Below are 244,912 nucleotides of genomic sequence, written 5' to 3' on the forward strand. Positions count from 1 at the left end.
TATACATAAAATATTTCTCCATGGATCCCCCCAAGAATTCTTATGAAGATTTCTCTAGCAATTCTCCCAGGAATTTGTCTTGAAATATCTTAGGGCTGCTGGAGGATAGTCAAAGCAGCCATTAACTACGCTGCCGAAAGCATTGTCGGATATGTGTAACGAAGCTCAAGAAACGATTGGTTCGACGAGGAGTGCCAGGAGGTTTTGGAGAAGAAGAATGCAGCGTGTGCTGCAATGCTGCAGCATGGTAAGCGGCAAAACGTGGAATGATATTGACTGAAACGGAAACAGCAATCCCGCCGGAATGCCAAGAGATAAAGTTGCTGTACCGATCTCAAGAAACGCGGAAGTTCTCTCAAAAGCTCAATGCATCCCGCAAAAGTGCAGGGAGGAGTATCTTGACGGACGAACGCGAGGTGATCGAAAGGTGGAAGCAGCACTACGATGAACACCTGAATGACGCAGAGAACACAGGTACAGAAAGTCAGGACAATGAAGGCGATGGATACGTCAGCACAGCGGACAGTGGAAACCAACCAGCTCCCACCATTACAGCTTTCAACTGCCATTCATTGGCCGCTTGTCTGCATCGGCTGATAGTCAGAATCTGGGAAACGGAACAGCTACCAGAGGAGTGGAAGCAAGGCGTTATATGCCCTTATCTACAAAAAGGGCGATAAACAAAGTGCTATCCTAGATTCTCTTCTATCACCAAGAGCAAACGAGTTCATGGGAAGTTATCAAGCAGGTTTCATTAACGGTTGCACGACATATTGGAGAGACAATTTTCGTGCCACCCCTATTCTGTGTACGACTTGCGTGCACATCTCTACACTCGCAGCAGCGCACAGTGCTTCCAAGGGCCTACATTCGTGATCGAAAATGTTTTGCACCAGAAAAGTTGGTTTTAGAGGTTTGGTGTCTTTAGAGAAGTTGTTCGGGATGTTGAAACCCTTCTTAAGAAAGAATTATTTTTGTGATGAATCCAGCTAGCAGTGAGATAGGTTTTCACTTTTTTGCAAAAGTGGAGATACAGCAATGGTGTCTTCGGCAAAGTTGTAGATAATTTCACTATATGAAAATTTGCTGAAGACACTTTAGCTCTATCTATTGAATTTTAAGAGATATGGGTCATTTTTTGTGAACGACCCCTTAAAACCAGTTTTTTCGTTATATCTCTTTCTGGGTATTTTTGAGATTTTTCACATGTTCTACAAAGTTGTTTTAATTGATAAAATATGCATTTCTTTAGAAGACACAAAAAATATATCTCTTATATTTTCGGAGTTATATGATATTTTATGTTGAAAAATTGACTATTTCACCCTCCTCTAACATTTACAGGGGCAAATTGGGGCAACATATTTAGCTTGCATATAAAAGAGTAACTTAATAGCTATCAAATCCATGGTAACTGACACGTGGCACTGCTTTCCTTGACTACAAAATATGTTCCGTAAAATGTTGAAAAATTAAAAGTATGCAGCTTTTAATACCGTGTATTTTTTAAATACGCCATCTTTCATGGGTCTGGGTCATTTGGCATAAAGCCATTTGGCATAAGTTCATCTGGCATCAAGCCGTTTGTTATAAAAGACATTTGGCATAACGGTCATTTGGCACAATGGTCATTTAACATAAACATATTTATAAAGAACAGGTTTATTTTGAAAGAACGGATTTTATTCTAATTATGCGAAATGACCGTTATAATAAATGGCCATTATTTCAATTGGGGTTATGCCAAATGACCTTATGCCAAATGGCTTTAAGTCAGATGAACCGTTCATGGCTGAGTGGAAAATTATCAGGTCTTCTAGGATATGATATATTCGGTTATGACTGTAAAAACGTGATCTCTCAAATACTAAATATTTTTGGATATTGTTAACGTGAAATAGTTAGTTATATTAAGTAAAAATTGCACTAAAACTTTTAAGACACAAATCTGGTGAAGTAGACATCGAACAACAGTGATTTTTATTTTAGCTTTGTGCATTAGTAGAAAGCATAAAATAAGAATATAATGCTTGTTAATTCAATATTTGTTCAGTTCAGTGCTTTTAGAATGCGCACAGAGATATGACATAAGTCGACCATTGGGATGACCATCTCTAGATTCCGATATGTTTCACTTTAAGCACAGTGGATAATGTAAATAATCAATTCGCCTAAGACTACTTATCATCATATGAACACTTTAGTAATAATAATAGTTAAAAGATAGTCTTTTTTATGGAGAAAGAAATTGTTGAGAGAGAGGATCAAAGAAATAATCTACATAGGCAAAAATATTGAGATGTGGATAGTCGACTGTATTATCGCACAGAAATATATAAAAAGGGTCTTATTTTAAATTTTCTTCTTCACATTCTCAAAAAGTAGTATCTAAAATCTTAAAAATATACATATCAGCGAAATTATAGCTAGGGGACGGGCCTGGTGTAGTGGTTAGAACACACGCCTCTCACGCCGAGGACCTGGGATCGAATCCCATCCCCGAGATAGTCACTAAAAATGTCAGTGACGACTTCCTTCGGAAGGGAAGTAAAGCCGTTGGTCCCGAGATGAACTAGCCCAGGGCTAAAAATCTCGTTAATAAAGATAGAAAAAAAAATATAGCTTGTTTATGGTAACAAATGATAGTCCGTTTGAAAGCCATTCTGTTCGTATGTCACGCCACTTTAGTTTTATTTATATGGAAAGACGGATAGATTTATAAAGATTATGTTCTCTTGTGAATACAAAAAAAAACAACAAAATACCAAAAGTAAAGAAAATATTCTTTCCTTTATTATTGTTATTATTATTATTGTTACTATTATTATTATTTTAAGCTTAAATAGGATGACTTCCGTTTTAAGGCAAATAAATTTATACTACGTTCAGTATAGAGCTGATGTTACGTAATAAAGGCTATCTCTAAGAATTCATACATCTAGTTTTCACTATAAATGAGAAGTAGGGGAATGGGTGGTAAAATGAACACCTTAAGGATATCATCTTGTTTCTGGTGGAAAAACGAGGAATTGTATAGTTTTATCGCACAAGATCAAAAACAAGGATGTTAGCTAAAGCACCAACACGAAGTCAGACCAAAATAGCTAAATTTTCACATATTTTTATCGCTAGCAAAAAACAATTGAAATGTTCATTTTACCTGCACTATGTGGGTAAAATGAACAGCTGTTGGTGGTAAAATGAACATCATGCAAAAAACGTGAGCAAAACTAAAATTTTTAACAATTTTCACTGCATTCCCGAAAGTATGTCTTTAAATGATTGTAACCCATTTAAAAAGAAATGTAAAAGTTTCAGATTTGACATCACATCACAACGATATTCCCATCACTGAAAAACCTCAAGACCTTCGAGCCAAAAGTTACGCCAGCTTCAATTTTCAAACGTGGTTTTCTAAAATCTTAGTTTTCGTTGATATTTTTACTTCAATTGACCTCCGTATCAATCCGAACACTCGGATTTATGCTCTAAATCGTCCGTGCGTGATAAAAATTCATTGAAATTTGTTTTCTCTCGGTAAAAGGCACTGTGTTCATTTTACCACCCCTGTTCATTTTACCACCACTTCCCCTATGACGTTTGATATCAAGATATCCTATCTTAGGCAATATCACCATTAGCCAAACCGAATATATCATTGCGTAAAAGACCTGAAAATTGTCACTCAGTCCTGAAAAATGGCGTATTTAAAAAATAAACGGTATTAAAAGCTGCATAATTTTAATTTTTCAATATTTTACAGAACATATTTTGTAGGCAAGGAACGCTTTGCCACGTGTCAGTTACCATGGATTTGATAGCTATTAAGTTACTCTTTTATATGCAAGCTAAAAATGTTGCCCCAATTTGCCCCTGTAAATGTTAGAGGAAGGTGAAATAGCCGATTTTTCAACATAAAATATCATATAACTCCGAAAATATAAGAGATACATTTTTTATGTCTTCTAAAGAAATGCGTATTTTATCAATTAAAACAACTTTGTAGAACATGTAAAAAAATCTCAAAAATACCCAGAAAGAGATATAACGAAAAAACTAGTTTTAAGGGGTCGTTCGCAAAAAAAGACCCATATCTCTTAAAATTCAATAGATAGAGCTAAAGTGTCTTCAGCAAATTTTCATATAGTGAAATTATCTACAACTTTGCCGAAGACACCATTGTTGTATCTCCACTTTTTCAAAAAAGTGAAAACCTATCTCACTGCTAGGTGGATTCATCACAAAAATAATTCTTCCTTAAGAAGGGCTTCAACATCCCGAACAACTTCTCTGAAGACACCATACCTGTAAAACCAACTTTTCTGGTGCAAAACATTTTCGATCACGAATGTAGGCCCTTGGAAGCACTGTGCAGCGGTGGCAACCCCAAAGCTGCAGCAGCAAAGCGTAACGCAAGAACCGCCATCTTATTTTCCCAAAGTGAAATGTGCTCTCGCTGTGTAAACATCGTTCTTTGAATACATTCGTTTATTTCGTTTAATTAATTAAATACTGCGTTTTAATTCCACTGGAACATACGTCCCAATAGGTCATGGGCCCAGTTGCGTGAAAGTGCGGTAGTTTAATTGAGTGGTTTGTTCGTCGCGATTCGTGAATTCCGATTTAATCGAGGACAGTAAAGTGTACAGTGCCGGGAACAAAATGGCCGACACCAAAGTTTCGATTGAGAAACTGAACGACCAGAATTATGCCATCTGGAAGTTCAAGATGCGGCTTCTGTTGACGCGGAAGAAGGTGCTAAGTGTTGTGACCGATCCGAAGCCTGAAAATGCTGATGCGACCTGGATCTCAAACGATGAGAAGGCGCAGGCAATGGTGGGATTGGCCTTGGAAGACACACAGCTGATCCACGTGTTGCAGAAGACGTTGGCGAAGGAAATGTGGGATGCTCTGCGGAACTACCATGAGCGAGCGTTTCTTTCCAGCAAGATTCACGTCGTGCGGAAGCTGGTGTCCACGCGGATGCCGGAAGGAGGATATATGGCAGAGCACCTCAAAACGATGACTGAGCTGCGGCTTCGACTTACAGCATTGGGAGAGGAGCTAAAAGACCATTGGTTTGTGGCTTTGATGCTGTCCAGTCTTCCATCGTCGTATGATGGCCTGATTACTGCCCTTGAAAGCCGGCCGGATGACGATCTCACGGTCGATTTCGTCAAGTGTAAGCTCTTGGATGAAGGTCGTCGTCGTGTGCAGAAGAGTCCCGAACGTGAGAAAGTGTTTGTGACTGAGCCGGCTAGGAAGAATAAGCCGAATAGTGTGAAGCAGAAGGTTGCAAAAGATAAAGTGTGACACTACTGTAAGAAAGAAGGACACTTCCGTCGTGATTGCCGAAAGCTTGCACAAGATCGGCAAGAAAAAGAGAAAGTTTCTGTGGCTGCCGAGTGTAAGGAATTCGAAATGTGTTTGGCTGCTGGGAGTGTTGGTGAAAAAGGTGTTTGGTATCTTGATTCTGTTGCCACCTCCCACATGACGAACGACGCCGCTTTCCTTGGGAAACTCGAGTCTAGGGAAGCGTCTATTTGCTTGGCCGATGGGAACATCGTGACTGGTGCTGGTTCCGGACAGATTTCTTGCGTGAACGGTGAAGGTGCTCGAGTGAAGGTGAATCTCGGAAACGTTTTCGATGTGCCATCGCTCGCTGACAATTTGCTCTCGGACTCACTGTGTTGTTCGAGAAGTCCGGATGCAAGGTTCTTAAAGGGAGTGAAGTTGTTTTGGTTGGCCAACGGAATGGTGGCCTTTACCATTTGAAGCAATTTCCTGACAAGGCGCTTCATACCGAAGTGAAGCACAGTGATAAGTGCGAACACCTGTGGCATCGTCGTCTGGGGCACCGTGATTCGAAGGCTGTAATGGGAATAGTGCGTGAGAAACTTGGACATGGTTTAGTAATAAATCAGTGTAACGTTTCGTCGGTATGTGGACCCTGTTTCGAAGGGAAGATGAGCCGCGGTTCATTCCCGAAGGCGTCGAAGAGCCGAGCCAGTGAAGTTGGTGAACTTGTCCATTGTGACTTGGGAGGTCCGATGGAAGTTGCAACGCCGCGGGGAAATCGGTATTACATTGTGCTAGTGGACGATTACAGTCAGTATTCGGTAGTGTATTTGCTGCAGCACAAGTCCGACGCGGAATTGAAGATTCGGGAGTACTGCAACATGATGAAGAATCAGTTTGGCCATTTTCCCAAGTGTATCTGTTCCGATGGGGGCGGCGAGTTTTCCGGAAGTGCGTTGAGGAAGTTTTTCGCGGACAATGGTATCGTTCAGCAGATGTCAGCCCCGTATTCGCCGCAACAGAACGGCGTGGCTGAACGGAAAAATCGTTACCTCAAGGAGATGATGCGTTGTATGTTGGTTGAATCTGGCTTGGAGAAGAAATTCTGGGGTGAGGCGATCAATACTGCAAATTATTTGCAGAATCGCTGCCCGTCGTCGTCGATTGAGAGTACGCCGTATGGGTTATGGGCCCAGGAACGCCTGGAGGACGCTGAGGCAGCTTCAATGAGGGACCACGAGGAAGCACCAGGACGAGGAGACATGGCCTAGACGAGGAGGCAGAATCTCGGTGAGGAGGTAGAGCCTGGACGGAAGGTGGAGTCTGGACGGAAGGTGGCTTGGACGAGGTGCCCAAGAGTTGGAGGCCAAGATGCTGAGAACGAGGCTGAAGGTGCGGATGCTGGCTGATCGGCGCGGTTGACCAAGAGGACGATGGTGCAGCTAGCCAGGAGAAGCTCGACTAGGAGGAGGTCGGTGCCAGGAGGAGCTTAGTGGACAAGAGAGCTCGGGTGGCAGATGTGCGGTTTGAAGGTTGTGTGATGAGGAGGAGTGTTGGAATGCAGGTACATCACACAACCTGCAGTGGAGATGTCGATGGGTAAGAATTGTAGAGGTAGTATTTTAAGCGAATGAATTGAACCCAGACATGAAATAAATGAGAGGAGCTGGCTGGTAGCGATATCAGTCAGTAGCCTGCGGTGTGAAGCGGAATAGCCTTGTTGTTTCGTAGTTTTATTTCAACACGACAATGGACCAAATCTTTTCCGTGCGGCAAATCCTCCAGAAATGCCGTGAGTACCAGGTCGCTACGAACCATCTGTTCATCGATTTTAAGGCGGCATACGACTGTATTAATCGTGTAGAGCTATGGAAGATCATGGACGAGAACAGCTTTCCCGGGAAGCTCACAAGATTAGACTCTCCACGTTTCTCGACCCCCGACCATGATTTCGGGCAAACACTCCAGTTCGTTTGGATCCCGCCGGGGACAACGACAAGGTAATGGAATTTTGTGCCTGTTGTTCAATATTGCGCTAGAAGGTGTTATGCGGAGAGCCGGGGTACGTTTTTTACGAGATCCAGTCAATTTGTTTGCTTCGCGGATGATATGGACATTGTCGGCCGAACGTTTGAAAAAGGTGGCAGATCTGTACACCCGCCGGAAACGCGAAACAGCGAAAGTTGGACTGGCGGTGAATGCGTCCAAGACAAAGTATGGCCAGCCCATGACAGTATGGACAAATGTCCTACCCAGGTATGTTTTATATGTCCTACCTGTCCTACCTACTTCTCGCGGCCGCACCCCTGAATCACGTACCTGAATCAATGAATTACCACAGAATCACAGACAAAGAAAGGCTTATGATGATATTCACTAGACGGACGAAAACTACAAACAATTTGGTTTGGTTCGACTGGTTCATATTTTAACGCCATCGAAGGCTTTGAAATACACACACAAACACATTCACCCTGATTGCACTAACAAGCTTTTGATTCAGAAATTGGCACACTCACCCATCGCATATCACAAGACTTCAAAATTTGCAGAAACACTATTTTCCACTCTTAAAATTAATAGAGTAGGATCCGGTCGACGGATCCTGTTGCATTTCGAAGTTTTGCGTCGACAGCCCAAATGGCCGCAGAATCATATTGCCCAGGTCCTTCAGCTTACCCATCATTTCCTCCTTGAGGCGCTCGTTGCGTTCCTGAATTTTTGGTGCCAGCCTCACCTCGGCCGCCTTCGCTTCCACATTGGCCGGGTCCAGTTCCAGTATTTTCTTGAAGTCTTCCAAACTTTCATCCAGCTTGTCCGCTTCCTCGTACAGAGTTGCACGCCTGGAAGTGGATTCAATAACACTTGAAGGAAACGATTTACAACCAATTGTGGATGAGATGCCATGAATATGAAATGTGTGGTTGAGGTATATTGTAGGAAAGATTAAATGATTCTAAAACATTACCCAGAATTTCATTGCCTTAAAAGCCATGCCCATATTCAAGCTATCGAAGAAGAACAAATGTGCCGGGAATTGGATTATACGGGCAAACGCGATGTGGGGTATTTAGAGGTGCGAGCGAACATCAAATTAGAATTTGTGATAACATCAGTTTTGAAGTGGTAGTTGTGCAATGCCAACTTCGGCGAGCCGAAAGTTCACGAAGTAGCCGAAGATGACGTCACGTTGAGAGAGCAGCGAACAAAATTTTTCGCAGCCTTGTCGTCACCATCAGCTGATCGTTTTGTTTACATATTTTTCGTGACTAATACAAGCAAACACATAAGAGCCGGACCTGTTATATATGACATTGGGGCATACGGCTAATTACACTGAGAAAAATCTACACGTCAAGGTCGAGTGTTTTACTTACAGATTTGCGCAATAAAGAAAACCACATGATTCGAGTGTGGTAGCCATATGGATTTCGTCATTGGATTCAAGGTATGATTTCATGTGTATCAACATTAGGTTGCAATGTGAAGCCAACACGAATATCTAAAAGTTAAATTATAAAAACCGACTGGTTTGCTTATTGAACTATTGCTTCCCAAAATATTGATCCGAGGCTCCTCTGCTTGTCGCAAGCTCACTTGTTTTTTTTTTTTCAAACGGGTGAGCCAGCAACAAGCGGGGCGCCGCAAATCCATAATTTGGGAAGCCAGGGATTGGCATATTCAATTTTATTCGAAACTGAAAACCAGGAAAATCTGTTTGTGGAATCCAATTTTTCTACTAATCCATACATTATAATCAATGTTTTCTTATAGAAAGGTAGAATCCTCGTATATCGGTCAACTTCACTAATAAAAGAAAAATCGAATTAACAAATTTTCATCTAACACTTTCAGCTTCAAAATTCCCTTCTGCTCTGTAGAAGCATGATGATGACTTTCGTTCGACACGAGGTACATCCGTTCAGTTCTCTATGGGTTAATCACAAACAAATTTTGAACATGAATATCGAGCTCATCGATTTCATCATAACAAACTCATTGCGCAAATCAATGAATCGACCAACTTGAACATGATGATTATAACACAAAATAACCATAAGCAAAACACACTGAATCTGTGTTGGGGTGATGATCTATTGCGTCCATAGGTTGACGCATACGAATTTGAAGAGAAAGCTTCGGGAACTTATATGGAAAAATTATAGAATCCCTGTTGTCGGTTGATGAATCTATCCATGAAGCAAAACAAAGGAATTTAATGTGTAACATACACGAAGTTTGTAAGAAAATCACAGCAAATCGAAATGGACGTTCATGAATCGATCCATAATTTGAAACACACAGATCGAGCGTGCTAACAAACCCGCTTCTTGTCACCTTTATTCACAGAAGCGAAGATCGACGAAGAGAAATCGATCATGCGACTTACGTACTTATTCTATCAAACGCTTGAAAATTTTAAGTTGAAATAAGAAATTATATTTGAAGAGGAGTTTACCGACGTAACTGGCACATATTATATTTAGAAGTTCAACACGCATGTATAGAAGAGTGCATGGTGACGTCACGAAAAATTCTCCTTCTCTGTCCCTCTCTCATCACGCTCAATTGACTGTCCTGCTCTTTGACACTCACTACTGGAATTATTTAAAAAAATATATGGAGTTGACATTCACTGCTGAAATTGTTGACATTTTTTTTATATGGAGTCTCGAGGTTAGGTCAGGCGATCGACGAGGCGTATGACGGTTCGAATTGCATTGTTTTTTATTCCGATTTACAAGAGCATCAAGAAGACCACGAATTAGATTTGGTCGGAGTATTCCGGAACAGATCCAGTAGGGAATGATGTGGGTATTTTCAGACCATCACACAGTGGCCGCTCTCCATACAAATGCTGTCGAAAAGTACAATTTTCACTCAAAACGTTAAAAAATGCAGATTATTTGACTTAATATGATTTTCGAAGGCAATTCGATTGAAATAGTTACTGAAACAAAAAATATTATTCTCGGTAAATTTGACAAGATTGATAATTGATTTCAAATACCAGCACATTTTTTTAAATTAAATTAGTGAAAACCGTTTCCAGTTCGAAGAAGGTTATAAGAAGTTTGATGATCTAATGGTCTGATTCGCATTATAGCAAAAAAGTAAAATCTCATACCATGGTGCAAAAAAGCGCGAATCCAGCCATAGTACATCCCAAACTATGGTAAATTTGCAACATATTGATTGGTAAATAATCATTTCAGAACACGGGAAAAAAATCTGTGGTAAAAATTGCCATTTTGGCTGACTACGCCCATTCTTAAAACTACCATGGAATTTCAGAGAAAATTTCTATGTTTGTAGTAAATCCCACCCACTTTTCTGATACATTTGACAGAAATCTTTTTCGTCAATATGATTTCGACTACAGACAAGGTAAAATCATGCACATTTGTGGTCTGTTGAAAATTCTCGGTGCGAGCACTCAAGTAAACCCCCTAACATGGCAGTTTCTACCGCACAATTCTTTTGCGTGAATGTTTCCGAGATATATTACAACAGCTTTGAAAAATTGTCAAATTTTTTAAGGAGCTCTTGGTTATGCATTTATTTACATTCTCAAAAGGTAAACATATCGAATACGGTTTGAAACAGGCTTTCTCCCAAGAATCAGGCAGGTACGATGATACTATATGCCCAGGGAAGTCAAGGAGAGAAAGAACCTTCAGGATGACTTTGCTTTGTAGCCTAGAACATTTCCAATCCTAAAAGATTCTCGACCGGTTGGATTCGAACTCATGCCCCATAGCATGGACATACTGAAAAGCTGCGTGTTTGCCGCTATGGCTATATGGGCCTCCCAAATATAAAATTGTCATACTCAAATACTATTTCCGTTACGGCCAAAATAGCCAAAATTATAATATAATATAACGGCATCATTCGACAACTCATGATTTAGATTTTTTTCTATAAATAAATCTCTGGCTTATTATAACTTTTGACAGTTCAAATGGTGCTCCAGGAGTTCCTTCAAGATAATTTGAGAGATTCCTTTAAAATTTCCTCTGGAAATATTTTCAGAGACTCCTCCAGAGATTTCACCAAGAATTTCACCAGAAATTCCTTCAATATAATCTCTACCGTAGTCCCAACATTGATTTCTCCAGGGATTCCCCTGGGAATTTTGCCAGAGATACCTCCAGGAAGATCTTTTGTTGAGACATTTTTAGTCTCCAGGAATACCTTCAACAATTACTCCACGAGTTCCTCCTGTGATACGACAATGCATTCCTCCAACAATTTCTACAAGAAGAAAATAATCTTCATAAGGATTCTTTAATTTCATTTCATTTCATTTTGTAGTGTTTGGTGGGGCAATAAGAGCAAGTCAATACAAAGCGGATCATAGAGGAAGTAATGGCTGAATAGTCTATGCTGACCCCGCAAACGCCATGGGAGAGGAAAAATACAATTGGGTTGGGTGTTAGATAAATAGTTAGGCTTGACATACTAATGCTAATAATGTTGCAAAGTGTAATGAAATTATAGGTCAAAAAATTCTGCTGATTATTATAGAACCTATGAGCACAGTAATTCAATATTGAAATAATATTTTAAACATATGAAAATAAATGTGTAAACGAACCCAATAAAAAAAAGTAAAAGAGCCTTGCTTTCTTTTGCACTCGTTCTAGTTTGCGATAGGAATGACGTCACTTCCAAATGTCATTTTTCGGAGTATAATACCTTGCTTCTTTTTACCGTGGGCACACATGTCCAGTTTTAGAAACCCTCCCGGAGATCCGGATTTGGTCACTGTGGCCACCGGGAACCTGCTACATCTGAAAAAAGTCCCTTTAGAGCAGAGATGCATTTGAACGCGTTCTGTTCATGTTCTGTTCAAAACTTGTGCTCACGAGAGCCGTGTTCAAGTTCAAACAAATTGCTTGATTGATCACAGGACTCTGATCATCGCGTGGCAACCGTTACCGTCATTCGTGATCCTCAATATATCGAGGAGACACGAACAGGATGCAATAGCAGAAGCATTACAATTCATAGTTGTTTTATTCGTGTCAAGTTAAAAGCTGTATTTAATGAGTGAATAGCTATTAATTAATATAATTTCTATTTCTAGGTCGTACTAATAAGCAATGGCGGTTCTCGAAACATCTCTTGTTTCGTGAATTCTAGACCCATGTTCTGATGTTTTCACTGGCAATATTATCCGACTGATCACCTAGGCATTCCTCCAAAGCACAAAATATAACACGTGTATTCAGATAAAATTGAATTGTTCCTAAATAAACATGCATTGCATTTTCAAAAGTTGTCTTTTTACATTGCCCGTTGAATTAGTTGCCAGAATATTGCAACAAATGATGCACATCCACTTTTCGAATAATGATTAACTATGTTAGCGACAGCAGCTCAACAAGCTTTTGAATATTTGCTACTACGCCTGCGATTTATCCACGTCGGATCTAACAAAAATGTCTTCCGATTTTCAGCAGCGTTCTGCCAAAGAACGAAAATACAGGGTATGTTTCTATATTTGCGTGTTCCGGGTGATTCTTGATCATTCATCCTAAATTTCAGTTGGCTCAATAAGCGCATACAATTCCCTTGTTGAGGCGCAGCCATGGCCCAATCAACAGACCCACGTTATCCATAAATCAGGGTAGATTGCATAGTAGAATCGTGGGACTGTAAGGCCAAAGTACATAAATGCGATCTTGTCAAAAAAAAAATGGGGAACATGAATTCGCGATCAGTCTAGTGATCCTTGTGTTTGTTCAAAAACTGAACATGAACACGAGAGCAATCAAAGAAACATTTGGGAACGCTCACAGAACATGAGCGTCCAAAATGCATCTCTGCTTTAGATACCCTTACTTTGACGACCTGTAGTTTCGTAACTAAACAAGACTTAGTAATCTGAACCGTCCTCTTATTGTTGAACAGGTATTCACGTGGACATTGAATAGAGATTCTCAAATCACTTAGTTATTCATACCCGGTTCCGCAAACCCGGAACATCCGAAAAGTAAGTTTCCATCGCAGTATGCTCCTTGAGGAATGCTGACGAAACTCCACCTGGTCTAGGGTTGTTGGACGATTTCTATTGCGAAGCGGCGCTGGAAACAGCATCAATGTCCACATCAAGACCACCCAGAACTTGGCCGTTCATGGGAACCTTGCTGGCTGCACGAATGACCTGATCATCGCTTATACTTTGAAGATTCTTGACTCCAGAAAAATAGAGCCTCCCGGCTAATTTTCTAAAAGGATTAGGTGAGTATTCTGTAGACATTTCCAACGAAAACGTACAAATTTTCTGGGAAAAGTTTTGGAGAAGATTCTGGCAAAACTTTTAAAACGAATTTGGTATGAACTTTTCGACCGAAATATTTTAATGAATTTTGATGAAAACCAGGACCAATATCTGGCAATCCTGCTGAAATTTACTACACACAAAATAATCCAAACGTCATTGTTACGTGAAAATGTAATCTCAAGCAGGGCTGTTAAATGTCATGAATTTCACGTGACTATGACATTTAAATATTGCTAATAACATCGCTCCTAGTGGGAAAAGTAATCGGAAAAAGTTTTTCCTGGTGACCTTTTCCGAATTACTATCGATTGTTAATATTTGCTAATGCGATTTTTCGCATGCAGGAGTGCTATAAGCATTTTAGTTTTTCCAAAATTTTGACATTTAACAGCACTGCTTCTGGGCAACTTCAATAAAACCTTTGGGGGTTTTTCGGCAATGCCTCTGCAATTCTTGCGTAAATCTTCTCGAATTCTTCCGAACATCCAGTTGAAATTCCTCGGAATATATTTCAAGGATTCTTCCAGGCAACCCTCTGGAATTTGTCCGGTAATCTCTTTAAGATTCTCACAGAAATCCTGCTGGAATTCTTCAGGTTATTTTCGATGATTCTTCTTAAATTCTTTCGGAGATCCCTTCGAGATAAGTCCATAAATTTCGTTGGCATTCTCCCAGAAATTCATCGAGAATCGTTCCGGAAACCCTCCTGAAATTCTTCAAGAAATCCTTCGAGGATTGATTTCCCGGTGTGTTCTCCTCATTCCCGTATTTTTCCCGGTCTTTGTTATTCCCGGGTTTTTCCCGCTTTTCCCGGATTTCCCGGATGGATGGACACCCTGGAATTCCTAAACCAGACACTTTGCAAATTTGTGTGTAGGAGACCCTTTTGCTGATATAGTTTCTTTAATTTCATTGCCAGGTTTGCGAATTTTTGGAAAGCCTTTAATTCTTGGTAAAACTGGATTAGAAACTTTGAGGCGGCTAGTGTTATCTCTAAGAAGCGCCTTACATTCTTTTAACGTTTTTTTTCTACATGTCTCACTATTGTGGGAAGTGGATCGACTCTAAAATGCCTATAGGGACCAGTGGTTATTTGTTCGTTCATTTGATTATCATAATCATCTTTATCCAAACTAATCACTGCATTGCCCTTGTCCGCTTTTACATAGTATACTGACTTCTCTTGAAGTTCTCTCAAATCTTTTTCCTCAGCACTATTTTGACCTTTTAATTGGAATTAGTTTTATTTTAACGACTCTTCAGCTTTATTTCTAGCTGATCCTTGTAACTGTATTGATATTGCGTGTGTAATGCCGGTTTCTACATCGATTATTGTCTGTTCAATATCTGGTTTTGTGGTAACCGCACATGCTAATCCCTTATTGAGAAGTGTCAATTGTTCTCCTGAGAACTGCTGCGTCGAACGATTGACCACAAAACCTTCAACTCTTTCGGCAACAACTTTAGGCAATGCTGTTACCCCTTTGTTATGCTGCTTATTCTTTAAAATTGCTTGTTTTTTCATGTGAATATCTTTCTTTCTACGTGCTTCGCATTCCTCTGCTTGTATTACCTTGGTAAGGAAAAGTGGAAATTCGCAAAGGTATAGTTTGGCCAATTTCAAATGCAAATTATAGCACTTCAATGCAAGTGATTCGAACTAGTCCTGTCTATAGGGTGTCATACTTGGGATGAGCAGTGAACGGCGCCCTAAACCTGTATCATTGGCATACATGTCATTCAGTACCATTTTACATTTCGTGCATTTTGACTTTTTTCCTACAAACACAAATAATTTATCCTGCGTCTAGCGCAAAAGTTATAGAAAATATCGAGCAACTGATTTTTAGCAGAATTTAAGACGCTGAAATACTGTTAAATAAGCGGTTAATGGCGTCCGATTAAAAAAAACTGCCTATACTGCCCCGAAAGGCTGTTACAAATTTCATTTTTTTAGTATGATGATGTTTGACTGTTAGAATGTTATTTGGAATTTTATCTGAATGCAGTGTAGTGAGATAAATAACTGAATTTTCAGTTGTATGAAATAATTTCACAATAAAAATAGGGTACTCATGTCATCCCATCAGTTAAAATCGATATGAAAAATAACAAACTTTGAAAACATAGCTGTTGGGGATAAAATATTCTGTGAAACTGGCAACACGGACTGACGATGCAAGAGCGGAATAGTATAAAATATCATTGTTGGTAGGAGGTCAATTTGAAGACAGCGCGAGCTAAAATACCAAAATGTACGTATATAATAAGTTAGGTTTAAAATATATTTAAGTAAAATAAATTGAATTTCAGCATTGAAGCTGCTATTGAGAATGCTGCTCTCAGTATTTGGTTTATCGCGGCAAATGTGACTTCCTCCCCAACAATAGCCATTAATTCGTAAACTCTATAAGGCAACGGGAATCATGCGGGTCTAGTGTATTAATCTAAGAATTGTTGGAATGGAATTCCAAAATCCGAAGATTTCATAATATTTTCAGCAGTTACAATTATTTAAAAAATCATAACTAGGATGTACCTATACAGTTATTTGGTGAATGGTACATTCTAGGGATTTATTATATGGGTTAATTCATAAATTTCATAACGCTAAAAATGCCCATTTTAGGCACTCACCCAACCCCATGTAACGCATTTTGTATGAATATTTTTCAAATTTTGTATGAGCTGTAACATCTTCGGGACACCCAGACAGCGTTATGAAATTTGTGAATGGGCCCTATATGGAATGAAATTCTGGAGAATAGTCTTCCGGGGAATGATATAGAAACAACTAAATATCATACCTCAGCAACGCCTTCAGGTACTTTGGATTGTGCTCGATCGCCTTGGTGCAATCGTCGATGGCAGAAGGCTTAAAGTTAAGTTTGGTTTTGGCCGCCGCCCGGTTGGCAAACAGAATGGACCGCTCTGCGGAATATTCCATCGGGCAGATTCTGAGCGCTTCCGTGTACACATTGGCCGATTTGTCGAAATCTCCCTGCTTGAACAGTTCGTTTCCCTGCGCTTTGAGCTCATCGGCTTTGGCTTTGTTGGCCAGTTTGTCCTCTTCGGAGAGACCTGTTTCCCAGTCCCGTTGCGATTCGTCATCGATCAAATCGTCGTCGTGGTCACTGCCTTTTGACTTCCGCTCGTCTTTTCCCAACGTTTCCTCGTCACTCCCGGAATCGCTGCGGCAGTCCACAAATTTCTCCGTCTGCTCCGACGAAGACGACGTATTTTGGTTCGGCGAATTGCCTATGCGCACTCCAGTTACCTGCTCGATGACCTCGTCGACGGCCTTTTCATTGAATGCCTTACAGGAAGCATCCTCGAATCGCTCCTCGTCACTGACGGAAGTGTCTACTTGTTTAGACGACGACGATTCCATCGCAAGGTGAGCGCAGGAACGAGCGAACAGGAACTTATCCGTAATCTGGGCCACCAGTCGACTAAGTTAATGTGCGTTGAAATCACTGAGATTTAAAACTAATGTCTAAAAATCAATTTATAAAACGATTTTTATCACAAAAGTTGAAAGCGATTCTTCACAGCTGTTTTTATTGTCATTGTACGTGCCCCGTTTTCCCAACGCGTCAAATGACATTTCTCTACTGACAGGTTGCCGTCGAAGCACCCTTCCTTGCCATTCGCGACAAAATCAACACAGAACGTGAATAAGGGCGAAAGTGAAAATTAACGCTGTCTCAAACATATAAATACACTTTAAAATGCATACAATTTGTACAGCCTACACTGACATAAATACACATAGATATTTGCACCGATACATGGTAATTATGTGTGGGATACATAATCAAGGTTAATTTTATTTATATTTGATTTATGAGTCAGTACACATGGTTTTAAAAAAAACTAATCCATTAGTTTTATGGGAATAATTCATGAGTTATACACGCAAACAAATTTTGTTGTATAATCTACCGAATCCATGGTAGAATTAAGAACTGCACCAACAATTTTCAACCGACTACAAAAATCTGTTAAGTTTACTATAATCTGGTGAAAATCACTGAGCAGTGCAGTAAATTTGACCATGTCCATAGTAGCGTCCACTACACAGCAAAAAATTATGTAATTGGCATCGACGTAATTCAGCCGATGTAATAAAAATCCGATGTAACAGCAAAAATCAGATGCAAAATAGCATCTTTTTGATGTTATATTACATCGCCCTGAAATTACACAAAATCTAGATTACCATATCCTATTACATGGTACTTGTGTAATATTCACATCTAAAATATAGAAATATTACACAGAAACTGCTGCAACCAAGTCATTACGACGAAAGTTGTCATATTACACAGATTCAAATGCTATTTTGCATCAATAACTGGTGCGATAATAAGTCTCGCAACACTGCCCATGTTGTTTTTGTCGACCATGTTGTTGTGCAGGCAGTTCGCGTTTCGATTCTTGTTCCTCCGGTGCCATTTTGTCGCGAGAAAGAAAAGTGATCGTTTTGTAAGTTTGGTGACCGCGATATGCCTGCAAGACGGCCGCTGCTGCAACCACAGGCGATTTTTCTTCCCGTCCTCCTCCGAATGCGGCCAAGGAAGTGCAGAAGAAGACGCACGCATTCCATCAGGTTTTAATCCATCAACGGGATTGCCCGTACGTACGCGCCCCCCAACGGAAGCCGTCTCTTTCCAGGAGAATCTGGAATGAAGCCAAAATTTGTGTCATTCCGGGCATGAATTATGTCGCCCATGCGAATATTCTGCCGTATGATTCCGGCGAAAATCATCCGCTGCAACACGAGCTGTTCCGTAAGTTTGTGGCACACCAACCGGACAAGGACCCGCTGTTAGGCGCTCAGGAGGATGACAGGGCATGGAAAAAGTGGAACCAATGGCTGGAGCACGTCGAATCACCGAGGGCATACGGGTGACCGTGTTCCCGTTCTACATGGGATGTCGCGATACGTCAGCTGCTTCGGTGTATTGGGTAAGTGACGATTCTATGACATTCCCCGAATTACAATCCCCTTCTTCTTGACATTACGTCCTCACTGGGACAGAGCATGTTCCACAGATATGAACTGAGAACTTTTTTTGCCAAAGTTGCCATTTTCGCATTCATATATCGTGTGGCAGGTACGATGAAACCCGGGAATTACAATTGACCGGGAAATTGTGAAACACCCGCAAAAAGTACTAGAGAATTTTGGGAATTTTGCCAAGGAATGCACGACTGAGTTGCTAAAGATATAGGTTCTTTAAAATGCTTTATGCATTTCTATTGAGATTCTTGGCATCGTTTTGATGACATCCTTTCAGGAATCCTTAATAAAATTTCTTAGGGTAATCACTTTACTGACGGTATTTAGTATTTATTTCATTTAAACTATACGTAAGCCTGTCGGTTATACCATTTTTCGGTTAGTGAAAACCTGAGTCAATAGATTTCTGGGGAATTTCTTGAGAAATCTAAGTGGTTTAATTGCTTTTTGTCGGATACCTGGAGGAACTGATACGGATTTTTGAAAAAGCCTTGTTTGGGTTACAACAGACTAATCCGTGATCTATGACAAAGTGAGGTCCCTGATTAAATTTTGTATGAATTGCAGATGAATTCATGGAGACCTTTTTGATAGGTATTCTAAGTATTCTTGATCAGATTTTGATCAATTACTGAGAAGATGATTGTTTAGAGTTGTCATTATATTCTTTGCAAGCAAGTCATCAAGTGTATATTTAGCGAGATATCGTTCTCTTTTAATGTATTCGAATCCCATGAACAGAATCTCTATAATTAGGGATTAGTGTAGTTACTATTATCCCTTTTCTATTTTTCATCACGACACGTCAGTCATTTAGTTATCTAGAAGAACAAATACATATTTGGGTACATTCAAACACCTGTCGAAATTTTCCTAGGTAGATTAACTGTATAGGTACTTATCTGGTGTTAGTATTTAAGGTGCGACGATTTCTTCAGTGGATACGAGTAACTGACACTGAAGAAGACAAGTGGTAGCCGAAATACGCAGGTACGAGACATCGTTTCTATCAGAGCTTCCCTTAGATTTAACGAGAGATCAAGAATTTCTACAGGAACCTGTTCTTACGCATAATTTTGAAAGCCATCTTAGCAGAAGATTGGTTGGCAATTGTTGATTTGTGGAACAATGATGTGAATTTATATTTGAAGAGTAGTTTTTTGACATAATTCCAAAATTCCTATATGAATTCTAGTGGTTACACAGTTAAATACATTCTGGTACGTTTGATGGCAAATATTTCTACCATGCCAAATATTTTCTTCGCCGAATTCGAAAGTTATTTTGACAAAAAAAAATACAAATTTACAAAAAAATAAGCAAATTTTAAGTTCTGACAATTTATGAAAGTTTGCTTGAAACAGATTTAAGACATTAAGATTTTTCAATCACTTTTTATATAGATTTGTCCAAAGCTCTGTGTCAGTTGGTAGGTAACGACAGAAAGAAAAACAAAATCTCTAGTCACCATTCGTTCATTGAAACATGTTTATATTGCAATGAGCAAATGCCATTCATTATTTGACAAATAAGAGTTAGGTTGAATTTTGCAAAATCTATTTTGCGTTTGCCACATTTTATCTTTAGTTATCTAGAAGAACAAATACATATTTGGGTACATTCAAACATTGCTAGAATTTATTGATAAATGGTGCATATTGTTTAGCAAATATTTGACCCTGTCCTTTGGTTCAGAAAGGGGTATGGGCGCGTTCTGCCAACTCGGTCGAGGCAGATTTCTTGTGTGAATAAGTTACAACATGGACGTTCCAAAGAGCCAGAATGAAGTGTTGTGCTTGTGGGGAGCACTTGAAGATGGGATGGAAGGTCATTACTTCGCGTTCGTGCTTTACTTCTGCTTATCTTAAAAGTTATATACATTAACCAACCCTTAGCTTAACTATCTTAATTAATAGTTGCAAATACAAAAAACGTTCTGAGCTTACTAACATGTCGTCGCGTTTATTTTATCATAATGATCTTTTGTCTACATCCGTCGAACCATTCTGAATGGCCGTTGTGAGAATATCACCAAGAACTTCTCACATGCAATAAAGCTGAATTGCCCTACATTGAAACTTTGAGGTTTTCTCTCTTTTGGATTCATTTTTTGTTGTTCGTCATCAGTGTTGTTGAGATGTACTGACTGCCGCACATGGCGTACAGTGATCATTGCCATGAAGTTTCTCGGAAGCTGCATGGGGATTGTTATCATGGGAATCCAAAGAGCGAATTTTATATGATTTCATTGTAGGCCAATACAGCGATAAAGCATGTAACAATCACTAACATTTCTTCTCTCTTTATCCTTGTTTTCATATCTAACCCGCCATTACTACGAGGAAAAATTTATCGGAGAGGAAAGACATGGCAGCGTATTGGCGAGAAAAGATAAGTATTATGTTTCTGTAAATATTCTTATTACTGATTGCAAGGTGAATCAGATTAACTAAATTTTTAACTAATAACAAACTTGTTCCACAGAGCTATTTACAAAACACCATACAAAATCCATCCTTTCCAATATCCTTAGGCAAAACACTTCACTACCGCTATATGTATGACTGATTCATGTTCTTTTGGCCTTGCATCATTCATACGTGTATTAGAAGTCAAGAGTAGAAGCAAAACTTAAGGTGATTATAAAACGAAGCCAAACTTTGAATTTTCAAGTGCACAAGACAAGAGTATCTGACAACAGTTCGCGTTGAAAACCAATAAAATTGCTTGCTTGCTGGTGGTGACCAAGGGGATAGATTTTCAACGCGGAGCACTGTTTGGTTCTCAAGTCTTGTGCTCTTGAAAATTTGAGGTGTGGCTTTGTTCTATAATCACCTTTAAGAACCTTCTGGTCAAAGATGTTGCGTTGCCTACTTCCCAAACTCCAAAACTCCCTCGGTGTATTATGGACGGTATGAGCTTTCAAACTTATGCTGGAGACTTGGCCCCCTGACCCCCTTGTACATCAATAAAATAAAAAAAAAATATTGTTTTGCAAATATTTGAGCTTTTTTAATGACATTTTAATGGTAAATATTTGGATTATCTACGAATATTTGAAAGTTGTTAGAAATTATTGATTAAGTGAAGGAATTTCAAAAGAGTTAGATTTTTGAAGAAATTAATATAAGTTAATCTTCTTCTACGTCCCAACTGGGACAAAGCCTGCTTCTCAGATTAGTGTTCTTATGAGCACTTCCACAGTTATTAACTGAGAGCTTTCTTTGCCGATTAACCATTTTTGCATGTGTATATCGTATGGCAGGTACGAAGATACTCTATGCCCTGGGAATCGAGTATATCTCCTTTACGAAAAGATCCTCGACCAGTGGGATTCGAACCCACGACCCTCAGCATGGTCATGCTGAATAGCTGCGCGTTTACCGCTACGGCTATCTGAGTCCCTGGGTTAATACATAGAGTTTAAAGGGGCCTTCCTTAGTCGAGTGCTTAGAGTCCGCGGCTACAAAGCTCAGCCATGCTGAAGTTGTCTGGGTTCGATTCCCGTTCGGTCCCGTTCTTGATGGAAATTTCCTTGACTTCCCTGGGCATAGAGTATAATCGTACCTGCCACACGATATACGAATGCGAAACTGGCAACTTTGGCAAAGAAAGCTCTCAGTTAATAACTGTGGAAGTGCTAATCGAACACTAAGCTGAGAAGCAGGCTCTGTCCCAGTGAGGAAATAATGCCAAGAAGAAAGGAATATAGAGTTTAAATTATTTGAGAACATAGTTACAGAAAAAAAACATTTATATCAAGTGAGCATATTCTATTCAGAATTTGAGAAATATTCATAAAGCATGGGAGAGATCCTCCAGTACCGGTCAACTAAGCCGCTAAATTCGGAATTGAAAAACTATTTATTTTATATGATCATGGTACTTTTTTCTGATAAATATTATCGTTTTTGATTCAAATTGACCAATATTAGTTATAAGGTGGCACGTGGCATTCAATACCGAACATCAACAGACAAACATCGGTTTCAACTCTGAAAAATTACGTGCAATGTCAAACATGTGTTTAGTTCTGTATCAATTCAAGCCAACTATTTGTCATAGTGTACTTATACCTTAAGTTGAGTTTTACTTATTGTGCAAGTGGTTCATCAAAAAACCTCTTTCATATATGATGAAAAATAATACATTTTACGTGTTGTTCTGAATTTTCGTTCTTCTTATTTGTATTGCATCTTTCATACCATGATCTATAAAATCCATGGAAATGAATATATTTGAAAACATATAGTGCAAAGATATCATGTTACAAATGATGCTGTCCGAAACTGGGGAACAGGACACTCCAGTGCAAAAGTTTGTGATAACACGTCTAAGGTGTGCAAGTGGGTAAATGGTGTAGGTGAAAATAACTTGTATATTTTAGTCAATAAATGAACTTACGTTCCAAACGTAAACCTTTGAGGCGATCTGGAACATTACGGGAGATAAGAAATTTATGTGATTGGTCAACCATTATTGCATAATACAGTTAACTCTCCCTTACTCGATATTGAAGGGACCATCGAGTTACAGAACACAAAATCAGTGCAATTGCTATCCAAGGGACCATCGAGTTAGCCATGAAAACCAACTTTTACTATGGTTCTCTAACTCGATATCGAGATACCGAATATCGAGTAAGGGAGAGTTAACTGTAGAGCGAAAGATAAATTATGACTACGTAGAAAGTTGATGGCGTGCAATCTTATTTTTATATGTTTGGTAGTAAAATGTTGTGGAAAGTATTTTTATTTTCAACTTCTATGTTATGAATTACTGGAAAAACTCTGAACAATTCCTGGAGACAATCTAATAAAATTCCTGGAGGAACTATGGCGAAAGTTTGAAGAAATTCTCGGTGGAGCTCCAATGGAATTCCCAGAGGAAATCTGAAGGAGCTCCCGGAGGAACTCCAAAGAAAATCCATGTGGAACTCTGAAGAAATTATTGGAGGACCTCTAAAAAAATTCTGGCGGACTCCGAAGGATTTGTTGGACGAACTGCTGAATTATTTTCAGAGAAACTCCGGAGAAATTTCTGAAGGAACTATGGAGGACATCCCGAAAAAAATCTGCAGAAATTTCTGGAGAATTTCAAAAGGAATTCCTGGAGGAACTGTGAGCAATTTATGGAGGAACTCCGAAGAATTCCTGCATAAAGGAAATCCGAACGAATTATTGTTTGGGCTCCGAAGGAATTTCCGGCAAAAGTTTTGAAATTTCTAGTCTAGAGGAACTCTGAAGGAATTACTAGTAAAACTCCGAAAGAATTCCTGGAGAAAGTCCGAAGGAATTCCTAAAGAAACTTCGAAGCAAATCTTGGAGGGATTTCGAAGTAACTCTTGGAGGAATGCCGGGAGTAATTCTGAAGAAGTTCTCGCAGGAACTCTGGAAGAATTCCCGGCAGAGCTCTGGAGGATTTCCCAGAGTAAGTCTGGAGGAATTTCTAGAGGAACTCTTAGGGAATTCCTGGAGTAGCTCCGGATGAATTTCTGGAGAAATTCCGAAAAAAAAACTCCGAAACAATTGCTGAAGGAATTGCGGAGAAATTCATAGGGGACTTCCGGAAAAAAAACCTGGTAGAACTCTGGAGGGATTCCTGAAAGAACTACGGAAAAAAATCAAAAGCAACTTTGAAGAAAATCCAAAGGGACTTCCGTTGGAGCTCTGGAGGAACTTCGGAGGAAATCTGGATGAAAACAAGAATAATTGCTGAAAGAACTCTGGAGGAATTTCGGGAGTAACTCACGAGAAATTACCGGTGAAGCTCCGAAAGAATTCCTGGAGGAACTCTGAAGGAATTTCCGGAGCAATTTTGAATGAACTCTGTACAAAATCCTAGAGAAACTCCAAAGGAATTCCTGGAGTAACTCTGGAGCAATTGTTGAAGGAACTCCGGAGAAACTATGGAGGATATTCGAAGGAATTCCCGATGGAGCTCCGGAAGAACTTTTCAGGAATTACTGGATGAAATCCAGAGCAACCGCTTGAGGGACTCCAGAGGAATTTCTGGAAGAACTCTGTAAGAATCCCTGGTGGAAATCCAGAAGAAGTTTCTAGGAATTGCCGGAAGAAAATCAGGAAGCATTTCTGGTAGAACTTAAGAAAAATCCTAGAGGAACTCTGGAGAAATTTTCTGAGGAATTCTGGAGGAACTCCCGGGGGAAAATGTGGGTAATTTTTCGAAGTAATCCCTGAAGAATTACTAGTGGAAATCGATAGGATTTGCGAGGTTTTACTAGAACTCTGAAGAATTTCTGGGGAAATTCCGAAAAAAAAGTGAAGAAAGAAAAGAAATTTCTGGTGAAGCTCCAAAAGAATTCCCGGAGGAAACCTGAGGGAATACCCGGAGGAACTCCGAAGAGATTTCATGAGGAACTCTTAAGAAATTCTTGGAGGACTTTCAAAAAAATTCCTGCAGGGACTCCGAAGAATTTGCCTTAGGAATAATTTTTAGAGAAACTCCGGAGAAATTCCTGATGGAACCATGGAGAGAATCCCGGTGGAACTCTGAATAAAATCCGGAAGGATCTCCAAAGAAATTCCTGGATGAGCTCCGAGAAATTCCTGGAGGAAATCCGAGGAATTTCTGGAGGAACTCTGAATTAAGTAAGAATCCATGAAGGAAATCCAAAGGAATTCCGGGTGTAGCTCCGAAGGGATTCCCGTAGTAACTACAGTAAAATTCTCGGAGGAACTCTGAAGAACAGGATTTGGAAAATTTAACATAAAAACAAGACAGACACACACCACCCACTGTTTGGCGCTGATCACTGTGTGTCAACACTTGTAACATTCGCTGACCCACTCTCATTCTGATCAAGAAACAGAGGCGAATATGTTTTATTTTATGTGCTATGTTTGCAACCAATGGGGTGTTCAATGGTTTAATAAATTATAATTAGGTTGTTAAAGGGCCTTCCTTAGCCGAGTGGTTAGAGTCCACGGCTACAAAGCAAAGCCATGCTGAAGGTGTCTGAGTTCGATTCCCGGTCGGTCCAGGACCTTTTCGTAATGGAAATTTCCTTGACTTCCCTGGGCATAAAGGAATTCCTGGGTGAAATCTCCAGAGGAGTTACTAAAGCAAAGCCCAGGAGGAATTCCTGATCGAAATCCCTGGAGGAATTGCAATTGGAAATCCCCTGAGAAATTCCTAGAGATAATCATCAGAGGAGTTCTTGGGGGCTATCCCAGGAGGAGATCCCTGGAAGAAATTCTCGGAGGTATTTCTTGAGGAAATTTTCTCAGAAATTTCTGGTGTGAATCTCCAGATATTTTTTTTTAAATCTCCAGATAAATTCTCTGAAAAAGTCTCCGGAGTAATTTCTAGAGAAAATCCTCGGAGGAATTTCTTAATGAATTTCTAGACGAAATACCCAAAGAAATTCCTAGACTAAATATCCGATATTTTCTTAATAAGTCTCAAATCTCATCCAATCGGTATAAATTCCATAAAGTTGAACATTATGATTATGATGATAAGAAAACGTAGGTTGATAACATTCTTCATGATGACAAGATTTAAAACTTTTGAAGTTAAAAGAGTGTCACTTAGGTGAATGTGTTCATATGTACTATTTTTCATGGTAAAAATACTTTTATAAATGTATTCTGTCAAAAATAAAATAAAATTAAATTAAAACTATGTGTTCTGTATCTTGACACCTCTCTAACTCGATGGTTTCTTCAATATCGAGTTAGGAAAATACACAATACAGTGCAAATCACCTAATATAATCACTTGAATTTGAAGAGGAATATACAATAGAATTTCTGGTGGGATTCCCGGAGCGCTTCTCTAACGAAAATATACTTGAAAACTTTAGAGGATCCTTGGTTTGAATTTCAACAAGACGAAGCGAAATTTTTCATGCGAAATACCTGATGCAAGATTTTCAAGACGAGGAAACCGATTAATTAAATTTCTAAAATTCCATGTGAACCTAACAAATATGCTTCAGGAAACGTCCAGGTGCAGAACGATTTCCTTAAGCTAATTTGTTAAAATCTTTGAATTTGAGATTTCCCTCAAAAGTAGAAAAGAATTTTGGACCTGAAAACGGATATTCGTGTAAATGGTAAATTATTTCACGCTAAATCGCGACTTTTTTTTTGAGTGCTTCGTGAGGCCCAAGCAGGACAGTTCGGTTTTGCGTCGTCCGATAGATTTTGCGCATGATTTCGCGCGTTTTCGTCGCCGGTGAATTTTTTTTTTTTTCTTCCCTGTTTTGGAGCGTTTTGCTGGGTAGTGCTTCGTGAGGCCCAAGCAGGACAGTTCGGTTTTGCGTCGTCCGAAAGATTTTACTCACGATTTCGCACGTGTTTTCGTCGCCGGAGATTTTTTTTTTTTTCCTCGATTTGGAGCGTCTTGCTGGGTAGGTATTTGAGAAGGCCCAAGCAAGACGGTTTGTTTTCGGTACGCCAAGAAGTTTTGCTGTTAGTGTCAGTTTTGTGTTCAGTCGAGAATGGATTACCAACTGGTGAGTTCGTTTCATGCTTCTGATAACACATTTTTTCTTGAAAGCGTAACTTTTATGTAATATTAAATCAAACTTTGTATGGTTCGTCACTATAAGTGTCGGCATTATGCTTTTTTTTTTATACAATTTCAATATACATATATTTTTCTCTTTTTGACATTAATAAAAATTATCTTTTGAATTGTTCGACATTGTGAATGTTGACGTATTTTTTAAAACTTCTACCATATCGAGACAAAATGCACAGTAATACTCATATGTCATTTTCAAACAAACTATGTATGGTTCGTCACTACAAGTGTCGGCGTTATTCCTGTTTCATATAATTTAAAATTTATACATGTAATTTTCAGTTTTCGTCATTTTTAAAAACGTCTTTTGAATTGTTCGACATTACAGATGTTGACGTATTTTTAAAAGCTTCTACCAAAAACTTCTCGAGACAAAAATACAAAACTAGCTTTAAATATAAGTCGTATATTTCCCCCTTGTCCATGGATCGCATCACCGACCAGAGGTGACTCCCAGATCTTTTCCTCCCTCACTAATAAACACCCTTCCCGTGGTGATTGTGGAGATGCAGAGGTATTCTCGGTCTCTAGAAGCAACAATCATTACACCCTAACATTCCTTCCCCATCCCAACTGACTGTAAGGACTTGGCCGGCGCCGTTATTGATCAATAATATTAGATCTGCTAAAATTGCACTTCGAGAGTAAGCGGAAACTCCCATCCCTTATTCATTTGGATCGTAGTGCAATTCTTACCAGTTCCGATCAATCACGGAGTAGCAACCATTGACATGTACAGTCAGTCTATGCTATGCTATGCTATGCTATGCTAATTATTTCACGCTAAATCGCGACTTTTTCGATACCCTCCCTGTCCCCTTGTCACACTATTTGCATGAGAATTTAAAAATTTTGGAGCGTGACATTATTTGTGCATGACCCCTAACATATTATAATAGAAACTTTATTTAACATAATAATACTTTCACTAATAATTACTATATACCTATCGATCATAGATGTGTATGTATGTTTGTGTATATGTATAATAATATATGTGGCTAATAATTCGATATTTTCATTTCTATTTTTAGGTCGGTACGAATAACATTATCGAGCTCTGTGAATCATTTTAATGGTTTCTAAGGCAACCTCAACACATCCTTGAGTGCCTTCAGACTTGTATTTCATCTGGAAGTGTTCACTGCGGATCCTCAGATTCATCACCGGAAGCGTCCAAGCCATTATGTTCCATATTTTAAATAATTGTTTAATACTATAAAACAAATGTAACAAATGATTCATAAATAATACAATAAAAAGTAATTGATGATTAACATGACTCTGTATTCATATTTTTGTTCGAAACATGTTTTATATTTTTATCAACAAATTCTCAATGGTTGATTGAATTGCTTTTATCTATCACAAAATTATAATACTCAGCTCAATCATTCTCGATTTTGAATCATAAATATGATTTAGGATCGATAAAGAATAAAAAAGCAATTTAATCAACCATTGAGCAGAATTTGTGATCGCTTTTTCCTCCTAAATCGCTTAGATTACATAGTTTTCATATTACATCGCATCGATTACATCGTATTGTGTACGTTGAAATTATTACATCGGAAAAATTACATCGGTCGCATTTATTACACTAAAAGCCCGCGAGTACGTCGGGCTGTGTAATATTACACAACCGAGGGAATGACTTGGTTGCAGCAGTTTTGATGTAATATTCAACAACTTTTTTTGCTGTGTACAAAGCATTGTATTTCAATCCGTGACACCCACCATACAACACAGTGTGGTCAAAAGTATGATGCTAAACTTCTCAAATCAAGAATGTTTCTAGTCAAATATACTACAACTCTGGTTAAATCAACAGAAGAAATTTTCTTGTGTAGTGATGTTGACTATGTTATGGTAGAGTTGACAGATTAATGTAGTCGGTTGAAAATCGTTGGTGCAGTTCTTAATTTTACCATGGATTCAGTAGTTTCTACAATAAAATTCATTTCAGTGTATATTTAATTACCAAAATGACGATAATTCATTTATTATCTCCATATTGTAATTTTCACGAATGATTACTATCATGACGAAATTTAGGAGCTGCCAATAAATAATGTACTGATGTTACATTTGTTGGGATTGTAGTGTCACACCCGTAGGTAGAATATACGGATATCGTCGGTGGTAGTGTTCAGAGGTATGCTGTACTATGCTTAGTGGAAATGTATGAATTGCAGATACCTGGATAAAATAAAAGGAGTAGCAGCTGCCGAGCCGAGATGTGCAGGGATAAGGATGGGCGCATTTTGACGGACGAGCGTGCGGTGATCGAAAGGTGGAAGCAGCACTTCGACGAACACCTGAATGGCGCTGAGAGCACAGGCAATGAAGGACGGGACAACGGTCTCGTCAGTACTCGTCAGTACTGCGGAGGATGGAAACCAACCAGCCCCCACTTAAGGTTAAGGAGGTTAATGATGGTATCGGAGCTGAACTCATAAAGATAGGCCCGGAGTAAAGAGTCTAAATTATAAAAAAAAGACGAAATCTGAACATTTTCAAAATAAATCAGCTAGCAACTTGGCATAGTTGCTAGCAACTTGGCATAGTTGCTATTAATCTATTACGCAGCACTGCCAATGTTGAATCCCACGCTAAAAGTGAGTCACAGGTTTTATGTGCTGAGTTTTCACAGGTTTGGGTAACGAATGAAAAATTGACTGAATGTGTGGAAAACCAATGTAATGAGTAGAGCATTCGGCCGCCGAGCGGCGACACTGATGTTTGTATTTCACTCATTGATCTCGCTACGCTGGATTCTCAAATTTCTCAAAGTTCCAACACAAGCGCATGGAAGCATGGTAGGTTAAGAACTGTCAAAACGTATGGAAAATAATAAAAAACTTAAATTACTAGCAATTAGGAAACTGGATCAAAAAAGTAGTGATTAGAAATCAAGCGTAATGTGAATGCATAACTTTTTGTGTTTATTTCAGCTTCCATGAGGCTTTCTTTGCTTCAGGATTTCGTTTTTACTACCATTGAAAAAGAGTCATCTATTGCCATTTCAGTTTTGAATATCGCCCTATTGAGCTGCCAGTGATATACCTGGTTGAAGCGATCATTGTCCGCATTGTCCTCACCAAAGTCCCTGGATATAGGCGATGAGTTGTTCTTGGTCACCTTGATAATAATTAATAGATTGGAAGTGAATCTATTTGAAAAAACTTCCATAAAAAGGGACAATTACCTGAGAAACCCGCGAGGAAATGCCAAGTTCCGCTGCTTTTTTTGTTTTGGTTGACAAGGATGATTTCAACACAGACAAACAGACGTAACACTTAGAACAAATCTCGATCAAAATCATAGTCACGAGGACATGTGCGCCCAATGCTAAAATTATTGTATTTGGCCGACGGGTCAACAGATGGCGGTAGTGTGCAAACTTCAAACGCGAACAAAAACAATGCGAGCGCTGCGGGTGGCGGATTGGCCACCTACTATATTTTTGAATCGACCGTTAAAAAGGTGGTCGATGGACAATGATGAGAGTGTGACGTCTGTTTGTCTGTGATTTCAATTCTAGGATCATTTGCTATCCAAATAAAGATTCAAACTATACCATGCCCACACAGTTACGGATCACCCACAGTGACGGATCACTTTGGCGTGCAACATCGGATAACTCGCTCAAAACATAAACGTTGACGTAAAACATATTTTTCCCATGTTATACTATTTGTCTTCTAGCATTTGTAAAGTTAAGCACAACATTCAACCGCTTAATAACGGTGTATTTGACAAATGTTTAGTTGGTACCACACAGCTATCATTATATGGTCGTTTTCTGTAAGAAGTGCCGTCAGCATTCATAAGCTCCCACAAGTGGTAAAATTCATATGTTATAGTATAAAACATGCTCGTTCGCTTCGATTTAGTGTGAATTCATCTTTAGAAAACAGTTTACTTGATTGTTGATTCTAAATACCGAATATTAGCACTTCTAACTAGTGATCCATAATATGGACCAGGAAATGATTGTTTACCACGGTTATGGGTCACTTCCAAAGAATGTAGATTTCTACCATTTTAAGCATTGGATTCGACATTTTCAGACAATAGCACTAAGGATAAAACTAATAAAACATCAAGGTTGGTAAATTTCATTTTTTTAGCAGACAAAAATGAGTGGAAAACTTGGTGTGGAGCGAAAACAGTTCATGCCTCAGTTACTACAATGCAGTATATCACAAAAAAGGACATTTTACCCTTGTTTCCAGCTCTAACAATGCTATTTTTTGCAGTAATATGTGACACATTGTTAAATTTCACCAAATCATGCAATACAGATGCATTGAGTTTAAAATCTCTTGATTTTGCGCACTGATCCGTAATATGTCACAATTTGATCCATAATATGAAAATTGATCCATAATATGGTTTTCAGAAACCGATGCAATTTTTAATTTTTATGTAATCCTATGTAAATATTACACTCAAAACAGTTTACTAACCGAAGTTCCAATTGAAAGCGATTCAATTCGTGCTTTTCAATTACAATTTTACGTTTTCCATGTCATTTTATTAAATTTTATAGGTTGGACTCTACACTATTTGATCCATAACTGTGGGGTCATGGTATTTGAATTATTTTTGGTTTGGGACATGGAAGAAATGACAATCCACCATAAATTGGATGTTGTTCATTTGTGTTGTTGAAGTTCAACTATTAACACATTGTCATTCGGATATGTACTGAAAGTCATCATAAAATTGGATGACAGTTGGCGGATGCATCATATTGTTTAATAATCATTCAAAATGAGGAATATGAAGATTTGCAATCATGTGAATTACTAATCATTCAATTTAAGGTATGAGCTTTTGTTCAGTGTAGGCACAATGGGGGGGGGGGGGAAACAATGGGAAACAAAACAACTACCGGAGGAGTGGAAGGGAGGGGTTAATATGCCCCATCTACAAGAAAGGCGACAAGTTAGATTGTGAGAACTTCCGAGCAATCATCATTCTAAATGCGGCCTACAAATTATTATCCCAGACCATCTTCCGTCGTCTGTCACTTGTAGTTAACGAGTTCGTGGGAAGTTATCAAGCCGGCTTCGTTGACGGCTCATCGACAACGGACCAGATCTTTACGGTACGGCACATCCTCCAAAAATGTCGTAAATACCAGGTCCCAACGCATCACCTGTTCATCGATTTCAATTCGGCATACGATAGTATCGACCGCGTAGAGCTATGGAAAATCATGCAGCCGGAGTTCAATTTTTATGAGATCCAGTCAATTTGTTTGCTTCGCGGATGATATGGATATTGTCGTCGGAACATTTGAAAAGGTGGCAGATCTGTACACCCGTCTGAAACGCGAGGCAGCAAAAGTTGGACTGATGGTGAATGCGTCCAAGACAAAGTACATGCTAGCTGGTGGGGCCGAGCGTGACAAGGCTCTCCTAGGTAGCCGTGTTACGATAGACGGGGATACGTTCGAGATGGTGGACGAGTTCGTCTACGTTGGATCCTTGCAGACGGCTGACAATAACGTTAGCCGTGAAATACGGAGGCGCATCATCAGTGGAAGTCGGGCCTACTATGGCCTCTACAAGAAGCTTCGGTCAAAAGAGAGTCACTCCCGCACCAAATGCACTATGTGCAAAACGCTCATAAGCGGTAGTCCTCTACGGGCATGAAACGTGGACGATGCTCGAGGAAGACTTGCAAGCACTTGGAACCGTTGTTTGCTTAGGACGATCTTTGGCGGTATGCATGAAAACGGTGTGTGGCGGCAAAGGATGAACCACGAGCTCGCCCAACTCTACGGCGAACCCAGTATCCAGTACAAGAAGGCGTGGAGCGCAGCGAGCTAGGTGGGCGGATCAAGTGCGTATTGATTTGGCGAACGTGGGGCAGAACCGAGGATGGAGAGATGCGGCCACGAACCGAGTTTTTTGACGTGAAATTGTTGGGCCAGTGTTAACTAAATAAATGAATTATTCTGCCAATACTTTCCCATGGATTTCCATTAGACCTTCTTAAGCATGCTTCCAGAAATTCCTGTAACGACTGTTACTGGGATTCATGTTAGATTTTTTCATTTTCTACATACTATAATTTTCTTCAAACATTCAATGTGAAAGCAAATCCTCCAAGCATTTTACAGAAAACGCATACTAATATTATTGCTATCTGTTCAGAGGCGGAAGTGATATTCTGAGCACAACTGACGCAAATTTGTATGATAGAAAATAGATATTATAAATTTAAACAAACCTGGATTTTTAAAGCTTAAAAATGTGAGCAATACACAAAATTTTTCATGAAATACTGCGTCAAAGTGCGATATTGCTTCGAATCATAAGTAGATATTCCACCGAGTTAACAATTTTCAGGCAAGGTCCACATTACTCATCCTTGGGGATATCGTACAGGCCACATTCACGGTTAGCGGGTACAGCTTTGTCTGAAGAAATGAAAAATAAATTCGATTAACAGTAAGCGATTATAGCTTGATTCAAGTCAATTACCAATCATCTTCGGGTAGGGCAAGTTCAAGTTGGCCATTATCTCTACAAAAGCGTCGATATCCTTCGTAAGGCGTGGATTGTACTGCTTCTCTTCGGCCACGCTGGTCTCCATGTTACCCCTGGCGAGAATGAAACAAATTGATTAAACTCAGTCATGCAATGTCTTTTGCCATAGAACCTACTTGTAATCGTGAGCTGGGAAAAGCCTGAAATTCTCCGGAAGGGTGAAAATTTTCTCATGTACCGACTTGTACAGGGTACGAGAATCGCCTTCTTGGAAATCGGTACGTCCGCAGCCACGAATCAGCAGCGTGTCTCCGGTGAAAGCAACGCCCTGGAAAACGGTAACAATTTAAGATAAGGTGCCCAATTTTAAAACCATTTAAAGAAGAGAAACACTCCGTGTTTAAAAAAAAAGTAGCTTATAAAACAATTAGACATAAGCGAAAGTTTGATCATGTTTACTGCCCATACTCGCATAACAGTCCCATTTGATTTTTTACCACTTTTCAGTTAGCTCCATAAATAGTATTCATTTTTAGTGTACTTTCTGAAATAAAACTCCAAATTGTGTCTTTGTATGGACAAAATGTGAAAAAAATACCAAACCATGTGCGTCTCATATTGAAAGTACCCGCAAAACAGTCCCATTCGAAGATTATGAAGAAATTCAACTAAACCTATTCCTGTGATCATTTCTGAAAGCTTGCATTGCGATTCTCATTTCCTTATAAAAACAATCAAACAAATCAGGAAAGTACAAATCAACTATTATCAAGAAAAACTCTTATTTTTGTTTAAAAAATGTTTTACCATAACGACTTCTTCTGTTCTTCGATTTATACTAACACCACATCAGGCTAGTTACCTGTAAATAGTTTTCCTGAGAATATTCTACTGCTCCATTCATTCTACTGCTTCCTGCGGCCAATCATTATCAGAATCTCTGGCAGGCTGAAGTCCAACAACAAGAAGTGAAATGCTTCTTTGGCCGCCGCAAGATTACGCACATCGTCGCCAGTATCTACATGGTCAAACTAAGTGTTTGCAGCACCAAATGCCGTGAAACAGATAAGTTCCTGACTCTCATCAGGATTATCTATATCATGGGAACCGCCATTTGCCTTCATCAAGTGGACCAAAACATGTTCTATTTACCTTTCTTTGATAGTTTTCAAATCCTTCACCCGTCACGTGCTGCGATTTCAGCAAGCCTTCCATATGGCCGATCGCAACGGTTAATTTGAATTCAGGAAATCTTCACCATTTTCTCATTTACTATCACCACTGTACAGCTTAAGAACTTCAAGGGACATTATAACTATTGAAAGATAGTTGATGACTGAAAGCTACAAAAAGAAAAATGCATTGCAATCGATCGAAACTTGAACAACAATGTGTCAAGGTGCACGATATCAAAGTAAGCGAATCCTCAGTAATGGGACTGGTATGCGGGTATTCAAGCGTTTAGTGAGAGAAATACTCGGATAACGAGTCCCATCTGCAATAACCCTAATTTGGATAGAAAAAACAACCAGTTTTACTAAATTTAAATTATTTACGGTTTTTGCACATTGCAATGATATTATATTGAGCAATGCCACCGGCATTTATTACTTACAGCAGCGGAAAAACGAAAATGGAGGGTTTTATGTTTAGAAGCGTTTTTCTCGACATCATGATTTTCCTAATGGGACTGTATTGCGAGTATGGGCAGCAATTCAAAATATGAAAATAGCACAAAAACATAAATTTTCTACCGATAAATTGATGAACATGCACAATAGACTGATGCAAATTTTGAAGTTTTTGCTCCCCTATGCTTAAACGATGTCAATTATGATGAAAATGATCCTCCCAAAATTTGAAGTGATTCGGAAGAAATTTGGTTGTGCACACGCTATTTGAAGCTTATATGGAAATTACTATGTGAAAGACAAACCTTTTGTGTTCAGTCCTCTAACTGCTCGTCATAATAATCTATGGAAAAGTGAACACACTCACCTCATGTGAAATCTTCCCAGCTACAACTTTGCTGAAGACCACATTTTGATGGGACGTAAGGATAATTTGTTATTATTTATTCCAAAGTCTAAACCATGCTGAGATGATCATTTAACTACTTTCAGAGCAACACTGCTTTTTTGCTGTAGAACATAGTAGCCTGGATTACTTTGATCTATTCTTCCCGCCAGAAGCACCACTGTTGCCTGCCGAGCAGTTGGTGAAGCATGCTACATGTAAACCAACTTTATGATGAATAACAATTTACCCTGACGTCCAATCGAAAAGTGGTCTTCGGCAAAGTTGTAGCTGGGAGGATATCACATTAGAAGAGTTTGTTCACTTTTCCATAAAAGATAATGACGAAGAGATAGAGGGCTGAACACAAAAGATTGGAGTTTTCCATAGTAATCTCCGCTGGTGTGTGCACAGTCAAATTTCTTCCGAATCACTTCAAACTTTGGGAGGATGCTTTTTACCATAATTAAAATCGTTTAAGCATAAGGGAGCTAAAATTTCAAAATTTGCATCACTCTATTGCACAATGATAAATTAGAAGTTTATATAAATAAAAATGGAATGGTGATTGTATGTCACGAGTTGGCTTGAGAACGGATCAATGGAATTTCATAATTCTTGATTTGAAACGTCTCTCGAGAAGGCCTATTTTTTACCTGTTCCTCAACGACATAAGTCATGCATCCGTTGGTATGTCCCGGAGTACTCATCGCCTTCAGCTCGAATCGTCCGAACTTGACGATCTCATTGTCCTTCAGATACTTATCTGCTTTGGCTCCGCTGGCCTCGGAAATAACACTAATCATTCCGGGAAGCAACTGCTTGAGGTATCCGGTGCCGGTGATATGATCGGCATGCATGTGAGTGTTCACTGTCGAAATAAGAGGAATTAGTTATAACTCAAAGTCGTATTTGATTCAATCGAGGATATAATTACATGCATAGGTAAGCTTGAAGCCCAATTCCTGAACCAGCTTGGCATCTCGCTTGGCTTGCTCCAATACGGGATCGATGATGATTGCTTCTTTGGAGTTGATATCTCCCAGAAGGTAGCTGTAGGTCCACGATTTTTCATCGAAAAGCTGGTGGAGAGATATGTAAAACGGTAAACAGTGATTTTTTTTCCTAAATGTGATATTTAAATAACAATTTGGTACGAAATTATCTAGGATCATAAAGCCTAAAGAAATGCCCAAGTAAAAGAACTTACATTCTTAACTAGCAATGATCTAAGATATTGAGAGTTCAGAATTGGTGCATATTGACAAAATACTGTTTTGTCAATGAAAGGTAGAAACAGCACTTTGATGAACACTTTAATGGTGAGCTCAACAAGAACAGACAATAACTTTCAAGAAAACTAAAAAACGTCTACGACAGTAAATCCAATCCAACTCCAATCCAAATCCAATCCAAATACAATCCAAATCCAATCCAATCCAATTCCAATCCAATCCATATCCAATACAAATCCATTACAAATCCAATCCAAATCCAATCCAAACCCAATTCAAATCCAACCCAAATCCAAAATAACTTGAAAACTAAGCGTAGTCAACCAGGAATCTTGGCTAGTATTACGGGAGAAATCTCTGGACAAACTTTTGTAAAACTCCTAAAAGCATCCATTCAAAAACCACTTGAAGAAATTTCTAAAGGATCCCATATGAATTACATACATGATGAAATTCAAGTATCACATATTCAAGTGATCTTTGAAGGACTCTTTGATAAACTCTAAGAGAGATCACTGGAATAATGGCAGAGTCTCTGGAATGATTCCTGAAGGAATCCTTGAAGTTGTCCTCAGAGTAATTTCTGGATAAGCTGAACGATACCTAGAGGAACGTGTAGGGTTTATCCTAAATGAATTTTAGAAGTGGATGATTCTTGCAAATTCTTGCAACCTTTAGGAAGAGTCCTGCAGATTTTTTTACTGGAGAAGTTGTAGAAAAACTAATTAGTTTGTTTTCTTAACCAAAAAAAAAATCATTTCGGAATCCCACGGTAATTCAGAACTTTACAAAAGATCCTAAAGAAAACCCGGAACAATTGTGAAAAAATACAAGGAAGAATTCAATGTGAAATCCTTTTGAAAAGCCTTGAGGGAATTCCTGAAGAAGCGTCCAGTGGAATTGTTGGAAATTTCTCTGAAGATATTCATGAAAAGATCATTGGGGATCCTAAAGGGGCGTTTCTTAGGCCAGGTAACGTTCGCGGCTACAAAGCAAAGCAATGCTGAAGGAGTCTGGGTTCGATTTCCGGTCGGTCCAGGATCTTTTCGCAACGAAATTTCCCTGACTTCCATGAGCATACAGTATCATCTTGCCTGCCACACGACAACATTAGGAGACCACTAAGTTGAGAAGCCGGTTCTGTCTCTGTGGGGACGTCATGCCAAAATGAAGAAGAGTCCCTAAAAAAACATATCAAAGAGAACCTAGAAGAGAACTTCTTGGAAATTTTTTCTTGGCGTATTGGTTTGAATATTTGGGAGCAAAACCCATTTTTGAATTTCTTTGAGAAATTTTTATAGAGCCAATAGGTAATGAACGTTTGAATAAGATATTAAGAAACTGAAAGTAATCTTTCTAGGAATAAAGGAATCACTATTCATCTCAAATCATTTACAACTGAATAGATACAATGTAAAACCGAGAGACTAGTTACGCGTATAGAAGTGAAAGCATATTGCAACCGACCTTGTTTATAACAGCGGTCATTAGCATCGACCAACCTTCAATTGATTAGCATGTAATATTAAGGTCAAGGCAAAACATATTGGAGCAGTGGGTAAGAAAATGACAGAATATACTAGCATGCTATCCGTTCAGAGTTCAAAACGTATTCATTGAATACATTTGCGTTGATTTTTTTATAATTTGCAATGTAACGCAATGCATTTATCAAGATATAAAATTTAAATGACGATTATTTCGCCATCAATTCTGCGCTAATCACTCAAACTGCACACGCCTTCGTTTTATTTTTCACCCCAGGTATAAGGAGGCGCAACATCAGCGTGAGTCAGCATATTTTTTGAGAAAACCAACGAAGCAGGTAATGAATAACTCACGGATGAAGGCCGCTCCTCTTGACGAAACTAACTGACTATTAAAATCAGTGTTAAACGCGTTGGATAGATTCAAAGATCGACATTGATGTTACAAAAATTGCAACACAACAAAGTAGGCCTTGAAAATGTATATTGTTCTAAAGATTATCATGTCACATGACGTCATGATATTTATCCCTTCAAGAACCTGTTGCACAATGAATGTTACTACGATGTTGCACTCCATTACCGATGCAACTTCAATCACGCACACAGGAAATATCACTTTCACTTGCACTAGTGCCCTTTCTAATCTTATATGAACATCTGTGGGACAGGGACCAAAGGGGACTTACCTGACGGAAGAAGAAATCCGGCGTGAATGGTTTGCGTTCGGAGAGCATCGTTACGTTCCGGAATCTGCTGGCGGTTTGGGCTACCTGGACGAAGGCACTGGGCTTTATGTACGACGCTGATGTTGTGGCAATGCTTCGCGATGGCAACAGGAGAATCTTACTGGAAGCGCTCAAAATGCGACTGACGACGGTCATGATCTGTGGGGCAGAAGCAGCAGAGAGCAGTCAGTAGTGGTATAAGGCTCACGAATCAGCCAGAGAGAGAATGTGTTTGGGCTTAATTCCGCTTGCGATCGCCTCAAGGTACCCTTTTTATAGAACAGTCTTATCAGATGATGGTTTGTTATCAAAAAAGGAGGTACGGTTCGAAAATACAAACGAAACTATGCAACAAACCTGGGAAAGTATTACTGGCTGCGGTACAGAGAGATACGATACTGACAAAATCCAAACATCTACTAATAGGTCGAGATGTGCCCATCCACAAGCAACTCGCATCAACGAAAATTCACACATCACAAAGATTGATGTGTTAATCAAAGTCATTAGATTCGAGGCTTTGATTGGGATTTAATCAGCCTGCAAGGAAGCAAGTGCATTGGTCATTCTTTTCAGTAATAATCACATAACAATCGAGCACATGTGTTATCGGTAATGCCGAAAAGTACAGAAATATTGAAGCATTGCTGATATCAGCTGGTACTTCTGTTTATAAAGAAGCTTCGATGGTGTTGGCGGAGGCTTGCGTGGTACGAAGCTTGTTCGCGATTAAATCTGATGGACATGAAATCAAAGGCATTTGAACGGAGCATGAACCTGAAGGGACCTATTTTTTTCAGAATGTCAGAATACGTATTTTTAAATTTTTCATTCCTTTATTTGTAATGATTATCTACGATTAAAAATTTCACAACTGAAGAAAAGTAGATCAGACTTATCTTTTTTACCTTTTTATATCTATACATACAACAAAATCTAGTAGTCATCTAAAACACTATGATTTACTACAACATATTAATTAACTAAGAATAATATCTAAATTATACGATAACTCCGATGTCCACAACAATCCTCTATTCATATTTTCCTATGTGCAGGCTTGGAATATGTGTCGATGTGGGTAGCTGTATCGTAGTTGTATTGAAGTTCGAAAAATATGTTTTAACTGGCAGAAATATGTGGGTGCAGTGCCACTGTGGGTAGACGATTGACTATGAGCGGAAATGATGCGCCACCATCGAAGTAGGCTAAGCATGGACTTTGGGAAAAAAATTTCAGTAATCCAGTTTGTAGAATTGTACTGTTTAAAGGCTGGTTTGCTACTGACAAGAAAAGGAATCGTTCCAGTAATAGTGGAATTTGCTAACGTCTGTTCCTATAATAGTGGTTTACATTGATTTCCCATTGAAACCTACTATTATAGGAACGTCCCACTATTACTGGTGCAAAGGAGCAAAAAAGTTAAGGTTTTTAATTGTTTTCTACTATTTCCTTACTAATTTCCAAACAAATTTAATACACATTCATATCAATTTTACAAGGGCCATGTTAGAAAAATACACATTAAAATAAAAATTGACTATAACACGCTTGAAGCCGCACTACCACTATTATTGGTACACACACTACCACTGGATCAGCCACCCTATCTCGATGTGTGGAAAATTTCTTCCAAGAAATGGTCAAGAAAATCACTTTTTTCTGATCGCAGTACGCAGTTGAGAAGAAATGTCACTTCAAAGGGGGCTCTCTGTAGAAAATTTCTTGACTATTTCTTCCGCAGAAATTTTTACTTTTCTTGAGCGGAACAGCATACTTAGCTTTTGCGTTACCACACTTTTTTGAAATACAAACTACAGTCTTGTTTGAGAAGTTTGTCAAAGATTCAGTTTTCCTACGGCCTTCTGAACAGCTTGATGCAGCACCTTAACAATCCAAAATTCTTCAGTTGATTCAACATTTAGGCAAGCTTCACGACTTTGAGAGCATAAATTCTTGTAGAAGCGTTTCTTTGAGTTTCAAAGGTTACGGAGAAACACAATCTTAAAATGCTGGTGGAAGCTTTTCGAAATTTTGCAAGTGTTTATTTTTCTATTTGTTGAGTTTAAATATCATTCTTATTGTTGAAAAACTTAAAAACATATTTGAGACTTCAGTAATCGCATTGTTGTATATTGTACAACATTATTGAAAAAAAAAACATCGTATAACGATGCACAATCACGCCACTCAATTTTTTCATACCTTCTCAAAAAGCATTACTTTTCAATTTGCATTTGAAGCCAATAGAGCGATATTCAAAACTGAAATGGCAATAGATGACTCTTTTTCAATGGTAGTAAAAACGAAATCCTGAAGCAAAGAAAGCCTCATGGAAGCTGAACTAAACACAAAAAGTTATGCATTCACATTACGCTTGATTTCTAATCACTACTTTTTCGATCCAGTTTCCTAACTGCTAGTAAGGTACCGTGGGGCAAGTGGGTAATGGATTTCGCATAGTTGAGATTCTTCAAATCCTAGAGACTTTAAATTAAAACAAATGAGGTCATGTTTATTTTTTAGCTTGACTCCCACCAAATATAAGCAGTATGCTGAAATTTATTTTTATGAAGAATATAAAAAAAAGCCCAGAAAAAGTTTTTGAAAAACGTCTCCTTACTTTTCACTTACCTTAAAAGTGGGGCAAGTGAAAAGTTTATCGTTTTGAACAATAAATTCAAAAACTAACAGTTATTTTCACGATTTCTATTACCTTTAACATTTGTTAAGGCGTCCCAATGAACAATAACATAAGTAACATGTAAGCAAAGAAAATTTTATTCTTGTTACTCGAATTTTCTTCTGTTTAGTTATGTTTGTTGAAATGATTCGATAACATTATAACTGCAACATTTCCAATGTTAGTTCTTACATCATGGGACAGCAATTGCATTTCTGCTCTGTAGAATTTACATCGCTCGTTATTTGTCAAGAAAATCGGATATGACGTCGGATAACTCTTCGGGAGAAATCAAACGGAATACTTCAATAAAGTATTTAGAATTTTTTTTATGTGGATACGCCTATATACCATTTTTTTATATTTTGAACTAGCATTACATAGACATTCCACGAGATTTACGTGCGTTCTCTTATATTGGAAGTTTTCAATCAACGACTTCCTTTTAATCGGCTGTCCAAAGTAAACATATTAATATCGTAATATTTGCAACCCTTTTTAGAGAAGTTCCATGATAATAGCTTTTAACACTTTGAGTATAGTGTTTCTTGAATTATCAGCACATTCTGTCGTGCTATGATAATTGCGAACCTTGTATTCTTATAGCTACCTAAGGAGAAAACACAAATTCAATCTCTAATAAGAAACTTTTCACTTGCCCCACGTGATTGGAAAATTGACGGTGTTTCAATTTAGTTGTTTTTAGTTCTATGTCGAATTAATTCTGAAACTTTTTTTATTGCAGTTTAAAACTGTCAGAGGGGACAACTTAGAAGTGGTACAGAAAATTATTTTCCGCAACTTTTTTCCGCTGAAAATATTAAAATAAGGGGTCGTCCATAAATGACGTAGCATTTTAGGGGGAGGGGGGTGTTCACGAATTTGTGACGATGTGTGACGAGGGGGAGGGAGGGGTCCCAACTAGTGGACGTAGCATTTTGAATCATGTCGGTAAAAATTGAAACTATGAAAAAAATCATTTACAAACAGTAATTTATCACTTTTTTTGTTCGAGTTTTTAAGCGGGTTTTAATATGATGTCTCAGCTTCAAAAAAATCATATACTAACATTAATTTTTTTATAAAATTTTCAATTTCCGTAATATATGCAATCAAATAAATTTTAGACAGCTTTGAGAACAAATGTGAATATGATATTATATTCGTGTCTAAATTTATCAATTGATGAACAAACAATGTAAAGTTAACTATAAAACAATGCTTTATTGACATGAAAAAAAAGGTTTTTAATTTGTTATCAAGACATAGAATGAACCGTTTAAGTGTTATACTTATTTTATGTTGGAGCTTCATTTTTTCAAAAAAATAAAATATGCTTATTTAGGTAAATATTCATATTATCACAGAAAAAAAAGTTATGTATTCAGTGAGATAATGTATTCAATGTCGTAGAACATCTCCGCCCAAGCAACTCATCGATTTGTGTTGTTATCATCGTTCTTGGTGGAATATCCTGGAGAATAATGAGTGTTATTAATGTTATCGAAATTTCCCTGGTAATTATCTAAACCACTCAATTTTCACATTGTTTTTAGCTGTAAACTTGTTTTATGTTTTCATGCTATCATCAGCAAAAGTACTACAAATTAAATTGAACCTATATGAAACTGCAAAGCAAAATTATGTTACTCAAACAGGAAATAAGTCTGTTTAAAACTGTTTTCCAAATGACTTTTGGTTGTGGAGTGCCTGGTGTAGTAGTTAGAACTGATGCCTCTCACGCCGAGATCCTGGGATCGAATCCAATTCCCGAGAAAGTCACTCATGACGAAAAGGTTATCTTAAATCTCGTAATAAAAATAGAAAAAAAATGACTTCGTAGCGCCCCGGTATATCAAACTATTATTCGTCAGATTATCCTGACGTTTCACGAGTTATTATTAAATTTCTGATTTTCATTTCGTTTGTTGAGGAAATCAAATAAAAAATTATAGAGAGGGGGGGGGGGGAGTGCTTGATATGCTACGTATTTTCCAAGGGGGGGTATCAACATTTGTGATGAAATGCTACGAGGAGGGAGGGGGGTGTAAAAAATCAGTGAAAAATGCTACGTCATTTATGGACGGCCCCTAAGATTGCACGCCGCCAACTTGTTACGGAGTTATATTTAACAGGTTAACAATCTTTCGTTCTATTATGCAATAATGGTTGAAAAATCTCAGGAATCTCTTACCTATCGTAATGTTCTGAATGGCCTCGAAGGTTTACACATGTGTTTAAAACGTTAATTCACATATTTAGTAAATTATGCAAATTATTTTCACTTACCCCATTTACCCACTTACCCCGCGGTACCTTAATTTAAGTTTTTTATTATTTTCCATACGTTTTGACAGTTCTTAACTACCATTCTTCCATGCGCTTGTGTTGGAACTTTGAGAAATTTGAGAATCCAGCATAGCGAGATCAATGAGTGAAATACAAACATCAGTGTCGCCGCTCGGCGGCCGTTAAGAGTAACTGAATGTTCGAAAGGTTGTTGTCTGTAATTTTTGCCGCTGGCGCCAACTGTTAGCGGTTAAGAACAAAATAAACAGTCATTACCCTATTCAGACAAGATTTGCATGTGAAACGCAAACAGTTGATGAATTTTAAATTTCTATATTTTCTCTACTGACTGGAATTTAAGATTTAAAGAGGTTTCGTGTGCCTATCTCTGCTGCTTAGCTTTTATGCGCCCATACAAGATTTAATAGATTGTTTTACACACTCTGTCCCTTGATGATGTGTTACATCTATTGCAATTCGGTAAAGTAATCTCTATACGTTAAAAGCATGTTTCGAAAAAGGTGGTAACATCACAGACAAACAGATGTAACACTTAGAGCAAATCACGATCAAAATCATACTCGAGAGAACGCCCAATGCTAAAATTACTATAAAAGCCAATGAATGACTAACAGGTGGCGGTAGTGTGTACACGTCAAACAGAACAAAAAGCGCTTCGACTGGCGGATTGACACCCTACCAAGTATCGAATCAACCGATAAAAAGATGGTCAATGGACAGTGATGCAAGTGTGATGTCTGCTTGTCTGTGGCAATTGCATTTTTAATTTTACATAACAAGCCTACTGTTAATATTTTTAGTTATACAGACTATATTTTCGTTTCTCAACTTGGATTGTTTGTAGTTATGAAGTCACATTTCAATCACTATTTGGTAACTTTTTTGGTATTAATGGTAGTCGTCTAGTACACGACACTGAAGGCGGCCTTACAGTTGAGGTCGAAATATGCGTACACACTCCCGTGCATAAGTTTGGGTTCACCCCCAAAAAAACATACCATATCTCTGTGATTACACGTGTAATTGAAACTCTTTAAGTCGCATTTGAACCCAAACTTTTGCACAATACACCATACTGAGGGGTGAACCCAAACTTTTGCTCGATGACTTGAATGACTGTTTCATTGATTTTGAATAGTTTTCAGATTTTTCCGCAAAAATTTCATGAGTGCTTTTCAAAGAATATAAGATTATCATTTTTATGCCACCTTGTTTTAAAATTTTGGCCAATCTAATGTTGAGGTATGTTTTTTCAGTGTGTTTTTTGCAAAATGTCAAAACTTTAAGTAAAAATTTAGTATACAAAGTTTAAATAATGTTTTTGGAAAAATACATACGAAGTAAGAATAACTCTGCCTTTCGAATGCGGCTTAGAGAGTTTTAATTGGACGTGTAATCACAGAGATATGGACTGAACACTTTTGTATGTTTTTTAGGTGGTGAACCCAAACTTATGCACGGGAGTGTATGTGAAAGGATACAAACTCTAGTGGAATTAAATGGTTCAGTACTAAATTCGGTGTTTCAATTATTTTAGGCCTCGTCGTACGACTCGTGCTGTAATAATCATCATTCCGCAACTAGTGAAATTAAAACTTTTAAAACAACATTGGTTGAGAATACATATTGCCTAGATTTTAGTTGTTTAACAGCCTCCATTTTGCAGCTTGTTGCATAAATAACTCTTAATTGTACATGCCATGTAATTTGTATCAATTTGATTTAATGAGATTTTTATTCGGTTTCTTGATATTTTCCAAACATAGAAATGGGGAAACTACTTTTACGAAAGATTTCAAACTTATCCTATTAGAATGAAAACTTAAATGGAAAAATATGATAAATTAAATTTTCCAACTAAACATGCATTCGAAATTCCCATTAGAAACCCTATACTTAAAATCGCATTTGAATGTTGTATGTTAAAGCACTATCACCAGTTCAAATTCAACGTTGATAGCATACATATGAAGAGTGTCGAACTCAAAAGTCAAATCAAGTTCGAAATCGGAACGCCATCTGGCGGAACTTGAATGAACAACCATCGCTGTCACATAGCGTAAGATGATGACACATATATCATGAGCGAGTCAAAACACTGCAGAAACAAATATCGTAATTCAATGTAATCTGTGAATTTGGTGCAAAATTTTGGTGGTTTCTTAGTTTCTTCCCTTACTGTAGTGCATGATTAGGTAATTTCTGGCGATGTAAGTACATAAGCATAATTTTTGTTCGTTAGTTTTTTGAAAACTAGGGTGAGTACCCAGAAGGGTCGTCGTACAACGAAACAAACAAATTTGATTTACATAACATATATACCAAATATTTCAGTTCGTGAATTCAATATTTATGACGATTTGACGATGAGCTGTTTTTTTTTGCAGATCGACATTAGAATGCTGCGAATGATTCGTAATCCACTGCTAGGCCAACGCTTCATCAGGAAAACCTTCTCATTCTCGGCCGTCGCCAACAAGCAATTCGTCATAAAGGACCACTATGAATTCGACCAGAAGGTACGTGTACTCGACTGAGAACGAAACCGGTCATATATTTTTGATCGTCTGTTTTCGTACTAGGTATGTTTATAAACATGCGTATTCGTACGCAACACTAGAAACGGTTATTTTGCCGAGAGTAGCAAAACTCGTTTTCTTCTTACGTGAGTGAGAATGATTGATAAAGATAAAGAGAGGTCGCCAAAATGCGTCATCGAATTTCGGAACATGTTTCGCGATCACTCACGCAAGATCTGAACTACTGTACGGAAGGGAAGAGATTAAAGAAGACATATCATTTTTATGTGTTTCAATTGTCTATTATCTTCTTCAGATAAGAATATGAATTACACTTGAATTTGATGAAGATATATTAGATAATGAACGTGTTGCTAAAGCGATTGCAACTACTTCAAAAATGAAGTGCAGATTAATTAAGAAGATGAAATTACTTTAGTATTTATAACTATTATTCTGGACAATTCATTTATGTGATACTAAAAATATCTTTGAATATTTCCAATTTTAAGTTTGTTTTCCACATGCATTGTAAATAAGGTAAGCCATGACATTGACTCCACTCCACATTTCGCAGACACGTGTTGTAAACCGTTCTGTACCATACAATGATAACCATATCTAACCAACCATGCAGCTATAGCGGCCATTGCTAATCTTACGGTCACATGAACACCTGATTTAAATATTGCTGTTTGCGTTTGACGTGCAAACCGTGATTAACTGAGCTTCAAATGCGGTAACACAAAGCAATCAAAGGATACTTAGCAACCATGATCCATATCAGCGCCAACCTAGCAAAGAAAATCAAACTTTGACTTCTCCTTTCTTGTGAAAAATCTTACCGCATTTGGTGTTCCCGCATTTGATATTTGCATTTCAAACGCACACAGTAATATAAACGATCAGTTCAACAGAGAGCTAAGTACTTGACTCGCATGATTTCATAGTAGGGTTGTGCACTACTTGGACACCGACAGTCTATGACTTGTTCTATCGTTGATCGGGTCAATGAACTATTCGAGTTTGAAATTTTCTAGGCTTCTCAGGGCATAAAGTAATTTTGATCTTGCCACACAATATCAATAACGGAGCCCAAGGAAAATCCTAAACCGAATAGGCGCCATCCACCAATTACGTAACGCTCTAGGGGGCTCAAGCGTTACGGCTCATACAAAAATTTGAAATTTTTCATACAAAAAGCGTTGCAGACGGGGGGAGGGGGTCGAAAATTTACAATTTTAGCGTTACGTAATAAATGGATGCCGCCATACAGTGAAACGTAGGAACTTAGGCGAGGCCCTCGTTATCAAAACGAAGGAGCAGAGGTTTTGAAGACACGGAGAAGTTATCGCCATTGGGCGCAAATGTGCAGAGCATGAGGCTTACTGAAATGATCCTAGCGAATGAAGCGACTCTCCAGTGTAAAAACCTGGATGAAGTCACCGATGCAGCGGAGGTCTCGACTGCCGTCAAAGAGCAGTTTGACATCGACGTAGCCAGTAAGGCCATCCACTTTAGAAAGGGCCCGCAGTGCACCCAGGTGGCAGCATCAGGCTGCCGGTTGCAGAGGCCAACAAAACGAAGAACTTGGGCATACTCAAAAAAGGCTGGTCGGTTTGCCGGCTGAGCATACAACAGCCTACTTAAGTTTGCCTCAAGTGTTTCGGAAAGGGCCATAAGTCGTGAAATTGCAGCGGTCCCGACAGAAGTAAGATGTGCAGAAAGTGCGGCACCGAAGGCCATAGGGCAAGTGATTGTGAGCAAATCGCTTAGTGCGTAATGTGTTGACAGAGCAGACAACGGACATTTAACGGGCGGACACAAACGGAGTATCAAAGCAGCCAAAACGGAAGTAACACAGTTAAATTTAAACCACTGTGATGCAGCCCAGCAGCTGCTTTGGCAGGCAGTCTCGGAAACTCGTGGTATTACTATCGGACCCATACCGTATACCAGCCAACAACGGGAACTGGGTGGCGAACAGGTCTCAACAGCTAGCAGCTATAGGGACGACAGGACGATATCCTATCCAAGAAGTAGTCTCTAGCTCAAATGACGGTTTTGCGATAGCAAAAATCAACGGCGTGTTCTATTGCAGATGTTACGCGCCCCCAAGGTGGTCGATCGAGGAATTTTCCCACATGATCGACAGGATCATCCGCAGCAATGGTGAAGAATCGATTATCGACGTGATGTTTTATAATCCTAACCTTTTTGATACCACATTGATGACGGTTATACTCATAGCGATCATCAATCGATTCGCTATAGTATAAAACCAGGTGGGCGGAAGGCGGCGCGATGTAACTCGGCCCAAGCCGGTCCCGAGGTTGGAAAACAGCACGCTTCGACGGCGAAGTATTCAATGAAGCCCTGAGGCGCGAACGGAACACTCTGGACCTAAACGGTGAAGAGCTAGTTGCTGTGATATCAGAAGCGTGTGATGCTTCTATGCCGAGAAAAGCCCCTCCTAGAGAGAACAGGCCGCCGGTATATTGGTGGTGCGAATCAATTGCAAATCTATGAGCAATCCGCCTTCGGGCAATCTGCAACGCGCACGCACAGATGCACAAAGAGATGAACGCGGTGCAGCTTCAAAGAGGCAAAGTTGGCTCAAGATTCGAAAACGGGCATGCTTTGATAGTATATGCCAGAGTGCCAATTCGAGTCCGTGGGGTGACGCCTACAGAGTGGTAATGGCTCGCCCGGGTTGCTGCGATCGATAATCGATGTATTCTTCCGGCATCATCCCACAAGCTGATGACCCCCAGCGTTGTATGCGGCAAATGAGGAAAAGAAGTGACGACGGTGACAAACGAAGAGCTGGCAGGAGTCGTGAGATCATTCGCATCAAACAAGGCACCGGGACCCGACGGTATCCCGAATGTTGCCTTAAAAGTGGCAGTGAATGCGGATTTGGACATGTTCAGAACCACGATGCAACGCTGCATAGATCAAGGAATCTTCCCGGATGTATGGTGGCGGGGATACCACTAGGCGTATAGACCTATCTGTCTACTAGATACGACGGGCAAGTAATTGGAGAGGTTGATCCTCAACAGGTTAGTACCGTATACGGATGGTGCGGACGGCCTGTCCAACAACCAGTTTGAATTCAGGAAAGGTAAATCTACTCAGGATGCTATCCAGTCGGTGGTACAGACAGCTGAGGTGGCAATCGAGCATAAAAGAAGCGGCATCCGTTACTGCGCGGTTGTCACTCTGGATGTAAAGAATGCGTTCAACAGCGTAAGGTATCGGTACAGTTATGTACGCTTCTAGAAAGCTATTTTGATGGTAGAATTGTACTGTATGACACAGAGGAGGGGCAGAAAAGCGTTCGAATTACCGCGGGAGTACCTCAAGGTTCAATCCTGGGCCCGCTGTTATGGAATGCGATGTACGATGACGTACTGAGGCTGCCCCTTCCGACGGATGCTAAAATTGTTGGCTTCGCCGACGATATTACCCTAGTGGTCTATGGTGAATCGATGGAGGAAGTAGAGTTGACAGCAGTTGAGGAATGGATGAAGTCTAGGAAACTAGGACTGGCCCGTCACAAGACTGAGGTGGAGGTGATAAACAACCGCAAGTCCGAGCAACGGGCGCTTATCTCGGTAGGCAATTGCACCATAGAGTCCAAGCGATCCCTTAAGCATCTTGAGGTAATGATCGATGACAAGCTCAGCTTCGCTAGCCACGTTGAATATGCCTGTAAAAGGGCATCTACGGCTATAGCGGCGCTTTCGAGGATGATGTCTAACAGCTCTACTGTAATTGCCAGCAAACGCAAGCTACTGGCAAGCGTGGCGCTATCCATACTAAGGTATGGAGGACAAAAGCGCTTAGAACGAGCAGAAACCTAGAGCGGTTGGAAAGCACGTACAGGATAATGTGCTTAAGAGTAGCAAGTGCATACCGAACGGTATCTAAAGAAGCCGTGTGCATCATAGCTGGGATGATGCCCATCGGGCTCATCATCAAGAAAGATGTGCAATCAATCAACCAAAGTGGTGCAGAGGAGTCCGCAACGCGTGTAAAGAGGAAACGCTCAGAAATTGGCATCAGGAATGGGATGACTCCACTAAAGGTAGATGGACCTATAGGCTGACATCAAATGTGTCAGATGGGTATGGAAGAAACCATGGGGAAGTGAACTTCCACCTGACGCAGTTTCAGTAAGGACATGGTTGCTATAGACAGTACCTGCATAGGTTCGGGCACTCAGAATCTAATGCGTACCCCAATTGTGCTGGTGTGGAAGAAACAGCGGAGCATGTCGTGTCTGATTGCGACCGTTTCATTGTAGGGAGAGATCGCATGCTCGCTACACTTCCTCCGACAATATAATAGAGGGAATGTGTGCGGATGCCGAGTGCTGGAATGTAGTAACTACGGCTGTCACTCACATTATGTTAAAATTGCATGAGTTGGCTGCAGAGGATTAGCCCTGTGGAGGCTGGCCCCTTGTAACATTGTTTAAGTCGGCTAGAAGAAGCAGTTTGCCTAGGCTACTTCTGCTAAATGTGTTGTGCTATATGAACTGGCCCCTCCCCGAAAAAATACCGTAAGGTGGTTCCGGGGAGATGAGAGTCTGAGGCCAAGGGTACACGAGATATCTGCCTCGACCGAGTTGGCAGAACGCGCCCATACCCTTTCTGAACCGAAGGACAGGGACTTAACTTAACTTTGATACAATAAGCATTTTATATAGAAATTACCTTATTTTCTTTTCTCTTCTTGTCCCAGGTCATCAACAGTGACAATCCCGTGATCGTGAACTTCCACGCGGAGTGGTGCGATCCGTGCAAGATACTGACGCCTCAAATGACCAAAATGCTGGAACCATCGGAGGAAATCGACCTAGCCATAGTAAACGTGGACGACAATGCCGAACTAGTGCAAACTTTCGAGGTGAAAGCAGTGCCCGCAGTGTTAGCATTCCGGAACGGGGTCGTGGTGGACAAATTCATCGGGCTGGTGGACGCCAACATGATCGAGAGCCTGATAGGGAAACTCGCCCGGAAAAAGCAACAGTAACGACCCAGCAGAGAACGCGGGGTGAAATGGGACCTCTGCTAGCGAGAAAACCGTGACCAAAGGCGGTTGGACAGGGAACAAGCTGTGCTGGGGTGGACGATTCACAGGACAGGAAAGACACCAATTGTGTGATGCTATTTATGTACAATAAATTGATGGCAATGCGAACCATTGTGCTAAACTTTAATTCGTTACCACTAATATGTCAATAAATCTAGGATATTACGATGAATTTCGGTGTTTTGTACCACTTAGCTCATTCCGAAATAAATTTTAATAGATGTTAACAGATGACAGGCCACAATTTACAGATATTTCGTGTTTTTTGACTACTTATAAAATCAAAATATCATAATCAAGTGCAAAGATGTTTTCAATTAGCATTTTTTCCTGAAAAAAAGGAAAAATGTTTATACCAATTTTAAAACCAGACAAAAAGCCGGCAGAAGCTTCTAGCTATCGTCCAATCAGTTTGCTTTCTTTCATCAGTATACTTTTTGAAAAGGTCCACATCAATGAAAATTTATTTTTTGCCAATTAACAGTTCGGATTCCGCCATGGACATTCGACCACTCATCAACTTTTACGTGTAACAAATTTGATTCATTCCAACAAATCTGAAGGCCATTTTACTGGTCTTGCTCTTCTGGACATAGAAAAATCATTCGACAGTGTTAGGCATGAAAGCTTGAATGTAAAATGAAAAACTTTAATTTTCCAATATACATTGTTAGAATAATCCAAAGTTATCTGTCAAACATCGGCGTAGCTAGGATTTTTTCTGGAGGGGGCCCTGGGGCGGGGGGGTGTCTGGCAAATACTTGTTTTACAGAAGTAATGTCGGTCCCAATAATCAAGATTTTCACAAATTTCGTTGTTTTATCGGTTTTAATTGATTTTATTTTTTTGTTTTGTGTTTTTTGTCTCATTTCGCGACACATTAGTGGTATTTGTAAATTTCAATTTTCGCTACGGAAAAGATTCATTCTTTTTGTAATCCAGTCAAAAGTCCTTCAAGAATTCTAGCTATTAAAAAACTCACTGATTCTTCTACGATTTTTTCAAGTATTCAACCATGTGCTTCGAAGAGATTCATCTGAGAATTTCTACCGGAATTTCTTCATGAATTATTTTCTTACTTTCCATTGAACTCATTTACCAGTTTGTAATGAGTTTGTCCTGGGAATCTCACGGTAAATCATTCCCAGACTTTCTGATCTCATCAGAATTTTTTTCGAAAAATGTTTATCGAAATGCTTGAAAATCTCTTGAAAAATTCCACCATAGAATGTTTTAGAAATTCTTTTAATCATTATTCTTGGAAGGTCCTCTACGTATTTATTACATACTAGTGGTCCCGGAAAACTTCGTCTTGCCATCAAGTAGGCTGATAAAAAATGCCACGAAACCTCCCATACAAAATGGCATATAAGTTTTCTCCAGCTTTACCGAATTTTCCGGAAAACTTTCCCATACTTTTATTTCACACGAACACGTCGGAACCCTTAAAGAAGACAGTAGTAAAAGAATTGTGCAAATCGGCTGTTCCGTTCTGAAGCCATTTCGTGACATACAAACACCACTCCATTTTTATTTATATAGATAAATTCCAAATATTTTTTTAGAGTATCCTCCAGTTTTGTTCATTGATAATTTGTTAAGAACTTTCAGGAATTACTGAGGATTGCTTAAAAAAATAGTACAAACAATTCTGGGAGTCTCACCAAAAGCATCTTCAAGATAATCAAGCAAAGATTCATTCCACGAATTCTTCAGAGATTTCGCCAATAGTTTTTCCAAGTTTCTCTACAAGATTGTTTGAAAAAATCGCAGCAAAAATTATCCAGACTTCCTACAAACAAAAATGATTCTTCCAGGTACTACTCTAAGAATTCCTCGTAGTATTCCGCAAGAATTTTATGAGCAATTACAAATAAATCAATTGGGAAAATGTTATTCATGATTTCTCAAAGAAATTCTCCACAGATCTATCAGCATTTTTTTCACAGATAATTATTTTTTTTAAATGTCTCTAAAATCAAGCAGCAACATCCCACAATCTTTCAAACTCTCTCTCAAAAATATTTAATTTTTTTTTGTTTTTCAAAAATGCCTAACTGATAAATGTTTATAGAATTCTACCATTTCTATAAAGTTCCTTGTTCTTTAAAATAATGTTCTACGAAAATACACAAATATTTCTCGAATAATTTCTTCAACGATTTCTTAGATATAATTTATTGTTTCCCTACGATTCTCCAGAAAAGTTCACCAGAGATTCATCTAAGTATTTTCCAGAGATTTTTTTTGGAGTTTTTGAAAAAAATCAGATTTACTAAGAATTTGAAATTTATTTTTAAACCTCTTGAAAAATTTCTCCAAAAACTCCAACAAGTATTCTTTTAGGTTCAAGAAATAACTCCATTTTTTCCGAATGATAATCACAGGATTCTTCTATAAATAACATTTAAAAATTTATTCACTCTTCATTTTTGGTTCAAAAACTACTCCAGGAATTAAATATTTTTATGGATTGCTTTATAAATTCCTCCACGAATCACTCCATATCAGATGTCTAGAGAAGCATATGCAAAAATGGTGTGAAAGAAATGTGTTGGTAATATTTTAAATAATTGCAGCTTACATATAATTCGAAGAATATGCATTCTGACAATGTTTGGAAACATTATGTTTAAGGCAGATCAATACAAATTTTATATATTGATATCATAATGAATCCTTTCCCTCTTCCCAGTTATTTTGCTACATTCTCTATAGAATCCCTTACCGCTAGGCTTTAAGCCTAATTCGCTGCTGACAACCTAGGTAACATTAGTAGCTGAATAACAGCTTATTCATCTGAAACGAGGCTATACAAGCATCATTCTAGCTGAATAAGCTGTTGTTTAGCTATCAATGTTACTTGGGAAGTAATTTCTTGGCCTATCTTGATGCATGGGAAATTCCTGTAAGGAATCGATCAAGGAAGCGCTTTTTTCTGATCGCAGTACGCTGTTGAAAAGAGCTGTCAGTTCAAACGGGAGTCGCTGTAGAAAATTTCTGCAAGGAATCGGCGAGAAAACTCTTTAGCGATTCCTGTTCAGCAGCAAATCAGGCTTTATACGTTAAGTTAGGTTAAGCTACTTGAAAGCGTTTATTTTTTCTCTCATAAACAGGTGAAATCAACTCACTTGTAAACATTCTGAACTGCTACGGCAAATGAATTGTAATATGTTGTTAACAAAATGCTATTTCTGTTTGCATTTGAGATGCAAATCTTGTCTAAACGTCCTCCAAATGCGGTAACACAAAACAATCAAAGGACACCTAGCAACGATTACATAAATCACCGCCACCCTAGCAAGAAAAATCCATCTTTGACATCGCATTTCTTGTGAAAAATCTTACCGCGTTTGGTGTTCCCGCATTTGATATTTGCATTTCAAACGCACACAGCAATAATAAATCATTATTTTTTCTAACTAAATTAGGATAACAGTGTTTTCTAACACAGAACGTCTAGATATAAAAAAATAATGTAATGTTTAGAATGATACTAATGAAGGATATAAAAAACATTTTTTAAAAAGCGCATAGGCCAATGCGTTCATAGTTTGGGGGGTTTTGAAATTTGAAAGCAGACATGCCAAGAGACATGCGCATTAAACCAAGAAGGGAAATAGTTACGCATGATGCGTAGGAATCCGGGATACCAGAGGTAACCAAGGAAATCGCTTCTGTTTTGTTGATACTGGCTGAGTAAACATTTCCAGTTTCAAGTTCACATAGTTTAATGAAATTAATAAAATATATTCTGAATAAAAATACTCATTGTGTCAAACAACGAACTTAAGCCATGCTTCGCTGTTCGGGACTTCCGTTTCTCCCAGGAAATTCTTTCCCAGATGTAAGTAGGAGAATCCTAATCTTCAACGGAATTTTCAATCCTGTAGCTCATTAATCCAGATCAGCCAAACGAAGTTCAACAAATCGCATCACTTCGATCGATGGCGCAACATCTGCATGCTCGCTGACCGGAAACGACCTGGAATCGGTGGAAAGCAATACTCCCCAACCGATGGTCCCGAGTACTGCCTTCCATCGCTGTATCCTCCGCGCCAAGGACCCCTCCTTCCATCCTGGTTGACATACGACCGAAAAGTCCTCTGCTTCCACGGATTCTTCCAGGAAACGCTGACCGAAGTGGACAGAATTCCCTACCAGATTAGGAAGGTGAAGATCCTGTACTACCTGGAGGACGATACCATGCAGGTGAGCGAACCCCGCACCATGAATTCCGGCATTCCGCAGGGTTGCCTGGTAACGCGCCAACGGATTCCCCGGCCGCCGCCTTACGATGGAGAGTTCACTTCCCTGCTGGATTTGAACATCAATCACACGGTGCAGCTGTTTGATCGCGTGTACACTATTACCGGATGTGATGAGTTTACACGAAAGTTTCTCAACCGCCTGGGGATATCGGTGCAGGAATCCGTCGAACCTCCTATGTGAGTATGATGCTATTTTAATGGGGTTTAATATTTCGTACTAACATTCGGAAGAAATTCTGGGAACCTGGTTTTCAAATGGAACAATCGTTATTTTTACTTTTTTACAAATGTTGCGCATTACTTTTTAAAAAGGGGAAAATCTGTAGACAACTCAAGAACGATGCCTCTCCGTCAATTCACTAAAACTAGCACTGCTCTCTTATCTGTATGATGTACGGCTTCTAGTGACTAAGTACCGTAATCCGGGGTATCAGTGATCAGCGGGGTAACATTGATCGGAAGTTTGAAGAGAAGAAAATGGTTTGATCTAGGAAACTTTAGATCTAAATATCAATAAAGCAAACTACGTCAACTACAAAAAAATTGTTCAGAGAGCACTGTTGATGCTTAACATTTCATAAAATTTTGGATTCTGAGAATAAGTATAGGTAGTAAAGTACAGTTTACTCCCTTATGCATAAAAGCGTTTTCTCAATGGTGTACTGATATTTTGAAAGATTGATTAGCCATTTTTCCATTAATCGTTTTTACATTGAATATCAAGATTATTACCTATAGTATTGCTTAGATGGCCTAACTCATAACTTTGCAGACAATAAACTATTTTAATGCTTTAGATTTATTTCCTTGACCTCTAGTGAAATTCCCTTACTTTCTCTGACTTTGCAGGTCAAAAATTGAATTCCCTGGCATTTCCTGACATTCCAGGTTTTTTCAGGTAGTCAACATCCTGTCCATTGCTTAAGCTCTTAGTTAAATTCTTGTAGGATTATCTTGAAGAAGAAATGGCGAAATCAATAGAATAATTTGTGAAGAAAATTCTAAAAGAAATTGCAAGATTTTCTACAACAACACATGTGAAAAATATTGAAGGTATCAGCCTTGGACTGCTAAACGATTTGCTAGAGGAAAATCAGGGAGAATTCCATCAAGCATTTCTTAAGAAAATCCTAGATAAATTTCTGTATGAATCACTAGTAAAATTGATGGAGGAATCCCTAAGTGTGACCCTAAACGTACTTCTTGTAGGAATGGTAGACATATTCTTTGGGAATAGTTCGGATAATCAAATTTATTCTTGTTTACCTTCGAATGCTCTTGAAAACCGTTTTGCATTCTCGTTTACGCCAGCAAAATAAGTGGGTCCTGGATTCGAGCAAATCGATCGAATGTTGGATCTGCAGTAAACGAGGAATGGGGGCGAATATCTGAAGATGTGTTATATTTATATGTGTTTATATAATCGAATAATCGCATACCATACGCAGCTCTGGTTGATTTCGAACCGCTGCGGATCGCTACCAATCTAATGGATCATTAAAATAACCAAAACGGCCGCTATGGAAAGCATAGATAGCGCCACCGTAGCCTTGTGTGTTTGACAGAACAGCAATGCTGTCACAATGTTAAATCCCATATACAGTGGCTCCTTTGTTTTGATGCGGTGAGCACTCGCAAAAACTACCTTCAATGATCCATTATTCTCTATAAGGTATATATTGTAAATTGTAAATTCACGTGACTCGTCTGAAGTCAATGTCGATCAAAGTAAGCATGCATATTTCAGATGTCACCCATCGACTCCCATAGTAATCCAGTCACATAGAGTGACAACCCTCGATAAACTCGAGTGAAAGAGCCAAGTCGAGCGAAATGTTTGGTCGACAGTGACTCCAGTCGAGTCGTTTTTGATCGACTCGACTTATAAAATAGGCCCCATAGGGAATTCGCTCGAATTACAAAATAGACCCCTATATATCAGAAGCTGAGATACAGGGGTCTATTTTGTAAATCGAGCGGATTCATGTGACTCGTCTGTCGTCACTGTCGATCAAAGTAAGCATGCATATTTCAGATGTCACCTGTCGACTCCCATACTGATCCAGTCACATAGAACGACAACTGTCGATAAACTCGAGTGACAGAGCCGAGTCGAGTGAAATTTTTGGTCGACAGTGACTCCAGTCGAGTCATTTTGATCGACTCGACTTATAAAATAGAGCCCACAGACGTCCAAACTAAGGCATTCTGTATGGAAGAACAGTATTTGGATACTTATTTTTGTCACTCAGGGTACATTTATCTATAAATTTATAGACGTATTTTGAGAAGTATTTAGGAATTTATAATTAAACATTAGAAGATTTATAAAATGTAGGGATCTATTTTGTAAATCGAGCGAATCCATGTGACTCGCCTACAGTCACTGTCGATCAAAGTAACCCTGCATATTTCAGATGTCATCCGTCGACTCCCATAGTAATCAAGTCACTTAGAGTGACAACTGTCGATAAACTCGAGTGACCGAGCTGAGTCGAGCGAAGTTTTTGGTCGACAGTGACTCCAGTCGAGTACTTTTTGATCGACTCGACTTATAAAATAGGGCCCGTAATCCCCTAACTTTGCTCTACAGAAAGCTTTTATATCACTGTTTTTATCTAGAAAACTTAAACTGACCGAAAAGATTGGGAACCTATGCTTTATGGAAAATTAACGATTCTTGTAGATTTTTTCCAGAAGTTTTGAGGTGTGACTTGAAACTTAAACGATCTTAGCCCTTTGAACTAAGGTATCTAAAAGGGAGGTAGTCCAATATGTCAGATTTACCATTCAGTCATTTTGAAATGCCAAACGACAGCCAGCAAGTTTGTTTTGTTCCCTACAGCACATAGAAACAACGTCTCATATAAATTACTTATTCGGCATATTTCGCTTATCAGGCACATAGCTTGACTAGTTTTCGGTTTAATTTCACTAAATCGCTTCATAATTCACGGATTATCAGGCGCAAAATACGTATTAATGTTCCTTTAGACTCATAGGGTACACATCACCGGCGATTCTTTACCACCTTTCAGGTTCGGGATAACACTTAACAGTCCATCCTTTACCTTTCTGTATTTTGGAAGATATTGTGCTCCATGAAATCATCTTCTTCTGCGAGTCAAAACACCCGAATGCTACATTAACGCCGAAAATTTGATTCGCGACAAAAAGGCTTATCAATGCCCGAGACAATTTTCACTTCACTGTTATCGTGTTTGTTGGAATAAACATTCCATAACAACCCCATAGAAACGCTGAAACACTAGAGTGAAAAACAGTGTTCACAAACCCGCCAGCTGTCACTTCCACCTTCCCCGTTGCTAATCACACCGCGCACCCACTGACTGCTTAGATCGGTAAACCTGTCATTATAAAAACCTTGCTTTGAACAGTGAAAATGTACCGTTAATTTTAGTATCTGAAAAGTGTATTTTTCCTTGCGAAGTCGATTTTTTTGGTAACTTGGGTGTGTTAGAAAAACGCGACTGAATCACCTTACCATCACATCATTTTTTTCCTTTACAGCGATCCCAGCACTGAACTGCGCAAGAAACAGGACGCCGCAAAGTTAGCCAAAAGACCAGCCTACAAGATAGACACCTTGGGTAAATTTTTGGAATTCGATCGTAAGGTTCTACGCTTCCAAGGGTTCTGGGATGACCGATCCAGTCTGTTCGGCGATGTACACGAGCTAGAAGTGCTGTACCATTTGAGTGATGATACGTTCGAAATCAAAGAAAAGCTGCCACTGAACTCTGGACGCGACTCGAACGGCATGTTTCTACGGAGAGGACGCCTTCCGAAGCAATTCGAGCGTTTACCGGTGATGGGCGAGAGTACACCGGTGACGGTGTTGAATGTGATTGGAGGTGGTCTGAAAGGAGGTCGATACCTGACGGACTGTGTGGGAATTGGTAGGGTCGATGATAATTACTATAAAGATTCTGACCTTGCCATAGGAAAGACAATAAACGTCTATGGCAGACGAGTGATCTTGACGGGGTGCGATTACTCTACAAGTGATTACTATAGAACTAAGGTAAGATCAACTATCTCGGAGTTTCAAAGGGTTATTCAAATGCAAATGCTTAATTCTAGTACGGAATCGAAGACTTCACACCCATACCAGGCTATAGTGTAACGAAGAACGAGTTTGAACGTCGCTATCGCAGAGAACGTCAACTGCCACCTTACAATGGATGGGGATCGCATGAAGATTCGGAAGGAAACTGCGTTACGGTCGAACCAACGCCACCGAAGATCGATTTCCGCAAGTTTGTAGTGTACGATCGGTGTAATCTACGCTTTGGAGCTCGAATGATTTCAAATATTAAGGAAAATAATGACCGGTTCTTCGTGATCACGTACTATTTGAGTGACGATACGGTTTCGGTGTACGAGCTGATGATAAGAAATTCTGGGTTTATGGTAAGTAGACCTCTTGGTTGATCACTAACCTGATCACTAAGTTTATGAGAAACATAATTTCAGGGAGGTGAATTCATGAAGCGCCAGCGGATCCTCTTACCAAATCAAGATATTTTTACACCTGCCAGACCTCAATACTTTACTGCACAGGACTTCTATCTTGGCGCAACGGTCATTCTGCAGGACCACAAATTCCACGTTACAAACGCCGACATCTACGCTTTATCATTCATGGAAACACATTGCGAGGAGTTCCCACTATCAAACGTTTCCAAAATAGTTTTGAAAATTCGGAATGCCTTGCGGCCGATCTACAAAGAATACGTTGCCAAGCATATGGCGAAAGTCGAGCACAAAAAAGTGGACGGTCGAAGTGTGGCCACCGTTACGTACGACGCTCTGCGAGATATGCTGCTGGAGTTGTTGGGAGATCAGATTGTAGAACAAGAAATCGTCACCCTGTGCCGACAGTTTTCAGCGGAATCGAAGAAACACTTTAACTGCGACAAAGAACTGGTGCGATCCGCCATACATGGAGAACTGACGAGACAGCTCTGGAATGATCTGGAACGAACTAAAGAGCACATGTACCATTTGGATCCAACAGCAGATGAATGGATGAGTCCACGGAACATAGTGGTAACCGTAAAAGCATGTAGAATACCGCTGGATAACGCATTGATCGATGCTATGTTGGAAGTGTAAGTGTCTAAGAGAATTTCACAGTGAGCAGGTTATGTCAATACATTCAACTTCATTTTTTTAGTTTAAACCGAAACGATCGCGGAGATATCGAAATTAGGGATTTCCTAAACATGTTGAACCCGATGGAGACGCCATGTAAGCCGCTGCAGCCACTCAACATAAAGCACGACGTCTGCTACTTTACGCCGTATCGTGTCACGGGAAATTTGGTCGATTGGGACAAACTATTGAGCAGTATCGATCTAGAGACAAATCTGACTGCTCAAACATCTTGATCGAGTAATTTGCTTTAAGACCTGGTCTAGGTAGGTAAAACTCTAGGTGAAGATTTTGATTTGAAAAAAACTTAAACTTAAGAGAAATAAATTTGCAGTGATACATCAGCGGAATGCAATATTCGTTCTAATTTTAAGTACATAGTAATTAAGTATCGTTTATTTTCCAAATGATATCTAGCTCAATACTCACGTTTACCAAAACCACAACACATCTGTATGATTGCCAACAAAAACACCTAATCGCAGTAAAACCTTAGGCTACATACCTACAATTCCATAATTTCTGTTACAGAAAAATCCGATTAAATACCTATGAGATGAATTGCTCTCCAGTCCGATGTTTGATCAACAACAGATTCTGTTCTAACTGATCTGAGCTGTGTGAGTGTGAAAAAAATGCACACTCATTTTTGGGTAAAAGTTATTGCTATTGATTAGAGTTTGTCGAAAACCGGGCGTCAAAAATGGTGAGGCTATTGGCTGGCAGTGTCCGTTCATATGTTCGGATCATGGGACGGTTGATTGTCGCTATAACCTTTTTCTAGGTTATCCCGTTAGTGTCTAACGCAACCGTTCGAAACTTACCTTCAATTAGAGAGTTGTTTCTCGGTGATGTCATCATCATCGTCGTCCTCGTCAATATTGGCAGTTGCATCTGCTTTCGATACTACGGCTAATGACTGCTCACCCGAGCCCTGAAGATCACACACCCCGTCCAAGGTCTGTAACGATATGATACTGACATTGTCGTCGTCCAGCTCTGCACTGTTCAGAATGGCGGCCGTGCTACCGCCGTTTTGTTGCAACTGGAATATATCACAGGTACGCTCGTAGGAAGTAATACTGACATCGTTGGTCGAGGTAACGGACGTTCCGGTCAGCGAATGTTTAGTTATGCTGCCGTCGTCGTATTCTGCAATAACGGAAATGTGTAGGTTTGATTCAAAACGTTCTTCTCTCGAGCAAATCAGGACTTCATCACAATTGGTATCTTTTAAACTGTTTTCATTAAGGTGAAACATTTTGATTTATAATAATGTAGTGTTGACAGATTCTACAGGGCTGCAACATTGTGAGTCAACAACTTGGATGGAGCATCCTACATAACGGTGGTCCTTGTGTCATACTAGTCTCTAAAAAGTCTATAGTTAACGGAAAATCTCTATTTCAACCAAAAGGGTCGCTAGGCTCACTATTTTCCTGATTCGTCATGCAAAGAATTCTGCTTCCAAATTGTAGAGGTTTCAGAGAAACCTTCAAAGACTATCACGTAAGTATTTTACAAGTTTTTTAGGCATTTTTTCTCAGATGCCTCGGAAAGGCTTCAAGAATTCTTCTAACGGATATTTCTTCCGCTATGCTTTCAGGGACTTCTACAGAAAATTACTGTCAGAAATGCCTCCACCAAATCTCCCATAATTAGTGAAACTTTATACCCTTTATAAAGGATCACTACCTATAATAGCTTCCAGCGGTGTCTCAAGGGATGCTTAGTCGAATATCTTCAGAATTTTCACCATATGATTTTTTCCAAAGGATTTCCTCCAGAAAATGGGGGTAGTTGCCCCAGTAACGAACACCGAATCCGCTAAATTGATAAACTATTGATTTTTTGGTACTATATTTTCAATTTTGTGACGTACCTACTAAACTAAATTTGAAGATATATATATTGTTTTTGAAATATGATTTTAATTATGTATTTTAGTACCAAATCGACCAATCTTAAAAGGTGTTGAGTGTTTTTACTCCACAAATAGTATTTCATTGCCAATTTAATGCATTTGCAAAATGCACAAGAGTAATTTGAGTTTTACCTACTTAGCCTGCAAGTCGTCCATCAAAAAACCAGTTTTATATATGATGAAGAAACTCATTTTACATGTTGTTCTGAAATACAGTCGACTCTCCACATCTCGATGTTCTACATCTCCATCTCCTATGTCGAAGGTTTGTTGGGTTCCTTCATTCTGCATACATTTGCACCACAGAAAAACAGACGTAACACATAGAACAAATCTCGATCAAAATCATAGTCACGCGGACATGTGCGCCCAATGCTAAAATTATTGTATTTGGCCGACGGGCCAACAGATGGCGGTAGTGTGCAAACGTCAAACGCGAACAAAAACGATGCGAGCGCTGCGGGTGGCGGATTGGCCACCTACCATATTTTTGAATCGACCGTTAAAAAGGTGGTCGATGGACAATGATGAGAGTGTGACGTCTGTTTGTCTGTGTTTGCACTCTCCATATCGGGATATCCTCCTTATCTCGATGATTTTCATTCCCGATTTTCTCTCCGTATGTCGATATGTCCATTATCAAAGGTTACTAGACTAGATTTAGCGGATTCAAATCAATTTTCGAAGACGAAATGACGTCTGTTTGTTTTCAATTTTCCTAGAAACGGAGTGATCGATAAAATACGTGGAAAATGAATGTATTTTGAGGTACTGGTGCAAAAATTACAAAGATATCATAACAAACGGGGTGTTCTAGACCAAAATTGTAGTTTGACCGGTTAAAATATGGTACAAAATACATTCATACTTTCAATCTATGATGGTTTTACATTATGCTAGCGTGATTTGAATAATTTTCCCATATTTTAAATCATTATTAATTAAGTTCTAACTCTTTATCGGTTTTCAAACATCTGTTTTTTTCTTCAAAAAGTTTACATATTTCAAGGATATGTTATTGTACGCAAACATTACTCTTTATAATCACCATTTTCTTGCTTACGTTCGAATGCTATTTCGATCGAAATCCGTTTTGCATTCCCGTTTACGTCAGCGAAATCAGGTGGGCCATGGATTCCAACGAATAAGATTCGATCGAATGGTGGATCTGCAGTAAACAAGAATGAGGGTGAAAAGCTTGTTTTTCTTTCAACACATCATCTTGGTGACTATTATTTCTCGCACAGTTAATTAATGGTCAAGTTATAGGCAATTAAAGCCTAAGGAATTTCTCCTCAACATTTTATCTAAAGATTACTCCTTTGATAATTTTCAAGAAATTCTTGCATTGCAATACATGAATATTTTTGATTATCTTGCAATTTGTCTACGAAATTCTCGAAGACATCCTCAACAGTTCAAGACATCTTTCAGAGAACCTTATGGTAGTTCATCTAGGGTTACCTACTTTAAAACTTAAACAAGTTTCATCAGAAAATATATTAGGAGTTACTTCTGAAATACCTCCCGGGTTTTGAAACATCAGAAGAATATACTGGTTGAATTCTTGAAGATTAATTTTGGAATTACAAAACGACGTAAGTAAGAATTTCAACTTTCATAACCTAACCGCTACTTTCACCGCTCCGTTGTATGGAGAGACAAAGTGACTTAACCACGAATCAAAACAAAACACTACTTGAGCCGATTTCACACTGGTAGAAAAACGTCGAAAGTAACTGAATGAAACGGCTTATCATTTTGTTATAATTATTTGTGTGGGAAATAATAGAAACTACCTAGAATTTGAACGCGAGCTGATTGTATGCAAAATTTAAGCGATGTACACGGCGAAAAAATGTTAAAAAGCTGATTCATTTAAAAACTGTTTCAGAAAACAGGTTGTGATTCTTTCTAATTAATTTTCTCAAAACCGTATGAAAGTTACTTACGTCGATTTGAAAAAGTAATCGAGATTTGATGTTTTAGCGGTGCCGTGTTATATATGCGACCATGGAAACCAGTAAATTCGGCACCGCTTAAACGTCAAATAAATGAACTCGTGCATCGGTCCATGGACTAATGCACGAGTTCACTATTTGACGCTTGAGCGGTGTCATGTTATTAACGTGACCATGGCAACGAGCGAATTCGGCACCGCTCAAACGTCAAATTAGTGAACTTGAGCATTGGTCCTTAACATCGGCATGCATTCATCATTATTTCACAATTTTTGAAAACAGTTGTGTATGATTCATTACACAACTTAAAAAAGTTGCGTAATGAAAAAGCGTTACGGAACAAGTTGCAGAATGATGATTTTTACAGCACGAGTCGTAAATTTACACACTGCATAATTCAATGGAGGAAAGTAGGCTGTTTCATGACAGATTGGCGTGATGCAGAGTGGATTGAAATAAGAGTGGCGTCAATGTCAAAAAAAAACAGCTGTATAATGTCCTTTCCATACAAATCCGCGTTCCAATCATGCAGAAGACCTGTCAAAACTGGAACATGACGACCATGTCGCCACTCTTGTGTATAGGCACTCTAGCGTGATGAAATGGCAAAAAACAACAGGCTAAAACTACTATGGGGCTCTGCACGGCATTCTATACTTTGCTCTAGTGATCCTTTATAAAGGATTACTACTTTGCTCTATTGCCTTATGTGCCGTCAACTTTTTGGCAAGGCACATAGAGGTTTTTATTTCGTCTTCGGTCTTTGCTTAAGTGGTCCCCGGAAGAACTAGCCTAGGATCAAAATAATTCATCCCATAGGCTACAGGGCTGGCATACAAAATTCAAATTGCTATTTGAACACAACTCAATATTATTTAATGAAATTTTGAGGATTGCTTCACTGTTAGTTGTAGTTTCATGAGTGTTGTAGCGTATTGCTGACAAAGTTATTCCAGAACATCTCTGGTGGGGTGGGGTAAAAATCACATAAACTTCCTTTTAGAACTCATTTATCATTTGGAAATGAAATGTTTTCATACAAAAAGTGGACAGACTAGTTATTTGTAATAAGTTACGATAAACCAGGGAATTTAGAAATATATAACCTAGAACAACGTTAAGGCCTCCAGAACATTCTGAAATTGTGGCCATTATCTACACAGGTTCATAAAATATTTTATGCGAGTGATATCTAAGTTTAGTGCTTTAAAGCACATATTAAGCCTTAACAGACGTGCCCACAAATTTTGACAAGATATTGGATATTGGAAGTCATCCAAATCATTCTGGAGTTCATGTCCTTATGATGTACAAAATCAACTATAGTCCATACTCACCTAATCCTTGTGAAACATTCTCATTCCTACCCATAAAGCTTCATATGGCTCGGAATGTGTACTAGGGTAACCAATATATTTTGGACCCCTATATATTTTGGATCCCTATATATTTTGGACCCCCTGGGCCATTTTCCTGCAAATTTCCCAGTTTTAATCGAAAGACCAACTCAATTCGCATGCCATTTGGAAAGATAGGATTATTCCGCACTTGCTTCAACCGTTTGTATATAGACTAAGTGTTTATTTTATCTGAAATTAATTTAATTTAATCGGTTCATTCATGCAACCGTTGCAACACGTTACACACAGAAATTGAAGCCGTCACAAATGTTTCAAATGTAAACAAAAACTTTTTTATATTTCTGAACTAAAAGCGAAGAATTACAGTATTGGACAAAACATTTGCAACTTTTTCGATTTTCCATACAAAATGACCAACTTTGGTAAGCTAGATCGCAGTTATTTATCGTCCGATTTGAATGAAATTTTCACAGAACATCAGATATAACTTAAATTTTAACATATATTTTTGAGTGATTTTTCCAACCACGGGTTTATAAATTATAACGGTTTTTCTGAAGTGTAATTTTCGACGAAAAATTCAAAACTATTTATCTCAAAATCTGATAGCCCTACACAAAAACTGTCTTCAGCAAACTTGTTCACCACGTTAAAATCTACAACTTTGCTGATGCTGCTGATGAAGCTATTCCTTAAATATGTTTAGTTATGTCATTTATAAAAAATCGTCAAAAAATTGACTTTAGTCAAACCGTAACTGCTTTTGAACTTGTGATTGGAAAAATTACTCAAAAATATATGTTAAAATTCAAGTTATGTCTGATGTTCTGTCAAAATTTCATTCAAATCGGTCTATAAATAACTAAGATATAGCTTACCAAAGTTGGTCATTTTGTATGGAAAATCGAAAAAGTTGCAAATGTTTTGTCCAATACTGTACATCGGTTTTCCATTGTCAATCGATTGATTAGACTATGGGCAAGCATATTATACAACCAGTGTCGTGGACTCTGTCGCCAAACGATAAAAAATGCCGGTGGTCCAAAATATATACTTTGAGGGTCCAAAATGTATTGGTGTGTCCAAAATAATGAAAAACAGTGCATCACAATTCAATTATTTTTGACGTTTTTTGGATCCTACATGACCGTATGGGCATTTTTATCTCGTAGAAGAAATTTTTCTCTACATTTTGGCATATTATTTGACTTGGTTACGCTGTGCAATCAATTAATTGGAACAAAAAACTAAAATCACTTCCTTAAGGGGTCCAAAATACGACCGTTACCCTACTATGAAGATTTTTAATCTTCAGGTCTTCAGAACACACTGAAGTAGTGGGCAAAAGTTTCGGTATACAGCTTGACTTATTAATCAAACAAAATGTTTTTAATATATCTATACTTGATCATAAAATTCCGTTGTATGCGAAAACAGTTGTTTATGAGCTTATTGGTTGTCGTATGAATTTTAAATGACTCTGATGACATGATTGACAATATCTACTGGATCCACTGGTGCTGTTTTTCATCTGTTTTTAACATTTATTATTACCAAGCCTCTAGACATCTGCAAAGCTTTAGAAATGTAATACGAATATCATCCAATGGTACCGTGAACTCCCACTTATTGTAACAATATCCATTAAAACCCATCGAGGTTTATTTTAATTTCAAATATATTATTCAGGATTGATCACGGAGAGTACTGAGGTAACCCAACTTAAAAAATCAGTAACCACTTTAATTTCAAGTGCATGGCTTGCGGCACATCTAAGTTCATGATTTAATTTATTTATTTATTTATTTATTTATTAAGAAGGCCATTAATTATGCGATTCTGAAACCTAGCTTGCGACATATCAATCTTCATGAATTTGCAAATGAAGTCTATAGATTGAAAAGATACAAACTTGAAAAAACATATGAGTTTATGTCAAGTCTGCAGCTACAAATGTCGACATAGAAATTTATCAACTTTACTAAATCTTATTAACTCTCTAGCTTACTCATCTTATGAACTCTCTAGCTTACTCATTCTTTCACTTACTCATAAATTTTCTCACTATCTCACATACAGAAAATTTTGTTTCTATCGCAAAATATAAAATCATATTTCCTCACTTCTCCACATGTGGCTCCGCTTGGCTTATGTCACTTGAGCCTTCATTAAATGCTTCAACATAGTCTCGAGGATATACATCCTCTATATTCGGCACCATATATACGTAAGAACCAGTTCGGTCACACTCGGGCTCAGATTGGGTACCACTTCTAGTACTGCATTTGGTCCCTCGGTAGTACAAAAGGTACCCAAGTTTGACATATCGCAGTACACGGTGTCTTTGTGGAGTAAGTTTATTACAAAAAAATAGGTAAGTCTGAAATTTCGAACTAAAAACAATTAGACTTTGCTCTTTCATTTGCGACTAAAATCAAAAAAATCGGTCGGGGGGTCCAGAACATTTTTTTTTATTTTGTGTGAAGTACTTATGCATATGTGTTTTTGTACCGACGTACCAAAGACACATTAAAGACCTCCATGTGTCTTGCAGTTGTCCAAAATTTTATGGCTCATAAGGTAATCTAGAATGCCGTGCAAAGTGTACTGCGATCTGTTAAACATGGGTACCTTTTGCACTACCGAGGGACCAAATGCAGTACTAGAAGTGATACCAAGCTCGAGTGGGACGGACCTGGACGTACGTTTGGAGATACGGGACGAACTGCAAGGTCAAACCATTTGCACACCTTGGCATGGAAGGTAAAGTTGTTCTTGGTCAAATGAGCTGTAATAACCATAAATGACATATGATATACGTATAGTCGCAAAACTATCTCAAGCGTCATTTTAATTATTTTCCACGCGTACTTAAATTGGTTATAATGATGTAAGAAGTTACTAGAGAATATTTCTCGCAAAACTTATGATCTCATCCTAAGGTGAAGATGCATCGAGGTCAAACCTCGAATTTTCAAGATCACAAATCTAGAGAACCAAGTTTGGCAGATCGCAGTACACTTTTCACGGCATTGTAGATTACCATATGAGCCATAAAATATCGGGCAACTGCAAGGGACCTGGCGGTCTTTAATTTGTCTTTGGTATGGCTCATAAAAATGCGAAAATCGTCATATCATGTTTTATGGTAGTTTTTACATGGAAAATGTGAATGGAACATAAATATTATTCATTACTTGTATTGTTTAATCTATTTAGACTAAGTTTTTCGCTTTGGATATGAGTTTTATCTGTTACTTTCACCTTACCAGAGAGGAAGTGGAAACATCCCTTCAAATTTTATCATGCGGACGTCGGGTTCAATATCTGTGTGATGAAAGCTTCTAACACATCAACGATGGCGTGAGATTCTTCACAAGCCTTCTCTCCAGCATACGTGCATATCAAATGATAGAATTGATTCATACCTGGGTCATTGGAGACTTAAACATATTTTCGAAAAAAAAACGGCTCATTTTGGAGAGCTTTGATTGAACCCTCATATAAGTGTGACAAACGGCTCCGTTTTGCTCAAAATCTATGAGCTCGTATTGATATAAGTTGTCTCTAACCGAAGGAACAAATTTCATCCTCAAAAATCTGTTATAGGCCTCCTTATTTATTTTTATTCAACTTAAAAAAAATGAAGGCATATCAAACCTATAAGATGCAAATGCCCTCAAAACTATGACCCTAGCAAAATATTTTATTGTGATCATGAAAAACACGTTTTCTAAAAACTCCACCATCTTCTGATACCAAACAAACTAAAATTTTCAACAATAAAGTGTGTTTTTTGCAGGTGGAAAGTTTATCACCAGAGTATACGAAGATCAGACGCTGTTTCTAGTTTTTGGCGGACAAAACCTTTGAACTTCTTTGCTTTATTACATTATTTAGGACAGTAAAAAATATATGACAACAATTGTCCTGGATAGCAAAGTAATGTCAGAATATACAATGATCAGACATAACATTCACTAGCAAAAAATTTGAGGCTAAAATGGGGTTGGGATTTTTGTACATGTTTGCAGGGCTATAATCCCATATTAAGCTAAATATTAGCAAACAAACTCATGCATATCTCGTCTGCTATCCGTCGGATTGAATTTCTCTCTTCAGCAATTTTCTTTATAATGGTTTGAAGAATGAGTTTTTACAATGGGATAATAAGTTTGTACTTACATTACAGTTCAAGCGTGTTTGGAACATATCTCAAAATTTCTTCATAGTAATTTCCATATATGTAAACCTACATTGTCTCTGGACCACCTTTAAATCAGCACCTAGAAAGCTGAAAATTGCTGAAAACACTATTTTTATAGTAAGGATGATAAGAAACATATGAAAGATTGGAATCTCAAACATTTTTAAAATTTGAACCGACCGTATGTACATAAACACATAGATACGCAAATTGAAACATACGAGCAAGTCTCTCGAAATCAAACAAAAAAAAAATTACTCTAGACCCCTCGACCGATTTTTTTGGTTTTTGCAGCAAATGAACGCGAGAAACCTAGACTTTATTGTGGCGAAGTTTCAGACTTACCTATTTTTTTGTAATAAAGTTGTTCTACGAAACACACCGTGCAGTACACTTTGAACGGCATTCTAGATTACGTTATGAGCCATAAAATTTTGAGCAACTGCAAGGGACATGGGGGTCTTTAATTTGTCTTTGGTACCATGGTACAATTATCTTGAAATGGGTTCCATACTGATAATTGTCTTCATTCATGATAGCCTTGGAATAATTTTCTTGACAACTTGTACCATGGTATATGTGTCAGATGTCTGTCTAAGGTATTATGGACCTGTGCACGAGTTCACGAATTTGACGTTTGAGCGGTGCCGAATTCACTTGTTGCCATGGTCACGGTTGTCTTTGGTATAAATCCACCCAAAACCCCGTATTTCTAACATAACAGTTCGACTTTAAATTTCGTAGCAAATTTTACTTTTTTTACTCTTGATTCTAATGAACACGTTATTCTTTGTACTATTGATACAGATTCATTAAGATTGATCACAAACCTGGACAATACGACACATGAATGTTTTAAAATCTTTAAACGCGTTTTTATCGGTTGCCCACATATTTTGGAACATGGGACAGTTATGCGTAAAACGGCAGTACACCTTCCGAGCCATATAAAGCTTCATGGATAGAAATAAGAATGTTTCACGAGAATTGAATGAGTATAGACTGTAGTAGATTTGGTAGATCAAAAAGAGCTGAACTCCAGGACGATTTAGATGACTTCCATTATTATTATTCAATACCTTGTCAAAATTTGTGGACACGTCTGTTAAGGCTTGATGAGTGATGTAAACCACTAAACGTAGACATCACTCGCTTAAGGCTCAAGAATCCATCATTCAATCATCAGCAATCATCAAAAATTAAAAACCAGTGTTTTTCATTCAAATTTTAAGAATCATGAAAATCTATCATCGCATTACAGATAGCAAGTGCAATGCAATGATAGATTTTCATGGAAATTGCTTCAATTTTTAGCAAAAAAAAACTGGTTTTGAAAATTTGCAAAAAGTTTTCTTAAAATAATTTATAAACCTGTGTAGATTATGGTCAAAACTTCATAATGTTTTAGAGGCCTTAGCCTTAATCTAGGGTAATTATATACTTCTAAATTCACTGGTGCATCGTAACTTATTACAAATAACTAGTATGTACACTTTTTCACCTTCATTCTTGTTTACGGCGGATCCAACTTTCGATCGAATCCTATTCGTTCGAATCCATGGCCCATTTGATTTTGCTGACGTAAACGGGAATGCAAAACGGTTTTCGATCGAATGTCCATTCGAACGTAAACAAGAATAGGGGTGTTTGTATGGTTTGTATGAAAACAATTCGTTTCCAAATAATAAATGAGTTCTAAAAGGAAGTGTATTTATTTACCCCACCAGAGATGTTCTGGAATAACTTTGTCAACAATACTCTACATCACTCTTGAAACTACAACTAATAGTGAAGCAATCCTCGGAATTTCATTATGCTCAAATACGAGCATTTTGAATTTTGTATGTCAGCTCTGTAGCCTACGGGTTAAAATGAATCATTCTATTAAACAAAAACAGTCATCACGATAGCAACTGCACAGTGATGTCCTGGAAAATACAAAAGAATATTCGTCTTACCTGTTTAAAGAATACTTCGTGCAATACGACAAAACTGAACGAAAGCATGATGCATAGTTGCGAACAAGGAAATTTCGGAAATGAAACGAGATAACGAGAAACAAAACTACGAAAGCAATCATGCATTACATCGAATTTGTATTGTCTCAAAAATGCAACATTCCAAATTTGTTCCGTTATTTGTACATTACAAAAGAAAATACCTAAAAACTTAATTAATCGGTCTAACACAAACTTCAGGGGAAAAATACTATCAACTACTATTCGGGGTACTCTGGTAAATGATTGGTGGCATTGATACTGAAAGAGGAATTTTCGCTCTATGGAATGATATTCAAATTTGTGTTTGGTTCCTAAGGACATCAAAATAATATCAAAACAAGATTACCGTTGCGATCGACGTACATTTTTTATTCAGAAGAGGGGAATCTCATGGTCACAGAAACTTTCTGCCTCGGGTAGGAAGCGCTTTCAGCAAATCCGGGGCGTGGTCAGGCAGGTGCACTCGGAACGGGGTTGTGGCGGGAATGGGTTCTTGTAGCACTCTGCAAAGGAAGCCACCGGGGGTCGCAGTTTAATGCAGTCGCGGACCACTTTCTTCGGATCGCACCGGGGTGGGATCTTCGCCTTTCCACATCCGGGAAGGGACGCCCGAGGACAGAGCTCTTTCTTGACTTTTACGCAGTCGGGAGCGGCCAGGCTGGGTGCTGGTTTGGCGCAGGACGGCCGAGAGGCTACCTGCCGCTTCTTACGGCGCGGTACCATCTGTTGAAGCGTATCGTCACAGGAAAACTCCTTCGGCGTTGGTGGTTCCGGACAGGTGCGCCATGTCTTCGGACTGACGGGCTTATCGCAGCTAGATTTGGGTTCCTTCGGGGGCATCTTGGTGGACCGTTCGGCGCAGGCCTTTTGCTGGCAGTCTTTCTTCTGACTGAAATCCGTCAGACCGCGGTCCTTGTTCGAGGAGGAAAATGGACGAGCTTTAGCTAGCTTGCCGACGGCTTCCATGTTTTTGGCCGAGATTCCTACTCTCGCTGCTTCACTGATAATTTTGAACATCTTGATGGGCTTTCGGGATTTTCCGGAAATAAAGACAACCTTTTCCAGTGGTGGGCCGAAAGGGAATGAGAAAATTTTCACCCGTTGCTGCGGGAGTTATGTTGGGTGCAATCAACAAAGTCTACTAGATTCATTTGTAGAATTTTTCTAGAAATCATGATCCACGTGCCTGCATGCCCAAGAGGGTGTCCCAAAATTTCACTTCGTTAGAAAAGTTGGGGGCTCAACCTCCAAACCAAAGAAAAAAAACGGTAGAAAACGATGTAACAATCAAACTTTTGTATGACGGGAGTTATGAGAAATGGCGTTTAAAAGTTGCCCTGTTGAGATTTTTGAAAAAGTCAGATTTTCGTGACCAATGTACAGTGTAGCAAAATTCCAAAGCTTTTCTGTCTTAAGTATTTTTTTTTTACATTGCTGAGCTTCTTTATGTGTCATATACTTTATACTTAATTACAACCTGAAGTGTTGATCCAGATGAAGAGCTCAATTTTGTGCGAAATGCACTAAATTCTGTTCAACTTCATTCAAGCGTGTAAAGGTTTCCAAATACTTAATCCATATTATAGAAGTCATCTATTGTGTGACAATCATAAACTAATGTTATTTACTTTCATCTTTGAAGTAATGGAAAAGATCTAAATTTTACCCAATTTCATATTTGCACACCTATTAAAATTCAAACGTTCTTCATTGCGTTGTTCAGATGTAGTAGAGTACATTTGGACAATTTAGAAACGAACAAATTTGAAACTCAGGTAAATATATAAAATACTACTTTTTCAATGTTTTTGCTATAAATCAATTCATTTGGGCGTTGCATGCTAGTCCGTTGTCTAGTGTGGTGCTTCCTTCAAAGGGCAAATAGCCCACTGGAAGCATTGACGTGTAGTGTCTTTAAAAAAAGTTGAACAATTAAAGTACATTTTTACATTTAATTTCTTAAAGATAACTGCGAGTACTGAATTAATTTCATATTTCCATTTTTAGAGTAGCTACGAGTGGACATTATATAACTTTTGGGTCAAGGAATATTGCATACTCAAGACAGCTAAATTAGCGAAAAAAAGTTGACTTATGTTTGGGACAATATTTTAAATAAAATTTACGTTTACCGCTGTACACAAAAAAAAAACAGTATAACCAGGTCCGTCCCACTCGGGCTCAGATTGGGTACCACTTCTAGTACTGCATTTGGTCCCTCGGTAGTGCAAAAGGTACCCAAGTTTGACAGATCGTAGTACACTTTGAACGGCATTCTAGATTACGTTATGAGCCATAAAATTTTGGGCAACTGCAAGGGACATGGGGGTCTTTAATTTGTCTTTGGTATAACAGTGTACCCCCGCTAATTTGAACGGCTTATTTTTAATTTGAACTTTTAGTTACCCTACGCGTGTTTCTGGTCACTTCATTGGCTGGTTTGCTACGATTCTGCACTTCGTTTCACACCGTTTCATTTCACTTTATTGCGTTCCTTGAGCTAAATGACTTTTGAACAATTTCTAATTTGAACGATGTTAGCGGGGGTCAAATTAAAAAAGTGTTCAGACTAAAAGCGGTCAAAGAAACGGAGATACCCGATATGATAAATTATTTGCATTTCATTCGAAAACGTTCAAATTTTCTGAATTGCAAGGCTATTGAAAATAAGAACTTTGAAGACCTTTTCTCAAAAAAAGAGAAGGAATAATGATCAAACAGGAAAAAAAATACAAACAAACAAAACGAAACCTAACAGGAATCAAAAGAAGAGATGGATTCCTCATGAAATAAGACCAGAGATTTATGTATCATTCCTCATGAAATAAGACCAGAGATTTATCCGAGAATGTGTTTTTTAATTCCTCGAGATATTGCGACAAATTACATTGCTCATATTGCTGGATGAATTTTTCAATGATTTTCTTAAAGAATTTCATCAGAAACTATATTAGAGAGATTTGCAGCCCGAGGCTAGCAATTCACTTAAATTTCTTCAGGAGTTTATTTAGTGATTATTTCCCATAATTCCTTCGAAAATTTTCCTAAGGAATTCATCAAAGAACTTTGTTTTGGTTATCTGAAGAATACAACATGGTTTTTGCCAAATATATCCTTCGAAATTATCTCAAACATTGTCAGGAATTTCTTTAAAGATGTTCCAGTTATTTTTCAAGAAAGGCCTAAGTACTCCAGGAATTTATCCGTTGACTTCCGTTTAGAGCATCTTCAAAACTTCCAGAAGTTTCTTCAGGGATTTCTTAAAAATTATCCTCCACAATTTTTAAAACATTTTAACTAGGAATTCTAACCAGTTGTGATAGACTCACACTCAAATCTCCATTAATACGCTATCCCGTGAGAGCAAACTCATTGAAGATCTGTTTCGCAAATCTTACGCTTGAGATTGTGATGCACAATCACTCAATCAACTCATACCGTAAAAATGATTCAGTCGCAAAACCCGTCAAAAACTCGTGGATGTTGTTGTTTACGTTAGATAGGATTACTATAGTTTTACGGACTAACAAGAAATTATTGCCCTGTGTGAGTAAACTGTGAGAATATGAGACAATGAGTCAAAAAGGTGAGCCAACTCACATGATTTTTTGACTGCTGAGTTGCGTGATTGACAACTCACGCATGAAAAATCTCAAGCGTGAGTTATGAGAAATTGAGTTTTTCACAACACTGATTCTAACTGATATCTCCAGAAATTACTCAGTGATTTTTTAGGAATTCCTACAGTAATTCTTTAAGATTTCTTAAGGAAGTCATTTAAAATTTTTCCAAGTATTCTTCCATGAAATTTTCGAGGCATTTGTTCGTGGAAATATGAACAAAAATTTTCAGAAATTTAAGAAAAGCATGAAAAATAGTAACCATTAATGAAACTTGTGTAACTTTTTAAGTCACCCTTGATGAATACGGATCATTAGAAGAACTCAAAGCCCTTGAGGAAATTTTTGAAGAGTTTCTAGTTAGACTGTTAGGATGATTGAAAAAAAAAAACGAATCAATCAAAACACTGGATGATATCCTACATCATTTTCTGACCGAACTCCTTGAAAAACATCGGACGGAATCCCTTAAAAATGTGTAAGAGGATTTCCTGAAAAAATGCTGCAGTGTTAATTAGCATGGAACCTTAAATAAAATTTTGTAGATTCCATGGGTTTTTATTGAGAAATTCATTGAGTAATTAAATTCTGGAGAAAGTCCTAGATTTTTTTTAGAGTAACTCAATAATGAAACACAGGGTCTAATTTGAGGAATTCTTTCAAAAGTTATCAATAGAATTCCTCGAAGATTTTTTTAAGTTTAATGGATGAAATGACGTGGAAAATTCTTGTCGGGCTTCTTGGAAAAAAACCCTGAACATTTTTTTTTTGTTCAAAAGATCTGAAAGTAACCTGTGTGGATTTTTTTGGGAGAAAAAATCTGTAAAAATCTTTGTTAGTTCTCATAGCGCAAAATATTTGGGACTTACGCGTTTGGAAAAAAAAAATCTAAATAATCCCTGAGAAAATTACTGGAGATAGTAACGTTGAAGTGCTCAAGAATTTCCTGCAGCAAATTACGGAGAAATTTCTCAAGATATTCTTTGAAAAATCACTGGAAGAACATCTGGGATAATTGGTAGAGGAATCTTTAGAAGAATTTCTGGAGAGATTCCTGTAAGAGTCTCTGAAAGTATTCCATATTAAATCTCTGGAGAAAGCACTACGGTGATTCCTAAATCTTTTCCTCAAGAAATCTGAGATGAATTTTTTGAAGAATAAGTTGAAAAGTCTCGTAACAGTCTATCTGAAGATTTCTCTGGAGCCTGCAAAATTTTGCATCAGAATTCAAGTAAAATAAGAAAAAAATTACTCCAGAGACCACTCTGATTAAAAAAACGACTTTAAAGAACTTTCATCATAAAATAGAGACTTTTTAGATACTCGCATTAAAATAAATACTAAGTTACAGCCCTAAAATTGATAAATTGATTGTTTCGACATTTAAAATTAAAAGTTGTTGGAATTCCAGATTACTTTTCCAAGATCAGTTTTCAGCTTTTCAACTTTCTAATAATTTGAAAAATCATGCTTGAAGATGTGTAAATCCGTTACTGATCAAATTTAAAGATGTTCACAAAATTCAATACTTTCATACCCAAAAAGATCCTCAGTAATCAAGATTCCTCACTGAACAGCTCAAGGAGCGTTTTAATAGCGGTGCAGCTAAATTTTTTGGTAGATTTTGTCGCGAAAATCCTTTGCCATGAACATATTTTGCAATGAATTAACGCATCAAAAAAATTTCCCTGGTTGTTATCGAAATTTCCCGAGAATTCCAGGTTTTCTCATAGGTTTAATAAAATTCCCTGATAATTCAGGTAGGTTTTTTCAGGTAGTAGACACTCTGTGGGATCTTATACTATAGAATATTGGTTGGTATAACATTTATAACAAATCCCAAACTTAAAATTTTAGTCAAATCTTAGTTTTCTCTAAGTTTGGCCTTTAAGGCGCTAGTAAAATAGTAGCAATTAATTGCCAAAACTGGAAAAATAGTTTTCTCCATAATAAGCGATATATCGAAAAAATAAAAACACACAGCGAAGAAAACAGCTCGATATAAGGAACTGATTTTTAAGTTTTGACATATGTACCAATTTTACTAGGGCCTTAAAAGTCAAAAAACTCAAAAAAGTCATTTAAAATTTTCTAATTTATTCTACCAGGATTTTTTCTTTTTTTTACTAACAGTTTTTATGTGCCCTGTACGAAATTGAAATTGGGTCACTGAAAATAGTTTCATAAAATTCTGGAACAGTATAACTATCATTACATTACATATTATGGCAAAATATCAACGTCATATGCAGCCCAGATTTCGCTGTCACGAAACGTCAAATGCAGCCCATCGTTTTTATGGCTGTAAAAGGGAAAAGTATTGTATTCACAATAAACTGTTATTGAAAATCTCAGTCGACGGACCAGTTTTTTCCAAAGTTGCTGATAAACCTAAACACAAGATTAGTTATTCCTAATGTCTGCTATGTTTGCTGGCATGGAATTTCACCCAAAAGGCTATTTATGATTTGGTGTGATGCAAAAGCAATCATTTTTTGCTGAGAGGTTCATGCGAGAGTTTGAACGACTTGCGCATAATTGGTATAAACACAAAGTGGAATAAGAAAAAAACTCAGTAATCACAGAAAAAAAAGACTGTCTTCGCGAGTCTCGTCTCAGATTAGTATTGCTGTTTGCATATGAGATGCAAATGTTGACTAAACGTCCTCCAAATGCGGTAACACGAAACAATCAAAGGACACCTAGCAAAGATTATATGAATCACAGCCGTCCTAGCAAGAAAAATCTATCTTTGACATCGCATTTCTTGTGAAAAATCTTACCGCATTTGGTGTTCCCGCATTTGACATTTGCATTTCAAACGCACACAGCAATACCATGCGCGTGTCCGACATCGGCAGTGTACGTAGTGTTGTAGTGTTAACAAAATTATAACTATTATCCTCTACTTCCTCGGAGTGTGCTTCTCAGTTTATCGTTCTTAGAGGCCCCTAAAACAGTTTTTCCACTGTTCCTTGTACAATTTACACAGGGGAGCTTGCGTATTTTCGGCCGTTATGTTCTCTTCGTCATGGGTGGTTTTCGTAGTGCAAATCTTCTTGGATTTGACAATGAGATGCGCCTATTGATGATCTAACGCAAAGCTGAAATGCGTAGATGGCGCTCTTCCAGAATAGGGATTAGTGCATCTTAATTAAAATGTCTAGTTAAAACTTTGGAAGCAAAATCACTACAATCATTGAACTGACAAGATTTTTGCAATTCGAGGCACAGGAAACCGTAAATATTCATTTCAGTTTGAAAAACTTTCGCAACCAAACCTCACTTTTGATCGCCAATATACCGTGATGGTACCATATTTCGCGCACGCTCCTAATTTCGCTCACTGTCATTTTATTCATATTTGTTGAAACATATTGGACTACATAATCGCATGCTATGTAACCATGGCTGAAGTAGAATTATTCAAAGTACTAGCCAACAAATTATTATTTCGAAAAACATGTTTAAAATGTCAGTGAGCGAAATTACGAGCGCGCGCGAAATATGGGTGCTTTACGGTACTAAAAGTATTGATGCGAATCTAGCCCAATAGATTTTAGAAAACCACCCAATACGGAGAGAACAAAGCTGCCGAAAATACTAGAAGACTTTGCCATTTTGCAATGAGTCTCTTTAGAAAAAAATACTGCTATTTAAACCGTTTGAAGTAAACAGTTTGTTACCATTCATCTCTCAAAATCGCGTCCCTCATTCAGATTCAGTTTTTTTTAACTGTGAACAGGTTTCATTGCATCAGACATTTTGGTCCTTTAACTTATTGCAGAAACAAAAAGCCTATTTTAGAAGATACGAGGTCTGCTACTCCGTTGATTCGGAATCGTTTACCTCCCAGATATCGAAATATAAGCACTTGAACTCGGCAAGAACTTGTATCATGATTTGAAACCAGCCTCATATACTGATTGGGTTGTTTTGCCACAACGACTTTCTCATCATCTACGCCAAATAGGTGCGTTTCAGTGGCTTGTTTCTCTCTTATACTCTTCCGATCGCGTTTATAAATATTGACAAAAACAGCTACAATACGAGTCCAATATGGTAGATCTTACGGATGTAAATTGGATCCATCGCTATATTCCAGAGTCAAGTCAAGTCAGCAGTCGTCTGAGTGGACAGTAATAGATAAACCTCATCCAGAGGCTTATTTGGAGTAAAAGAGTAAGAAATAAATAAAATATTTCAGAAAGGCTGGAGTGATAGTATAGCTCTCGAAGGAGATGATGTTGATGAATAAAATGAATGTTTCTGATACCTCGATTGCCTTACGGACCTGTCAATATTTGATAGTTGATCGCTTCCAAATTCCGTTGGAATCTAACTACCGTTTTGTCTCAAATTTCGAACAGACTCATATTCCGAACACTCGGTTTTTGTATGGCAATTTAGTTGAAATGTTTCACTGAAATATGTCACCAAATAACAAGGAAATGGTAGTCATTTGCAATTCAATTTTAACGTCTCCAATATAATTTATTCTGCGGAAGTAGTGATGATTCTCTAGTTTGAGACCAATAGAACAAGCTCAGATAAATTTATTTGCGAAACTATTCATTTGAATGCTGTTCGGAATTTGAATCAAGTTGTTCGGAATATGAGACAGAATGAACACAGTGTTCGGCATTTGAATCAAAATGTTGTTCCATACTTTTAAGTAAAACCAATTTTAAAACTAACTAAATCAACATTATTATCGGTACACCCAACAACTAACTGTTAGACTTTGCGAAGAAATTAAAATTTACACAAATATCAGCCAATTTATGCCAATCAGATGCATTTGAAGTCACTGTTTGCCTTAAGTGTTCGGAATATGAGTCAAAACGGTAAGTACGTTGAGTAAACTAGTTTTTTTTTTCCAAAAATCTCAAAGTGACGACCTTTAAACTTATTTACCCAAACTTTCCCCCATACAAAAGCTTGATTGTAACATTCTTACCTACCATTTGGACATTGAGCCCCCGAGTTTTTTGACGATGTGAAATTTTGAGACACCCTTATGTCCACGTGTTTGCCGCCATTCGAATACCCGAGCAGAAAGTGACCTAGCGCGCTACTTGCGATTATCCTTTCGGAAACTGCTAAAACCTACATTTAACGTTATCAACGCATTCAATACGTGTATCTTAAGTCTACTCCTTGCATGAACCTATCCAAACTACAATCTAGTAATTTCCTCAATCATGTTATCACAATTCTCATCGAACGAATCGATTATTACGAGTGAGTTAAGGCTGGTCGCTAATGACGTGCTGGTGTCGAGCGTGGTAAAGCTCTGGATCGTTCTGAGCGATGACATGCTAACACCTGATTTCGTTTTCGTTTCGTCAGTGGTAGTTTATTGGCCAAAAGACAGCGGACCACAAGCAAGTGTGCCGCGGAGTGCCGCGCGCGCGGTGTGGCGAGTTTTGTGTGTAGGTAATGATGGGGTGTGTTGTCGAGGCACGATGAACGCCGCATCCCACAAATCCAGATGAGAAACAGAAGAAAGTCGAAAGAAAAAGAAAAACAGACAAAAAAAACAAATCATAAACTGGTATCTACTGCTCGCTAAACTACAGCTGTTATAAACTATAATCTGCGCTTGTAGGTATATGGTGTTGTGACGTTCTGTACCTTTATTCAAGGGATGGAATCTCCGAAACCGAGGCGTTAGAGGAACTACTCGAACGAAACCAACCGTAAGCCAACCCGTCCAAACAGGAAAATCATGCGGAAAAGGGAAGAAAATTTGGGTTAGCTTGAAAACACTACCTCGCACCATGAAACAACGGTCAATGGTAACCTTTGCAGCTCATGTCTATATAGTGTGTTAGTTGCATGGCGATTCTTCTACTACTAAAAGCGCTGATTAGCCTAAAAATGAAGCGGATTTTCTGAAAAATGAAATGTTTTAAGAGAGTCAATTCAAGTCAATGCGATATCTTGCGTCTGAGGATAACATAGGTTTCCTGAATGAATATGAAGGAATTACACAAGGATTCATTACATTCTGTAACATTCAAACAACAGATTTCTGCTCAACGCGAGGCGGAATGGTATGTTTTCAATACATAGTGCACAGAGAAACAGACGTTACACTTAGACCAAATCGCGATCAAAATCATAGTCGACAGAACATGTACGCCCAATACTAAAATTAGTGTGTTTGGTCGATGGACCTACAGGTGGCGGTAGTGTGTAAACGTCAAACGCGAACAAAAACGATGCGCACGCTGCAGGTGGTGGATTGACCACCTACAATATATTTGAATCGATCGTTAAAAAGTTGGTCGATGGACAATGATGAGAGTGTGACGTCTGTTTCTCTGTGCATAGTGGATACAGTAAATCCTTCGAATGACTCTTGGATTTTTTACGATATATTCTTACGATCATTCTTATAAATCTTGGTTCTTTTAACTCGTACTTTAAGAAAAATGAGTTCATGATACCTATAGGTAATGAGAAATAAAGCAATATGTTGTATGCTTAGGATGTTCCATGAAATTATGTACGAAATGAGATGAAGTATTGTAAAGTTAGTGAAGTAGTCGTTAGATGAATTTGACCAATAAAACGTTTGATGATAGTAAGGTCCACTGGGTTCAATTTACAGAATGACGAAACAGATGTTTGGAACGAATGTGCACGCCATTACCAACCTTATGTACAAGTGAAATTCGCTATGCTCATGGGACATTAAAACAGTTATCGCTTGCAAAGCTTTAGCACACTTCAGATCAATCTAAATTGATCGTAAAACAATGTATCACTTATCAGAACTTATGATAAAATCTAAAGGAAAATAAATCACGCTAATGAAACTAAACGCATGCTGCATAAAAAAGCTACACACCATAAGAAAGGCTAAAAATGGCTCTCCAAATAGCTACCTCCAGTCGTAGAAAGTGTCCGCACAGATGTGTAAGACGTACCTGTATTGAGATTACTGTAAGCATCGTCCTCCTCGGTGATATCATCACAATCCCGCTCGGTCCGGTCATCTTCGTCGCCGTTCTCGTCCCGATGATGGCCATTCCGCGGGACATGGTCGCCCCGTCCGTTTTCATCGCCCTCGTCGTCAGCGCCATTCTTCGATTCGCTTCGATACAGCACTGTCTCCTTCAGTTCCGTTTCTCGTTCGGTGAATTTCTCGTTCCGGTGTCCGATCTAAAATTTGGATAGAACATTCAATAGGAATTTTCGTTAAACAGTAAACGGCCACGAGCCAACCTTCGCCTCCAGACTGGGCTCGATAAACTGCCCGAAGGGGACCTTGGGAAATTCGTTGACCGGAGCCGGTGGCAGCTTGTCCAGGTTCAGTTTTTTCAGCTCGAACATCGCCAGCTGTAGAGCCTTTATCACAGTATCGTCATCGTAGCCGAAATTTTTGTACAGAATCGTCTGCAGGAACTCGGTTATCTGGTCCATGTCCTTCATTCGGAGTAGTTTCACTTTGTGGACCTTTAGGATGGTGTAGGCCATCGCCGTCAGCACACGCTCACCGTAGAGCATGTAGATGTCCCATACTCGCAGACAAAGGCTGAACGGTATCTGTGAAGGAGGAGATTTGGTTTAGATGTAGAATAAGAATACTATTATTAACACGCCGAGTAACGCGATAGAGAATAAAATTAGAAACTAAATATTTAAGTAGCTGATTCTCAGCGACCTCTAAACTAATTTTTGATGTAATTTTCAACGATCTTCTGTCAATACGGTAACTATTATTTTACCAAAATTCTGTAAAATTCTACCAAACTTTGATAATTACTCGAGGTATTTGCTCTAGAGTTGACTTTAAGTATTGCTCCAAAGATTTAGTCAATAACTTATCATTTTCTCATAGATTCCCTCTCTGGAATACTCCCAGAAATGTTTTAAGAGACTGCTCAAGGAAGCTCTCAGTTCTCAAATAATTTATTCCGAGATCTTCCCATCGGTTTTCCAAGGGTTTACGTTCAGGATTCCATAAAGATCAACCAGGATTTTTTCTAGGGATACCTCCAGATATAACTCCAAAGATTCGTGGGCTTCATGGCCGTGCGGTTGTTAGGCAGTTAAGCGCATCACGGTCCATGAGTCCAATTCCGCTTCAGCCATAAAAACTTTTCGTCAGGATTGTTTTTTGACTGTGGCACTGGAGAATGCTTGTCTTCTAGTCAATTCTGGTGTTAAGTTAATCTTTTTTTATATTCCTTCAGGGGATCTTTCAGATTCTTTCAGAATTTTCCCAAGGTTTTCGTAAAGTAATTGATCCAAGCATTCTTCCAGAGATATAGAGAAAACACATTTCTCAGCTATTGTAAGAGTTATTGCTTGAAAATCCGAAAAACGGAAACCCTAACGTAATCTCAGATGTAACTCCTTGAGAAATATCTGATGAAGTCCTGCATAATGTTTTAAAGGATTGGTGGGTTCGCGTTCGTGCGGTTAGTGTTGTCAGACATTTAGCCGTATCGTGTCATGTAGTGGGTTCGATTCCCGCTTCAGTCTGGTAAACTTTCGTTTTTACCAAATGATACGTTGAACGTTTCATTCTAGTCCATTGTATAGTGTTTCCTTCAAAGGGTGTCAAAGGATTCTTTTTAAAAGATTTTCTGAAAAAAATGTTGGAATAGTGATTGGAAAAATTACCATCCGAAACCTGTATATTTTGTAGGGTTTTAAGAGGAAGTAGTATAGGAGTAATGGGAATAATTACTGGAAAAAATACTTAACTTGTGAAATTACTAGAAAAAAAAACTGAAATAATCAGTTGGCGTAATCCCTGAATGAAAAATTCTGAAGAAATCATCAGAGAGCTTCATTATTAATATACTGAAGCGTTGTATAGCGAAATCTGTGATAAATTTATATATGAATAATTGAAAGCTCCCCTAGCAAATTTAAGAAAGAAGCTGATAGAGTATTTCTATATGAATCCTTGGAGAATGTTTTTAGAGAATCTACTGGAGTAATCCCTGGATGAAATCCGAGGAAATCCCTAAAGAACTTCAAAAGCGAATCCCTAAATCAATTTTTTAAGAAATTCTGGAGGTATTTCTTTGTGAATTCATGGAAGATCTTCTGGAGTAATCAGTGGAAAAATAACCTTAAAAAACTCTGGAGGGAATCCTGAGAGAATCCCTGGAGAAATGAAAAAAAAATAAAGGAATCAAGGTTAGGCTGCTGGAGCACCTGATGGCGGAACATTAATTTAAATCTTTTGTGCGAAACCATAGGAGGAATTATTTGTCGAATCCCAAGGTTAATTACTGAAGAAATATCTTGAGGGATCACTCTTGAGGGATATAAGAAGAACCTGTAGAGAAGTCGCTTACTAATCTATGGAGGCTCACTGAGACTCCCAGCAACGGTTCTTTCGCGAAGTATTGTACAAATTTAATTTTAAAAACTTAGCAGATGTTAAGTTTTTTTTCCATTCTTCAAGATTTGATACAACCATTTTTTTGACATTCAAGAAAATATTGTCAAATTTTTGTAATACCTTTTCTTCCAGGATGCTTCGCGATTTTTTTTTCAATAATAACAGTTTCTTTTTCCACAGTTAAAAACAGAGAGCTTTCTTCGCCAAAGTTGCCATTTTCGCATTCTTATATCGTGTGGCAAAAGTACGATGATACTTTATGCTTAGGGAAGTCAAAGAAATTTTCATTACGAAAAAACCGACCGGGAATCGAACTCAGACACCTTCAGCATTGCTTTGCTTTGTAGCCGCGGACTCTAACCACTCGGCTAAGGAAGACCCATAGTAATAATAGTTTCTAACAGCAGTTTTTCAATCGAGAGATTCAAAATGATAACTGCAATGATGCAAATATTTTATATCAATAAATCGTAGCACTAGCAGAGAACTTCAAATTAGCAAAGAAATTTGTTTCATTAAAAATCTCATTTATAATGTTTTAGGTTTTTAATTTTCAAAAATCTCGCTTCAACCTTTTAAGTAGTCTCGTCACATAAATACATAAATTTTAAAACGTTTTAAAACATTAAAATCTATGTGTCTCAACAAATAAACTTCGAAATTTTTAAGAAACATCTATTTCTTGATTACAGGTTATTTTGTGAAAAATTCATGTATCTTATAGACATGCTAACAAGTACACGCAGAGAAAACAATTTTGATTTCAAATATATTCTGAATCATAACAACAAATTTTCTGTATTATTTGCCGGCTTATAATAGCCTTTCATTGTTTTAATTACTGCTGATGATTTAGTTCAAAAATATTTATTGTTGAATTTGACAGCAGAGTGTAACACTGTTCAACATTTTTTTTTGTTCAATGTATTTTTCTTCTGAAACAGCAATATTTTTGCATTAAAATAAAACTGTACTCACGGTGTCTTTGTGGAGTAACTTTATTACAAAAAAATAGGTAAGTCTGAAATTTCGAACTAAAAACAATTAGACTTTGCTCTTTCATTTGCGACCAAAATCAAAATAATCGGTCGGGGGGTCCAGAACATTTTTTTTTTATTTTGTTTGAAGTATTCATGGATATGTGTTTTTGTACCGACACACATTGCGTTGAACATAGATACGGGACAAACTGCAAGATCAAACTATTTGAACACCTTGGCTTGGAAGGTAAAGTTGTTCTTGCTCAAAAGAGCTGTAATAAGCATATATGACATATGATATACGCATAATTGCAACACTGTCTCAAACGTCATTTTAGTTATTGTCCACGAAAAACTTTGAAAATCGTACTTAAATTGGTCATAATGATGTAAGAAGTTATGAGGAAATATGTTTAATAGGTAAAGATGCATCGATATCAAACCTCGAATTTTCAAGAGCTTGTTTGTAGATTTGTATCTTGAGAACCTGACAACCTTTTGCGTTGAACATTTTATTGATTAGTTGCCACCAGCGAGTGACCAGTGAGTTACCGGTTGTCTGCTTCTCTAGACTTGTGCTTTTGAAAATTCGAGGTTTGGCTTCTATGTATATTCACCCTTAAAACCATTGATAACCGAGTGTGTAGCTCGTTGTTATTAAGCAGATAAACGGACCAAAATAAAAACTGTCACCGCTGGGAGACAGAGGAGGATCTCTTCGTCGTAGCATTGTGAAATAAAGTGTAAATCCATTCGTTTGCTCAGTAATAACAAGCTTTTTTTAGGACGAGATCATAAATTATGCGAAATTTCTCTTCTTACTCGTAGGGGATGGACACAAATTATGTCACGCTAAATTTCAATTTTTTCGACCGCCTCCCCCCCCCCCCCCTTTGTCACACTTTCTGTATGAGTCCTCCGATAATTTTGTAAGGCTTGTCAAGCAGGGCTTAACCCCCTTCCCCCTCTTGTAGCGTGAGGTAATTTGTGCATGACCCCTTGATACAAAAGTGACTTATCCGCCTTTCAAACAAAACAATTTCAGTTATTCGAATTAACTAGTAGAGGGCTTCGCATGTGATAAACCTTGTTATAAGGCATGTAATATACTTGCCCCATGGTGCTGAAAAATACGCTAATTTGGATGGTATTTGACAAGTTTCAAACCTTATATTTTTTATGTTATTTTCTTAATGGCACAGTGCTTATGAAAAGATCAGAAACTAACATCATGAGGCTAAAATGGGTTTGGGATTTTTGTACTTGTTTGCAGTACTATAACCCCATATTAACACCTCTGCCGGCAGTTTCATTTTTCAAAATGTTCAAATCGCGATGACTTTTTTTTTTAATTTTTGAAAAAAATTTCCACAACTTCTCAAAAAACTCTTTTATTTTCCGAATCTGTATCGGTTTTGAGCATTGGTCATCTATATTCGGAGATATTCCAAAATTCCTGGGCGGACCGACGCATAGCCATAACTCTCGTAATTATCTCTGGCTACAGATTTTTTCTCATATTCGGTTATTCGCTTTTCAAAACTAAACTTTGATGAAAGTCTATTGTGAAGAAATTAAACAAATCGGTGTAACTGTTTTTGAGCAATGAGCTTTTATGTTTTTGGTACCACTCTAGCCGTAACGAGATCTTGAAAACTTCTTAAAACATCATATTGAAATTTTATATGGGAAGTGTCGGTCCCCCAAGGAACACCGAAATATTTTTAAAACCAGTTGACCAATGGTCAATACCGACATAGATTCCAAAAGTAGAAGAGTTTATTGAGAAGTTGTGAAAAAATGGTGGAAAAATATAGAGAAACAGGAAAGTTATCGCGATTCAAATATTTTTTTGTGCTGAAAAAATGAAGCTGCCGGTAGAGGGGTCAAGCTAAATAATAGCAAACAAACTCATGAATATCTCTTCTGCTATCTGTCGAATTGAATTTCTCTCTTAAGCAAATTCCTTTATTATGGTTTGAAGAATGAGCTTTAACAATGGGATAATAAGTTTGTACTTACATTACAGTACAAGCGTGTTTGGAGCATACCTTAAAATTTCTTCATAGTAATTTCCATATAAACCTACATTGTCTTTGGGCCACCTTAAATCACCACTTAGAAAGCTGCGAATTTCACTGAACACTATTTTTATAGTAAGGATAGTAAGGAACATATGTGAGATTGAATTCTCAAACATTTTTTAATTTTAAACCGCCCTAATGTATATAAAAACATAGATAGGCAAATTCAAACATATGTGCAAGTCTCTCGAAATCAAACAAAAAAAAATTACTCTGGACCCCCCGACCGATTATTTTGGTTTAAGCAGCAAATGAACGCGAGAAACCTAGACTTAATTGTGGAGAAGTTTCAGACTTACCTATTTTTTTGCAATAAACTTGTTCTACGAAACACACCGTGTACTGTTTCAAAACAAAGTCTCGCTATTACTATTATAGTATTATTGTTTGAAATAATAAAAAAAATTATTAGCCCCAGGCTCCTCTTTCTTCATTTTTTTATTTTTTCGCTTAATTTATTTACATTATTTATTAACATGTTCTAGGTACCTGTGCCACTTTACAAATTACGAGATGAAATTAGCAGCTTGATTGCATTCTACTAAATTAGTATCCATGTTTATGTAGTCTTGTGTGTAACTGCAATCAATAAAAATAGCTAATTAGAATCAACATTTTAGAAAAAAATTGGTCATAACTTACCAAGAATTGTTTTGATAGTTTTTTTCAGATGTTCCAAACCGATTGATTTAACTTTTCTTGATGAACAGAAATTTTCTCCATGTCAAGTGTTTCAATAGATATTTCTGCGTCGGAAATTTCCACTTTTGCATCGTTCAGAGCAAAAAAACAAAAATGGCGGGTCACTAGACACACAAACAATGAAGATAATGGATCATTGAAGGTAGTTTTTGCAAGTGCTTACCGCATCAAAACAAAGGCGCCACTGTATAGCATAGCATAGCATAGCATAGACTGACTGTACATGTCAATGGTTGCTACTCCGTGATTGATCGGAACTGGTAAGAATTGCACTACGATCCAAATGAGTAAGGGATGGGAGTTTCCGCTTACTCTCGAAGTGCAATTTTAGCAGATCTAATATTATTGATCAATAACGGCGCCGGCCAAGTCCTTACAGTCAGTTGGGATCGGGAAGGAATGTTAGGGTGTAATGATCGTTGCTTCTAGAGACCGAGAATACCTCTGCATCTCCACAATCACCACGGGAAGGGTGTTTATTAGTGAGGGAGGAAAAGATCTGGGAGTCACCTCTGGTCGGTGATGCGATCCATGGACAAGGGCAAAACAAAGGCGCCACTGTATATGGGATTTTCCATTGTGAAAGCTTTGCTGTTGCTGACACACAAGACTACGGTGGCGCTATCTATGCTTTCCATAGCGGCCGTTATAGTTATTTTAATGATCCATTGAAACAAACATGCCTTACATTTGAAATGAAATGTGTTTTTGTTGTTTTTAAAATATTTCCGATTGAGAATGCCGTCCGTAAATTCAACAATATTTCCAATTTGTTTTAATAAAACCATTGTTGTTTTAACGCAATTTATTTCATTACAACAAATTGAAAGTGCTTGTTGAAAATAACAAAAATAATCCTTGTTTTGAATTGATGTCAATTCTCTGCGTGTACACAATGGGCAGGATGTATTTAGAGCTTTAGAATGCAACTTTAAACAAAAACTATCTTTCGGGCTGTCCATAAATTACGTAAGACAATTTTGGAGGTTTTTCAATCTACCCTCCCTCCATAATAAGATTTTTTGTATGAAAATTAAAAATAATTTGTATGGCGAGTAGAAATTTCATCTCGACATTTATAGGCAAATTTAATGCGCCACCAGCATAGAGGTCGCTAGGTAAGAAGGAGAGAAATGTCATTGAAAATGTTTGTTTACGTCCAAAATTCAATTTTTCGACCCAAAAATTAGCTCATAATCAATTAATTATTAAACTATTGGCATAATCATTTTGACCCTTTATTCTTGCGATACGCATGATTTCACAACAAATTTAGCCACAAACAAAGAATCCGGATGTTTATAACATATGTAGCCAAACACCAATTTTCCAATTTTATCCCACAAATCGTACATGAGCACTGACCGGATCTGTACATTTTGGAAGGTAAAAAAGTTTATTATGTTTTTCAATGCTCTCTGATCGTCTACAACATAACTATTTCGAGAAAAAGTGTAATATGTGTGCTCCTTCCTATGCTGCACACGGTGCGTTCTCAACCCAACCTCTTTTATGACGGTTCTCCTACTAGCCACCAGATGTCAAAGTGATCGTTCAGCTTTAAAAATATTAGCCTATTAAATAACATTTTTTCAAATGATTGTAATAAATTGATTAACTTTAATTTTGAACTAAATTTTACACGTTGCAAGGAAAATGTAATTCATGGATAAACTATTTTAAATAGAAGTTGCGTCAACATTTTGTTAATGTAACTTGCCTCGAATTTGTTGAATTTTATTTGTATTGTATTTGTATTGAGCAATGTTTGTAGCAGGTGAAAAACATTAACATTAATAACATTAATTTTTTTCTCAATCAACTTTGATATTGACCTGTAAGAAGTAGACTCCTGTCCAAGCTAAGCAAGCTTTTTCGAAAAAACGTTCATATTTACTGGGGGTTTTACTGAACTAATCGGCCTTTCATTATTCAACACGAATATGTTCTTATATTTGAAATGTCCAATTGAATACAAATTGATCGCATTTTAAAATTATGGCTGCTTCTTTTCGAAATAATGTTTTTAAAGTTCATTAATTTTGCATCTTTTGAACAAACTTTAAATACGCTCAAATGTGTAAAACTTTTTAATAGAAAAAATAAGAAATATTCACCTGAATTCTACCTGAAAGTTAGCCAAGAATCCTTATAATTTTTGACACTGTTATTTCAAAATCACACTATATTTGTTCTTATCATAAAAAATATTTTTTTTCGGTGTTTGTATTTAAAAAGTTAACCCAGACTTAAATTTCATTATCATCAGACCACAAAAATAATGACTTTAGTGACTTTTTGTGACCAGAAAAAAGTGACCAAGTCACTAAAAAGTGACTTGCTACCAGCTTTGGAAAGAATACTTCGAGTCATTGTTGAAAGGAGATGACGGAAGTGGATCTGGTAGCAGAATTCAAATCGATGATGATGGACAGGCTGTGGAACATTCAACGCTAGATGAGGTAAAGAAATCTATTAATGGGCTGAAGAACAACAAGGCTGCTGGAAAGGGCGAGCTCCCGGAACTTCTCAAACACGGAAGTGAGCAGCTGCACGAACTTTTTCGCCTTTCAAGGATATGGAAGGAAGAACAAATGCCTACTAGTTGGTTGGAGGGTCTCATTTGCCCTTTGTACAAGAAAGGTCATCGGCTGGAGTGCGCCAATTACCGAGGAATAATACTCCTTTATTCGGCGTATAAAATCAATTCTGTTCAACAGATTGAGACCGCATGAGGAGTCCTTTGTCGGCGAACATCTAGCTGGTTTTCGAGAGGGCCGATCAACGACGGATTAAATGTTTATCCTACGTCGAATCCTAGATAAATTCCGGGAGTGAAACTTGCAGACTCATCATCTGTTTGAAGATTTCAAATCAACGTACGATTCAGTGAAGAGAAACAAGTTGTGGCAAATTATATCCGACCATGGCTTTCCGGCGAAGTTGATTAGACTGGTTCGTGCAACGCTTGATGAATCGAAAACATGTGTGCGGGTGGTGGACGAGATTCCGTCAATCATCAACCTTAGGTGGATTGAAGTAGGGTGACGCTCTTACTAACTTGCTGGTCTAAAATAGCGCTGAACTAGATTTAGCGGACCAACAACTAGATTTAGCCGGATTTGGTCAGAATATTCCGAAACCGGTTCCGGTAGGGTGTGATGTGGACATTTTCATTTTCAGATCATCATATAGTGCCATCATGCGACAGCCCAAAAGTCATAATTTTTTCAAGATCAGCCCTGCACTCAGGCAAATAAATTAACGAATTTCATAAATTTTCCCTTATGAAGCATTGAAAAATGTATAAAAACCTATTTCAAAAGGCTATTATGGATTTCATACCGTTGAAATGATAACCATAATTGATAACATAGTTAATTATAATGAACGTTCACAAATTTCATTGCGCGCCTTATGATTTCCATTGCTGTCATTAGTCATTTCCTTAATGATACCATCTTTCATAAGGCTATTATAGATTTCATATTAGTCCAATGAAAACCATAATTGCGAAGCATGGTATACCTCATTGACGTATTTCAATTTCATTAAGCCACCTTATCAAGCTCATAGCTCTCATCAGTGTGAAAAACTCATAAGGTTGTTATTATGAAAATTTGCAAATGGAAGCATAATTGGACGCTGATTCATTTACTGAAGCATCATATTTTTTTTAGAATATTCTAAAAGGTAATATGTTGGTTATTTTTCAGATGATTTGAAATTAATACGGAATTGAATTTTCAGGTATAATTTCATTGACAGAACAGTCATTCGACTGGAGAGCAGCATGATCGTTGACATCCCACAAACTGCAGTCAACTTTTTTAGAAGTCTAGTTATGAGGAAGGAACTACGGCAATGGATAAAAAAAGACACCGACACGTTAATGCTTTCAGTGGACATTTTGCCCTTTGAAGAAAGCACCACACTAGACAACGGGCTAGCATGCAACGCCCAGTGGCACAGTCGAAACCATTTCTCACGAAAAGTTTTCCGCCCGAGGTGGGAATCGAACCCACACTCCTTAGCACGATGTGGCTAAATGCCTGGTGACACTAACCACACGGCTACGAAGCCCACAAGATGATAGTGAAAATAATAAAAAAAAACAAAGAAACAAATATACAGATTATTAAAAAGAGAGTAATGGTTCAATTCAATTGCATATTACATTAATATCTATTTTGCCTTGGAAAATGTATTATTATTTATCTTTATTTGAGTGGCTTTTCGCCCTTGGCGAGTTCGCCAATATGGAAAATGGCTTAACCAACGTTTAGAAATCGAATTTTCATTTTTCGCCGCATCACTGCTCGATATTCAATAGTACCATATAGTACTTTACTGCACAATACTGCATTATTATTCGAGCAGCAACATGACAAAATAGGTGGAAATTTGATTTCTGCACGTTAGGCAATCAATAACCTAATATTAAGTAAATTACCGCATTGGAAATTCTGTACATATTCAGAATGGAATGTATAGTCCACGAGGTATACAAAATGAATAAAGAAATAATAATTAGTGTTATAAAAAGTAATGTAGTTTATACTACTGAAAGAAGAAATTCTTAAAATATCATATCAATATTCATAAGGCTGTTTTATGCAATAATCAAGACACCACATTGGCATGATTCAGATCAATTCATAAGGTGAATCAATGAAATACACACCGATTTCTTGTGGCAAATAAACATAAGGGGAAACAATGGATATTCGAAGTACTTTTGCCTGAGTGTGGGAATTCGAGAACATTCCCAATCCGAAACAATCCTCGACCAGTAGGATTCAAACCCTTGCCCCTCAGCTTGGTCTTGCTGAATACCTGCGGGTTATTTCGCTATGGCTATATGGGAATTACCAGATTTAGATTTCCGATAATTATCTTCAGCAATTCTTCAATTTTTTTTCTGAAGATATTACTGGAGAAATCTCTGCAGGGATCTCAGAAGAATCCCTGGAGGAGTCACTGGAGAATTTTTTGTAGGAATCTCTGAAGGATTATCTAGGTAAATTGCTAAAGGAATAAATGAATGGTTACCTGGCCGAAGGGATCTCTGAGGGATTATCTGATTTACTTATCAAGGGACTCCCTGGAGGGATCTCTGGAGGAATACCTAGTGGAATATATGAAGAAATTCCTGTAGTAACCCTTGGAAGTATCCCTTGGAAGAATCCTTTTGTTTGGTTTTGCTGAAGAAGTCCGTAGAGGAATGAAGGAAATCTAAGAGTAGATTCAGTATTGTAGCTTTGAGTTCCGCCCTCATTGCATTATCCTTTAACATGTCAAAAAACAATGCAATTAGGGCGGAATTGTAAGGTGCAACACTCAATCTACTATTAGATTATCTTTGTTGAGATTCTGCTGACTATTTTGCATACATGACCTGAAACTGTATTTTTCAATTACATTAAAACAATGAGTTTTATGTTTATGAATGATTTTGCAAGGGTTGCTGAATCCATTGCCGTTTTCAGAAATATCATAGCACGTCTAGTTTTTGAGATATTGACTGTTGAAAATGCAAAAAAATGACTATTTCAGCCAACTTGCATGCAAGTTTGCCAGCTTGTAAGGTAATATATTGGCTTAATTTGCCACAGAATTCAAACTTTATGTGTATAACAATACTTATCATCAAAGTTTGTATTACTTTCGATACGGAAAAGTTATTTTTTGATGATTTGGAGAAGTGTTGTATTGTGCCATATAGAAGAAACGAAGAATTTTAAATGGAGCCTGCACTGCCCATAAAGGCATAACTGTCCCATATGGAAAAAGTAGGCATTGAGAAAATAGCGCTCAAAGTTTGAAGTTCGTCTTTTCATACAAATGTTAATAATTTTCTAGTACATTTTTACATTTCGTATTCGTTTAACACAACCGTTCAGATAACTTAGTTTGCTTCTATTGATCAGCAAAAAATATAAAAATAAACAGAATCCACGTTTTGCAGTTGCTATTTGGGTTCAAAGTTCATATAGAGACTGTTATGCCTTTATTTTTCAATATGGGACTGCATCAACTTCATATTTTTTCACAAGATTTTCAAACAAAGTGTGTTAATTATTATATGCATAATTGAGTATACATTAGAGTGATGCAAATTTTGAAATGTTTGCTCCCCTATGCTTAAACGATTTCAATTATGGTAAATAGCATCCTCCCAAAGTTTGAAGTGATTCGGAAGAAATTTGACTGTGCACACGCCATTTGAAGTTTATATGGAGATTACTATGGAAAACGACAATCTTTTGTGTTCAGCTCTCTATCTCTTCGTCATATTATTTTATGGAAAAGTGAACAAATTCTCCTAATGTAAAATCCTCCCAGCTACAACTTTGCCGAAAATCACTTTTTGATTGGACGCCAGGATAAATTGTTATTCATCATCATAAAGTTGGTTTGCATGTAGCATGCTTCACCAACTATTCGGCAGGCAACAGTGGTGCTCCTGGCGGGAAGAATAGATCAAGGTAATCCAGGCTACTATGTTCAACAACAAAACAGCAGTGTTGCTCTGAATGTAATTGAATGATCATCTCAGCATGATTTAGACTTTGTTATCAATAATAACAAATTATCCTTACGTCCCATCGCAATGTGGTCTTCGGCAAAGTTGTAGCTGGGAAGTTTTCACATGAGAGGACTGTGTTCACTTTTCCATAGATTATTATTACGAGCAGTTAGAGGACTGAACACAAAAGGTTTGCCTTTCCCATAGTAATTCCCATATAAACTTCAAACAGCGTGTGCACAACCAAATTTCTTCCGAATCGCTTCAAATTTTGGGAGGATCATTTTCATCATAATTGACATCGTTTAAGCATAGGGGAGAAAAAACTTCAAAATTTGCATCAGTCTAGTATACATTGATATATGGATGTTGCGATGAAAAAAAGTGTTGGTGCGAAAATCCATATGGGACAGTTATGCTTTTATGGGCAGTGCAAGCATGTTGAAAAAATCGGTTTAATCGAAATTTAATCGCGCAATTTCAATCAAATTATGTCTGAAATGAAAGTTCAAGTTCTATTTTGCATGTTTGGTGGATTAGATTACAAAAAAAGTTTGATAAATTGTACTTTAAATTTCATGTAAACATTAATAAAACCAGTGTTTTATACAACTTTGGCGACCTGTAGCTAAAAATTGTGACGTGCTAGAACTTTTCTGAGAATGGCACCAGATTCAGCAACCCCAAATCTACTAGAGACACATAATTTGATCCTTGAGACACGCAAAAATGTCATTTTTGTTACGCTGTGTAATGATTGAAATCGTCCTTTCTAACAAATTTCTACTCATTAGATGCAAATTTGTTGCTAAAAATGAAGATTTTCTATTCGTGGAACAGGTAGATTTGAGGCTAGGGAATCGCCACTGGTATCTAGATATACAATGAAGCCTAGTCATCACCTCTGATTTCAGATTCTAAGACGGAACTATTTAGGTTATCGAAATACAGAAAAAAAATGTATCTGCTTTTTATATTTCCCTAAAAAAATGCTTAAAATACTATTTCAAAATATTCTAGCAAAGCAAATAATCAAACAGAAAACCAGCAACCTATATATTTAAAAATAAAACATCGGGCTATAGGTACTACAAAAAAGACTAGCTTTCTTCATTTTACAGTGCTCAATGAGAAGACGTTAATTTCCTTTTGTAAGTTTTTTGATGATGAACTGTACAATTGTAGGTATTTAACCAATTAGTTCGCGATTTTTTTTGTCAAAATTTGATAAATCCGCGATTTTTGCGTCAGTTTTTTTTTCTTTATTATTGAGATTTTCAGCCCTCTACGATAATCGCGAAACAGCCCTGAAAGTGTAAAATTATCCCCATATGCAATGATATAGGGGGTGTCCATTCTGCCCGGCTGTTGATACTGCCCCCGGTACCCCTACTTGGAGCTACATAGTGACATAAAGTAGTATTGATCGACACAATTTTATAACAAACATTAGAACACATCTTAAGGAAACTTCAGCAAATACTTGAAATAAATTCTGATGCAATTCCTGGTGGTAATCATAAAAAATACATGCCAAAATACGAACAGTTATACTTGTCGTAATGTCATGAGGAATTCTCAAAAAATCTTAGAAATATCTTTAGAGAAATTTTCATGTGTTACGTTAATCTTTATCAAACCTTTTTCTAGGCATAGCTTTTCAAAGTTCATTTTCTCACTCGTTACCAGTCCTGGAATCAGCGCCACTCGACAGACCCATGTTATACATTTGTTGAGCGATAAACAGACATCGAAGGAATGTTCGATTCGAATAAATATTTATCGGATATTTTTCCCTTAAATTAAAGGAATCTGGTGCACTGATGGTACTTTCAAGCTTGGTCAAGGAATTTCTTTTTTTTGTGTGGTATTCAGTTGGAGCTGCCTGACAGCTTAACTTGTCACTTGGTCTGGCTTTTGCCAAGTTTCCCCTCTACCAGGACCAATACTCAGACGGACTAGGCTATGGTGCCCACATGAGCACTGTTTTTTATTCGTATTGTGACGTGGTAGTTTTTGAAAAATATCCATATTTCCTTGCTTCTGAGAAAAGGAAGTTTGTAAAAATCAGCAGCTCCATCAGAATTTGTTTGAAATAGTAGTGTAGTAGTGTCATTACTAATACTGTCTAGTCGAAATGGTTTTGCATAATTTGTCATTTAAGTGCTGTTCTGATTACTCTTGTTTTTTACGTAAGATTAGAGTCTTAAATGTCAATTGTCGTGAAGTCTTAACAAAATTAGGCTGTTTAGTAGAAGTTCTAGTTAATTTCATTTTTATTTTTAAAAGTATTTATTGGTCATTACGTTCATTTATTACAAAAAAAGTCACTTTCCTTGTCTGTTCAACAATTTCTCGAACTTAGCAAGTGAACCCTAATGATCGATCTCAGCGTCTTACTTTCCATCCATTTCCAGTCATTTTTATAGTGAATATTTAAGGGTAAAGTTACCTTAGGCTTCTATAACAGTCTCCTACAAGATTCACTTTTCGGTGGCAAGTGCAATGCTTCACAACGCCTACTTTCTACTTGTAAATTTTTCGAAAATGAAGCTGAAATTAGATTGTTTATACCATTGTTACAAAAGAGGTATTCCTTGTTATGGTAATGTAAAAACCATATTAAAATAAGATCTACTAAAGAGAATCTACTAGTCATTTTCCTCAGAGTTATATTCCCTACGTCGTATATGATAACGATGTATCTAGCTAGCTAATAGTAAGAGTGGCTACGGATCATTCTGGTTAGCAAAAGGCAAACTGTTCGTCGCTAATAGTATTAATGTCCACTTCGAATAAATTAATTATTTGCAATGGGCATCAATGCTATCAACGACGCAGAACGTCCGTTGAATCACATCCGAGATATTAGTGCGTCTATGCCTTATAAATTATGACGCGGCTTTAAGCAAAAATGCCAAAATGTGATATCACCACTACAGGTTACGCCTTTGGTGTCCATCTAATGGGCTAATGGATTGTGCCCTCCCATCGCGGCAATGTCGCATAACCAAGGGGAGGGAGCTTGGTCAAGGAATTTTTTGATTGCTTATGTCAAGCCCCTTTTAGCTGTTAACTCTAGTTACACTAATGCATAATGGGTCAAAGATCTTTGGAAGAAAATCGAAAATACGTTCACAGGTCACTGAGAACCAACTGCTTGAACATTTAGCCAATCACAGTATTCCACGTAAAGTTTTTGGAAGGTTTAAGATAAATCATTACTCACCCTTTCAATGAAGATAACGAAAAACCACTTCAGCGAATATAGCACGGAATCGACTCCGTGTTTGTCTAAATGCTTCTTAACTTTTGGCATACATTTGGTCAGGATTTTGTCATGGTGTTGCAGGAACCGCATCAGCTTGGGAAAGCCTTCCACATACAGCCCATGCATGGCGTACCGTTCATTGGACAGCAGCGCATTCAACGCCCAGAACGTGTCCTCCTCATCGAAGTACATCAGCAGCACGCCGGCCACCGTCGACATGCCCTGGCAGTAGCCCACCTCCATGTTGTACATACTATAGGCGGCCAGCACCCGGAACAGGCTTTGCTGCTTCACGCTGTACCGCTCGCGGTAGTTGATATGATTGCGAAACTGCCGGTTCACATCGAAATCTATCTGCCGAATGTCCGGACTGTACTGCCGGGCAAATTTAAGCATCTTGTCGTAAACTCCGACGTTCTCTGCCAGCGTCTGGTCCAGATTCAGAAGCAACTTCCAAATGGCCGCCCTTAACCGATCGGGGATACCTTTCATTACCCTCCTTTGGAGACGTTCCTTCGTTTCGGCGCTCGTCCAGTTGTTCCTCATTTTTAGCCATTTTTTCGTACGTTCAATTTCGATCTGCTTCCGACGAGCCGCCTCGATGTCGTCTCGATATAGCTGTTCCTTCTCCGGGTGCAGAAACCCATACCGATCCGCTTGGGTGTAAATCTCAAAAGCCGGATCATCCCATGCGTCAATGTCTATGTTCTTTCGCCCTCGATCGTACCGCTTGAAAATTGCTTCCCGTTCGGCATTTGCACGCTCCAGCAGAATTCTCTTCTCGGTCAATTCTTCCTCGGTCATCATTTTTCGCTGATTTGCGTTGGCGGGGGCCTACCTGTACCGGTTGCCCTCAGGGGAAACCAATTTAACTGAAGTATGTGCGATTCTGAACAGCATCACCGCTCCATTGAACATCTTTCTTCCATTTGTCGTCGTTCGCTATTCCCAGCACCGAACCATGTGCTAATTATCGGAAATCTTTTCCTCGTCGTTTCCTCTCTTGTAGGTACCTCGCGTCGGTGTTTACCGGCAAGCAATCAGCTGTAACAAGAAGAGAGAAAAAATATCCGATAAATATTTATTCGAATCGAACATTCCTTCGATGTCTGTTTATCGCTCAACAAATGTATAACATGGGTCTGTCGAGTGGCGCTGATTCCAGGACTGGTAACGAGTGAGAATAGGAACTTTAGAGAAGTCATGCCTGGAAAAAGGTTTGATAAAGATTAACTTAACACATTAAAATTTCTCTAAAGATATTTCTAAGATTTTTTGAGAATTCCTCATGACATTATGACAAGTATAACTGTTCGTATTTTGGCATGTATTTTTTATGAATGCCACCAGGAATTTCATCAGAATTTATTTCAAGTATTTGCTGAAGTTTCCTTAAGATATTACTCTAAACAATTCGTCAAGACTTCCTATAGCGATTCTTTTATGGACTTCTTGGAAAAGTCCTCCAAGAATTTCGTTCAAGATACTCAACTTAGGACTTTTCTAAGGAATCTACCGGTTAAATTATTATACCTCCTACGATATTTCACCATCATCACTTTCGCGCCAGATATCTATTCTTAAGGCAGTGGCGCCTATATGAGACCCAAGACGTCTTTGGTAGGACAGTCAAAAGATTGTTCTACCCATGATTCAATAAGAAGTGACATCAGTCCAGCAGAAGTTTTGCAGCCAATTCTGTAAATGTTGTTGGATAAATTTTCGTGGGCATTCTTGGAAGTAATTATTGAAAAAAAAATGGATTATCCATGGAGAACTATCAGGAGATTCTTGAAGAATCGTTGGAAGAATTAATGGAATATACTGGCCATTACACGGATAAAAATCTGATTCCCACACCATGATTTACAAGTCATAAAATTCATAAATTGGTTAGGCCGTGATATCAGGACGACAAATCATGACTCCTGGAGTCATAATCATGATTCTTCATAAACGTAACATCCAGAGCGACAACACAAAGGAGTGCACTTTGCTTCAAGTCATTCGCATCGATCACCCATCATTCAACACCAGTGCTTCCCAAAGTGAGCGAATTTGTAAAACTAAATTTGGGGGGCGAAAATGCTAAAAAAGGGGCGAAAGCGAGAGCAATTGAAAAACAAATATAGAATCAAAGTTTGTAAGAGACAACTAACTAACTGTTTTAATGATAGCATATACATCTGACGACGAATTTATTTTACACTTAACTATTTCATAGATTCTTTACTCTAAACACGCTCGTTTTTAAATTATGATAGACAAATTTGACGATTGTCATTGAGATCTGAATGATTTTTGCTAAAAAAAAATATTTGATGCATTTTGAAAGCAGAAACTTTTGACAATGTTTGAAATTTAGTTATAAGGCCAAAGTAAAGTTTGGCGACTTTTTGTTAGGGGATCTTTAGAATGAGGCAGATTTCTCACGCATTTGATAAACTTGTCATTTTGATATTTTGTGGACACGCATACTAATCAGTATTTATAGTACAAACCATTTTATAAAAAAAATGTGACTTTGATAGACGAAAATCGGGTTCTAAAGATGAAATCTCTGAATCCCATATACGTAAATCATCCTACTTGATAATAGGCCTGAGTGACATAAAATTGCATGGATCAAAGCTTTGAAACATCTAAATTAAACGTTACATATAAGTAAAAGATGAATTGAAAAAAGTTTGTTTTTTTTCTTATATTTTGTAAATAGATTGAACTGTTTTCAGAACAGACGAAAACGTATTACCCAATTTTCGATAAAATTATTAACTTAAGAAACATTAAAAAAAGACAAAAAAAACAGAAAGTGAGCTTAACATTTTTTGTTGATCGCACATAAACCAGGATAGATTTGTTGATACAAAAACAATTTATGCATATGATACATATGACTCTTTAACTGATATACAAGTAGAAGATACTCTTCTTGGGGTATTTTTATAGAAGCATTATGCTGATTGACTGCTATACCCTTTTAAATTTGAACAATTTTTGGTATACTTATGATGATATATTGATCAATACTAGCGTACAACGTAAGTATAACGCTTAATACAAATGTTGAAATTTCATATCAGGGGGGCGATTCTGAAAAATATTGGTCTCAAGGGGGCGAAAGTCAAAAAAGTTTGGGAAACACTATTCAACACGATAGATTGGTACTGTGGTAAAGTACGTGGCTCTCAATCAGAAGGTTCTTGGTTTGAATCTTGCTCTACCAAATTTTGTTTTTGTTTTTGTTTTCATTTTATCGGGTTGACCGACAGAAATATAAACAGATCCGAAATGGATGCGCGTATCATGATTTTCGAGCATTCGATGCATGATTTCGAGCACTCAGCTGCAACTTGTGTCGCGTTAGGACAATGTGACTCACGATATCGTGAGTCCAAATCATGGTGTATTTTCATAAGATGAAAACACACTGGAATCATGATAAAAGGGTGCATAATCATGATTTTGGATTCTGATTTCTACCCGTGACCAGTCGCATCATATAGTGAGTATACGCATCTTGAATAAAGCTCGATAGTTAAACAAATGGGTTCTATTCCGTTAGGCCAAATGCCGTTAGGCCGAAAGGGTCGTTAAGCAGAAAGGGTCATTAGGCCGAAAATGGCCGATAGCTCTAATGAACCGTAAGGTCGAATGGGTAACTAACAGGGATAGATCAGGACAAATTGCATTACCTAAAAGCCGCCGAACGAATTTCCAGGTCGAATGAATTATCTGTCACTAGATCAGGATAATTTGTATTATCCAGAAGCCCAATGAGCGGTATGAATAAAATGTAGTAAAGTTGAGTTTACTACAATATCGGTAGTAAACGCTATATAGGGAACACGAGTGGAACATGTTTGTGTCATTTCTCTTTCTACACCTTTCGAACATACTACAAACAGCTACAAGCAACGCGTTGCTATGAATAAAGGTAGCATTTACTATAAAGCTACTGGTAGTTAGCTTCAGAGGTTGCTACTCATGCTTTGAGATTGTTGAATTGAATGGGAAAACGATGTCAGCTTTGATATTTCGAAAGTTGTTTTGAGATTTCCGTAGAAATTTTGATATTTCGGAAAGAATTTTGAGATTCTGGTAAGGAATTTAGAATTTATTTGAGAGATCTGGTATTCTTTTTGGCGTTACGTCCCAACTGGGACAGAGCCTATTTCTCAGCTTAATTTTCTTATGAGTACTTACACAATTTTTAAATGCGGGCTTTCAACGTCAATTGACCATTTTGCATGTGAATATCGTGTGGCAGGTAGGAATATACTCATTACGATAATTATGTTCAATCTAGCATTACGATTATTATGTTGTTTCTAAGGAATTCTCAGATGTCGGATGGATTTCAGCTTATTAAAAAGTAATTTTTAATTTTATGTAAGAATGACTGACTAACTGACATCTAAGATTCCCTAATTTCCTTTGGAATCCAAGATTTGTTATAACAATTCTGGGATTCTGGAAGCCACTCTGGGATTCTTTTGGGAATATTGTAAGTCCGGTATTTGATCTGGCTATTAATCTTTTGAAATTATTCGGGTGTCTTCAAGAAGGTATTTCTGAAAGAATCGCTGAGATTTCAGTGAGATTCCTGCAAACTCTGGTCCGAATCTTTGGAATTCTTGTAAACTTTAGATCCCTTTGATTTCCAGTTCCGTTGGGATTTCAGAGGAAATCTTCAATTATAGTATTAACCTTAAAATATCTGAATGTAAGAATGTAAAAGAAAATCTCTAATTCAACCACTATTGTGAGAATCTATTTTTATTTCTAAGAATTCCAGGGATACTACCAGGAAACCTACTGAAATAACAAGAATACCACAGAAATACTAAGAATACCATATCCATCATCTGAGTTCAACATGCTGTTTTTTTAATTCACAGAGGAAGCTCAAAATTCTACCGCTATTTCATCAAATTCTCAGTATTGGAATCTTGAAAATGATAGGAACTTTATAATTCCACAATTGCTGTAATCTCAAGATTCCGTCATAGGATACAGAAACTCTCAGAAAAATCTTTGTAATCATCATCATAAAATTCACATGAACATAAAGTGAATGCTAGATTTATCGCAAATTTATACTTCAAATCGTGTAAAATTACATATGTAATTTACATGAATTAGTGTCCATGCTCGATTACGCGATGTATAGCGGAAATGTAGTAATATTCATATTTTCACACGATTTGTCGTGTGAATAAGCGACAAATTTGGCATATATGCTCGATTTTATTGATTTTAGATGTCCCTCTAAATGGAATTTTCTTAACGTGCAGCATCCCTCTGCACTCTGAATAGATTTTTTTTAACGTGTAGCATCAGTCACTGCTTATGTTCGAAAGTAGTAGGTACTACATGTTCGAAAGGTTTTTTATTCAAACCAAAAGTGTAGTAAATTTGTGGATATTGTTTTTGAGTAGATGCTACATGTAGTAAAGTTCAACGGTTTTTATTCATACCGCCCAATATCTGCTGTGATACATAACTAGAAAGAACAACCCTTGATTAAAAGAAAGAAAAAAACACTGATGAATGTGTTAGCCATTTGAAAAAAATAGTAAGACCCTTTCGGCCGAACGACTCTTTCGGCCTAACGAACTGCGCCTAATGAAATATACTGGTCATGACCAGTTGCATCATATAGTGAGTATACGCATCTTGAATAAAACTCGCTAGTTAACACTTCAGTTGTCGCGCTGTTGTCGCTTTTCGTTCACAAACAACAGTAGCGTTGTTCTGACGGTGTCAAACCTCGCGACGACTGGAAGGTTAAATAAATGACGGGGTTGATGGTCCAACGGCTACCGGGTCATGGGTTCAATTCCAGGCCCGTCCATTTCATCCTCGTACTTTATAGTTGTATATTTCCATTTCCTTCTGTCTTCCACTCCTTATATATCACAGTTGATCTATCACAGTCCAAAGCATTTGCTAGAACCCGAGACGGACAAAAAACCGTTTCCCTACGCTTCTATTCTCCCGCCTTTCCTTACGCCTGATACATAGGCGGTCTGCTAACCAAACAGCAAGCCTCTCTGCCATAAAAAAATATACCAGCCCTACACCTTCCAGTATGAACTGGCGTAGACGCAGTGGTATACTGTGGGAGCTAGTTTAATGCATCATCAATTCCTCCCCTTTCCCCTAATTGGTCTGCATTCTGACGTGGCAGGCGCAGCTTATCTGGCGATACTGGAGTAGCAACCACGGGCGGCCAATCAAGCTCAAGCTCAAGCGAGTTACACAAAGTACGAGCGTACTGCTGTTTGAGATGACCGATGGCTCGACCGTCCTGGAACATTTTTTTGGCAATTTTTTGAGCAACATAGGGCAGCGAGAGCCAAATCCGGCGCAGAAAGAAAAGGCAGTACGAATAGAGTGTAGGGTCGATATTCCCTTAGTGGGCAGTCCCCTATAGTCGCACTAGTGGCTTTTACGGCCGTTTTGCTATAAATCTTTTCAAAACATTTTTTGACTTGAAGGTCAGGAGCTGTTTATCTAAGTACCATTGATACACAGCTTGATTTTGTTAAAAAAAATGATCGAAACAATTAGTTTTGCTTAAAATTTGAGCTCTCTTGCGCCTATAGTAAACCTATTGTTCCTATAGTAGCACTACTGAGAGAAACTATTTTTTATTATACGAAATAATTGATGAATAAACCTTTTTTTGTTACATCAAACGAAAGCTTTTGATCCACACTTTGTAGGAAAAATATAAAAGTTTTGTAAAAATACGGTTTTGATAAATATTTTGCCACGGCGTTGCTAGTGCTACTATAGGAACAGAAATTAGAAATAGTGCTACTATAGGCACATGGATTCCTATAGTGACACATGCGATAATAAATACAAACATACAAGTTTTCGTAGTTTTCATGTTTTTCCCACAAAACCAAGATAAAAAGCTTTCAGATGATGTGAAAATATTGACGCTAGCGTTATTTTTCTATTTTATACGAATGTTTGTTCTTAGCTATGCGGCTATTGGTACATCGACCCTAATAGATGAAGCTCAAGATACCATGAAACGGAACGATATGCGGAGATTTTATGCAGCAGCCAATGGCGCGCGACACAATACCGTACCAGTGCCCGCCATGTGCAATTATCAGGAAGGGAATTTACTGACCGATAAAACGGCATTTTCAGCAATTGTTGGACATTGAAAATGGAAAGCGGGAATGGTAGCGAGAAACAGAATGAACATAGATGATGACGATCAAGCTGTGGACCCACCAACCATAGGATAGGTTAGAAAGGCTATCAGCGAGCTAAAGAACTGTAAGGCGGCTGGGAAGGACGAGATCCCGGTCGAGCTTCTCAAGCACGGAAGTGGGCAGCTTTACCAGTCGAACCATCGCGTACTTTTGACGGTATGCGAGGACGAAGAAAAGCCCACCGGCTGGTTGGTTGGCCTCATACGCCCAATCTACAAGAAAGCGCACAAATTGGAGTGTGACAAATACAAGAGGAATTACCCTGTTGAATTTGGCGTACAAACAACGGTCGCGCATCCTGTTGAACCGATCCTAGATAAATTCCGGGAGTATAGCTTGCAGACTCACCATCTCTTTATTGATTTCAAGACGGGGTACGATTCAGTGAAAAGAAATAGGCTGTGGCAAATAATGTCTGAACATGGGTTTCCGGCAAAACTAATTAGGCTGATACGTGCTACGCTACGATGGTTCGGAATCAAATGTTCGGATTGCAGACGAGGTGTCAACCTCGTTTGTGACGTTAGACGGATTGAAGCAGGGAGACTCATTTTTGGTTGTTCATCATTGCACTCAAGGGCGCTGTTACAAAGAAATTCGTTCCTTAATTTTGAGTACTCATTCCAATGAACATTCCTAACAAATTAGTCTACGCTGCTGCTTGTCAATACAATAATAAGACTAGTGTGGAGGTAATTATCACTCGTAATGGAAGCAAATTTCTTCCCATTGTTTGTCACCGAAATTGCCAGTAATTGATTTATAAGAGATATTTGTTACAATAAATGTTTATTTTAGCTTTTTAGCTAATTAAAGACAATATATTTGTTGTATATCTGCTGTAAGAATAGGTTTGAAGATAATATTCAACGCCTCCAGCAACAGGCGCTATTGGGAGATTTAGCATGTAGAGAAACGGCACTATCTTCACACGGTCGCACATGCTCCTTGGCTTTGTGAACGATGTCGACCATATTAACCATCGATATACACAGAGTTTTTACAATTCATCGAATTGTTTTTAACTTAAAAATAAATAATAAAATCTGTGCATCATCACTGGTTGTTAAGGCACACGGTGTCTTTGTGGAGTAACTTTATTACAAAAAAATAGGTAAGTCTGAAATTTCGAACTAAAAACAATTAGACTTTGCTCTTTCATTTGCGACCAAAATCAAAATAATCGGTCGGGGGGTCCAGAACATTTTTTTTTTATTTTGTTTGAAGTATTCATGGATATGTGTTTTTGTACCGACACACATTGCGTTGAACATAGATACGGGACAAACTGCAAGATCAAACTATTTGAACACCTTGGCTTGGAAGGTAAAGTTGTTCTTGCTCAAAAGAGCTGTAATAAGCATATATGACATATGATATACGCATAATTGCAACACTGTCTCAAACGTCATTTTAGTTATTGTCCACGAAAAACTTTGAAAATCGTACTTAAATTGGTCATAATGATGTAAGAAGTTATGAGGAAATATGTTTAATAGGTAAAGATGCATCGATATCAAACCTCGAATTTTCAAGAGCTTGTTTGTAGATTTGTATCTTGAGAACCTGACAACCTTTTGCGTTGAACATTTTATTGATTAGTTGCCACCAGCGAGTGACCAGTGAGTTACCGGTTGTCTGCTTCTCTAGACTTGTGCTTTTGAAAATTCGAGGTTTGGCTTCTATGTATATTCACCCTTAAAACCATTGATAACCGAGTGTGTAGCTCGTTGTTATTAAGCAGATAAACGGACCAAAATAAAAACTGTCACCGCTGGGAGACAGAGGAGGATCTCTTCGTCGTAGCATTGTGAAATAAAGTGTAAATCCATTCGTTTGCTCAGTAATAACAAGCTTTTTTTAGGACGAGATCATAAATTATGCGAAATTTCTCTTCTTACTCGTAGGGGATGGACACAAATTATGTCACGCTAAATTTCAATTTTTTCGACCGCCTCCCCCCCCCCCCCCCCTTTGTCACACTTTCTGTATGAGTCCTCCGATAATTTTGTAAGGCTTGTCAAGCAGGGCTTAACCCCCTTCCCCCTCTTGTAGCGTGAGGTAATTTGTGCATGACCCCTTGATACAAAAGTGACTTATCCGCCTTTCAAACAAAACAATTTCAGTTATTCGAATTAACTAGTAGAGGGCTTCGCATGTGATAAACCTTGTTATAAGGCATGTAATATACTTGCCCCATGGTGCTGAAAAATACGCTAATTTGGATGGTATTTGACAAGTTTCAAACCTTATATTTTTTATGTTATTTTCTTAATGGCACAGTGCTTATGAAAAGATCAGAAACTAACATCATGAGGCTAAAATGGGTTTGGGATTTTTGTACTTGTTTGCAGTACTATAACCCCATATTAACACCTCTGCCGGCAGTTTCATTTTTCAAAATGTTCAAATCGCGATGACTTTTTTTTTTAATTTTTGAAAAAAATTTCCACAACTTCTCAAAAAACTCTTTTATTTTCCGAATCTGTATCGGTTTTGAGCATTGGTCATCTATATTCGGAGATATTCCAAAATTCCTGGGCGGACCGACGCATAGCCATAACTCTCGTAATTATCTCTGGCTACAGATTTTTTCTCATATTCGGTTATTCGCTTTTCAAAACTAAACTTTGATGAAAGTCTATTGTGAAGAAATTAAACAAATCGGTGTAACTGTTTTTGAGCAATGAGCTTTTATGTTTTTGGTACCACTCTAGCCGTAACGAGATCTTGAAAACTTCTTAAAACATCATATTGAAATTTTATATGGGAAGTGTCGGTCCCCCAAGGAACACCGAAATATTTTTAAAACCAGTTGACCAATGGTCAATACCGACATAGATTCCAAAAGTAGAAGAGTTTATTGAGAAGTTGTGAAAAAATGGTGGAAAAATATAGAGAAACAGGAAAGTTATCGCGATTCAAATATTTTTTTGTGCTGAAAAAATGAAGCTGCCGGTAGAGGGGTCAAGCTAAATAATAGCAAACAAACTCATGAATATCTCTTCTGCTATCTGTCGAATTGAATTTCTCTCTTAAGCAAATTCCTTTATTATGGTTTGAAGAATGAGCTTTAACAATGGGATAATAAGTTTGTACTTACATTACAGTACAAGCGTGTTTGGAGCATACCTTAAAATTTCTTCATAGTAATTTCCATATAAACCTACATTGTCTTTGGGCCACCTTAAATCACCACTTAGAAAGCTGCGAATTTCACTGAACACTATTTTTATAGTAAGGATAGTAAGGAACATATGTGAGATTGAATTCTCAAACATTTTTTAATTTTAAACCGCCCTAATGTATATAAAAACATAGATAGGCAAATTCAAACATATGTGCAAGTCTCTCGAAATCAAACAAAAACAAAATTACTCTGGACCCCCCGACCGATTATTTTGGTTTAAGCAGCAAATGAACGCGAGAAACCTAGACTTAATTGTGGAGAAGTTTCAGACTTACCTATTTTTTTGCAATAAACTTGTTCTACGAAACACACCGTGGGCAGTTTGATCTATTTATTGTCAAACGAAGGATCTTTAAATTGTAAAGCTATTACCATAATCCACATGAAAAAAAGACGACGGGTCTCTGCTTTCAGGATATGATTTGAGACATTCCCCAAGGAGTGTACATAGAATTTATCCAGGTATGTTTCCATGACAGGTCTGTTGAATCTCATGACTGTCACGGGACTTTGATAATTAAATATTGCTAATATCATCCTTCTAATTTTCAGATAACCTTTTCCAAATAACTATTGGTTAGTAATATTTAGTGGTGCATGGAAATATGCCACAATCATTTTAATTTATCAAAAAATATTACGATTAACAGTACTGCTTCAGGCAATGGTCAAAGAAATTTTGCATGGATTACTAGATGACCTATTTCTAAAGGTAATCGTAAAACAATCTCTGAGAAAACTTATGTATGATTGAAGTTTTACATACGTTCAAATAGGGAACCATTATGGCCATAACTGGTACATTTTCCCTACCTAAAACAAATATCTAGAAATGATATATTACGTTACTGGAAGCCTTAAATTGACTTTTGAAGAACCCATAGAGATTTTACTCGAGATATGTTTGGAGGAACTGCAAAACTAATCACTGGATGAAATGTTGACTCCTGAAGAACTTCAGACCTCGATCAAATTTGGAGTGTTACCAAAAGTTTTTCTGGGAGAAATCATGGATAAATTCTTAAAGGAATCCATACGAGAGTGGTTAAAAGAATAATCGGTAACATCGGCGTTGGAACTCCTGGAAAAATATTATAGGGTTTCCTAAAAAAACCCACTGAACAAATATCGTCAATAACTCTTTGATTGTGGATTTTTTTGAAAGAATTCCAGGAATGTTTGGAAGATTTGCTAGAGGAACAATTGCAGGGCTGGTAGCGGGTGAGTGTCTTACAAATAGGATCTTTAGGACTTTATACTTTAAAAAAGAGGACATACAGGAACCAAGAAAACGAAGAAGGAAAAATAATCCGAACAGGAATCAGCAGATAAGAAATTTTCAAAGAATTCAGCCCGTATTTTTTTTGTAAAATGTTTAGCTGATGCTCTATGACAATTCGATTGTCAGCAAGTCAGTAGTTGAAAATGTTACCTCTACTTGTGCCAATATAGCCAATTTTTCGTTTTTTTTTTTTAATTACGACAAGTAAAAGTTGTGACATTAAATAAGTATAACTGCTCGTATTACTGTATGCATTTTTCAAAAATTCAAGATACCATTCAAGGTACATGTTTTTTAATGGTCGGCCCAAGAAATTACCTCAGACATGCCGCCATGTATTTCCTTAGTGATTGTTTCAAAGATTTTATCACGAATTTCTCAAAAAGTCCTATGTGCTCCAGGAGTTCTTCCAGTGCTTTTTCAATCGATTTCGCTAGGTTTTCTTTTAAGGCTTTCGTTTGAGACATATTAGAGAACTTAACCATTGATTTCTTAGGATTTTCTCTAAAATTGTCGTTGAAGATTTTTTTTAAGATTTTAGGCATGAATTTATTTTAGAACTCTTTCTTTAAGGGAACCCAAAAATCAAGTAGCTCTGAATAAGTTTATCTAGGATTTTTCAGGGATGGCTCCACTGAATTGTGTATCGAACATCCGGAAGGTGTTTGAAAAACAGATTCTATAGAAATCTCTGATAAAAACTCCTGTGAAAGTTCCTTATGAGCTCTTGCAAGGATCTCTGAATAAACTTCGTAACTCCTGAGGAAGTCACGGTGAATTTTCAAGAAATTACTAGAGGATTCTTTGGAAGAACTGCAGGAGAAATTCTTAGAAATCCTTCTGAAGGAACTTGATAAATTATGCCTGGTCAATATTTTTGAGGAATTTCTGGAAAAGTTCTTAAATTTTCGGCCGTCGGGTTAATACATTTCGTATGATAATCTTTGGAAGAATTTTGGAGCAATTCCTGTGACAAACTGTTGATGAATTCATGAACGAATTGCTAGAACAATAAATGGAAAAATTAGCGTAGGATCTGCTTGTGTAATTATTGTAGGGCTTCTGAAAAAACCCCTAACGGTTTTTTTATTAATTTGTTATGAACCTTCAAAGATTTTCTTGGAAAAACTCTTATAAGATCTGGTAGAGTAACTACTGGAGAATCTACGGCAAATAAATTGATGAGAAAATATCTGGAGGAAATCCTGGAACAGTATCTGGAAAAACTTCAGGGTAATCACAGTGAAAATTAGCGAAGGTAGTTACGTTTAATTTCCTGAATTAAATTTTAAAATTTCTCTGAACATTGCTTTAAAAATCTCTAAAGAATTCTCTAGAGAAATGCCTGGAAGAGTCCCTGAAAGTAGTTCAGAAGAAATCACTGAAAGAATTCTTGAAGCTTTTCCTCGAGAAATGAGAAAAAAAATTCGGTGAAAAATCGCGAATCATTCGGCTGTTCTTCATACACCTTCCATTGAAATAGAGACATTTTAGAGATTTGCATTAAAATAGTAATTGAATATCTAAAAAAGACCTGCTACCAGCCCTGTGAATCTGTGATTCCCATTTCTAAATCTGTATATAAATATGTAGAGTCGATCGGAAAACAATGTGTGTAATGTAAGCATTCGCAATCTGATGGCGTATGGTACGACACGGTTCGGCAACGGGATGGGTGATTTCCCTCCGGCGAATAATGAATCAAGTTCCAGCAGTAGCACCGGAATGATATGAAACACTATACGGCGCCCCTCAAAGCCAAACTAAAACGGACGGTTGACGGCGAAGACGACCTTGACGCAACCATATGATGCGTTTACCGTAACCAGCGTGGAAGCCTGCGGTCCAATGTTTTGAAACCCCCGGGTAGCGGTTTGTTGTTACGAATGCGCGCAGAGAAAATCGCAACTAAAAGGCCTACCTTATGGCTTTTAAGGGGCAAGCGGATTTCGATTGGGTAACGGAATGGTGACCGTGAGGGAGTGTGTGAAATATGTGATCAATGTGATTTAAACGTCTCACGATCTGAACACATGGTCCTCGCATTCATGGGTTTGATTGACACTATCAAGGTGTTAAACCATTCATTTTGATGAGGGTGGTGTTATCTATTCCGAGGGTAATGATCTTCTTCTCATTTACCATGACTCTATGTATGAGAACGATGTAAAAAAATGTACGATAAAAGGATCTTGAGTAGGCCGAAGTAAGAGCTTTTATAGCAGCCTGACTATCTGAATGGGAGTAAATTACCTTACCCATTACGTGCTGTTGAGGTTCTGAATGCACTTCACACATAAGAGCAAATATTTTCACCTGAAAAATGGTGCAGTGTCTACCAAGTAAATAGAACTGATTCAGTCTTAGCTCACGAGAATATAGCACCAGCTCTGTCTTCAAGAAGGAAGCCATCAGTATAACATAATACATATATTGTTTGATATACTTCTTTCCAAATAGCCAGACGTCCACTCTTCCCGTAAAAGTTATTGTGTGGTAAACGTCCTGTAAGTCACTTTCCAGCAAACGTGAGATCACTTGGAACAAGAACAATTTTGTCCCAGTTCACCAAACTCCTGAAAACCGGTACCCATAAACGGTAAGCAAAAGAAAGTGATTCTTGTTTAAATGTAGGGTTATGGACATAATGGTTCCCTATTTCACCATACGTGATAATTTGAATATCTTAAAATTTTTAATCATTCTGTGTGTTTAAGTAGTTCAGTATCACATACATCTTGATGTTAAAATATTCAAAACTATTGAAAATGTGAAAGTTTTCGAGAAAACTCGTGTGGCCAAATAAGGAACCACTATAGCCATAACTGCACTATGGGCGGTTTCCATACAAAATGGCGACCAAAATATTTTTTTCATCTCATGTCGTATTTATGAGTTTTGTGATACAAATTTGATGTTTTATTTTCAAAAACAACTTTTCGAGACTAACTTTTGAATAGGGCCTAAAGCGTAATAATAAGTTTTGTTACTAATGATGCATATAAGCCATTTATGCGATTAACGTTGTGCAAACCATTATGAATGTTAGAACTTACATAGAAATGATGATATGAATGATTTAGCGATATTTAGTTATTCTCTGAATTATTTATTAGCTGTTTGTAATAGAAAGTGGTTAATAATATTGAAAAAATCAAAAAGCCCTAAATTAGAAGAGTGCAAATTTGTGCAGCTAAATTCTTCACGATCCTTTAGTTTACTTCTCAAAGTACCCTTGGAAATAAATTTTAGCCTGGGACAACTTGGGACGAAAAAGTATGGGATGTGTAAAATTCGATATAAAATCAATTATATTTTTGTCAGTGAGTTCTCCGCATTTTTCCGACCTAAAGCACGAATTCTTATTTAATTTTATTTTTCTAAGATTGCTTTTTGAATAAGCTATCGGACAATCTATAAAGATCTGTGAAGGTTCATTGAGCACGTAAACATAATGTTGCCACCCATTCGAGCCACCCGCTAAAGCACCCTCTCGAGCCACCCAACAAGGCGGAGCACAATGTTATGTGCGTCGGCCAAAAATGAATCATCATGTTTCATGTATACCGTCAAACGGGGCTTCTTTTGACATTATTTCCACATTCTTTAACTTTGAGGATTTGTAACTCTTAGAATTATGGATAGATGTTGATATTTTTTGCCTATATTTAAGTTGTATATGTACTTAACAAATGTGCAAAATATGAGGCAAATCCATCAAGAAATAACAAAAATGCTTGAATAGCGAAAAAAGTGTGTCCTTCAAGACAAAAAAGGGGCTACTTTGGACATTTTCACAATTTGATAATGAAATGATTTTTCCTTATAACTTTCAAACTGATTCAATAAATTGTCGTCCACCGTGATGTTATGGAACGTTTTTCATTGATAAACTTAATGTAGAAAATTGCAAAGCTACAATCAATTACACATATATAACAAATTTCAAAGAAACATGCCATTCACTATTCTCAGTTTGCAGTATGAAACTTAAATTTTCATCTTCCTCTTAAATTTAACTATCAGTTACGAATGCTCGATTTTCAAGTTGACATAAACGAACGACGTAACTACTAGGTACTGCGATGATAAATGAGTTATGTACAAAAACTCTTTTTTTTTTCTATTTTTACTGTTATATGAACGATATGTTGAAGAGTCACATTAATACCGGTAACCAATTTAATACCAGTAAGAAATTTTCATTAAAAACGCAATCTATGAAGTAAAGTTTAGCAAGATCGTAAAGAAGTAAGTTTGCTTTTGTAATATGCTCTTAGCTTCTTAGCAGTTTAGAGCTGGCTTAAGAGTAGTTTAATTTAGGCATTTGAAGGCTGCAACTGTTCTGTACTACAAATTCACGTAAAATATGACGAAAAATAGTTTTTCAGAGATTATGTTGTTAATTTGGCATTGGTACGTATTGAAATATATGTGTTTTATGTCTATTCACTTTTACAAACATTTATTTTATTTTTTTTTGTAAAATACACAAACCAAAACATTATAATAAAATAAAAGCCGCAAAAATAAGACCTTTGATCTATTATTTTAATAAAACAACAATTTTAAGCCAAACAAATCACAAGATTTTCATGAAACATGACGATTCGATAGTTTTGTGATGCTCCCAATAAGTTTCCAAGACATAGGTAAAATTCAAACAATGTTTGTATAGCCAATGTTTTATGCCTTGTGAATATTTATTCGGGCTTTTTTGAAATGTTTTCTTGGTTATCCTGTTATTGTTGATGTTGTTCCAAGAAAAAATCATGCCTAGTGGTAGAGCATATATTGGTTAATAAAAGTGCTGAAGACACAAAATTGCTCAGATTAATATTTACGCTGCTAATAAATACAAAAGGTGAGTGTCCAAAGTAGCCCCTGGAATCAAAAGTAGCCCCGTCCGACGGTACCTCCACCATCAAAATTATGTAGGTAGTGTTACTTGCACACGTTTCATACAAAGGTATTATTGTCGATATGAATTCATCAACAACTTCATAAAAACTCAAAATCACAATTTATTTAATTTGGTAGTGAAATCAAGTTTTTTTTTACCAAAATTATAAGCATTTTTCACACCATGCGTGTGTTGTTTACTATTTTTGGCAGTTTTCTCCTCTCTTCTCTCGCTTCTCACGGACGGAGAAAGTTGCCATCAGTATGCATTTGAATTCTACAGACAATTGTACTGTATAATAATCTTATATTCATTTTTGCTGTTAAATTGCGTCGTACATTGTTTTTCTCGCGGATAAAAATGTTTTGCAACACTTATGACATTGTACACCTTTTGAGTATTATGAAATTGTAAAATACGTGGTTGTAGCAAGTGTATGAATATCCAAACCATTCTAATTGCAAACATAAAAACTGGCATCACTTCCAATCAGTGAGAGCGGCGCATCCGAATCATAAACAATGTTGGCTCAGTGAATTCGCGTTCCGGTGCTGTTTTCGAGCACAAATTGACTAATATAAGTGATTTATTGCTCCCAGGAGCATCGTGCGTGAATAATCAAAGTGTTTCAAGTATCGCATTAGATTTTTGAATTGCTACGGTGAGTAGAAATACGATTAAAAGTGAGTTTTAGAACGGGCACCGAAAAGCCAGCAAACAATATCTCGGTGCGTGAAGAAGAAGTGATTCGGAAGTGTGTGGTATTTTATAACACAAATCACAGCAATAACAACGTATTTGCTTTCAAAAACTGGTGATTTGTGAAAAACACATTATGGAATGCTTTCAGTTAAGAAACCACCGCTCTACAATAAGGTTAGTAACTTCAAATAATCATTTTTTGTGATCGCTCTCCAAAACACTGTGAGAAGCGTGGGAGGAGGGAGCGGAAAGCGAAGGGGGAAGTAAGGTGCCATATTAGAGGCCATTTTGATACTTATGGGGATATGTCCTTAAGCAAATCTTGTGAACATCAAGATTTAATTTGATTGTTTCTTGCATGCTTTATTCATCTAATGCAATGCTAACTACTTTGAAAATCAGGTTTTTACGCAAAACCTACGATATATTTAGAGAAATTGACTATTTCCATTATATTGTTTATATTGTTCATAATTTAGCATTTTTAATCAATTTAGCAATGTAGAAATCTTATGCGGCAAACTTACAATCGAATATAAATTGATTTAAAACAAAAAGATTTTATGAAAAATATTCAAACTTTTGGTGAAAGTCTATTTTATACACTAGCAATACGGCCGGGCTAGCAAAAAAAAAATGCCCTGTTGCAATCCAACTGAACGATGTGGAAGTAGGCGTTTGCCAAAACGACCAATGGGGAGTGGTCTTTTTTGACAGGCAATTGGTTTCGTTTTTGTACTTTGACCTTACACGTCTAGTCTAAGGTCAAGACCTGGGAGGGTCTACACACGAAAAATGAAACAAAACTTTTCCTAACTGCAAGATAACTCCAGCTCCCTAACGACAGTCAGGGCAGGCTTGGGGAAAATCGCTAGTTTTCATTTGTTGTGCACCTTCGATCTTTCTGGACAAACATGGGAAAAGAGCCATAGTTTTCTGTGTTTTTAATTTTCATTTTTATTTGTAAAGAGTGTAAAGATGCGTGTTTCAATACTTACGCTCTATCAAAATAAAAGATGCTATCGTGACATTGCTTTTGGACTTGCAGGAATTGAATTTCAACCGATTGTTGTCAACTTGGTTAAAATGCAAAAATATGTGTTGATAAATTACGCGCTTTTTCATGTTTGTCCACTCTTTAAGATCCGGGCTCACAGTGACAGTTCGTGATAGCAGAAATCTCGGCTCACCTTGACGTACAGAAATTTTGTATCGGTTTCTCCCTCCCAGGTCAAGACGAGTTAATCTCAAATTGAAGCAAGCTGACTTCTGTCACCTAAGTCAACTTGTCTTACCTCACCTTGAATACAGAATAAGTACAGTTTTCTTGTTTAAATATTTTTGATCAAACTATTCTCAGTACATTCATCGTAATGATTCACAGCTTCCGCAAACTTTGTTATTTACCCGATGTTATCAACATAATCAGCCAAGCCTTATATTTGCTTAAGAAATGTTGTTATCTGGAAGCCTATAAGTGAAGAAACGTACCTGTGCCGAGGGTACAAGGCGTTAGACCGAATGCCGTAAGGCCGAATGTCATTAGGCCGAATGCCGTTAGGCCGATATGGTCTTCTTCTTCTTCTTCTCCGTCCTCACTGGGACAGAGCCTGCATCTCAGCTTAGTGTTCAATGAGCACTTCCACAGTTATTAACTGAGAGCTTTCTTTGCCAAAGTTGCCATTTTCGCATTCGTTTATCGTGTGGCAGGTACGATTATACTCTATGCCCAGGGAAATCCAGGAAATTGCCATTACGAAAAGATCCTGGATCGACCAGGAATCGAACCCAGACACCTTCAGCATGGCTTTGCTTTGTAGCCGCGGACTCTAACCACTCGGCTAAGAAAGGCCCCTAATTGCGGGCTTCTAGGTAATGCAAATTATCCTGATCAAACAATCCATTCGACCGAAAAAATACATTCGGCAGCTTCTAGGTAATGCAAATTGTCTTGACATATCCCTGTTAGTTACCCATTTGACCTTACATTAGAGCTATCGGTTATTTTCGGCGTAATGACCCTTTTGGCCTAACAACCCTTTCGGACGGACGGCATTCGGCCTAACGGCATTCTGGATAGAACCCTTTGCCGACACTTGAGACTTACTTCGACTTAAAGGTTTTTAATAAAATCAAAAGTTTCCTGCCGTATAGTCTGATTTCTGCATCCAAAAAATCTTACCAACTTCTGTAAACTTCAAGACCCGTATTTCATAAAAGACCCATATACTATTAAACTTTTGTATATTACATATGTAAGACCAATTCTGGAATTGCCACCTAGTATGGATCCCGTACCATGTCTTACACATACAGTACAGAAGAATAATCAGTACAGAAACAATTCCTTTTATACGCCCTTCGGAAATTAAATTGGGCTCTAATGCCACTTACATCATATGAAGCACGCTACATGCTCATCAACTTGGAAACACTTAAGCAACACCAGGAATTCCCAATGATTCTCTTCATCAACAACATTATTTCGAACCGTATAGTCTCGGCTGCACTTCTCTCTCAATTAAACTTCTGCACACCCGCTAGGCATCGAGCAACAAGAAAATTATTTTCAAAAAAATCATACAGAACGCATTATGCTCAAAATGGACCAATTAACAGCTTAAAACGCGACTAATGGACTATACAAGTAATCCATAGCATGTAAAAAATAAATGTAATTATTGTATGTATTCTACCTTAGCTTGAAAATATAAATAAAGCAAATAATAAGTGGAAATGCATGATACCCTTTTGCAGCAGAAAATTGTTGCAAGGATTTTCGAAGCAGATCTAGGGTATAAGCAGGAATTAAATCATAATTTTGGAGTATTCAAAACAGAAAGCTGGATCCAATTTTTGACACTTTTCTGAGTCGAGATGTACAACAATAAGAGAAAATTAATATAATGTCTGGCAAATACAATAAATAGCAGCCTACCAAAATATTAAATCAGCATATGTTTGAACCAACCATATAATAGCAGAAATCAATTGCATATCGCAAACCGGAGCAAAATAAAGATCCGCCGAAAATTTCACGCTCCAGAGAAAACACCCCAAACCGTAGAAAGGAAAAACTGGTTTGGAAGCCATACCACCACCACAATGAGTTCATCGCCGAAAGAAGCGAGCCACGAGCCGATAATTTATGGTAATAATCATGAGTTTTGTTTGGTTTGGTTTAACTCACCTGCTCAACTACTGATGATCGCTGTTTCGATTTCTCATGTGAAATTACCAGGGCTGTTGAATACAGATAGGTCCAGGTATATAGACGGAATGCCGAAAACGCCTTCCAAACTGCAGCAGAACCAAAACCGGGGAGAAGCAGGTGCTCTCGTCGTTGTACTCCACTTATTCACAAGAACAGCAGCAGACACTCGAATAAACTTCTCTCGTCACTTCCTGGTTTTCGGGGGCAGTGGTTATTGAACCCGTTTGCTATCTTCTGTGTAAAGCTGCAGCACTTATTTTGATTCACTGCCAAGTTTGGCTCAAGCAGATTTTCGAATAGATTTACGCACAGAACACTGCTTGTGGTTTATCTTATCTTCTTATGTGACTACCGCATACCTAAGTACGATTCATCATGGTAATAAGCTTTCCCACAAACGACGACGCAATGGTTACTCACTCACTCACTGCTGCAAGCAGCTGTTGCTGCTGTAATTTGATGGTAAATATTTCACACATTAATTCCAAGCACAGAAAGAAAACTTCTTCTCGGTATACGGGTACGGCACGTATAGGAGCCGAAAATCTAGCACGCGACGAAATCGAAAGCTACAAAATACCTATCTGAACAATAGTGCACAACCTAGCCCCAAGTCACGACCAGCAACTAACACAGCAGCTGCTCCCCGACCAGCAACAGCTCCGACCCGACCAGATAGAGACAACACACTGCCACTTCTGGTTTCCCGATGTAGTGTGCTTGCGAGTATACTCATAGGAAGGTATATCGTCTTTTGCGACGAACGTCAAAACTTGATCTACGATTGTGGGTATGCAGCAGTATTGCAGTTTTTGCTGAAGCGAATGATATCGAAAGTTATGAAAACTGTTATCATAGAGCATTTTTAGTTCTGAATACAACATTTTGCGAATTTAGTGTTTTAATAACTGCATTAAAATTATATGCAAAAACATTTAATGAAGCTAACATATAACAAATAACGTGGTTAAAATAGCAAGATAGCAAGGACTAAAATCTCGAATGATTTTTTTAAAATGTATTAGATTTTAACAAGCTTCCTGTTTTCAGATAAATCGTTTATAATTTTTCATGAAATATTTCACTTTAGTCAAACTGTTATTACTTTTGAACTCGTGATTGAAAACAAAAAGTAAGAGGTTGTTTCCGAGATACGACCGCCAAGTTGACGTTGGATAACGTTAGCTTCTTCTATTTCCTGATTTAGGACCGTCACGAACTTATGAAAGATTTCTAGGTACTGACAAAAAAAATCAGTGAGGGTTATGTACAAGACACAACCGCATGACGTTAACTACGCCATTTAATTTGCTGCATTTGTATTATAGTCAAATGTCATAATTGCAACCTTCTTTTAGTTATAATCCAGAATGTAATGGTTTGTGAATTTAGAAAAGATATATGTTTAAAATAAAATTTTGCGTTAGGTAATATTTGAATCATTCCTTAACAATAGATAATATATTGCATCCCAACGGCACAGCAGCAGCGTCCTCGGAAACATCCTCAAATTGCCGTATTGTCAATTATTCGTAATAAATCAATTCTCGATTACTTTTTCAAATCGACGTAAGTAACTTCCATACGGTTTTGAGAAAATTAATTCAGAAGAATCACAACATGTCTTCTAAAACTGTTTTAAAATGAATCACCTTTTTCTCATTTTTTCGCCGTGTACATCGCTTGAACTTTGCATACAATCAGCTCGCGTTCAAAAACTAGGTAGTTTCTTTTATTTCCCACAAAAATAGTTATAACAAAATGATAAGCCGATTCATTCAATTACTTTCGTCGTTTTTCTACCAGTGTAAAATCGGCTCAAGTAGTGTTTTGTTTTGATTCGTGGTTAAGTCACTTTGCCTCTCCATACAACGGAGCGGCGAAAGTAGTGGTTGGGTTGCGAAAGTTGGAAATCTTACTTTCGTCGTTTTGTAAATCCAGAAATTAAATGTTCTTAAAGTGAAAAATCGACTTGGTTCAGAGCAAAATGTGTTGAATTTCGCCTGCGAAACACGGAGAATCGATAAAGTAAGTTTGTATACTTTTTTGACTTGAGTCTGTTTGAATAAGTTATCGAGAATTGTTGTATGCTGCTAGGAGATGAATTAAGAAATTATAGCAAGTATGTGGTAAACACATTAGGGAATATTACACAATTAACTCTTTAAAACACATTTGTTGGCTCTGGAAAGGGCCGATTGAATTGTTGAATTTGCGTAACACGGACACATTTTGACGGCGCACTGGTTGCAATCCTCCTCGCCCGATGAGATTTGCGGTGCGGATGATGATGTGCGCTTCAACAAGCGGCTTTGGTCGATTTTCTTCAGCCATCTCGTACAACAGCTTGCCTCTGGTAGCGAGGAGCTCCTACCAGCTCGAAAGCGAAAACAGAATGAAACCGAATTCAACGAAGAAGGGATGCTTTATACCCTTAGAATAGCAGGTGATGCTCCTCCTTTCAAATTCTTCGTTTTCTTATCTGGGAAATAGGCTATTTGAAACTGATGTCTGGGTAAGGGATGTACAAGATTAGCATTATGCTGTTATTGCATCCCGATGGCACTGCAGCAGCGTCCTCGGAAACATCCTCAAATTGCCGTATTGTCAATTATTCGTAATAAATCAATTATTGTATGCTGCTATGAGATGAATTAAGAAATTATAGCAAGTATGTGGTAAACACTTTAGGGAATATTACACATTAATTCTTTAAAACACATTTGTTGGCTCTGGAAAGGGCCGATTGAATTTTTGAATATGCGTAACACGGACACATTTTGGCGGCTTTGGTCGATTTTCTTCAGCCATCTCGAACAAACTAAGGAATATTACACAATCAACTCTTTAAAACACATTTGTTGGCTCTGGAAAGGGCCGATTGAATTGTTGAATTTGCGTAACACGGACACATTTTGACGGCGCACTGGTTTCAATCCTCCTCGCCCGATAAGATTTGCGGTGCGGGTGACGATATGCGCTTCAACAAGCGGCTTTGGTCGATTTTCTTCAGCCATCTCGTACAACAGCTTGCCTCTGGTGGCGAGGAGCTGAGCAGGTTTGGAGGAGCTCTTACCAGCCCGAAAGCGAAAACAGAATGAAACCAGATTCAACGAAGGAGGGATGCTTTATACCCTTAGAATAGCAGATGATGCTCCTCCTTTCATATTCTTCGTTTTCTTATCTGGGAAATAGGCTATATGAAACTGATGTCTGGGTAAGGGATGTACAGATTAGCATTATGCTGTTATTGCAACCCGAAGGCACTGCAGCAGCATCCTCGGAAACAGCTTCAAATTGCCGTATTGTCAATTATTCGTAATAAATCAATTATTGTATGATGCTATGAGATGAATTAAGAGATTATAGCAAGTATGTGGTAAACACATTAGGGAATATTATACAAATAACTCTTTAAAACACATTTGTTGGCTCTCAAAAGGGCCGATTCAGTTGTTGAATTTGCGAAACACGGACACATTTTGACGGCGCACTGGTTTCAATCTGCCTCGCCCGATGAGATTTGCGGTGCCGATGACGATGTGCGCTTCAACAAGCGGCTTTGGTCGATTTTCTTCAGCCATCTCGTACAAATTAGGGAATATTACACGGACGGTGACGGCTGTGCCGCTCGATCTAATGAACCAGAATGACCGCGCTAGCCTCCCGCATGGCAATGACAGCGGAGCACTGGCTGGTAGCGACGATTTCTGGCCGAAAACGATTGCTGGCTGGTGCACTCAAATGAGCGGCTTCAGTTGCTGCGGCTCCGAAATGCGTGGTTCTTCGGTTCTAATGCGTGTTGTGTTCGCGTCCTATTGAAAACTGAACTGAGGACGCGAATGACACTCGAAATTTGCTCGCCGACCGTGTTCACAGTCTGACGGCAAAAAGAAGAATGAGGGAAGAAGCAGGGTGCGGTGCGCTTTTATAGTGGGAAGCGGAACCGAAAAATGTGCTTGAACGTGATTGGTTAGATAAGAAAGGGGTCAACGTTTTACGATATTTCAATAGTTTGTTGCTAATAATCAATAGTGTCCTCCATTTGGATCGACGCGTAGATAAATTTCCAATCGATTCATGGATAAATATTGAAAATCTATCGATAAATGACTGAGTTATTAGCGGTCAAAACCTGACCATTTTTCGTTACATGCTCAATTTTTCGTTTTTCTGAATTGTACCCCCATATGTTGCCGTAAGACGTTATCCAACGTCAAAACATTTAAAAATATATCTCGCATAACTTATAATCCCGCCCTTAGAGCCATTGGTAATCGAGTGGTAGCTCGTTGTTTTTAAAAGATAAAAACTATCACCACTGTGAGATAAAGGAAAATCTTCTCTCCATTGTAGCATTGTTAAATAACGTGGAAACTACACAATTGTAGGGCGCCCACCAAATTTCCATTTTTCAATTCTAGCTTTTTAAGCTGTTAAACAATTAGTTAACTAATGACAGATTATAAGCTCTTATGAATAAAAGATTGTCTCCAAAAAAATCCGGATTCATTGTGGCAATTGAAGAAATTTATGAATCCAGTTTGCTTGAGTGCAAAAACTTTCGGCAAATCATAAATGCTTTATGATAATATAATCGAAACTAACGACCTATTTTTAATGGTTTTTAGATTTAGAGCTAGAAAATGTTCGTTCAAAACGATTTTCACAGGGCTGGTAACAAGTCACTTTTTAGTGACTTCGTCGCTTTTTAGGGGAAGGGGTGGTAAAATGAACACCTTAAGGAAATCATCTTGCTTAGGATAGAAGAACGAGGAATGTGTATAGTTCTTTCGCACAAGATCAATAATAGGGTTGCCTAAGGCAGAAACACGAATTCCGACTAAAAAAGCTCCATTTTCACATATTTTTATCGCTAGCAAAAGATGATGGAAATGTTCATTTTACCTGCACTATGTGGGTAAAATGAACAGCTGCTGGTGGTAAAATGAACATCATGCAAACAACGTGAACAAAACTAATATTTTAAAAAAAATTCATTGCATTACCGAAAATATATTTATAAATGATTGTCACCCATTAAAAAAGAAATTTAAAAGTTTCAAATTTGACGTCATATCACAACGATATTCACATCACTGAAAAACCTCAAGACCTCCGAGCCAAAAGTTACGTTAACTCTGATTTCCAAACGTGTTTTTCTAAAATCTTAATTTTCGTTGATATTTTTACTTCAATTGACCTCCGTATCAACTTGAACACTCTGATTTTTGCTCTAAATCGTCCGTGCGTGATAAAAATTCATTGAAATTTGTTTTTTCTCTGTAAAAGGCATGGTGTTCATTTTACCACCCCTGTTCATTTTACCACCACTTCCCCTACACTAAAAAGTCACTATTTCCATCAAAAAGTTAGCTTTTCAAATACAAACAGCAAGAAATGGATATTTGTTATTATAAAGACAATTATGGTGTGATTTGGAAATCAAAGTGTCGTGATTCTTGACTCAAGAAAAATAGAGACTCCCGACTTATTTTCTAGCAGAATTCATATGAATTATTACCAATGGAAATTGAAAAAAAAAATCTGGGAAAAGTTTTGGATAAGACTCTGGCAAAAATTGGAAATTGCTTCTGCGCTGAATTTTTTGGCTGAAATATTTGAATACATTTTAGTGAAAACCAGGACCAATTTGTGACAAATCTGCTGAATGAATTATTATTGAATTTTCTGCAATAATCTACGACTATAGAAAGAATGTTGATCCTGTCTTCTGAAAAAAACATCATCATAACTCCTCCGAAAGATAAGCACTAGGAAGAACAACTAAAATAATTCAAAGAATTTGTCAAAAACTCGATCAGAGCGTATTAGTTTTGCTAGAAATCATTTCATAAATTACATTGTAAATTCCTCCAAATAAACTATACATTTTTCCATTGATTGACCCTTGACACTGTTTTTTACATGACGTTGGGCAACTATTTCAAACAAAAAAACGTTTTTATAATGAGTGCTTGAACACTCATTGTTTCACGATAGTAATTCATCAATAGTGATATTAGTGGCTATTCCCTAACGACAAATCAACCTGTTCATGAATTTTAGCAACAAATATGCGATTTTGATCGTTTACTGTTTGCTTTATACTCTAAATATGCAAAATTAGTCATTTTCAGGGTCGTATATCAGTGAGTGACAAAGTTAGTAACCAAATGCTGTTTTTCCATACAAAATGTACAAGTTTGGGGATCTGATCTCAGCTCAGTTTTCTATTTCGTTTGTAAATTCTCTGTTCGTCACCGTGCAAAAAGAGGATTATTCATTAATTTCCATGGGTTATTTGAATACCTGATATGCTAAATTAATTCTTTTTTTATTACTGACAATATTTTAACATAAAAATTCCGTTTACCGATGTTTCGAGAGTTCTTAATTGAATAATTGTTACGAAATTTTACATCAATAATTGTTTAATACCAGATTGTTTTTGCGAAATTGGATTTTTTTATATCAAATATTTTCCAATAATTTTAAAAATGGTTACAGTAATCAATAGCAAAGAGTTTGATTCCTCATGAAATCAGATCAGACATTTTTCTGAGAATATTTCTAAAATTATTTCCAATTTTTCGTGACATTACGACAAATAAAACATGTTGTATTACTGTATGCAATTTCAATGATTTTCTCAAACAATTTCATCAGAAATTATTTTAGGTATTCGCCCAAAGATTCAGATATAATTTCAAAGATTTCTTTAGGTTAGATAGATGGACAGAATTCCTGCAAGATTATTTTTTTATATTTAAAAATACAATCTGGGTTTTTCCAAAAAATACCACAATTTTTTTTTTTTTTTAAGACACTGACACGTTAATGCTTCCAGTGGGCATTTATGCCCTTTGAAGGAAGCACCACACTAGACAACGGACTAGCATGCAACGCCCAGTGGCACAGTCGGAAAACATTCCTCACGAAAAGTTTACCAGCCTGAGGCGGGAATCGAACCCACACTCCCTAGCACGATGCGGCTAAATGCCTGGTGACACTAACCGCACGGCTACGAAGCCCACAAATTCAGAGGTTGCTCATAAGATTTCTTTGGGAATTCCTCCAGTAATTCTAACAGATTCCTCAAGGAAGTTTTCAAAAAAAAATTCAAGCATTCATCCAGGAGTTTTTCCGCAATGAATGAATGAATTTCTAGAAGAACTCACTCTTGATGAAATTTTAGAAGATTTTCTAGATTTTTGCTAAGATAATAAAAAAAAACAAATCAATTGAATCTCTTGATAACATATTGCAGAATTTTGTGAAGGAACTTCTTGAAAAACATCAGGCGAAATACCTAAAAAATTGTGTAGGAATGATCGATGGATTTCTTGGCAAAATTGCTGTAGTGTTATCTGGTGTGGTACATTTAATCACCTTTTGGAGATTCCAACAGATTTGTTTACTAATGTTTGAAAGAACTGCAGTTATCCTGTTTTCCAAGAAAAATTGTAGAGAAACTCAATAATTTACTCGAATAACACCTTGTGGATTTTTTGAAGTAATTCTTTACAGTAACCGTGAATGAAATAGCATAGCAATTCTTGTCGGGTTCCTTGAAAAAAAATCCTTAAACTAATTTTATCAAAAACTCTGGAGTTGACCTTGACGGGTTTTCTTGGAAGAAAATATGTGGAAATCTTTGGAAGATCTTTTAGAGCAACAATTAGAGAAAACTAGAGAGAGTGAAATAGGAAGTCCTAAGCTAGTCTTTGAAAAATTGATCAATTAACCCATGAGAAAATAACTGATGTTGAAGTGCTCAAGTGAAAAATACTGGAAGTAGTAGTGCTGAAGCAAATTCTGGAGAAATAATTTAAGCATCCTTTGAAAAATTGCTAGAAGAATTGATAGAGGAATCTCTTGAAAAAATTCTGGAGAGAACCCTGTACTAGTACCTGAAAGTATTCCAGATGAAATCTCTGAAAAAATCACTAGGATAATTGCTGAAGATTTTCTCGAGAAATATGAGATGAAATTTTGCACTTAAAGCAAAATAAGGAAGAAAGGGACTTTAGAGATCCTTTCGAATAAAATAAAGACTGCAGAGACCTTTCATCACAAATAAAGACTTGCATTAATATAGAGACCAAGTTTCCAAAAACAAACCTACTACCAATCCTACAAATGAGAATCCTTTACTGATCAAATATAGAGATATTTAAAAAAATAAATCATGTTCTGGTAAGTCGATAAAATTTCATAATCAAAAAGATCCTCACTGAACAGCTGGAATAGTGGTTTGAAAGCGGCGCAGCCGAATTTTTTTCAATTTCAGATAACTTTTCAGCAAATAGTAGTTAGCTCTGGGTTTTGATGCCAAAATTCTTCGTCGCGAACATATTTTATCATAAATTACAGACTCAAAATAATTTCCCTGATTGTGATCGCAATTCCATGAGAATTCCAGGTTTTTTCCAGGTTGAATAAAATTCCCTGATAAATCCAGGTTTTCCAGGTTTTTCCAGGTAGTAGACACCCTGTCTGATCTCAGCTTCTGTTAGGCCGAATTTGCTGAAATTTGGATGACGAACTACAAATAACCTAGAGTTTTGTGTATAATGAGGTCACTTAATTTCAGTCATTTTCCGAGAAGTTTCAGAGGGTTGGTCAAACAGAAAATCAAGTAACCGAGAGATTTTTCGATTCAATTCAAAAACGGTAAGTTTTGGTTGGTTAGTTTCTTCGGTAAAGTTGTTCTCCTTCGGAAGTTACTCAAATTTGCAGCACACCAACTCACTTACAGCTTCAGTTGAAATATATGTAGATATTTTAAGTATACGCATAGAATCATATTTTAATTCCTTATGCACAACATTCTCATTTGTTTCGAGTTCGTTAACAATCAATTGTATTCTGAAGCTGTTTATTTGAAAAAAAGAGTTTAATTTCACAGAAATTCTGCCACAAATTTAGTCTGAGTTTTCAGAATGTTCTGTAATTCATTTACGATTTTCGCCACAAGTTTGTCTACAAACAATAATTTTCCTTCAATTTATTCCCCCGATTAGGTAAGAAATGCTTCAAGCAAGTTGTTTAGTTTGTATCTCTACTTCAAACTCTTTGATTAATTTTTGCCAGTAAGTTCCCCATGAACAGGAATAATGCTAAAATTTCTATCATGAGTTTGTTTTCCTGCGTTCATGTAAATGATTTTTTTTTTCGACCGAAATCTGAAGCATAAAATAGTAACCTATATCAATTAATTTCCTGAATAAGTTAAGGTGAAACAGTTTGAAATCCAAGTTCTAAGATTACACTAAAACTTCAAATGCACTAATCTCGGTAAGGAAGCATCTAAGAAACTTTTTTTTGGTTTTGTGCACTAGCAGAAAGCCTAAAATAAGAAGAATAGGAATGTTTACCTACTATTTTTCCAGTTTAGTGCCTTTGAAATCGTGAGTAGGCCACAAGTCGACCACTGTGACGACCATCTTAGGTTTTCGAGATTTTTCACCTTAAGAAATATTTCAAGTTACTGATTGGTTAATATAAACATACAATGTGTTTTCATTTCTAGTTATTTTTATGACTAATACTTGTAATTTTGAAATCACTTTCATGTCACTTTTTGGTCACTATTTTGATCAGTTTGGTCACTTGTCATTTTTATATTGCTGTCTGACCGCTACTAGCCCTGATGTTCCCGGTGGCCATCTCAAATTTTCGGTTTTCCCCGTCTTTTTCCCGGTGGATTCAAATTCCCGTCTTTTTCCCGATTCGATGGTCATTCTGCAGTTAGTTATCAATGGCTTTTAAGGCGAGATCATAAGTTAAGCGAGATATGTTAAAACTCAAAGTTATGTCTTAGGTGCTCTGGAAATTTCATTCAAATCACAAATTATTAAGATCTAGCCTACCAAAGTTGATCATTTTGTATGGAAAATCAAAAAAGATGCAAATGTTGTATCCGATACTGTAGCTGTAGGTGGAGAACCCCCAGTACCGATCAGCACCCAATACCGGCCATCGTTGGACAATGGACAAAAACGATACATTCAAGATGCTGTAGCGTTTCATATTTGAACATAGTTATCAACACTTCTGATATTGATAGAAAACACACAACAATGATTGGAAACAATCATATTTTGAAGTTATGATATCATTTTGAAAGAAACTATAGAAAAAAAAGAACAAGGTGGGGCAAAATTTCTATCTTGAAGGAATAATCAATATTTCCAGAAGAACAACAGCATTTGAAAAGAAATATGTGAAGACAGTGAATTTTAAACATAATGGCTACAGTTTTGTTGAACAAAGTTGGGTAACAGCGTTTACTCATTTTCAGTTATGATTGCGAAAAAGTTACATGTCTTCTCGGTGAGAATCGAACTCACGGCTCACTGTTTACTAGATCAGGCACGTTACCCCTGCACCACGAAAGGACTCACGGACGCAGAAGTTAACCTGAATTCCATTTCAGCTTAATAATCACGTTGTCCTTTTTCGAGAAGCGCACCTATTGCGGAAGAATTAGATGTACATCCAAACACAACGCCTTCTATTATGCAATGCCTAGCCGAGAGCGCATTATTTATTAGGTATAAATAATAAACTACTCGCCAAAGACGTGCTGGCTATGATTTGTATAGTGCGGGTTCTCAATGGGTCGCGACGTTTTCAAACGACCGGCTACGAAACATGAGTCCGTTGCTCGATAAATACTTTTTAATTATGTTTCGTGGTTTACGGCCAACCTACCGAAAAACTAAACATTAAAACATTCGAAAAAAATGACTAGTGGAAATACCTTCAAAAAGAAACTTCAAAAAAATGGCCAAGTCATAAAAAGGAACTTGTCACCAGCCATCTACTGAACGGAAAAAATTGGCTTTGGAACTTCTTGATGAATTCTTGTAGAGATTCCTGGAAAAATCTTTGAACTATTTCTGCAATAACTTTGAAATTAAGCCCTTGAAGATTTCTTGGAAGAACTCCTGTAGGAATCTTTGTAAGATCTGCTGGAGCAACTACCCTACATTTTTTGCTGAATAAGAGTTAAAATAATCAGTCGCAAGCAAAGTTGTGGTGAATAAACAGTTTGTCTATTGATGTTACTTGGGTACAGAATTTACTACAAAAATAGTGACCTTAGAGACCATTTTGGTTGAAAAAAAATATTAATGATCTTCCGTTAAAAAAGAGACTTGCATTACAATAGACCTAGCATATAAAAAAGACACCTGCTGCCTGCCTCGTGCTACATTTTCTTATTAAATATTATTTATTTATCTTAATTTAAGTGGCTTTTCAGCCATAGCGAGTTCAGATAAGGAGTTATCAAATTGGCGATCAAATGTGAGGTTTAGTTGGGCAATTTTTGCAAATTCAAATGAAAATAAACTGTATACGTTGTACGAATTGGTACCATGGTTTAAGATAAAGAGAAAATTGTCTCATATCTGTCTTAGAGACAATGATTTCAAGAAAATTGTATCAAGATACGACTAGTGCAGTCTATGTTCAATCGAAACTTTTCAATGTCAATTTTCAAGGAAATTGATGATTATTTTGATGGTGATGTGAGGCTATTGGTAACCAAATGTGTAGCTTGTTATTACTAAACAAATGCAAGGATTTAAAAGTTATTTAACCATGCTACAATGAAGGGAAGATCATCCTCTATCTCCTAGTGGTGATAGCTTTTATCCTTGTCCATTCATTTGCTTAAAAACAACGAACTACCTACTCAGTTACCAAAGGGCGAGATCATAAATTATGCAAGAATTTATTTGAATGACCACTTTTAGGGTGAATCATTCGGCTAAAACATTTGAGTTACTGACCAGTCTAATACGAGACACACACAAATAAATATGAAATCAGTGCGACATATCGCACAACAAAACATTTGCGTAATACATGTTTTGTTCAGCTTCAGCTTAACATTAAACTACCAACACATTTGCGAAAGCTTATTACTTATTTTCATAATGTTCATAATCGTTTACAGTAAAAAATTTGACTAAAATTCAAGCGAATGAGTGAATAAGCATTGAAGCACTGTTCACATTTACCCACGATAATAAAATATAACAAATATGAGAGTACCGTCGAAGGCAATGCAACATGTGGGAGTAACAAAAAGTCGTCACAACATCGACGACTCGTAATCATTCACTGATGTTCTTACGTCCGAAACAGGCACCGAACCGTGACGAGAAACTTCTAACACTTTTCATTACCGCCGGAAATCCACTAATTCGTAAAGTTTGTCATCGTTTGTGCGAAATTAAAGAACACAGCCGTAAAAACATAACCGCGTCGTGCGAGTCAAAGAAACGAACTGGAAGATCAACTTTTTGTTGCTGTCAGACTGTCACTGAATTTTTTGCTGCATGGTAGTGTGCGTGTTGCAACAAAGAAATATCATTTGACGAGTAAGCTCTACATTTGGCACACACTAAAAACATTCCACTCAGGCTGGGTTCTGGACAAACATTGGAAAAGGGCTCCACAAAAACGGTAAACAATAATTGCTCTTCATGATTCTTTACAAATCTTTTTCCAATGTTGGCGATTGCTAACGATTCAAAACGAATCAATATCGATCGCCGACTGGTTGGTCGGGAAGTCGCTTTTGAGCATACAATGCAATTGCAATTTTGGCAAAAAGTCGAAAATATCATGTTGCCAAAATTTCTTACGCATCATACAATTTATATTTTATCATTTTCACACAAAAAATCTTACCATGTGGGAGGGGGTTTGAAAAATCTCGAAATTCAACCAAACCGCATACGCACGCAACGGTTGTTGTACTTTTTGCGATCCATTTTGTAGTTACATTCGGCTGATTCCGCCATCAGCCGAAATTATTCTCCCGCTGCTACAGTGGCCCAATTTCATATTCGTACAGGACACTGGCGCCACATCAAGTAACAACTTATAAGCGAACAAATATGAAACTTAGGTAAAATTACAAGAAATACCCAGGGGGTGGGAAACTCGGCTCAGTGTGCCCGGCACACTTTCCGCACATTTTTGGGCACACCTGTGTACACCCTTCAGAAACTTCAGAAATCAACGATTATCGACTCTGGCATCCCTGCTTGGCATGTCAGATTATCAGCTGCTCATGTTTTCATCTGGTTTTAGGAAAAAAAAAAACGAACAAAACCGATTTTCAGATTTGCATCTGAATGCTGTCGAAATGCATTCAATATGGCTATATTAAGCGTATGTGTGCGCCGTCTAGGCGTTATCGGAAGTATAACTAAAGGATTATAAATACCAAAAGAATTATATAAAAATCAACATGTTATTTCAAAATTTTCAATTTATTCAATAACCAAGACAAGTTCTTCGGTAGTGGCTTCTTCGGTTCACTTCCGCCATTGATATTCCGGAACACAATACGGTGTGCAGGTAAAAAAAAACCGCATCCTGAAATTCCGGTCGATGAGCTTCTCGATTGTGCAGATTGATGGTTCCAGGGACGATGAATGCTGATCTGAAAACCGAGTGAAAACAGCTTCATTTGATTATTGTCTATCCTTAAACCAAACAAACAATTTAACTAACCTCTTCAGCATGACCGTTGTTTTCAGCATATCATAGATGCTAGACACGATGGTCATTTCAATGCGGATTGGAATAATTCCAGTCTTCTCACGAACTTGTTATCTATGGCCCAAAATATTCCTCAATCGCGAAACACTTCGACGAGTCGAAAATATTTTCATATGCAAAACGTTTGCAAGGATCCCGAAAACCCAAAACAAATTATACGGTTGCCAGACCCAGCGAAAAATTTACAACCAGAAAGTCAAAACGTCAGCACACTTCGGCACATTTCGGCACACCGGGAACAAAATGAATGGATCATTGAAGGTAGTTTTTTTCAGTGCTCACCGCATCAAAACAAAGGCGCCACTGTATATGGGATTTAACATTGTGACAACATTGCTGTTCTGTCAAACACACAAGGCTACGGTGGCGCTATCTATGCTTTCCATAGCGGCCGTTTTAGTTATTTTAATGATCCATTGAGCTGAGTTTCCCACCCCCTAGAAATACCAAGTTTTCAATGATTTTTGCTATAAAATTAAAAAATTCTAAAAATAGTGTTCATTTTTGTTGTAGGATTCAATCTACAAAATATATTCGTGAGCATTGAAAGAGTTTTGGTTAAAATATATTCAGTTTACAAAAATCAGAAAAAGTTTTTATCCCCCTTGAGTTTAGAAAATTGTTATGTCATAACATCAAAACTCTTCTGAAATATTATTTTCAAACAATGTAAACCAAATTTTCGTTCTAAGCAACAGTAAAAGGTTAATTTTAAACTTGTCTGTAGAAAGAATTTTAACTAAGAACTTCGTTTTACAACAAGGTACCCTACACTATGCTGTACATACCTTCACATAATTGATGTTATCTCAATATTCAATTATTTTTGTATTCATCTTCAAATTATACTCAAAATAGGACCCTACTCTGCCCCTTATTTTATATTTAAAATACTAAATATTCCGAGTGTGCGGAGAGCATTTATATTCTTTTTATTAGAATATAACCTGTTGTTTTCATCATTTCAAATAACGCATGTTTGCGGTTACGGCAATAACACTGCGGAACACGTTTTTGTCTCAAGCACCAAAATGTCGCTATTCACTCAGTTAAGGATTGCTGGAACCATTGCCGTTTTCAAAAATATCATAGCACGTCAGTTTTTGAGATATTGATTGTTTAAAATTGAGCTCTCGCCGAGCGGTGGTACGAACACATGCGCAAATTTGCTGGTTGAAAATACTGCCGTTTGATTTTGCTGGGAACAGCTGATCTTTGTTTATATTTTCCACCAGCACTCTTTAAGTAGTGTTGGTGACATGTAACGTGTATGTACACGAGCGCAGAAACCACTATGCAAAATTAGACTATTTCAGCCAACTTGCATGCAAGTTTTTCAGCTTGTATGGCAATTTAATTGCTTAATTTGCCATAGAATTCTAACTTCATGTGTAAAACAACACTTATCAACTAGGTTCATGATATTTTCGATGGTAAAAAGTTATTTTTTGGTGTTTTAGAAAAGTATTGTATTGTGCTATATAAGTGAAACAATGAATTTTGTATGGAGACTGCAAGCATGTCGAAAAAATCGATTTAATTTAAATTTTATCTAGCAAGTTCAACTAAATTATATCGAAATCGAAAGTTTAAGTCCTATGCAAAAATGATGAAATCAGTATTTTATACACCTTTGGCGACCTGAAGCTAAAAATTGTGACGTGCTGGAATATTTCTAAAAACGCGACCCAAAATCTACTAGAGACACATAATTTGATTCTTGAGACACGCAAAAATGCCATTTTTGTTGCGCTGTGTAATATTTATTCTCTCAATCTCTATGATAATGTTTAGAAGTAAAATATGAAATAAAAATAATAATTGCGCAATTTATATAGGAACATTAACTATGGATTATGTACATCCCCTTTAAAGCCAAACTTAAGGTGACACAGTGTGGAATTAACTTCTGAGATTGCACTCAAACTTCAAAGGCACAAATCTCGCTAAGGAAGCATCCAACAACAGTGCACTTTTTATTTTGGCTTTGTGCACAAACAGAAAGTTTAAAATTAAAAGATCAGAACCGTTTGCCAACTATTTCTCCAGTTTAGTGCCTTTGAAAACGTGAGTAGGGGCACAAGTCAGCCATTGTGCCGGCCATCTTTGGATTCCGAGATGTTTCACCTTAAATAATTGACTAAATGTTTTGGTGTTATATTGTTTACTAGTGGTCCCGGCAAACTTCGTCTTGCCATCAAGTAGGCTGTTGAAAAACACTATTGATCGTCCCATACAAAATGACAGTTCCGTTCACACTTGTTTTTCCGACTTTCCCGGTGAATATCCTGGGATTTTTATACACACAAACACGTCGGAACACTTGACGAACAAAACGGAAAAATAATCATTCAAATCAGTTGACCCGTTCTGAAGCCATTTCGTGACATACAAACACCACTCCATTTTTATTTATATAGATAGATTGATGTTATATTAACCAAGATCGTGAAGTATGAGATACCGATATCCACTCGTAAGTACTCTAAAACTGATTATAAGTTTTTAAAACTCGTTCAGTATTCGTAGTAATCATTGTTATAGAAGTGAACTTGAAAAAAATACGTTATTGTTCGACTTAATAGATTGTTTTTAGCAAAAAACATTGGAAAAGTGGTATTTTTCTTAAATTTACTTAAGTTTATATTTTTTCCAAATGCACTCTACTACATCTGAACAACGTAATGAATATATTGAGCAATCATCTAGCGAATAAAAAATCAGTTTTGGATGTTGTATGTTTGATTTTTGTTAGGTGTACGAATATGGGATAGGCACAATTTTAGACACAAATTCAATACTTTTCCATTATTCCAAAGATTTTAGCGAATAAATAGAGTTTGTGATTGCCGAACAATAGATGACACCCACGACCTTCGTAATTGATAAAGTATATCGAAGTCTGTAAATCATTGAATAGTACGAAAATGAGGTTGAGTCACTGTACTTGTAAATGTTAATAACAAAAAATAGTAGTTTTCTTTTTCTGGGATTCTCTGAAAATTCCTGCAGGAGTTCATCCAAAGATTTCTCCAGGAGTTCCATCAGGGTTTTCCCCAAGAGTTTTTTCAGAGATCCTGAAAAAGTTCCTTCGACGATTCTCAAGAACTACAGGAAAATCTGTAGAGTTTTCCCCAGAGATTCTAACAGGAGTTTATTTAATGGGAGTCCTCCAGGAGTTCTAGGGATTTCTGCAGGAGTTGCTCCAGGAATTCCTTCAAGAGTTTGTTCCTTCTAGGATTCCACCTAGACTTCACCCAAAGATTAATTTGAGAGTTTCTTCATACTCTGGAAGTTACTTTAAAGATTTCTTCAGGAGTTCTTCCAGGAATTTTCTGAGGAGTTCATCTAAGGATTCCTCCAGGAGTTCATTCAATAATTCCTTCAAAAACCCTTCTAGGTATCCAGCAGGAATTCTATCAGGTATTGTACCCTGAAGTTCTTTTAGAGATCCCTCCAGGACTTCATCCAAGGATTCATTTGAGAATTTCTCCAAGGATTTCTCCGAGGCTCTGGGAGTTACTCTAGGGATTCTTCCAAAACCCAAGCAACGAAAAGTTATGATAAAAGATAATGTTTTCGATTTAACTTTTTAAGTTATTAATCTGAACTTTTGATTGCTCGTGGAGTTTTTCCACGGATAAATTCAAAGATTTCTTCAGGATTTCATCCAGGGATTTCTCGAAAAGTTCTTTCAGGGATGCCTCTAGGAGTTCCTCTAGGAATTACTCAAGGAGTTCCTCAGTTTATTCAGGAGTGTATCTATGGATTTCTTTAGGAGTTCTCCCAGAGAGCTCCTCTAGAAACTACTCAAGGAGTTCCTCCATTACTTCAGGAGTTCATCCTGGTATTCCTCCAGGGGCTCTAAGGGGCTTCAAAGAGTTTCTCAAGAGATTCCTCCACGAGTGCCTTCAAGACTCAGGGAGTATCTCTATGAATTCCTTCAGAGATTCCTGGAGTTCTTCTGGGGTTCCTATGGAATTCCTCAAGATGAACTTTCTGGGAGTTCTCAGGGATTTCTTCAAGTTTCCAGCAGTTTCTTCAGGGATTCCTTTTGGAGTTTTTCATGGGATTCCTCCAAATTTTCTCGGGATTTCTTCAAGTTTCCAGCAGTTTCTTCAGGGATTCCTCCTGGAGTTTTTCATGAGATTACTCCAAAGATTCCTCAAAAAGAATTTTAAGGGATTTCTCATGAGTTTTTCTAGGGATACATGCAAGACCTTCTTCAGGAATTTTTCAAGAGGTCCCTCCAGGGATCCTTGCAGAAGTTTCTTCGGGAATACTACCAGGAGTTCTTTCAGGAATGTTTTTGAAAGATTTTTCAGATACTCCTCCACTACTCCAGGAGACTTTTTCAGATATTCCTCCTGATAGAACGATTTAATGTGGCGTTCCTTCTGAGATTCCTCAAGGATAACTTTCAGAGATTCCTCAGTTGTCTCTAGGGACTCCTCCAGGTGTTCCTTCAGAGATTCCTCCAGAAGTTCCATCAGAGATTCCTCCAGACTTCCAGGGGTTTCTTCGGAAATTGCTCCAGAAGCACCTCAAGGGGTTCCTTCAGAAATCCAGAGATGTATGTAGAAATTCATTTGAGGAGTCTCACGAGTTTTTTTTTTCAGGGATTCCTTCAGGAGTTGCTGTCGAGATTTCTCCAGAAATTCATGAAGGAGTTTCTCCAGCGAATCCTCCAGGGATACTTCCGTAAGTTTATTCATGAACTCCTGCACGATTTCCTTCAGGGATTTTTTTTCAGCGATGAACTACAAGTATCAGCTGATTTCTTGTGGGGTTCTTCCAGAGATTCCTCAAGATGAATTTTTAGATATTTATCAGGAGTACCTTCAAGAATTCCTCCAAGAGTTCATTCCGGGATCCTGTAAGAGTTCTTTCAGGAATTCCTGTAAGCGTTTCTTCAGGGATTCCTCCTGGAGTTTTTCCTGGAATATCTCCTGGTTTCACTCCAGAGATTCCAGAACTTTCAGAGATTTCTCATGAATTCTTTTAGGGATACCTACAGGATTTCCTTTAGGAATTTCTCCAGAAGTCCTTTCAGGGATCGTGCAGGAGTTTCATCGGGGATTTTTCCAGGGTTTTCTTTAAGAGTTTTTTAGGGACTCGTCCAGGACTGCAGGAGTCTTTTACAGAAATTCCTTCTGAAGCTCTTTAGAAGACTAAATCTGGCGTTCCTCCTGAGATTTCCCAAGGAAAATATTAAGGGATTCCTCAAAATTCTCTAGGGACTTCTTCAAAAGTTCCTTCAGGGATTTCTCCAGAACTTTAGATCAGTCATTTTATGTTAACAAAAATGAACATCGCGTTCATTTCTCCTGGAAAGAGAGAAGCGATACGAGCACGGCAACGGTATGGCAGACAAGTGTGACGTTCCATTTCGCTTTATTCCGTTCCATGAGCTAAAATTTAGCTAAAATTTAATTACGTTTGAGCCATGTTTAATATGAACGATGAATAGATTAGCGGGGTGCAAATTGAAAAGTTTAAAGATAAAAGTCAAACCACTGGGGTACCCGTTACACTACTATTGAGGAAATATTTGTTCTAGTATGGATTAACTCATATTTCAAATTTAATCTGGTTAGAAGGATACAGACCATCCTTAACAAGCTTCTTAAGTTCGAAAATGCCTATCTAGTTGAAATTTTGGTAACTAGCATCACGATTTTTCTTTCAAATAACTACAAACGCAACCAAAAATACATTCTTAGACTTTATTTCAAATTTCAACGAACCCACAGCTTCATCGCTTCTTCACTTCATCGCATCAGCACCCACCATAATTGTTTTTCTTTTTTTGTTATCTCTTAAATGTTAACATATTTTGTTGCTTACTTATTAACGTTTGATACGGTTGACCCACCAATTAGTTGGCGCGCACTACACGACGAAAGGGGGTGGTATTGTTACGTTGGTCATCATATTTAGATTCCCCTGCTGGACGAAAGGGGTCCACCATGTAGTGCCGTTCTGGGCTTTGAAAGAGTGTAAAACCTTCTTATGCGTGTAATCAATGAACTAAATTGGAATCACAATGTTTGTTAAAAGATTTATTTACTTTACTAAAATGTTAGAAATCATTAGAAACTTATGGTTTGAATAATCTGTTTTCTTAAAGTAGGTAAAAGCACTTCGCTAAGGAATTCCATCCTGTTAGTGGGTGGCGTAACTGAATCATTCTTGTTCAGGTGTGGGTTTTCAAATTACTATGATTTAAGGTGTAGGTTGTTTTTACGAGTATATAGAGTGTAGAGGCGCGAGCAGTGTATAAAATATGCAAATATTTGATTTCACGCTGCTTTCTGTTGGTTTTTGCTTTCTTATAAAGAAAATTCACACTATTATCGTTTGGGAAAGATCAGCAATTGATTCGCAGATCGGCACGCAAAAAAGAGGTTTTTGCATGGTTTTGTGATGGCTTTATAAAATTTTTGGGCCAGCGTGGAATCGGTATATGTGATTCGCGAATAAAAAAAACGGATACGGTGGATCAGTGGGTTACTTTGCAATTTTCGTAGGGTTTAAAGACCCTTGATGCAAATCATGATAATTTCAAGTGTATGCTCGCTGGTAGTGTGCAGTTAACGATCCCTATGGATTGCTATCTGATATTATATGGAAATGTAAGTTCCTCTCAGATGAAAAAAGGACGTAAGATCTATATTTTAGACTTTTCAGTGTACAATCCTTAAAATGTAGAACTGTTTTTAGTATATATATTAATTCCCTAAAATCCGCGGCGTACTCTCACGCTGTCTTTATTTATGATCGTAATTTAAACAGTTCGAACCATTTACAGTTTTCCATGTTTAACGGTTCGAGGTTGTTGTATAGACGATATATTATCGATAAAAGATATTCTTACACATCTAATTTCTTGAAAAAAAAAAAATCATTTCGAATATTCAATAATATACGACTTGTTTCTTGATTATTAAATATCCATTTCATAAAATTTATGTGCAACACAGGTTGTTCAACTTTTTGAATGAACGTGAATGTTGATGGAGTATGAATAACCTTGCGAATAGAGAACATTTTTCTCAAAAGTATCTTGTGGGATTCTCACAATAGAGTGTCCGTTACAAGTTCTCTACAAATCCGCAGTTCGGTTTTATAAAGTTTTTACATTACTTCAATAGATTTTGAAACATATTATAACAATGTTAAGTGCTGCGAGCAGCACTCGGCGATAAATTAGGAAACAGCATCTGACAAGTGCATAAAGAGTTGGATATTGTCAAGCTATAAAAACGGCAGACTACATTGGTCAGTACACGTTGCCCGTATACCGCAGAAAGGACAAGCAACGGAATAGTATTTCGCCGTTCGCAGTTCAGAAGGATTTGATGGCACTTATCGTTCAAAGCGTCTGAAAGCGATTGACCGACATCAGTGGAGAAGAACCATCCATTCGGTGTAGACTCAACACAGCACTCTTTAGCCCATGGAGTATGTAAATCGTTTCTCAATCGAAGTTATGTTAGTTCAAGTTAAAACCAAATTGCATAGTGTTAAGTTCAAGCAAAGATGCATCTTTTGAAGATTTAGAAAGACTTTAAGTTATTAGTAGAAGTTTTAATTTTTGAAGAATTCATTGGGCGGCTCTAAAAAGATTTCGCCATAAATCTTAAACCAACGTGAACAGTGGAGATCTCGCCAAGGGCGTAAAATCATTTGATAAAGATAATTATAATAATGGTCGTCATGAATGATATTTAGAACAATATTTATGCATGATTCGATGCAAAAAACTTACTGACGGTTGGGACCGCCATTATTAAGCAGTTCAAAAGTTCATCTATCAGCAATTTTAAGCTGAATTCATTCAAAAAACGAATAAAAATGTTCCATTGGTTATTCATACCTGATGTATAAGTTCTTTTACAGCGTAACGTTCTCGCCTAAGTTACATTCACCACAATGATAATTACACATTAGTTCACTTTCTTCTGCTTAGCTTTATGAAGTGTTTATTTTAGATGTCATATTACAATATTTATAAGTAAGAAGTTTGTAAACGATTTCATGTTCAATCTTAACAGTAGTAAAAAGATCACTTATATCAAATATAATGAGTTTGCTATTGTATAGTTTTATAATGTGCTTCACTGAAAAAAAGTTCGCGAAAACTTGCGTTTAACTCCGTTTTGACCCCATTTCAATGTGCACGTAGTGTTGTATATGCAACTTGATGTTCATATATCGCAAAATTTATGGGCTTACCACGCGCGGCTAAAATATATTGCTCAGTCCAGCTCAGACTCGGTCGTCGAGACTGAGATCAAAGAAGACGGCTGCTGCTGCTGCTGGACTTGTTCCTCTTCTTCTTCTATCGCAACAGCTTCTGCCGCTGGGTCCGCCGGTAGTTAGCTCGAGTGCCCATTTCCGGTCGCAAGTTCCGCACAATTTTTCGCAAGAATTTTCTGAAGTTTAATACTGCTATCGTTTGTATTGTTTGTACCATTGGTTTTCCCATCATCTTCACTATCCTCGTCATCGATAGCAAGCTTCTTCAGCCCTAAGCACTCAGATCCTGCTAGAATTTGCGACACTTCCTTGTCGCTTGTGGAGACACTTTTGGACTTTTCCAAATTGTACTCATTCACCTGGGCCGTCTGGATGGGCTTGAACGTGTGCTCGTTTCCGCCATTTTGACTGCTGAGATTGTCCGGCGAAGACGATGTCGACGACGAACTGGCTCTGCAACCAATGCCGTTACGCAGCGAAGTCTGCAACAGGTTGTCAATGTTCGGGTTACTCTGCTGCACAAAGGTAGTCCACTCGTTCGAAGTCGCATCCAGGTACTCGATGGTGTTCAGGAAGGTTTTGCCAGAAAAGCCACCGATCGCATACAAACGGTTTTGCACCACGGCCACTGAAACATTGGATCGCGGTGAGGTTAGATTCGGTCCCGCAACCCAACACTTGTTGACCTCGTCGTAGCATTCGGTACTGTTCAGCGAGTGGGAACCGTCACTGCCTCCGACGGCATACAGTTTGCCGTTGAACTCTGCCAAGCCGCATCCGCGTCTGAAAAAATTAAAATCATGTAATGAATGGAAGTCACAATGAGCCGTAGAATAGATGTTCCTTTCCCAAAAACTCACCTCGGTGTCAATAGCGACGGCGCGTAGGTCCACTGGTCGCTAGCCAGGTCATACCGTTCAACCGATCCCAAGCAGTTCCATGCATCGCTACCGCCAGCAACCCAAAGCGATCCGCGATACGAAGCGACTCCTGCCTGGTAGCGACCTGTGTTGAGCGGTGCAATCGAGTACCATTTGTTCTCCTCCGGCTTCAGCACGTCACACTGCCGAATACCGCTCTGTCCGTTCCAGCCACCAACGCAGTAGATGTTACCATCCAAAGCGCATACACCGGCACTGCTTCGCGCCAGCGGTAGCCGACAAACCTTGATCCACTTCTTGTCGATCTTGGACAGGCATTCAACTGTGTCCAGCTCAGTTGTTCCTAAAAAAGATAAAACATCATTTATTCCACTAACTACCCTAAATATGCGACTTTTACGAACCGTTACAGCCTCCCACAGCATACACCGCACCGTCGATAACTGCAATCTGCACTCGTCCTCGGGCTTCACCCATATTATTCTCCTGGGTCCAGCTGTTCGTATCTGGACAGTAGGATTCCACGGAGCGCAAGCACTCCGCACGATCATATCCTCCGCAGACGAAGAGTTTGCCTTCCAACTCGGCAACGCCCAAACCGCACTTCGGGCCGGACATCGTGGCCACCTCGCAGAACAGTTCCGGTTTGACGGATTCATCCAAATCCTCTTCCTTGCTGACACTGGAACTGATCGTATCCGGTGTGTTGATAGGGGAAGGCGTAGTCGGTGCGTTCAGACGCAACTGAATGGACAGACGCGTAAGGTTTCCGTCCAAGGTAATCAAAGAGATGAACGTATGGTCAGCCAGCTTGGACGTGGCGATTAAGGTCCATTCGCAGTCCTTGCTTGTGTCTTCATCGCACTCTCCAATGTCCATATTGTAGAGAATGACTCGCGGCCTTCCCGCAGTTTTCAATCCCTTGCGATGTTTCTTATTGCTGGGACACTTCAGGACCAAACGCTTGTAGTCTTGAACCAGATCGCTCTCGGACTCCTGACCAGGCGGCAGATCAGAGCAATCCTGAAGCGAGTTGTCCAAGGCCAAGTACAGCATGTGGGAGCGCTCCATCAGGTTCGGAACCTGTCAGGTATTTAGTGGAGATTTCGGTTTTTCTAATCAAATCAAGTAAATCTTACCGTATTGCCCTCTTCGGTCATTTGACGACGGATCCAGTCGACTACCAACCGGCTCAGCGACGTCTCCGTGACCAACGACATTTCCAGCTTCGTCTGGTACAGCACCTCAATGAGGATGCATGGAAGCTGAAGGAAGCTCGGTTGCAGCGCAATCTCCGTAAAGTTCTTCGCAATATAGGCATCGACCTCCTGCACGAAGGACTTGTTACGATTGATGCCCGGTAGGGAGCGAGTGTCGATGCACGTTTCCGGCTCCAAGTCATTGACCATGTAGCGCGCGCATTCCTTGACCACCGTGTCAATCTTCAGCTGCCAGGCTGCCAGATACACATCGCGTATCTAGAAAATTTTTATCGGTAACTGTTCCAGTTCGGAACACATACACACAACAAGATAGGAGATACTGGCGCCGAGTGTCTATTGAAAAGGACGCCCTCAGTTCTCACTCGTCCTATTTACTCAAAACTCACCATGTCGTTGGGCAACTCCAGCGAGCCGGTATAAGCGTACTCAACCAGACACTTGAGCCCCTGGGTGGTGATATGGCCGTTCAGTCGGTAGCACGGAATCTTTCCCGTCTCGTTGGTCGAAACGTTTAGGTTTCCCTGAAATGGACAAGGGCGGCGGAGAAGAGAAAAGAAAAATAGCTCATGAACATTAGACGGACAGGGTCGGCACAACAACGGGCGAACGCGTTGTTTCGCATTGCTTGAGAGACGAACCAATAAGCCAGGATCTGAAATCCTAAGAGAGTAAAGCGCAAAAACATTAATTCGGGGGGCCAGTTAGGGAACGATACTTACGACATCCGAGCTGAACAGTTCCATCAGGTGAGGAGAGACACAGGCCAGCACGTTCCGATGGGCGTGGATTTCCGTACTGCCGACCTGCGGAAGAGAGGGATGAAGATATAGATATTGAGAATATTTTCCGGTAATTGAGGCCACTGTTGCTGTAAAGAAAATTTATATCTGAAATATTCAGCGATAAGCGTATGTATCTTGATGTATCCTCTGAGATGATCAAACTTGAATACTGGAGTTTATAGGCTACAGAGAACGCAAAATTTAAAGGCAATCGTAGAAAAAACTACGTAAGTGTTAGGAATGATACGAATATGAGAAACCATAAATGCTATCTGAGTACCACTTGCGCATGACGGCTCTTGGTAGTGATAACTTCCAATGATATCAAGCGAGACCTTCTATAGACCAACTATATTGCAAATACTTTGGACATCCCATCGCAAACACCTCTTCATTCAAGTACCATATCTACTCCAAAGCAGCGGCGACTGTCTGATCAGCATATAAACGTCTACGAACGATAAACCACCTGACATGAACAATGTCCTCTACGAAAGCCTCGATAAGATCTACGGAGAGCGCCAACAGGTTAATGAAATGGGAGGAGAGGTTGGCTATTTGTCTGCACCGATTATTAGCCAGGATCTGGGATACAGAACAGCTACCGAAGAAGTGGAAGGAGGGAATAATATACCCAATATACAACAAGGGTGACAAGTAAGAATCTACCTATAAAGTGCTTTCCCAGATCATCGCCGTCTAGCAAGCAGATTTATGAGAAGTTATCAAGCCGGTTTCGTGGACGGGCGATTGACAACCGACCAAATCATTATGTTGCGGCACATCCTTCAAAACGTGTCGCGAATATCAAGTTCCAACGCACCACCTATTCATCGATTTCAAAGCGGCCTATAGTGCCATCGACCGCGAAGAGCTATGGAAAATTATGGATGACAACGGTTTTTGCGGGAAACTGACTAGACTTATCAAGGTAACGATGAATAGTGTACAGCGCTATGTGAAGATATAGGGCTTCAACAAGGCAATGGTTCCTGCCTCCAGTTCAACATTGCGCTAGAAGGTGTTCTGAAACGGGTGCGCTTCAACATGCGGGCACGATCTTCAATAACTCCAGCCAGTTCATCTGTTTCGCAGACGACGGGGACATTGTCAAAAGAACGTTCCAGGAGGTTCCAGGTGGTGGCTGAGCAGTATACCAAGCTGAAACGTGAAGCAGAAAGGGTTGGATTGAAGGTTAATACATCGAAGACGAAATATCTGCTGGCTGGAGGAACCGAGCGCGATAGAGCTCGCATTGGCAGACGTGTGATGTTCGACGGAGATGAGTTCGAGGTGGTGGATGAATTTGACTAGCTCGGATCATTGGTAACGTCGGATAACAACTGCAGCAGAGAAATTCGAAGACGTATCATTGCCGGAAGTCGTGCTTACTACGGACTTCACAAGACCATGCGGTCTGGTAAACTTCAAGACGCTGATAAGACCGGTAGTCCTCTACCGGCATGAGACGTGGGCAATGCTCGAAGAGGACCTGCAAGCGCTAGGAGTTTTCGGACGACGTGTGCTTAGGCGGAGTATGTGAAAACGGCGTATGGAGGAGAAGAATGAACCACAAGCTTGCGCAACTCTACGGTGAACACAGTATCCATCAAAAGTAAAGTACGTAATGTTATAGAAGCGAGTGCCAAATTGTTATCGAATACTCTAAACGCGACAATCGTCAAGCTTTTTCCCGCAACATAATGATCACGAATACCATACGTTGAGGGAGTTGTCCACAAAGAAGAACACTCACCAAGATCATATGGTTTCTCGAATTTGGTCCAGCGTTGCAACATTTTTTTCCGATTTTCATCTGTGGCTGAAAAAAATCTTTTTATGACTCAAGACCCTCCAGAAATCTTTGGAAAAATCTGTGTCGCGCAAAATTCAAGAATTTAGTTTTTTAGGTCAAAAAGAACCTTTGCAAACGTATTATGGTTGTTCTTGACATGTCAACATTTTTCAATTTGAGTTTTTGACGTTCACTACGTCTTACGGCAATATACTGGGTGTCAATTGAAAATCTAAAATTTTGCGACCGTCACGAAATTATGACAGATTTTGAACGCTAATAACTCAGTCATTTATCGATAGATTTTCAAAATTTTTCCACCAATCGGTCGGAAATGTATACAACAATTTCCTTGAATGGAGAGAACTATTGAATATCGAAAATAAACTATTGAAAATTTGGAAAATGTCGACCCCTTTCTTACGCAACCAATCACGTGCAAGCAGTTTTCCACGCTTCTTTTGCGTTCCGCTTCGCACTATAAAAGCAGACCGATTCCTGCTTCTTCGCTCATTCTTCTTTTTGCCGTCAGACTGTGAACATGGTCGGCGAGCAAGTATCGAGTGCCTTTCGCATTCTCAGCTCAGTTTTCAATGGAACGAGAATGGAACAACAACACGCCGCCGCGACTGAAGCCGCTTGTTGAAGCGCCCATCGTCATCGTCACCGCAAACCTCATCGGGCGAGGAGGATTTCCACCAGTGCGCCGTCAGCTCCTCGCTTCCAGAGGCACAAAGCGATCAAGCGGCGGAAAATCCAGCGTCTGGATTGTGAAATCGCTCAAGATTACATAATGGACTCGCGCTTCCACAATTGGCGCTGCAGGAATCGGGGCGCAAAGGTAAGTTTGTACGAGGTGGCTGAAGAAAATCGACCAAAGCCGCTTGTTGAAGCGCACATCGTCATCAGTACCGAAAATCTCACCGGGCGAGGAGGATTGCAACCAGTGCGCCGTCAAAATGTGTCCGTGTTATGCAAATTCAACAATTCAATCGGCACTTTTCAGAGCCTACCAATGTGTTTTAAAGAGTTATTTGTGTAATATACCCTAATGTGTTTACCACATACTTGCTATAATCTCTTAATTCATCTTATAGCATCATACAATAATTGATTTATTACGAATAATTGACAATACGACAATTTGAGGATGTTTCCGAGGACGCTGCTGCAGTGCCGTCGGGATGCAATAACAGCATAATGTTAATCTTGTACATCCCTTACCTAGACATCAGTTTCATATAGCCTATTTCCCAGATAAGAAAACGAAGAATTTGAAAGGAGGAGCATCACCTGCTATTGTAAGGGTATAAAGCATCCCTCCTTCGTTGAATTCGGTTTCATTCTGTTTTCGCTTTCGAGCTGGTAAGAGCTCCTCCAAACCTGCTCAGCTCCTCGCTACCAGAGGCAAGCTGTTGATCACCAAGCGGCGGCAAGTTTGTACGAGATGGCTGAAGAAAATCGACCAAAGCCGCTTGTTGAAGCGCACATCGTCATCAGCACCGAAAATCTCACCGGGCGAGGAGGATTACAACCAGTGCGCCGTCAAAATGTGCCCGTGTTACGCAAATTCAACAATTCAATCGGCCCTTTTCAGGGCCTACAAATGTGTTTTAAAGAGTTGATTGTGTAATATTCCTTAATTTGTTCGAGATAGCTGAAGAAAATCGACCAAAGCCACCAAAATGTGTCCGTGTTACGCAAATTCAACAATTCAATCGGCCCTGTTCAGAGCCAACAAATGTGTTTTAAAGAATTATTTGTGTAATATTCCCTAATGTGTTTACCACATACTTGCTATAATCTCTTAATTCATCTCATAGTATCATACAATAATTGATTTATTACGAATAATTGACAATACGGCAATTTGAGGATGTTTCCGATGACGCTGCTGCTGTGCCGTTGAGATGCAATATATTTTCTATTTGCCAGCTTTGGTTCCCCTTCTTTCCCCACGTAATGAAAGATTTTAAATTTTGACGTTAACTACGTCTTACGGCAGTATACTGGATGTCAATTGAAAATCTATAATGTTGCGACCGTTACGATATTTAGTTTGAACTAAAGGAAGGCTGCAACTATGACAATCGACTTAAATTCAAATGCAGAAAATCATTTGGCGTTATGCGAGAATTGTTTCCAAAAAATTAAAACACTTAAGTTTAGAGAAAAACTTAACAGAGTAATGGCATTTTCGCTTTATATCTTCCAAAACCGTGTCCTAAGCTCGTGAAATATCCTAAAATCTTAAAAAATCTGTTTTATCTCTAAAATTTATAAGGGGTCATGCACAAATTACGTCACGCTCCAAAGGGGGGGAGGGGGTCAAGCCAAGCGTGACAAGCCTTATAAAAAAATTGGAAGACTCATACAAAAAACGTGACAAAGGGGGTGGGGGAGGGGGTCAAAAAAGTTGAAATTTAGCGTGACATAATTTGTGTACCATCGCTGATCGGCGATCACTGATATCTGTAGGCAAGAACAGGTTAAAATCTGTGTAACTACAGATAAATCTGTGTAAGAGCCATCACTGATTTGGTCTTGAAAACCGGAGCACAGCAAAACCCGAATAAAGATTGGACGCGGAAAAAATGCGAAACTTTGTTTTGGGTGTAACTTTTTATCGCGTGGGTAAAAATTAATGAAATTTTGGGTAATACTAGTTTAGAGTGTTATGTTTATGTGTGCGATCTGTCAAGTAATTTTCAAGATGCATTCGAAACAAAAATAGCTACGCCAGCAAATCTTGGGCGCGGTGAACGATAATCCTGGTCAGTCGCACAGATGGATCGACAAAAGGCTTGGAATCCACCATTCCACCGTGTCCCGCGTTGTGAAGATGTTCCACCAAACAAATCATCGACCTGGAGTTTTTTGTCGGTACGTCCCGCATGGAGGTTCCGGAAAAGTTCCGGAAGTGAAAGATGAACAAACTCGCGAAGAAGTACCTGTTGTGGCAGGCGAGCTGCGAGTGCTGACGGTACAGCAAGCCGTTCATTGCAACCGGCACCATAAACGGACAGAATTATCGAGCGGAATGCTTGCAGAAGCGCTTGCTGCCTTTCCCCCGCTCTCACTGTGGTCCCACGCTGTTCTGGCCGAATTTGGCTTCGTGCCATTACTCCAAGACTAATGGATTGGTACGAAGCGAAGGTTAATGTGGTCCCGAAGGAAGGGAATCCGCCAAATACACCAGAACTTCGTCCGATCGAAAAGTTTTGGGTGATAATGAAGAAGTAGTTGAAAAAAAGCGGAAAAACATTCAAAACCGATGAAGCTTTGAAGAAAAGCTTGGAGAATTTGTGTAAGAAAGATGGGCAAAGCCTCGCCCAAGATCTCATGAGCAGTGTTAAGAGAAATGTACGAGCATTCAGCTTGGGAGAGGAAATTCAATAAATAAATTATGCCCAAACATAGCTAATATATAGTTATTTAATCCCTAAAAAATTGAGAAGTATCCGATTTAAAATTAATCTTTGGTGATCATTTTTATGTGTCTTTCTTTTTTCGAGTCCAGTTTTTAAGTTTTGCACTACGTTCCAGAAGGTTATCGATGGAGGCGATTTCCCCCGATCGAAGAATGGGAACTTGTGCTACTGTCAAAGTTAGTAAATCTTTAATCCTGGATAGCTTATGAACACAAATAGTCAGCAAATTTATGGAGAAAATCATCCTTAATAAGCTGATGTATAACACAGCTAGGAGTTCTGAAAAGATTTGGTAGTGATATTGATAGGTATATGCAGTTCTAAAAATCAGGTCTACGCTGGTAGGAACGCTGAATGTGAAGAATGCGTCCTAAAGTTATAGATTTCTGGCTGGGATGTCATAGCTAACGCCTCACATTGGATGAGGGTCACTCGATCCTGGGTCCGACGCTGTAGAATGTGATGTATGAGTACGACAGGGGATTGAAGCTAAAACTTCCAAGTGACGTGGTTTGCAGATGACCACAAAACCAATGTTTTGATGCACCGCAGGCTGTACAATAGCCCTGTTAAAGCGTAAAGTAAATAAACAGTCGTTACCCTATTCACCTAAAAAGCTTACGAGAAAGCGGCAAGAGGGATCACAGCGTTGACCGTGCAAGCAGCCAACGGCTTATGGGAGCCTATGTACGAAGTTGCGTCGAAGCGGTAACTAAGTACTACTAGTAGATTTCCGAGGCGCCTGTAATCCTACACTGAAACGTCTTTGCTGAAGCCGTTGAACTGACGTCTACACATAACCAACAAGCAGCATATTACTGGTTCTTTAGGTCCGGGGGTTGATCCGAGTAGTAGCATTGGCAAATAGTGGGACTGACTCCGGTACTCTATCGGCTAATAATGCAGTAGACGAACGCGTAACGTTATGTTGTTGGTTTTTAAAGCTCTTCGTTGGAGTATGCTATCTTCAACGTCGGGGCCAACACCGAGTGGTATCGATCATGACAAATTACATGTAAACCGAAATACGCACTTTAACAGGATTTGCAGGACAGATCTCAGCACCCAACCGGTCTGTATGAATAGTAAGATGGGCAGCGTAGTGGAAATAACATGTCGCAGAGCTTAACAGTCCACAAAACCCGAACTAGCTACGTCTGATGGAAGCAGCGAACTACCGTATCAGTAATCCTGAGTAGCCTTGCTACAAGTTTCTGACCTACCTCACCAGCAGAGGTTGTGCAAGACCTCTGCGCGAAGAAACTCGCAGTCGAAACGTAGATAACTTAAGCCCTCTGCTTTCCGAAGTTCAGAGGACATCAGGCTTGTGCCATAATCCAAAGAAAAGTGACGTGATACAGACTTGTTTTCCTCCTATTTCGTCATTAAAGAGGTGCACAGGAAACAGGCCGTTAAGTAAGAACCACAAAGCCTAAGCCCCATCAGCATTCAGACAGCCTTGTGAAGTGCAAAGACGTTTTGCGGCAGTGAATAACGGATTAACGGATTATGAAGACAGAAATTAGATAAGTATTATGTCTTGTCTCGCGTCGCGTTTTATGAAGAAATCTTACAATCCTCAAATTGCAAACGGAAACAAAAATTTGAAATACTGCACGCTGGTTACTTAGTGCAAATGTTCTCGAGGTAAACATACATATTACTAACATAATATTTGGTAGGTCAGCTTTTGTAAGACCACGAATATACTGGCTATATGATATGGATGTTAACCAAAGAGCAACAAAGCTTCGGAGAAGGTAATGAAATATTGCCCAAGATTGACGAAGATGAAGCTTTTCACTACACGAAGAAAGTAAAGTACTCAATCCACTCAACTTTCAGTATTGTATTAATAACTTAATTTTGTGGAAACGCTCTAAGGTTCGGGTTTTGAGTTGTTTGCTCTCTGAAAACAATAGAAGAAGCGAAAAAAGAGGGAATGAAGTATGATTCAAGATATATAAGTTCTCAAACATGGGTTTTTATTTTCTCCGTGTACGTTCGGCAATGGCGTGAAATACGCTGTACAATAGTTATTGTAAAGTGGCGGATAACTGCAGCATGCTTATCGTGCACTCCGCATCGGCTCTATGATTCTTAGAAGTTACCTATTTAAGCAACAAGTAAATAAATTTGATTGTTATGGAAAACTTGAATAAATACTAAATTTTTCTTATATTTTTTTTCACAATAATCATCCGATAAGGAGACGTTCAAAAATTACGTCACTCAAATTTTGGTTATATCCAACCTTCCCTTTTTCTATGTCACAGTTTGTGTATGGAGACTCCAAAAATTGAGTATGCAACGCCATCCTTTATCCCGAAAAGCGTGACGTGTTGATGGTTTTCCCTAAGTGCGAAATTTGTAACTTCAATGAAGGATTTTTAACCATTTGGAGACAATCGGTTACTGCCACCAACCTTACTAAAAAGCATAATGCATCAATCTACCTAAAAACCTGGTTATAGTACGACAGGCTTCTGTCTATCCTTCGTTTTCATCCCATGGTCCCACCTGTTCAAACAGCCGACTAAAAAACTAGTTTAAAGTCAAGCTACTCTTTTCTGCATCGAACCGGTCGAATCACGCTATAAGACGAAATTCAAGAAGGTGAACGACCAACGCTTCATGCATGCATGATACCCAAAACATCCGAGAAGCATGTGACTCATTTTGTGCATACGCTTAACAGGCTGGTGGCCAACTAACCGGACGCTCGAATGACACAACCCATGTGCGAGCCAAAAACTGATCTCATGGGATTTACAACCCTCTCCCCTCCGATCGCTGATAAAGAAGCACCTAATCCATTTCCCTCGCAATACCATAATACGGGCTACTTACCAAAAGTATTACATCGCAGAACAGCCGATGGCGACGCATGGTGCTCAAGCTTTGCAGGAAGTTGGACTTCATGCTTTCGTCGGTGAACCTGAGATAGCCGCAGCTCTCCATGGCATCATCTGAAAACAGAAAGAAGCAGAAACAAGTTGGGATTAGTTTGCTTGCTGATTGCAGAACTTTTTGGCGGTTGGGCGCTAAAAATAATCACACGCACACGCGAGCTCCGTTTTGGTTCTACTGCAACCAGCACCGCGGTTCTTAATCGTTGACTTAGGGGGTTTCAAACGTGTTGGCTCATGGAGCACTTTTCATAGTTAAATTATTGCGTGGAGCAATGGACAGTTGCTTTGAAATTTTCAACGCGTGTAAATGGATATACTAATGAAAACGAAAATCGGAATGTAAGTTTTGTTTGTAAATTACGTAGTTTTACACTGTTACTTCAATAGGGCCTAACTGACTTGAGCGATTTCTCTTCATCGATCCTCTCTTTCGCTAATAACTTCGCTAAATTAGATGAATCTGTAATCACAGACAAACAGACATAACACTCTAATTATTTTCATCGCGTAGTAGAATAGCGCCCAATTCTAATATTTAGTAGTTGGCCGACGGGCCACTCGTGGCGCTTGAATCGCTTTTGTTCGAGTTTGACGTTTGCTTACTACCGCCATCTAGTTCGCGTTTGGTCAAATGAAGTATTTTTAGGTTTGGGCGTAAATGTTCGCGTGACTATGTTTTAAATTGATAATTATTCTAGCTGTTAGGTATGTTTGTCTGTGCTGTAATATTTCTGGTTTATGTTAGAGCAACGATAAAGAGAAATTGATGAATGCAGATAAAACCTAATGAAAAAAAAATGCTGATTTATAAATTCTGATTTCATTTTAAAACACTTTATTTTTGAACAGGCAAGATATAACATTCTAAATTCTAAATCGATTCGGCATTCAAATGGATTTGGCATTCAAATGGAGTTTAATTTGGATTTTCGACAAACATTATGAAATATGAAAGCAAACAGCATATGGTTTCTGTATTGACATATTCCTAATTTTATTTTGAATTCCTGTGGAATAGGAAGTGCCTTTTAAAGATACGAGTAAACAAATTTTAGAATTGTTTCGGAGCACCAAATGCTCCGTGGAGCACGATCTGAAAACCGCTATTACTGAAACCGGCCGGCAACTGCAAGCGATGCGGAAGTTGTCGGATAAACAGACCGAAAGGCGTGTGGCCCCGGGGAACTTTCTAAAACTGGTTCTCAGCTTGGCAAGGGAAAAATGGGCCACGGGGAAACAGGTTGCCAACACCTAACGTTTATGCTGCGCTATAAAGCGATTTATTTTGGCGGTTCACCTTGAAATGCATGGTTGTTATCCTGGAAGAAGCCACGATTAGAACAATCGAGACGAATTTAAATCGAAGGAAGTCCTTGGGCCTAATCATTTTCGTTTTCATCATTTTTAGAGGGGAAATAACAAATTTGCAACTCCAAACGCCAAAGCAACGCGCAATAACGCGGATGGTAATGGGAAAACTCAACTGTTTAATCGATAGCATGGTGGGACTTTTAAATCGACTGTCACGAGCGTGACAGTGAACGATTTTGCTAGTTCTAGGAAGCAAAAAAGGTACACGTGATATTGACGTAATTTCGTTTCTTAACATAACAAATGTAGGCATAAAGTTTTAAACTGAAATTAGACAAAAGGTATATAAATTAAGACCACACCATGTGGTAACTTTTCGGTCTTCTTCTTTCAGCGTTGCATCCCAATTGAGCTTAGTGTTCTTATGAATGATTATTCAAATATGATTTTCTTCCATCATCCAAGTTATAGGTCAAGCATTGATATCGTGTTACGTAATTTATTGTGGGAGAGCAGAACAGATCATGAAACACAGACCGTTCCGTTTGAATGAATCTATTTCCGGAGAATGAATAAATCGTAAGACAAAAATTCACATTCATTCACAAATATTTTCCACTGTCGCACGGTTTCTAGTAGGTACCGTCTCCTCGTTGGATTTATTTTGTAATTGCTTGGCAGGCAGCTGTTTGATATAGTACTGGTTTCAGTCACAGATAAACAGATGAGTTTAATAATAGGTTAGAAATTTATTCAAATTTGGAGAATATTTTATTTTAAAAAGCGTGTATTTCAACATTTCACAGTATTGGATCATTTTATATGAACAAAAATAAGCTTTATAAGACGAACATAGACCGTGATTAAAATTTATACGCGTCATTGATGATTGTTGCGAATTTATCTCATACTTTCGAATTAACAAAACTCAATTGGTTTTGCACTGACATAGCTGAAAAAATATCAACATACTTTCTGTATTTAAGAGCATATAGTGATACTTTTTCGAATCGATGTAATCTCTGATGCCTATGTTTTATAACTTTGAAATTGAACAGCCAATTTTCGAGTGATTCGTTTGGTTGTCTCCAATTAAATGGTGATCTCTTGTTGGCAGTCGAAGCGACAGCTGAAAGCGTATAAATCATAACAAATCTGTGGAAGCGCGTGCCTGCTTCTGGGATGGAAAAATTCGCTTTTTGGAAACACGCCCGCAAACGACGCCAACACTTGCTGGTAATAATTATTTGAACGATTATCGCCGCTCACTGACGGGAAGTCAGTAAACTGTCTCCCCCTAGATGGTGGTTGTGGCCTAACGAGTTACAATCTATTGAGCAACGAACCTTGATCTGTAATTAATCAATCGTTATCGTTGGTGTCTTGTCCCTTGAAGAGTCGCTGATCAGGTGTATCTGTTAGTCAATATTTCCCGCTGACGATGACGGATAATAAATGGAAAACTCCTCGTTTGGTTATGTGATGGAAATGCCACCTTTTTAGTCTTCGTGTCGATATTATCTATCTCTTATAAATGTACATATCGTCTCATGTATGAGTTATTGAAACTAGTCTATTTTAAGCTAGGTATGCTGTACAGCTCAAGGAAAGAAACAATTTCTGCTCAAGAAATGGTCAAGAAATTGTCTACAGTGAGCTCCATTTGAATTGACATTTCTTCTCAACAGCGTACTGCGATCAAAGAAAAGTGCTTTTCTTGAGCATTTCTTGCAAGAAATTTTCCACGCATTGAGATAGGCGATTACTTTTCTGTTGAAGTGCATACTTCCCATTAGACAGAAAGCTTTATAAACGGTGTTATAGAAACTACAGTGAAAATATTAACCAAATCGAGCAAGCCTGTGGGGTTTGGATTTACAGTTACGCTCAAAAGTTTGACGATAATGTATGAAACAAACAAAGGTTCTTCTATCTTCTATCTTCTATCTTCTATCTTCTATCTTCTATCTTCTATCTACTATCTACTATCTACTATTTTCTATCTTCTATTTTCTATCTTCTTTCTTCTATCTTCTATCTTCTATGTAAAGGGAATGATGTTTGTATGGGCTTCCTTAGCCGAGTGGTTAGAGTCCGCGGCTACAAAGCAAAGCCATGCTCAATGTGTCTGGGTAAACGCGCAGCTATTCAGCAAGACCAAGCTGAGGGTCGTGGGTTCGAATCCCACCGGTCGAGGATCTTTCCGGGTTGAAAATTTTCTCGAGTCCAAGGGCATAGAGTATCATCGTTCCTGCCACACGAAATACAAATGCAAAAATGGTCAATTGGCAAAGGAAGCTCTCAGTTAGTAACTGTGGAAGTGCTCATAAGAACGGACGTAACGCCAGAGAGAAGAGAAGAGAAGAATAAAGAGTAAATTTTGATTTAACAGCTGCAATAAACCGATGCTATTCAATTAAGCCAAAAGCCGTTAGATTGAAATGCCGTTAATCTGAATGTCATCAGGCCGAATGCCTGGACTGGAAGGATTTTGAGGGGCGATTAGATCAACATAGGCCGAATGGCTTGAAATACTAAAAGGGTTATTAGGCCAAACCAACTAAAACCATCGCTAGGCTGAAGCGGTCTACAGTGGCACTATCGTCCATATGCAAAAAATCGGAAAATAAGTTATCTCGGTTTTCATTCTCTTTCCTTTTCATCAAAGACGAAAAAAAGACCTTCGCGTGCCTTGTTGATGCTTTAGATTTTATGGCACATGAAGTAACAGACCAAATTCTAGAATACCATGAAAAGTGCACTGCGATCTGTCAAACTTGGGTACCGTAAAACGGGGTAGCTTTGATAGTGCGAGACCCACAACATATTAAACGAAATAACGAAGTTTCTGTCAATCAGATTAGAAAAACGAATGCAAACGTAAAGAGTATTAGTATGACACTTCATGCCAAAGCTTTTTTCGTTGGAATCAAGTGTATTTGAGGATTTATATGCAAATATTATAAATTTACAAGATTTTAGAATTTTTGCAACGCTTACAAACAACCTGTTCTACGATCACTATTTAATGGAGTCATAATGAGTTTGTCACTTATCCATGACAGCCAGCCTAGTTATAGTAGAACATGAATTCAGTCTCAAATCTCTTAGCGAAAACCATTTTTACAAACTTGGACCATTTTTGTAATCTAAGACAGAAATTTACATATAGCGTTAAACGCCTAGAGGTATACAACGCCCTATAAATGTTCCGTAATTCATTCAATTTTGTTCGATTTATACTCCATTATCAAAGTTACCCCAAAACAAAAAACCGACTTTCGATTATATGAAAAATAATATATCCATTCAGAACCAATCTTTTGGCAATCTATCAAATGCAATCTATCGCTTGGATGTCAGTTCTTGTTTTAAAAAATATAAATTGTAATTCTTTGAAACAGCATGCATAGATATTGAAGTTTTCTTCGAAAAAACTATCAAAGTTACCCCGTTTTACGGTACCTGTTGTAGTATCAAGGAACCGATTTTAGCACTAGAAGTGGTACTCATTCTGAGCCCGACTACTATGCTTTTTTTTAAAAGCCTGGTTTGCTGCTGACAAGTCATTTCTTGGCCTATCTCGATGCATGGGACATTTCTTTAAACAACAGCCCAAGAAGACGCTTTTTTTCTGATCGCAGTACGCAGTTAAAAATAAATGTCAATTCAAACGAGAATCGATGTAGAAATTTTCTGCAAGGAATAAGAATTTTCTTAGCAATTCCTTTTCAGTAGCAATTCTGCATTAAAAGACGTATTTTCACCATTGTAAAACAGTACTGTTTACATATAACTTTAGCTGGACTTTCTTCCAAGTTTTATTCACTACAAAAAAAAAACTGGTCGATAATGATTTTATACCGTAGGTACTGAGACTTGCATGTCGATAAGTGGCAGTAGTAAGCGAACCCGTTTAGTTACCCACCTAATTGCCGTTGTTGTCGTCCAACAGTCGTTGATACACGTGCTCCAAGGTCTGCTGCTGCGTCATGCAATTCCCAACCCAGCTCAGAGTAGCGTGCAGGCAGAGGCTAGTGTCTCTTTTATTGGTATCACTTGGGCACTTGACGATGATAATGATAGATGTGTCGTGCGCGCACTATGATAACCTCTCACTAGAATCATTAGTGGGAGGATTCCCAACTGTTTGTTTCAATATTGGTTCACGTTTTTTGTTTACGACAATACTTAAGGGCTTAGAATGCAAGGTGCTCTTTCAGTTTAGTGATAATTGAGGACTAATTAAGAATTTGTGTTATCTTCAAACACGCAGTTCTAATTGGAACTTCATTTAATGCAATTACTCGATGGATATAAGTATAGGAAAAATTAAGGACATGAACTTCAAAAAATCTCATCAGGGCTCTAAAGTTTTGTCCAAATTTTAGTACCAAACGCTTAAGTTTAGGGCAGAAATAGGTGCTGTTTACTTAATTTTCAAATGATTTTCTTTAGTTTAAGTGCAAAAAACATTTTTTCGGTTTGAGATGTTTTCACATCCCTTTGTTTAAACTCAAGTTTTGGATGTATTTTGTTTTCCGTGTTTTTTTTTCCGAATTGTTGTACAGGAACAACCCCAGTGTTAAAAAGTAAAACCTCTGTGGCATTTTTGTCGACTAAGTGAACGTCAAACATGATCAAAAGGGTGAAGGTTCAAATTTGGACCCATTATAAAAAAAACCGCCGGGTCGATTTATGAAAATGGAAATTTTCATGAAAATTGCCATATTTTGGCATTTTGGGCCGATGTTTTCACATCGGCATTTTTTTCCAAATTTTCTACCGACGAGTATTTTGCTGGAAGACAGCAAACGAATGTAATTTTTCGTCCAGATTTGGTTTGGAAAGTGTCGAGCTCAAATTCTTATTCTTCATGGCATTACGTGCTCACTGGGACGAAGCATGCTTCTCAGATTAGTGTTCAATGGGCACACAACAGTTATTAACTGAGAGCTTTCCTTTGCATTCGTAAATCGTATGGCAGGTTCAATGATACTTTATGCCCAGGGAAGTCAAAGAAATTTCCATCATGAAAAGATCCGGGAATGGAACTCAGCATGGTTTTGCTTTGTAGCCGTGGACTCTAACCACTCGGCCGTATGGTGTACAACCTACGAGTAGTTCAGTGTCAAATTCAGTTCATTCGAATGGATTTGAGTGGGGTTTCTCAACTGTAAATGCTTGATCGAACAAAACTGCCCGTGAGACGGATTAGTGCGGTTCCTGAACTACTTTTCAACACCATACGCGGCGTGATTCACGTGGCCTCATTGCCTTCAATATCATCCGAAAGACTTCGCTTATCTTTGTATGATAAGGATGTCTTTCTTGAAAAAATATGGGCCGGCTAGCCGAAATACCATAACAAGATGGTGAAATATTTGATATGAACTCGCTGTAGCAGCTAATTATTGTTTACAAACACAAAATGCAATTTACTTTTTTATTGCTCTTGGAAAACCGCTGCGTGTTGCTCATTTCAGGTAGACAGTGCAGTAGACGTTTGATAAGGGCAGCATATAAACGTGGCGTATGAACTTCGTAAATTCATCTCAAAAACGTAGAAAAAAAACATCGCAATGTATAAACGTGCATTCGGAACACATTTCATAGTTTTTGACTTTTACTGGGTTTGTTTACAAATTTCATTATTCATGAACCAAAAAAGGATAAAAACTGGTTTTCATTATTACATCGATAATGCTTTGCACCACAGTTACACTGATTTTGTGTTCTATAACTCGATATCTTTCTAACTCGATAGTCTCTTTGGTACAGAGTTATACAGAATTAACTGTAGTAGTCATTCGCCACAAGATTGACGGATGACGATATTACCACCTAATTGGTAGCTCTTCAGAATCAATCTGATGTTTACCGGACAGCCTTTGGGTTTTGATTATCTTGACTGAAGACCCAACTTAGTATGCACCTAATGAAAATCTCGTACTTAAATAAATGTGATAAAGCTATTTAATGAATGGAAAATCATTTTAACCATTTCAGTAACTAACAGTCTCCTGATCCCCTTTGCCGAAAACAATCTTTCTGTTGCATCGAAATCTTCAATCTATCAAAATCTTGTGATATAGAAATTCAATGGCGCTTGAGCTTCGAATCAAGTTTGCTGAGCACATGACTGCTAATCTATCAGAATTGGAATAAATAGGGTCCTAACACTTTGATAAAATCTTGTTTTTTTTTCGCGGTCTTAGAACGGCTCTATCATATTCAAACTTTCATTTTAAAAATGGGTCCAAATTTGAACCTTGACACTTTTGATAGACAAAAACGCCATATCGGTTCAAATTTTTAACACTGGGGTTGTGCCCATCTGACGTATCGGAAGGGACACGGAAAACAAAATACACACAAAACTTGAATTTAAACCAAAGGGGGTATAATGAAATTTCAATAACCAGAAATAAATGTTTTCAAAAGAAATTTATTTTTCTTCTTGGTATTACAACCCCCGTCTAACCACCTGCATCTATCAGACCTGGATCTCTAGACTAGCTTTATTGTCTTGCAGCTCTTCACTGTATCAAAATTCCGTCGGTTTTATTAGGACTATGTGGTCACTTCCCCAAACAAATATCGATGTTTTATATGGTCATTATCTTTCTGATACGAATCATCGTACAGAGATAGTGCTATCTACCTGGTGCATACCTCTACCATGTGGATTGGCATATGATGAGTCTGTACATCAACTGTTTTTTTTTTATTTTTATGATTTATCTTCATTGCAGTGTTGATAATTAGGTTTTCAAACGAATGCTTAGACAAGAAAAAGGTTAATTTGATGTATTGAGCTAAAAATTGATCCTGAAATGGAACTTAGTAACAGATTGCAACATAATGATACATTTTATAGCCAAAAGCTTTTACAAACATTTCTATTGTACTGAACTTAAGCGTTTGGTTCTAAAATTGGGACAGGCTTATTGGGCCTGGATTAAATTTCTATGTTGGATGTATATACCAACTATATCTTAGCTAGTTTGATTCATTATGTTTAAAATTTTAACTTGGGAATTTGAATTTTAAATTAATTTAAATTAAATAAAGTGCACTTCAATATTAAAATTTATTTCACCCATTAGCCACGGATTCAGAATTTTAAATAGGCACTATTAAATGACTTTTTTTTTCAACTGAAAAAAAATGGAATTAGAGAGAGAGAGAAATATAGAGCTCTTTTATAAAAAAAGACTAGATTCTAGACTGTGCATCCGTTTCCGCATAGAACCTCAGATACATTTTAGAAAGATCATCTCCAAGGTCGAGTAGTCCAAAAATATGTAGATTCTCATGGTTTCACATTTTTGCTTCAGACATTGAAAATATAGAGTTTAGACTAACATATGAAAAAGACGGAATTATTATGACCATTGAACCTTTCCTTATAAAATTCAAGCGTATTTTTATTCATCAACATAGTGTTTCTTAACCGCTTTTTCTCAAGCAACCCAGAAAATTTCTCAGGGTCTGCGTAACTATAAACGAAATGTAGAAGTAAGGAAAAGAAAAGTAGTTCTTAATTGATAATCTAATTTGAATACCTTCAAGTCATTGCAATGAAAATCCACTGATTCAGGCCATTAGAAATTCCATTTCACAAAGTTCTTCCAAAGTTCGACTTCGATGTTAAGAATAGAAGTGATAATATTACAATTTCGAGAGAGTTTACTTTAGACATTAGGAAGTGGCAACATCGATACGTCCACCTCAATGGCGACTCAGTCGCCAACAGCAGAAGCACACACATGAATCAAAGCTGCACTGTCCTGTCGTAACTAGATTTTAATCTCGATGACCAGTGAGTCACTTACCGCTATCGTATGATATGTTGTACCCGTGTTTACGCGTCATCTTGACTAGAATATTGCAACTGTTTTAATTATCACAGACCATCGACGTTTGACGTCAAACAAGTTCAATAAAACACTCAATAAATATAATTGCACTAAATTACACTCTACAATTACTATCACTTAAAGCTTCGTCATCGGGTGAGAATATCAACTGTTATTGCAAGCCACGTGCGAGCCACAACACTTTGGAAGATCTATCACAATTCGGTTTCAGCCAGCAAACGGCACTCCGTCCAGCGGAATATTCCGGCGTTTCCGGGTAATATTAGGCGACCCTTTCAGGCGTCCTCCTGATCAGGGATGATATGGACTCAACCACTGCCACTAGGATATGTCGCTGTCGCTTTCGTTCCATAGCGCGTCTCGATATCGACTGGCACTCGACATTGACTCGTAGTCCGGGATAACCGATTCCTCTGAGCGCTTTCACCTTGGAACAGTGCACCAAGAACCTCTATCCCAAAATCGATTCTCACTCAACGATCGCCACTGGACGACTGACTCTTGGCGGTTCCCGTTAAGGCTGCCTGAACCACCCCTTTGTCTGTCTGTCTGTGTCGATGGCGGGCGGCAGCCAACAACAACAGTGATGCCATGTGATAACAGGACTGGTAGCGTAAAGTGGTGCCAAAGATAGTTATTTTGGTGAGCTTAGCTTCAAGTAAAAATATGTAAAAAAATGATCGATTCATAGTTGCTTCTAGTCGAAAAAAGTGAGTTTAATTGAAATGCTTTCAAAAAATCACTTTCTAGTGACTGGCTTCTAAAAAGTGACTCGCTACCAGTCCTGTCATGATACTGCAAATGTGCTCCACGCGCGCGGTTTGGAGTAGGAGGGGAATGGTGACGTGATCTCGCTTTCCACCCCCAATGCGTTCTCCTCGACTAATTTTCCTCTGCAACAAATGTTGCTGCTTGACGCGAGGGAGGTCAAGAGCACGCCCCCCCCCCTCTTCCGCGATAAACAAGCACTCCCAACAGGAGATTTGCAAATTTTTGTTGTAAACAGTGAAAATGTACACTCTTCCAAAAGATCAGGTAAATTTAAGTGTTTTTAGATGCACATAAAAGAAGCGAACCTTTTGACATAATATTACATCTGTTCTTAAAATTACATGACCACTAGAAACCAAAAAAAAATACACGCCGGGACGTAAAAGTCAGTCCAACTGACTTTTACATCACGGCGTGTAATTTTGTTCGAATCTTGGTGTCATAAATTTTAGGCATTCATTAACAGGCTCGCGTACTTTGGCATTTATATTCTCATAACATCAAAACTCTTACCTCTATGCTACTTTTGTCGATGTACGCATATCCGATGGGCAACAAACGCACAACACATAATAGAGCGATGATCCTTCGAGATGCAACAAATAATGATCGATTTCAATCACTAAAACCTGGCTTTCTTTTGGAATCACTTCACGGAACCCTTCTTAACACAGTGGCAATCTCATATTAGATCCTTCAGACCGATTAGACCTATAAACTCTACGATGCCACATGAAAAAGCAATTCCAATTGACAGCGATCAGCCAACGCGAAACAAAGCAAACATTTTTCATGCTCACAAATCACTGCATCCAAAAACACACGGAATACTCGGTCAAAACCGCACTTACTTGAAGCAAACACAACTTCTCACAATACTTTTCAAATTTATTTCATTTGTTTAGCCAAACTTTGATTTTTCTTCAGTTTTCACAGTTATTTCGCAAAATAAAAACTGAGGAAAGAAATCGCGAATTACACAACCGGCCATGTTTGAAAGCAAACTCGATGATTTGCATGATGCCAAAACCAAAGTCGAAGATCATGTAAATTTACGGCTTATGTAATACAAATTTCCGTCTAACGTTTATATTGTACAGTATGCAGCGTGTAAAATTAGGAAATTGACAGAAACGTTATATGTTTTGGAAAAAGAAGGATTATTGGACGTAATTCTCTATTACAGCGAATTGTGAATCAAAAGGAACAGAAAAATGCGTTTGAAATGCGTTTACGTCACAAAATGTTTAAGTTCTGGTTAAATTAGGTCACATGTAAATTCCTATTTTTTTAAGAGTGTAGGGTTTCGTTCGACATCGCCTATGACTGTATTGGAAACGGTTTGGGGGCTTGTGGGGGGTTTCTCCAGTGTTGGGACCTGTGGCGGTACAGGTATACTTAGGCACATGTATAGACGAATAACTTCGTTCGTAACAACCCCATGTGATTACGGAAGGTAAGCACCAATGCAAACAGACAGGTTTGCAATGCAGTGTTTCCCAATTTATTGATTACCAGACATCAGCAAAATTGACTTATTAGTATGATTTAAAACACTACATTCATTTCTTATTTCTAGATGTTCTGTGTTAAGCTACACTATCTTCCTAATGAGGTAAAAGAGTTTTGTTTGATCCTTCGACCTTGACGCTTGCTCCTGCGGGGGCGGGCGATGAGGACAGGATCAAACATGTCGCGCGTCGTTCGCGTAGTGAAATGGAAAAGCGCCGCGGATCATTAAAAGTGTTTGATCTAATGATCGCGTCGCTTGCTCTTGCGTGGGCGAGTGATGAACACTTGTTCGGCGTACAATCGCGAATCCGGTAAGGCGTGATTAAATCATGGATCGCATCACCAATCATTAATGACCTCCAGATCTTTACCTTATCCCACTAACCCAATATCCTTTCCATGACAACTGTGGAAATGCAGAGGTATACTCAGTCGCTAGTAACAACGGTTGTCTAACTAGCATTCCTCCCCTTCTCCAATGACCGTAAGGGCGTGACCGGCGCCGTTATTGACTTTTAAAATTTGAGCTCTCGATTTGTGCACATTGAGGAATGGTAAGCTAATCCCAAGCCCCATTCATTAAATCCCTGGGCAACTTCGATTGCTCTGGTCAATCACGGAGTAGCAACTACGAATTGTACGGTCATCTATGCACATGTCCATTCTCATACTCATGTGCAAGACGCTGATAATACCGGTACTCCTCTACCGGCATGAGACGTGGACAATGCTGGAAGAGGATCTGCAAGCACTACGAGTTTTTGAACGACGTGTGTTTAGGACGATCTTTGGCGGAGTATATGAGAACGGCGTGTGGAGGAGAAGAATGAACCACGAGCTTGCGCAACTCTACGGTGAAGCCAGTATCCAGAAAGTCGCCAAAGCTGGAAGGGTACGATGGGCGGGGCACGTTGTGAGAATGCCGGACAACAATCCCGCAAAATTGGTATTCACCTCGAATGCGGCCGGTACAAGACGAAGAGGAGGTGGTTTGACCATTGACCAACGAGCTAGGTGGTTTGACCAAGTGGAGCAGGAGCTTGGAAGTGTAGAGTAGGGCGGTTCATTATTTAAAAATATTTGAGAAACCAACCTCCCATATGTTCCTTACCATCCCTACCATAAAATTAGTGTTCTATGAAATTTTCAGCTTTCTAGGTGGTAATTTAAAGATGGCCCAAAGACAATATAGGTTTATATGGAAATTACTATGGAGACATTTTGAGATATGTTCCAAACACGCTAGTACTGTAATGTAAGTTCTAAATAAATAAATATGAATAAAAGAGTCTCATAGATAAAATACAACATAGTTCTGAATGAATACATTTATCCTTATATCATGAAATGGGGGTTCGAGATGGGAGAAATTCATTTCATTATAAAAACTGTTCTTCTTCCATATCCCACAAATGTAATGAGCGAGTGCGAATGTGCTAAGACGATCGAGCACTTATTTATTACAGATTCGAGTGCGTTTAATGAAGTTACGTAATCTTGTTTGACAGCATAGCTTTATATTCACTCTAAACGCTTAACATAATGCTGAATTAAAATAATGCTACAAAGCATTTATGATGTTAATCAAATGGATCATTACTGGACAGTTATTGAATAAATGCATGATAACATTATTACATAATGCAAAATATGTTAACTTTCGATCAAATTAATGCAATGATATAATGCTTGTGGTTACTTGGGTATAATGCGCCACCGTTAGAGAGTTCGCTAAGGGAGAACGAGATAAATGTCAATAAAAATAATAATGGTCATACAAAAAGCGTAACGAAGGGAGAGGAGCTCGAAAATTTTCAATTTTAGCGCTGGACGTTGCCTAACAACGGCTATCTAATTAACGCTTCTTTTTTCCGATGGACATGCCCGGCGTCGTTATTTTGCCGTTTGATGTTTGTAAAACTATAGCTGTCTATCTAACAATTATCAGGAATAATTTGATAGCTTTATTTTTATAGTTTAACCGGGCTGGACAGAAACTCGTCGGCGATGCGTTTTCGAGGTTTTTTCTAAGAGTAAAAAATTGAACCAGAAATTCACAACACGGACCCTCGAACGGTTCGAGTGAGAGTACATCGAAATGCGAGGTTAATTTCTGGTACTCTTCAACTCTTGCTTCTATGCTAACCCTCACTCACACTTTAAAAGATCTCTTGAGTAATCCGTCCAAACAAAACAGTCATCACGGAGTTGTGATTTCACTCTTTTATTATGGAATTTTTCTCCGTTGTGTTTTGTTGAACCTATGACAAAAGGTCGAAGGACAAAAGGTCGAAGCGACAAAAGGTCGAAGAGAAAAAAATAAGGGACAAAAGGTCGAAAATCTTGTTTTAAAGAAGGAAAAATTTCCCACCAAGCAAATCACTTTCGACCTTTTGTCCTTTCGACCTTTTGTCTTTCGACCTTTTGTTTTTTCAATGTTTTGTCTTTCGACCTTTTGTCCATAAACCGCAAAGACAGCAAGGTGATATCAAACGTTGGTAATGTTGAAGAGTATTATCAAGCCAATGTAATGTCAAATCCATAATACTTATAGCTATCTTTGAAACAACCTACGAATATAGTTGATTTGATCTGAAATACTATTACGAGCACTATATTTTGTTCTCCGTGTCTACTCTAATTACACAGCAAAAATATATTTAATAGCGGACGTAATATTTGGCTATGCACTCAGGCAAATGGACTATCGAAATACATAAGAAATGAAATTTCGCCACAAGGAATCGGGTTGAAATTCATTAATTTGCCTTATGAAACCAAAATTTGAAAATAAAAATTGTTTACGCGGCAACCTGGAATCGAACCAAGAACCTTGCGATCGATAGGCCCGTACGTATACCACGCGCCTATCGACGCCTTGATGTAAAGTTATGCTACACGGGTAGAAATCAGAATCCAAAAACAAGATTATGACTCATGATATCATGATTCCAGCGTGTTTTCGTCTTATGAAAATACACCATGATTTGGACTCATGATATCATGAGTCAGATTGCCGTAACGCAACACACGCGTTAGGTTTTTGTAGCTGATTGCTCGGAATCATGATTCAAATTCCAAAAATGCTGAGTCGCGCATCCGTTTATGATCGACAAAATAAAAAAAAAATAGCATACATTGCGATTCGAGAGCCAAGAACCTTCCGATTGTGAGCCACGTACTCTACCATTCAACCGCTTCGTCATCTTGAATCAAGAGTGATCGATACGAATGTGATGAAGCAAAGTGCGCCGCTTAGTGTTTTCACACTGGATGTTACGCTTATGAGGAATCATGATTATGACTCCAGAAACCATGATTTGTGATCCTGATACTATGACCTAATCAATTTATGAATTTCATGATTTGTAAATCATGGTGTGCGGATCAGATTTTTATCCGTGTAGAACGATACATAAAGCGCTCGCATTGCAATAATCGTTCCACCTTTCATAAGGCAAAATGTATGAATTTTGATAGTCCAGTTCGCTGCGTGTGTACCAAGAATCTGACGTAAGTGAATTCGACCAAATTAATTTTACAACAACATTCCACTCAAAACGTAATCGGACCCGATCGACGAAAATGCCTATAAACCCTTTTCGAGTAAGTAGCATCGCAAAACTTGTATCATATTGAACTCACATCCCTCAGTGTGGTGAGATGACCGATAGGTATTGTACGTAACTCTTATTCGCTAGACCAGGGTTCAAATTCGGTCAAACATTTACTTTTTTTTGTTAACTTCTCGAAGTGGTCTTATCGAGTATTAGACCCCGATTTTCAGCAGTCGTAGACTGATTTTATACGTTCAAAGTATATAAATGTACATCATATTTGCGACGAGACTTGTGCGCTTCTAAAATGAGGTAACATTACAATTCATTTTTTGCCTCGGTAAATTTAAACGATTGTTGTACTTCAAAATGAAGGGTGTCCGCATATTATCCGTACAAACTTTGAAGGCTTGACTCTATGCAATTAAGCGGAACAAACTCAGCATTCATACACGGCTTAAGCTTTACGTTTGACACATTTACGTTTTCTAATATTTGTAGAACTCAGCCAAATGTGTTGAGCGGTCTTAGCAAACTTCGTTTTTCGAGCTTTTTTGCGGAAGATAAATGTCCTTCGAACGCACTGAGTTTGAACCGTATGATTTTCTATTTCCAGCCTATCTTGAAGCCATTGCTTCACATAATGATATGACATTTGGATTCATTTCTAATAGATTTGAGAAAGAAAAGTACTCAACTATGTCAAACGGCCCTCAAGAATAACGTGTCCGATTTTGCTGAGATAGTCATTTCGAAATTATTAAAAAATCCTACAGTTAAACCTCCATGAGTCGATGTTCCATTACTTGATATCGACTCATGGAACCATATTAAAAATCTAATTTCATTGTTACTATGATGGTCCCCTCAAACGGCTTTCCATAGCATTGCTGTTCCATGACTCGATATTTCCATGAGTCGATGGTCCCTTCAATATCGACTCATGGAGGGTTGACTGTAGTTTGTGTAAATATCCATATAAATAAAAAAAAATGTGTTTGTTTGTCACGAAATGGCTTACGAACGGCTCAACGGATTTGAATGATTCTTTTTTCCGTGTTGTTCGTCAAGGGTTCCGACGTGTTTGTGTGTATAAAATTCTCAGGATATTTTCCGCGAAAGTTGGAAAAACGAGAGTGAACGGAACTGTCATTTTGTATGGAACGATCCATAGCGTTTTTCAACAGCCTACTTGATGGCAAGACGAAGTTTGCCGGGACCATTAGTATAGATATAATAAAAAAAAGTGGTGATGGACATTGATTTTTTATTGTTTCCAATGAGGCATAATTTTTCTCATGTCGTGTTGTTCGAATAATTTACGGACGCCCTGTAATTAAGCCAGCCTGTTCGGGTATCAACTTTCCTTACAATCCGTCCAAACAATGCACATTGGTCCCAAAGCCATATCTAGGAAGACAAAAATGATTGCGCCTAAACCGTCAATACATGGTGTCTTCGGCAAAGTTTCGTCATATTTTTCAGACATTTTTTTCAGAGATGTGAAATTAGCGTGGCCCACATAATTTTTCTTTTTTCAACTCCTCAGATTCCGCTTACTATGATCGATATCAATACATGAAAATTCAATTTTAAATGACTTTTCATACAGTTATTTCGATTGTTCTTGCAAATATCTCTTTTTTCGCTTTCTTCACCATATAAAATTCGGTTTATGGTGAATCAAACTTAAAACGTTGATTTTTTATGAATACTTTGTATGAAGCACTTTCAGAACTTTCAATTTTGCACATTTTTACTGAAGGCACCAAAGAGCTATTTCGAATATTTTTCAAGTTATGGACAACTTTCGGTTAAAAAATATATTATTTTCAAAATTTTGTCAATCTTTTCAAACAAAAAACATCCTCACAGTTTTTTCACCATAAACAGAGAAAAAGATAATCTTTCTAATGCCGACAAAAGATTGAAAATCCGCCTTTCGGAGATATCGGCATTTGAAAACAACCATTTTGTCGAAGAAAAATTCTGATAACTCTGTAACCATAAGAGATAGAACAGTAGTTTCTTCGGCAAAAAGTTGCGCAATCAAAAGTTCTAAAAGTGCTCGGAACAAAGTTTTTGCGAGAATTTATCGTTTAAAAAGTTATCAAGAAAAAACTGATTTTTAAGTACCACCCTAACTTTTTCGATAAAAAAAATCATAACTCGCGAACGCAAAGAGATAGAAATTTGGGTTCTTCGGCAAAGTTGCTCCAAATTGGTTGTTCTAAAACATTGTAGAACATTGTGCGTCAGCAAAAAAGTTTATGTGCTGATCTTGTAAACCATGTGGGCCACCCTAATTTCACATCTCTGAAAAAAAATATCTGAAAAATATGGAGAAACTTTGCCGAAGTCACCATATATCTAAAATTGACGGTTTAGGCGCAATCATTTTTGTCTTCCTAGATATGGCTTTGGGACCAATGTGCAATGGGGACGTGTACAGATCTAAAGACCTATACTCAAGGGAGTTCTCGAATAGCCTTAACAGCTGTTGAACTCAAGGTTTGACTAAACATGTTTAATTGATCAAATATGCATGATAATCATGAACCTTAGACCAGTAATCTGGTTACACTGGTAGAACTCTGCCCATACTCGCATAACAGTCTCATATTCTATGGGATTCCCCATATAAATGGGACTGTTATGCGAGTATGGGCCGAATATAATCCTGTACTTCAAGTAGTTCTTCGATGAACTCAAAAGTCGTTCTCATAAATTAATAGAATCACAAAGGAGAAATTGGATAATAAATAATCGTTCTGCTTAAAACTTGATCACAATGAATCTGTATAGGTATAAACCTTGTTCACGAGGCTTTGGAAGATTTCTCATTGCGCTTGTAGATATGTTGGCATATACTACAAGTAGTTTTTGGAATAAATATTCGTTGTACTTAAGGCTTGATAGAATAAAAGCCTGTATGGGTATCAACCTCTGAATCCTCTGAAAAATGCTGGTTACGCTTTTAGATATAAAAGCCTCCACTCAAATGATTTCTTGTATAACTTTTAACGATCGTTAAACTCAAAATATTGCAGACTATATTTTATGAGCCTATATGAGTATGAATTTTGTTCATAAATCTTCAAAAGATTACACATGTAGAAATGAAAACCTGTTTTCACGGAGTTCGTCGCTACCAATGCAAATCAGCATATAGTCGGCACAAGCACATTTTTTTGTTATTTGATGTCAATACCTATATAAAATTTCATATGAAGACGTTGAAATAGTGGTGTCAGTGTACTACTAAATAGCGCTCAAATTGATACTAGTTGCTTACTTACTTTTGATGGCGCTACGTCGTTGATCGCTCTACACTAGGGCGATTCCAATTTTAAAAATGTTTGAAAATCCAATCTCCCATATGTTCCTTACCATCCCTACCATAAAATTAGTGTTCTGTGAAATTTTCAGCTTTCTAGGTGGTGATTTGAAGTTGGCCCAAAGACACCAACACGCACACAACCTTAAATAATAACTGGAGGGATTTGTGAGCAGATCCACTGCTGGAGAACTGAGAAATCGGTTGAGAACCACTGCTCTTCCAATAAGCTATCGATTTTTTTTCTCGCTATGGTATTGAAAAAGTGTACACAGCAGAGCAAGCATTCTTGAACGGGCAGTCTATCCCTATGCACACAGTTATCTATACTTTGTCAACCAAGGTAAGACGTATACATGTTCACAAATGGCGACGAGTGCTGTACCTACATATAAAAAACCAGCACAAATTAGATTATGAGATAATGGTCATGATGGGTATGGGCTAACAACGACAACACACAGGTAAAGTTTGCGTGTGTCCATCAACTGCTTCCCAGTTTCATCCAGTTCCACCGAGAACGGGGTTGGCCAGCCAGCCATCAGTCACGTTGTTATCCAGCCACCTTCTTTTCGCAGTTTCCTGGGAAGCGAAAAATCAATTTCACAAATTAATTGAAACGGCCATGTCCCTGCCACGGTATGCCAATTATAATTGATTTGGAGACTATCGGAGCCATTATTGGACGCGGTGATCTTGTCGTGCCAATTGAAGTGCGAAAATTTTACGCAGAGTTGCAGTCCGCTGTTAGACCACGTGTCTATAAATGGCTTAGAGGTACGCAACGTCACAGGTGCTAATTGTGGTTTTACGAGCGTGACCAGTTCATACCAAATATAACAAGAAAATGGTAAAATTGGGTTTTGTGGATTTTTGAGACTTGATGATGAGTCAACACCGCAAATGTCAGGATTTTACAAATGTTAGCCATGTGGTTCCCTAATTAGATCAAACCGTGGAGCCACATCATGGAGACGCATGGTCTTCCATTGCACTTGTAGGCAGGTCGAACTTGCAAGAGGGAGAATGACGAGCCATGTAAAATCTAAATAATTCTCACGGTCTATGCTAAACATCGCCTTCCTCGAAAAGCTACCCAAATCCAAGGTTTTCTTGCTTCTCAATCAATTTCGAATCGCCTAACGAGCCTTAGAGCATCCATTAGGCCCCCATTCACCTTGCTTCAGCTTCATGGCGGCACGGAAAGTTCCATTGTTTTTACACAACCACTCTGGTGGCGGCGTGGTGGTGGACCAAAGACGCCGCACCAAGGTGTACTTGGCAAATATATCAGGCCAAAAGACATTTTTGAAGTTCATTCGGAATTCGACATGATGTAAAATCATAACAAAGTTGAAAAATATTTTTTTTTAGTTTAAACTTTTTAAGTAAGAGAAAAAAATGTAACAAAACAAAGATTTTTAACAAATTGAATTACTACAGATCAAGAACATCAAATAATACGGACGATATCACACAAAAACAGTCAATTTTATAAGTTTGATGAAGTTCCGTTTACGGTAGCGGTGATTGGTTGTAAGTCACCCATGATACTTCAAAATTTCGTGTAAAACGTGTTTAGCTACTGACTGTACAAAAATAATGCGAAAGATGTCTCGAAACACTTTTGACCACTTAGATTGTCCAAATACCCCTTAGTGCACCATCATCTATTAATATTCCTTCCGTTACAAAACCGAACTAATCGACCGTGCGTCGATAGTCTGTCTCGTCGTAACGTTACAGCTCGTCGTTCATCTACGTGTCAAATAATTGTGGTCAAACCGGCTTCGCGTTTACTCGTAGGTACCTTCCTTCACACAAATTCTTGTGGCCACCCGGCAACAACGCATTCTCTGTTCAATGGGGCGCGCGTGGGGGTTATCAAATTTTTCGGCTCATCCTAATTAGCCGAATGGACTGCTCTCAATTCCTTTTTGCCACAATCGAAACGATAGACCACCACCATCTGATTCTTCACATCATCTCCGTACAAAGTTGACAAAATGTTTTCATAAATTAACACCACTGTCACACGCTCGGGTTGTAGTGTGAGCGGTGACAAACGCCGGCTGCAGAAAAAAACAGGAGATTGTCAAGCTCTCTAGGAGAAAGTGAAAATCTGACCGCGACATGTGTCGTGGAAGCGTTTTTTTTTCTGACCGCTATATAGGGGGAAGCAGACAAAAATTGTTTCTACAAGGGTTTTGTAGCTTTAATAAAAGTTTTTATCATTATTTACCAAGCTGGCAGTCTCGAAGCTAAACTTTCTATTAGTAGTTCAAATAACATTACCACTAAAGTCAATTTAAAAGTCTCAACTCCAATACATTGAATATTTTTTCTAGGAAGTTTAAGCCCTACAACTTTGTTATAGACTGCAAGATCAATTGATTAAAATATAGAAACATATATGTAGTTAAATATTGGATGATGGTCATGTGATATTCATTTGAAAATGCAATTAAAGTAAAACTTTTGCCCTTAACATTCACAAATAGCTCAAAAACAAATAAAATATGGAACAAACAAATACACTATGAGATTTTCCAACTTTTTAGAATTACACTAGTGTTAAGTTCAATACACACTTCCGATTGTTTGAATTTTGAGAATGCAGCATCACGTATAGCCCCTTGGTTTTCTGACAAACTATAATTTACGAACACTCTACTGTGTAAGTTAGTTGAACTCATCTCATAAAACATGATAAAAAATTAGCCCTTTTTTCCATTTGCCTTTTAGTCCAACATTGGCAACTTTCCCCTACAGGATGGTGAGGGTGGATTATTGTGTTTCGACACAGTTCGAGTGTAGAAGGGGAACCTGGCATTAAATATACCCGCAAGGACTTAAATTTATCACATTCAAAACGGAATGCGAAAAGATGGGGAAAGTTACGTCAGAATCGTGCTTTTAGGATATATTAATCTAGGCACACCCAAAACAGACCTAATACAAAAATTGTATAATATAGTAACATATTCATACAGAATATGTAAGCACAGACTGTGATGTTTTCTTAGAGAAAATGTAAACTTTCCATACGAATACCGTAGAAAAACCTTGCATTTTCTGTATATGCAACGATATTAAACAATATTTGTAAGGTCTCAGAATTGTATCAAAAGCATGAAGTCACTTATGTGGTGTATTTTGCAGCTTGGAAAATCAAAATACAGTCAATTCTCCTTGACTCAATATTCCGTATCTCGATATCGAGTTAGAGAACCATAGTAAAAGTTGGTTTTCATGGCTAACCCGATTGTCCCTTGAACCGCATTTGCACTAGTTTTATGTTCTGTAGCTCGATAGCTGCCTAACTCGATGGCCTCTTCAACATCGAGTTATGGAGAGTTGAGTGTATTTAAAATTCTTAGAGTGCCGTTATATACCAATTAAACGTTCAATCGATCTACCTGAATTTGTTTCACTCTAAAATTTCTCTACCCAAAGAAATTGATCAGAAACGTTTTGCTCCGGCAGTGCATATTACTCCAATCACCCCTACTTGTGGTGTGGTTTCCACATATAATTGGATCACTTTGTGCGCGGACGTCTGAACAATTCGACTAATTGGGGCAATACAGAGGGAATTCCCCAGTAATTCCTCTTTCTTTTCTGTTGAACTAGTGCATGTGCTTAGAATGCTACATCAAGATAGGTATAAGTCTCAACAAGGACGCAACATACCTAGGTGAGAAATTACTATATTAGCTTTGTGCATTTTTAGTAAGTTTAAATAAAATTAAAAGTAGTTCATTTTTTCCATTTCAATGACTTTAAAAACGTGAGTAGTGACAGAAGTCGGCCATTGTGACGGCTATCTTTAGATTGTGTGTATTTCACCAATTTTTTTTGCACCGGACTCCTTTTCGAGCCTCGGCATGTTCAATACCAATATTTCAAATACAATACAAAAATTTGCGCGAGAACTAAATGCACAGTTACAAATTCAACTTCCTTATTTTAAATTGAAAATAAGAATACAGTTTTCAATGTAGATTCGGCGAAAAGGTGCATTAACCACGTGGTCAACTATAGGGAAAAAAGGTTCTAGCCAAAGACCACCGTCCATATAAATTTTAAATATCTTGTATGAACAAAAGACCACGGGTGGAAGGGGGTGCTGAAAATCCAAATAAAACGACCATGTGACCAAGCTGTCCGAAACTGAAGGACAAGAGGTGCTTGACCAAATTGTAGTTTGTTCACCTTTAGTTTAAATATGGTACAAAATGCATTTATACATGCAAATCATGATTATATTCGATCATGCTTGCTATTTTGCCATATTCAAAATTATTATGAGTTAGGCCCAAATTCAAGGCGATACGTCAATTTTTTAACGATTTTCAAACATCGCTTTTCAAAAAGTTACGCATATTTCAAGGATGTGTTATTCCACGCAAACATTACTCTCCATAATAGCTTTCTTTTCTTCTAATACACCGCCTTGATTGGAGCATGATTTCTCAATTTTTCAACTTTGCCCGGTATTGAGTGCTGTCCGGTACTGGGGGATCTCCTCATAATCTGTAGTAAATAAACGTTGTTTGCCGTACGTATTGTCAAATTATATGTTGTGATGTTTTTTGTGTTAAAGCATGTTAATTTCTAAGAAACAAATGTAAAAATCAAGAATCATGTTCGGTTTTGTATTGACAGACGTTCATAAACTTGTAGTTCCAAACAAGAATTTAGATATCGCGTCAGCCTAAAAGTTTGTAAAGATGCTTAAAATATAGGGTAAGTGTTCACTTAGTTGTGGGTGTTCCTATAGTTGCGATAGTGCCGTTTTCACTGATTTTATTATATTAGCCACCGAACCGACACTGCCAATCGACGTATTGGCTTGTTGATACACGGAATCGTTGAAAAGAGCGTTCACATTGCTTCAAAACTGATGAAATATCACTAAAATTTCTAAAACTTTTCTTACTTGTACCAATAGTTGCGGTAAAGTGTTCCTATAGTGGAGGATTCCATAAGAAAACAACGGATACCGCAAATATAGGAACACAAATTAAAAATATACCGCAACCAAAGGAACAGTGTACCAATAGTGGAGGTATTATTTTTCCGTCATTCGTTTTGGCATCAATGATGACTTTTCAGCTTGCATTTCAAAGTGATAAAAGTCAGTCTTGATAGTTTATATTGACTTGAAAAAGTAGGGGAAGACGGGGTAAGACCGCCCGCCTAAGCAATTTAATTCATAGTCAAAATCAAGAATTAATAAAACCTTTTTTAACGCAGCATGTCCTTTTTTGAAGTCTTAAGTATGATCAAAAAATATCAAGTGTTGTATTTCTAAGAAATATTTATTTCTTGAAAGTTTAAAAAAGTGATGTCTTATCACGATTATTTTTAGCGACGGGGTAAAACCGCCCACCCACGGGGTAAGAGCCACCACCACGATTTTCGTACACAATTTTGCGAAAAAAATATATCAGTTCCCTGTGATTCTAAAAAGTATAATGTTTTATGAATTCTACATTGATTAACGTGAATTTTTCCAAAAAAATCCCTTCCGAAATCCTTAAGTGAACATCTGTTAAATTTAGATCAAATTTAATATCGACGAGCAGAAATTTTGTTTTTGACATTGGTTATGAAAAATTTGATGTAAATATCACACTAAATGCTCCGGAATGTCAAAAACCTTGTGTTTATGGAAAGTGCTTGATAAACTTTTAAGAAAATTGCCATTTTCATGCCAAACTGAAGGTGGTCCGTCTTACCCCGGCGGGCGCTCTTACCCCGTCTTCCCCTATCACTGTACGCGCTAACATGCATAGAGTATGCTGATACTTTTTCAGGTGTGTCGGTGCAAAACCAACTGATTTTCTTTGATTCGAAATCGTAAGATGAATTAGCAACAATCATCAACGACGCGTATACATTTCAATGACGGCCTACTTCGTCTTAAGAATTTGGCAAGCATATTCGGATTGCTCCCAAATAAAAATAAAAAACTGAATCGCATTGACAAGTGATCAATTTCACCCCGAAATAGAATCAATCGAATTTTCAATTTTAGTAATGATTTTTAGCATTAAAATAAAATTTGTTAGAAATTTTCGGCACATGAGCCAATGAGGTTCACCGTCGTACTTATCTTCTTGCATTTAATTGTATAGCTTAGCTTAGCTTAGCTTAGACTGACTACACATATCAATGGTTGCTATTCCGTGATTGACCGAAGTCAGTGAAAATGCACAAAGAATCAACTAGAAGTTCGGCTGGGATTGGCCATAATCTTCTTCAGTGTGCATAATTCAATGCCTCTATTTATACAGGGTCAATAACGGCGCCGGCCACGTCCTTGCAGTCAGGTGGGATTGGGGGAAGGAATGTTAGTGTGTAACCTTTGCTTTTTGGAGACCGTGTTTGCCTCTGCATCTCCACAAAGGTTACTGGGAGGGATGTTTGTTAATGGGGAGGATCGTTGGGTCATAGGATTCACTTTGATAAGCGATTAGACCATGATAAACAATGATTTGTGAGATATATACATGCTTATACGTAAATATAATATTTTCATTTGATATGAACAATTTCTATATAGAGGAAAATTATGCCGACACTTGAGGTGACGAACCATTCAAAGTTTGTTGAACAAATACCTAAATGTAACATTCCTACAGCTGTCAGGACGAAAGCATGTGTTATTATATTTTACTCATTTGAAAAGAAACAAAAAACTCGATTGGTTGGGACATCATAGAACACTCTTATTCTTGCGCCGACACTTACAGTGGCGAACCATCCAAAGTTTGTTGAATAAAGTGAACCTTTCGCAAGTCTACACTTGTAGTGTCGAACCATTCAAAGTTTTTTAATTACAAAAATAAAGGTATATAAGAGGTGTTCTGAAAAAAAAAGTTAAACATAAATAAATCATGAATCAGAGTTTGTGTCGACACTCACAGTGACGAACCATCCATAGTTTGTTGAAAAATCATATTTACATCCCACCATTGTAACGATTGAATGTGCAGTCATACATATTTTATAGATTAGAAATAGTAGCATGAAACGAGCTCACCAATTGATCAGTTATCCTTGACTGAGCAGCCACAATCCACTTTCGGCTTCACTCGTTTGCTCGGCTATAAAAAAGCACTCAGGAAAAAAAAATAAGCGCGCGACCCAAAAAGAATAAAAAAAACTGTTCGGGCTTTCTTGACGCACTGCCCAGGAGCAAGCGTCAAGGTCGAAGAATCAAACAGAACTAACCGATCGCGGCACTTTTTCTGTTACTCCAACCGAACTCACCGATCACGCCACTTTTTCACTTACTAGACCAACGCGCGACATGTTTGATCCTGCCCTCGTCGCTCGCCCCGGCAAAAGCAAGCGTCAAGGTCGAAAGATCAAACAGAACTAACCGATCGCGGCACTTTTTCACTTTCTTCAACCGAACTCACCGATCACGCCACTTTTTCACTTACGAGACCGACGCGCGACATGTTTGATCCTGCCCTCGTCGCTTGCCCCGGGAAAAGCAAGTGTCAAGGTTGAAAGATCAAACAGAACTCACTTCTTGCATTTAATTGTATAGCATTGACAAAATTCTAGAATACAGACTTGAAAAAAACACGAAAAATGATCAAATGAAACCTTCTGTGCAATTGGATTAAATGGACAAATTGATGTGAAATTTGCGAAAAAGTTACACGTCTTCTCGGTGAGAATCAAGCTCACGACTCCCTGCTCACTGGATAGGAGGACTCGTGGACGCAGAAGTTAACCTGAATTCGATTTCAACCATTTCAACTCAATAATCGTCCAATCGAATTCAGGTAAACTTCTGCGTACATGAGTCCTCTCGTGGTGAGGGGTAACGCGCCCTATCTAGTGATCAGAGAGTCGTGAGTTCAATTCTCACCAAGAAAAGTGTAACTTTTTCGCAAATTTCACATCACTTTGTTCATTTAATCCAATAGCGAAGTATATGCAATATTTAATTTTACGGTAGTTGCTTAAATTAAGACCAGAAACACATGTTTACTCAATTTTTTTTCGTTGGTTCACGTCCAAAATACTTTTTTTTCGGTTTTTTAAATGTTGTCTCACGGTTTACACTCGAATTTTTGGTTATTTTTTGAACAACCCCAGTGTTTAAAAGTAAAACCTAAGTGGAATTCGTAGTCGAAGTTAGCGTCAAACATGATCAAAAGTGTCATGGTTCAAATGTGGACCCATTTTTTACATTGAAGTTCAAATACAACTGATAAAAGTTTTTTGAACGGTGTTGTGTTATTAATTAAAAACAAGATTTTATCAAAAAAATTAAAACCCTATTGTACATCTATCGTATAACCGAAGAATTTGTATTTGTGTGGTGTTTATAAAATTACAGTGGTCCACATTTTCACAGAAATGAAATAGCATCTTTAAAGTTATTTGTAGAAATTATGGTAAACACGCGTTAGCACAATTGTAAACCATTTAATTTAAACCAACTTTGCCATAATGTTGTATTGTGACTCTTAAGTTGACTCCGCATCGCTTTAGGCTGGAAACACAATCTGGACGACATGGCATGGCGACACGACGGAAAGAGTGCGGTGTACTAAAACTACTGCTGTCATTGTGCCGCTTTCATTTTGCCGCAGTTCTCAATAGTCTTGTCCACTGGTGTACTAAACTGACTCGGTCGAAGGATTTTGACACTAGAGCGGGTCCAGGTCACGTGGGGATCATACGGGAGCTTGCCCGCTCAAGTGTCACAATTCTCAGACCGAGTGAATTTAGTACACCGGTGGATTAGACCATTGTGAACGATTTGTCGACTCAGCAAACAAAAAAATCGTATATGATAGGGAATAAGAGCAGAAAAGAGGAGGCACTATCACCCTTATTTGTGGTTACATTCGAATCCTCTTTCGATCGAAAACCGATTTGCATTCTCGTTTACGTCAATAAAATCAAGTGGGCCATGGATTCGATCCGCCAAACAAGAATAAGGCGCCATTAGGATTCATGCTAAATGTACGTACATCGTACATTCATGCTAAATGTACGTAAGATCGTGTCTTGACAGGGGAGTTTGTCAAGTGTTTATTTCATCAGTAATAGCTATAGAGGAAAAGCATAAATTTTCGACCTAGTACTAATTTTCGACCCATCCATACGATTTTGGCCTACTTTGTATGAAAATCCGAAAATTGGCACAGAATTCTTGTAGGTTGAAAATTATTGCTTTTCCCCTACTGTTTCTTAAAAATGCAATCGGACTTTTCCGGATTCATTCGAGGTGCTTTAAAATTCTTCGCAAATCCTCCTTCGACAACTCTTCTGAAATATTTCTGGAATTCTTTCAAAATTTTCCGGGATCATCCGGAAATCATTCCGGAATCCATCTGTAAATCTTCGAAAATCCTTTCGAAATCCTTCAAGAATCCTTCGACTACAATCCTTACTAGGATCCTTCGGAAATCATTCCAAGAAACTTCGGTAATTCTTCAGAGACCCTTCGGGAATCCCTAAGTTATCCTTCAGTAATTTTTACAGAACCCTTCGTGAATTCTTACGGGATCCTTTGAAAACCTTTCAAGAATCTTTTTTGGATCTTTAGAAAATATTTTCGGAACCCTCCCATGATCCTACAAGAATCCTCCAGAAATCCTGCCAGAATACGTCGAGAATCTCTCCGGGATCCTTCAGTAATAATTCCGGAATCCTCCGGAAATTCATTTAGAAATCCTTCAGCAGCGAACATAAATATTTTTCAATTATACTGAACACATTAGTTGATAATCCTACGGATGTCTTCAGGAAATCCTCAAAAATCATTCAGAGAATCTTCGGAAATTCTTCCGAAACCTTTCCGGAATTTTTAGGGTATTCTTCCGGTATACCTACTAGATCCTTCGGAAATCTTTCGGAAGAGTTTCCGGAATCCTTCATGAATCCTTTGAAAATGTTTCCGGGACACTTCCGGTTTCTTTCACAAATCCTTCGGAAATCCTATCGGGATGCTTTCCGAATCTCTCCGGGATCTTCAGGAAATCCATCCGGATTCCTTCGAGAATCCTTCCGTGATCCTTCAGAACATTCTTCATGACATTATTCAAATAAAATACATGGAAATAATGATTTCTGGAGTGGAATGGAAATGATGGAAATTTTCTTGATTTCCCTGGGCTGGGCATAGAATATCATTGTACTTGCCACACGATATACGAATGAGAAAATGGCAACTTTGACAAAGAAAGCTCTCAGTTATTAACTGTGAAAGTGCTCATATGAACACTAAGCTGAGAAGCTGGTCTTGTTCCAAAGAGGACGCGATGCTAAGAAGAAGAAGAAGAAGAAGAAGAAGAAGAAGAAGAAAAAGAAGAAGAAGCTGTCAAAACCCCATTGCCGAAGTGAATCAAGAGTGCCAAGAATTAGATCCGGCTCTCTAAACAAATAATAATGACGAATTTTAGTGTCATTTCATTGAAGCTTTGATTGAACATCATCCCCGAATTGAGTAGCGTGTATTAGTCATATTTCATGTTTCTTAATAAATCTTTTTTGACCTATCCAATTCGATCAGAACAGTACTTTTTCGTCTTTCTTGAGCGTTACGTCTCAACTAGGATATAGCTCGTTTCGCAGCTTAATATTTATGACTGTTTCATGAAAAATTGCACAGTTCTAAACTGGAAGGTTTTTTAAACATTTAATTGCAATATAGGCCCCATCAGAAAAACTACCATCGTGGTACAATTCTGTAAATTACGCTCATAAATTTTAAGTTTTGTGCGTTTTTAGTTCGTTTATACTATATTTTAACATTGGTTTTCACAAAATTGGATGCTAAATATTTTAAATTAAACTATTTCTGATTAAGTATTTCAACATTACCAATTCTGTATATGTTATGTTTGCACAATAACAACAAAACCAATCTCACGTCAATGCCGAAATAGCCAAACATCCTTTCCCAATCAACAGATCATATAATTTTATCCTAAATTTTAAATATTTTGCACGAGATACTAAACTTTCATCACGCTGCCAAACCCACATGTTTACCAATAACACGTTTCGTACACCATTTATTTACATCTCGGTACGATCTTTGTGTTCACTTTCTCCCCTTGTACTCTTGCTCGATCGGTTTGCAATCCAATCGCCCAAACAACGCCATCGGCAAGCAACACCCACCCACTTGATATCTGCACAGATTCAAATAACACCCACGTCATACGATATCGAGTCAAATAATCATTCGCCGAAAATGTATCCCATTCCCTACGGGATGAATAATGTTTCATTTTGAATCTCGCACGCATCTCAACGGTTTCGTGTCCTAATCTGATGGGCTTGTCCCGCATTTCAAGCAGATTGCCCAGCAAAGAGAAGTGCGCCACTTTCGATCTTTGCTGTCGTCGTATATAATTTTAGCACAGCCACCAAATAGTTTCGAATCGGTCAAAAAAGGAACCCTTGCACTGTGTGTAACCTCTACAGCAGTGTTTCCCAAACATGGATGGATCGTCACACTCTGTTGAAGCTCCCTTCCTCCCCATATAGTGTGACGTACTTAATGGTGGACCCTTAAACGAATTTTTCAATAATTATAAGAGAAAAACAAAGTCGGCAGGTATTTCAAAAGAAAATCCAAAAGTAATCACTGATGAAACATCTGTAGAAATATATAATGTACTCCTGTAAAGATCTCCGAAAGAACTCCTGTACTCAAGACAAAAATTTGAAGAGCATCTACATAAATTGCTGAGTTATATAGTTATTGAAAAAATAATCAATTAAATCCCTAAATAATTTGCTGAAGTATTTTATGTATAAAATCATTGAAAAATATCGGACAGTTTCTGAGGTAACAGTAGGACTATCGGAGGAATCACTACAATAATTTCTGACAATCTACTCTAGAAATGCTTGGAAGGACTATAGGAGTGATCCATGGATGATATGCTGAAGAAATTCATAGAAAAGATTTTGGTGGAACTTCATGGAAATGTTTGAAGCAATTCCTTGGTGAAACAATGAACACATTATCGATGGAGCATTCATGAAATTATCGGTGTAAGAACTCCTGGAGAATTTTAGATATGCTTTCCAGGAAAAAAAAAAACCCTGAACAATTTTATTCAACAACTCCTGAATTGACTTTTGTGGAGTTTATTGATGGAACTACTGTACCTATATGGAAGATCTAATAGAGTATAATAGAAGAAATAGGTAAAAAATATTTGTATGAATAATTTTTGAAATTCTTGAAATATTTTTTTATGAAGGAATTTTTAGAATAACCCAAAAAGTGCTAAAAGATTATTGATGAATTCATCTAAGACTCTCTTGAGAAATCAATGGAGGAATTTCTAAACGAATTCTGGGTAAAGCTGATGAAGCAAAACATCTTTGGAATCAATGGAACAATTCCCGAACCTTATTCTACCTACCTTACTAAGAAGAATCAGTGAAGAATGTCCTTGAGGATTTGCGGAACAATAACGTGGAATCTCTGAACGTATACCTGGTTCTTCTAAAAATTGTATGCATGGAGAGATAAACGTGACTTCAGAAGCTATTGGATAAAAAGGGACTTTAATGTAAAGATGAATCGAATCCAAATCTCAAGTTTCGAGAGCACAAATCTGGAGAACCGACCATCCATTTGAACAGAAAGCCTAATTGATTGGCCACTCAGCTTAAACCGATTGATGCTCTAAAAATTTGAGATTCGGCTTCGATCAATCTATACGACGGCCGCCCGGTATGACCTAGAGCGGCATAAGCAATTAGATTCTACAGCACCTCGAGGCTGCATTACCGGAAAAGGGTGAACTGGATGAAGCCCCTCTTGAGGACTGCTGGAGAACAGTGAAAGCAGCCATTAACAATGCAGCTGAGAGCAACGTCGGGTACGTGGGCCGGAGTCGACGGAACGATTGGTCCGACGAGGAATGTAGGCAGATTTTGGAGGAGAAGAATGCAGCGCAGTCAGGCAGGCGAATGCAAGCAGTCATGCTGCAGCAAGGGACCCAGCAGAACGTGGAACGTTAAAGATGGAAACGACAACAGCAGACCCGCCTCTTTCGGGAGAAAGGTGGAATCAGCACTTCGACGAACACCTGAATGACGCTGAGAGCACAAGTGATGAAGTTCGGGACAACGGAGGAAATGCCTTCATCAGTACTGCGGGCGATGGAAACCAACCAGCCTCCATGGAGGTTAAGGATGTCATTCACCAGCTAAAGAACAATAAATCTGCTGGTAAGAATGGTATCGGAGCTGAACTCATAAAGTTGGGCCCGGAGAGGCTTGTCATTTGTCTGCACCGGCTGATAGGCACAATCTGAGAAACATAACAGCTACCGGAGGAGTCAAAGGAAGGGGTAATATGCTCCATCGACAAGAAAGGCGACAAGTTAGATTGTGAGAACTTTCGAGCGATCACCATTATCCCAGTATTATCCCAGATCATCTCCCGTCGTCTGTCACCTGTAGTAAACGAGTTCGTGGGAAGTTATCAAGTCGGCTTCGTTGACGGCTGATCAACAACGGACCAGCTCTTCACTGTACGGCATCCTTCAAAAATGTCGTGAATACCAGGTCCCAAATCGTTGATCACACAGTTCACGTAGCTACATGAACATTTTTCTTTACATCGATAAACAGATCGTTTCCATGCTGATTCCGTTTAAAATGAAGAGCCGAAAGAAAAAAATATTTGACCAGCTCTAAAGCAATGTTTTTTCAGTCATCATTCTGATTTCACCAGTCGACTTGTCGGCATAAGTACCTACATTTCGGTTTATTTTATCGGAGTCCTTCAAATAATCTGTGCCTGATGAAAATTGTAACTGCAGAAGCTAGTCGCCAATTACCAGCAATCCATGAAAATCCCTGCTAAGGATTGCAAACGGAAGCCTCCTCCCAGCACGCCAACCACCGCTTCCGGATTGCAGTTGTTCCAAGCGTCTTCACCGATCCGTTGGATTCCATGCGGAACTATTAATCAAAAGTGTTATTTTCTGAAAATAAACATTATACCTTATTTTGTATTTTTCACTTTCTTCCCTTTTTTCTTTTTCTCTTGGGTCGTAAACTTCCCTTGGGCGAAATCGCGTTTATTCTTTTACCATCCGTGTCAACTTGATCCGGTGATAATGAAAATTTTGAGATCAAGAACTTTTCAAATCCTTCCCCAAACGGGGTACTTTAGATTCTGTCAATATTGAGTACCACACATTTACAGTCATTAACGCAAGAAACAACGCAAGTCGGTGACGTTAAATCAACGGAAATCGTTAATGTTAATCAACGGCTCGGAAAAAATAACGGAAAATTCGTTAATCGTTACAATTAACGTTAACGAAACGGTGTTAATCTTTAATTAACGTTAACAACCCTGGTCCCAACGCACCACCTTTTCATCGATTTCGAGGCGGCATACCATTGTATCACGCGGTCGATCATGGCTATAGAAAGTCATGGACGAAAACAGCTTTCCCGGGAAGCTCACAAGACTGATAAGTGACGATGTAAGGTGTGCAAAATTGTGTGAAAGTTTCAGGCAAACATTCCAGTTCGTTTGGATCCCACTGGGGACTACGACAAGCTGATGGACTTTTGTGTCTGTTGTTCAATATTGCGCTAGAAGGTGTTATGCGGAAAGTCGGGCTTAACAGCCGGGGACGATTTTTACGAGATCCAGCCAATTTGTTTCCTTCGCGGATCATATGGACATTGTCGGCCGAAAATTTTAAAAAAGTGGCAGACCTGCACACCCGCCTGAAACGCGAAGCAGCAAAAGTTGGACTGGTGGTTAATGCGACCAAGACAAAGAACATGCAAGCTGGTGGGGCCGAGCGCGACATGGCTCGCCTAGTTAGCAGTGTTACGATAAACGGGGATACGTTCGAGGTGGTCGACAAGTTCGTCTACCTTGGATCCTTGCTGACGGCTGACAATAACGTTAGCCGTGAAATACGGAGACGCATCATCAATGGAAGTCGGGCCTACTATGGCCTCCACAAGAAGCTGCGGACAAAAAAGATTCACACCCGCACCAAATGTACCATGTACAAAACGCTCATAAGGCCGGTAGACCTCTACGGGCATGAAACGTGAACGATGCTCGAGGAGGACTTGCAAGCACTTGGAGTCTTCGAACGTCAGGTGTTTAGGACGATCTTTGGCGGTGTGCAGGAAAACGGTATGGAGCGGCGAAGGATAAACGACGAGCTCGCCCAACTCTACGGCGAACCCAGTATCCAGAAGGTGGCCAAAGCTGGAAGGATACGATAAACAGGTCATGTTGTAAGAATGCCGGACAGCAACCCTGATGGTGTTCGCTTCGGATCCGGTTGGTACAAGAAGGCGTGTAGCGCAGCGAGCTAGGTGGGCGGACCAAGTGCGTATCGATTTGGCGAGCGTGGGGTGGAGCCCAGGAAGGAGAGATGCAGCCACGAACCGAGTATTGTGGCATAAAATTGTTGATTAAATGTTATCTGTTTAGATGTTAACTTAATAAATGAATAATATTTACCTTAATAATATTTTCATTTTCATTTTCATTTTGCAGCGTTTGGTGGGGCAATGAGAGCGCAAGTCAGTCCAAAGCCGGGGGCAGGGATAGGTAATGGCCGTAATAGTCTATGCGGACCACTTGAACACCATCGGAAATGATAGGAAGGGTTGGGGTAGGGTATAGGAAATTGGAGAAGACTTGACACAGTAATGCGATTAATGCTGCAAAATGTAAATGTGCTGAGAGCAATTTAATTTAAGTTTTGAAGTTTGGTTTGTTTGATTAAAATTTCAAACAATTGTACTAGTAAGAAAGAATGAACTGATCGCTTTATATAAATTTAATAAACAACAAAGTAATAACAATATGAGAGTGATGCTAAAAACTGCTGATGGCACGATGCGACGCTTTAGGAGCTTTTGATAATGATTGAACATTACTATAAAGAACGCAATTCAATCGATGGTGACAACTTTACAAACTTTATCTGTTTTTATCATGTACAGATATAAAATTATAATTCAGTTCACTGATTGGCGGTGCTGATTTATATAAAAATATTTGATATTATTAAAATGAAATGTGTTACTTACTCATGATGGTCATACTTCCCTGACCAGATTTTTTCTGTTTTGAGCATCCTTTTCGAAGCTATTCTATCCAGTTATCCATTGACTGCTTACAATTCTGAAATTATTCTTATTGTGCATGCTCATGCATTATATTAGTAATGATCATAATCATGCAACAGATAAGAAGGTGAGAAAAAGAGAATTAGGAACAGTGATTAGTTATGAATAATTATGTAGTTTTGTTAGAATAATAAACAATTAAACAGCACTAATGAATAGCTTAAAAAATGACATTACAGCATAGCTGAGCCTTTCGGATCATAAGACCGATGTATAAAAATAATTTGTTTCGAAATTGTCCGCGTGGTCTTCTAGTGCCCCTATTAGATCAGAATCAGTCATAGACATACATACCGAATGCTCGCCATGACCCTATGACCAACATTTGTATATGTATAGCCTTAGCTGATGTGGCTTTTCTAATAGGTAGTTCTTTCACTCATTGATTGTCTTCAAAACCTTTTCAAGTATAGAAAATTGATTTTATTTCATTTATTACTACATTGAAACTACATTGTACTTGTTGACTATTAGGTATTATTTTATGTTTAGCACTATTGATATTATCAAGGCCAGAATTCCCAGTGAGTGAAGAATTTTATAGTACTAGAACACCATAGAAGATCGCTAAACATTACCTAATCATGGAACGGCTTTTTGCTCTATTATTTTAAGTAGATGCTATTGATCTCCCTTTGCTCCTATCCGCAACCCGGTGCACGCGCCCTGTTGGTTTTCGAAAACCTCGTAGAAGATTACAAACCGTCAATGGCATTCCCAATTACTACCCCACATTGCACATTCAAGGGTCTGACTGTGCTCCTAACCCACCCTCAGTTTGTAATCTTCTCGCCAGATTGAAATTATATTTTCCCGAAGTGAAAGTAATTTTGATGAGTGATAGCCGTACTATGCAGTAGTTTAACCAGAATCTTTAGGTCAGAAGACAAAATCTAAATTTTGTAATAAAAAGGTTGCCATTGCTTTGAAATTCACCCAACATCTTATCAAAGCTACTAACAACAGCGATCAATTATCAAAACTCATCGCTCCCTGGAAAATATAATCCCAAGCCCAAGCCCAAGCCCCTTAATAATATTCAAATCAAAATAGAAACTTTTAGAGATGTTCATTAAAATAGTGACCAAGTCTTTTTAAAAAGAGCTACTGACAGCCCTGATTTTTTCTTTTTTGTTGCTATCCATAATCATAATTCAGATAGTTTTCGCAATTTACAAGAAATTTAGTCTGTGCTCAAACGGTCTCTAACATTCGAACATATAATGATATGCAGCGAAGCACAAGTGAAACGCACCAATGGTTTGTTTACTTTCGGTGACATTTGAAAGTAGAATTTTTTCCAAAACGTCAATGAATAAATTTAAAAAAAAAATAATAAAACTGTGTACTTGTAGCACTGTACTTTTCATGATACAGATCCGTCTATGCATTTTTTTATGTCGGTGGAGGATCAGTGCATACACGGGACTGTCATCCCCATAGAAAAACTGACAAAGTGCTTCATAATCAGCTGAACGTTTCATTAACAGGCCTATTTGTGCATTGAAAATTTGTTTACTAGTAAAATACTATGTGTTATGGCTTAGTAGTACTTCCTCTATACGATAATTGTATGAAAAATATAGCCTTTATTTACGATGAGAAATTGCTAAAATGTACTTACCGCCAATTGAGCTTTCGATACGGGGACGCATTTTCCTTGTTGGTAGTATTTTGGCGGTGTCAAATGAAACGGTTCAAAACGTAAAGTGCTGCGGATGAAATCTGGAAACATGAACATGAACAGAAAAGAAAAATCCATTAGTAAGATTCTGCAACTCTTGATATGAATGTTGAATGTATTACATGATGACATGAAGAACATTAACTTTTAATTCATGAAGCTTGATTTTGGGCGCTAATTTACCACACAATGTACAAATAGTGGAAGCGTTGAAGTTTGAATTGAAGCCAACCTACCCGAATATCTCAGTCCACCAAACCAATTTACCTTATTATTATGATCTATTATATTCAACATCGAATAAGAATAGCATCTATTATAATTCACGATTTTGTAACAATCATTTAATTGTAAAAAATTGCACCATTCATAAGAACAAATTAATCAGCTGTAAACAAACCGATTATCGAATCGGAAATGAAATTAATATCATCAGCAAAAAAACCCCCTACCTCTCCAATCGACAATAAAGTGTCCCTCATTCCCTTCAACCAGCCAAAGAACCGTGCTAGTTGGTTATGTAAAGCTGTAACCCAATCGATTATTATCGACGTTGTCCTTGAACGGTTTCATAATAAACAAACTCAGTTACCAAGCACCCGCTATGTGGTAATCGGGAAGCAAGGGAGTGTTCACCTGTTTACGACTTTAAAATGCGCCAAAGCCCGATTCAACTGGAAAGTCGTACCGTTTTGATTCATATTACGGACAGCTTCAAATTCCGGACACTCTACTTTGTATGGGAAACATTTCAAACGAAATGTTTCAATTTTTGCCGTTAAAAAGTTCATACTTTCAAGGCTCATTTTAACAAGCTTTTTCCATAAATATCTATGCAAATTTGTAATGCCCAACTGCCTTAGGCGTCTCTTTAGTGGTTTGACGATTTCAATTGATGATTTGACTTTTCTATCAATCATTTCCACACAGTAAGAAAGAAACGTGTAAATTTCTGAGACATATAATGCACATAATTGGAGCGTGGTATATCATGGATATTTACATGATATGTCATGTAAACTTCAATTATATGTCATGTAATCTAGCAGAATCCTATGTGATTACATGACATATAACACATTTTTACATGACTTGAGACTTAAGTTTACATGACATCATGTTTACATCGCATAAGTGAAGTTTACATTACGAGTAATCTTCATTATTTTTAACAGTGCATGAGCTGTCCGGAATCCGAATCAAAGTGTCCGGAATATGAGACAAAAGTGAGGAAGCGTCCGAAATAAGAAACATAAAAAGGCCACACATTTCGATTTATTTAAAATAGATCAAGTTGCGGAAGCGTATTCTTTACTCATCATACGAAAGTTTAGGGTTTACGACGCTCGATAACGCTAAGGAATCATACAGAATGATTTATTTTGTATGTCCTATTCTGAGTTATACTTCCCTGAGGCCTTAAGTGTCCGTAATAAGAATCAAAACGGTATCTTCTCGGTCAGCAAGTTGTTGATCAACATTCGACTCGGGATTGGGTAATAATCATTCGTCTTTCAAATGGAAAAATAAACCTTAGAAGACCATGTCCCTGTTACATTCCAAATATCCCATGAAGCGATTCTCATTCCTATCAGCTCAACATTTAATTATTTTTGAGCTGAATACATATGAAACAAATATCGACAGTAATCATCTATAATTATCGACAGTAATCAGACATTTATTTGCAAAGAAAACTTGATATTGACAATGCTCTCGAAACTTTTACTGATTCCATTATTGAAGCAAGCAAATTCGAATCCGTGATTATAGACGATGATCTGTCTTAAAAACGTGAGGAGAAGGCAATTTAAACGCAGTCGCAATCCTGCTATGAAAATTATATGGCAGGATCTGCAAAAAGAAATTGAAAAACGTTTTACTCAATTCAAAAAAATGGAAAATAAAATGTCTCACCAAAAATTTTGAAGTCTCTCCAAAAATTTTGAAAAAAAAAACCTCAGTAACAATTCCAGCCTTGAATGAGGAAAACAAATTATTACTAACTAATTGCAAAAAAACTCAAAAATTTGCTATGCAGTATGAAAGCACTCATAATTTTAATTTAGGACACACTAGTCGAATTGAAAAATTCCTGGGAGACTGATTTGGAAAAACTTCTGCTTCTAGCATAGCATAGACTGACTGTACATGTCAATGGTTGAAGAACTTCTGCTTCTGCCGAAGAAGCGAAAACTATTATTTAAAAAAAAAAATGAAAACCCCTGGCGATGATGGAATTTTTTACATCCTCATCAAGAAACTTCCATAAAGTAGCCTATCATTCTTAGTTGATATATTTAACAAATGTTTTCAGTATTTTCCTGACAAACGGAGAAACGACAAGGTCGTATAAGGACAAAAATCCTGCAGAAGCTTCCAGCTATCGTCCAATCATTTTGCTTTCCACCATCAATAAACTTTTTGGAAAAGTCATTTTAAAAAGAATGATGGTTCACATCAACCAAAATTCATTTTTTGCCAATGAACAGTTCGGATTCCGCCATGGACATTCGATCACTCATCAACTTTTACGTGTGACAAATTTGATTAATTCCAACAAATCTGAAGGCTATTATACTTGGTCTTGCTATTCTGAAAATAGAAAAAGTATTCGACAGTGTTTGGCATGAAGGCTTGATTGTTAAATTAAAAAACTTTAATTCTCCAACATTAATTGATAGAATAATCCAAAGTTATCTGTAAAATCGTACACTTCAGGTTAATTATCAGAACTCCGAGTCTGAAAGATTTTCAGTAAGAACTGGTGTTCCTCAAGGCAGCATTTTGGGCAGCGTTGCTGAGTTACCTCAGGGATGTCAAGAATCTTTGTTTACGGATGATACAGGCCTCTCCACCAAAGGACGAAGCCTGCGTGTCATCTGTACTGCCCATAACTGCATAACAGTCACATTCGACATTTTTAACAAATTGAAGTTAATACCGGGGAGAGTCATCAAATGATAAATACTTTCGATAAACTAACTGAAATCGATGAGATTGTTCTAGAAAATTCAAAAAAATACCAAGTTGTTTTGTCACATTGGTAATTATAACCGCATAACAGTCACAATTATAAATGAGCCTCATAATGTAATAGCAATGAAATTCCTTTCAGAATTATTTTCTGACTATTCACCTAGTATGCGATATGAGTTGTACAAAATATCAGCCTCAAATAAGCACTTGTGAGTTCCTGGTAATTTTTAGAAATTTTATTATCCTCTCATACTGCCATAAAATGCACACTTAGTATTCCATTTACTCAATGCCTACTTTTGTCGAATGTTACAAATATGCAGTTATGGGCAGTGTAGTAGATTGCAAAGAAAGTTTTGATATACATTTTTTCATACTTGCAAAAATAGAAGATTTCTCCTAATGCTTCCAAAACACAACTTATAATATTCCCACATAAACCAAAAGCTCTTTGTTTGAAATATTCAAGTAGACATGTTGTCACATGTTTGTCACTTGAAATGTTAACGGTCTTAGGGCGCTAGTTTGTAAAATCTTCGACAACTTAACTTACATGAAATGTATCCTTACACATGTAGTACGTTGCAATATCAAACGTGTCACACTTTCTTAAGTGCTATTTATTTCCAGATTGTAACAGTTTCTTGTTTCACGATTATAAGAGTCTTCTCATGTCGCAACACGTATACTCATTACTCACACAACAACAAGCAAATATTGCAATGCTGTATGCACTGGCCAACCATAAACTGTCTAGACTCGTCGTCGCTCATACAAAGAATTCAATTCTGCATCGCACGTCGAAATTTTGCTGGAAAAGCAATATTGGGCTATGACACAAAACAGGAATTTTCCTTTCTAACAACTCCTCCACTCCACTTATCGAATGGGAACGATCTCGGTCACGTTTTTCTCGGTACTTCCACCAATTTGACCACACGTTGCACAATTTTCATCACCCATTTAGCGGGTCACACAGCGAAACACTTCACTCGACACAAGACACAATTCACGGCGGAAACTCTCCTCTGCACATCAGGTTTTCCTCACAGTAGCAGAGTCATGTGAAAAGCGAGAAACAAAAAAAAAAGAGTTCGAAAACGGGAACGACGTGTTGGAGTGAAATTCACGCGATGCTTTTCGCACGGCAGACGAGTAAGGAATGGGAATTTGGGAGCGTCTGTCTGTCCCCATTCGGATGGTGGTGAAAATGTGGGAAGGCATCGCACCATCTCTTTGAACTGTGACAACGCTTGGTGCTCTTTATTGTCGCTTTCAGATTCAGGGAAATGCAATCGGCCCATCACACTATTGATGATGATCAAGCATCAGGTGCGTAAGATTAATCGGTATAGGGTTGGCGTACCAATAGCCACACAGCTAAGATCGAATAGTCGTAAAAATTCGAAAAATTAAGCCAGGGGCACTATCTTAACGTCATCTGAGTGTTTTTTTTTTCATCTTAGTATTGTGCAAAATATTCGAAAACTACGACAAATCTTTTTTTTTTTTTTTGTTTCGTTTCCAGTTCTGTACTCGCCCTACACCTAACACCATACATATGCGTGATGAAGACGCATCTGTGTCGACAGAACATCCACCGAAAATCTTTTGCGGTACTGGACAAACCGCTAGCAATGTATGCAGCGAACTAGCAGCAAGGTCGGACAACTTCTGGGTGTGTTTGACCAAAATATCTCCGGATGTCTCAGAAAACGATGTGCACGACTTGGCCAAGGAATGTTTGCAAACAAACGACGTCATGGTCAAATCACTAGTTCCTAGAGGCAAACCTGCATCGATGCTCTCATTTGTGTCCTTCAAGATTGGAGTTCCTCATGATCACAAAGCAAAAGCGATGGATCCCGCTACCTGGCCCCAAGGGATACTGTTCCGCGAATTTGTTAATCACGACTCGAACGTTCGACGTTTTTGGAAGCCTCCGCAGCGCATCAGACCGGGAGCATCTTCTTCGAGCCAGGCCCAGACCAGTCAAGCAATGTCAACGCAGTCGTCCATCGCATTGATCTAGAAAGCTGCCCATCGTACCCATCCAGCGCTACTTTGAAATACCTCACACTGTATTATCAAAACGTAAGAGGCATCCGAACTAAACGCGTGAATTAAACTTATCGTCCTCCGATTATGACATCATAGTACTCATTGAAACGTGGCTGCGTCCAGACTCCAGACATCTCGAATGCAAAACTGGCTTCGGACTACAATATATTTCGTTGCGATTGAAGCTTAGCCACCAGCGACCTTAGTAGAGGCGGTGGAGTTCTAATTGCCGTGAAAGCATCACTGAATTGTAGGTCAGTCGATCCAGAACACTGCGATAATCTTGAGCAAGTGATTGCATGTGTAAAGCTGCAGAAGTCGTCAATTCACATCTGCGGAATCTATCTTCGCCCCAACTCGCAACCTGTATTGTACTCTTCGCACTCTGCAGCAATCCAACAGCTCAGTGAACGGATCTCGCGGTCTGATTCGATCGTCGTCGTTGGAGATTATAACCTCCCTCAACTAATCTGGCAGACTGATGAACATATCAATGGACTACTCATCTGAACACGAAGTCACCCTGCTTGAAACAATGGTTGCTTCTGGATTTCAGCAAATCAACAACATTGTTAACTCAAATGGACGCCTTCTGGATCTAGCTTTCGTGAATAACAACAACGACGTAGAGCTGCTTGAGCGGCTTCTCTCCTCAGAATGGACAACCATCACAAGCCGTTTGGTCTCCGCATTGACGTTAACGACAGCTGCACGCAAGTAGGTGATTCAAATCACACCGACATTTTTGACTTTCGATATTGTAATTTCGACGAGGCGCTATCGCTACCGTCGAATGGGCTACACTGTTCATTGGCAAAGACACGGACGAAACGGTATGTACTTTTTACAGGCCCATGACAACCATATATCGATACACAGTGTTCTTCGTAGCCAGGATGTCCCGGGCGATAAGTGAATATCGCCCACTGTCAGTTGTAAGAACTGTGAAAATAAAGACCATAGTTTTGTTTAATTGTTTGTTATGGTTTGATTATCAATTTTTGATATTGTTAAATCAGCTAATAATGTGCCAAAAAGTTGAAGCACATTCAACATGTCGATGACTTTGGAAGGAGAGCAAACATTAAAAGGCATCCTGCAAGCCTCCAAGCAAGCAATCAGTGATTTGATTGCGACTCTTGCTCGATTATGGATCATAAACATTAAACAAAACTTCGCATTCTGATTACACTCTCGATTCAAATTACCCGAAAATGAGTAAACACATGGAGATGTTGACTACGCTAAAAGTCATCCCGTGCCATGGGCCTGACTTTTTATGAAGTTCTGCATCGCATTCTGGACGAGCACGTTCCATGTAAACAACGGAGCCGTACACATCCATGGTGGACATCCGAGCTGCAACACCTTCGTAATATTGTTTGTAAATCTCGAAGGTGTTATTTCCAGTCCAGTCACAAACTGTTGAGAACCGTGACAGACTTTGTACCCTAGAAGCCAGTTATATCGATTGTCATACAGCCTCGTTCCGACTCTACGTTGCTCGCATGGAAACGACTGCAAAGGAAGATCCCTCCGCCTTCTGGACCTTCATACGGAATCGCAAACATGTGAACAAACTCCCAGCTGAAATGGCTTTCCGACAAACCGTCGCTAACTCCCCCGAAGGTATTGCTGATTTGTTTGCAGACTTTCTCGGAAACGTACACTGTACAAACCCGCCGACGTTCTCGCCGGAAAATATCAGGAATTGTCCCACTTTCGATCTAAACCTCAAGCCTTTTGACTTTGCTCAGCAGGATGTATTATCTGCCTTGCAAAAATTCGACACCAGTAAAGGCCCCGTACCAACAATCTTCCTCCGTTACTCTTCAAGGAATGCGCCGATTCTTTCCTAATTCCATTGACAATCATTTTCAACAAGTCGCTCCAAAGGAGAACTTTTCTGATGCTTTGGAAGACAGCCTCAGTCATCCCAATTTTTAAGGCAGGTTCTACTCGTGGTGTTGAAAATTATCGAGGAATTTCAATTCTGTGCTGCCTGGCGAAAATCTTCGTAAAAATGGTTCATAATATCCTGTCCACTGCATCTCAACCGTTGATATCTCAATTTCAACACGGATTTGTTAAAAAGCGGTCAACGACAACGAATCTCATGACGTTTACGAGTTTCCTCTCGACGAAAATTGGAAATACAGTATCGGACATATAAAATGCACCACACTCTTAAAAAATATGGAATTTACATATGACTCAATTCAATCTGCACTGAATGATTTAATGACGCAAATGCATTTACGACACAGTTTTATGTTTCTAATGATTTAAAGTTCAAAACCGTGAAGCAAAATAGAAATTTTAAGGTGAAACATCTCGGAATCCAAAGATGGCCGTCACAATGGCCGACTTGTGACCCTACTCGCGTTTTCAAAGGCACAAAACTGGAGAAATAGTAGACAAACGTTCCTGATCTTCTTATTTTAAGCTTTTTGCTAGTGCAAAAAGCCAAAATAAAAAGTTCACTCTAGTTTGATGCTTCCTTCGCGAGATTAGTGCCCTAGAAATGTTAGTACAATCTTAGAAGTTAATTCCAAACTGTTTCGCCTTAATCAAACCAAATTGTATTTTACGTTCATCAATCCCTTTTTACAAACATATGTAGTGTTTGTGTCAATATGCCAATCTCACGAGTTAAGTACCATAAACATAAACGGAAGACTAGAATTAACATTGTAAAAGACGTAAATTTACATGATGTTTAACATGGGGTCCGATCTTAGCGCCGGCATCATGTAGTTTGTTTTCAACATGGCCGGTCGTACGTCGTGACTCTTTTCTTGCGTGTTTTTGAGTGAAATAAATCGAAAATGAATAAAAAGGTTTACCTGGATATTGAATTTGATGCAGTAAATAATGCTTAAAAATGGTTTTGTGAGTAAATAATGGTTCGCAACAATTGAAAAAGTGCGACTGCTATGGTAATGAACCAATGAATTATTTCGATGCTCCGCGGGTGTGAAACTATGTTCCGTTTGGTTCGCGTCGGCTGATGATTGCCTAACATTTGGAAAACTAAATTGCGGTGGTGTTTTGTGTTATTAGGCTAGTGCTATCAGACTAGAGCAAGTTGTCCGGATAGATAATCGTTGATTACATCTTTGGGATTGTCGTTCGATTATAGAGTGCGTGTGTTTCGAAAAAGAGGAAATTATGAGTGTTTTCAATTAAAATTGCTGTGAGCAATGAAGAGTCTAGGAGAACGTGTATATGTTTTGTGGACAACTATCATAGTTTTTTCCTAGTTGTTTCCCTTCGAATGTATATTCATAACTTTTCGTCAACAGCAGCAAGGTAAGAGTTACTAAAATGTTTTTAAAATATAAATTTTCGATTACGCACATAAATATTATTTAAAGTATTCTTCAATGAACATGACAAAAAGATTGAAACAAAATTACACGTCGTGAAGTAAAAGTCAGTTATAACGACTTTTACGTCTCGACGTGTATTTTTTTTTGGTTTTTTATTGTCATGTAATTTTAAGAACAGATGCAATTTTATGTCAAATGGTTCGCTTCTTTTATGTGCATCAAAGAAGACGTAAATTTACCTGATTTTTTGTAAGAGTGTAGATTTAGAAGAATTTTAAAAAATAAAAAAATAAGAATTTTAAAAAATAAAAAATAAGCATTACAGGAGAATTGATTATTCATGCTATTTTATTTTTCCATTCTTAATAAAATTCATTCAAATCGTTTTTAAGTATTTCCAAATATGTGTTTCGAAACATAAATTTCGGGAGCTTTCTTCGTAAATTTCTAAGAATCCAGGGATTATTTTTCCTTGAAGGAAACTGCAAAGCACCGTTTAAGATTTTTTTTTCTACGAAACACGGGATTTTGTAATAAATTGTGTTAAAAGGGGATAACATATGTGCAAACATGTTTTCATTAAGCAGATATTTGGATATTTGGACAAATTTTCAATTATAGGAGAAAAACTCAATAGAAATTACATAGACAAATGTATAAATTCCAAGGGAAACATAATTTATTACGTTTATTGAATTCTTTGAATAATTTCTGTAGAAATAGCTCAAGATTCCTGTCGTAATGATTGAATATTTTTTACAGAATTTCTTAAATCATTTTTTGTGAGACATCTGGAATTCATGAATCTGCTACCGTAATCCGGGGTATCATTGATCAGCGGGGTGACATTGATCGGAATGACTCATCTCGTAAAAAGTTCGTATCATCCTATATTGATGGAACATTTCCAAATCACGAATGGTGCTTCTCTTTCTTATATTCATAAGCTAATGTAAGTGGGGATTTTTGCGAAAATTCCGTTTACATTATCCGTAAATTTGTCAACTTTTCGAAACAATGATTTCAATGGGTAAGGATGACACTACCGAAGATTCATATCTCACATAAGTTCTGCAAACGATATGAGCAAGGATAATGCGGTTCTTACTAAAAATGGCATCGCTGAAAACGATTCCGTTGTCAAAACTTTCATAAATATGCTCAATTGAGCAACATTAACGAATTACTGTAAAGAATATAGAATTCCCTTAGGAAATTGCCTACCTTTGGGCGTATTCCGTGGTTCGAGTTGTTTTTAATTTTAAAATAACTCAAAAAGTAAATGACTTGTAAGCGTTTGGCTTTCATATTCGGCTGCGGGGGCCATGATTTAAGTAAGTAACGATATTTTCAATATTACCGAACGTTATTTACATAGGTGATCAATGTTACCCCATATCAGCTAAATCAAGAAACCACTTAAAACATTTTTTTAAACATACTTAAATCTTTCAAAAACAAAATGCAGTATATAGTCACGAGCTATGGGTGGCAGTACTTATTTTAAAAATATAAAACTTGCAACATTTGCATTTTCAAACAAAATATTTAAGAAATATTCAAAAAAATGATCAATGTTACCCCGGATTACGGTACCAATATGTTTTTCACAATTTCAGGCACTAATTTTGACCTAAATGGATAAAAAATCTCTTAATTGGTGAAGGAAGTGACTTTGAAGCCAGCTTTCTAACTCCTGATATCAAATATCATAATGAGGTCCTATAATTATGTAGCAACTACTTTTTACTCAAATGTAGGTAAAACATCGATTATAAAGGATTGCTCCCAAAATGCGTATGGCTATCATTTTCGACCTGTGGATTTAATATGAAGATTGCTATCGGTAGCAGAATGAACTGGCCTCTGAATAATTGAGACATTCTTCCGATCAACAACTCAATTAGGGTCACCTGAACATTGCAATCAGAGCAATTTATGATTTATGCCTTAGCATAAGATAATCCCTTTGCTTCTCCAGTGCAGTATAAATTTGAGTTTCTAGAAGTGTTGCTTCCAGATGCAAGCAATGGAAGTCACGAAGCTGTACTATCTTTGCATTATCTTTCAGTTACATTTGATCGTTAAAGGAATTGAATGGAATAATTTCTTCGAGGTATCGAATACTTACTTCAAAGCAAGACATGTTAAGTTACTGACAGTGGTCAATTGCTTCAACACCGTAGATAATTTCCAATTGACAAAAAACTATCTGGAAGCTGGCTTCTTCGTGCGAATAATCGAAAGGTTCGACCATTTCAACGTATCAGGAAATGGAAACAGTGGTGTTGTAGTAGATGGTTCATGTGAAACTAAAATGCGCCAACTGTTGACAATCAGCAGTCTCAATGAGTTCATGCAGACTAACATTTTCTGGTTGTTTTTGGAGGAGGTGCATGAATCCGACAAGTTGGAAGTTCCAGACACAATCAGAACACGATATAATGATGACTTCAGACATGTTGAAGCTCTTCCTGGAAGCAGCGTTGCGGTTGGCGTATTCCAGTCGTCGTGGAGACTATTCGATGTGCACAAGAAGCATTCTAAAGGTAGTTTGATATTCAAAGATATATGCTACCACGGTCGGAATCTGATGGAATCCACCAACATGCAGCGAGCACTACTTCGTTTCAATAAAAATTTGAAGGAACGCAGAAACTTGCGAGGGTACAGAATGCCTACGGCAATTGCGGTGAGTATAACACTTGTACCATGAGATCAAGCCCAAGTTGTTCATTACCTACTTCATTACTCAATCGATACAGATAACGTCTCCCGAGAAACATACAGGGATCAACGATATGTCGGACACTTTTCACGATTTGTACGCCAAATCTACGTTTCCGCTTATCAAGGAACTGATGTATGATGTTAACTTCACCATAAATATGATACAAGTCGATTTAGGTGGTTGGAAAATTAACGGTACATTCAATGGACTTATGGGACTGTTGGCAAACCGTACCGTCGAGCTTGTAGCTATGGGTGTCCTAATGCGGTCCGAAAGAATGGAAGTGTCAGATTATATCACCGTTGCTTTTCTGTTGAAGACTTGCTTTATCTTCAAACAACCTCCACTATCGTTGGTTTCCAACATCTTTGAGCTGCCGTTCAGTGGTCAGGTTTGGCTCAGCTGCTTAGGATTCATAATCGTTTGTTGGATTACCATGATGAGCGTCAGGTTTTTTGCTAGACGAGAGAATCTTACTCCAGGGGATTCTTTGACCTTCATCATTGGAACAATGTGCCAGCAGGATATCAATCTGAGTGCACACTTCAATTCGACAAAATTTCTTTTCTTCGTGGCAAAACTGGCCAGTTTCTTCATATTCGCTGCCTATTCGGCAACGATCGTAGCGCTGCTTCAAAGTCCAAGTCGAGCTATTAGGTCGGTGGACGACTTGACGGCATCTCCCCTGAAGGTCGGAGCCATGGATACAGTCTACACGTGGGTTTACCTCAATGAAGCCAAGGATGCACAGGTCCAGAACCTATTTCAGAAAAAAATCAAGCGTTACGGAAAGAACTCCCTCATCGAAGCTGACGTCGGAATGAGACGAGTTAAGGACGAGCTGTACGCTTTTCAGGTATAGTTGAGCTCGACACGTAAACTGCATTAGATCGTTATTCTACATTAAGTCTTCAACAGGTGGAATCCAACGCGGCATATCTATTCATCAAGCAGACATTCACTCCGCAGGACACCTGTAAGATACACGAGTTGGAAGCGATCAAGGTGGCTCCCTTTGCCATTCCGGTTCGGAAGGGTAGCAAGTATCGGGAACTGTTCCGTCAGCGATTAATATGGCAGATGGAGGTCGGCATCAAGCATCGCGCGAATAGAATTTGGATTGCCCATAAGCCCAAGTGTGAGTCGGGAGTTGTTGCGTTCAACTCGGTTGGCCTTAAGGAATTGAGGTTCCTGTACATTCTTCTACCCGTCGGGGTAGCTCTGGCTTGGTTCATTTTAGGTGCCGAGCTGTACCGGAAGAAGAAATTGCAAAAGGTTGAAGAGGGCTCGAAGACTTCTCCGAGTGATGGGGAAGAAGTGATGAATGAAATTAAACTGAAACTGGTTTACGATGGTTATTTGAACTGAAAAGGCTTCTGGAGGATGGTTAATATCAACGAAACTTTTCATGCAATTGGCAAGATTTGAGCACAATCATCTATCTATTTATGTAAAAAAAATGGAATGGTGTTTGTATGTCACGAAATGACTTATGAACGGATCAACGGATTTGAATGATTTATTCTCCGTTCTGTTCGTCAAGGATTCCGACGTGTTTGTGTGTATGAAAATCCTCGGATATTCACCGGGAAAGTTGGAAAAACGAGAGTGAACGGAACTGTTTTTTGTATGGGACGATCCATAGCGTTTTTCAACAGCCTACTTGATGGCAAGACGAAGTTTGCCGGGACCACTAGTTAATCAATATATATGCAGGAAGAGTTTCTCTTGTTTCTCTTAAAATAATCAACAATGCTTGTGGTAAAGAAAAAAAGAATGTATACTAAAATGCATTGCATAAACTCATATTATGATTTGACAGACACTGAAGATCTTGTAGTTAGTAGAAGTTTAAATACATTATTCCTCGGATACGAACACAATATAAATATATGTAGTTGCAGTTAAGGTGAAACATCTCAGAAATCAAAATTAGCTATCACAATAGTCGACTTGTGTTCCTACTCAATGGTACAAAACTGAAGAAATAGCAGGCAAACGTTCTTGATCTTCTTATTTTAAGATTTGAGGTAGTTATGTGGTAGGACACAAGGTCAAAATAAAAAGTGCCCTCTGGTGGGATGCCTCCCTCGCAAGATTAGTGCCTTTGATGTTTTGATACAATAATGGAAGCTGGATTCCGCACTGTTTCACCTTAAATGGAGTTAAGCTTCCCCACCTGCTCCAAGGGAGATCACTGAGTAGACAATCCGGAACAACCATCATAAGTTTAGCTTCTCAAACATTTATAACAACTATAACTCTTTTTCTTTATAATATCCGCAAGAAAGGCATCTTCTGGATTCACTAAATGTTTGTCTAGAAATCCTTTGTTAGTCTTTTCGAAAGAAAATCAAGAATTTTTCTGGAGGCTACGCCACAAATTGTTCATCGGATTTTGTCCAACCAGTTAGCAATTTTTGCAAGCAAGATGCGTCAAATATATATAGTGTTACAGTGTATCCCCGCTAATCTGAACGATACCTCATGCGAATCATGGGGATTTATTTTTAATTTGAACGATTTTACCGTTTTGATTCATATTACGGACAGATTCTTATTCCGGACACTCTACTTTGTATGGGAAACATTTCACACGAAATGTTTCAATTTTTGCCGTTCTAAAGTTCACACATTCGAGGCTCGTTTTAATCAATATTTTCCACAGATATCTATGAAACTTTATAATACTCAACTGCCTTAGAAACCTCTTTAGTGGTTTGTCAGTTTCAAATAATGATTTGACTTTCCTATTTATGATTTTTATGGGCTGTCCGGAATTCTAATCATAGTGCCCGGAACATGAGGCAAAAGTAAGGAAGCGTCCGGAATAAGAAGCATGAAAAGTCCTCACATTTCTATTTATTTTAAATTATTCATGTAGTGGAATCAAAATCTTTTTCTGCCATTCAAAAGTTAAGTGTTTTGAAGGCTCGATAGCGCCGAGTAATCAAACAGATTGATTTATTTTATATGCTTCCTGATGAGTTATAGTTCGTTGAGACCTTAAGTGTCCGTAATATAAATCAAAACGGTATTTTGGACCCTGTGATTTTGGGTTTTTGTCAAAATTAATGATTTACACAGCGTAACCAAGTTAATGATTATGCTAAAATGTAGAGAAAAACTTCCTCTATGAGAGAAAAATGTTCACTTGATAATTTAAAGCCCAAAACACGTCGAAAATAAATCAATTGTAAAGCACTGTTTTTCATTATTTTGGACCCGTAATTCTTTTTAACCCTCAAAGTATATACTTGGTACTTTAACATTTACATTAAATTGGAGACAAAGCCTAAGATACTGTTTGTTTAATACGCTTGCGCATAGTTCAATCAATCGATTAGTAATGGAAAGCCTATGGTATTATACGCTTTTATCAAAGAACTAAGAAACAGTAGTTTGTAATCTAAGTCAGAAATTTCCATATAGCGTTAAACGCCAAGAGATATGCAACGCCCTATAAATGTTCCGTAATTCATTCAATTTTGTTCGATTTGTACTCCATTATCAAAGTTACCCTAAAACAGAAAACTGATCCATTCAGAATAAATCTTTTGGCAATCTATCAAGTGCAATCGATAGCTAGGGGATCGTTCAAACATTACGTAACGCAACAGGAGGAGGGAGAGGGTTTAGCATAGTGTTACGGTCCATAGAAAAATTTAAAATTTTCCATACAAAAGCTGTTACGTGGGAGAGGGAGGGGGTCTAAAATAGCCAAATTTTGCGTTACGTAATATTTGAATAAACCCTAGAATGCCAGTACTTATTTTAAAAATATAAATTGTAATTCTTTGTAATGCATTATGTCATAAATATTGAAGTTTTCTTCGAAAAAACTAACAAAGTTACCCCGTTTTACGGTACCAATTATTTTTAACCCTAATACCTATATTTTTTTTCGATCTAAACAGAATGTTTGGGTAATGGTTTATTTTTATGAATTATGGTTTTTGATTTTTGAGCATCCCTATCCTTTTCGTTCTACCTTGAAGACTATCCTTGTTGACGATTTTTGACAATAATAAAAATTAGTTTTTACAGTACCTTTGACTTTTGATTTTTTTTTTCTGGAGCACCTTTTATTCTCTGTGTTGTTATTTGCAGTTAAAGCAGTTTGAAACCAATGGAAAATTATACTAAGGTGTGGAAGAAGAAGCGAAGGCTATGTATTAGTAACAAGAAAAAAAACGTAAACAGAAATTTAATACGTCTCTATTTTTCACGGCTTCTTATGGGAGCTCGATTGCTTGTAGTTGTGATACATTTTGCACCGTACACGGATAACACTCAAACTAAATGTCGTCTTCCTCACCTCGGTATATATTCTCATTGGTTTGAAACTATTTTAATATCACCAAACTCTTTTTCTGTGACAGGTTGATTCAAAAAACATATAAAATGTACATTTTTTGTATTACACACTGAATTAAACCCAGACATTTGTAGGTTATAAAATAAATCAATTTATAAACATTTTTCAAAAATACAAAAATGTTTCAAAAGCCATAAAAAAAATTCACTATATGCGTGTTACGGTCCAAGGTTTAAGCCAAAAATAAAATCATTTTGTTTTCCGAGCTACCCAAAAATTCAGAAAATTCCAAAGTGTAACCCGTCTAAGGGCGGGGTTGAGTATTGGAGGGTAAATCCAAATCATAAAGCATATTCCAAAAATCTAAAAAAAAATCACTGTTGTTCGTAGGCACGCTTAGGAGAGTCGAATTGGGCATCTCAGAGAGCCGAAGGAGGTGTAGGGTTGTGAAGGAGAAAATGGGGTCGTGACGGACTTTGGTTTCAGGTTGGCCGATTGCGCTGCAGAATCGTTACCCGTTCTGTGGCGTAGTTGGTTAACGCGCCCAGTCTAGCGTATTGGGAGTCGTGGGATCGAAGCCCACCTGAACGATTCTATTATTTTTCACAATCTTACAACTCAATTTGTCCAAATTGACTTTTGTGTCTACGACCTTCAGGTATTTAAAAAAAAATGCCACGTGATTCGAAACAATAGGCGAGATTTACCGGGTACCCCCGTTGGTTTGACCACATTTAATCTGTACCTCACTAATTTGCACATCGTTCAGATTAAAAATGGTTCAAACGTCATTTAGCTCAAGGAACGGAGTGAAGTGAGATGGGACGCTAAGGAACGGAACGCAGAATCAAAACAAAACAGTGAAAGAGAACACGTTTCTAGGCTGACTAGATGTTTTTAATTCAAATTAAAGATGAACCCCGATGGTTTGCAAGAGATACCGTTCAAATTAGCGGGGGTGCACGGTATTTGAAACAAGCAGAAGGCATTTAGTATTTTGATATTAAAATCTTAAAATTTTCTTGGATGGGATTTAGTAGACTGCAAGACTTTCCATCGACTTGAACCATAAAATTAGAGGCAAAGAATCAAGCACCAATCCAAACCACAGTATGTTTATAAGCCTTATTTTTTAAATAGAATAAGAAATTGATTTAACTTTTATACATATATTAAATTCAGTCTATGTGATATTTCGAAGACGGTGTAAATAAATAAATAAATAAATAATAATCTAAACCCAAGCTACATTGTTTGAAACAGTTTTAAAATCTTACTTCTTGTAGTTAAAACCTTGAACAGAACACACACCAAAAAAGTTATAGGGGATATTACTTTTAAGTCCATTTAACAATACGGCTCGTAAAATATAAGGAAAATATACAAACATGTATTTATATTAAAAAGATATCAATAGATGCCTAACTATAACTTTCAAAGTTTCCTTCCCTTCCATCTCACGAACTTGTTACAATATTTTTAGTCGAATACTTTGATCACTCGCGACAAAAAAAAAAACTGACGATTTTTATGGGGAAGATTTTTGGTAGACTTCTGGCATTATGTCAGTGGCAAAACCCGGGGAAAAAGGAGGGGATCAGGGCTCACCGAAGCTGTTTTTATAATAATCAATGAAAGTAAAATTCATAATTACACATCCTACGACTACTATGCGGTTACTTAGTTTTATTTGTAATAATGCTTTTACAATGTTTTTCACGTTTTTACTCTCTAAGGGCCGATTTCTTCACCTTCGCTTAAGCCGTAAACCACGTTTACCCATACGATTAAACCAGGTTTAGGCCTAAGCGGTGGTGAAGAAACCGCTTATAAGGAACGATTTCTTCACCTTCGCTTAAGTCGTAAACCACGTTTACCTCAAACTAGGTTTAAGACCTAAGCGGAGTAAAGAAATCGGCCCTAAGTTTCGTTTTTTAATTTTTCTTCATTATTGCGAGTTTCTCCTCATCAAAAGGGGTTTTTGTCTTTTAAAATTTAGCAGCGATATGCGTTTATTAGCTAAAAGTATTGATGCAAATGTTGAGTCCAATAACTTTTGAAAAACTCCTCATTACGAAGAGAATCAAGCGGCCGAAAATACAAGTCACCCTATATCAATGTCGAAAAGTAACTAATTTTCTTGCTTCATCTGAACCAAAAAAAAACATGCCTCGTGTTAACAGTTTGTTAATCATTTAGATATACCTTTTTAACAACTAATTGATGCAACATCCGTAAAAACGATTCTTTGGTTTTTGAAGATTACGGAAAAAAAATTAGTATGCTTTCGAAGCATTTGGTTGCCAGTATAGGGTTCCGGCTAGAGGCACATAACGAAAATATAATAAAATTTTATCAGAATATGCATATCTTATTATGACACAATTTTGTTAGGCACCGTTATTCAAAGAAAATATTAAAACAAAAAAATTACAAAATATGTTAGATCTATTGAATATATTTCTATTTGTTTATTTTTAACAATTTAATAGTAAAATTAAATACCTACATATGGGGGAGTATGAAAGGAAAGTCTCTTGGGTTTCTTAAACCATTCAAGCGGTAACAAATTGTTATTATCTTAATTTAATTATTGGCTAAATTGCAAGTGATTTAAAATTGTGCTATAGGCTCAATTTTGAATTGCTTGTTTTATAGAAAAAAAAATTCTGTCTATTGCTCCAAATATAAAGTTTTGTAAGAACTTTATGTTACAATTCATACAACTTTTCGTTATGTTTTAGTTATTTTAACAACATCCTGTAGCAAGTTTGTAACAACCTGATTTTCAAACATTTTATTCTGACACTTATCAAGGGCTGATTTTGAATTTTGAACGATTTTTTACGCTACCTGTTTATTGATCGTGCTACATTTCTGAAAACTCCTCTTATCAGTTTTCCACAAATCGCGTTAGGCGGCATCCACAAATTACGTAACGCTCTAGGGGGAGGGGGGGAGTAGGCTCTAGCGTTACGGCTCATACAAAAATTAAAAAAATTTCATACAAAAAGCGTTACGGAGGGGGGGAGGGGGTCAAACATTTCCAATTTTAGCGTTACGTAATAAATGGACGCTGCCTTATATATGACCGACTTTGTTGTAAGAAATTTGTGCTAGATCATAAAGAACGTACAATAAAAATCTGAAAAAATATTATTATCATTGCCGATACGATAAATGATCGGACTATCACTTATTTTTTTGAAAATTTCAAACTTAATTATATGTAATTTGAATCGAAATTGTTGTCTATCCCAAAATATAGATGTTTGGCGTAAATAAACTTGAAATAAATAACTTTTTTTTATACTGAAAATACATGAAAAGCTATGATTTCGTGAAATTATCTTATGTGGGGAGAAAAACTAGAGATTTTTTAAGAATTTAACCATTTTTTTCAAATGTTTCCTAGCTAAATCAAATAATATTTTGAACAAAAATTCTTGCGGAATATCTTAGATACAATATACTTGACTTCACCACATCGAAGAATTCTGATAAAAACATTCATTACTTTCAACAAAAAAAAATCTAAAATCAAAAATTTCAATGTAAAAAATTATTTTATGAAACAAAATTTTCACAGGCAGCGTTTAAAATGCCCCAAGGAAAAATATAAAAATATATTTATTTGTTTGAAAAAAATATTGTGATTCTCGTTATCAAATTCGTGCCCGTGGGACACCCTATAGAAGCATATTTTTCGAAAACTTATTCAAACAGCCTTAATTTATCGATCCTACGTGTATCGCAGACGAAACTCTACGTGTTCCGTAACTTTCCGTGTGGGCTTCGTAAACGTGCGGTTATTGTTACCAAGGCATTTAGCTGCATCGTGCTAAGAAGTGTGAGTTCGATTCCCGCCTCAGGCCGGAAAACTTTTCGAGAGGAATGTGTTCCGACAGTGCCAATGGGCGTTGCATGCTAGTCCGTTGTCTAATGTGGTGCTTCCTTCAAAGGACAAATAGCCCACTGGAAGCATTAACGTGTCGATGTCTTTTCAAAGAAAAAAAAACAACTCGGTTTTTCAGTTTTAGAACGTGTAACTTCCGGTTTTACAAAACGAAGTAAGTAAGATTTTCAACTATCGCAAACTAACCATTACTTTAACAGCTCCGTTATTTGAAGTGAGAGTAGATTCAAATAAATTGTACCTTGTAATTTTGCCCTAATTTCTTATCTAATCGGTCAAAAGATAGGCAATTAAAGCGGAATAAAAAAGGACAAAATTCTCAAATCTTCTTTTTAAATTTCAGTGAATGTACGCTTCATTTTTTTCTTTTTTATATAAAGTGCAAGCATAGCATCAACATCCATTCATAATGAACATTGAAAAAAAAGTTTGTAAATATAACATATATTATCGTCCCAACCACTACGCAATTTGCTGACTGATAGTCTAGACGTGTAAGTGCAAGTGCAGTTCACGTTGCATGCACGTCATTTCGATGTGCATTGATTCAGTTGGGAAACCAGGAGCGACGCATATCACCACAATATATCCAAAGGCACGTGTGCAATTCAAATTTATAAACATAAATTGAAAACAGCAACAGCGTAAACTGAGAATTGTTTCTAAACTTTAATGCTCAAAGTTGTGAAATGGAATATCTAAACTAACTACAGTCAACTCTTCATAACTCGATATTGAAGGGACCATAGAGTTAGGGAGGTATCGAGTTTCAGAACGTAAAACTTGTGCAACTGCGATCCTGAGAGAGAGGAGACAGCTCACTGACAACTGGCTTGTTTTCTTGGCTTCTTTGATTTCTTCTTCTCATGTTTGAGTTGTGCACAATGGTTGAGCAAAAGCTGGGTCAAAACTATTTTCACATTCCATTTGTTATCAAAAAGATCGCAAAATTAAAAAAAAAATTCAATAGCAATTTGAGTCCAATCGACAATAATTAAATATTCAACGATTTTATATGAGAGAGCACAGGAAAACAACCTGAATTTTCAATCACATCCAGTCTTAGTTTGGCCAAATTTTGACGGTTTTTCACGCTCTGCACTTTGAATGTGCGGTTTTCCAGTTGACTTTTGGGAGCTCGCAATCTAAGCCAGCTGTCTTCTCTCTCTCAGCTGCGATCCAAGGGACCATCGAGTTAGCCATGAAAATCAACTTTTACTATGATTCTCTAACTAGATATCGAGTAAGGGAGAGTTGACGAAATAAAAATCTTTTCACGAGCGAATAAGAACTGCTATAAGTAGTCTTGGAGTCTCTAAGGCAATTCCGTGTTTTCAACTGTATTAGGCAACCTTTTTGAAAGTTAAAACGAATTTCAAAAATCTTTAAAAAAATCTTGCGAAAGAATCTTACTCGAGCTACTGACCCCCTATCATCTGTACTACGAATTATTGACACAGGCCGTCAGTCTAAAATTGGCTCGTCAACTATTTCGACATGCATTGCTTGTTTTTCCATTGTCAAACGTTGAAAATATTTTAAGAAATTGTCTGACACACACGGCCAGGTCATCCGACCAACGGATATAGGAGGCGTGCCTCGCTATTGCGATTGCGTTGCTTCGACTGGATGTCTCGAATAACGTGTGCCTTCCTGACAGACATTCCCGTTGCACTACATTTACCCATTGAGTCACGTTTTATCGAGGCATGGTAGTCATGATGACTGTAACGAAAAGTGATCTGGATTATTCCACCTTTGTTTGATGTTTTTTGATCAGAAAAAAACCTTTGGTATTCTTGCAGATGACGATTATTATTCGATTCAAGAATTGGATAGGTACAATGAACATATTTTTATAGTCCAAATGCTAATGATAATTTCTGCGCACTTAACTCTTTCTTTCTTAACATTTTGATAGACTATTTCTTTGTTGCAGAAGCTTAAAATTTTCGAAATCAGTGTTTAAAAAATTAATCATTTTTCAATAGTAAATTGATCGTATATCAAAGTTTTATTATTATTTAAAGCAATAGTTGACTATTGTTATTTTTCAAAAAGTTTTGCACTACTCAAAATAGTGAATAAATTTAAAAAGTAAACAAAAATAGCAAGCTGATTAAGTTTTATAGAATAGTAGAAGCGCCGTTCTTAAAACTATCATCGTACGAATGCAAAATGACAATTTTGGTAACAACTGTAGAAGTGCTCTTAGAGAATCAGGCTTTGAAGCAGAAGACAAGAAACAACACATTATCAAACCTCGCTGAACCATAAAAAACAGTCAATCCTCGAATATTACTAACACAGTAACGAAAATGCGTATTCGAGCAAGGTCACGACTGAACTTCGACATATCAAGACATTGAACAGTCAATCACTCGTCTCTCGTTTTCAGCATCTAATGCGTTTATGGGTTCAAGAGCGCACGCAGTCTGGAACAAGAATAGTGGGCGATGAAGAAATATACGCACCAACAAGAAGGACCGTGGAAAGATCGCAAAACTGAATAGGCTTGAGGAACAAAGCAAGAAAGAGCTACCTGTGTTCTACTACCAGGAAGCGGGTAGAACAGCGCTTCTCAAACAGTTTTCTGCATTTCAGCTGTAGTAAATGAAAAAATGTTTGGCTATCAGTTCTTCATACTTACAAAAAAGGGAAGATTTCTCCTAATGCTTCCAGAACTCAACTTATAATAATCCCAAACACACACCAGAAGCTTTTAATTTGAAGCCTTAAAGTAGACATGTTGTCACAATGAGAGAGGTTCGAAAAAAATGGACAGATGAAGTTAAATATTTAGGGTTCACAATTAAAATGATGCAAATTAGTTTAACCAAATTAGGATAATAGTGTTACCTAACACAGACTAAATGTAATTTTTGAATTTTTACCAACAAAGGAAATAAAAAAAATCACAGTCGGTATGCCTGAAAGAATCCCCAAAACATTTTTAGAGATGTTTTGTAGATATCGCTGAAATAACGTTTGGAGAAATAATTGAGTGCATTTCGTATAGAATCTCCACAGAAAAGAAGGAATTGACAGTCTGGAAAGCATTGTCATGCTTAAAATCTTTTGAAAACGCTGTTTTTCTACAAAATCTCACTCCCTGAGTGCTTGTCTGGATCAAACAAGAAAGTTCTCATTTTAATTATCAGTTGTACTATTAGCTATTGTGATTGACTGCAAAAATCGAATCCAGCACAACCGATAAGAAAGAGTTTTTGGCCAAACAACAAACTGAAAAACCGTTGATCAAACAAGACTGGTCAATGTATCATCGTTGCAGAGTAAAAAATGCGTTGACTGTACCATATCATATGGCAACAGGGGTTGCAAAAGTACGAGCGTATAATAGTGGTTTCTGCGCTCGTGTACATACACGTTACATGTCACCAACACTACTTAAAGAGTGCTGGTGGAAAATATAAACAAAGATCAGCTGTTCCCAGCAATATCAAACGGCAGTATTTTCAACCAGCAAATTTGCGCACGTGTTCGTGACACCGCTCGACGAGAGCTCAATGATTGCCCCCACCAACACGACCAACACATGGCACACCAGACCATGCCGTGTGCAAACAGATGATGCTAATACGGATGTCTGCTACCAGGGCTGGTAGCGACTGACTGCCTGGAAAATAGGAACTTTAGACAACCCTTGCCTGAATAAAGAGACCAAAAAGGACTGGTTGGTCTTCTTTTTTTTCATGAAAACAAAACCAAGAGTTAAGAGTTTGTCAAATTCTTCATTCTAAGACGTTTTTTAAGGAATTCATCGTGATATTACGATAAGTATCTCTACTCGTATTGCTGTACGTATTTTTTCATGAGCTCCTATGAGAATTTCATTAGTAAATTTATTGAGGTATTTGCTCAGAGATTCAGTTAATACTCCCAATAATTCATTTAGTGATTAATCCACACATAATCTTCGAAGAATTCGAACGGAATCCACCTAAAATGTGTCATGGATACCTCAAGAATTCGACCTGGATTATCCCACCTCTTGATGATTTATGGAAGAATCTTTGGTGTAATATGGAGAATCATCAGGTCTTATCCTCCATATTACTCCAAAGATTCTTCCATAAATCATAAAGAGACTATAAGAAATTCCTTCAAATATTCTTCCAGAAAGTTCTGAAGGATTTTGTTCTGTGATTCTTCCATAGATTTCCCTAGGAAATCCGCCAACACTCTTGTTTAGAACATAAGAATTGTGCGAACTTAATTTGTAAAATTGAAACAATGATAACTTTGTAACTAATGCAGCTATACAGTTAAGGTTTGTTCCATTTGATAGGTATTTGATAAGTAAAAGTCTCAAATTGTGACAATTGAAAATAGATAAAAAAGGTGGTTAAAAAAATATTATGCCAAATTCACCGAACATTTCAAGCGCCATCGCTATTTCAGAGAATATTGTTATATATTTTTGTTAATTTTCGTTTAAACCGATAATAATTCGTTTAAACCGAAATGATTTCAATTAACAGGAAGCATTATAGATTTGATCTTTTTACATTTTGGAGTCCTAGTAGGCGTGGAGAAGAAGGTTCCTTTGGCAATTGGTAAGTATTTAGGGTTTTTTTTATGAAATATGACGCAAAAACCCGAAACACGCAAAACGAAGAAAGACTTAAAGTAACAGAAAACATCATTTAGTCAAAGGTACACCGAAAGTTTGTCATTTATGAACAGATATCGGAACTTGATTTTTTGTTGAAAATACTTTGATTTTTTTTATCTTTATAAATACAGTTCGTGATCATAACATGCAAGTCACTATTATTCCACATTATTGACAGGTTGATATGGATTACGTAGTGGATCATAAAGCGGAAAGTTTGGGAGATTTTCTTCTATTGTTGTTGCAAATCAAAATTCACCAGTCACAAATCCATGTTGAGAATCTTATGGCAGACGTTTTTACGATGTCTAGTCAAAATTAGATGTTGAAGCATTTACTGAAACTTCAATAACATTTGGAGGGTGGAACGAAAGCTAAGAAAACAGACATCAGAACTCCGAATTTTCCAAGTTTCGTCAAAAGTGTGTAGAAATGATCAGAGGAATTACAGGAAAAATGCTGTATTGTTAACTGCTGTGGAACATTAAATACACTTTTGATGATTCCATGCAGATTTTTATAGAAATGTTTTGAAAAAATGTAGGAGTAATCAATCTTTGGATGAAATTCTGGATAAATTCTTTCAAAAAAAAAAAAAATAGAGTAGCTTGATTATCGATTATGAACAGAAAACATTAAAAATTTAAGCAATGAAAACACTGAAAAAGTTCATGTACGATTTTACGCAAAAACAATCATTATACACGCCCTTTTGCATGAAACCAACTACGAAGAACATTCATTTTGTTCTCTGAGTAAAAAGTCTATTAACCGTTTGGAAAATTCTAGATTGTAAAAAGTGAAAGTTTGGTTGATAGAGATCATATTACCCATCAATTTTAACCTAGTAAGTAATTGACATGATATATAACAAGCTCTTACAGTTTTTTCAAGTATTCTTAAGATAAATTATACCAACTTATAGTAAAAAAAAAAACTTCTAAACTTATACAGGCATCCTTCAATAGTTTTTCGAAGTATTCCTCTAAGAAATGCGTCAGATATATTTCTAGAAAATGCTTATCTGCTTACCATTAGAGAATTCACAAGAGTCGTTTTTTTATTTTTACTTCCGGTTATATATTCTATCAAATATAATACTTTAAAAACGCAAAGTTTATGAATTTTATACTAACGTTTTCTGCGATGATTCCGTCATATATTATTCCAAAGATTTCTCAAGTATTTTTTCTACGAGTTCCACTAGTGATACGTTCAATTTCTCAACAGATTCCTTCGAATATTTCCGCTAGAAATCCTTCAGGAATAATACTCGGAATTGCTTAGGGATTGTTTCAAGGATACTGTCAATGTTTATTTCAGGAATCAATTCAAAACTATTTCAAGAACTTCTTTTTAATTTCAAATTGGGATATCAATAAACTATTACAGTGGGATCCCGTTTTTAGGCAACAAAGTCGAAATTTTCAGTTGCCAAAAACGGAACCGTGCCAAAATGGGAACCCATTTTTTTAATTTATAAAATACACTCAGGATGTTCTTAAATCATTATTATGCAACCAAATGATGGCCAGACTACGAAACAGTACAAATCTTAATGATTTGTATTAAATTTAACTTTCAAGAATCCGCAATCGCAATAATCGAAACTGCAAAAGCAGTTTTTCTGTTCAAAACTAAAATGTCTTTACTGAAAATATGTTCACTGTGTTTCGGTTGGCAAATAGAATACAGTCAACATAGTTTCATTTAAACATTTCTAATTATTTTACGAAATAAACTGCTTTCCAAAAATCCAAAACTATAAAAATACCCAGATTTTGCTCCGTATCGTCAAGAATTCGCTCTGAAAATTCTCTGAAGAGCAATATTGCTCCACCCAAGAGCGAAACCCGAAATATGGTTTCCTAAGGTATAACCTTTTTATTTGTACATGGAAAGGCTTCCGACTTGTTGCAGTCTCTCCTATATTGATTGGAGTATGTTCAAATTCATCAACTACAGCGCCATTTATGGTCGGAAATGAAAATGGAACCGTTTCTCCCACGTTTTTTGCCGATTTTCTCCATACAAACTTTAAGCTCGTCTAACCCCCTTTTGGTGTTGACGCTTAAATTTCCATAGTAGCTTCTGGAGGAAAAAAAAAACCACTTTGAACTTTAACTTTACTTAACTTTTGCAAGTGGTTGTGATTAAACATACTCTAATTCCCTCCATAAAAAAAAAACGTGGGGAGTGTCTGGAGGTCCAAATGAAAAAAAAATGTGGAATGTAGCTTAAAACTTTCGTAGTCAGATAAATATGGGCCATAGTAATCAACATACCTACTCAGACACAACAGATAAACAGCTAAAAAACTCTCAATCGTACTTATCGTACGCTTTAATGATCTTAATGAGAAAACATGTAGTTGCTGTATGGTTCGCAATGTATGTAATTCCATGTAATAACAAAAACAGTGAACTGTACTTTTATGTTGCTCTTGAGTGGAAGCTTGTGGTTTGTTCAAATTTAAGGAAACATGTTTTTATTGACCGTATAACCTACCGGCAGACTCATGTGGGCTGGTCACAGAGTTTGAATGCCCGAAAAAAGATTTTGAAACAATAGTTGAGATACTTATAAAGATAAATGGCTTCATAAAACGTTGCAAACATAGGAACATCTCGAATTAAATAAGCACGCACGGTAGCCTTAGCTGTTGGTGCGATTAAGGGGAATATCAACGAAGATGGAGCTCTGACATGCAGTAGACGTAAGGCTACCCTCCTTTTCAAATGACTAAAACAAAAGTCACAATAAAACTAACAGAAATTTACAAATGTTTATGTTATTCAAAAATGTTACCAAAAACAGATCTATGTTGTTGCCAAAATCGGAGGGTGTCAAAAATGGAGCATGCCAACAAATTCTGGAATATGTTTGGCTCTGCCATACATATTCCAAAATGTGTTGCTTTCTTCCATCAATATCTTATGAGGAATTCTTTTCAAGATTCTTAATGATATACATGTAAGGTTTTATTTTATTTTTAATTTCTTTCTTGCATACTTTTTAGGATGCTTTCTGAATTATCACCAAGAACTACTCCAAGAATCAAAATTAGCAGATTAAGTTTCGGTCGTTTTTTGTAGAAAAGTACATAGATAAAATATAAAAATAATACCCGAAGGAAGCATTGGATGAAACCTGAAAAATCTGTGAACTTTTTTCTAATGGTAGTGTTTCTGGTTGAATTCTTGAAACTTTTGAAAATTTCCAAATTCCAGGAATCTATTCAAGTTATGAATTTTCAAGGAACTTTTCAAAAACTTCTTGAAATAATTGCAGGGAACATTTCAAGATGAAATGTTGATAGAATCCCAAAAATGCTCGAAGAAATTCGTATTTGTGATACCTGTAGTAATTCCTAAAATAAGCAAAGAAGATATCTTTGAAACAATGTACAGGGAAGATTCTTAAACTTATTACAATTATCTGAAGACAGAAACTTCTATAAATTAGTCCAATCAGCACATCTGGAGATTTTTTTCTGGTGTTCAGTTGGAGGCTTTACTTGTCAGCCCTTGTTCTGGCTTTTGTCAAGTTTCCCCTCTACCAGGACCAATACTCAGACGGACTGAGCAATGGCGCCCACACGAACACTTTTTTTTCATTAGTATTGTGACATGGTAGTTTTTGAAAAATACCCATATTCCCTTGCTTCTGAGAAAAGGAAGCATCTGGAGAAATTGCTACGATATTATCTTAAAAAATTTCATAGAAATTCTCGGATGAAATCAAGGAATTAAGAACAAATTGAGAGGCAGAAAACGATCTTGAAATATTGCTGAGGACTCGATGGAGAAATTCAAGCTACTCACAGGAGCGATTGTTGAATAAACAATATTGGAATGGTTATCAAAGAAATTCCTTCAATGATCCAGAGATAAACATACAGTGGAAAAAAATGTATCTGCGAAGGCTTCGTTTGCGAATTATCCCTTATTGGATTCCTTGAAGAGTTCTTCGAGGAACTCCTGGATGAATTAATTTCATTGTGGATATAAACAAATGCTTGGCAAAAATCTTCTGAGTTTCATAACAGTTTATTGTCAGATTCCTCGCAAGATCTGTTGCGAATTGTTGATAAAACTTTCGAATGATTTTAGGTGAAGTCTATGGCAGAAGTTTTTGGTTGGACTCCAAAAATTGTTCAAACATTTTTCATGACAAAATTTAACATTAAACACAAATCAAACCAAATAGGAGCCGGATCCTATTCTTGGCACTTTTGATTCACTTCGGCAGACTACAAAGCTGATTTTTTGGCCACAATATGCGTCGTGCTGAAAAGCTTCTTAATGCAAAGTTTCAGACAATTCGGCCGAAAAAACCCCCCATGCCAAAGTGAATCATGGAAGTGCCCAAGTAGCTCTGCACCATAATCACCGTTGTAGCAAATCAATTGATTTTGATTTTTTTTTTTCGTTGGTGAGGGGGAGGGGCAAGATACCCCCACCTCCCTCCACCTTGCCCACCATGTCATCTGGTAATCGTACTTGTGAGAGACTTGCATTGAAACAGACCAACTCTCTAAAAAGAGACCTGCTACCAGCCCTGTGCTACGGCTGTATGGGTTCACCAGCAACCTCGCACATCATCACCATCTGCTCTGTGCATTTTACTTTTTTATATTGAAGGTAATTGCGAGTCCGTGGAGTTTGTATGTTATCATCCCGGGTTATGATGATGCGCGGAGGGGGGATGGGGTCATTTGTATTGAGGGGCCTGTTATCATACGAGAAACGTACAATGTGAAAATAAATTAAGAAGACAGACATATTGAATCTCCAGACAGCTCGAGCTCTCTTTGTGAATGTTTTCGTCAATCCTTTACAGAGCGAATGATTCAATTGCGATCCAGAGATATGTTTGGCGATAGGTACGCAACTTACCCTTGAAAGTCAATTAGCTGGTCTTGATGGATGAACCGAACCGTATAACGGGTCTGAAGGCCGAAATTGGGTATATCCGCTGCACAAACGACGAAACTTGACTTGATTGAAGTTAGAGTTGGACCACGTTGTTCACAAAGTGGTCGCCTTTCTCACAGACTCATACTTTCACTCGATGATAATGATGAGCAATTTCGAAACAACTGCCCACAGGGAACTAACCACCGAAAAAACAAAACCGGAACACACGTCTCAGAAACAACTAATGCTCTGCACACGGAAATTTACTGCAGGAGCCCCAAATGGCGACCACCGAAAACCGTAGAAACGAAAAAAAAAATAACACGAAATAAAAACGTATCACACCTTGTGAAAACGCGACGACATGGAAACCATCATCACACCGACGGTCGATTAATCGATCGGAATTGGCCAGGCGGATCCAGTTTGGTGGTTCGATGCGAAAAACTCGCGGCACACTTTCGACTTTTTAGCTGTGGTCACAAAGGTTGAACCGAACTCCACGTTCCGAGATGCAAATCCGGAAAACTCTGACCAAATGATGCGAAATTTCCACTTACAAAAAGTTAAACATGCACTGAACAAAGTAGCAAAATCGCCAGAAACAAGACTTGGCAATAAGTACTCCCGAGTCGTACAACTACGAATCGATGAATGAAATCTCCTGCTCCTATATAATAGTCCTGTGCTGTGGGAGTATTCTGACCACTCGACAAGCGCAGCAATGTGCGAGATTCTCTCTCGTTGCTTTTACGACAGCTCTGCTACAACCATACATTTGCCGGGCTTACAAATGCGAGAAACCGCGCGTACAGCTTTTACAACCACACGGCGAGCTCTTCTACTACGAAACCCGTTTTTTCCTGATTGCTCTCTTATCACGCATCACGTAGGCAACGGTGCTCATTAATCCACCCAAAGGAATATTTCGGAGACCAATTCCAGGCTCGTTTCTTATGGAAAAGCGTTGACCAAACGAAGTCTCTGCAACTTTCTTGTGTAGGCAATCAACTAATACTTTATCACTCCCCCATCTATCGCTCTCGACTGTTGGAGGATGCGTCAATCTTGTCTGAGATTATTGATTAGAGATTAGCTCCAAATCTAACGGACGGGAAGGAGACAACCATCATACAGTAGTCTATAGCTATCAGTACCTACCTTACTTTGATACCTAGATGGCTACAGCGTAGCGTCACGCCATTTCCGGGCGTATTGTTGAGTTCCACCTTCATCGGTCCTGGGCGATCTTCAGTTGCCCCGAACGTTTAGGGCCGTCAGGTCCACTTCCACTGCGCACAGCCAGCGTATTCGTGGTCTTTAAAAAAGTCACATACCTCGCACTGATTCACTGCTGAATATTATTTTCGCATTTCTTTCTCCCAACATTCGCACGTAATGACCAGCCCACTGAAGTCTGTCGTATATTACACGCTTGATAATTTTCGCATCTTTATACACTGTATGCCCATGATTCATGCGTCTTCTTCTTCTTCTTTCTGGCGTTACGTCCCAACTGGGAAAAAGCCTGCTTCTCAGATTAGTGTTCTTATGAGCACTTCCACAGTTATTAACTAAGAGCTTTCTTTGTCGATTGACCATTTCTGCATGTGTATATCGTGTGGCAGGTACGATGATACTCTATGCCCTGGGAATCGAGGAAATTTCCTTTACGAAAAGATTCGCGACCAGTGGGATTCAAACCCACGACCCTCAGCATGGTCATGCTGAATAGCTGCGCGTTTACCGCTACGGCTATCTGGACCCCTTCATGCGTCTGCGCCACACTATTTTCTAGTTTCCCAACGAGTATTGTCCACAGTACTTTATGCTCAAAAAGACCTGAATCTTTCCGAAACTCACCGGAAGCATCAATGTTTTATACAGGGCGAATTTTGTTTCCGTTTGAAGTTGCAGGACTTAAGCTGGTACTTCGTTTGGTAAAATTAATGGTCACTTCGTTTGGTAAAATTTATACTTCGTTTTGGTAGTATTAATGGTCAGGCTTTTCCTCACTGCCTTCCTCTTCAGGGGCACGACCGTGTGATGAACGTGCCGTTTCACTGTACGCCAGATCTCCTAAAAGCACCCAAGAATGCAATGTTGAATATTGATTTCGAGAGTGCGTCTCCTTGCTTCAATCCGTCTAACGTCACAAACGATGTTGATACCAAATCTGCAATCTGAACACTTGATCTCGAACCATCCAGTGTTGCACGCATCAGCCTAATTAGTTTCGCCGGAAAACCATGTTCAGACAGTATCTGTCACAGCTCATTTCTAATGCACTGAATCGTATGCTGCTCTGAAATGAAAAAAAAAAAACAGATTGTAAGTTTGCAGGTTATTCTCCCGGAATCCATCTAAGAGCATTTGCAAGGCAAACATCTGTTCCGTCGTCGAGCGGCCCACACGAAAACCAGCCTGGATTCACCGACTAAGGACTCCTAGAGCGGACAAAGCTATCAGTACACACTTTGTCAAATGTGGAAATATTTTGATAGGCAACCGACAAGCATCGGATTCAACTTTGATAAAATCATTGCAAATTCCTCATATAAGTGTGCACGCTCCTTTATAGTATCATAACGGCTCGGTGTTACATTGAATCATGATCAGTGGTGCAACCAAGGAGGGGTTTTAAGGGTCTTCTGCGAATTGTGACTATAAAAAACTAATAAACAGCGTAAACATTTTTTCAAGTAGCTGGCAAAATGGGAGGAATATGATTCAAGATTTATAGGACTTTAGTATAAAGGACACATCTTGTTCGTATTCTGATCTTTCTGTATTTATCCTATTAAGCTAAGTATGCACTTCAACAGAAAAGTAATCGCCTATCTCGATGCGTGGGAAATTTCTTGCAAGAAATGCTCAAGAAAATCATTTTTCTTTTATCGCAGTACGCTGTTGAAAAGAAATGTCAATTCAAATGGAGCTCACTGTAGAAAATTTCTTGACCATTTCTTGAGCAGAAACTTTTACTTTTCTTGAGCTGAACTGCATACTGAGCTTTAGGTACAAGTCTGAATACCTCCTTACTTCTTTTTTTCTGTTTTTCTACTTTCTCGCTTTCTCAGAGCGAGAAAAGGATTGCTGCAGTAGGCCTTGACTAGGAAACATGTATTTTTTCTGCGTCTGACATTTTTCTCTTTTCTTCAGGAGAGAAAATTTTCGGACTACGGCTGTTATTGAACGCGTTTTTGAATATGGACGATTGTGTTTGGATGCGTTTTTGTGGAGGGAAACAGATCAAGATTCGAAATACGTTCGTTGTTTGGACAGTGGATTTGAAGATTTTGAAGATTGTTCCTGAATTTTGAAGTGCGTTGAAGTTTTGTGAAGCAAGTTGGCTTTGGCAAGTATACAAGCTTAAAGTGGCTCCTTTCAAGAAAGAAATCACCAAGTTTTTTTCAACGAATTAGATGAGTACAATTTTTTTTCTTGTTTTCTTAGTTTAAGTTTTGAATAGTTCCCGATTGTTAAATCGTTAAACAAATCATGGATGGTTCGTCACTGTAAGTGTCGACATAAGCTCTTATTTCAGTTTTATAAAATTGTTAGCTACACGTACGTATTCTTTTGTATGTTCCTGGCAATTACTAAAAACAACCTTTTAATTGTTCAACACTAAAATCGAAACACTAGATAACTAACTGATAGATAACTTTTTCAAATTGAGGCTATACGATTCTCATCACTTACCAAGGTGAATCCTGATCATGTAACTTTTTAAAACTTCCCAAAACAAAACTCCTTCCCGTGAAAACCATGGAGATGCAGAGGTGATCTCGGTCTCTAGTAGCAATGGACGTCACACTAACATTCCCTCCCCTCCTTGATGACCGTAGGGACGTGGCCGGCGCCGTTATTGACATAAATAAGTTTGGAGTCCTCGAAATTGTACATTAAAGATGGTATGCTACTCCCAAGCTACATCTGTTGGTTCCCTGTACAATTTCGATGATTCTTGTCAATCACGGAGTACCAACTACGAAATTGTACGGTCATCAATGCTTATGATTTCTCGCTTTCTCAGAGCGAGTTTTCAAGCGTTTGTAAGCGTTACCACACTCTTCTGAAAAACAAACTTAAGCCTTGTTTGAGAAGTTTGTCAAATATTAATTTTTCTTGGGAAATTTTAAACAGCCTCATGCAGCTCCCAAGCATCAACAATTTTTCAGTTGATTTATCATTTAGGCAAGCTTCACAACTTTCAGAGCATATAAATTTTTGTAGAAGCGATTCATTTGTTACGAAGAAACAAAATCTCAAAATGCTGGTGGAGGCATATCGAAATTTTGCAAACGTGTATCTATCAAATTGCTGAGATCTTTCTTATTGTTGAAAAACTTAAATACATACTTGAGACTTCAGTTATAGCATTGTTGTATATTGTACAACACTGTTGGAACGACGTTGGAAAACGTCGCATGACGATGCAAAACCGCACGACTCGATTTTTTCATTCAATCATACCTTTTCAAAAAGCGTTACTTTCAAATTTGAACAAACCTAATTATAAAAGAGGCAAAAAGTTCAATTCTAACTGTGGTAGATTTGAAAAAGGTCAGAAAAGAGTCCTTATATTTATTTGAAACACGCTTGAATCAAAACACGCTTGAATCAAAAGATGTATAGCGATATAACTCAGGTGAATCTGATCCCGGGTAGAGGTGAAAACAAAATAATGGTAAAATAAAAACAAATTTTGCAATCATATCTCGCATAACATCTGATCTCGCCCTAAAAGCCATTGGTAACTATGTGTGTAGCTCGTTGTTTCTGAGCATTTGAATGGATTTTCATGTTATTTAACAACGCTATGGGGAAGAAAGGATCATTATCTACCTGCCTGTGATGTTGGTTTGGATGCTTATTCTTTCATTTGCTCAGAAACAACGAGCTACACACGTGGATACCAATGGCTTTTAGGGTGTTATCTCAGAATATGCGAGATATCTAGATTAACCATTATAATGTTATTAATATATGACATTAAATATCTCATCAAAAGCAAAACATACAATCAAAGCAAAATTTGTTTTTGATATGTTATACTTGAAATTCATGTAATAACTAATCAATAACAAAATATACTATCATGGTAAAATTTGTTATTTGTTCAAAAATACTAAAAACATTGAATATCTAAAGAATAACAAACATCGCCACTACAGGGGATTTTTTTTATTATCGTACAAATTGGGCCGAAGGGTCTTAGATTTTCATGAAACTTTTTCCACAGGCAGGGCTCATGGATATATGAATTAAAAAAAATTGAGAAAAATTCAGGGTCGCCTATTTTTTCGGAAAACTCAGGTGGAAATTTTTTGTTTTCCCTTGACACTACTTACTTTGAAAAATCATAACTCAAGAACGAAACATCGTAGAAACAAAGTTTTTAGATGAAAATTTAAGCAAATTTTCTCAAAAATCCAAAAAAAAACGAACTGGAAAAAGTTTTCCACAAAATTTTCCACCGTTGGGAAAATTCGTAAAGAAAAGCCGGAAAAACTATGCCCGAACTCGTGGAAAATTTTCAAAAATATATTTTCGAGAAGGTAATTTTTTAAGCTTTAATCACTGAAATTTTTGGAATGCACTTTTTTTTCGTTTTTGAGTTATGGCCAATTTTGTGAAAAATGTCCAGATGTGCCATATAAGACTTTTCTTTGAAAAATCATAACTCAAGAACGAAACATTGTAGAAACAAAGTTTTTACATGAAAATTTAAGCAAATTTTCTCAGAAATCCAAAAAAAATGAACTGGAAAAAGTTTTCCACAAAATTTTTCACCGTTAGGGAAATTTATAAAGAAAAGCTGGAAAATCTATGCCCGAACACGCGGAAATTTTTTATTAAAATATTTTTGAGAAGGAAACTTTATAAACTTCAATTCTTGTAACTTTTTGTAATTTTTGGAATGCACTTTTTTTTCGTTTTTGAGTTATGGCCAATTTTGTGAAAAATGTCCAGATGTGCCATATAAGACTTTTCTTTGAAAAATCATAACTCAAGAACGAAACATTGTAGAAACAAAGTTTTTACATGAAAATTTAAGCAAATTTTCTCAGAAATCCAAAAAAAATGAACTGGAAAAAGTTTTCCACAAAATTTTTCACCGTTAGGGAAATTTATAAAGAAAAGCTGGAAAATCTATGCCCGAACACGCGGAAATTTTTTATTAAAATATTTTTGAGAAGGAAACTTTATAAACTTCAATTCTTGTAACTTTTAGGACGTACTTTTTTTTTGTTCCTGAGTTATGGTCAATTTTGTGAAAAATGACCATATTAGCCTTTTCTTCTAAAACCCATATTTCAATCGAACCATCAGAAAAACAAGGTTTTTTTTTATCAAAGCAATTGCAAATTTTCTAAAAGATCTGAAAGAAACGATATGGGATTGGTTTTAATGAAGTATAAGTCGGATTGGATTATATTTTTCATGAAACATTACACCGTCAAGCAAAGCTGAAAAAACTGTTTCTTTTCCATTCCAAGGGATTCTTTCTTTTCTATGGAACTAATAAGATTCTTTTTATATTTTTCTTTAATTTTATTTATTCAATTATTCAGTACTTAACTTACATTTTATCTTAAAACTATCTATTTTTTCAACCGGGAAGATTGCCTTTGGTTGCTACCACCAGAAGATTTTCGTTTCTTTGTAGTATTAAGAACAAAGCATGCTGTATTTTCTTGGTTTTCATGTGCATCAGAGAATTCATTCGCAAAAATGCTTCGTTCGTCTTTTGGAATAAATGAATGATATTTTTTTGTTCCAGGAATTGGAACAAGGTTAGAAAATCTCTCCTGGAGTAATTTTTCAGCCTCTGAATAGTCATTTTCAGTTGCATAGATGAATTCCCAATCTTTTTTAAATTGGTCTTTCACCTTTTGCGCCACAGCCCAGTCAAAAAATTGTTTGGCGTTATTAATTTCCGCTGACTTTCTAATACTAGCATCTCTAGCCATTCGCTTAATATTGCCACCGATACCATCACATGGACCTTTTCCATGTGAGGTTGGGAAAAAGTGCCATTATGCTCTAATTTTAAAATCATTTTCATGGTTGCATACATTTTTGAAATTTGATTTATTTTTGTACTGTCCTCCGCAACCATCAGAAAGATAAATGATTTTTTCAAGCTCAGGAAATTTATTTTTCAATCTTGAAATTAGTTTTGTTTGAAAAGCATAAACTGATGTCGTGTTATGCTTTTTTATGTCAGCAATTACAACAAAATTTAAGACTTTGATCGAAGATTTGTCTTTGTAATAAATTACAAATGGATGTATTGTAACTTGATGTCGTACAAAGTAATGGCTTTGAATAGAATCTTGTATCACGCACGAATAATTTTCCGCGAAATCCATCTGGCACATTATTTCTTTGTTTTTAACTAGTGATTCCTTTTTAGCTCTTATAAATTTATTTTGTTTATCTACTTTGAATTGATGCACAAGAAACTTCTCTGTGAGATTTTTCAAGTTTTCTATAAAATCATTTACATTTTCCTCTTTGTTGATAATTTCACAACAAGGAGAAATAATCCAAAAACAATACTTAACTTCTTCAACGTTGTTTTCATCTAAGCGATTGGCAACAAAATCTAATTTCTTTAATTTACAATCCTCACAGGACCTCAAGTAACAATCTAGCACTATCTGGACATAGCATTTGACTAGTACTGTACTATCTGGACATATCATTTGACTAGTCAAAAAGGTGTTAGGGTAAATGTTCCAATAGTGGAGGTACTAAGCACGGTTCAACTTCATTTAACCCCTCAAAATTCAAGTAGCGCAATGAATGTACATATTATTGTTGGTACGGAAAGTAACGACCATTCACTTAATGAGAAAATTGATTCCATCGTAGTAACCATCGGGATGACAGTGAAAAATAATACCTCCACTATTGGTACTCCGTTCCTTTAGTTGAGGTAAATTTTTAATTTGTGTTCCTTTAGTTGCGGTATCCGTTGTTTTCTTATGGGATCCTCCATTATAGGAACACTTTGCCACAACTATTGGTACAAGCGATGAAAAGGGTAAGCACTTTTGCTGGTATTTCATCAATTTCGAAGGAATTTCAACAATTTTTCAACTGTTTCAGGTATCAACAAGCCAACATTACGATTGGCAGTGCCCATTCAGCGCCGGAGCTCTTTCAAATTCAATGAAACCAGCATTCAAGTCATTACCGCAACTATAGGAACACCCACAACCATTGGATCACTTACCCTAAGTTTTTTTTCTGTATTATGAACTTCAAAGCAATTAGTTTTTTTTCAATGCATCAACCATGAATTTCATATTCTCATGTTTCATGTAAACACAAACATTCATGGCCGATGAATCCTTTGTATAAACACATTGTTTTGGTTTAAGTTTCCAGAACGATGTGAATGAGACAGTTTCCTGTTCACTCTTACAGGTTTCCAAATATTGTTTATATAAAGTATCCAAAGGGTCAAGCAAAAGGCGTTTTTGAACATTTTGGCGCACTCCATTGGGTAACTTAATAGATATGGTATCTTTCAAGCCAGGAAATGGCCGACTGATATCATCCCTTAGGTAAAAATTTGAAACTATGTCTTGGACATCTGATCCATGCGAGGGTCGTCCTACTTTTGAAAGTGGTTGAATCCCTAAATTGTATTTTTTTGATTCAGTTATAACGTGTTGAGACACGTCAAAATGAGCTTTAACTTTGGCATATGACCAATTCCTAGGAAGTAATTTTAGAAGTTCAATTTGCTTGTCAGGTTCGGCTTTTGTAACAGCTGAGTTCAAATTTAATAAAACGGAATTAAATTCCTCTGTAACATCGACAATATTAGGCGGAAACCAAGTCTTTATTTTACTCAAAATTTGATTGAACATTTCGCCGATAGAAGCATTGCGATAGTTACTACTAGAAGCATCCAAACGTGAAGATTTTACTTGAAAAGAAATTTCCAAGAATTTAGCAAGCTCTTGTATTTTTTGTACATTATTTATAGAACCAACTGACTCACCCGAGGAAGGAGTTTCCTTTGGCGACGCCAACGAAGATAGTGGTGAAACTTGTTCCTCAAACGCCATTGCTTCTGGAAGATCCGCTACGAGAGCCTTCTGGTCACCGGTAATGGAGCACTTCACGCAAATTTTCATCTTTTCCGTAATCCACCGAACTCCATTCGAATGAAGCTTACTGATGAGGCCTTGGCTGATCGATCGTAGATTTGTCCTTACTGATTTGTGGCCGTCCAGTCCGAAGGGATTACAGCATAAAGAATTGTATTCGTAATATTGAACTTTGTCCATTTCAACAGCTTCGGGAAAACTTTTTTCACTTTCCAAAAATTAATAACGAGGAATATACAGCTGATAGACAACACTTGCACTTTCTCACTGCTTTTTGTTAGTTTTTGGTAAACTTATGATTCTCAAGCCATTTCAACGCTTTAAACTTGAATTGGTAAATACCTATTTGTCATATTGTCTACCCATTTATTTAACTGTCAATTTTGTAGTTACCTAACAGGAAAAAATTGCCTACATTCTGATTGAAGAAAACTTTGTTTCTATGTAGTTTCGTTCTTAAGAAATTTTGTTTATGAACTTATAAATTTGTAAATATATGGTTCAAACAGCTCATCCTAGCAATATTTGATCATGTTTTAGGAACGAAAAATGAGCGTATTGAAAAATATTGTAGGATTGGATCTTATTGATCGCTCTTTTCAAATATACTTTGTTTGAAAGCTGGAATAGCTAATCGGGTTTTCATTATTTGTTTTCATAAACAGTGAAAAATGTCCTGGGAAACTGATTCCATTTCAAAAATTTCATATTTTTGAGATAATTTGAATCCGGTTCGACAAGTCATGATGAGTCTTGAGTCATGATTTTTAAACGAAAAGGCATGTATGGCAAATCTTTGCATTTTTTACAAAATTTACCATAGATCAGGAACTAAAGAAAAGTACATCCTAAAAGTTACCAGAATTGAAGTTTATAAAGTTTCTTTCTTAAAAATATTTTATTAAGAAATTTCCGCGAGTTCGGGCATAGATTTTCCAGCTTTTCTTTATGAATTTCCCCAACGGTGGAAAATTTTGTGGAAAACTTTTTCCAGTTCATATTTTTTTTGGATTTCTGAGAAAATTTGCTTAAATTTTCATGTAAAAACTTTGTTTCTACAATGTTTCGTTCTTGAGTTATGATTTTTCAAAGAAAAGTCTTATATGGCACATCTGGACATTTTTCACAAAATTGGCCATAACTCAAAAACGAAAAAAAAGGTGCATTCCAAAAATTTCAGGTATTAAAGCTTATAAAATTACCTTCTCGAAAATTTATTTTTGAAAATTTTCCACGAGTTCGGGCATATTTTTTCCGGCTTTTCTTTACGAATTTTCCCAACGGTGGAAAATTTTGTGGAAAACTTTTTCCAGTTCATATTATTTTTGGATTTTTGAGAAAATTTGCTTAAATTTTCATCTAAAAACTTTGTTTCTACGATGTTTCGTTCTTGAGTTATGATTTTTCAAAGTAAGTAGTGTCAAGGGAAAACAAAAAATTTCCACCTGAGTTTTCCGGAAAAATAGGCGACCCTGAATTTTTCTCAATTTTTTTTTATTCATATATCTATGAGCCCTGCCTGTGGAAAAAGTTTCATGAAAATCTGAGACCCTTCGGCCCAAACCCGTACGGTAATAAAACAAATCCCCTACAGTAAAATATGTCAATATTTTGATGTTTGAAAATTTTATTTAAATAGTTCATGAGAACAAACCAATATCAAATTTCGTCATAATAACTCATTTTACTATTCGTATCATATTCATTAATGATTAAGAAAGCAAAAGTTTTTTAGCAGGAAATCGAAAAGTTTATTTTTCAATCATGCTGAGTTTAGATATTAAAATCAAAGACCCAAAATTACCGTTATTTTGATCTACTCGTGAATAGCTTATTTAGTTATTATTTTGTTATCAATATCAAAATAATTACATATTTTGCTATTTACGGTTGCCTATATTTTTGCTATTATTTTGTTATTACAATGGCAAAATATGTTATGATTTTGTTTTTATGCCATATAAACTCAGTTATTATTTTTGTTATTTTACCTCTTATTTCAAACAAACAATGAACAACAATAAATGGTTTATGGATTTTAGAGCAAATACACATGTTTTTTTCGCCGATCACCACTCTATGTAGTTGATAGAATCAGAACACCACCTTTATGCTATAAACTGTTAAATGTTCGATAATATTAGCAACACTATTGCAGTTCCATAAATATTGAATTAAACTGTATAGAGGATTGTTTGAATCTCATCACTAACTCTTAAAAAAATATATAAATTCTCCATGATTTTGGATGTCGAATATTAAGTAATACAGAACTAATCAAAACAATTGTAACTTTTTTGGTAAGTCATAAAAACATTCAAATTGTTAAGTCTGTATCTAAGCACTTGAAAAAAAAAACAGACTGTGGATTAAAAACGTTTTGAATCTAGAAAAAGTTTTGGACAAACATATATTATATGTAATTATTGAAAGTCTAAAATACCAACAATAAACATGTTTTACTCACACTTTGATGAATTATCAAAACTTAAAAGCTACACTTATTTTTATATGTGTCTAAAAAAAGCATTTAACTTTCGAGTTCTTTAAAGAAAACAACTGGCATGGTAGAAATAATTAAATAATTGACTAATATTTATTTTCAATCAAAAGATTCAAAACATAGAGAATGACGTGCATCCAATAGAATTCATGGTAAATTCGAAGATAATTCTGTATTACACAAAAAAGTGTGCTTTCACACTATTGCTCCACAAAACCAGTGTTGATAGACTCACACTCAAAATCTCAACCAATACGCTTTCCCGTGAGACTAAACTCATTAGAGAACTGCTTCGCAAATTTCACGCTTGAGATGTTGATGCAAAATCAACTCAATCAACTCAAACCGTAAAAAATGATTCAGTCGCAAAATTCGGCAAAAACTCGTGAAACCCGAAGGTTGTGATTTATGTTAGAAAGGATTAACATAATTTTACCAGACTAACTAGAATTTATTGCCGTGTGTGAGTAAACTGTGGAAATACGAGACAATGAGTTAAAAAAGTGAGCCAACTCATCCGATTGTTTGACTGCTGAGTTGCATAATTGACAACTCACGCATGGAAAATCTCAAGCGTGAGTTGTCAGAAATTGAGTTTTTCACAAAACTGCACAAAACAACAATGCTTTATACTAAAGATGCCTTCAATGCGTAAGCATGGTCCATAGCTGGTTCCAGGAGAAATTCTTAATCTGGTGCAACTCTTGCTGGATTTAGGGCGAGATGTTTATGCCATAAACGATATCTTGCAAAAAAAAAAAACATTTGACTGCTAGCCCGCAAAAAAATAACATAACTACAAACAAGCATCTTCCCAGGAAACAATTAAAGATTTTGCTAAGAATTTCGTCAAAAAGTTAATAAAAATCTACACAAGAATACTTGCCATTTATGTATCCATCAGAATGCTCTCCATGAATTCATTAAGAATATCACAAGCAATAAACTGAAAATTGTAAGAATTCTCTGTAAATCAGCAGAAACCCAGACAAAATCTCGTCAGGGATCTCACAAGGACTCTGTCGAAGTCCATTAGTCAATTTAAAATGCAAGCAAGACTTCTTCAAGAATCCGTATCATTACTTTTAAGTATCTGCCAAAAAGCAATTCTTGATTAATATGTTCGGAATTTCATTGGGAAACCACTTAGATATCCCAAGAAATTTTCCTAAAAAACTTCTAGCTCAGTTTTTCTTCAACCGCTAGGAATTTATACAAAATTTCATGAAAAATCCGCCAAAACTCTTTTATAGAATCTACTACAAATATTATTTGCAATGCACGAACTCTTTTCAGTAATTTTCCAAAGAACTTTCAATTATCGCCTCGATTTCACTTAGGATTCTTGAAAAAAATGTCATCAAAAATGTCCTATAAATCTTAATAGTAATCCATAAGCCATCTCATGCAGACTTTTGCCAAGAATTCCTAAATACTCTTCTGAAAACTTTCCAAAGATCTTAATCTTCGGTAGATATCTGAAGGGACCATCGCCGCAAGGAAATATCGAGTAATAGAACAGAAATGCTTTGGAAACCTGTTTGAGGGGACCATCCTAGTACCATGAAATCTGTTTTTAGCATGAGTCGATATCGAGTCATGGAATATCGACTCGTGGAAATTTCACTGCATTAAAATTATATAAAACAGGATTGAGGGTTTTTGTCGACACTTGTAGTTTGTTTGAAAATTCCATAAAAGTAACGTTGGAACTAGCTCATCAGTTAGTAATCTATCCTGACACTTGCATAACGCGAACTGGACTCGATTGATCCAGGTGTCCCAAAAACAAACCGTCTTGCTTGGGCTTTCCGAAGAACTGCTCTATTGAATGTCTTAATATTTTCAACAAGAAATTTACAAACCATTTCACAAGAAATCGGTAACAATAATAAAAAAATCTGCCAAAGATCTCTTCTTGAAACCAACGATAGTTTTGGCTAAAAATATACTATAAACCGTTAACTATGTCTATAGAAACTCAGTCGTGCATCCCATGGCTATATTTCTAGTGCTTTTTCCCGGTGTGTTCTACAGTTTCCCGGATATTTCCCGTATTTTTCCCGGTTGTTTGAAATTCCCGGGTTGTTCCCGCTTTTCCCGGATTGATGAACACCCTGAAAACTTAAACTCAGTCCTTGAATTACCAGTACTTAACAGCCTTGTTGAGTTAATATTTATGATTGTTATCCTGGCTTCAAATGTAGTCTAGGGACTGACAAACTCTGAGTCTTTAACCATCCGCCAGGTAAGATAAATTCAATTTCAGAAACTAGTGCCAATAGCAAGGACTTTGTATCGCGAATCCTTCAATTACCAGAACATATTACCCTAGCCCACCAAACCAGATGAGACTAGGGTTCAAATTGGTAGATCTTACCCCGTAACGCACCATGAAAAGGTGATCTACCCGCGTTACGGGTACGAATTATAGATGGCACACTATATATAGCATTTTTTATCACATGTATTTTGTTCATGATATATCCAGAACTATAAGGGAACATATTGTTAAGCTCGATGAGAAAATATATTCCTACGTTTTTATAAAAAGCAGGAGTGATATTTTTGCCCCAAACTCCGCTAGATTTTCGTTTTTTTGTAGATGAGAACATCATATATATAAAATCCCAGCGTTGTCTGTCTGTCAGTAACGCTTTGAAATGTTTCATCGAAAAGTTTCGTTGAACACTACAACAGTAATTTAACAGCACTACAACGGTCAATTTTAATATCGAAACATTACAATTACAAATTGTAGAGCACTACAACAGCTTTTTGACAGAATATTCTGGAGTTCTCTGGAGCTTTGTTCATTCCAATTCGTGGAATATTCTCGAACACTTCATCATTGTCGTCTGTATAGGAATTTGGTTGGTGCCTATAACGTGAACAAATCAACTTCAAGCAAATTGTAATTTGGTCGAACTTGAATAGGATTGGAGTTGAAAATGTGAAACGGGTGTCTCCAGTTCCAACTCAGATTCAAAAACGAGTTTGACAAATTCAAAAGCAAGATAAAGATGAATGAAATGAATGTTCGCTAAATATACGATTTTATTAATTTACAGCGAAATCTCCATGATGTTTAATGACTCGATATCGACTCTTAGATGCATACTTAAGGCTAAGTAGCCCGTCATTCATTTTGGCAACAATGATGACTTTTCAGCTTGCATTTCAAAGCGATAAAACTCAGTCTTGATAGTTCATATTGACTTGAAAATGTATCACTGTACGCGCTAACAGGCATAAAATATGCTGATACTTTTTCAGCTGTGTCAGTGCTAAACCAACTGATTTTCTTTGATTCGAAATCGTGATATGAATTAGCAACAATCATTAACGACGCGTACAAATTTCAATGACGACCTACTTCGCCTTAAAACAAATTGTAGATTTCCAAAACATTCCTGTTCCTTGACTCGATATTTTACAACTGTGATTTTGAAAAATATCAATGAATCATACTATTTTGTAGCAGCTATTCGGAAGAATATGCTAGAAGATTCTGTAACTTTTGAAATATTTCACAGCAGAAGAAACACTACAACAGCATATAAGGATATAATTGTTTCAGATGAGAACACTACAACAGTATTGAACCCACGTTCTCGATGGAGTATGGCCAGAACATAAATTTAGGCGATTTTGCGGTCATCAGTATCATGCGATTTGAAAGATTATACGTAGCATTTTGCTCTAAAATTTCGTTGGAACGTGGCTAGCGTCGGGTAAGCTAGTTTTGTAATAAGGGTAGTGATGCGTGGAATAGCCAATGGATTGGCGGGATATCAAAGCTTTCTTGGCAGAGTAAAGTAAAATTTGCATTGTATGCGTATGGAATGCATGCACATGTAACCGAACTCAAGTGGAGAGAAGCACCAGGAGATAGACCAGAGAGAGGCAACATCAGGCAGACTGAGAGAAAGTTGCACGCATGGTTGGTACAGTTGTACAAACTGGTATACGTAATTGTACGCAATTTTCTTATAGATGAAAAACATACCAATAGACTGGCAAACTGTCTCAGTACCGTAATTCAGGGTGTAGTTGATTACTGATTTGGGGAGCTCCAATAGCCATAGCATTTATCCCGTATAGGCCTGAGTGAAAGCAAAAATACTGAAACCCTCACCGCTCAGAGAATTCTTAACGGATTCAAATGATTTTTTGTCAGTTCACTGGCCCACATATCTAGTTTCTATAAGTGGCCAGAGGAACTCGGAAATATTCCTGTGGCTGGAGCTATTCTAGCTATTTTTTGGAACATGCCAAGTTACCTTTATTTCTTTGCAATGACAATCATTTTAATTTGCATAAATCAGTAAGATCTGATATCCAACATTATAAAAGAAGAGTTTTGCACCGTTACAATATACCAGATGTGGTCATTAAGACGTAATGCCCGAAAGAAATGGCTATAGATTTGTTGGATACTAAACCGTTTCAATTCTCGAAAAGTAGAAATCAAACATAATTGTAACCTAAAATGCGTTCCCATTAGCTTGGAACAGATGTTCAGATACAAATTAACCACTTTATCGTAAGTTTGAGGCGTCCCGGGACCCGAAAATGGTCATATATAGAATTTATCAAATGCAAATCTCACAGTTATCCATACGGGTTACGGCGCAGCTTTTCAGCGATGCCAATTATGATGGTCGATTCCCGTCGGTAGAAGATCTTTTCGCAATGGACCGATGCACGAGTTCACTAATTTGACGTTTGAGCGGTGCCGAATTCACTGGTTGCTATGGCCACATAAATAACACGGCACCGCTCAAACGTCAAATAGTGAACTCGTGCACTGGTCCATGGGAGCATCTACGACTTTCCAGGACATAAAGTATCCCATCGTGCTTGCCACACAATATACAGATGCAAATATGGTGAATATGGTCCCAGTTGGGTTGAAATGCCAGGAAGAATAAAATGATAACTAACCTGATATACCGTTTTGTCTCAAATTCCGAACAGACTCATATTCTGAACACTCGATTTTTGTATGGCAATTTAGTTGAAATGTTTCGCTGAAACATGTCATCAAATTTCCAGGGAATGGCAGTCAATTACAACTTATATGTCTTTTAGTTATTTTATATCCTCGGAGTAATCATGATCCACTAGTTCGAGACCAGTAGTACGTGCTCAGATACATTGATCCAGGGGGGGTATACGCAACGAGGTGCGCCTACCGTTCAAGTTTTGTGGGTGTGTTCGTGTGGCTTAGAACGCTACTAGACATCCCGCTGTTTGAGTGTTGAAAAGCATCAGCATTTGCTGCCTGGCATGGCCCGTGTTTTCGACCTGTGCTGTTTGGCCGGCCCGCGTGGGAAATGATGCTGTTTGGGACGGCCCGCGTGAGAGATGATTGTTAGGCGAGCTTTGTTTGTAGTTGACAGCCGTACACCCACCCTGCATTGATCAAAATGATGTTCCGAACTTTCACGTAAACAATCGAAAAAAGTTATCTGAAAAACTTTTCCAAATTGGTATTGAAAAATAAATGCTTTCGACATTTTGTCCTTTCGACATTTTGTATTTTTCAACGTTTTGGGATTCGACATTTCGGCTTTCAACGTTTTGTCATTTTCGCCCTAAACTGAAATACAAAAATCCGTAGAAAATTTGTTTAAATCTTATTATACTTTGTAAAAAAGAACATTATTCAAAGAATTTGGTAGTGATTAACATTGATTGATTGCTAATGCAATAGCTCTAGATCTATTTCTCCCGAATCTAAGTCTTAGCTTTGAAGTTTTTCCTGACTTGACTCAACCCTTGATCAAAATTGCATTTCTTTCAATAAGCTCAAGAATAAGTAATCAGAAAATTAATGGATATGAAATTGAACATACGATTAATTTGAAAAGGAGGACATTTTCAGCTCAAAGGAGGACGGGAGGACCCATGGTTAAAAAGAAGGACATGTCCTCCCAAAGGATACCATCTGGTAAGCCTAAGCTAAGTTCATACATGACAAAAAAAAAGTTCAAATCATATTGATCCAATCTTTTCAAATACCCACATATCATATCTTGCTTATAATCTCTCTTGAACATGCATATCGATTATTTTAAACTTTTCGGTCTCAAAATAAAACAGATTAACATCAAAATTTATCTTATTTTGGTATCTAGACTGGTAATGGCGGTAGGGAGTTGAAAAAATCTACGCAATTGCATAAAGAAGGAGGAAGAGATCATAAATGAGATATCCACGTGAACATCGTTAATTTGACAAACGAAAAATAAAATCAACCCTGTTATCTGGTATCTCACAGTTGTTATTCAAAATAGTTAAAACTTTATTGAATCCAGATCACCGGTTACTCCATATATCATTTTTAAATAAGTTTCTAAAGCTTTGGTACCGTATTACGGGGATGAATGATTACTGGGATGAATTTGATCATCAAATAGTATTTTCTTCCATATCAAATAGTATTTTCTTCCAAGGATGCGTAATGTTTCATTGGCATCACAGACATTTTCTAGTACATCAATTTCTAATGACTTAGAGCTATTTCATTTTATCAAGGTCAGTTTGCATAGAAATATTTACAGTTTTTTAGGTGTAATAAAGGCACGGTAAATGGCTGGGCATGGCGTACCATTGGTACCTCGCGTACCTACAGGAATAAAATAGACCCCATTGTGTGGTCCTTAGCCTCTTGCCCAGCAACTTCTATCCCTACCTCCTCGTGGTACTGGCCGGGGTACGAGTAACCTTGGGGAAGATCGGGTAACCAACCCCCGGTGGGAACTTTGGTCGTATGCTGACAGGGAAGGGGGGGGTTTGCTTCTGCAAACCTTGAGCGTCTGTACTCCATGTTAGGAGCGGCTCACAACAGCGTCTGTTCCCCATGTCAGGGGCGGCTGATCATCGTCCGAGTGCCAGAGAAGGACTCTAAGCTAAACCCTCCGAACATATAGGGGGCATGGTCCTCCGGAAATCTAGGGGGTTGGTGTCAGGCCCTGCAAGCCAGCCGTAAAAATACACCAGCACAGGAACGTCAACGAGAGAATACGGACCGGAACAATCGGCAAAGACCACAGCGACGAAAAAGGACTAGCGATTGGAAACTCGGTACGTGGAACTGCAAATCTCTCAACTTCATCGGAAGCACACACATACTCTGCGATGTACTGAAGATCCGCGGTTTCGACATCGTAGCGCTGCAGGAGGTGTGCTGGACAGGTTCGATGGTGCGAACGTTTAGAGGTAATCATACCATCTATCAGAGCTGCGGCAACACACGTGAGCTGGGAACAGCTTTTATAGTGATGGGTGATATGCAGAGGCGCGTGATCGGGTGGTGGCCGATCAACGAAAGAATGTGCAAGTTGAGGCTCAAAGGCCGGTTCTTCAACTTCAGCATCATAAACGTGCATAGCCCTCACTCCGGAAGCACTGATGATGACAAGGACGCATTTTACGCGCAGCTCGAACGCGAGTACGACCGCTGCCCAAGCCACGACGTCAAGATCATCATAGGAGACTTAAACGCTCAGGTTGGCCAGGAGGAGGAGTTCAGACCGACGATTGGAAAGTTCAGCGCCCACCGGCTGACCAACGAGAACGGCCTACGACTGATAGATTTTGCCGCCTCCAAGAACATGGCCATTCGCAGCACCTACTTCCAGCACAGCCTCCCGTATCGATACACCTGGAGATCACCACTGCAGACGGAATCACAAATCGACCACGTTTTGATCGATGGACGACACATCTCCGATATTACCGACGTCAGAACCTATCGTGGCGCTAACATTGACTCCGACCACTACCTGGTGATGGTGAAACTGCGCCAAAAACTATCCGTCATTAACAATGTACGGTATCGACGCCCGCCTCGATATAACCTAGCGCGACTGGCCCAACCGAACGTCGCTGCCGCATACGCGCAGCATCTCGAGGTAGCGTTGCCGGAAGAGGGCGAGCTTGACGAAGCCCCTCTTGAGGACTGCTGGAGCAACATAAAAGCAGCCATCAACAACGCAGCCGAGAGCATCGTCGGGTACGTGGAAAGGAGGACATGTGACGATTGGTTCGACGATGAATGCTGGCAGGTTTTGGAGGAGAAGGATGCAGCGCGGGCTGCAATGCTGCAGCAAGGAACGCGACAAAACGTGGAGCGATATAAAAGAAAGCGAAAGCAGCAAACCCGCCTATTCCGGGACAAAAAGCGCCGCCTGGAAGAAGCGGAATGTGAAGAAATGGAACAGCTGCATCGTTCACAAGAAACGCGAAAGTTCTACGAGAAGCTTAACGCATCCCGAAAAGGCTTCGTGCCGCGAGCCGAAATGTGTAGGGATAAGGACGGAAGCATCTTGTCGGACGGACGTGAGGTGATTCAAAGGTGGAAGCAGCACTACGATGAACACCTGAATGGCACGGAGAACACAGGCGCCGAGGGTCACGACAGCGGAGGAAGTGGCTACGTTAGCACGGCGGATGAAGGAAACCAACCTGTCCCCACATTGAGGGAAGTTAAGGATGCCATCAACCAGCTCAAGAATAACAAGGCCGCTGGTAAGGATGGCATTGGAGCTGAACTCATCAAAATGGGCCCGGAGAGGTTGGCAGCCTGTCTGCACCGGCTGATTGTCAGAATCTGGGAAACGGAACAGCTGCCGGAGGAGTGGAAGCAAGGGGTCATTTGCCCCATCTACAAGAAGGGCGACAAACTGGAATGTGAAAACTATCGTGCGATCACTATCCTGAATGCCGCCTACAAAGTGCTATCCCAGATTATCTTCCGTCGTCTATCACCAATAACAAATGAGTTTGTGGGAAGTTACCAAGCTGGTTTCATCAACGGCCGGTCGACAACGGACCAAATCTTCACTGTACGGCAAATCCTCCAGAAATGCCGTGAATACCAAGTCCCAACGCATCACTTGTTCATCGATTTCAAAGCGGCTTATGATAGCATCGACCGCGAAGAGCTATGGAAAATCATGGACGAATACAGCTTTCCCGGGAAGCTCACAAGACTAATAAGAGCAACGATGGACGGTGTGCAGAATAGCGTGAAGATTTCGGGTGAACATTCCAGTTCGTTCGAATCCCGCCGGGGTCTTCGACAGGGTGATGGACTTTCGTGCCTGCTGTTCAACATCGCGCTAGAAGGTGTCATGCGGAGAGCCGGGTTCAATAACCGAGGTACGATTTTCACAAGATCCAGCCAATTTGTTTGCTTCGCGGATGATATGGATATTGTCGGCAGAACATCTGGAACGGTGGCAGACCTGTACACCCGCCTGAAACGTGAAGCGACAAAAGTCGGCCTGATGGTGAATGCGTCAAAAACAAAGTACATGCTGATAGGCGGAACCGAGCGCGACAGAGCCCGCCTGGGAAGCAGTGTTACGATAGACGGGGATACTTTTGAGGTGGTTGATGAGTTCGTCTACCTCGGATCCTTGTTAACGGCTGATAACAACGTTAGTCGTGAAATACGGAGACGCATCATCAGTGGAAGTCGCGCCTACTATGGGCTCCAGAAGAAGCTGCGGTCGAGAAAGATTCTCCCTCGCACCAAATGTACCATGTACAAAACGCTTATAAGACCGGTGGTCCTCTATGGACATGAAGCTTGGACCATGCTGGAAGAGGACCTGCAAGCACTTGGAGTGTTCGAACGAAGGGTGCTTAGGACGATCTTTGGCGGAGTACAGGAAAACGGTGTGTGGCGGCGGAGAATGAACCACGAGCTCGCTAGGCTCTTCGGCGAACCCAGTATCCAGAAGGTTGCGAAAGCCGGTAGGGTGCGCTGGGCAGGGCATGTTGCAAGACTACCGGACAACAATCCTGCAAAGATGGTGTTCGCGTCGAATCCGGTTGGCACAAGAAGGCGAGAAGCACAGCGAGCGAGGTGGCTTGATCAGGTGCAACAAGATCTGGAGAACGTGGGCCAAAATCGAAGTTGGAGAGACACAGCCATGGACCGAGTAAATTCCCAAGTAACCACAAGCATTATACTATTGCATTAATTTGGTCGAAAGTCAACATTTTTTGCATTAATAATGTTATCATGCATTTATTCAATAACTGTCAAGCAATGATGCATTTGATTAACATTGTAGATGTTTTGTAGCATTATTTTAATATAGCATTATGCTAAGCGTTTAGAGTGAATATACAGTTATGCTGTCATACAAGATTACATAACCTCATTAAACGCACTCGAATCTGTAATAAATAAGTAAGACGAACGAGCACGTTCGCACTCGCTCATTACGTTTTGTGGGATATGGAAGAATAATGAAATGACTTTCTTTCATCTCGAACCCCCATTTCATGATCTAAGAATATATGTATTTATTCAAAATTGTTGTATTTTATCTATGAGACTCTTTTATTCATAAGGAGCGAGAGGAAATCTCGATCAATTTCTCTCCCCTGAAATCTGTTCAATGCGCTAGGGCTTTGTTTTGTGGATTATGTTCTGTTATTTCCTCTACGAGAAAGAATGGTGATCAAATTCTTTCTATTGATGTTTCATTTGGTGAGGAGAGGAAATCAATCGCCGAAGAGAATTCTTTCTATTCGTAATAACTGGGCGAATAGTAATGTTAACACACACAGTGGCTTCGTTAATAAGGAACTTTTATCTTACCTTATCACATCAGCAGCTTTAGCACAGGACACCAACGCGCCAGGCATCCAGCACACCATCATCCTAGTTGTGGGTTCGAATCCTGATTCCAACAAAAAAAAAACATTGATATGGTAAAGAAATCCAAAGGTAGCCAATGGATTCATTATTTTGTTTATTTTTAACGCAAGCCCTAAACATACATTATTTTAAGCTAATATACATCATGAACCCTAAATATACAAACATAAATGCTTTAGTAGGGCTTGTGCATTAAAACTGCTTTAACAAGTATTGCATTATTTTGGTTGTTGTGGGGCCCTTTCCCACTTTAATTATGCTTTATAAAACTCTTGAAGGTTATGTCACTTTAAAACAAAATCTGATAGCACACTATAGAGCAAACATAAAGTATTCATATACAGCTTCGTGGTTACTTGGGTTGGCGTAACATCGTTAACGAGGTTTTATCAAATTAATTGATGTAATACCATCTAAATAAATAAAATAAAGGTGTAATAAATACTGTTGAAAAAGTCGGTAATAAATAATCCGCTGGTGCAAAGCCTACATGCAAACTTTTAGTGTTAAAAACAATGTTAAAGTTAAGAATGAACTACTGAACTAATTTTTGAAATTAGCATAAGCATAAGCATTGATGACCATACAATTCGTAGTTGCTACTCCGGGATTGATCAGAATAATCGAAGTTGCACAAAGAACCAACAGATGTAGCTTGGGAATAGCTTTCCATCTTCAATGTACACTTTCGAGAACTCCAAACATTATAAAGTCAATAGCGGCGCCGGCCACGTCCTTACGTTCATCGGGGAAAGGTGGGATCATGAGTGTGACATCCATTGTTACTAGAGACCGAGATCACCTCTGCATCTCCATGGTTGTCACAGGGAGGAATTTGTTAGTGGGGAGTGTTTGTCTAAAGCCATTTATTTGCAATCGATATGAAGTATCTTTGAGCTTGATTTTGTGAGATCAACCCACAAATAATCCTAATTTTAAACAGTGGAATAGAAGACTTCTTCTATTTCGCGTTACATCTCAACTGGGACAGAGCCTGCTTCTCAGCTTAGTGTTCTTATGAGCACTTCCACAGTTATTAACTGAGAGCTTTCTTTGCCAAATTTGCCATTTTCACATTCGTATATCGTGTGGCAGGTACGATTATACTTTATGCCCAGGGAAGTCAAGGAAATTTCCATTACGAAAAGACCCTGGACCGACTGGTATCGAACCCAGACATCTTCAGCATGGCTTTGCTTTGTAGCCGCAGATTCTAACCACTTGGCTAAGGAATTCAACATAGTGTCCGGTTAATAACTGTGAAAGTTCTCTAAGAACACTGAGCTGAAAAACGAGCTCCCTCCCAGAGGAAATGTAATGTCAAGAAGTAAAATCTTCTGAACTTCTGTGGGCTTCGTAGCCGTGCGGTTAGTGTCACCAGGCATTTAGCCGCATCGTGCTAGGGAGTGTGGGTTCGATTCCCGCCTCAGGATGGTAAACTTTTCGTGAGAAATGTTTTCCGACTGTGCCACTGGGCGTTGCATGCTAGTCCGTTGTCTAGTGTGGTGCTTCCTTCAAAGGGCATAAATGCCCACTGGAAGCATTAACGTGTCAGTGTCTTTTTTTTAACTTATGCTCTAATAAACTATATTGCGCACGTTAACTAACTGCTATTATAATGTTCTACTAACAAATAACTACAGACTGAAATGCTGTTGTAGTGCTTCTTATGCTGTGAAACATTTCAAAAGTTCCAGAACATTCTAAGAATTAGAGAAGAATTCTACCGAAAACTCTCGTATGTTCTGCTGAATAGCTGTTGTAGTGTTCTATATTTTATTGTCGTCTTTCAAAAGGACAGTTGTCAGTTTTCCTGGTGTTATGTCCCAACTGAGACAGAGTCTGCTTCTCCTCTCATTATTCTGATGAGTACTTCCACAGTTATTGATTGAGTTTTTTGTATTTGTATGTTATTAGTTTCACGCCAACCTGGTGGGTTAACCTTATGTCAGATCATAGAAAATGCCAAAAGACCACTTGTACTACGCGTTTACCACTTGTACTACCATTCTCATTGATTTGAACCTCTGTTGTCATATTCCAACGTTTAAATAATATATTGTAGTACTTTAAAATTTATGTTGTAGTGCTCAATGAAACATTAGAAAGCGTTACTGACACACAGACAACTCTAGCATTTTATATATGATGATGATATTCTACGTCATGGTTACTTGGGTACTTGATTGAGCATGTTGCCTTAATGCTGTTCAATTCTCAAATTATTAGTTTTTAGGGATATGAATCGGGTTGGGGTTTAAACTGTGATTCAGACTGGGTTTCGCCAATTCCAACCTAAGTTCAAAATGCAATGCCCGATTTAAGCGATATTAAATAATGTTGTTTGTAGTGTTTTTTTCTGTTGTGTTCAAAAGTTTCAGAACGTTTTGCGAATTAGAGAGATGAATGCTATCGAAAATTCTCGAATATTCCGAGATGAACTAGCCCAGGGCTAAAAATCTCGTTAATAAAGATAGAAAAAAAAAAAAAAAAAATTCTCGAATATTCTGCTGACTAGCTGTTGTAGTGTTCTAACATTTTAATAAACTGTTGTAGTGCTTTAAAATTTATGTCGTAGTCCTCAATGAAACATTTCAGTGAAATATTTTGAAGCGCTACTGTCAGACAACTCTTTATATGTATATCTGATTTGATCACGATTTTCCAATGTCACGAGATGCAGAAACAGTAGGGGAAGGCGGGGCAGTATGGTCATACGGGGTGAAATGGGTCACCTTCCATTTGAGCTTAAAAAACAGTTTTTGACCTCGATAACCTTTGGACCTCATAAAGTATGCTTCAATTAGCCACCAACGTGAAAACCACGCGAAAATATGATTTTGTACTTCATATATCGATAAAAATCTGAAACGTTGATGCTACTACGAAAATCTTATAAGATTTTGGATGTAAAAATAAGCTTTGCATAAAGTTTTGTTTATTGTTTTCAATTTTTTTCACAGCAGTTCGTTCTTCCATTATTTAATGGCATTATGTGCACGAAATTGTATAGATTCTAAAATAAATTTTCAATAAAACATAATTTATATGAAACATCTAGGAACGGGGCAATATGGTCATAGCCGGTCAAAGCTATCTTATCACAAAAATAGATAATCAAAAATGGCATGTCATTTTTGCAGTTTCATTGCAATATTGTCGTTGCACGTGATTTTAATTAAAACTAGAATTTTAAACTGGTTCAACTTATTTGAACGATAATGTTTGAAAACTGAGGCTCTTAGAACCATGATTTTTTGAACGGTCAGCAAAACATACCTTTTCATGATTCAAAACAGACTTCAACCCAGTTTTTGTACTTAACTCTATCATGTATACTGCCTTTCTTCTAAATTAAGCCTTACGAACGGTTTTCCATTTAAAATAATAGGACTTAGTATGGTGGCTCATATTGCCCCGTAGGGGGGACCATTTCGCCCCGTATAAGGACTGTTTATTTTATAAAGTGGACACCTTGTGCATGCTGTATCTTTCTTATTAATCAATGAAATTTCAATCGGTTTTTTGCACATCGTTCGACTAGTATTGTACAATGTTGTGATAATAAAAATTCTCCAAAATAATTAAATATCACACGAATATGGAACAACGATTAGATCGGTCGATTTTTTGAGGTTATCAAAATCAATGATTGTAAGAAATTGGCTGGAAAATTCGATAATTTATATTTTCTATTTTCAAAAAAGGCTTGTTCTTCGAAAGCATCATCAATCAGAAGCCTGATGGAAAAAATCAAGTTCATTTTGGAGCAACAATTTTACAGATATAATAAAATCAATTTTCCCGTATATTTTTAAAGATTTTTTTTTAATTTGATGGGAATTGATATGAGTAGAATTTTTTGTGTAGAAGTACGTCCTGACGGAAGTCCTAATATAGTATTAATATGAAAAATAACTTACGCCTTTATAGAGTTACTTAGTAAGTCCCCACGTCACATTCAAAGCACAACAGAAACACAATTGTTTTATTCTTAGAAGACCTATCAAAGTACATTGACAATCATCAAAATTGGCAACACTGCTGTAATAAAATCGATTTTATTTTCCACATATTATTTTCATAATATGTTATTCTGAGATTACCAATTGAAAAATTCGGAGAAAACTGTTTACAATTTGCTGTAGATCGATAAATATGCGTACATGATTTTAAAAGGATGAGACTTTTTAGTAAAACTACCATAAACAGTAAAATTTATACTTAAGACTGTAGTTTAATCTCACGATTTAGCTTTCGTTTATACTAATATAGTTTCTTTAGTAATCCAAACTAGTTTTGAACACGCTTTTTACTTTTCTCTTTTGCTGGGAGTGAAAGGATGGTGTATCAGCAAATTTGGCCATAAATGGGTAAATCACTAAAGTTACCTAATGTCATAGAATGGTGGAATATAATTGATATTTTTAAAGCTTTACCTTTAGTAGGATAGTAAAGGATACAAACATACAATTTGTTCATAAAAATAAGGATTTTTGTTTTGCGAAAAATAATGTTAAACTTTGAAGGACAGCTTTTTTTAAGAGTTTTTGGAAAAATTATTTAGCTCTTCAACCAAAAGCATTTTCAAAGATTTTATATTTTCATAGCATTTTAGAATAATAGGTCAATGATACACAGAAAACCGATTACGATTATATCAATAAATAAAAAAGATATAGCATAAACAAAGTGTCCACTTTATAAAATGAACAATCCTTAGTGTTTTTCAAAAATGTTCCCAACAAAATTCTAAGTAATTTTTTTACCAAAATACAATTGTGGTATGAAAGGAAATACTTCAAACTACAAATTAAGCTT

At 37.8% G+C, this 244,912-nt stretch overlaps 7 protein-coding genes across 22 annotated transcripts; 3 read left to right on the forward strand and 4 right to left on the reverse strand.

Annotated features, from left to right (window-relative positions):
• Positions 1-7,699: 7,699 nt before the first annotated feature.
• Positions 7,700-17,192, reverse strand: LOC5572309 (tetratricopeptide repeat protein 1). Of its 2 annotated transcripts, none has more exons than XM_001653961.2 (2): positions 16,399-17,192; positions 7,700-8,141 (listed from the first exon to the last, which is right to left on the reverse strand). In XM_001653961.2, exons 1-2 carry the CDS (start codon positions 16,980-16,982, stop codon positions 7,856-7,858), a joined length of 870 nt encoding a protein of 289 aa, XP_001654011.1. In that variant the 5' UTR covers positions 16,983-17,192; the 3' UTR covers positions 7,700-7,855. The 2 variants fall into 2 exon arrangements, with proteins under 2 accessions (XP_001654011.1, XP_021705539.1); XM_021849847.1 differs by having other exon boundaries at positions 7,700-8,162.
• A 16,188-nt stretch (positions 17,193-33,380) lies between these two features.
• Positions 33,381-39,606, reverse strand: LOC5572308 (persulfide dioxygenase ETHE1, mitochondrial). Of its 2 annotated transcripts, XM_001653958.2 has the most exons (7): positions 39,500-39,606; positions 39,104-39,301; positions 36,630-36,774; positions 36,349-36,563; positions 33,853-34,004; positions 33,671-33,789; positions 33,381-33,606 (listed from the first exon to the last, which is right to left on the reverse strand). In XM_001653958.2, exons 1-7 carry the CDS (start codon positions 39,599-39,601, stop codon positions 33,548-33,550), a joined length of 990 nt encoding a protein of 329 aa, XP_001654008.2. In that variant the 5' UTR covers positions 39,602-39,606; the 3' UTR covers positions 33,381-33,547. The 2 variants fall into 2 exon arrangements, with proteins under 2 accessions (XP_001654008.2, XP_001654009.1); XM_001653959.2 differs by lacking the exon at positions 39,500-39,606 and having other exon boundaries at positions 39,104-39,390.
• Positions 39,607-46,172: 6,566 nt separating this feature from the next.
• On the forward strand, positions 46,173-51,929 carry LOC5572316 (thioredoxin, mitochondrial). Of its 3 annotated transcripts, none has more exons than XM_001653956.2 (3): positions 46,173-46,330; positions 46,523-46,654; positions 51,407-51,929. In XM_001653956.2, exons 2-3 carry the CDS (start codon positions 46,535-46,537, stop codon positions 51,695-51,697), a joined length of 411 nt encoding a protein of 136 aa, XP_001654006.1. In that variant the 5' UTR covers positions 46,173-46,330; positions 46,523-46,534; the 3' UTR covers positions 51,698-51,929. The 3 variants fall into 3 exon arrangements, with proteins under 3 accessions (XP_001654006.1, XP_001654007.1, XP_021707285.1); XM_001653957.2 differs by having other exon boundaries at positions 46,175-46,345; XM_021851593.1 differs by lacking the exon at positions 46,173-46,330 and adding an exon at positions 46,375-46,393.
• Positions 51,930-55,223: 3,294 nt separating this feature from the next.
• LOC5572315 (EF-hand domain-containing family member C2) lies at positions 55,224-61,550 on the forward strand. The gene is made up of 6 exons (XM_001653955.2): positions 55,224-55,604; positions 55,664-56,205; positions 59,560-60,073; positions 60,133-60,462; positions 60,526-61,163; positions 61,229-61,550. Exons 1-6 carry the CDS (start codon positions 55,554-55,556, stop codon positions 61,440-61,442), a joined length of 2,289 nt encoding a protein of 762 aa, XP_001654005.2. The 5' UTR covers positions 55,224-55,553; the 3' UTR covers positions 61,443-61,550.
• A 23-nt stretch (positions 61,551-61,573) lies between these two features.
• LOC5572317 (USP6 N-terminal-like protein) lies at positions 61,574-132,077 on the reverse strand. Of its 11 annotated transcripts, none has more exons than XR_002502326.1 (8): positions 131,820-132,077; positions 119,727-120,199; positions 99,177-100,262; positions 83,516-83,836; positions 83,218-83,452; positions 81,917-81,961; positions 81,244-81,607; positions 73,002-73,845 (listed from the first exon to the last, which is right to left on the reverse strand). XR_002502326.1 is itself a non-coding variant. In XM_021853427.1 (7 exons), the coding sequence occupies exons 4-7, from the start codon at positions 100,023-100,025 to the stop codon at positions 62,033-62,035; spliced, it is 1,731 nt and encodes a 576-aa protein (XP_021709119.1). In that variant the 5' UTR covers positions 100,026-100,262; positions 119,727-120,109; positions 120,171-120,199; positions 131,954-132,077; the 3' UTR covers positions 61,574-62,032. The 11 variants fall into 11 exon arrangements, 9 of the variants coding, with proteins under 9 accessions (XP_021709119.1, XP_021709112.1, XP_021709117.1 ...); XR_002502325.1 differs by having other exon boundaries at positions 81,240-81,607; XM_021853427.1 differs by lacking the exons at positions 73,002-73,845; positions 81,244-81,607; positions 81,917-81,961 and adding an exon at positions 61,574-62,358 and having other exon boundaries at positions 119,727-120,109; positions 120,171-120,199; positions 131,954-132,077.
• A 6,975-nt stretch (positions 132,078-139,052) lies between these two features.
• LOC5572323 (influenza virus NS1A-binding protein) lies at positions 139,053-218,430 on the reverse strand. 2 transcript variants are annotated; one of them, XM_001653950.2, is made up of 9 exons: positions 217,744-218,430; positions 188,813-188,913; positions 152,565-152,683; positions 144,426-144,509; positions 144,093-144,227; positions 143,623-143,961; positions 142,888-143,566; positions 142,463-142,826; positions 139,053-142,385 (listed from the first exon to the last, which is right to left on the reverse strand). In XM_001653950.2, the coding sequence occupies exons 2-9, from the start codon at positions 188,841-188,843 to the stop codon at positions 141,722-141,724; spliced, it is 2,415 nt and encodes an 804-aa protein (XP_001654000.2). In that variant the 5' UTR covers positions 188,844-188,913; positions 217,744-218,430; the 3' UTR covers positions 139,053-141,721. The 2 variants fall into 2 exon arrangements, with proteins under 2 accessions (XP_001654000.2, XP_021706152.1); XM_021850460.1 differs by lacking the exons at positions 188,813-188,913; positions 217,744-218,430 and adding an exon at positions 161,776-162,325.
• On the forward strand, positions 198,870-201,368 carry LOC5572312. The gene is made up of 3 exons (XM_001653951.2): positions 198,870-199,936; positions 200,010-200,831; positions 200,894-201,368. Exons 1-3 carry the CDS (start codon positions 199,265-199,267, stop codon positions 201,341-201,343), a joined length of 1,944 nt encoding a protein of 647 aa, XP_001654001.2. The 5' UTR covers positions 198,870-199,264; the 3' UTR covers positions 201,344-201,368.
• Positions 218,431-244,912: the final 26,482 nt, after the last annotated feature.

The sequence above is a fragment of the Aedes aegypti genome, chromosome 3, assembly GCF_002204515.2.
Source record: "Aedes aegypti strain LVP_AGWG chromosome 3, AaegL5.0 Primary Assembly, whole genome shotgun sequence".
Taxonomy (NCBI): domain Eukaryota; kingdom Metazoa; phylum Arthropoda; class Insecta; order Diptera; family Culicidae; genus Aedes; species Aedes aegypti.

What these genes read in the sequence shown, in the direction of transcription:
- LOC5572309 (XM_021849847.1), bottom strand. Translation starts at nt 16,982, where the DNA reads ATGGAATCGTCGTCGTCTAAACAAGTAGACACTTCCGTCAGTGACGAG. An exon ending in TACCTGAAGGCGTTGCTGAG is followed by an intron (nt 8,163 to 16,398) that starts GTATGATATTTA and finishes GTTTCCTTCAAG; the next exon opens with TGTTATTGAATCCACTTCCA.
- LOC5572308 (XM_001653958.2), bottom strand. Translation starts at nt 39,601, where the DNA reads ATGCGAGTTGCTTGTGGATGGGCACATCTCGACCTATTAGTAGATGTT. An exon ending in AGCCAGTAATACTTTCCCAG is followed by an intron (nt 39,302 to 39,499) that starts GTTTGTTGCATA and finishes TCTGCCCCACAG; the next exon opens with ATCATGACCGTCGTCAGTCG. An exon ending in CTTCAAGCTTACCTATGCAT is followed by an intron (nt 36,564 to 36,629) that starts GTAATTATATCC and finishes TTATTTCGACAG; the next exon opens with TGAACACTCACATGCATGCC.
- LOC5572316 (XM_001653956.2), top strand. Translation starts at nt 46,535, where the DNA reads ATGCTGCGAATGATTCGTAATCCACTGCTAGGCCAACGCTTCATCAGG. An exon ending in ACTATGAATTCGACCAGAAG is followed by an intron (nt 46,655 to 51,406) that starts GTACGTGTACTC and finishes TTCTTGTCCCAG; the next exon opens with GTCATCAACAGTGACAATCC.
- LOC5572315 (XM_001653955.2), top strand. Translation starts at nt 55,554, where the DNA reads ATGCTTCGCTGTTCGGGACTTCCGTTTCTCCCAGGAAATTCTTTCCCA. An exon ending in GAATCCGTCGAACCTCCTAT is followed by an intron (nt 56,206 to 59,559) that starts GTGAGTATGATG and finishes TTTCCTTTACAG; the next exon opens with CGATCCCAGCACTGAACTGC. An exon ending in TAAGAAATTCTGGGTTTATG is followed by an intron (nt 60,463 to 60,525) that starts GTAAGTAGACCT and finishes ACATAATTTCAG; the next exon opens with GGAGGTGAATTCATGAAGCG.
- LOC5572317 (XM_021853426.1), bottom strand. Translation starts at nt 100,025, where the DNA reads ATGATGACCGAGGAAGAATTGACCGAGAAGAGAATTCTGCTGGAGCGT. An exon ending in AGCCCAGTCTGGAGGCGAAG is followed by an intron (nt 83,453 to 83,515) that starts GTTGGCTCGTGG and finishes TCCAAATTTTAG; the next exon opens with ATCGGACACCGGAACGAGAA. An exon ending in TTACAGTAATCTCAATACAG is followed by an intron (nt 62,359 to 83,217) that starts GTACGTCTTACA and finishes CCGTTATTGCAG; the next exon opens with AATACGACGACGGCAGCATA.
- LOC5572323 (XM_021850460.1), bottom strand. Translation starts at nt 161,815, where the DNA reads ATGACGCGTAAACACGGGTACAACATATCATACGATAGCG. An exon ending in TCTGCGATGTAATACTTTTG is followed by an intron (nt 144,510 to 152,564) that starts GTAAGTAGCCCG and finishes TCTCTTCCGCAG; the next exon opens with GTCGGCAGTACGGAAATCCA. An exon ending in TGGAGTTGCCCAACGACATG is followed by an intron (nt 143,962 to 144,092) that starts GTGAGTTTTGAG and finishes AAAATTTTCTAG; the next exon opens with ATACGCGATGTGTATCTGGC.
- LOC5572312 (XM_001653951.2), top strand. Translation starts at nt 199,265, where the DNA reads ATGCAAGCAATGGAAGTCACGAAGCTGTACTATCTTTGCATTATCTTT. An exon ending in GAATGCCTACGGCAATTGCG is followed by an intron (nt 199,937 to 200,009) that starts GTGAGTATAACA and finishes CAATCGATACAG; the next exon opens with ATAACGTCTCCCGAGAAACA. An exon ending in ACGAGCTGTACGCTTTTCAG is followed by an intron (nt 200,832 to 200,893) that starts GTATAGTTGAGC and finishes AGTCTTCAACAG; the next exon opens with GTGGAATCCAACGCGGCATA.